Source organism: Limanda limanda, unplaced genomic scaffold (assembly GCF_963576545.1).
Source record: "Limanda limanda unplaced genomic scaffold, fLimLim1.1 SCAFFOLD_39, whole genome shotgun sequence".
Lineage (NCBI taxonomy): Eukaryota > Metazoa > Chordata > Actinopteri > Pleuronectiformes > Pleuronectidae > Limanda > Limanda limanda.
The window spans coordinates 520,325-771,682 of record NW_026870574.1 but is presented as its reverse complement, the minus strand read 5'-3'; the positions used below and the strand labels follow the sequence as shown (position 1 = coordinate 771,682).

The window sequence follows — 251,358 nt, the reverse complement described above, 5'->3', positions numbered from 1 at the left end:
TCTCCCTGTTTCCAAGCGCTTTTCTGACACTTGGGCTGACATGTGATGAAAAAGTCAGAAATCTTAATCAATGCTTCCAAAAAAGGCTTATCTCCCCGTTTCCAGCTGTTTAGTCACATTTGGGATGATGTGTGATGAAAAATTCATCTTCAGCATAGAGTATTCTCCCTGTTTCCAGCGCTTTTCTGACACTTGGGCTGACATGTGATGAAAAAGTCAGAAATCTTAATTTCAATGCTTCCAAAAAAGGCTTATCTCCCCGTTTCCAGCTGTTTAGTCACATTTGGGATGATGTGTGATGAAAAATTCAAGAATTTAACCATTTCTTCCAAAAAAGGCATATCTCCCTGTTTCCAGCGCTTTTCTGACACTTGGGCTGACATGTGATGAAAAAGTCAGAAATCTTAATCAATGCTTCCAAAAAAGGCTTATCTCCCCGTTTCCAGCTGTTTAGTGACATTTGGGATGATGTGTGATGAAAAATTCAAGAATTTAACCATTTCTTCCAAAAAAGGCATATCTCCCTGTTTCCAGCGCTTTTCTGACACTTGGGCTGACATGTGATGAAAAAGTCAGAAATCTTAATCAATGCTTCCAAAAAAGGCTTATCTCCCCGTTTCCAGCTGTTTAGTGACATTTGGGATGATGTGTGATGAAAAATTCAAGAATTTAACCATTTCTTCCAAAAAAGGCATATCTCCCTGTTTCCAGCGCTTTTCTGACACTTGGGCTGACATGTGATGAAAAAGTCAGAAATCTTAATCAATGCTTCCAAAAAAGGCTTATCTCCCCGTTTCCAGCTGTTTAGTGACATTTGGGATGATGTGTGATGAAAAATTCAAGAATTTAACCATTTCTTCCAAAAAAGGCATATCTCCCTGTTTCCAGCGCTTTTCTGACACTTGGGCTGACATGTGATGAAAAAGTCAGAAATCTTAATCAATGCTTCCAAAAAAGGCTTATCTCCCCGTTTCCAGCTGTTTAGTGACATTTGGGATGATGTGTGATGAAAAATTCAAGAATTTAACCATTTCTTCCAAAAAAGGCATATCTCCCTGTTTCCAGCGCTTTTCTGACACTTGGGCTGACATGTGATGAAAAAGGCAGAAATCTTAATCAATGCTTCCAAAAAAGGCTTATCTCCCCGTTTCCAGCTGTTTAGTGACATTTGGGATGATGTGTGATGAAAAATTCAAGAATTTAACCATTTCTTCCAAAAAAGGCATATCTCCCTGTTTCCAGCGCTTTTCTGACACTTGGGCTGATATGTGATGAAAAAGTCAAAATGTTAACCATTGCTTCCAAAAAAGGCTTATCTCCCCGTTTCCAGCTGTTTAGTGACATTTGGGATGATGTGTGATGAAAAATTCAAGAATTTAACCATTTCTTCCAAAAAAGGCATATCTCCCTGTTTCCAGCGCTTTTCTGACACTTGGGCTGACATGTGATGAAAAAGTCAGAAATCTTAATCAATGCTTCCAAAAAAGGCTTATCTCCCCGTTTCCTTCTGTTTAGTGACATTTGGGATGATGTGTGATGAAAAATTCAAGAATTTAACCATTTCTTCCAAAAAAGGCATATCTCCCTGTTTCCAGCGCTTTTCTGACACTGGAGCTGATATGTGATGAAAAAGTCAAAATGTTAACCATTGCTTCCAAAAAAGGCTTATCTCCCCGTTTCCAGCTGTTTAGTGACATTTGGGATGATGTGTGATGAAAAATTCAAGAATTTAACCATTTCTTCCAAAATAGGCATATCTCCCTGTTTCCAGCGCTTTTGTGACACTGGGGCTGATATGTGATGAAAAAGTCAAAATGTTAACCATTGCTTCCAAAAAAGGCTTATCTCCCCGTTTCCAGCTGTTTAGTGACATTTGGGATGATGTGTGATGAAAAATTCAAGAATTTAACCATTTCTTCCAAAATAGGCATATCTCCCTGTTTCCAGCGCTTTTCTGACACTTGGGCTGACATGTGATGAAAAAGTCAGAAATCTTAATCAATGCTTCCAAAAAAGGCGTATCTCCCCGTTTCCAGCTGTTTAGTGACATTTGGGATGATGTGTGATGAAAAATTCAAGAATTTAACCATTTCTTCCAAAAAAGGCATATCTCCCTGTTTCCAGCGCTTTTCTGACACTTGGGCTGACATGTGATGAAAAAGTCAGAAATCTTAATCAATGCTTCCAAAAAAGGCTTATCTCCCCGTTTCCAGCTGTTTAGTGACATTTGGGATGATGTGTGATGAAAAATTCAAGAATTTAACCATTTCTTCCAAAAAAGGCATATCTCCCTGTTTCCAGCGCTTTTCTGACACTTGGGCTGACATGTGATGAAAAAGTCAGAAATCTTAATCAATGCTTCCAAAAAAGGCTTATCTCCCCGTTTCCAGCTGTTTAGTGACATTTGGGATGATGTGTGATGAAAAATTCAAGAATTTAATCATTTCTTCCAAAAAAGGCATATCTCCCTGTTTCCAGCGCTTTTGTGACACTGGGGCTGATATGTGATGAAAAAGTCAAAATGTTAACCATTGCTTCCAAAAAAGGCTTATCTCCCCGTTTCCAGCTGTTTAGTGACATTTGGGATGATGTGTGATGAAAAATTCAAGAATTTAACCATTTCTTCCAAAAAAGGCATATCTCCCTGTTTCCAGCGCTTTTCTGACACTTGGGCTGACATGTGATGAAAAAGTCAGAAATCTTAATCAATGCTTCCAAAAAAGGCTTATCTCCCCGTTTCCAGCTGTTTAGTGACATTTGGGATGATGTGTGATGAAAAATTCAAGAATTTAACCATTTCTTCCAAAAAAGGCATATCTCCCTGTTTCCAGCGCTTTTCTGACACTTGGGCTGATATGTGATGAAAAAGTCAAAATGTTAACCATTGCTTCCAAAAAAGGCTTATCTCCCCGTTTCCAGCTTTTTAGTGACATTTGGGATGATGTGTGATGAAAAATTCAAGAATTTAACCATTTCTTCCAAAAAAGGCATATCTCCCTGTTTCCAGCGCTTTTCTGACACTTGGGCTGACATGTGATGAAAAAGTCAGAAATCTTAATCAATGCTTCCAAAAAAGGCTTATCTCCCCGTTTCCAGCTGTTTAGTGACATTTGGGATGATGTGTGATGAAAAATTCAAGAATTTAACCATTTCTTCCAAAAAAGGCATATCTCCCTGTTTCCAGCGCTTTTCTGACACTTGGGCTGATATGTGATGAAAAAGTCAGAAATCTTAATCAATGCTTCCAAAAAAGGCTTATCTCCCCGTTTCCAGCTGTTTAGTGACATTTGGGATGATGTGTGATGAAAATCTCAAGAATTTAACCATTTCTTCCAAAAAAGGCATATCTCCCTGTTTCCAGCGCTTTTCTGACACTTGGGCTGACATGTGATGAAAAAGTCAGAAATCTTAATCAATGCTTCCAAAAAAGGCTTATTTCCCCGTTTCCAGCTGTTTAGTGACATTTGGGATGATGTGTGATGAAAAATTCAAGAATTTAATCATTTCTTCCAAAAAGGCATATCTCCCTGTTTCCAGCGCTTTTGTGACACTGGGGCTGATATGTGATGAAAAAGTCAAAATGTTAACCATTGCTTCCAAAAAAGGCTTATCTCCCCGTTTCCAGCTGTTTAGTGACATTTGGGATGATGTGTGATGAAAAATTCAAGAATTTAACCATTTCTTCCAAAAAAGGCATATCTCCCTGTTTCCAGCGCTTTTCTGACACTTGGGCTGACATGTGATGAAAAAGTCAGAAATCTTAATCAATGCTTCCAAAAAAGGCTTATCTCCCCGTTTCCAGCTGTTTAGTGACATTTGGGATGATGTGTGATGAAAAATTCAAGAATTTAACCATTTCTTCCAAAAAAGGCATATCTCCCTGTTTCCAGCGCTTTTCTGACACTTGGGCTGACATGTGATGAAAAAGTCAGAAATCTTAATCAATGCTTCCAAAAAAGGCTTATCTCCCCGTTTCCAGCTGTTTAGTGACATTTGGGATGATGTGTGATGAAAAATTCAAGAATTTAACCATTTCTTCCAAAAAAGGCATATCTCCCTGTTTCCAGCGCTTTTCTGACACTTGGGCTGACATGTGATGAAAAAGGCAGAAATCTTAATCAATGCTTCCAAAAAAGGCTTATCTCCCCGTTTCCAGCTGTTTAGTGACATTTGGGATGATGTGTGATGAAAAATTCAAGAATTTAACCATTTCTTCCAAAAAAGGCATATCTCCCTGTTTCCAGCGCTTTTCTGACACTTGGGCTGATATGTGATGAAAAAGTCAAAATGTTAACCATTGCTTCCAAAAAAGGCTTATCTCCCCGTTTCCAGCTGTTTAGTGACATTTGGGATGATGTGTGATGAAAAATTCAAGAATTTAACCATTTCTTCCAAAAAAGGCATATCTCCCTGTTTCCAGCGCTTTTCTGACACTTGGGCTGACATGTGATGAAAAAGTCAGAAATCTTAATCAATGCTTCCAAAAAAGGCTTATCTCCCCGTTTCCTTCTGTTTAGTGACATTTGGGATGATGTGTGATGAAAAATTCAAGAATTTAACCATTTCTTCCGAAAAAGGCATATCTCCCTGTTTCCAGCGCTTTTCTGACACTTGGGCTGACATGTGATGAAAAAGTCAGAAATCTTAATCAATGCTTCCAAAAAAGGCTTATCTCCCCGTTTCCAGCTGTTTAGTGACATTTGGGATGATGTGTGATGAAAAATTCAAGAATTTAACCATTTCTTCCAAAAAAGGCATATCTCCCTGTTTCCAGCGCTTTTCTGACACTTGAGCTGACATGTGATGAAAAAGTCAGAAATCTTAATCAATGCTTCCAAAAAAGGCTTATCTCCCCGTTTCCAGCTGTTTAGTGACATTTGGGATGATGTGTGATGAAAAATTCAAGAATTTAACCATTTCTTCCAAAAAAGGCATATCTCCCTGTTTCCAGCGCTTTTCTGACACTTGGGCTGACATGTGATGAAAAAGTCAGAAATCTTAATCAATGCTTCCAAAAAAGGCTTATCTCCCCGTTTCCAGCTGTTTAGTGACATTTGGGATGATGTGTGATGAAAAATTCAAGAATTTAACCATTTCTTCCAAAAAAGGCATATCTCCCTGTTTCCAGCGCTTTTCTGACACTTGGGCTGATATGTGATGAAAAAGTCAAAATGTTAACCATTGCTTCCAAAAAAGGCTTATCTCCCCGTTTCCAGCTGTTTAGTGACATTTGGGATGATGTGTGATGAAAAATTCAAGAATTTAACCATTTCTTCCAAAAAAGGCATATCTCCCTGTTTCCAGCGCTTTTCTGACACTTGGGCTGACATGTGATGAAAAAGTCAGAAATCTTAATCAATGCTTCCAAAAAAGGCTTATCTCCCGGTTTCCAGCTGTTTAGTGACATTTGGGATGATGTGTGATGAAAAATTCAAGAATTTAACCATTTCTTCCAAAAAAGGCATATCTCCCTGTTTCCAGCGCTTTTCTGACACTTGGGCTGACATGTGATGAAAAAGTCAGAAATCTTAATCAATGCTTCCAAAAAAGGCTTATCTCCCCGTTTCCAGCTGTTTAGTGACATTTGGGATGATGTGTGATGAAAAATTCAAGAATTTAACCATTTCTTCCAAAAAAGGCATATCTCCCTGTTTCCAGCGCTTTTCTGACACTTGGGCTGACATGTGATGAAAAAGTCAGAAATCTTAATCAATGCTTCCAAAAAAGGCTTATCTCCCCGTTTCCAGCTGTTTAGTGTCATTTGGGATGATGTGTGATGAAAAATTCAAGAATTTAACCATTTCTTCCAAAAAAGGCATATCTCCCTGTTTCCAGCGCTTTTCTGACACTTGGGCTGACATGTGATGAAAAAGTCAGAAATCTTAATCAATGCTTCCAAAAAAGGCATATCTCCCTGTTTCCAGCACACTTGGGCTGACATGTGATGAAAAAGTCAGAAATCTTAATCAATGCTTCCAAAAAAGGCTTATCTCCCCGTTTCCAGCTGTTTAGTGACATTTGGGATGATGTGTGATGAAAAATTCAAGAATTTAACCATTTCTTCCAAAAAAGGCATATCTCCCTGTTTCCAGCGCTTTTCTGACACTTGGGCTGATGTGTGATGAAAAAGTCAAAATGTTAACCATTGCTTCCAAAAAAGGCTTATCTCCCCGTTTCCAGCTGTTTAGTGACATTTGGGATGATGTGTGATGAAAAATTCAAGAATTTAACCATTTCTTCCAAAAAAGGCATATCTCCCTGTTTCCAGCGCTTTTCTGACACTTGGGCTGATATGTGATGAAAAAGTCAAAATGTTAACCATTGCTTCCAAAAAAGGCTTATCTCCCCGTTTCCAGCTGTTTAGTGACATTTGGGATGATGTGTGATGAAAAATTCAAGAATTTAACCATTTCTTCCAAAAAAGGCATATCTCCCTGTTTCCAGCGCTTTTCTGACACTTGGGCTGACATGTGATGAAAAAGTCAGAAATCTTAATCAATGCTTCCAAAAAAGGCTTATCTCCCCGTTTCCAGCTGTTTAGTCACATTTGGGATGATGTGTGATGAAAAATTCAAGAATTTAACCATTTCTTCCAAAAAAGGCATATCTCCCTGTTTCCAGCGCTTTTCTGACACTTGGGCTGATATGTGATGAAAAAGTCAAAATGTTAACCATTGCTTCCAAAAAAGGCTTATCTCCCCGTTTCCAGCTGTTTAGTGACATTTGGGATGATGTGTGATGAAAAATTCAAGAATTTAACCATTTCTTCCAAAAAAGGCATATCTCCCTGTTTCCAGCGCTTTTCTGACACTTGGGCTGATATGTGATGAAAAAGTCAGAAATCTTAATCAATGCTTCCAAAAAAGGCTTATCTCCCCGTTTCCAGCTGTTTAGTGACATTTGGGATGATGTGTGATGAAAAATTCAAGAATTTAACCATTTCTTCCAAAAAAGGCATATCTCCCTGTTTCCAGCGCTTCTCTGACACTTGGGCTGATATGTGATGAAAAAGTCAAAATGTTAACCATTGCTTCCAAAAAAGGCTTATCTCCCCGTTTCCAGCTGTTTAGTGACATTTGGGATGATGTGTGATGAAAATCTTAAGAATTTAACCATTTCTTCCAAAAAAGGCATATCTCCCTGTTTCCAGCGCTTTTCTGACACTTGGGCTGATATGTGATGAAAAAGTCAAAATGTTAACCATTGCTTCCAAAAAAGGCTTATCTCCCCGTTTCCAGCTGTTTAGTGACATTTGGGATGATGTGTGGTGAAAAATTCAAGAATTTAACCATTTCTTCCAAAAAAGGCATATCTCCCTGTTTCCAGCGCTTTTCTGACACTTGGGCTGACATGTGATGAAAAAGTCAAAATGTTAACCATTGCTTCCAAAAAAGGCTTATCTCCCCGTTTCCAGCTGTTTAGTGACATTTGGGATGATGTGTGATGAAAAATTCAAGAATTTAACCATTTCTTCCAAAAAAGGCATATCTCCCTGTTTCCAGCGCTTTTCTGACACTTGGGCTGATATGTGATGAAAAAGTCAAAATGTTAACCATTGCTTCCAAAAAAGGCTTATCTCCCCGTTTCCAGCTGTTTAGTGACATTTGGGATGATGTGTGGTGAAAAATTCAAGAATTTAACCATTTCTTCCAAATAAGGCATATCTCCCTGTTTCCAGCGCTTTTCTGACACTTGGGCTGACATGTGATGAAAAAGTCAAAATGTTAACCATTGCTTCCAAAAAAGGCTTATCTCCCCGTTTCCAGCTGTTTAGTGACATTTGGGATGATGTGTGATGAAAAATTCAAGAATTTAACCATTTCTTCCAAAAAAGGCATATCTCCCTGTTTCCAGCGCTTTTCTGACACTTGGGCTGACATGTGATGAAAAAGTCAGGAATCTTAATTAATGCTTCCAAAAAAGGCTTATCTCCCCGTTTCCAGCTGTTTAGTGACATTTGGGATTATGTGTGATGAAAATCTCAAGAATTTAACCATTTCTTCCAAAAAAGGCATATCTCCCTGTTTCCAGCGCTTTTCTGACACTTGGGCTGACATGTGATGAAAAAGTCAGAAATCTTAATCAATGCTTCCAAAAAAGGCTTATCTCCCCGTTTCCTTCTGTTTAGTGACATTTGGGATGATGTGTGATGAAAAATTCAAGAATTTAACCATTTCTTCCGAAAAAGGCATATCTCCCTGTTTCCAGCGCTTTTCTGACACTTGGGCTGACATGTGATGAAAAAGTCAGAAATCTTAATCAATGCTTCCAAAAAAGGCTTATCTCCCCGTTTCCAGCTGTTTAGTGACATTTGGGATGATGTGTGATGAAAAATTCAAGAATTTAACCATTTCTTCCAAAAAAGGCATATCTCCCTGTTTCCAGCGCTTTTCTGACACTTGAGCTGACATGTGATGAAAAAGTCAGAAATCTTAATCAATGCTTCCAAAAAAGGCTTATCTCCCCGTTTCCAGCTGTTTAGTGACATTTGGGATGATGTGTGATGAAAAATTCAAGAATTTAACCATTTCTTCCAAAAAAGGCATATCTCCCTGTTTCCAGCGCTTTTCTGACACTTGGGCTGACATGTGATGAAAAAGTCAGAAATCTTAATCAATGCTTCCAAAAAAGGCTTATCTCCCCGTTTCCAGCTGTTTAGTGACATTTGGGATGATGTGTGATGAAAAATTCAAGAATTTAACCATTTCTTCCAAAAAAGGCATATCTCCCTGTTTCCAGCGCTTTTCTGACACTTGGGCTGATATGTGATGAAAAAGTCAAAATGTTAACCATTGCTTCCAAAAAAGGCTTATCTCCCCGTTTCCAGCTGTTTAGTGACATTTGGGATGATGTGTGATGAAAAATTCAAGAATTTAACCATTTCTTCCAAAAAAGGCATATCTCCCTGTTTCCAGCGCTTTTCTGACACTTGGGCTGACATGTGATGAAAAAGTCAGAAATCTTAATCAATGCTTCCAAAAAAGGCTTATCTCCCCGTTTCCAGCTGTTTAGTGACATTTGGGATGATGTGTGATGAAAAATTCAAGAATTTAACCATTTCTTCCAAAAAAGGCATATCTCCCTGTTTCCAGCGCTTTTCTGACACTTGGGCTGACATGTGATGAAAAAGTCAGAAATCTTAATCAATGCTTCCAAAAAAGGCTTATCTCCCCGTTTCCAGCTGTTTAGTGACATTTGGGATGATGTGTGATGAAAAATTCAAGAATTTAACCATTTCTTCCAAAAAAGGCATATCTCCCTGTTTCCAGCGCTTTTCTGACACTTGGGCTGACATGTGATGAAAAAGTCAGAAATCTTAATCAATGCTTCCAAAAAAGGCTTATCTCCCCGTTTCCAGCTGTTTAGTGACATTTGGGATGATGTGTGATGAAAAATTCAAGAATTTAACCATTTCTTCCAAAAAAGGCATATCTCCCTGTTTCCAGCGCTTTTCTGACACTTGGGCTGACATGTGATGAAAAAGTCAGAAATCTTAATCAATGCTTCCAAAAAAGGCATATCTCCCTGTTTCCAGCACACTTGGGCTGACATGTGATGAAAAAGTCAGAAATCTTAATCAATGCTTCCAAAAAAGGCTTATCTCCCCGTTTCCAGCTGTTTAGTGACATTTGGGATGATGTGTGATGAAAAATTCAAGAATTTAACCATTTCTTCCAAAAAAGGCATATCTCCCTGTTTCCAGCGCTTTTCTGACACTTGGGCTGATGTGTGATGAAAAAGTCAAAATGTTAACCATTGCTTCCAAAAAAGGCTTATCTCCCCGTTTCCAGCTGTTTAGTGACATTTGGGATGATGTGTGATGAAAAATTCAAGAATTTAACCATTTCTTCCAAAAAAGGCATATCTCCCTGTTTCCAGCGCTTTTCTGACACTTGGGCTGATATGTGATGAAAAAGTCAAAATGTTAACCATTGCTTCCAAAAAAGGCTTATCTCCCCGTTTCCAGCTGTTTAGTGACATTTGGGATGATGTGTGATGAAAAATTCAAGAATTTAACCATTTCTTCCAAAAAAGGCATATCTCCCTGTTTCCAGCGCTTTTCTGACACTTGGGCTGACATGTGATGAAAAAGTCAGAAATCTTAATCAATGCTTCCAAAAAAGGCTTATCTCCCCGTTTCCAGCTGTTTAGTCACATTTGGGATGATGTGTGATGAAAAATTCAAGAATTTAACCATTTCTTCCAAAAAAGGCATATCTCCCTGTTTCCAGCGCTTTTCTGACACTTGGGCTGATATGTGATGAAAAAGTCAAAATGTTAACCATTGCTTCCAAAAAAGGCTTATCTCCCCGTTTCCAGCTGTTTAGTGACATTTGGGATGATGTGTGATGAAAAATTCAAGAATTTAACCATTTCTTCCAAAAAAGGCATATCTCCCTGTTTCCAGCGCTTTTCTGACACTTGGGCTGATATGTGATGAAAAAGTCAGAAATCTTAATCAATGCTTCCAAAAAAGGCTTATCTCCCCGTTTCCAGCTGTTTAGTGACATTTGGGATGATGTGTGATGAAAAATTCAAGAATTTAACCATTTCTTCCAAAAAAGGCATATCTCCCTGTTTCCAGCGCTTCTCTGACACTTGGGCTGATATGTGATGAAAAAGTCAAAATGTTAACCATTGCTTCCAAAAAAGGCTTATCTCCCCGTTTCCAGCTGTTTAGTGACATTTGGGATGATGTGTGATGAAAATCTTAAGAATTTAACCATTTCTTCCAAAAAAGGCATATCTCCCTGTTTCCAGCGCTTTTCTGACACTTGGGCTGATATGTGATGAAAAAGTCAAAATGTTAACCATTGCTTCCAAAAAAGGCTTATCTCCCCGTTTCCAGCTGTTTAGTGACATTTGGGATGATGTGTGGTGAAAAATTCAAGAATTTAACCATTTCTTCCAAAAAAGGCATATCTCCCTGTTTCCAGCGCTTTTCTGACACTTGGGCTGACATGTGATGAAAAAGTCAAAATGTTAACCATTGCTTCCAAAAAAGGCTTATCTCCCCGTTTCCAGCTGTTTAGTGACATTTGGGATGATGTGTGATGAAAAATTCAAGAATTTAACCATTTCTTCCAAAAAAGGCATATCTCCCTGTTTCCAGCGCTTTTCTGACACTTGGGCTGATATGTGATGAAAAAGTCAAAATGTTAACCATTGCTTCCAAAAAAGGCTTATCTCCCCGTTTCCAGCTGTTTAGTGACATTTGGGATGATGTGTGGTGAAAAATTCAAGAATTTAACCATTTCTTCCAAATAAGGCATATCTCCCTGTTTCCAGCGCTTTTCTGACACTTGGGCTGACATGTGATGAAAAAGTCAAAATGTTAACCATTGCTTCCAAAAAAGGCTTATCTCCCCGTTTCCAGCTGTTTAGTGACATTTGGGATGATGTGTGATGAAAAATTCAAGAATTTAACCATTTCTTCCAAAAAAGGCATATCTCCCTGTTTCCAGCGCTTTTCTGACACTTGGGCTGACATGTGATGAAAAAGTCAGGAATCTTAATTAATGCTTCCAAAAAAGGCTTATCTCCCCGTTTCCAGCTGTTTAGTGACATTTGGGATTATGTGTGATGAAAATCTCAAGAATTTAACCATTTCTTCCAAAAAAGGCATATCTCCCTGTTTCCAGCGCTTTTCTGACACTTGGGCTGATATGTGATGAAAAAGTCAAAATGTTAACCATTGCTTCCAAAAAAGGCTTATCTCCCCGTTTCCAGCTGTTTAGTGACATTTGGGATGATGTGTGATGAAAAATTCAAGAATTTAACCATTTCTTCCAAAAAAGGCATATCTCCCTGTTTCCAGCGCTTTTCTGACACTTGGGCTGATATGTGATGAAAGAGTCAAAATGTTAACCATTGCTTCCAAAAAAAGCTTATCTCCCCGTTTCCAGCTGTTTAGTGACATTTGGGATGATGTGTGATGAAAAATTCAAGAATTTAACCATTTCTTCCAAAAAAGGCATATCTCCCTGTTTCCAGCGCTTTTCTGACACTGGAGCTGATATGTGATGAAAAAGTCAAAATGTTAACCATTGCTTCCAAAAAAGGCTTATCTCCCCGTTTCCAGCTGTTTAGTGACATTTGGGATGATGTGTGATGAAAAATTCAAGAATTTAACCATTTCTTCCAAAAAAGGCATATCTCCCTGTTTCCAGCGCTTTTCTGACACTTGGGCTGACATGTGATGAAAAAGTCAAAAAATCTTAATTAATGCTTCCAAAAAAGGCTTATCTCCCCGTTTCCAGCTGTTTAGTGACATTTGGGATGATGTGTGATGAAAAATTCAAGAATTTAACCATTTCTTCCAAAAAAGGCATATCTCCCTGTTTCCAGCGCTTTTCTGACACTTGGGCTGATATGTGATGAAAAAGTCATAATGTTAACCATTGCTTCCAAAAAAGGCTTATTTCCCCGTTTCCAGCTGTTTAGTGACATTTGGGATGATGTGTGATGAAAAATTCAAGAATTTAACCATTTCTTCCAAAAAAGGCATATCTCCCTGTTTCCAGCGCTTTTCTGACACTTGGGCTGACATGTGATGAAAAAGTCAGAAATCTTAATCAATGCTTCCAAAAAAGGCTTATCTCCCCGTTTCCAGCTGTTTAGTGACATTTGGGATGATGTGTGATGAAAAATTCAAGAATTTAACCATTTCTTCCAAAAAAGGCATATCTCCCTGTTTCCAGCGCTTTTCTGACACTTGGGCTGACATGTGATGAAACAGTCAGAAATCTTAATCAATGCTTCCAAAAAAGGCTTATCTCCCCGTTTCCAGCTGTTTAGTGACATTTGGGATGATGTGTGATGAAAAATTCAAGAATTTAACCATTTCTTCCAAAAAAGGCATATCTCCCTGTTTCCAGCGCTTTTCTGACACTTGGGCTGACATGTGATGAAAAAGTCAAAATGTTAACCATTGCTTCCAAAAAAGGCTTATCTCCCCGTTTCCAGCTGTTTAGTGACATTTGGGATGATGTGTGATGAAAAATTCAAGAATTTAACCATTTCTTCCAAAAAAGGCATATCTCCCTGTTTCCAGCGCTTTTCTGACACTTGGGCTGATATGTGATGAAAAAGTCAAAATGTTAACCATTGCTTCCAAAAAAGGCTTATCTCCCCGTTTCCAGCTGTTTAGTGACATTTGGGATGATGTGTGATGAAAAATTCAAGAATTTAACCATTTCTTCCAAAAAAGGCATATCTCCCTGTTTCCAGCGCTTTTCTGACACTTGGGCTGACATGTGATGAAAAAGTCAGGAATCTTAATTAATGCTTCCAAAAAAGGCTTATCTCCCCGTTTCCAGCTGTTTAGTGACATTTGGGATGATGTGTGATGAAAAATTCAAGAATTTAACCATTTCTTCCAAAAAAGGCATATCTCCCTGTTTCCAGCGCTTTTCTGACACTTGGGCTGACATGTGATGAAAAAGTCATAAATCTTAATCAATGCTTCCAAAAAAGGCTTATCTCCCCGTTTCCAGCTGTTTAGTGACATTTGGGATGATGTGTGATGAAAAATTCAAGAATTTAACCATTTCTTCCAAAAAAGGCATATCTCCCTGTTTCCAGCGCTTTTCTGACACTTGGGCTGATATGTGATGAAAAAGTCAAAATGTTAACCATTGCTTCCAAAAAAGGCTTATCTCCCCGTTTCCAGCTGTTTAGTGACATTTGGGATGATGTGTGATGAAAAATTCAAGAATTTAACCATTTCTTCCAAAAAAGGCATATCTCCCTGTTTCCAGCGCTTTTCTGACACTTGGGCTGACATGTGATGAAAAAGTCAGAAATCTTAATCAATGCTTCCAAAAAAGGCTTATCTCCCCGTTTCCAGCTGTTTAGTGACATTTGGGATGATGTGTGATGAAAAATTCAAGAATTTAACCATTTCTTCCAAAAAAGGCATATCTCCCTGTTTCCAGCGCTTTTCTGACACTTGGGCTGACATGTGATGAAAAAGTCAGGAATCTTAATTAATGCTTCCAAAAAAGGCTTATCTCCCCGTTTCCAGCTGTTTAGTGACATTTGGGATGATGTGTGATGAAAAATTCAAGAATTTAACCATTTCTTCCAAAAAAGGCATATCTCCCTGTTTCCAGCGCTTTTCTGACACTTGGGCTGACATGTGATGAAAAAGTCATAAATCTTAATCAATGCTTCCAAAAAAGGCTTATCTCCCCGTTTCCAGCTGTTTAGTGACATTTGGGATGATGTGTGATGAAAAATTCAAGAATTTAACCATTTCTTCCAAAAAAGGCATATCTCCCTGTTTCCAGCGCTTTTCTGACACTTGGGCTGATATGTGATGAAAAAGTCAAAATGTTAACCATTGCTTCCAAAAAAGGCTTATCTCCCCGTTTCCAGCTGTTTAGTGACATTTGGGATGATGTGTGATGAAAAATTCAAGAATTTAACCATTTCTTCCAAAAAAGGCATATCTCCCTGTTTCCAGCGCTTTTCTGACACTTGGGCTGACATGTGATGAAAAAGTCAGAAATCTTAATCAATGCTTCCAAAAAAGGCTTATCTCCCCGTTTCCAGCTGTTTAGTGACATTTGGGATGATGTGTGATGAAAAATTCAAGAATTTAACCATTTCTTCCAAAAAAGGCATATCTCCCTGTTTCCAGCGCTTTTCTGACACTTGGGCTGACATGTGATGAAAAAGTCAGAAATCTTAATCAATGCTTCCAAAAAAGGCTTATCTCCCCGTTTCCAGCTGTTTAGTGACATTTGGGATGATGTGTGATGAAAAATTCAAGAATTTAACCATTTCTTCCAAAAAAGGCATATCTCCCTGTTTCCAGCGCTTTTCTGACACTTGGGCTGACATGTGATGAAAAAGTCAGAAATCTTAATCAATGCTTCCAAAAAAGGCTTATCTCCCCGTTTCCAGCTGTTTAGTGACATTTGGGATGATGTGTGATGAAAAATTCAAGAATTTAACCATTTCTTCCAAAAAAGGCATATCTCCCTGTTTCCAGCGCTTTTCTGACACTTGGGCTGATATGTGATGAAAAAGTCATAATGTTAACCATTGCTTCCAAAAAATGCTTATTTCCCCGTTTCCAGCTGTTTAGTGACATTTGGGATGATGTGTGATGAAAAATTCAAGAATTTAACCATTTCTTCCAAAAAAGGCATATCTCCCTGTTTCCAGCGCTTTTCTGACACTTGGGCTGACATGTGATGAAAAAGTCAGAAATCTTAATCAATGCTTCCAAAAAAGGCTTATCTCCCCGTTTCCAGCTGTTTAGTGACATTTGGGATGATGTGTGATGAAAAATTCAAGAATTTAACCATTTCTTCCAAAAAAGGCATATCTCCCTGTTTCCAGCGCTTTTCTGACACTTGGGCTGACATGTGATGAAAAAGTCAGAAATCTTAATTAATGCTTCCAAAAAAGGCTTATCTCCCCGTTTCCAGCTGTTTAGTGACATTTGGGATGATGTGTGATGAAAAATTCAAGAATTTAACCATTTCTTCCAAAAAAGGCATATCTCCCTGTTTCCAGCGCTTTTCTGACACTTGGGCTGATATGTGATGAAAAAGTCATAATGTTAACCATTGCTTCCAAAAAATGCTTATTTCCCCGTTTCCAGCTGTTTAGTGACATTTGGGATGATGTGTGATGAAAAATTCAAGAATTTAACCATTTCTTCCAAAAAAGGCATATCTCCCTGTTTCCAGCGCTTTTCTGACACTTGGGCTGACATGTGATGAAAAAGTCAGAAATCTTAATCAATGCTTCCAAAAAAGGCTTATCTCCCCGTTTCCAGCTGTTTAGTGACATTTGGGATGATGTGTGATGAAAAATTCAAGAATTTAACCATTTCTTCCAAAAAAGGCATATCTCCCTGTTTCCAGCGCTTTTCTGACACTTGGGCTGACATGTGATGAAAAAGTCAGAAATCTTAATCAATGCTTCCAAAAAAGGCTTATCTCCCCGTTTCCAGCTGTTTAGTGACATTTGGGATGATGTGTGAAGAAAAATTCAAGAATTTAACCATTTCTTCCAAAAAAGGCATATCTCCCTGTTTCCAGCGCTTTTCTGACACTTGGGCTGACATGTGATGAAAAAGTCAGAAATCTTAATCAATGCTTCCAAAAAAGGCTTATCTCCCCGTTTCCAGCTGTTTAGTGACATTTGGGATGATGTGTGATGAAAAATTCAAGAATTTAACCATTTCTTCCAAAAAAGGCATATCTCCCTGTTTCCAGCGCTTTTCTGACACTTGGGCTGACATGTGATGAAAAAGTCAGAAATCTTAATCAATGCTTCCAAAAAAGGCTTATCTCCCCGTTTCCAGCTGTTTAGTGACATTTGGGATGATGTGTGAAGAAAAATTCAAGAATTTAACCATTTCTTCCAAAAAAGGCATATCTCCCTGTTTCCAGCGCTTTTCTGACACTTGGGCTGACATGTGATGAAAAAGTCAGAAATCTTAATCAATGCTTCCAAAAAAGGCTTATCTCCCCGTTTCCAGCTGTTTAGTGACATTTGGGATGATGTGTGATGAAAAATTCAAGAATTTAACCATTTCTTCCAAAAAAGGCATATCTCCCTGTTTCCAGCGCTTTTCTGACACTTGGACTGATATGTGATGAAAAAGTCAAAATGTTAACCATTGCTTCCAAAAAAGGCTTATCTCCCCGTTTCCAGCTGTTTATTGACATTTGGGATGATGTGTGATGAAAAATTCAAGAATTTAACCATTTCTTCCAAAAAAGGCATATCTCCCTGTTTCCAGCGCTTTTCTGACACTTGGGCTGACATGTGATGAAAAAGTCAGAAATCTTAATCAATGCTTCCAAAAAAGGCTTATCTCCCCGTTTCCAGCTGTTTAGTGACATTTGGGATTATGTGTGATGAAAAATTCAAGAATTTAACCATTTCTTCCAAAAAAGGCATATCTCCCTGTTTCCAGCGCTTTTCTGACACTTGGGCTGACATGTGATGAAAAAGTCAGAAATCTTAATCAATGCTTCCAAAAAAGGCTTATCTCCCCGTTTCCAGCTGTTTAGTGACATTTGGGATGATGTGTGATGAAAAATTCAAGAATTTAACCATTTCTTCCAAAAAAGGCATATCTCCCTGTTTCCAGCGCTTTTCTGACACTTGGGCTGACATGTGATGAAAAAGTCAGAAATCTTAATCAATGCTTCCAAAAAAGGCTTATCTCCCCGTTTCCAGCTGTTTAGTGACATTTGGGATGATGTGTGATGAAAAATTTAAGAATTTAACCATTTCTTCCAAAAAAGGCATATCTCCCTGTTTCCAGCGCTTTTCTGACACTTGGGCTGACATGTGATGAAAAAGTCAAAATGTTAACCATTGCTTCCAAAAAATGCTTATCTCCCCGTTTCCAGCTGTTTAGTGACATTTGGGATGATGTGTGATGAAAAATTCAAGAATTTAACCATTTCTTCCAAAAAAGGCATATCTCCCTGTTTCCAGCGCTTTTCTGACACTTGGGCTGATATGTGATGAAAAAGTCAAAATGTTAACCATTGCTTCCAAAAAAGGCTTATCTCCCCGTTTCCAGCTGTTTAGTGACATTTGGGATGATGTGTGATGAAAAATTCAAGAATTTAACCATTTCTTCCAAAAAAGGCATATCTCCCTGTTTCCAGCGCTTTTCTGACACTTGGGCTGACATGTGACGAAAAAGTCAGAAATCTTAATCAATGCTTCCAAAAAAGGCTTATCTCCCCGTTTCCAGCTGTTTAGTGACATTTGGGATGATGTGTGATGAAAAATTCAAGAATTTAACCATTTCTTCCAAAAAAGGCATATCTCCCTGTTTCCAGCGCTTTTCTGACACTGGAGCTGATATGTGATGAAAAAGTCAAAATGTTAACCATTGCTTCCAAAAAAGGCTTATCTCCCCGTTTCCAGCTGTTTAGTGACATTTGGGATGATGTGTGATGAAAAATTCAAGAATTTAACCATTTCTTCCAAAAAAGGCATATCTCCCTGTTTCCAGCGCTTTTCTGACACTTGGGCTGATATGTGATGAAAAAGTCAGGAATCTTAATTAATGCTTCCAAAAAAGGCTTATCTCCCCGTTTCCAGCTGTTTAGTGACATTTGGGATGATGTGTGATGAAAAATTCAAGAATTTAACCATTTCTTCCAAAAAAGGCATATCTCCCTGTTTCCAGCGCTTTTCTGACACTTGGGCTGACATGTGATGAAAAAGTCAGAAATCTTAATCAATGCTTCCAAAAAAGGCTTATCTCCCCGTTTCCAGCTGTTTAGTGACATTTGGGATGATGTGTGATGAAAAATTCAAGAATTTAACCATTTCTTCCAAAAAAGGCATATCTCCCTGTTTCCAGCGCTTTTCTGACACTTGGGCTGACATGTGATGAAAAAGTCAGAAATCTTAATCAATGCTTCCAAAAAAGGCTTATCTCCCCGTTTCCAGCTGTTTAGTGACATTTGGGATGATGTGTGATGAAAATCTCAAGAATTTAACCATTTCTTCCAAAAAAGGCATATCTCCCTGTTTCCAGCGCTTTTCTGACACTTGGGCTGATATGTGATGAAAAAGTCAAAATGTTAACCATTGCTTCCAAAAAAGGCTTATCTCCCCGTTTCCAGCTGTTTAGTGACATTTGGGATGATGTGTGATGAAAAATTCAAGAATTTAACCATTTCTTCCAAAAAAGGCATATCTCCCTGTTTCCAGCGCTTTTCTGACACTTGGGCTGATATGTGATGAAAAAGTCAAAATGTTAACCATTGCTTCCAAAAAAGGCTTATCTCCCCGTTTCCAGCTGTTTAGTGACATTTGGGATGATGTGTGATGAAAAATTCAAGAATTTAACCATTTCTTCCAAAAAAGGCATATCTCCCTGTTTCCAGCGCTTTTCTGACACTGGAGCTGATATGTGATGAAAAAGTCAAAATGTTAACCATTGCTTCCAAAAAAGGCTTATCTCCCCGTTTCCAGCTGTTTAGTGACATTTGGGATGATGTGTGATGAAAAATTCAAGAATTTAACCATTTCTTCCAAAAAAGGCATATCTCCCTGTTTCCAGCGCTTTTCTGACACTTGGGCTGACATGTGATGAAAAAGTCAGAAATCTTAATTAATGCTTCCAAAAAAGGCTTATCTCCCCGTTGCAAGCTGTTTAGTGACATTTGGGATGATGTGTGATGAAAAATTCAAGAATTTAACCATTTCTTCCAAAAAAGGCATATCTCCCTGTTTCCAGCGCTTTTCTGACACTTGGGCTGATATGTGATGAAAAAGTCATAATGTTAACCATTGCTTCCAAAAAAGGCTTATTTCCCCGTTTCCAGCTGTTTAGTGACATTTGGGATGATGTGTGATGAAAAATTCAAGAATTTAACCATTTCTTCCAAAAAAGGCATATCTCCCTGTTTCCAGCGCTTTTCTGACACTTGGGCTGACATGTGATGAAAAAGTCAGAAATCTTAATCAATGCTTCCAAAAAAGGCTTATCTCCCCGTTTCCAGCTGTTTAGTGACATTTGGGATGATGTGTGATGAAAAATTCAAGAATTTAACCATTTCTTCCAAAAAAGGCATATCTCCCTGTTTCCAGCGCTTTTCTGACACTTGGGCTGACATGTGATGAAAAAGTCAAAATGTTAACCATTGCTTCCAAAAAAGGCTTATCTCCCCGTTTCCAGCTGTTTAGTGACATTTGGGATGATGTGTGATGAAAAATTCAAGAATTTAACCATTTCTTCCAAAAAAGGCATATCTCCCTGTTTCCAGCGCTTTTCTGACACTTGGGCTGATATGTGATGAAAAAGTCAAAATGTTAACCATTGCTTCCAAAAAAGGCTTATCTCCCCGTTTCCAGCTGTTTAGTGACATTTGGGATGATGTGTGATGAAAAATTCAAGAATTTAACCATTTCTTCCAAAAAAGGCATATCTCCCTGTTTCCAGCGCTTTTCTGACACTTGGGCTGATATGTGATGAAAAAGTCAAAATGTTAACCATTGCTTCCAAAAAAGGCTTATCTCCCCGTTTCCAGCTGTTTAGTGACATTTGGGATGATGTGTGATGAAAAATTCAAGAATTTAACCATTTCTTCCAAAAAAGGCATATCTCCCTGTTTCCAGCGCTTTTCTGACACTGGAGCTGATATGTGATGAAAAAGTCAAAATGTTAACCATTGCTTCCAAAAAAGGCTTATCTCCCCGTTTCCAGCTGTTTAGTGACATTTGGGATGATGTGTGATGAAAAATTCAAGAATTTAACCATTTCTTCCAAAAAAGGCATATCTCCCTGTTTCCAGCGCTTTTCTGACACTTGGGCTGACATGTGATGAAAAAGTCAGAAATCTTAATTAATGCTTCCAAAAAAGGCTTATCTCCCCGTTGCAATATGTTTAGTGACATTTGGGATGATGTGTGATGAAAAATTCAAGAATTTAACCATTTCTTCCAAAAAAGGCATATCTCCCTGTTTCCAGCGCTTTTCTGACACTTGGGCTGATATGTGATGAAAAAGTCATAATGTTAACCATTGCTTCCAAAAAAGGCTTATTTCCCCGTTTCCAGCTGTTTAGTGACATTTGGGATGATGTGTGATGAAAAATTCAAGAATTTAACCATTTCTTCCAAAAAAGGCATATCTCCCTGTTTCCAGCGCTTTTCTGACACTTGGGCTGACATGTGATGAAAAAGTCAGAAATCTTAATCAATGCTTCCAAAAAAGGCTTATCTCCCCGTTTCCAGCTGTTTAGTGACATTTGGGATGATGTGTGATGAAAAATTCAAGAATTTAACCATTTCTTCCAAAAAAGGCATATCTCCCTGTTTCCAGCGCTTTTCTGACACTTGGGCTGACATGTGATGAAAAAGTCAAAATGTTAACCATTGCTTCCAAAAAAGGCTTATCTCCCCGTTTCCAGCTGTTTAGTGACATTTGGGATGATGTGTGATGAAAAATTCAAGAATTTAACCATTTCTTCCAAAAAAGGCATATCTCCCTGTTTCCAGCGCTTTTCTGACACTTGGGCTGATATGTGATGAAAAAGTCAAAATGTTAACCATTGCTTCCAAAAAAGGCTTATCTCCCCGTTTCCAGCTGTTTAGTGACATTTGGGATGATGTGTGATGAAAAATTCAAGAATTTAACCATTTCTTCCAAAAAAGGCATATCTCCCTGTTTCCAGCGCTTTTCTCACACTTGGGCTGACATGTGATGAAAAAGTCAGAAATCTTAATCAATGCTTCCAAAAAAGGCTTATCTCCCCGTTTCCGGCTGTTTAGTGACATTTGGGATGATGTGTGATGAAAAATTCAAGAATTTAACCATTTCTTCCAAAAAAGGCATATCTCCCTGTTTCCAGCGCTTTTCTGACACTTGGGCTGACATGTGATGAAAAAGTCAAAATGTTAACCATTGCTTCCAAAAAAGGCTTATCTCCCCGTTTCCAGCTGTTTAGTGACATTTGGGATGATGTGTGATGAAAAATTCAAGAATTTAACCATTTCTTCCAAAAAAGGCATATCTCCCTGTTTCCAGCGCTTTTCTGACACTTGGGCTGACATGTGATGAAAAAGTCAGAAATCTTAATCAATGCTTCCAAAAAAGGCTTATCTCCCCGTTTCCAGCTGTTTAGTGACATTTGGGATTATGTGTGATGAAAAATTCAAGAATTTAACCATTTCTTCCAAAAAAGGCATATCTCCCTGTTTCCAGCGCTTTTCTGACACTGGAGCTGATATGTGATGAAAAAGTCAAAATGTTAACCATTGCTTCCAAAAAAGGCTTATCTCCCCGTTTCCAGCTGTTTAGTGACATTTGGGATGATGTGTGATGAAAAATTCAAGAATTTAACCATTTCTTCCAAAAAAGGCATATCTCCCTGTTTCCAGCGCTTTTCTGACACTTGGGCTGACATGTGATGAAAAAGTCAGGAATCTTAATTAATGCTTCCAAAAAAGGCTTATCTCCCCGTTTCCAGCTGTTTAGTGACATTTGGGATGATGTGTGATGAAAAATTCAAGAATTTAACCATTTCTTCCAAAAAAGGCATATCTCCCTGTTTCCAGCGCTTTTCTGACACTTGGGCTGACATGTGATGAAAAAGTCAGAAATCTTAATCAATGCTTCCAAAAAAGGCTTATCTCCCCGTTTCCAGCTGTTTAGTGACATTTGGGATGATGTGTGATGAAAAATTCAAGAATTTAACCATTTCTTCCAAAAAAGGCATATCTCCCTGTTTCCAGCGCTTTTCTGACACTTGGGCTGACATGTGATGAAAAAGTCAGAAATCTTAATCAATGCTTCCAAAAAAGGCTTATCTCCCCGTTTCCAGCTGTTTAGTGACATTTGGGATGATGTGTGATGAAAATCTCAAGAATTTAACCATTTCTTCCAAAAAAGGCATATCTCCCTGTTTCCAGCGCTTTTCTGACACTTGGGCTGATATGTGATGAAAAAGTCAAAATGTTAACCATTGCTTCCAAAAAAGGCTTATCTCCCCGTTTCCAGCTGTTTAGTGACATTTGGGATGATGTGTGATGAAAAATTCAAGAATTTAACCATTTCTTCCAAAAAAGGCATATCTCCCTGTTTCCAGCGCTTTTCTGACACTTGGGCTGATATGTGATGAAAAAGTCAAAATGTTAACCATTGCTTCCAAAAAAGGCTTATCTCCCCGTTTCCAGCTGTTTAGTGACATTTGGGATGATGTGTGATGAAAAATTCAAGAATTTAACCATTTCTTCCAAAAAAGGCATATTTCCCTGTTTCCAGCGCTTTTCTGACACTGGAGCTGATATGTGATGAAAAAGTCAAAATGTTAACCATTGCTTCCAAAAAAGGCTTATCTCCCCGTTTCCAGCTGTTTAGTGACATTTGGGATGATGTGTGATGAAAAATTCAAGAATTTAACCATTTCTTCCAAAAAAGGCATATCTCCATGTTTCCAGCGCTTTTCTGACACTTGGGCTGACATGTGATGAAAAAGTCAGAAATCTTAATTAATGCTTCCAAAAAAGGCTTATCTCCCCGTTTCCAGCTGTTTAGTGACATTTGGGATGATGTGTGATGAAAAATTCAAGAATTTAACCATTTCTTCCAAAAAAGGCATATCTCCCTGTTTCCAGCGCTTTTCTGACACTTGGGCTGACATGTGATGAAAAAGTCAGAAATCTTAATCAATGCTTCCAAAAAAGGCTTATCTCCCCGTTTCCAGCTGTTTAGTGACATTTGGGATGATGTGTGATGAAAAATTCAAGAATTTAACCATTTCTTCCAAAAAAGGCATATCTCCCTGTTTCCAGCGCTTTTCTGACACTTTGGCTGACATGTGATGAAAAAGTCAGAAATCTTAATCAATGCTTCCAAAAAAGGCTTATCTCCCCGTTTCCAGCTGTTTAGTGACATTTGGGATGATGTGTGATGAAAAATTCAAGAATTTAACCATTTCTTCCAAAAAAAGGCATATCTCCTTGTTTCCAGCGCTTTTCTGACACTTGGGCTGATATGTGATGAAAAAGTCAGAAATCATAATCAAACAGGGAGATATGTCTTTTTTGGAAGAAATGGTTAAATTCTTGAATTTTTCATCACACATCATCCCAAATGTCACTAAACAGCTGGAAACGGGGAGATACGCCTTTTTTGGAAGCAATGGTTAACATTTTGACTTTTTCATCACATATAAGCTCCAATGTCAGAAAAGCGCTGGAAACAGGGAGATAAGCCTTTTTTGGAAGCAGTGGTTAACATTTTGACTTTTTCATCACATATCAGCTCAAGTGTCAGAAAAGCGCTGGAAACAGGGAGATAAGCCTTTTTTTGGAAGAAATGGTTAAATTCTTGAATTTTTCATCACACATCATCCCAAATGTCACTAAACAGCTGGAAACGGGGAGATAAGCCTTTTTTGGAAGCAATGGTTAACATTTTGACTTTTTCATCACATATAAGCTCCAGTGTCAGAAAAGCGCTGGAAAAAGGGAGATAAGCCTTTTTTGGAAGCAATGGTTAACATTTTGACTTTTTCATCACATATCAGCTCAAGTGTCAGAAAAGCGCTGGAAACAGGGAGATAAGCCTTTTTTTGGAAGAAATGTTTAAATTCTTGAATTTTTCATCACACATCATCCCAAATGTCACTAAACAGCTGGAAACGGGGAGATAAGCCTTTTTTGGAAGCAATCGTTAACATTTTGACTTTTTCATCACATATAAGCTCCAGTGTCAGAAAAGCGCTGGAAACAGGGAGATAAGCCTTTTTTGGAAGCAATGGTTAACATTTCTGACTTTTTCATCACATATCGGCTCAATTGTCAGAAAAGCGGTGGAAACAGGGAGATAAGCCTTTTTTTGGAAGAAATGGTTAAATTCTTGAATTTTTCATCACATATCATCCCAAATGTCACTAAACAGCTGGAAACGGGGAGATAAGTTTTTTTTGGAAGCAATGGTTAACATTTTGACTTTTTCATCACATATCAGCTCCAGTGTCAGAAAAGCGCTGGAAACAGGGAGATAGATCAAGTGTAGTATCGGTTCTTATCAGTTTAATATCTGATATGTCCTCTATATGAGGACTACATATTAAGCAGATTTTTGGCAAGAGGAGCAGAAATGTGGAGCTCGCTCCCTTCTCTCCACGCATCGACCTAGCATTGCAGTGCCGCTGGGAACGGTGCACTCTGTTCTTACCCTGTAGAAAAGCAAACACTCAAGACCTGCTGGGAGACTTGGTGAGAAACCAGAGTCAGCTATTTGGACCCAATGTAAGTGGTTCAGGGATCTATCGCTTAAACAGGCTTAAAAGCCAATCACAGTAGTCAGGGCAGGAGCTAATAAAGACGTGTATAATTTTGGTTGCCAGATGGCAGCGGGGTGGGAATGTTGCATACTGGGCTCTGACATGCGGAAAGAAAAGGCCTACCGTGAAGGTGGTGAATGTGACCGAGAGGCTCCACCGCTGCTCTCCAACACAGGGCCATGCTGACTCTGGTTTCTCTTCATAACGCACAAGTCTTTCGCCTTTTACTAAAGACTTCCGTGGAGAGGAACAAACATGAGTTGAATATATTTTTGGCAGGCTTTGCTTCATGGCTGAGCCTTTTGAAATTGTGAAAAGTCAAAGAGCTGTCTAGGTCAGAAATCAAGCGTCCACAAAAGAGAGCTCGGGCGGAGGTGATAAGCAGCAGCCATCGTTATGCACACCTCCAAATGTGGCACCATATCAAGTGAGATTTGTGCCAAGAGCCTGGCGTGGACATCCAACACTTGGGCATTATCGCTTCTCGGCCTTTTGGCTAAGATCAAGTGTAGTATCTGTTCTTATCAGTTTAATATCTGATATGTCCTGTTTATGAGGACTACATATTAAGCAGATTTTTGGCAAGAGGAGCAGAAATGTGGAGCTTGCTCCCTTCTCTCCGCGCATCGACCTAGCATTGTAGTCCCGCTGGGAACGGTGCACTCTGTTCTTACCCTGTAGAAAAGCAGACACTCAAGACCTGCTGGGAGACTTGGTGAGAAACCAGAGTCAGCTATTTGGACCCAATGTAATGGTTCAGGGATCTATCGCTTAAACAGGCTTAAAAGCCAATCACAGTAGTCAAGGCAGGAGCTAATAAAGACGTGTATAATTTTGGTTGCCAGATGGGGGCGGGGTGGGAATGTTGCATACTGGGCTCTGACATGCGGAAAGAAAAGGCCTAACGTGAAGGTGGTGAATGTGACCGAGAGGCTCCACCGCTGCTCTCCAACACAGGGCCATGCTGACTCTGGTTTCTCTTCATAACGCACAAGTCTTTCGCCTTTTACTAAAGTCTTCCGTGGAGAGGAACAAACATGAGTTGAATATATTTTTGGCAGGCTTTTCTTCATGGCTGAGCCTTTTGAAATTGTGAAAAGTCAAAGAGCTGTCTAGGTCAGAAATCAAGCGTCCACAAAGGAGAGCTCGGGCGGAGGTGATAAGCAGCAGCCATCGTTATGCACACCTCCAAATGTGGCACCATATCAAGTGAGATTTGTGCCAAGAGCCTGGCGTGGACATCCAACACTTGGGGATTATCGCTTCTCGGCCTTTTGGCTAAGATCAAGTGTAGTATCTGTTCTTATCAGTTTAATATCTGATATGTCCTCTATATGAGGACTACATATTAAGCAGATTTTTGGCAAGAGGAGCAGAAATGTGGAGCTTGCTCCCTTCTCTCCACGCATCGACCTAGCATTGCAGTGCCGCTGGGAACGGTGCACTCTGTTCTTACCCTGTAGAAAAGCAAACACTAAAGACCTGCTGGGAGACTTGGTGAGAAACCAGAGTCAGCTATTTGGACCCAATGTAAGTGGTTCAGGGATCTATCGCTTAAACAGGCTTAAAAGCCAATCACAGTAGTCAGGGCAGGAGCTAATAAAGACGTGTATAATTTTGGTTGCCAAATGGGGGCGGGGTGGGAATGTTGCATACTGGGCTCTGATATGCGGAAAGAAAAGGTCACCGTGAATGTGGTGAATGTGACCGAGAGGCTCCACCGCTGCTCTCCAACACAGGGCCATGCTGACTCTGGTTTCTCTTCATAACGCACAAGTCTTTCGCCTTTTACTAAAGACTTCCGTGGAGAGGAACAAACATGAGTTGAATATATTTTTGGCAGGCTTTGCTTCATCGCTGAGCCTTTTGAAATTGTGAAAAGTCAAAGAGCTGTCTAGGTCAGAAATCAAGCGTCCACAAAATAGAGCTCGGGCGAAGGTGATAAGCAGCAGCCATCGTTATGCACACCTCCAAATGTGGCACCATCTCAAGTGAGATTTGTGCCAAGAGCCTGGCGTGCTCATCCAACACTTGGGGATTATCGCTTCTCGGCCTTTTGGCTAAGATCAAGTGTAGTATCTGTTCTTATCAGTTTAATATCTGATATGTCCTCTATATGAGGACTACATATTAAGCAGATTTTTGGCAAGAGGAGCAGAAATGTGGAGCTTGCTCCCTTCTCTCCACGCATCGACCTAGCATTGCAGTGCCGCTGGGAACGGTGCACTCTGTTCTTACCCTGTAGAAAAGCAAACACTCAAGACCTGCTGGGAGACTTGGTGAGAAACCAGAGTCAGCTATTTGGACCCAATGTAAGTGGTTCAGGGATCTATCGCTTAAACAGGCTAAAAAGCCAATCACAGTAGTCAGGGCAGGAGCTAATAAAGACGTGTATAATTTTGGTTGCCAGATGGGGGCGGGGTGGGAATGTTGCATACTGGGCTCTGACATGCGGAAAGAAAAGGCCTACCGTGAAGGTGGTGAATGTGACCGAGAGGCTCTACCGCTGCTCTCCAACACAGGGCCATGCTGACTCTGGTTTCTCTTCATGACGCACAAGTCTTTCGCCTTTTACTAAAGACTTCCGTGGAGAGGAACAAACATGAGTTGAATATATTTTTGGCAGGCTTTGCTTCATGGCTGAGCCTTTTGAAATTGTGAAAAGTCAAAGAGCTGTCTAGGTCAGAAATCAAGCGTCCACAAAGGAGAGCTCGGGCGGAGGTGATAAGCAGCAGCCATCGTTATGCACACCTCCAAATGTGGCACCATATCAAGTGAGATTTGTGCCAAGAGCCTGGCGTGGACATCCAACACTTGGGGATTATCGCTTCTCGGCCTTTTGGCTAAGATCAAGTGTAGTATCTGTTCTTATCAGTTCAATATCTGATATGTCCTCTATATGAGGACTACATATTAAGCAGATTTTTGGCAAGAGGAGCAGAAATGTGGAGCTTGCTCCCTTCTCTCCACGCATCGACCTAGCATTGCAGTGCCGCTGGGAACGGTGCACTCTGTTCTTACCCTGTAGAAAAGCAAACACTCAAGACCTGCTGGGAGACTTGGTTAGAAACCAGAGTCAGCTATTTGGACCCAATGTAAGTGGTTCAGGGATCTATCGCTTAAACAGGCTTAAAAGCCAATCACAGTACTCAGGGCAGGAGCTAATAAAGACGTGTATAATTTTGGTTGCCAAATGGGGGCGGGGTGGGAATGTTGCATACTGGGCTCTGACATGCGGAAAGAAAAGGCCTACCGTAAAGGTGGTGAATGTGACCGAGAGGCTCCACCGATGCTCTCCAACACAGGGCCATGCTGACTCTGGTTTCTCCTCATAACGCACAAGTCTTTCGCCTTTTACTAAAGACTTCTGTGGAGAGGAACAAACATGAGTTGAATATATTTTTGGCAGGCTTTGCTTCATGGCTGAGCCTTTTGAAATTGTGAAAAGTCAAAGAGCTGTCTAGGTCAGAAATCAAGCGTCCACAAAGGAGAGCTCGGGCGGAGGTGATAAGCAGCAGCCATCGTTATGCACACCTCCAAATGTGGCACCATCTCAAGTGAGATTTGTGCCAAGAGCCTGGCGTGGACATCCAACACTTGGGGATTATCGCTTCTCGGCCTTTTGGCTAAGATCAAGTGTAGTATCTGTTCTTATCAGTTTAATATCTGATATGTCCTGTTTATGAGGACTACATATTAAGCAGATTTTTGGCAAGAGGAGCAGAAATGTGGAGCTTGCTCCCTTCTCTCCACGCATCGACCTAGCATTGCAGTCCCGCTGGGAACGGTGCACTCTGTTCTTACCCTGTAGAAAAGCAAACACTCAAGACCTGCTGGTAGACTTGGTGAGAAACCAGAGTCAGCTATTTGGACCCAATGTAAGTGGTTCAGGGATCTATCGCTTAAACAGGCTTAAAAGCCAATCACAGTAGTCAAGGCAGGAGCTAATAAAGACGTGTATAATTTTGGTTGCCAGATGGGGGCGGGGTGGGAATGTTGCATACTGGGCTCTGACATGCGGAAAGAAAAGGCCTAACGTGAAGGTGGTGAATGTGACCGAGAGGCTCCACCGCTGCTCTCCAACACAGGGCCATGCTGACTCTGGTTTCTCTTCATAACGCACAAGTCTTTCGCCTTTTACTAAAGTCTTCCGTGGAGAGGAACAAACATGAGTTGAATATATTTTTGGCAGGCTTTTCTTCATGGCTGAGCCTTTTGAAATTGTGAAAAGTCAAAGAGCTGTCTAGGTCAGAAATCAAGCGTCCACAAAGGAGAGCTCGGGCGGAGGTGATAAGCAGCAGCCATCGTTATGCACACCTCCAAATGTGGCACCATATCAAGTGAGATTTGTGCCAAGAGCCTGGCGTGGACATCCAACACTTGGGGATTATCGCTTCTCGGCCTTTTGGCTAAGATCAAGTGTAGTATCTGTTCTTATCAGTTTAATATCTGATATGTCCTCTATATGAGGACTACATATTAAGCAGATTTTTGGCAAGAGGAGCAGAAATGTGGAGCTTGCTCCCTTCTCTCCACGCATCGACCTAGCATTGCAGTGCCGCTGGGAACGGTGCACTCTGTTCTTACCCTGTAGAAATGCAAACACTCAAGACCTGCTGGGAGACTTGGTGAGAAACCAGAGTCAGCTATTTGGACCCAATGTAAGTGGTTCAGGGATCTATCGCTTAAACAGGCTTAAAAGCCAATCACAGTAGTCAGGGCAGGAGCTAATAAAGACGTGTATAATTTTGGTTGCCAGATGGGGGCGGGGTGGGAATGTTGCATACTGGGCTCTGACATGCGGAAAGAAAAGGCCTACCGTGAAGGTGGTGAATGTGACCGAGAGGCTCCACCGCTGCTCTCCAACACAGGGCCATGCTGACTCTGGTTTCTCTTCATAACGCACAAGTCTTTCGCCTTTTACTAAAGACTTCCGTGGAGAGGAACAAACATGAGTTGAATATATTTTTGGCAGGCTTTGCTTCATGGCTGAGCCTTTTGAAATTGTGAAAAGTCAAAGAGCTGTCTAGGTCAGAAATCAAGCGTCCACAAAATAGAGCTCGGGCGAAGGTGATAAGCAGCAGCCATCGTTATGCACACCTCCAAATGTGGCACCATCTCAAGTGAGATTTGTGCCAACAGCCTGGCGTGCTCATCCAACACTTGGGGATTATCGCTTCTCGGCCTTTTGGCTAAGATCAAGTGTAGTATCTGTTCTTATCAGTTTAATATCTGATATGTCCTCTATATGAGGACTACATATTAAGCAGATTTTTGGCAAGAGGAGCAGAAATGTGGAGCTTGCTCCCTTCTCTCCACGCATCGACCTAGCATTGCAGTGCCGCTGGGAACGGTGCACTCTGTTCTTACCCTGTAGAAAAGCAAACACTCAAGACCTGCTGGGAGACTTGGTGAGAAACCAGAGTCAGCTATTTGGACCCAATGTAAGTGGTTCAGGGATCTATCGCTTAAACAGGCTAAAAAGCCAATCACAGTAGTCAGGGCAGGAGCTAATAAAGACGTGTATAATTTTGGTTGCCAGATGGGGGCGGGGTGGGAATGTTGCATACTGGGCTCTGACATGCGGAAAGAAAAGGCCTACCGTGAAGGTGGTGAATGTGACCGAGAGGCTCCACCGCTGCTCTCCAACACAGGGCCATGCTGACTCTGGTTTCTCTTCATGACGCACAAGTCTTTCGCCTTTTACTAAAGACTTCCGTGGAGAGGAACAAACATGAGTTGAATATATTTTTGGCAGGCTTTGCTTCATAGCTGAGCCTTTTGAAATTGTGAAAAGTCAAAGAGCTGTCTAGGTCAGAAATCAAGCGTCCACAAAGGAGAGCTCGGGCGGAGGTGATAAGCAGCAGCCATCGTTATGCACACCTCCAAATGTGGCACCATATCAAGTGAGATTTGTGCCAAGAGCCTGGCGTGGACATCCAACACTTGGGGATTATCGCTTCTCGGCCTTTTGGCTAAGATCAAGTGTAGTATCTGTTCTTATCAGTTCAATATCTGATATGTCCTCTATATGAGGACTACATATTAAGCAGATTTTTGGCAAGAGGAGCAGAAATGTGGAGCTTGCTCCCTTCTCTCCACGCATCGACCTAGCATTGCAGTGCCGCTGGGAACGGTGCACTCTGTTCTTACCCTGTAGAAAAGCAAACACTAAAGACCTGCTGGGAGACTTGGTGAGAAACCAGAGTCAGCTATTTGGACCCAATGTAAGTGGTTCAGGGATCTATCGCTTAAACAGGCTTAAAAGCCAATCACAGTAGTCAGGGCAGGAGCTAATAAAGACGTGTATAATTTTGGTTGCCAGATGGGGGCGGGGTGGGAATGTTGCATACTGGACTCTGATATGCGGAAAGAAAAGGCCTACCGTGAAGATGGTGAATGTGACCGAGAGGCTCCACCACTGCTCTCCAACTCAGGGCCATGCTGACTCTGGTTTCTCTTCATAACGCACAAGTCTTTCGCCTTTTACTAAAGACTTCCGTGGAGAGGAACAAACATGAGTTGAATATATTTTTGGCAGGCTTTGCTTCATCGCTGAGCCTTTTGAAATTGTGAAAAGTCAAAGAGCTGTCTAGGTCAGAAATCAAGCGTCCACAAAATAGAGCTCGGGCGAAGGTGATAAGCAGCAGCCATCGTTATGCACACCTCCAAATGTGGCACCATCTCAAGTGAGATTTGTGCCAAGAGCCTGGCGTGGACATCCAACACTTGGGGATTATCGCTTCTCGGCCTTTTGGCTAAGATCAAGTGTAGTATCTGTTCTTATCAGTTTAATATCTGATATGTCCTCTATATGAGGACTACATATTAAGCAGATTTTTGGCAAGAGGAGCAGAAATGTGGAGCTTGCTCCCTTCTCTCCACGCATCGACCTAGCATTGCAGTGCCGCTGGGAACGGTGCACTCTGTTCTTACCCTGTAGAAAAGCAAACACTCAAGACCTGCTGGGAGACTTGGTTAGAAACCAGAGTCAGCTATTTGGACCCAATGTAAGTGGTTCAGGGATCTATCGCTTAAACAGGCTTAAAAGCCAATCACAGTAGTCAGGGCAGGAGCTAATAAAGACGTGTATAATTTTGGTTGCCAAATGGGGGCGGGGTGGGAATGTTGCAAACTGGGCTCTGACATGCGGAAAGAAAAGGCCTACCGTGAAGGTGGTGAATGTGACCGAGAGGCTCCACCGCTGCTCTCCAACACAGGGCCATGCTGACTCTAGTTTCTCTTCATAACGCACAAGTCTTTCGCCTTTTACTAAAGACTTCCGTGGAGAGGAACAAACATGAGTTGAATATATTTTTGGCAGGCTTTGCTTCATGGCTGAGCCTTTTGAAATTGTGAAAAGTCAAAGAGCTGTCTAGGTCAGAAATCAAGCGTCCACAAAGGAGAGCTCGGGCGGAGGTGATAAGCAGCAGCCATCGTTATGCACACCTCCAAATGTGGCACCATCTCAAGTGAGATTTGTGCCAAGAGCCTGGCGTGGACATCCAACACTTGGGGATTATCGCTTCTCGGCCTTTTGGCTAAGATCAAGTGTAGTATCTGTTCTTATCAGTTTAATATCTGATATGTCCTGTTTATGAGGACTACATATTAAGCAGATTTTTGGCAAGAGGAGCAGAAATGTGGAGCTTGCTCCCTTCTCTCCACGCATCGACCTAGCATTGCAGTCCCGCTGGGAACGGTGCACTCTGTTCTTACCCTGTAGAAAAGCAAACACTCAAGACCTGCTGGTAGACTTGGTGAGAAACCAGAGTCAGCTATTTGGACCCAATGTAAGTGGTTCAGGGATCTATCGCTTAAACAGGCTTAAAAGCCAATCACAGTAGTCAAGGCAGGAGCTAATAAAGACGTGTATAATTTTGGTTGCCAGATGGGGGCGGGGTGGGAATGTTGCATACTGGGCTCTGACATGCGGAAAGAAAAGGCCTAACGTGAAGGTGGTGAATGTGACCGAGAGGCTCCACCGCTGCTCTCCAACACAGGGCCATGCTGACTCTGGTTTCTCTTCATAACGCACAAGTCTTTCGCCTTTTACTAAAGTCTTCCGTGGAGAGGAACATCATGAGTTGAATATATTTTTGGCAGGCTTTTCTTCATGGCTGAGCCTTTTGAAATTGTGAAAAGTCAAAGAGCTGTCTAGGTCAGAAATCAAGCGTCCACAAAGGAGAGCTCGGGCGGAGGTGATAAGCAGCAGCCATCGTTATGCACACCTCCAAATGTGGCACCATATCAAGTGAGATTTGTGCCAAGAGCCTGTCGTGGACATCCAACACTTGGGGATTATCGCTTCTCGGACTTTTGGCTAAGATCAAGTGTAGTATCTGTTCTTATCAGTTTAATATCTGATATGTCCTCTATATGAGGACTACATATTAAGCAGATTTTTGGCAAGAGGAGCAGAAATGTGGAGCTTGCTCCCTTCTCTCCACGCATCGACCTAGCATTGCAGTGCCGCTGGGAACGGTGCACTCTGTTCTTACCCTGTAGAAAAGCAAACCCTAAAGACCTGCTGGGAGACTTGGTGAGAAACCAGAGTCAGCTATTTGGACCCAATGTAAGTGGTTCAGGGATCTATCGCTTAAACAGGCTTAAAAGCCAATCACAGTAGTCAGGGCAGGAGCTAATAAAGACGTGTATAATTTTGGTTGCCAAATGGGGGCGGGGTGGGAATGTTGCATACTGGGCTCTGATATGCGGAAAGAAAAGGCCTACCGTGAAGGTGGTGAATGTGACCGAGAGGCTCCACCGCTGCTCTCCAACACAGGGCCATGCTGACTCTGGTTTCTCTTCATAACGCACAAGTCTTTCGCCTTTTACTAAAGACTTCCGTGGAGAGGAACAAACATGAGTTGAATATATTTTTGGCAGGCTTTGCTTCATCGCTGAGCCTTTTGAAATTGTGAAAAGTCAAAGAGCTGTCTAGGTCAGAAATCAAGCGTCCACAAAATAGAGCTCGGGCGAAGGTGATAAGCAGCAGCCATCGTTATGCACACCTCCAAATGTGGCACCATCTCAAGTGAGATTTGTGCCAAGAGCCTGGCGTGGACATCCAACACTTGGGGATTATCGCTTCTCGGCCTTTTGGCTAAGATCAAGTGTAGTATCTGTTCTTATCAGTTTAATATCTGATATGTCCTCTATATGAGGACTACATATTAAGCAGATTTTTGGCAAGAGGAGCAGAAATGTGGAGCTTGCTCCCTTCTCTCCATGCATCGACCTAGCATTGCAGTGCCGCTGGGAACGGTGCACTCTGTTCTTACCCTGTAGAAAAGCAAACACTCAAGACCTGCTGGTAGACTTGGTGAGAAACCAGAGTCAGCTATTTGGACCCAATGTAAGTGGTTCAGGGATCTATCGCTTAAACAGGCTTAAAAGCCAATCACAGTAGTCAGGGCAGGAGCTAATAAAGACGTGTATAATTTTGGTTGCCAGATGGGGGCGGGGTGGGAATGTTGCATACTGGGCTCTGACATGCGGAAAGAAAAGGCCTACCGTGAAGGTGGTGAATGTGACCGAGAGGCTCCACCGCTGCTCTCCAACACAGGGCCATGCTCACTCTGGTTTCTCTTCATAACGCACAAGTCTTTCGCCTTTTACTAAAGACTTCCGTGGAGAGGAACAAACATGAGTTGAATATATTTTTGGCAGGCTTTGCTTCATGGCTGAGCCTTTTGAAATTGTGAAAAGTCAAAGAGCTGTCTAGGTCAGAAATCAAGCGTCCACAAAGGAGAGCTCGGGCGGAGGTGATAAGCAGCAGCCATCGTTATGCACACCTCCAAATGTGGCACCATATAAAGTGAGATTTGTGCCAAGAGCCTGGCGTGGACATCCAACACTTGGGGATTATCGCTTCTCGGCCTTTTGGCTAAGATCAAGTGTAGTATCTGTTCTTATCAGTTTAATATCTGATATGTCCTCTATATGAGGACTACATATTAAGCAGATTTTTGGCAAGAGGAGCAGAAATGTGGAGCTTGCTCCCTTCTCTCCACGCATCGACCTAGCATTGCAGTGCCACTGGGAACGGTGCACTCTGTTCTTACCCTGTAGAAAAGCAAACACTCAAGACCTGCTGGGAGACTTGGTGAGAAACCAGAGTCAGCTATTTGGACCCAATGTAAGTGGTTCAGGGATCTATCGCTTAAACAGGCTTAAAAGCCAATCACAGTAGTCAGGGCAGGAGCTAATAAAGACGTGTATAATTTTGGTTGCCAAATGGGGGCGGGGTGGGAATGTTGCAAACTGGGCTCTGACATGCGGAAAGAAAAGGCCTACCGTGAAGATGGTGAATGTGACCGAGAGGCTCCACCGCTGCTCTCCAACACAGGGCCATGCTGACTCTAGTTTCTCTTCATAACGCACAAGTCTTTCGCCTTTTACTAAAGACTTCCGTGGAGAGGAACAAACATGAGTTGAATATATTTTTGGCAGGCTTTGCTTCATGGCTGAGCCTTTTGAAATTGTGAAAAGTCAAAGAGCTGTCTAGGTCAGAAATCAAGCGTCCACAAAGGAGAGCTCGGGCGGAGGTGATAAGCAGCAGCCATCGTTATGCACACCTCCAAATGTGGCACCATCTCAAGTGAGATTTGTGCCAAGAGCCTGGCGTGGACATCCAACACTTGGGGATTATCGCTTCTCGGCCTTTTGGCTAAGATCAAGTGTAGTATCTGTTCTTATCAGTTTAATATCTGATATGTCCTGTTTATGAGGACTACATATTAAGCAGATTTTTGGCAAGAGGAGCAGAAATGTGGAGCTTGCTCCCTTCTCTCCACGCATCGACCTAGCATTGCAGTCCCGCTGGGAACGGTGCACTCTGTTCTTACCCTGTAGAAAAGCAAACACTCAAGACCTGCTGGTAGACTTGGTGAGAAACCAGAGTCAGCTATTTGGACCCAATGTAAGTGGTTCAGGGATCTATCGCTTAAACAGGCTTAAAAGCCAATCACAGTAGTCAAGGCAGGAGCTAATAAAGACGTGTATAATTTTGGTTGCCAGATGGGGGCGGGGTGGGAATGTTGCATACTGGGCTCTGACATGCGGAAAGAAAAGGCCTAACGTGAAGGTGGTGAATGTGACCGAGAGGCTCCACCGCTGCTCTCCAACACAGGGCCATGCTGACTCTGGTTTCTCTTCATAACGCACAAGTCTTTCGCCTTTTACTAAAGTCTTCCGTGGAGAGGAACAAACATGAGTTGAATATATTTTTGGCAGGCTTTTCTTCATGGCTGAGCCTTTTGAAATTGTGAAAAGTCAAAGAGCTGTCTAGGTCAGAAATCAAGCGTCCACAAAGGAGAGCTCGGGCGGAGGTGATAAGCAGCAGCCATCGTTATGCACACCTCCAAATGTGGCACCATATCAAGTGAGATTTGTGCCAAGAGCCTGTCGTGGACATCCAACACTTGGGGATTATCGCTTCTCGGCCTTTTGGCTAAGATCAAGTGTAGTATCTGTTCTTATCAGTTTAATATCTGATATGTCCTCTATATGAGGACTACATATTAAGCAGATTTTTGGCAAGAGGAGCAGAAATGTGGAGCTTGCTCCCTTCTCTCCACGCATCGACCTAGCATTGCAGTGCCGCTGGGAACGGTGCACTCTGTTCTTACCCTGTAGAAAAGCAAACCCTAAAGACCTGCTGGGAGACTTGGTGAGAAACCAGAGTCAGCTATTTGGACCCAATGTAAGTGGTTCAGGGATCTATCGCTTAAACAGGCTTAAAAGCCAATCACAGTAGTCAGGGCAGGAGCTAATAAAGACGTGTATAATTTTGGTTGCCAAATGGGGGCGGGGTGGGAATGTTGCATACTGGGCTCTGATATGCGGAAAGAAAAGGCCTACCGTGAAGGTGGTGAATGTGACCGAGAGGCTCCACCGCTGCTCTCCAACACAGGGCCATGCTGACTCTGGTTTCTCTTCATAACGCACAAGTCTTTCGCCTTTTACTAAAGACTTCCGTGGAGAGGAACAAACATGAGTTGAATATATTTTTGGCAGGCTTTGCTTCATCGCTGAGCCTTTTGAAATTGTGAAAAGTCAAAGAGCTGTCTAGGTCAGAAATCAAGCGTCCACAAAATAGAGCTCGGGCGAAGGTGATAAGCAGCAGCCATCGTTATGCACACCTCCAAATGTGGCACCATCTCAAGTGAGATTTGTGCCAAGAGCCTGGCGTGGACATCCAACACTTGGGGATTATCGCTTCTCGGCCTTTTGGCTAAGATCAAGTGTAGTATCTGTTCTTATCAGTTTAATATCTGATATGTCCTCTATATGAGGACTACATATTAAGCAGATTTTTGGCAAGAGGAGCAGAAATGTGGAGCTTGCTCCCTTCTCTCCATGCATCGACCTAGCATTGCAGTGCCGCTGGGAACGGTGCACTCTGTTCTTACCCTGTAGAAAAGCAAACACTCAAGACCTGCTGGTAGACTTGGTGAGAAACCAGAGTCAGCTATTTGGACCCAATGTAAGTGGTTCAGGGATCTATCGCTTAAACAGGCTTAAAAGCCAATCACAGTAGTCAGGGCAGGAGCTAATAAAGACGTGTATAATTTTGGTTGCCAGATGGGGGCGGGGTGGGAATGTTGCATACTGGGCTCTGACATGCGGAAAGAAAAGGCCTACCGTGAAGGTGGTGAATGTGACCGAGAGGCTCCACCGCTGCTCTCCAACACAGGGCCATGCTCACTCTGGTTTCTCTTCATAACGCACAAGTCTTTCGCCTTTTACTAAAGACTTCCGTGGAGAGGAACAAACATGAGTTGAATATATTTTTGGCAGGCTTTGCTTCATGGCTGAGCCTTTTGAAATTGTGAAAAGTCAAAGAGCTGTCTAGGTCAGAAATCAAGCGTCCACAAAGGAGAGCTCGGGCGGAGGTGATAAGCAGCAGCCATCGTTATGCACACCTCCAAATGTGGCACCATATAAAGTGAGATTTGTGCCAAGAGCCTGGCGTGGACATCCAACACTTGGGGATTATCGCTTCTCGGCCTTTTGGCTAAGATCAAGTGTAGTATCTGTTCTTATCAGTTTAATATCTGATATGTCCTCTATATGAGGACTACATATTAAGCAGATTTTTGGCAAGAGGAGCAGAAATGTGGAGCTTGCTCCCTTCTCTCCACGCATCGACCTAGCATTGCAGTGCCACTGGGAACGGTGCACTCTGTTCTTACCCTGTAGAAAAGCAAACACTCAAGACCTGCTGGGAGACTTGGTGAGAAACCAGAGTCAGCTATTTGGACCCAATGTAAGTGGTTCAGGGATCTATCGCTTAAACAGGCTTAAAAGCCAATCACAGTAGTCAAGGCAGGAGCTAATAAAGACGTGTATAATTTTGGTTGCCAGATGGGGGCAGGGTTGGGAATGTTGCATACTGGGCTCTGATATGCGGAAAGAAAAGGCCTACCGTGAAGGTGGTGAATGTGACCGAGAGGCTCCACCACTGCTCTCCAACACAGGGCCATGCTGACTCTGGTTTCTCTTCATAACGCACAAGTCTTTCGCCTTTTACTAAAGACTTCCGTGGAGAGGAACAAACATGAGTTGAATATATTTTTGGCAGGCTTTGCTTCATGGCTGAGCCTTTTGAAATTGTGAAAAGTCAAAGAGCTGTCTAGGTCAGAAATCAAGCGTCCACAAAATAGAGCTCGGGCGAAGGTGATAAGCAGCAGCCATCGTTATGCACACCTCCAAATGTGGCACCATCTCAAGTGAGATTTGTGCCAAGAGCCTGGCGTGCTCATCCAACACTTGGGGATTATCGCTTCTCGGCCTTTTGGCTAAGATCAAGTGTAGTATCTGTTCTTATCAGTTTAATATCTGATATGTCCTCTATATGAGGACTACATATTAAGCAGATTTTTGGCAAGAGGAGCAGAAATGTGGAGCTTGCTCCCTTCTCTCCACGCATCGACCTAGCATTGCAGTGCCGCTGGGAACGGTGCACTCTGTTCTTACCCTGTAGAAAAGCAAACACTCAAGACCTGCTGGGAGACTTGGTGAGAAACCAGAGTCAGCTATTTGGACCCAATGTAAGTGGTTCAGGGATCTATCGCTTAAACAGGCTAAAAAGCCAATCACAGTAGTCAGGGCAGGAGCTAATAAAGACGTGTATAATTTTGGTTGCCAGATGGGGGCGGGGTGGGAATGTTGCATACTGGGCTCTGACATGCGGAAAGAAAAGGCCTACCGTGAAGGTGGTGAATGTGACCGAGAGGCTCCACCGCTGCTCTCCAACACAGGGCCATGCTGACTCTGGTTTCTATTCATAACGCACAAGTCTTTCGCCTTTTACTAAAGACTTCCGTGGAGAGGAACAAACATGAGTTGAATATATTTTTGGCAGGCTTTGCATCATGGCTGAGCCTTTTGAAATTGTGAAAAGTCAAAGAGCTGTCTAGGTCAGAAATCAAGCGTCCACAAAGGAGAGCTCGGGCGGAGGTGATAAGCAGCAGCCATCGTTATGCACACCTCCAAATGTGGCACCATATCAAGTGAGATTTGTGCCAAGAGCCTGGCGTGGACATCCAACACTTGGGGATTATCGCTTCTCGGCCTTTTGGCTAAGATCAAGTGTAGTATCTGTTCTTATCAGTTTAATATCTGATATGTCCTCTATATGAGGACTACATATTAAGCAGATTTTTGGCAAGAGGAGCAGAAATGTGGAGCTTGCTCCCTTCTCTCCACGCATCGACCTAGCATTGCAGTGCCGCTGGGAACGGTGCACTCTGTTCTTACCCTGTAGAAAAGCAAACACTCAAGACCTGCTGGGAGACTTGGTGAGAAACCAGAGTCAGCTATTTGGACCCAATGTAAGTGGTTCAGGGATCTATCGCTTAAACAGGCTTAAAAGCCAATCACAGTAGTCAGGGCAGGAGCAAATAAAGACGTGTATAATTTTGGTTGCCAAATGGGGGCGGGGTGGGAATGTTGCATACTGGGCTCTGACATGCGGAAAGAAAAGGCCTACCGTAAAGGTGGTGAATGTGACCGAGAGGCTCCACCGCTGCTCTCCAACACAGGGCCATGCTGACTCTGGTTTCTCTTCATAACGCACAAGTCTTTCGCCTTTTACTAAAGACTTCCGTGGAGAGGAACAAACATGAGTTGAATATATTTTTGGCAGGCTTTGCTTCATGGCTGAGCCTTTTGAAATTGTGAAAAGTCAAAGAGCTGTCTAGGTCAGAAATCAAGCGTCCACAAAGGAGAGCTCGGGCGGAGGTGATAAGCAGCAGCCATCGTTATGCACACCTCCAAATGTGGCACCATATCAAGTGAGATTTGTGCCAAGAGCCTGGCGTGGACATCCAACACTTGGGGATTATCGCTTCTCGGCCTTTTGGCTAAGATCAAGTGTAGTATCTGTTCTTATCAGTTTAATATCTGATATGTCCTCTATATGAGGACTACATAGTAAGCAGATTTTTGGCGAGAGGAGCAGAAATGTGGAGCTTGCTCCCTTCTCTCCACGCATCGACCTAGCATTGCAGTGCCGCTGGGAACGGTGCACTCTGTTGTTACCATGTAGAAAAGCAAACACTCAAGACCTGCTGGGAGACTTGGTGAGAAACCAGAGTCAGCTATTTGGACCCAATGTAAGTGGTTCAGGGATCTATCGCTTAAACAGGCTTAAAAGCCAATCACAGTAGTCAGGGCAGGAGCTAATAAAGACGTGTATAATTTTGGTTGCCAGATGGGGGCGGGGTGGGAATGTTGCATACTGGGCTCTGACATGCGGAAAGAAAAGGCCTACCGTGAAGGTGGTGAATGTGACCGAGAGGCTCCACCGCTGCTCTCCAACACAGGGCCATGCTTACTCTGGTTTCTCTTCATAACGCACAAGTCTTTCGCCTTTTACTAAAGACTTCCGTGGAGAGGAACAAACATGAGTTGAATATATTTTTGGCAGGCTTTGCTTCATGGCTGAGCCTTTTGAAATTGTGAAAAGTCAAAGAGCTGTCTAGGTCAGAAATCAAGCGTCCACAAAGGAGAGCTCGGGCGGAGGTGATAAGCAGCAGCCATCGTTATGCACACCTCCAAATGTGGCACCATCTCAAGTGAGATTTGTGCCAAGAGCCTGGCGTGGACATCCAACACTTGGGGATTATCGCTTCTCGGCCTTTTGGCTAAGATCAAGTGTAGTATCTGTTCTTATCAGTTTAATATCTGATATGTCCTCTATATGAGGACTACATATTAAGCAGATTTTTGGCAAGAGGAGCAGAAATGTGGAGCTTGCTCCCTTCTCTCCACGCATCGACCTAGCTTTGCAGTACCGCTGGGAACGGTGCACTCTGTTCTTACCCTGTAGATAAGCAAACACTCAAGACCTGCTGGGACACTTGGTGAGAAACCAGAGTCAGCTATTTGGACCCAATGTAAGTGGTTCAGGGATCTATCGCTTAAACAGGCTTAAAAGCCAATCACAGTAGTCAGGGCAGGAGCTAATAAAGACGTGTATAATTTTGGTTGCCAAATGGGGGCGGGGTGGGAATGTTGCATACTGGGCTGACATGCGGAAAGAAAAGGCCTACCGTGAAGGTGGTGAATGTGACCGAGAGTCTCCACCGCTGCTCTCCAACACAGGGCCATGCTTACTCTGGTTTCTCTTCATAACGCACAAGTCTTTCGCCTTTTACTAAAGACTTCCGTGGAGAGGAACAAACATGAGTTGAATATATTTTTGGCAGGCTTTGCTTCATGGCTGAGCCTTTTGAAATTGTGAAAAGTCAAAGAGCTGTCTAGGTCAGAAATCAAGCGTCCACAAAGGAGAGCTCGGGCGGAGGTGATAAGCAGCAGCCATCGTTATGCACACCTCCAAATGTGGCACCATCTCAAGTGAGATTTGTGCCAAGAGCCTGTCGTGGACATCCAACACTTGGGGATTATCGCTTCTCGGACTTTTGGCTAAGATCAAGTGTAGTATCTGTTCTTATCAGTTTAATATCTGATATGTCCTCTATATGAGGACTACATATTAAGCAGATTTTTGGCAAGAGGAGCAGAAATGTGGACCTTGCTCCCTTCTCTCCACGCATCGACCTAGCATTGCAGTGCCTCTGGGAATGGTGAACTCTGTTCTTACCCTTTAGAAAAGCAAACACTCAAGACCTGCTGGGAGACTTGGTGAGAAACCAGAGTCAGCTATTTGGACTCAATGTAAGTGGTTCAGGGATCTATCGCTTAAACAGGCTTAAAAGCCAATCACAGTAGTCAGGGCAGGAGCTAATAAAGACGTGTATAATTTTGGTTGCCAGATGGGGGCGGGGTGGGAATGTTGCATACTGGGCTCTGACATGCGGAAAGAAAAGGCCTACCGTGAAGGTGGTGAATGTGACCGAGAGTCTCCACCGCTGCTCTCCAACACAGGGCCATGCTGACTCTGGTTTCTCTTCATAACGCACAAGTCTTTCGCCTTTTACTAAAGACTTCCGTGGAGAGGAACAAACATGAGTTGAATATATTTTTGGCAGGCTTTGCTTCATGGCTGAGCCTTTTGAAATTGTGAAAAGTCAAAGAGCTGTCTAGGTCAGAAATCAAGCGTCCACAAAGGAGAGCTCGGGCGGAGGTGATAAGCAGCAGCCATCGTTATGCACACCTCCAAATGTGGCACCATCTCAAGTGAGATTTGTGCCAAGAGCCTGGCGTGGACATCCAACACTTGGGGATTATCGCTTCTCGGCCTTTTGGCTAAGATCAAGTGTAGTATCTGTTCTTATCAGTGTAATATCTGATATGTCCTCTATATGAGGACTACATATTAAGCAGATTTTTGGCAAGAGGAGCAGAAATGTGGAGCTTGCTCCCTTCTCTCCACGCATCGACCTAGCATTGCAGTGCCGCTGGGAACGGTGCACTCTGTTCTTACCCTGTAGAAAAGCAAACACTCAAGACCTGCTGGGAGACTTGGTGAGAAACCAGAGTCAGCTATTTGGACCCAATGTAAGTGGTTCAGGGATCTATCGCTTAAACAGGCTTAAAAGCCAATCACAGTAGTCAGGGCAGGAGCTAATAAAGACGTGTATAATTTTGGTTGCCAGATGGGGGCGGGGTGGGAATGTTGCATACTGGGCTCTGACATGCGGAAAGAAAAGGCCTACCGTGAAGGTGGTGAATGTGACCGAGAGGCTCCACCGCTGCTCTCCAACACAGGGCCATGCCGACTCTGGTTTCTCTTCATAACGCACAAGTCTTTCGCCTTTTACTAAAGACTTCCGTGGAGAGGAACAAACATGAGTTGAATATATTTTTGGCAGGCTTTGCTTCATGGCTGAGCCTTTTGAAATTGTGAAAAGTCAAAGAGCTGTCTAGGTCAGAAATCAAGCGTCCACAAAGGAGAGCTCGGGCGGAGGTGATAAGCAGCAGCCATCATTATGCACACCTCCAAATGTGGCACCATATCAAGTGAGATTTGTGCCAAGAGCCTGGCGTGGACATCCAACACTTGGGGATTATCGCTTCTCTGCCTTTTGGCTAAGATCAAGTGTAGTATCTGTTCTTATCAGTTTAATATCTGATATGTCCTCTATATGAGGACTACATATTAAGCAGATTTTTGGAAAGAGGAGCAGAAATGTGGAGCTTGCTCCCTTCTCTCCACGCATTGACCTAGCATTGCAGTGCCGCTGGGAACGGTGCACTCTGTTCTTACCCTGTAGAAAAGCAAACACTCAAGACCTGCTGGTAGACTTGGTGAGAAACCAGAGTCAGCTATTTGGACCCAATGTAAGTGGTTCAGGGATCTATCGCTTAAACAGGCTTAAAAGCCAATCACAGTAGTCAGGGCAGGAGCTAATAAAGACGTGTATAATTTTGGTTGCCAGATGGGGGCGGGGTGGGAATGTTGCATACTGGGCTCTGACATGCGGAAAGAAAAGGCCTACCGTGAAGGTGGTGAATGTGACCGAGAGTCTCCACCGCTGCTCTCCAACACAGGGCCATGCTGACTCTGGTTTCTCTTCATAACGCACAAGTCTTTCGCCTTTTACTAAAGACTTCCGTGGAGAGGAACAAACATGAGTTGAATATATTTTTGGCAGGCTTTGCTTCATGGCTGAGCCTTTTGAAATTGTGAAAAGTCAAAGAGCTGTCTAGGTCAGAAATCAAGCGTCCACAAAGGAGAGCTCGGGCGGAGGTGATAAGCAGCAGCCATCGTTATGCACACCTCCAAATGTGGCACCATATCAAGTGAGATTTGTGCCAAGAGCCTGGCGTGGACATCCAACACTTGGGATTATCGCTTCTCTGCCTTTTGGCTAAGATCAAGTGTAGTATCTGTTCTTATCAGTTTAATATCTGATATGTCCTCTATATGAGGACTACATATTAAGCAGATTTTTGGCAAGAGGAGCAGAAATGTGGAGCTTGCTCCCTTCTCTCCACGCATCGACCTAGCATTGCAGTGCCGCTGGGAACGGTGCACTCTGTTCTTACCCTGTAGAAAAGCAAACACTCAAGACCTGCTGGGAGACTTGGTGAGAAACCAGAGTCAGCTATTTGGACCCAATGTAAGTGGTTCAGGGATCTATCGCTTAAACAGGCTTAAAAGCCAATCACAGTAGTCAGGGCAGGAGCTAATAAAGACGTGTATCATTTTGGTTGCCAAATGGGGGCGGGTTGGGAATGTTGCATACTGGGCTCTGACATGCGGAAAGAAAAGGCCTACCGTGAAGGTGGTGAATGTGACCGAGAGTCTCCACCGCTGCTCTCCAACACAGGGCCATGCTGACTCTGGTTTCTCTTCATAACGCACAAGTCTTTCGCCTTTTACTAAAGACTTCCGTGGAGAGGAACAAACATGAGTTGAATATATTTTTGGCAGGCTTTGCTTCATGGCTGAGCCTTTTGAAATTGTGAAAAGTCAAAGAGCTGTCTAGGTCAGAAATCAAGCGTCCACAAAGGAGAGCTCGGGCGGAGGTGATAAGCAGCAGCCATCGTTATGCACACCTCCAAATGTGGCACCATATAAAGTGAGATTTGTGCCAAGAGCCTGGCGTGGACATCCAACACTTGGGGATTATCGCTTCTCGGCCTTTTGGCTAAGATCAAGTGTAGTATCTGTTCTTATCAGTTTAATATCTGATATGTCCTCTATATGAGGACTACATATTAAGCAGATTTTTGGCAAGAGGAGCAGAAATGTGGAGCTTGTTCCCTTCTCTCCACGCATCGACCTAGCATTGCAGTGCCGCTGGGAACGGTGCACTCTGTTCTTACCCTGTAGAAAAGCAAACACTCAAGACCTGCTGGGAGACTTGGTGAGAAACCAGAGTCAGTTATTTGGACCCAATGTAAGTGGTTCAGGGATCTATCGCTTAAACAGGCTTAAAAGCCAATCACAGTAGTCAGGGCAGGAGCTAATAAAGACGTGTATAATTTTGGTTGCCAGATGGGGGCGGGGGGGGAATGTTGCATACTGGGCTCTGACATGCGGAAAGAAAAGGCCTACCGTGAAGGTGGTGAATGTGACCGAGAGGCTCCACCGCTGCTCTCCATCACAGGGCCATGCTGACTCTGGTTTCTCTTCATAACGCACAAGTCTTTCGCCTTTTACTAAAGACTTCCGTGGAGAGGAACAAACATGAGTTGAATATATTTTTGGCAGGCTTTGCTTCATGGCTGAGCCTTTTGAAATTGTGAAAAGTCAAAGAGCTGTCTAGGTCAGAAATCAAGCGTCCACAAAGGAGAGCTCGGGCGGAGGTGATAAGCAGCAGCCATCGTTATGCACACCTCCAAATGTGGCACCATATAAAGTGAGATTTGTGCCAAGAGCCTGGCGTGGACATCCAACACTTGGGGATTATCGCTTCTCGGCCTTTTGGCTAAGATCAAGTGTAGTATCTGTTCTTATCAGTTTAATATCTGATATGTCCTCTATGTGAGGACTACATATTAAGCAGATTTTTGGCAAGAGGAGCAGAAATGTGGAGCTTGCTCCCTTCTCTCCACGCATCGACCTAGCATTGCAGTGCCGCTGGGAACGGTGCACTCTGTTCTTACCCTGTAGAAAAGCGAACAGTCAAGACCTGCTGGGAGACTTGTTGAGAAACCAGAGTCAGCTATTTGGACCCAATGTAAGTGGTTCAGGGATCTATCGCTTAAACAGGCTTAAAAGCCAATCACAGTAGTCAGGGCAGGAGCTAATAAAGACGTGTATAATTTTGGTTGCCAGATGGGGGCGGGGTGGGAATGTTCCATACTGGGCTCTGACATGCGGAAAGAAAAGGCCTACCGTGAAAAGTCAAAGAGCTGTCTAGGTCAGAAATCAAGCGTCCACAAAGGAGAGCTCGGGCGGAGGTGATAAGCAGCAGCCATCGTTATGCACACCTCCAAATGTGGCACCATATCAAGTGAGATTTGTGCCAAGAGCCTGGCGTGGACATCCAACACTTGGGGATTATCGCTTCTCGGCCTTTTGGCTAAGATCAAGTGTAGTATCTGTTCTTATCAGTTTAATATCTGATATGTCCTCTATATGAGGACTACATATTAAGCAGATTTTTGGCAAGAGGAGCAGAAATGTGGAGCTTGCTCCCTTCTCTCCACGCATCGACCTAGCATTGCAGTGCCGCTGGGAACGGTGCACTCTGTTCTTACCCTGTAGAAAAGCAAACACTCAAGACCTGCTGGGAGACTTGGTGAGAAACCAGAGTCAGCTATTTGGACCCAATGTAAGTGGTTCAGGGATCTATCGCTTAAACAGGCTTAAAAGCCAATCACAGTAGTCAGGGCAGGAGCTAATAAAGACGTGTATAATTTTGGTTGCCAGATGGGGGCGGGGTGGGAATGTTGCATACTGGGCTCTGACATGCGGAAAGAAAAGGCCTACCGTGAAGGTGGTGAATGTGACCGAGAGGCTCCACCGCTGCTCTCCAACACAGGGCCATGCTGACTCTGGTTTCTCTTCATAACGCACAAGTCTTTCGCCTTTTACTAAAGACTTCCGTGGAGAGGAACAAACATGAGTTGAATATATTTTTGGCAGGCTTTGCTTCATGGCTGAGCCTTTTGAAATTGTGAAAAGTCAAAGAGCTGTCTAGGTCAGAAATCAAGCGTCCACAAAATAGAGCTCGGGCGAAGGTGATAAGCAGCAGCCATCGTTATGCACACCTCCAAATGTGGCACCATCTCAAGTGAGATTTGTGCCAACAGCCTGGCGTGCTCATCCAACACTTGGGGATTATTGCTTCTCGGCCTTTTGGCTAAGATCAAGTGTAGTATCTGTTCTTATCAGTTTAATATCTGATATGTCCTCTATATGAGGACTACATATTAAGCAGATTTTTGGCAAGAGGAGCAGAAATGTGGAGCTTGCTCCCTTCTCTCCACGCATCGACCTAGCATTGCAGTGCCGCTGGGAACGGTGCACTCTGTTCTTACCCTGTAGAAAAGCAAACACTCAAGACCTGCTGGGAGACTTGGTGAGAAACCAGAGTCAGCTATTTGGACCCAATGTAAGTGGTTCAGGGATCTATCGCTTAAACAGGCTAAAAAGCCATTCACAGTAGTCAGGGCAGGAGCTAATAAAGACGTGTATAATTTTGGTTGCCAGATGGGGGCGGGGTGGGAATGTTGCATACTGGGCTCTGACATGCGGAAAGAAAAGGCCTACCGTGAAGGTGGTGAATGTGACCGAGAGGCTCCACCGCTGCTCTCCAACACAGGGCCATGCTGACTCTGGTTTCTCTTCATGACGCACAAGTCTTTCGCCTTTTACTAAAGACTTCCGTGGAGAGGAACAAACATGAGTTGAATATATTTTTGGCAGGCTTTGCTTCATGGCTGAGCCTTTTGAAATTGTGAAAAGTCAAAGAGCTGTCTAGGTCAGAAATCAAGCGTCCACAAAGGAGAGCTCGGGCGGAGGTGATAAGCAGCAGCCATCGTTATGCACACCTCCAAATGTGGCACCATATCAAGTGAGATTTGTGCCAAGAGCCTGGCGTGGACATCCAACACTTGGGGATTATCGCTTCTCGGCCTTTTGGCTAAGATCAAGTGTAGTATCTGTTCTTATCAGTTCAATATCTGATATGTCCTCTATATGAGGACTACATATTAAGCAGATTTTTGGCAAGAGGAGCAGAAATGTGGAGCTTGCTCCCTTCTCTCCACGCATCGACCTAGCATTGCAGTGCCGCTGGGAACGGTGCACTCTGTTCTTACCCTGTAGAAAAGCAAACACTAAAGACCTGCTGGGAGACTTGGTGAGAAACCAGAGTCAGCTATTTGGACCCAATGTAAGTGGTTCAGGGATCTATCGCTTAAACAGGCTTAAAAGCCAATCACAGTAGTCAGGGCAGGAGCTAATAAAGACGTGTATAATTTTGGTTGCCAGATGGGGGCGGGGTGGGAATGTTGCATACTGGACTCTGATATGCGGAAAGAAAAGGCCTACCGTGAAGATGGTGAATGTGACCGAGAGGCTCCACCACTGCTCTCCAACTCAGGGCCATGCTGACTCTGGTTTCTCTTCATAACGCACAAGTCTTTCGCCTTTTACTAAAGACTTCCGTGGAGAGGAACAAACATGAGTTGAATATATTTTTGGCAGGCTTTGCTTCATCGCTGAGCCTTTTGAAATTGTGAAAAGTCAAAGAGCTGTCTAGGTCAGAAATCAAGCGTCCACAAAATAGAGCTCGGGCGAAGGTGATAAGCAGCAGCCATCGTTATGCACACCTCCAAATGTGGCACCATCTCAAGTGAGATTTGTGCCAAGAGCCTGGCGTGGACATCCAACACTTGGGGATTATCGCTTCTCGGCCTTTTGGCTAAGATCAAGTGTAGTATCTGTTCTTATCAGTTTAATATCTGATATGTCCTCTATATGAGGACTACATATTAAGCAGATTTTTGGCAAGAGGAGCAGAAATGTGGAGCTTGCTCCCTTCTCTCCACGCATCGACCTAGCATTGCAGTGCCGCTGGGAACGGTGCACTCTGTTCTTACCCTGTAGAAAAGCAAACACTCAAGACCTGCTGGGAGACTTGGTTAGAAACCAGAGTCAGCTATTTGGACCCAATGTAAGTGGTTCAGGGATCTATCGCTTAAACAGGCTTAAAAGCCAATCACAGTAGTCAGGGCAGGAGCTAATAAAGACGTGTATAATTTTGGTTGCCAAATGGGGGCGGGGTGGGAATGTTGCAAACTGGGCTCTGACATGCGGAAAGAAAAGGCCTACCGTGAAGGTGGTGAATGTGACCGAGAGGCTCCACCGCTGCTCTCCAACACAGGGCCATGCTGACTCTAGTTTCTCTTCATAACGCACAAGTCTTTCGCCTTTTACTAAAGACTTCCGTGGAGAGGAACAAACATGAGTTGAATATATTTTTGGCAGGCTTTGCTTCATGGCTGAGCCTTTTGAAATTGTGAAAAGTCAAAGAGCTGTCTAGGTCAGAAATCAAGCGTCCACAAAGGAGAGCTCGGGCGGAGGTGATAAGCAGCAGCCATCGTTATGCACACCTCCAAATGTGGCACCATCTCAAGTGAGATTTGTGCCAAGAGCCTGGCGTGGACATCCAACACTTGGGGATTATCGCTTCTCGGCCTTTTGGCTAAGATCAAGTGTAGTATCTGTTCTTATCAGTTTAATATCTGATATGTCCTCTATATGGGGACTACATATTAAGCAGATTTTTGGCAAGAGGAGCAGAAATGTGGAGCTTGCTCCCTTCTCTCCACGCATCGACCTAGCATTGCCGCTGGGAACGGTGCGCTCTGTTCTTACCCTGTAGAAAAGCAAACACTCAAGACCTGCTGGTAGACTTGGTGAGAAACCAGAGTCAGCTATTTGGACCCAATGTAAGTGGTTCAGGGATCTATCGCTTAAACAGGCTTAAAAGCCAATCACAGTAGTCAGGGCAGGAGCTAATAAAGACGTGTATAATTTTGGTTGCCAGATGGGGGCGGGGTGGGAATGTTGCATACTGGGCTCTGACATGCGGAAAGAAAAGGCCTACCGTAAAGGTGGTGAATGTGACCGAGAGGCTCCACCGATGCTCTCCAACACAGGGCCATGCTGACTCTGGTTTCTCTTCATAACGCACAAGTCTTTCGCCTTTTACTAAAGACTTCTGTGGAGAGGAACAAACATGAGTTGAATATATTTTTGGCAGGCTTTGCTTCATGGCTGAGCCTTTTGAAATTGTGAAAAGTCAAAGAGCTGTCTAGGTCAGAAATCAAGCGTCCACAAAGGAGAGCTCGGGCGGAGGTGATAAGCAGCAGCCATCGTTATGCACACCTCCAAATGTGGCACCATCTCAAGTGAGATTTGTGCCAAGAGCCTGGCGTGGACATCCAACACTTGGGGATTATCGCTTCTCGGCCTTTTGGCTAAGATCAAGTGTAGTATCTGTTCTTATCAGTTTAATATCTGATATGTCCTGTTTATGAGGACTACATATTAAGCAGATTTTTGGCAAGAGGAGCAGAAATGTGGAGCTTGCTCCCTTCTCTCCACGCATCGACCTAGCATTGCAGTCCCGCTGGGAACGGTGCACTCTGTTCTTACCCTGTAGAAAAGCAAACACTCAAGACCTGCTGGTAGACTTGGTGAGAAACCAGAGTCAGCTATTTGGACCCAATGTAAGTGGTTCAGGGATCTATCGCTTAAACAGGCTTAAAAGCCAATCACAGTAGTCAAGGCAGGAGCTAATAAAGACGTGTATAATTTTGGTTGCCAGATGGGGGCGGGGTGGGAATGTTGCATACTGGGCTCTGACATGCGGAAAGAAAAGGCCTAACGTGAAGGTGGTGAATGTGACCGAGAGGCTCCACCGCTGCTCTCCAACACAGGGCCATGCTGACTCTGGTTTCTCTTCATAACGCACAAGTCTTTCGCCTTTTACTAAAGTCTTCCGTGGAGAGGAACAAACATGAGTTGAATATATTTTTGGCAGGCTTTTCTTCATGGCTGAGCCTTTTGAAATTGTGAAAAGTCAAAGAGCTGTCTAGGTCAGAAATCAAGCGTCCACAAAGGAGAGCTCGGGCGGAGGTGATAAGCAGCAGCCATCGTTATGCACACCTCCAAATGTGGCACCATATCAAGTGAGATTTGTGCCAAGAGCCTGTCGTGGACATCCAACACTTGGGGATTATCGCTTCTCGGACTTTTGGCTAAGATCAAGTTCTTGCTCCCTTCTCTCCACGCATCGACCTAGCATTGCAGTGCCGCTGGGAACGGTGCACTCTGTTCTTACCCTGTAGAAAAGCAAACCCTAAAGACCTGCTGGGAGACTTGGTGAGAAACCAGAGTCAGCTATTTGGACCCAATGTAAGTGGTTCAGGGATCTATCGCTTAAACAGGCTTAAAAGCCAATCACAGTAGTCAGGGCAGGAGCTAATAAAGACGTGTATAATTTTGGTTGCCAAATGGGGGCGGGGTGGGAATGTTGCATACTGGGCTCTGATATGCGGAAAGAAAAGGCCTACCGTGAAGGTGGTGAATGTGACCGAGAGGCTCCACCGCTGCTCTCCAACACAGGGCCATGCTGACTCTTTCGCCTTTTACTAAAGACTTCCGTGGAGAGGAACAAACATGAGTTGAATATATTTTTGGCAGGCTTTGCTTCATCGCTGAGCCTTTTGAAATTGTGAAAAGTCAAAGAGCTGTCTAGGTCAGAAATCAAGCGTCCACAAAATAGAGCTCGGGCGAAGGTGATAAGCAGCAGCCATCGTTATGCACACCTCCAAATGTGGCACCATCTCAAGTGAGATTTGTGCCAAGAGCCTGGCGTGGACATCCAACACTTGGGGATTATCGCTTCTCGGCCTTTTGGCTAAGATCAAGTGTAGTATCTGTTCTTATCAGTTTAATATCTGATATGTCCTCTATATGAGGACTACATATTAAGCAGATTTTTGGCAAGAGGAGCAGAAATGTGGAGCTTGCTCCCTTCTCTCCACGCATCGACCTAGCATTGCAGTGCCACTGGGAACGGTGCACTCTGTTCTTACCCTGTAGAAAAGCAAACACTCAAGACCTGCTGGGAGACTTGGTGAGAAACCAGAGTCAGCTATTTGGACCCAATGTAAGTGGTTCAGGGATCTATCGCTTAAACAGGCTTAAAAGCCAATCACAGTAGTCAAGGCAGGAGCTAATAAAGACGTGTATAATTTTGGTTGCCAGATGGGGGCAGGGTTGGGAATGTTGCATACTGGGCTCTGATATGCGGAAAGAAAAGGCCTACCGTGAAGGTGGTGAATGTGACCGAGAGGCTCCACCACTGCTCTCCAACACAGGGCCATGCTGACTCTGGTTTCTCTTCATAACGCACAAGTCTTTCGCCTTTTACTAAAGACTTCCGTGGAGAGGAACAAACATGAGTTGAATATATTTTTGGCAGGCTTTGCTTCATGGCTGAGCCTTTTGAAATTGTGAAAAGTCAAAGAGCTGTCTAGGTCAGAAATCAAGCGTCCACAAAATAGAGCTCGGGCGAAGGTGATAAGCAGCAGCCATCGTTATGCACACCTCCAAATGTGGCACCATCTCAAGTGAGATTTGTGCCAAGAGCCTGGCGTGCTCATCCAACACTTGGGGATTATCGCTTCTCGGCCTTTTGGCTAAGATCAAGTGTAGTATCTGTTCTTATCAGTTTAATATCTGATATGTCCTCTATATGAGGACTACATATTAAGCAGATTTTTGGCAAGAGGAGCAGAAATGTGGAGCTTGCTCCCTTCTCTCCACGCATCGACCTAGCATTGCAGTGCCGCTGGGAACGGTGCACTCTGTTCTTACCCTGTAGAAAAGCAAACACTCAAGACCTGCTGGGAGACTTGGTGAGAAACCAGAGTCAGCTATTTGGACCCAATGTAAGTGGTTCAGGGATCTATCGCTTAAACAGGCTAAAAAGCCAATCACAGTAGTCAGGGCAGGAGCTAATAAAGACGTGTATAATTTTGGTTGCCAGATGGGGGCGGGGTGGGAATGTTGCATACTGGGCTCTGACATGCGGAAAGAAAAGGCCTACCGTGAAGGTGGTGAATGTGACCGAGAGGCTCCACCGCTGCTCTCCAACACAGGGCCATGCTGACTCTGGTTTCTCTTCATAACGCACAAGTCTTTCGCCTTTTACTAAAGACTTCCGTGGAGAGGAACAAACATGAGTTGAATATATTTTTGGCAGGCTTTGCTTCATGGCTGAGCCTTTTGAAATTGTGAAAAGTCAAAGAGCTGTCTAGGTCAGAAATCAAGCGTCCACAAAGGAGAGCTCGGGCGGAGGTGATAAGCAGCAGCCATCGTTATGCACACCTCCAAATGTGGCACCATATGAAGTGAGATTTGTGCCAAGAGCCTGGCGTGGACATCCAACACTTGGGGATTATCGCTTCTCGGCCTTTTGGCTAAGATCAAGTGTAGTGTCTGTTCTTATCAGTTCAATATCTGATATGTCCTCTATATGAGGACTACATATTAAGCAGATTTTTGGCAAGAGGAGCAGAAATGTGGAGCTTGCTCCCTTCTCTCCACGCATCGACCTAGCATTGCAGTGCCGCTGGGAACGGTGCACTCTGTTCTTACCCTGTAGAAAAGCAAACACTAAAGACCTGCTGGGAGACTTGGTGAGAAACCAGAGTCAGCTATTTGGACCCAATGTAAGTGGTTCAGGGATCTATCGCTTAAACAGGCTTAAAAGCCAATCACAGTAGTCAGGGCAGGAGCTAATAAAGACGTGTATAATTTTGGTTGCCAGATGGGGGCGGGGTGGGAATGTTGCATACTGGGCTCTGATATGCGGAAAGAAAAGGCCTACCGTGAAGGTGGTGAATGTGACCGAGAGGCTCCACCACTGCTCTCCAACACAGGGCCATGCTGACTCTGGTTTCTCTTCATAACGCACAAGTCTTTCGCCTTTTACTAAAGACTTCCGTGGAGAGGAACAAACATGAGTTGAATATATTTTTGGCAGGCTTTGCTTCATCGCTGAGCCTTTTGAAATTGTGAAAAGTCAAAGAGCTGTCTAGGTCAGAAATCAAGCGTCCACAAAATAGAGCTCGGGCGAAGGTGATAAGCAGCAGCCATCGTTATGCACACCTCCAAATGTGGCACCATCTCAAGTGAGATTTGTGCCAAGAGCCTGGCGTGGACATCCAACACTTGGGGATTATCGCTTCTCGGCCTTTTGGCTAAGATCAAGTGTAATATCTGTTCTTATCAGTTTAATATCTGATATGTCCTCTATATGAGGACTACATATTGAGCAGATTTTTGGCAAGAGGAGCAGAAATGTGGAGCTTGCTCCCTTCTCTCCACGCATCGACCTAGCATTGCAGTGCCGCTGGGAACGGTGCACTCTGTTCTTACCCTGTAGTAAAGCAAACACTCAAGACCTGCTGGGAGACTTGGTTAGAAACCAGAGTCTGCTATTTGGACCCAATGTAAGTGGTTCAGGGATCAATCGCTTAAACAGGCTTAAAAGCCAATCACAGTAGTCAGGGCAGGAGCAAATAAAGACGTGTATAATTTTGGTTGCCAAATGGGGGCGGGGTGGGAATGTTGCACACTGGGCTCTGACATGCGGAAAGAAAAGGCCTACCGTAAAGGTGGTGAATGTGACCGAGAGGCTCCACCGCTGCTCTCCAACACAGGGCCATGCTGACTCTGGTTTCTATTCATAACGCACAAGTCTTTCGCCTTTTACTAAAGACTTCCGTGGAGAGGAACAAACATGAGTTGAATATATTTTTGGCAGGCTTTGCATCATGGCTGAGCCTTTTGAAATTGTGAAAAGTCAAAGAGCTGTCTAGGTCAGAAATCAAGCGTCCACAAAGGAGAGCTCGGGCGGAGGTGATAAGCAGCAGCCATCGTTATGCACACCTCCAAATGTGGCACCATATAAAGTGAGATTTGTGCCAAGAGCCTGGCGTGGACATCCAACACTTGGGCATTATCGCTTCTCGGCCTTTTGGCTAAGATCAAGTGTAGTATCTGTTCTTATCAGTTTAATATCTGATATGTCCTCTATATGAGGACTACATATTAAGCAGATTTTTGGCAAGAGGAGCAGAAATGTGGAGCTTGCTCCCTTCTCTCCACGCATCGACCTAGCATTGCAGTGCCGCTGGGAACGGTGCACTCTGTTCTTACCCTGTAGATAAGCAAACACTCAAGACCTGCTGGGAGACTTGGTGAGAAACCAGAGTCAGCTATTTGGACCCAATGTAAGTGGTTCAGGGATCTATCGCTTAAACAGGCTTAAAAGCCAATCACAGTAGTCAGGGCAGGAGCTAATAAAGACGTGTATAATTTTGGTTGCCAAATGGGGGCGGGGTGGGAATGTTGCATACTGGGCTGACATGCGGAAAGAAAAGGCCTACCGTGAAGGTGGTGAATGTGACCGAGAGTCTCCACCGCTGCTCTCCAACACAGGGCCATGCTTACTCTGGTTTCTCTTCATAACGCACAAGTCTTTCGCCTTTTACTAAAGACTTCCGTGGAGAGGAACAAACATGAGTTGAATATATTTTTGGCAGGCTTTGCTTCATGGCTGAGCCTTTTGAAATTGTGAAAAGTCAAAGAGCTGTCTAGGTCAGAAATCAAGCGTCCACAAAGGAGAGCTCGGGCGGAGGTGATAAGCAGCAGCCATCGTTATGCACACCTCCAAATGTGGCACCATATCAAGTGAGATTTGTGCCAAGAGCCTGTCGTGGACATCCAACACTTGGGGATAATCGCTTCTCGGCCTTTTGGCTAAGATCAAGTGTAGTATCTGTTCTTATCAGTTTAATATCTGATATGTCCTCTATATGAGGACTACATATTAAGCAGATTTTTGGCAAGAGGAGCAGAAATGTGGAGCTTGCTCCCTTCTCTCCACGCATCGACCTAGCATTGCAGTGCCGCTGGGAACGGTGCACTCTGTTCTTACCCTGTAGAAAAGCAAACACTCAAGACCTGCTGGGAGACTTGGTGAGAAACCAGAGTCAGCTATTTGGACCCAATGTAAGTGGTTCAGGGATCTATCGCTTAAACAGGCTTAAAAGCCAATCACAGTAGTCAGGGCAGGAGCTAATAAAGACGTGTATAATTTTGGTTGCCAGATGGGGGCGGGGTGGGAATGTTGCATACTGGGCTCTGACATGCGGAAAGAAAAGGCCTACCGTGAAGGTGGTGAATGTGACCGAGAGGCTCCACCGCTGCTCTCCAACACAGGGCCATGCCGACTCTGGTTTCTCTTCATAACGCACAAGTCTTTCGCCTTTTACTAAAGACTTCCGTGGAGAGGAACAAACATGAGTTGAATATATTTTTGGCAGGCTTTGCTTCATGGCTGAGCCTTTTGAAATTGTGAAAAGTCAAAGAGCTGTCTAGGTCAGAAATCAAGCGTCCACAAAGGAGAGCTCGGGCGGAGGTGATAAGCAGCAGCCATCATTATGCACACCTCCAAATGTGGCACCATATCAAGTGAGATTTGTGCCAAGAGCCTGGCGTGGACATCCAACACTTGGGGATTATCGCTTCTCGGCCTTTTGGCTAAGATCAAGTGTAGTATCTGTTCTTATCAGTTTAATATCTGATATGTCCTCTATATGAGGACTACATATTAAGCAGATTTTTGGAAAGAGGAGCAGAAATGTGGAGCTTGCTCCCTTCTCTCCACGCATTGACCTAGCATTGCAGTGCCGCTGGGAACGGTGCACTCTGTTCTTACCCTGTAGAAAAGCAAACACTCAAGACCTGCTGGTAGACTTGGTGAGAAACCAGAGTCAGCTATTTGGACCCAATGTAAGTGGTTCAGGGATCTATCGCTTAAACAGGCTTAAAAGCCAATCACAGTAGTCAGGGCAGGAGCTAATAAAGACGTGTATAATTTTGGTTGCCAGATGGGGGCGGGGTGGGAATGTTGCATACTGGGCTCTGACATGCGGAAAGAAAAGGCCTACCGTGAAGGTGGTGAATGTGACCGAGAGTCTCCACCGCTGCTCTCCAACACAGGGCCATGCTGACTCTGGTTTCTCTTCATAACGCACAAGTCTTTCGCCTTTTACTAAAGACTTCCGTGGAGAGGAACAAACATGAGTTGAATATATTTTTGGCAGGCTTTGCTTCATGGCTGAGCCTTTTGAAATTGTGAAAAGTCAAAGAGCTGTCTAGGTCAGAAATCAAGCGTCCACAAAGGAGAGCTCGGGCGGAGGTGATAAGCAGCAGCCATCGTTATGCACACCTCCAAATGTGGCACCATCTCAAGTGAGATTTGTGCCAAGAGCCTGGCATGGACATCCAACACTTGGGGATTATCGCTTCTCGGCCTTTTGGCTAAGATCAAGTGTAGTATCTGTTCTTATCAGTTTAATATCTGATATGTCCTCTATATGAGGACTACATATTAAGCAGATTTTTGGCAAGAGGAGCAGAAATGTGGACCTTTCTCCCTTCTCTCCACGCATCGACCTAGCATTGCAGTGCCTCTGGGAATGGTGAACTCTGTTCTTACCCTTTAGAAAAGCAAACACTCAAGACCTGCTGGGAGACTTGGTGAGAAACCAGAGTCAGCTATTTGGACTCAATGTAAGTGGTTCAGGGATCTATCGCTTAAACAGGCTTAAAAGCCAATCACAGTAGTCAGGGCAGGAGCTAATAAAGACGTGTATAATTTTGGTTGCCAGATGGGGGCGGGGTGGGAATGTTGCATACTGGGCTCTGACATGCGGAAAGAAAAGGCCTACCGTGAAGGTGGTGAATGTGACCGAGAGTCTCCACCGCTGCTCTCCAACACAGGGCCATGCTGACTCTGGTTTCTCTTCATAACGCACAAGTCTTTCGCCTTTTACTAAAGACTTCCGTGGAGAGGAACAAACATGAGTTGAATATATTTTTGGCAGGCTTTGCTTCATGGCTGAGCCTTTTGAAATTGTGAAAAGTCAAAGAGCTGTCTAGGTCAGAAATCAAGCGTCCACAAAGGAGAGCTCGGGCGGAGGTGATAAGCAGCAGCCATCGTTATGCACACCTCCAAATGTGGCACCATCTCAAGTGAGATTTGTGCCAAGAGCCTGGCGTGGACATCCAACACTTGGGGATTATCGCTTCTCGGCCTTTTGGCTAAGATCAAGTGTAGTATCTGTTCTTATCAGTGTAATATCTGATATGTCCTCTATATGAGGACTACATATTAAGCAGATTTTTGGCAAGAGGAGCAGAAATGTGGAGCTTGCTCCCTTCTCTCCACGCATCGACCTAGCATTGCAGTGCCGCTGGGAACGGTGCACTCTGTTCTTACCCTGTAGAAAAGCAAACACTCAAGACCTGCTGGGAGACTTGGTGAGAAACCAGAGTCAGCTATTTGGACCCAATGTAAGTGGTTCAGGGATCTATCGCTTAAACAGGCTTAAAAGCCAATCACAGTAGTCAGGGCAGGAGCTAATAAAGACGTGTATAATTTTGGTTGCCAGATGGGGGCGGGGTGGGAATGTTGCATACTGGGCTCTGACATGCGGAAAAAAAAGGCCTACCGTGAAGGTGGTGAATGTGACCGAGAGGCTCCACCGCTGCTCTCCAACACAGGGCCATGCCGACTCTGGTTTCTCTTCATAACGCACAAGTCTTTCGCCTTTTACTAAAGACTTCCGTGGAGAGGAACAAACATGAGTTGAATATATTTTTGGCAGGCTTTGCTTCATGGCTGAGCCTTTTGAAATTGTGAAAAGTCAAAGAGCTGTCTAGGTCAGAAATCAAGCGTCCACAAAGGAGAGCTCGGGCGGAGGTGATAAGCAGCAGCCATCATTATGCACACCTCCAAATGTGGCACCATATCAAGTGAGATTTGTGCCAAGAGCCTGGCGTGGACATCCAACACTTGGGGATTATCGCTTCTCGGCCTTTTGGCTAAGATCAAGTGTAGTATCTGTTCTTATCAGTTTAATATCTGATATGTCCTCTATATGAGGACTACATATTAAGCAGATTTTTGGAAAGAGGAGCAGAAATGTGGAGCTTGCTCCCTTCTCTCCACGCATTGACCTAGCATTGCAGTGCCGCTGGGAACGGTGCACTCTGTTCTTACCCTGTAGAAAAGCAAACACTCAAGACCTGCTGGTAGACTTGGTGAGAAACCAGAGTCAGCTATTTGGACCCAATGTAAGTGGTTCAGGGATCTATCGCTTAAACAGGCTTAAAAGCCAATCACAGTAGTCAGGGCAGGAGCTAATAAAGACGTGTATAATTTTGGTTGCCAGATGGGGGCGGGGTGGGAATGTTGCATACTGGGCTCTGACATGCGGAAAGAAAAGGCCTACCGTGAAGGTGGTGAATGTGACCGAGAGTCTCCACCGCTGCTCTCCAACACAGGGCCATGCTGACTCTGGTTTCTCTTCATAACGCACAAGTCTTTCGCCTTTTACTAAAGACTTCCGTGGAGAGGAACAAACATGAGTTGAATATATTTTTGGCAGGCTTTGCTTCATGGCTGAGCCTTTTGAAATTGTGAAAAGTCAAAGAGCTGTCTAGGTCAGAAATCAAGCGTCCACAAAGGAGAACTCGGGCGGAGGTGATAAGCAGCAGCCATCGTTATGCACACCTCCAAATGTGGCACCATATCAAGTGAGATTTGTGCCAAGAGCCTGGCGTGGACATCCAACACTTGGGGATTATCGCTTCTCGGCCTTTTGGCTAAGATCAAGTGTAGTATCTGTTCTTATCAGTTTAATATCTGATATGTCCTCTATATGAGGACTACATATTAAGCAGATTTTTGGCAAGAGGAGCAGAAATGTGGAGCTTGCTCCCTTCTCTCCACGCATCGACCTAGCATTGCAGTGCCGCTGGGAACGGTGCACTCTGTTCTTACCCTGTAGAAAAGCAAACACTCAAGACCTGCTGGGAGACTTGGTGAGAAACCAGAGTCAGCTATTTGGACCCAATGTAAGTGGTTCAGGGATCTATCGCTTAAACAGGCTTAAAAGCCAATCACAGTAGTCAGGGCAGGAGCTAATAAAGACGTGTATCATTTTGGTTGCCAAATGGGGGCGGGGTGGGAATGTTGCATACTGGGCTCTGACATGCGGAAAGAAAAGGCCTACCGTGAAGGTGGTGAATGTGACCGAGAGTCTCCACCGCTGCTCTCCAACACAGGGCCATGCTGACTCTGGTTTCTCTTCATAACGCACAAGTCTTTCGCCTTTTACTAAAGACTTCCGTGGAGAGGAACAAACATGAGTTGAATATATTTTTGGCAGGCTTTGCTTCATGGCTGAGCCTTTTGAAATTGTGAAAAGTCAAAGAGCTGTCTAGGTCAGAAATCAAGCGTCCACAAAATAGAGCTCGGGCGAAGGTGATAAGCAGCAGCCATCGTTATGCACACCTCCAAATGTGGCACCATCTCAAGTGAGATTTGTGCCAAGAGCCTGGCGTGGACATCCAACACTTGGGGATTATCGCTTCTCGGCCTTTTGGCTAAGATCAAGTGTAATATCTGTTCTTATCAGTTTAATATCTGATATGTCCTCTATATGAGGACTACATATTGAGCAGATTTTTGGCAAGAGGAGCAGAAATGTGGAGCTTGCTCCCTTCTCTCCACGCATCGACCTAGCATTGCAGTGCCGCTGGGAACGGTGCACTCTGTTCTTACCCTGTAGTAAAGCAAACACTCAAGACCTGCTGGGAGACTTGGTTAGAAACCAGAGTCTGCTATTTGGACCCAATGTAAGTGGTTCAGGGATCAATCGCTTAAACAGGCTTAAAAGCCAATCACAGTAGTCAGGGCAGGAGCAAATAAAGACGTGTATAATTTTGGTTGCCAAATGGGGGCGGGGTGGGAATGTTGCACACTGGGCTCTGACATGCGGAAAGAAAAGGCCTACCGTAAAGGTGGTGAATGTGACCGAGAGGCTCCACCGCTGCTCTCCAACACAGGGCCATGCTGACTCTGGTTTCTATTCATAACGCACAAGTCTTTCGCCTTTTACTAAAGACTTCCGTGGAGAGGAACAAACATGAGTTGAATATATTTTTGGCAGGCTTTGCATCATGGCTGAGCCTTTTGAAATTGTGAAAAGTCAAAGAGCTGTCTAGGTCAGAAATCAAGCGTCCACAAAGGAGAGCTCGGGCGGAGGTGATAAGCAGCAGCCATCGTTATGCACACCTCCAAATGTGGCACCATATCAAGTGAGATTTGTGCCAAGAGCCTGGCGTGGACATCCAACACTTGGGCATTATCGCTTCTCGGCCTTTTGGCTAAGATCAAGTGTAGTATCTGTTCTTATCAGTTTAATATCTGATATGTCCTCTATATGAGGACTACATATTAAGCAGATTTTTGGCAAGAGGAGCAGAAATGTGGAGCTTGCTCCCTTCTCTCCACGCATCGACCTAGCATTGCAGTGCCGCTGGGAACGGTGCACTCTGTTCTTACCCTGTAGAAAAGCAAACACTCAAGACCTGCTGGGAGACTTGGTGAGAAACCAGAGTCAGCTATTTGGACCCAATGTAAGTGGTTCAGGGATCTATCGCTTAAACAGGCTTAAAAGCCAATCACAGTAGTCAGGGCAGGAGCAAATAAAGACGTGTATAATTTTGGTTGCCAAATGGGGGCGGGGTGGGAATGTTGCATACTGGGCTCTGACATGCGGAAAGAAAAGGCCTACCGTAAAGGTGGTGAATGTGACCGAGAGGCTCCACCGCTGCTCTCCAACACAGGGCCATGCTGACTCTGGTTTCTCTTCATAACGCACAAGTCTTTCGCCTTTTACTAAAGACTTCCGTGGAGAGGAACAAACATGAGTTGAATATATTTTTGGCAGGCTTTGCTTCATGGCTGAGCCTTTTGAAATTGTGAAAAGTCAAAGAGCTGTCTAGGTCAGAAATCAAGCGTCCACAAAGGAGAGCTCGGGCGGAGGTGATAAGCAGCAGCCATCGTTATGCACACCTCCAAATGTGGCACCATCTCAAGTGAAATTTGTGCCAAGAGCCTGGCGTGGACATCCAACACTTGGGGATTATCGCTTCTCGGCCTTTTGGCTAAGATCAAGTGTAGTATCTGTTCTTATCAGTTTAATATCTGATATGTCCTCTATATGAGGACTACATATTAAGCAGATTTTTGGCAAGAGGAGCAGAAATGTGGAGCTTGCTCCCTTCTCTCCACGCATCGACCTAGCTTTGCAGTGCCGCTGGGAACGGTGCACTCTGTTCTTACCCTGTAGATAAGCAAACACTCAAGACCTGCTGGGAGACTTGGTGAGAAACCAGAGTCAGCTATTTGGACCCAATGTAAGTGGTTCAGGGATCTATCGCTTAAACAGGCTTAAAAGCCAATCACAGTAGTCAGGGCAGGAGCTAATAAAGACGTGTATAATTTTGGTTGCCAAATGGGGGCGGGGTGGGAATGTTGCATACTGGGCTGACATGCGGAAAGAAAAGGCCTACCGTGAAGGTGGTGAATGTGACCGAGAGTCTCCACCGCTGCTCTCCAACACAGGGCCATGCTTACTCTGGTTTCTCTTCATAACGCACAAGTCTTTCGCCTTTTACTAAAGACTTCCGTGGAGAGGAACAAACATGAGTTGAATATATTTTTGGCAGGCTTTGCTTCATGGCTGAGCCTTTTGAAATTGTGAAAAGTCAAAGAGCTGTCTAGGTCAGAAATCAAGCGTCCACAAAGGAGAGCTCGGGCGGAGGTGATAAGCAGCAGCCATCGTTATGCACACCTCCAAATGTGGCACCATATCAAGTGAGATTTGTGCCAAGAGCCTGTCGTGGACATCCAACACTTGGGGATAATCGCTTCTCGGCCTTTTGGCTAAGATCAAGTGTAGTATCTGTTCTTATCAGTTTAATATCTGATATGTCCTCTATATGAGGACTACATATTAAGCAGATTTTTGGCAAGAGGAGCAGAAATGTGGAGCTTGCTCCCTTCTCTCCACGCATCGACCTAGCATTGCAGTGCCTCTGGGAACGGTGCACTCTGTTCTTACCCTGTAGAAAAGCAAACACTCAAGACCTGCTGGGAGACTTGGTGAGAAACCAGAGTCAGCTATTTGGACCCAATGTAAGTGGTTCAGGGATCTATCGCTTAAACAGGCTTAAAAGCCAATCACAGTAGTCAGGGCAGGAGCTAATAAAGACGTGTATAATTTTGGTTGCCAGATGGGGGCGGGGTGGGAATGTTGCATACTGGGCTCTGACATGCGGAAAGAAAAGGCCTACCGTGAAGGTGGTGAATGTGACCGAGAGGCTCCACCGCTGCTCTCCAACACAGGGCCATGCCGACTCTGGTTTCTCTTCATAACGCACAAGTCTTTCGCCTTTTACTAAAGACTTCCGTGGAGAGGAACAAACATGAGTTGAATATATTTTTGGCAGGCTTTGCTTCATGGCTGAGCCTTTTGAAATTGTGAAAAGTCAAAGAGCTGTCTAGGTCAGAAATCAAGCGTCCACAAAGGAGAGCTCGGGCGGAGGTGATAAGCAGCAGCCATCATTATGCACACCTCCAAATGTGGCACCATATCAAGTGAGATTTGTGCCAAGAGCCTGGCGTGGACATCCAACACTTGGGGATTATCGCTTCTCGGCCTTTTGGCTAAGATCAAGTGTAGTATCTGTTCTTATCAGTTTAATATCTGATATGTCCTCTATATGAGGACTACATATTAAGCAGATTTTTGGAAAGAGGAGCAGAAATGTGGAGCTTGCTCCCTTCTCTCCACGCATTGACCTAGCATTGCAGTGCTGCTGGGAACGGTGCACTCTGTTCTTACCCTGTAGAAAAGCAAACACTCAAGACCTGCTGGTAGACTTGGTGAGAAACCAGAGTCAGCTATTTGGACCCAATGTAAGTGGTTCAGGGATCTATCGCTTAAACAGGCTTAAAAGCCAATCACAGTAGTCAGGGCAGGAGCTAATAAAGACGTGTATAATTTTGGTTGCCAGATGGGGGCGGGGTGGGAATGTTGCATACTGGGCTCTGACATGCGGAAAGAAAAGGCCTACCGTGAAGGTGGTGAATGTGACCGAGAGTCTCCACCGCTGCTCTCCAACACAGGGCCATGCTGACTCTGGTTTCTCTTCATAACGCACAAGTCTTTCGCCTTTTACTAAAGACTTCCGTGGAGAGGAACAAACATGAGTTGAATATATTTTTGGCAGGCTTTGCTTCATGGCTGAGCCTTTTGAAATTGTGAAAAGTCAAAGAGCTGTCTAGGTCAGAAATCAAGCGTCCACAAAGGAGAGCTCGGGCGGAGGTGATAAGCAGCAGCCATCGTTATGCACACCTCCAAATGTGGCACCATCTCAAGTGAGATTTGTGCCAAGAGCCTGGCATGGACATCCAACACTTGGGGATTATCGCTTCTCGGCCTTTTGGCTAAGATCAAGTGTAGTATCTGTTCTTATCAGTTTAATATCTGATATGTCCTCTATATGAGGACTACATATTAAGCAGATTTTTGGCAAGAGGAGCAGAAATGTGGACCTTGCTCCCTTCTCTCCACGCATCGACCTAGCATTGCAGTGCCTCTGGGAATGGTGAACTCTGTTCTTACCCTTTAGAAAAGCAAACACTCAAGACCTGCTGGGAGACTTGGTGAGAAACCAGAGTCAGCTATTTGGACTCAATGTAAGTGGTTCAGGGATCTATCGCTTAAACAGGCTTAAAAGCCAATCACAGTAGTCAGGGCAGGAGCTAATAAAGACGTGTATAATTTTGGTTGCCAGATGGGGGCGGGGTGGGAATGTTGCATACTGGGCTCTGACATGCGGAAAGAAAAGGCCTACCGTGAAGGTGGTGAATGTGACCGAGAGTCTCCACCGCTGCTCTCCAACACAGGGCCATGCTGACTCTGGTTTCTCTTCATAACGCACAAGTCTTTCGCCTTTTACTAAAGACTTCCGTGGAGAGGAACAAACATGAGTTGAATATATTTTTGGCAGGCTTTGCTTCATGGCTGAGCCTTTTGAAATTGTGAAAAGTCAAAGAGCTGTCTAGGTCAGAAATCAAGCGTCCACAAAGGAGAGCTCGGGCGGAGGTGATAAGCAGCAGCCATCGTTATGCACACCTCCAAATGTGGCACCATCTCAAGTGAGATTTGTGCCAAGAGCCTGGCGTGGACATCCAACACTTGGGGATTATCGCTTCTCGGCCTTTTGGCTAAGATCAAGTGTAGTATCTGTTCTTATCAGTGTAATATCTGATATGTCCTCTATATGAGGACTACATATTAAGCAGATTTTTGGCAAGAGGAGCAGAAATGTGGAGCTTGCTCCCTTCTCTCCACGCATCGACCTAGCATTGCAGTGCCGCTGGGAACGGTGCACTCTGTTCTTACCCTGTAGAAAAGCAAACACTCAAGACCTGCTGGGAGACTTGGTGAGAAACCAGAGTCAGCTATTTGGACCCAATGTAAGTGGTTCAGGGATCTATCGCTTAAACAGGCTTAAAAGCCAATCACAGTAGTCAGGGCAGGAGCTAATAAAGACGTGTATAATTTTGGTTGCCAGATGGGGGCGGGGTGGGAATGTTGCATACTGGGCTCTGACATGCGGAAAGAAAAGGCCTACCGTGAAGGTGGTGAATGTGACCGAGAGGCTCCACCGCTGCTCTCCAACACAGGGCCATGCCGACTCTGGTTTCTCTTCATAACGCACAAGTCTTTCGCCTTTTACTAAAGACTTCCGTGGAGAGGAACAAACATGAGTTGAATATATTTTTGGCAGGCTTTGCTTCATGGCTGAGCCTTTTGAAATTGTGAAAAGTCAAAGAGCTGTCTAGGTCAGAAATCAAGCGTCCACAAAGGAGAGCTCGGGCGGAGGTGATAAGCAGCAGCCATCATTATGCACACCTCCAAATGTGGCACCATATCAAGTGAGATTTGTGCCAAGAGCCTGGCGTGGACATCCAACACTTGGGGATTATCGCTTCTCGGCCTTTTGGCTAAGATCAAGTGTAGTATCTGTTCTTATCAGTTTAATATCTGATATGTCCTCTATATGAGGACTACATATTAAGCAGATTTTTGGAAAGAGGAGCAGAAATGTGGAGCTTGCTCCCTTCTCTCCACGCATTGACCTAGCATTGCAGTGCCGCTGGGAACGGTGCACTCTGTTCTTACCCTGTAGAAAAGCAAACACTCAAGACCTGCTGGTAGACTTGGTGAGAAACCAGAGTCAGCTATTTGGACCCAATGTAAGTGGTTCAGGGATCTATCGCTTAAACAGGCTTAAAAGCCAATCACAGTAGTCAGGGCAGGAGCTAATAAAGACGTGTATAATTTTGGTTGCCAGATGGGGGCGGGGTGGGAATGTTGCATACTGGGCTCTGACATGCGGAAAGAAAAGGCCTACCGTGAAGGTGGTGAATGTGACCGAGAGTCTCCACCGCTGCTCTCCAACACAGGGCCATGCTGACTCTGGTTTCTCTTCATAACGCACAAGTCTTTCGCCTTTTACTAAAGACTTCCGTGGAGAGGAACAAACATGAGTTGAATATATTTTTGGCAGGCTTTGCTTCATGGCTGAGCCTTTTGAAATTGTGAAAAGTCAAAGAGCTGTCTAGGTCAGAAATCAAGCGTCCACAAAGGAGAACTCGGGCGGAGGTGATAAGCAGCAGCCATCGTTATGCACACCTCCAAATGTGGCACCATATCAAGTGAGATTTGTGCCAAGAGCCTGGCGTGGACATCCAACACTTGGGGATTATCGCTTCTCGGCCTTTTGGCTAAGATCAAGTGTAGTATCTGTTCTTATCAGTTTAATATCTGATATGTCCTCTATATGAGGACTACATATTAAGCAGATTTTTGGCAAGAGGAGCAGAAATGTGGAGCTTGCTCCCTTCTCTCCACGCATCGACCTAGCATTGCAGTGCCGCTGGGAACGGTGCACTCTGTTCTTACCCTGTAGAAAAGCAAACACTCAAGACCTGCTGGGAGACTTGGTGAGAAACCAGAGTCAGCTATTTGGACCCAATGTAAGTGGTTCAGGGATCTATCGCTTAAACAGGCTTAAAAGCCAATCACAGTAGTCAGGGCAGGAGCTAATAAAGACGTGTATCATTTTGGTTGCCAAATGGGGGCGGGGTGGGAATGTTGCATACTGGGCTCTGACATGCGGAAAGAAAAGGCCTACCGTGAAGGTGGTGAATGTGACCGAGAGTCTCCACCGCTGCTCTCCAACACAGGGCCATGCTGACTCTGGTTTCTCTTCATAACGCACAAGTCTTTCGCCTTTTACTAAAGACTTCCGTGGAGAGGAACAAACATGAGTTGAATATATTTTTGGCAGGCTTTGCTTCATGGCTGAGCCTTTTGAAATTGTGAAAAGTCAAAGAGCTGTCTAGGTCAGAAATCAAGCGTCCACAAAGGAGAGCTCGGGCGGAGGTGATAAGCAGCAGCCATCGTTATGCACACCTCCAAATGTGGCACCATCTCAAGTGAGATTTGTGCCAAGAGCCTGGCGTGGACATCCAACACTTGGGGATTATCGCTTCTCGGCCTTTTGGCTAAGATCAAGTGTAGTATCTGTTCTTATCAGTTTAATATCTGATATGTCCTCTATGTGAGGACTACATATTAAGCAGATTTTTGGCAAGAGGAGCAGAAATGTGGAGCTTGCTCCCTTCTCTCCACGCATCGACCTAGCATTGCAGTGCCGCTGGGAACGGTGCACTCTGTTCTTACCCTGTAGAAAAGCAAACAGTCAAGACCTGCTGGGAGACTTGTTGAGAAACCAGAGTCAGCTATTTGGACCCAATGTAAGTGGTTCAGGGATCTATCGCTTAAACAGGCTTAAAAGCCAATCACAGTAGTCAGGGCAGGAGCTAATAAAGACGTGTATAATTTTGGTTGCCAGATGGGGGCGGGGTGGGAATGTTGCATACTGGGCTCTGACATGCGGAAAGAAAAGGCCTACCGTGAAGGTGGTGAATGTGACCGAGAGGCTCCACCGCTGCTCTCCAACACAGGGCCATGCTGACTCTGGTTTCTCTTCATAACGCACAAGTCTTTCGCCTTTTACTAAAGACTTCCGTGGAGAGGAACAAACATGAGTTGAATATATTTTTGGCAGGCTTTGCTTCATGGCTGAGCCTTTTGAAATTGTGAAAAGTCAAAGAGCTGTCTAGGTCAGAAATCAAGCGTCCACAAAGGAGAGCTCGGGCGGAGGTGATAAGCAGCAGCCATCGTTATGCACACCTCCAAATGTGGCACCATCTCAAGTGAGATTTGTGCCAAGAGCCTGGCGTGGACATCCAACACTTGGGGATTATCGCTTCTCGGCCTTTTGGCTAAGATCAAGTGTAGTATCTGTTCTTATCAGTTTAATATCTGATATGTCCTCTATATGAGGACTACATATTAAGCAGATTTTTGGAAAGAGGAGCAGAAATGTGGAGCTTGCTCCCTTCTCTCCACGCATCGACCTAGCATTGCAGTGCCGCTGGGAACGGTGCACTCTGTTCTTACCCTGTAGAAAAGCAAACACTCAAGACCTGCTGGGAGACTTGTTGAGAAACCAGAGTCAGCTATTTGGACCCAACGTAAGTGGTTCAGGGATCTATCGCTTAAACAGGCTTAAAAGCCAATCACAGTAGTCAGGGCAGGAGCTAATAAAGACGTGTATAATTTTGGTTGCCAGATGGGGGCGGGGTGGGAATGTTGCATACTGGGCTCTGACATGCGGAAAGAAAAGGCCTACCGTGAAAAGTCAAAGAGCTGTCTAGGTCAGAAATCAAGCGTCCACAAAGGAGAGCTCGGGCGGAGGTGATAAGCAGCAGCCATCGTTATGCACACCTCCAAATGTGGCACCATCTCATGTGAGATTTGTGCCAAGAGCCTGGCGTGGACATCCAACACTTGGGGATTATCGCTTCTCGGCCTTTTGGCTAAGATCAAGTGTAGTATCTGTTCTTATCAGTTTAATATCTGATATGTCCTCTATATGAGGACTACATATTAAGCAGATTTTTGGCAAGAGGAGCAGAAATGTGGAGCTTGCTCCCTTCTCTCCACGCATCGACCTAGCATTGCAGTGCCGCTGGGAACGGTGCACTCTGTTCTTACCCTGTAGAAAAGCAAACACTCAAGACCTGCTGGGAGACTTGGTGAGAAACCAGAGTCAGCTATTTGGACCCAATGTAAGTGGTTCAGGGATCTATCGCTTAAACAGGCTTAAAAGCCAATCACAGTAGTCAGGGCAGGAGCTAATAAAGACGTGTATAATTTTGGTTGCCAGATGGGGGCGGGGTGGGAATGTTGCATACTGGGCTCTGACATGTGGAAAGAAAAGGCCTACCGTGAAGGTGGTGAATGTGACCGAGAGGCTCCACCGCTGCTCTCCAACACAGGGCCATGCTGACTCTGGTTTCTCTTCATAACGCACAAGTCTTTCGCCTTTTACTAAAGACTTCCGTGGAGAGGAACAAACATGAGTTGAATATATTTTTGGCAGGCTTTGCTTCATGGCTGAGCCTTTTGAAATTGTGAAAAGTCAAAGAGCTGTCTAGGTCAGAAATCAAGCGTCCACAAAGGAGAGCTCGGGCGGAGGTGATAAGCAGCAGCCATCATTATGCACACCTCCAAATGTGGCACCATATCAAGTGAGATTTGTGCCAAGAGCCTGGCGTGGACATCCAACACTTGGGGATTATCGCTTCTCGGCCTTTTGGCTAAGATCAAGTGTAGTATCTGTTCTTATCAGTTTAATATCTGATATGTCCTCTATATGAGGACTACATATTAAGCAGATTTTTGGAAAGAGGAGCAGAAATGTGGAGCTTGCTCCCTTCTCTCCACGCATTGACCTAGCATTGCAGTGCCGCTGGGAACGGTGCACTCTGTTCTTACCCTGTAGAAAAGCAAACACTCAAGACCTGCTGGTAGACTTGGTGAGAAACCAGAGTCAGCTATTTGGACCCAATGTAAGTGGTTCAGGGATCTATCGCTTAAACAGGCTTAAAAGCCAATCACAGTAGTCAGGGCAGGAGCTAATAAAGACGTGTATAATTTTGGTTGCCAGATGGGGGCGGGGTGGGAATGTTGCATACTGGGCTCTGACATGCGGAAAGAAAAGGCCTACCGTGAAGGTGGTGAATGTGACCGAGAGTCTCCACCGCTGCTCTCCAACACAGGGCCATGCTGACTCTGGTTTCTCTTCATAACGCACAAGTCTTTCGCCTTTTACTAAAGACTTCCGTGGAGAGGAACAAACATGAGTTGAATATATTTTTGGCAGGCTTTGCTTCATGGCTGAGCCTTTTGAAATTGTGAAAAGTCAAAGAGCTGTCTAGGTCAGAAATCAAGCGTCCACAAAGGAGAACTCGGGCGGAGGTGATAAGCAGCAGCCATCGTTATGCACACCTCCAAATGTGGCACCATATCAAGTGAGATTTGTGCCAAGAGCCTGGCGTGGACATCCAACACTTGGGGATTATCGCTTCTCGGCCTTTTGGCTAAGATCAAGTGTAGTATCTGTTCTTATCAGTTTAATATCTGATATGTCCTCTATATGAGGACTACATATTAAGCAGATTTTTGGCAAGAGGAGCAGAAATGTGGAGCTTGCTCCCTTCTCTCCACGCATCGACCTAGCATTGCAGTGCCGCTGGGAACGGTGCACTCTGTTCTTACCCTGTAGAAAAGCAAACACTCAAGACCTGCTGGGAGACTTGGTGAGAAACCAGAGTCAGCTATTTGGACCCAATGTAAGTGGTTCAGGGATCTATCGCTTAAACAGGCTTAAAAGCCAATCACAGTAGTCAGGGCAGGAGCTAATAAAGACGTGTATCATTTTGGTTGCCAAATGGGGGCGGGGTGGGAATGTTGCATACTGGGCTCTGACATGCGGAAAGAAAAGGCCTACCGTGAAGGTGGTGAATGTGACCGAGAGTCTCCACCGCTGCTCTCCAACACAGGGCCATGCTGACTCTGGTTTCTCTTCATAACGCACAAGTCTTTCGCCTTTTACTAAAGACTTCCGTGGAGAGGAACAAACATGAGTTGAATATATTTTTGGCAGGCTTTGCTTCATGGCTGAGCCTTTTGAAATTGTGAAAAGTCAAAGAGCTGTCTAGGTCAGAAATCAAGCGTCCACAAAATAGAGCTCGGGCGAAGGTGATAAGCAGCAGCCATCGTTATGCACACCTCCAAATGTGGCACCATCTCAAGTGAGATTTGTGCCAAGAGCCTGGCGTGGACATCCAACACTTGGGGATTATCGCTTCTCGGCCTTTTGGCTAAGATCAAGTGTAATATCTGTTCTTATCAGTTTAATATCTGATATGTCCTCTATATGAGGACTACATATTGAGCAGATTTTTGGCAAGAGGAGCAGAAATGTGGAGCTTGCTCCCTTCTCTCCACGCATCGACCTAGCATTGCAGTGCCGCTGGGAACGGTGCACTCTGTTCTTACCCTGTAGTAAAGCAAACACTCAAGACCTGCTGGGAGACTTGGTTAGAAACCAGAGTCTGCTATTTGGACCCAATGTAAGTGGTTCAGGGATCAATCGCTTAAACAGGCTTAAAAGCCAATCACAGTAGTCAGGGCAGGAGCAAATAAAGACGTGTATAATTTTGGTTGCCAAATGGGGGCGGGGTGGGAATGTTGCACACTGGGCTCTGACATGCGGAAAGAAAAGGCCTACCGTAAAGGTGGTGAATGTGACCGAGAGGCTCCACCGCTGCTCTCCAACACAGGGCCATGCTGACTCTGGTTTCTATTCATAACGCACAAGTCTTTCGCCTTTTACTAAAGACTTCCGTGGAGAGGAACAAACATGAGTTGAATATATTTTTGGCAGGCTTTGCATCATGGCTGAGCCTTTTGAAATTGTGAAAAGTCAAAGAGCTGTCTAGGTCAGAAATCAAGCGTCCACAAAGGAGAGCTCGGGCGGAGGTGATAAGCAGCAGCCATCGTTATGCACACCTCCAAATGTGGCACCATATCAAGTGAGATTTGTGCCAAGAGCCTGGCGTGGACATCCAACACTTGGGCATTATCGCTTCTCGGCCTTTTGGCTAAGATTAAGTGTAGTATCTGTTCTTATCAGTTTAATATCTGATATGTCCTCTATATGAGGACTACATATTAAGCAGATTTTTGGCAAGAGGAGCAGAAATGTGGAGCTTGCTCCCTTCTCTCCACGCATCGACCTAGCATTGCAGTGCCGCTGGGAACGGTGCACTCTGTTCTTACCCTGTAGAAAAGCAAACACTCAAGACCTGCTGGGAGACTTGGTGAGAAACCAGAGTCAGCTATTTGGACCCAATGTAAGTGGTTCAGGGATCTATCGCTTAAACAGGCTTAAAAGCCAATCACAGTAGTCAGGGCAGGAGCAAATAAAGACGTGTATAATTTTGGTTGCCAAATGGGGGCGGGGTGGGAATGTTGCATACTGGGCTCTGACATGCGGAAAGAAAAGGCCTACCGTAAAGGTGGTGAATGTGACCGAGAGGCTCCACCGCTGCTCTCCAACACAGGGCCATGCTGACTCTGGTTTCTCTTCATAACGCACAAGTCTTTCGCCTTTTACTAAAGACTTCCGTGGAGAGGAACAAACATGAGTTGAATATATTTTTGGCAGGCTTTGCTTCATGGCTGAGCCTTTTGAAATTGTGAAAAGTCAAAGAGCTGTCTAGGTCAGAAATCAAGCGTCCACAAAGGAGAGCTCGGGCGGAGGTGATAAGCAGCAGCCATCGTTATGCACACCTCCAAATGTGGCACCATATCAAGTGAGATTTGTGCCAAGAGCCTGGCGTGGACATCCAACACTTGGGGATTATCGCTTCTCGGCCTTTTGGCTAAGATCAAGTGTAGTATCTGTTCTTATCAGTTTAATATCTGATATGTCCTCTATATGAGGACTACATAGTAAGCAGATTTTTGGCGAGAGGAGCAGAAATGTGGAGCTTGCTCCCTTCTCTCCACGCATCGACCTAGCATTGCAGTGCCGCTGGGAACGGTGCACTCTGTTGTTACCATGTAGAAAAGCAAACACTCAAGACCTGCTGGGAGACTTGGTGAGAAACCAGAGTCAGCTATTTGGACCCAATGTAAGTGGTTCAGGGATCTATCGCTTAAACAGGCTTAAAAGCCAATCACAGTAGTCAGGGCAGGAGCTAATAAAGACGTGTATAATTTTGGTTGCCAGATGGGGGCGGGGTGGGAATGTTGCATACTGGGCTCTGACATGCGGAAAGAAAAGGCCTACCGTGAAGGTGGTGAATGTGACCGAGAGGCTCCACCGCTGCTCTCCAACACAGGGCCATGCTTACTCTGGTTTCTCTTCATAACGCACAAGTCTTTCGCCTTTTACTAAAGACTTCCGTGGAGAGGAACAAACATGAGTTGAATATATTTTTGGCAGGCTTTGCTTCATGGCTGAGCCTTTTGAAATTGTGAAAAGTCAAAGAGCTGTCTAGGTCAGAAATCAAGCGTCCACAAAGGAGAGCTCGGGCGGAGGTGATAAGCAGCAGCCATCGTTATGCACACCTCCAAATGTGGCACCATCTCAAGTGAAATTTGTGCCAAGAGCCTGGCGTGGACATCCAACACTTGGGGATTATCGCTTCTCGGCCTTTTGGCTAAGATCAAGTGTAGTATCTGTTCTTATCAGTTTAATATCTGATATGTCCTCTATATGAGGACTACATATTAAGCAGATTTTTGGCAAGAGGAGCAGAAATGTGGAGCTTGCTCCCTTCTCTCCACGCATCGACCTAGCTTTGCAGTGCCGCTGGGAACGGTGCACTCTGTTCTTACCCTGTAGATAAGCAAACACTCAAGACCTGCTGGGAGACTTGGTGAGAAACCAGAGTCAGCTATTTGGACCCAATGTAAGTGGTTCAGGGATCTATCGCTTAAACAGGCTTAAAAGCCAATCACAGTAGTCAGGGCAGGAGCTAATAAAGACGTGTATAATTTTGGTTGCCAAATGGGGGCGGGGTGGGAATGTTGCATACTGGGCTGACATGCGGAAAGAAAAGGCCTACCGTGAAGGTGGTGAATGTGACCGAGAGTCTCCACCGCTGCTCTCCAACACAGGGCCATGCTTACTCTGGTTTCTCTTCATAACGCACAAGTCTTTCGCCTTTTACTAAAGACTTCCGTGGAGAGGAACAAACATGAGTTGAATATATTTTTGGCAGGCTTTGCTTCATGGCTGAGCCTTTTGAAATTGTGAAAAGTCAAAGAGCTGTCTAGGTCAGAAATCAAGCGTCCACAAAGGAGAGCTCGGGCGGAGGTGATAAGCAGCAGCCATCGTTATGCACACCTCCAAATGTGGCACCATATCAAGTGAGATTTGTGCCAAGAGCCTGTCGTGGACATCCAACACTTGGGGATAATCGCTTCTCGGCCTTTTGGCTAAGATCAAGTGTAGTATCTGTTCTTATCAGTTTAATATCTGATATGGCCTCTATATGAGGACTACATATTAAGCAGATTTTTGGCAAGAGGAGCAGAAATGTGGAGCTTGCTCCCTTCTCTCCACGCATCGACCTAGCATAGCAGTGCCGCTGGGAACGGTGCACTCTGTTCTTACCCTGTAGAAAAGCAAACACTCAAGACCTGCTGGGAGACTTGGTGAGAAACCAGAGTCAGCTATTTGGACCCAATGTAAGTGGTTCAGGGATCTATCGCTTAAACAGGCTTAAAAGCCAATCACAGTAGTCAGGGCAGGAGCTAATAAAGACGTGTATAATTTTGGTTGCCAGATGGGGGCGGGGTGGGAATGTTGCATACTGGGCTCTGACATGCGGAAAGAAAAGGCCTACCGTGAAGGTGGTGAATGTGACCGAGAGGCTCCACCGCTGCTCTCCAACACAGGGCCATGCCGACTCTGGTTTCTCTTCATAACGCACAAGTCTTTCGCCTTTTACTAAAGACTTCCGTGGAGAGGAACAAACATGAGTTGAATATATTTTTGGCAGGCTTTGCTTCATGGCTGAGCCTTTTGAAATTGTGAAAAGTCAAAGAGCTGTCTAGGTCAGAAATCAAGCGTCCACAAAGGAGAGCTCGGGCGGAGGTGATAAGCAGCAGCCATCATTATGCACACCTCCAAATGTGGCACCATATCAAGTGAGATTTGTGCCAAGAGCCTGGCGTGGACATCCAACACTTGGGGATTATCGCTTCTCGGCCTTTTGGCTAAGATCAAGTGTAGTATCTGTTCTTATCAGTTTAATATCTGATATGTCCTCTATATGAGGACTACATATTAAGCAGATTTTTGGAAAGAGGAGCAGAAATGTGGAGCTTGCTCCCTTCTCTCCACGCATTGACCTAGCATTGCAGTGCCGCTGGGAACGGTGCACTCTGTTCTTACCCTGTAGAAAAGCAAACACTCAAGACCTGCTGGTAGACTTGGTGAGAAACCAGAGTCAGCTATTTGGACCCAATGTAAGTGGTTCAGGGATCTATCGCTTAAACAGGCTTAAAAGCCAATCACAGTAGTCAGGGCAGGAGCTAATAAAGACGTGTATAATTTTGGTTGCCAGATGGGGGCGGGGTGGGAATGTTGCATACTGGGCTCTGACATGCGGAAAGAAAAGGCCTACCGTGAAGGTGGTGAATGTGACCGAGAGTCTCCACCGCTGCTCTCCAACACAGGGCCATGCTGACTCTGGTTTCTCTTCATAACGCACAAGTCTTTCGCCTTTTACTAAAGACTTCCGTGGAGAGGAACAAACATGAGTTGAATATATTTTTGGCAGGCTTTGCTTCATGGCTGAGCCTTTTGAAATTGTGAAAAGTCAAAGAGCTGTCTAGGTCAGAAATCAAGCGTCCACAAAGGAGAGCTCGGGCGGAGGTGATAAGCAGCAGCCATCGTTATGCACACCTCCAAATGTGGCACCATCTCAAGTGAGATTTGTGCCAAGAGCCTGGCATGGACATCCAACACTTGGGGATTATCGCTTCTCGGCCTTTTGGCTAAGATCAAGTGTAGTATCTGTTCTTATCAGTTTAATATCTGATATGTCCTCTATATGAGGACTACATATTAAGCAGATTTTTGGCAAGAGGAGCAGAAATGTGGACCTTGCTCCCTTCTCTCCACGCATCGACCTAGCATTGCAGTGCCTCTGGGAATGGTGAACTCTGTTCTTACCCTTTAGAAAAGCAAACACTCAAGACCTGCTGGGAGACTTGGTGAGAAACCAGAGTCAGCTATTTGGACTCAATGTAAGTGGTTCAGGGATCTATCGCTTAAACAGGCTTAAAAGCCAATCACAGTAGTCAGGGCAGGAGCTAATAAAGACGTGTATAATTTTGGTTGCCAGATGGGGGCGGGGTGGGAATGTTGCATACTGGGCTCTGACATGCGGAAAGAAAAGGCCTACCGTGAAGGTGGTGAATGTGACCGAGAGTCTCCACCGCTGCTCTCCAACACAGGGCCATGCTGACTCTGGTTTCTCTTCATAACGCACAAGTCTTTCGCCTTTTACTAAAGACTTCCGTGGAGAGGAACAAACATGAGTTGAATATATTTTTGGCAGGCTTTGCTTCATGGCTGAGCCTTTTGAAATTGTGAAAAGTCAAAGAGCTGTCTAGGTCAGAAATCAAGCGTCCACAAAGGAGAGCTCGGGCGGAGGTGATAAGCAGCAGCCATCGTTATGCACACCTCCAAATGTGGCACCATCTCAAGTGAGATTTGTGCCAAGAGCCTGGCGTGGACATCCAACACTTGGGGATTATCGCTTCTCGGCCTTTTGGCTAAGATCAAGTGTAGTATCTGTTCTTATCAGTGTAATATCTGATATGTCCTCTATATGAGGACTACATATTAAGCAGATTTTTGGCAAGAGGAGCAGAAATGTGGAGCTTGCTCCCTTCTCTCCACGCATCGACCTAGCATTGCAGTGCCGCTGGGAACGGTGCACTCTGTTCTTACCCTGTAGAAAAGCAAACACTCAAGACCTGCTGGGAGACTTGGTGAGAAACCAGAGTCAGCTATTTGGACCCAATGTAAGTGGTTCAGGGATCTATCGCTTAAACAGGCTTAAAAGCCAATCACAGTAGTCAGGGCAGGAGCTAATAAAGACGTGTATAATTTTGGTTGCCAGATGGGGGCGGGGTGGGAATGTTGCATACTGGGCTCTGACATGCGGAAAGAAAAGGCCTACCGTGAAGGTGGTGAATGTGACCGAGAGGCTCCACCGCTGCTCTCCAACACAGGGCCATGCCGACTCTGGTTTCTCTTCATAACGCACAAGTCTTTCGCCTTTTACTAAAGACTTCCGTGGAGAGGAACAAACATGAGTTGAATATATTTTTGGCAGGCTTTGCTTCATGGCTGAGCCTTTTGAAATTGTGAAAAGTCAAAGAGCTGTCTAGGTCAGAAATCAAGCGTCCACAAAGGAGAGCTCGGGCGGAGGTGATAAGCAGCAGCCATCATTATGCACACCTCCAAATGTGGCACCATATCAAGTGAGATTTGTGCCAAGAGCCTGGCGTGGACATCCAACACTTGGGGATTATCGCTTCTCGGCCTTTTGGCTAAGATCAAGTGTAGTATCTGTTCTTATCAGTTTAATATCTGATATGTCCTCTATATGAGGACTACATATTAAGCAGATTTTTGGAAAGAGGAGCAGAAATGTGGAGCTTGCTCCCTTCTCTCCACGCATTGACCTAGCATTGCAGTGCCGCTGGGAACGGTGCACTCTGTTCTTACCCTGTAGAAAAGCAAACACTCAAGACCTGCTGGTAGACTTGGTGAGAAACCAGAGTCAGCTATTTGGACCCAATGTAAGTGGTTCAGGGATCTATCGCTTAAACAGGCTTAAAAGCCAATCACAGTAGTCAGGGCAGGAGCTAATAAAGACGTGTATAATTTTGGTTGCCAGATGGGGGCGGGGTGGGAATGTTGCATACTGGGCTCTGACATGCGGAAAGAAAAGGCCTACCGTGAAGGTGGTGAATGTGACCGAGAGTCTCCACCGCTGCTCTCCAACACAGGGCCATGCTGACTCTGGTTTCTCTTCATAACGCACAAGTCTTTCGCCTTTTACTAAAGACTTCCGTGGAGAGGAACAAACATGAGTTGAATATATTTTTGGCAGGCTTTGCTTCATGGCTGAGCCTTTTGAAATTGTGAAAAGTCAAAGAGCTGTCTAGGTCAGAAATCAAGCGTCCACAAAGGAGAACTCGGGCGGAGGTGATAAGCAGCAGCCATCGTTATGCACACCTCCAAATGTGGCACCATATCAAGTGAGATTTGTGCCAAGAGCCTGGCGTGGACATCCAACACTTGGGGATTATCGCTTCTCGGCCTTTTGGCTAAGATCAAGTGTAGTATCTGTTCTTATCAGTTTAATATCTGATATGTCCTCTATATGAGGACTACATATTAAGCAGATTTTTGGCAAGAGGAGCAGAAATGTGGAGCTTGCTCCCTTCTCTCCACGCATCGACCTAGCATTGCAGTGCCGCTGGGAACGGTGCACTCTGTTCTTACCCTGTAGAAAAGCAAACACTCAAGACCTGCTGGGAGACTTGGTGAGAAACCAGAGTCAGCTATTTGGACCCAATGTAAGTGGTTCAGGGATCTATCGCTTAAACAGGCTTAAAAGCCAATCACAGTAGTCAGGGCAGGAGCTAATAAAGACGTGTATCATTTTGGTTGCCAAATGGGGGCGGGGTGGGAATGTTGCATACTGGGCTCTGACATGCGGAAAGAAAAGGCCTACCGTGAAGGTGGTGAATGTGACCGAGAGTCTCCACCGCTGCTCTCCAACACAGGGCCATGCTGACTCTGGTTTCTCTTCATAACGCACAAGTCTTTCGCCTTTTACTAAAGACTTCCGTGGAGAGGAACAAACATGAGTTGAATATATTTTTGGCAGGCTTTGCTTCATGGCTGAGCCTTTTGAAATTGTGAAAAGTCAAAGAGCTGTCTAGGTCAGAAATCAAGCGTCCACAAAGGAGAGCTCGGGCGGAGGTGATAAGCAGCAGCCATCGTTATGCACACCTCCAAATGTGGCACCATCTCAAGTGAGATTTGTGCCAAGAGCCTGGCGTGGACATCCAACACTTGGGGATTATCGCTTCTCGGCCTTTTGGCTAAGATCAAGTGTAGTATCTGTTCTTATCAGTTTAATATCTGATATGTCCTCTATGTGAGGACTACATATTAAGCAGATTTTTGGCAAGAGGAGCAGAAATGTGGAGCTTGCTCCCTTCTCTCCACGCATCGACCTAGCATTGCAGTGCCGCTGGGAACGGTGCACTCTGTTCTTACCCTGTAGAAAAGCAAACAGTCAAGACCTGCTGGGAGACTTGTTGAGAAACCAGAGTCAGCTATTTGGACCCAATGTAAGTGGTTCAGGGATCTATCGCTTAAACAGGCTTAAAAGCCAATCACAGTAGTCAGGGCAGGAGCTAATAAAGACGTGTATAATTTTGGTTGCCAGATGGGGGCGGGGTGGGAATGTTGCATACTGGGCTCTGACATGCGGAAAGAAAAGGCCTACCGTGAAGGTGGTGAATGTGACCGAGAGGCTCCACCGCTGCTCTCCAACACAGGGCCATGCTGACTCTGGTTTCTCTTCATAACGCACAAGTCTTTCGCCTTTTACTAAAGACTTCCGTGGAGAGGAACAAACATGAGTTGAATATATTTTTGGCAGGCTTTGCTTCATGGCTGAGCCTTTTGAAATTGTGAAAAGTCAAAGAGCTGTCTAGGTCAGAAATCAAGCGTCCACAAAGGAGAGCTCGGGCGGAGGTGATAAGCAGCAGCCATCGTTATGCACACCTCCAAATGTGGCACCATCTCAAGTGAGATTTGTGCCAAGAGCCTGGCGTGGACATCCAACACTTGGGGATTATCGCTTCTCGGCCTTTTGGCTAAGATCAAGTGTAGTATCTGTTCTTATCAGTTTAATATCTGATATGTCCTCTATATGAGGACTACATATTAAGCAGATTTTTGGAAAGAGGAGCAGAAATGTGGAGCTTGCTCCCTTCTCTCCACGCATCGACCTAGCATTGCAGTGCCGCTGGGAACGGTGCACTCTGTTCTTACCCTGTAGAAAAGCAAACACTCAAGACCTGCTGGGAGACTTGTTGAGAAACCAGAGTCAGCTATTTGGACCCAACGTAAGTGGTTCAGGGATCTATCGCTTAAACAGGCTTAAAAGCCAATCACAGTAGTCAGGGCAGGAGCTAATAAAGACGTGTATAATTTTGGTTGCCAGATGGGGGCGGGGTGGGAATGTTGCATACTGGGCTCTGACATGCGGAAAGAAAAGGCCTACCGTGAAAAGTCAAAGAGCTGTCTAGGTCAGAAATCAAGCGTCCACAAAGGAGAGCTCGGGCGGAGGTGATAAGCAGCAGCCATCGTTATGCACACCTCCAAATGTGGCACCATCTCATGTGAGATTTGTGCCAAGAGCCTGGCGTGGACATCCAACACTTGGGGATTATCGCTTCTCGGCCTTTTGGCTAAGATCAAGTGTAGTATCTGTTCTTATCAGTTTAATATCTGATATGTCCTCTATATGAGGACTACATATTAAGCAGATTTTTGGCAAGAGGAGCAGAAATGTGGAGCTTGCTCCCTTCTCTCCACGCATCGACCTAGCATTGCAGTGCCGCTGGGAACGGTGCACTCTGTTCTTACCCTGTAGAAAAGCAAACACTCAAGACCTGCTGGGAGACTTGGTGAGAAACCAGAGTCAGCTATTTGGACCCAATGTAAGTGGTTCAGGGATCTATCGCTTAAACAGGCTTAAAAGCCAATCACAGTAGTCAGGGCAGGAGCTAATAAAGACGTGTATAATTTTGGTTGCCAGATGGGGGCGGGGTGGGAATGTTGCATACTGGGCTCTGACATGTGGAAAGAAAAGGCCTACCGTGAAGGTGGTGAATGTGACCGAGAGGCTCCACCGCTGCTCTCCAACACAGGGCCATGCTGACTCTGGTTTCTCTTCATAACGCACAAGTCTTTCGCCTTTTACTAAAGACTTCCGTGGAGAGGCACAAACATGAGTTGAATATATTTTTGGCAGGCTTTGCTTCATGGCTGAGCCTTTTGAAATTGTGAAAAGTCAAAGAGCTGTCTAGGTCAGAAATCAAGCGTCCACAAAGGAGAGCTCGGGCGGAGGTGATAAGCAGCAGCCATCGTTATGCACACCTCCAAATGTGGCACCATATCAAGTGAGATTTGTGCCAAGAGCCTGGCGTGGACATCCAACACTTGGGGATTATCGCTTCTCGGCCTTTTGGCTAAGATCAAGTGTAGTATCTGTTCTTATCAGTTTAATATCTGATATGTCCTCTATATGAGGACTACATATTAAGCAGATTTTTGGCAAGAGGAGCAGAAATGTGGAGCTTGCTCCCTTCTCTCCACGCATCGACCTAGCATTGCAGTGCCGCTGGGAACGGTGCACTCTGTTCTTACCCTGTAGAAAAGCAAACACTCAAGACCTGCTGGGAGACTTGGTGAGAAACCAGAGTCAGCTATTTGGACCCAATGTAAGTGGTTCAGGGATCTATCGCTTAAACAGGCTTAAAAGCCAATCACAGTAGTCAGGGCAGGAGCTAATAAAGGCGTGTATAATTTTGGTTGCCAGATGGGGGCGGGGTGGGAATGTTGCATACTGGGCTCTGACATGCGGAAAGAAAAGGCCTACCGTGAAGGTGGTGAATGTGACCGAGAGGCTCCACCGCTGCTCTCCAACACAGGGCCATGCTGACTCTGGTTTCTCTTCATAACGCACAAGTCTTTCGCCTTTTACTAAAGACTTCCGTGGAGAGGAACAAACATGAGTTGAATATATTTTTGGCAGGCTTTGCTTCATGGCTGAGCCTTTTGAAATTGTGAAAAGTCAAAGAGCTGTCTAGGTCAGAAATCAAGCGTCCACAAAGGAGAGCTCGGGCGGAGGTGATAAGCAGCAGCCATCGTTATGCACACCTCCAAATGTGGCACCATCTCAATTGAGATTTGTGCCAAGAGCCTGGCGTGGACATCCAACACTTGGGGATTATCGCTTCTCGGCCTTTTGGCTAAGATCAAGTGGAGCGACGGGGGCAAAGGTGGACGAAGAAGAAACACAGACGACCCAAAGATGGCCCCAAGGGGTTCCAAGGAACAGATGAGCCCAAAGGTCGGGGTGAGGTACACTATACGTTTCCAGGCGGAATCAGTGGAGGAACACCTAATTTCGAGAGACTGGTTCTGCAAAAAAGTAATTTTGGAACAACTGAGGCTGAAGGTAGAAGATGTGTACTGTATTCAGTGGAACCAGCAAGAAAAAGCTTTCGACGTTACCCTGATCAGTGAGGATGTGTATTCAAGAGTGGCTGAAGCCTGTAGAAAGGAGGCTGGGACAAGATTCATAGCCGGTTACAAGATTTTGAACCTGGACAGACCAAATTTCAGAACTGTCACTGTCCATACGTACAACCCTTTCGTCACAGATCGAGCACTAGTTGCTTTTTTGGGACAGCACGGAGAGGTGGTGACTAGTGCTAGGTACGTAAAAGACATGAGCGGATTCTGGACAGGAAGAAGGCAGTTCCAAGTGCTGCTGAACCCTGACCCAGAAGGACCTGGAGGACTGAAGCATCCACCGGCTCTTTTCAGCATTGGTGCAGACCGTGGTTACCTGTTTTACGCCAGACAACCAGATTTCTGTAGGCGTTGCAGGCAGTCTGGCCATACAGAGGCAGGCTGTTCCGGAGCCTGCTGCTGTACCTGTGGCCAAGGGGGCCATGAGGCCAAAGATTGCAAAGGGCCCAAGGCCTGTCATGGATGTGGAGGAATGGGCCACCTGTACCGCAACTGTCCTAGCCGACGGAGGACCTTTGCGGAAGTAGCCAAGTCCAATGGAGAGCCGGAAAAAGCAAAGGACCCAGGAGAGAGAACCGTGCCTGCAGAGAATGGCACATGCACACCGGTACAGGCGGAGCCAGCTACGGATCTTTCTAAGATTGGAACAGAGGAAGTCCCCCCGGAGAAAGGTACAACAAGCAGTGCCAGCGGGGAAAGCGAAGCCCAGGTGCCCTGTGACAACACAGGGGGAGACTTTCCTCTCATCAGCCCAGGTCCAGCCAACTCCAAGGTCAAGAAGGGGGCACGGAAAGGATCACAGGTTTTCGGAGTGGGGAAGACAATTAGAAGCGGAGAGAGTAAGGAGGGGGGCCATAGTAAAAAGTCAAAGGGGGATGGCACAGGGGCAGAGGGAGGGGACCAAGAGAAGGTAGATGATGGTGGGATGATTTATGGCGTAGGGCAGCAAAGAAGGGCTGCAGAGGAGGGAGGACATCAGGAGCAGGAAGGGGGCAACACAGGGCTAGGTAAGGGTGGAGAGGCTACGCAGCATATCGGAGGAGATCCAGGTGAGCTGCTCGCAGAAGGTTTGGGGCTGGAGCTGGATTTACCTCCTTACCTGCTCAATATACCATCCCCTTTGGGGGAAGATGCATATGAGGGACCCAACAGACCATCAACTTCGCCTAATCCAGTGCTCTTTTCCTGGGCGGAGCAGATGGAGAGAGAGGACTTCTTTTTGCCGTAAGGAGTGTTTTTTTTTTGATTTTGATTGTTTTGATTGTTTTGATACAGTAAAGACTTAAAAAAATACAAATTATAATGGCTGTAGTAAAGATGCTTTCTTTAAATGTAAGAGGGATGAGGGATACGTTAAAAAGAAGGACTGTTTATGATTTTGTGGACCATCTGCATGTTGATATTTGTTTATTGCAGGAGGTTCATTTACGGGACATGGGGGATGCTGCGAATTTCTCAAGGGAGTGGACGAAAGGGGACTCAATCTGGAGCGTGGGAGGGGTCCACTCTACAGGGGTAGGGATTTTGTTTGGGGTAAAAGAGATTAGGGTGGAGGATGTTTTCATTATTGTCCAAGGGAGGATAATGGGGGCTGACATCACATGGGGGACAAGCAAGCTCAGGGTTGTGGTGGTGTATGGACCACAAACTCAGAGGGAACGTAGAGAAATGTTTGAGTTGGTAGAGCCACACTTGGCCACCAATAGGCAGGTAATTGTAGGTGGGGATTTCAATGTGCAGTTAGGTAAGGGGGGGGACACCAGCGATATTTACATCTCCCACCTTATGGCTAGACACGGGTTGGTAGATGGGGGGAGGATGGTCAGGCCTCTGGCAGACGGCCCCACATGGCGTAACTCACGTGGTACGTTTAAACGTCTTGACTACGTGTTTGCAGCAAAGTCTTTAAGTCTGGTGTCAGGTCGACTGCTCCCTGTGTTCTTCTCTGACCATGATGGGCTGCTGTTTGAGGTGCGCCTGTGCCTGCCTATTTTTGGGCGTGGGTACTGGCGCCTCAATATTAGCATATTAGAGGAGGACACTTTCAAACAAAGTTTTGAACTATTTTTCAAAAACCTTTTAGGAATAAGACCATTGTGTCCTGGGGTGATGGAGTGGTGGGAAGTACCCAAGAAAAGGATAAAAATGTTTTGCGTTAGTTATTGTAAAAGGAAGGTGAGGTTGGCAAAGAGGGAGGTTTTTCGCTTACAGCGCCTCCTCGAGCTGGAGTACAGCAAAGGAAACAGCGGTGGCACAGTAAATCAGCGGGCTTGTGACACCCTAAAAGCAAAGCTTAGGGAGGTCTTTGAGGTAAGGGCCCGGGCTTACCTGTTGCAGGCACGGCGAAACTTCCTAGAGAAGCACGAGACGTGTTCCGCTGCTTTTTTCAACTCAATACGGGCAGACATGAAAAGACAGGTACAGACCGGAATCAGGGATAAGCAGGGTGTGGTAGTGTCGGAAGCAGCTGAGATGGTGGGGGCTGCTACTGACTACTACCGCACAAGTTTCCAGGAGAAAGAGGTAGATGTAGAGGGAGGGGAGATCTTTCTGAACTTACTGACCAAGCAGGTGCCGTCCGACATAGCGCAGACTTTGGAGGCCCCGCTTACCCTCAAAGAGCTCGAGGGTGCCCTTGGTAAAATGAACAGGCGGAAGGTGCCTGGCATAGACGGACTGCCGGTGGAGTTTTATCTCAAGTTCTGGGAGATTCTCGGGCCGGTATTGTTGGAGGTGTTGTCCACAATACTTCTCACAGGTGCAATGGGAGGGACTATGGCCACAGGAGTGATCTCCCTTCTGTTTAAGAAGGGGGATGGAACCGACCTCGGGAACTGGCGGCCACTGACCATGTTGTGTGTTGACTATAAACTTCTGGCAAAGGTCCTAGCGGATCGGCTGGGCACAGCGCTTCCACACGTGGTCCATGTGGACCAAACGTGTGGGGTGGCAGGGCGCTCGGTGAAGTGGAATCTCCAGCTCATACGAGACGCTGCCGCGTGGGCGGAAGACAGACACCTGCCATTTATGGTGGTGGGTCTCGACCAGGCAAAGGCCTTTGACAGGGTTCACTGGGGTTTTATGTTTAGGGTGTTGGAAAGGCTAGGCTTTAACAAGGTTTTTGTCGAATGGCTGCGCACATTATACACAGGTGTGGGGAGCAAGGTGTCAGTCAACGGGCACTTAGGGGAAATTTTCAGGTTGCACTCAGGGGTAAGACAGGGCTGCCCACTCTCACCGCTGCTCTACATCCTTTATTTAGAGCCCCTGGCGGCAACCATTCGGGCTGACCCAGGGGTGAAAGGTTTCCTGGTTCCCGGCAGCAGAGGCCTACGGGTCAAGCTGTCACAGTATGCAGACGACACCACACTGCTGCTAGACAGGGATGAGAGTCTCATCCGATCCTTGGAGATTTTTCAGGACTTTGGTCGGGTGTCTGGAGCAAAACTGAATCACGCCAAGTCCTCTGTAAAGTTCTTTGGGCGTTGGAAAGAAAGGACGGATGTACCGGGAGGGTTGTCGCTCTGCACAGGACCACTGAAGGTACTAGGGGTCAGCTTTGAGACAGCCAACAGTGCCACGATCAACTGGACCAGGCGAATTACAGCAGTCCAGAAGAAGCTTGCACTCTGGAAGAGCAGGTGCCTGACCTTTATAGGGAAGGTACTTGTTCTGAAGGTAGACATTCTGCCATCCCTGCTATATTTGGCATACATATACCCACTGCCAGTGAGCATGAGGAGACCTCTCATGCGCTTTGTGTTCGATTTCATATGGGGGGGGGGATACGAATACGTGGCCAGAACTCGCATGCTTTCTGGTATCGAAGCAGGAGGGAGGGATGTGCCACACCTCCCGCTGAAACTGGACTGCATTTTTGTTTCTTCCCTGTGCAGGGAGCTTTCTTTTCCAATAGAGCACCCCTCAGGCTATTTTTTAAGGCTTTATTTCGCGTACCAAGCTAGGGGGTTGATGGTCTGGAACAATTTGGCACCCAGGGTGGAGCAGCAGCCATGGCATTACAACCATGCAGCTAGGTGGCTGCGGGCTCATCCTGAGGCCTCCGACAGAGCAATACAAATAGATCACAGAGCCCTCTACAGAGAGGTCAGTAAGGCAGTGGTCGCACTTCCGTTGGTGGGGACCCCGACAAAGATTTGCCGGGGGATCCAGCCAGGGGGGCTTGACAACAGGCTCAAAGACATAAATTGGTTATGCCTGCACAAATGCCTGCCAGTGCGGGAAACCATGTACAGGCATGGGTTGGCAAGATCCCCTGCGTGCCCTCGGGCAACCTGTTCAGGTGAGGAAACGGTCAGGCATGTCATGTGGGACTGTCCAACTGCAAAGGTAGTATGGGGTAAAGTGGGGGAGCGGCTAAGGCAGGTAGTACGAGGATTTAATTTGACCTGGGATAAGGTTGAAAGAGGTTTAGGCTCAGGAAATTTCCCAATGTGGTATATCATAAGTATTACAAAGAGGATTATGTGGTTGGCCAGGCAAGACCTGGTAAAGAGAGATAAAGACAGCGGTGTGGAAGGGATCATGAGGAGGGTGGAAGCTGAGGTAAAGGGGAAAATCAAAAGGGACATGGAGAAGTGGGGGAAGCATGCCGCTCTAGAGAGGTGGAAGGGAGGGTTTGGGTGGATATGGTGAGCTAAGAGGGAAGGCAAAAGGGTTTCTTTGGGCTGTTTTTGTTTATTATTTCACCTGTTATTTTTGCAACATGGACAGGGAAGGTTTTGAAAAACGAACATTCTATACCTGCAAGGGGCACAATTGATGCCGAACGTTGTATTAGGGATGGTCATACGTGATGTTTGATTTGTCTTGATTTGTATGTAACTGATGAAAGTTTTTTGTAATAAAAAAAAATAAAAAATCTGTTCTTATCAGTTTAATATCTGATATGTCCTCTATATGAGGACTACATATTAAGCAGATTTTTGGCAAGAGGAGCAGAAATGTGGAGCTTGCTCCCTTCTCTCCACGCATCGACCTAGCATTGCAGTGCCGCTGGGAACGGTGCACTCTGTTCTTACCCTGTAGAAAAGCAAACACTCAAGACCTGCTGGGAGACTTGGTGAGAAACCAGAGTCAGCTATTTGGACCCAATGTAAGTGGTTCAGGGATCTATCGCTTAAACAGGCTTAAAAGCCAATCACAGTAGTCAGGGCAGGAGCTAATAAAGACGTGTATAATTTTGGTTGCCAGATGGGGGCGGGGTGGGAATGTTGCATACTGGGCTCTGATATGCGGAAAGAAAAGGCCTACCGTGAAGGTGGTGAATGTGACCGAGAGGCTCCACCGCTGCTCTCCAACACAGGGCCATGCTGACTCTGGTTTCTCTTCATAACGCACAAGTCTTTCGCCTTTTACTAAAGACTTCCGTGGAGAGGAACAAACATGAGTTGAATATATTTTTGGCAGGCTTTGCTTCATGGCTGAGCCTTTTGAAATTGTGAAAAGTCAAAGAGCTGTCTAGGTCAGAAATCAAGCGTCCACAAAGGAGAGCTCGGGCGGAGGTGATAAGCAGCAGCCATCGTTATGCACACCTCCAAATGTGGCACCATCTCAAGTGAGATTTGTGCCAAGAGCCTGGCGTGGACATCCAACACTTGGGGATTATCGCTTCTCGGCCTTTTGGCTAAGATCAAGTGTAGTATCTGTTCTTATCAGTTTAATATCTGATATGTCCTCTATATGAGGACTACATATTAAGCAGATTTTTGGCAAGAGGAGCAGAAATGTGGAGCTTGCTCCCTTCTCTCCACGCATCGACCTAGCATTGCAGTGCCGCTGGGAACGGTGCACTCTGTTCTTACCCTGTAGAAAAGCAAACACTCAAGACCTGCTGGGAGACTTGGTGAGAAACCAGAGTCAGCTATTTGGACCCAATGTAAGTGGTTCAGGGATCTATCGCTTAAACAGGCTTAAAAGCCAATCACAGTAGTCAGGGCAGGAGCTAATAAAGACGTGTATAATTTTGGTTGCCAGATGGGGGCGGGGTGGGAATGTTGCATACTGGGCTCTGATATGCGGAAAGAAAAGGCCTACCGTGAAGGTGGTGAATGTGACCGAGAGGCTCCACCGCTGCTCTCCAACACAGGGCCATGCTGACTCTGGTTTCTCTTCATAACGCACAAGTCTTTCGCCTTTTACTAAAGACTTCCGTGGAGAGGAACAAACATGAGTTGAATATATTTTTGGCAGGCTTTGCTTCATGGCTGAGCCTTTTGAAATTGTGAAAAGTCAAAGAGCTGTCTAGGTCAGAAATCAAGCGTCCACAAAGGAGAGCTCGGGCGGAGGTGATAAGCAGCAGCCATCGTTATGCACACCTCCAAATGTGGCACCATCTCAAGTGAGATTTGTGCCAAGAGCCTGGCGTGGACATCCAACACTTGGGGATTATCGCTTCTCGGCCTTTTGGCTAAGATCAAGTGTAGTATCTGTTCTTATCAGTTTAATATCTGATATGTCCTCTATATGAGGACTACATATTAAGCAGATTTTTGGCAAGAGGAGCAGAAATGTGGAGCTTCCTTCCTTCTCTCCACGCATCGACCTAGCATTGCAGTGCCGCTGGGAACGGTGCACTCTGTTCTTACCCTGTAGAAAAGCAAACACTCAAGACCTGCTGGGAGACTTGGTGAGAAACCAGAGTCAGCTATTTGGACCCAATGTAAGTGGTTCAGGGATCAATCGCTTAAACAGGCTTAAAAGCCAATCACAGTAGTCAGGGCAGGAGCTAATAAAGACGTGTATAATTTTGGTTGCCAAATGGGGGCGGGGTGGGAATGTTGCATACTGGGCTCTGACATGCGGAAAGTAAAGGCCTACCGTAAAGGTGGTGAATGTGACCGAGAGGCTCCACCGCTGCTCTCCAACACAGGGCCATGCTGACTCTGGTTTCTCTTCATAACGCACAAGTCTTTCGCCTTTTACTAAAGACTTCCGTGGAGAGGAACAAACATGAGTTGAATATATTTTTGGCAGGCTTTGCTTCATGGCTGAGCCTTTTGAAATTGTGAAAAGTCAAAGAGCTGTCTAGGTCAGAAATCAAGCGTCCACAAAGGAGAGCTCGGGCGGAGGTGATAAGCAGCAGCCATCGTTATGCACACCTCCAAATGTGGCACCATCACAAGTGAGATTTGTGCCAAGAGCCTGGCGTGGACATCCAACACTTGGGGATTATCGCTTCTCGGCCTTTTGGCTAAGATCAAGTGTAGTATCTGTTCTTATCAGTTTAATATCTGATATGTCCTCTATATGAGGACTACATATTAAGCAGATTTTTGGCAAGAGGAGCAGAAATGGGGAGCTTGCTCCCTTCTCTCCACGCATCGATCTAGCATTGCAGTGCCGCTGGGAACGGTGCACTCTGTTCTTACCCTGTAGAAAAGCAAACACTCAAGACCTGCTGGGAGACTTGGTGAGAAACCAGAGTCAGCTATTTGGACCCAATGTAAGTGGTTCAGGGATCTATCGCTTAAACAGGCTTAAAAGCCAATCACAGTAGTCAGGGCAGGAGCTAATAAAGACGTGTATAATTTTGGTTGCCAGATGGGGGCGGGGTGGGAATGTTGCATACTGGGCTCTGACATGCGGAAAGAAAAGGCCTACCGTGAAGGTGGTGAATGTGACCGAGAGTCTCCACCGCTGCTCTCCAACACAGGGCCATGCTGACTCTGGTTTCTCTTCATAACGCACAAGTCTTTCGCCTTTTACTAAAGACTTTCGTGGAGAGGAACAAACATGAGTTGAATATATTTTTGGCAGGCTTTGCTTCATGGCTGAGCCTTTTGAAATTGTGAAAAGTCAAAGAGCTGTCTAGGTCAGAAATCAAGCGTCCACAAAGGAGAGCTCGGGCGGAGGTGATAAGCAGCAGCCATCGTTATGCACACCTCCAAATGTGGCACCATATCAAGTGAGATTTGTGCCAAGAGCCTGGCGTGGACATCCAACACTTGGGGATTATCGCTTCTCGGCCTTTTGGCTAAGATCAAGTGTAGTATCTGTTCTTATCAGTTTAATATCTGATATGTCCTCTATATGAGGACTACATATTAAGCAGATTTTTGGCAAGAGGAGCAGAAATGTGGAGCTTGCTCCCTTCTCTCCACGCATCGACCTAGCATTGCAGTGCCGCTGGGAACGGTGCACTCTGTTCTTACCCTGTAGAAAAGCAAACACTCAAGACCTGCTGGGAGACTTGGTGAGAAACCAGAGTCAGCTATTTGGACCCAATGTAAGTGGTTCAGGGATCTATCGCTTAAACAGGCTTAAAAGCCAATCACAGTAGTCAGGGCAGGAGCTAATAAAGACGTGTATAATTTTGGTTGCCAAATGGGGGCGGGGTGGGAATGTTGCATACTGGGCTCTGACATGCGGAAAGAAAAGGCCTACCGTGAAGGTGGTGAATGTGACCGAGAGGCTCCACCGCTGCTCTCCAACACAGGGCCATGCTGACTCTGGTTTCTCTTCATAACGCACAAGTCTTTCGCCTTTTACTAAAGACTTCCGTGGAGAGGAACAAACATGAGTTGAATATATTTTTGGCAGGCTTTGCTTCATGGCTGAGCCTTTTGAAATTGTGAAAAGTCAAAGAGCTGTCTAGGTCAGAAATCAAGCGTCCACAAAGGAGAGCTCGGGCGGAGGTGATAAGCAGCAGCCATCGTTATGCACACCTCCAAATGTGGCACCATATAAAGTGAGATTTGTGCCAAGAGCCTGGCGTGGACATCCAACACTTGGGGATTATCGCTTCTCGGCCTTTTGGCTAAGATCAAGAGTAGTATCTGTTCTTATCAGTTTAATATCTGATATGTCCTCTATATGAGGACTACATATTAAGCAGATTTTTGGCAAGAGGAGCAGAAATGTGGAGCTTGCTCCCTTCTCTCCACGCATCGACCTAGCATTGCAGTGCCGCTGGGAACGGTGCACTCTGTTCTTACCCTGTAGAAAAGCAAACACTCAAGACCTGCTGGGAGACTTGGTGAGAAACCAGAGTCAGTTATTTGGACCCAATGTAAGTGGTTCAGGGATCTATCGCTTAAACAGGCTTAAAAGCCAATCACAGTAGTCAGGGCAGGAGCTAATAAAGACGTGTATAATTTTTGGTTGCCAGATGGGGGCGGGGTGGGAATGTTGCATACTGGGCTCTGACATGCGGAAAGAAAAGGCCTACCGTGAAGGTGGTGAATGTGACCGAGAGGCTCCACCGCTGCTCTCCAACACAGGGCCATGCTGACTCTGGTTTCTCTTCATAACGCACAAGTCTTTCGCCTTTTACTAAAGACTTCCGTGGAGAGGAACAAACATGAGTTGAATATATTTTTGGCAGGCTTTGCTTCATGGCTGAGCCTTTTGAAATTGTGAAAAGTCAAAGAGCTGTCTAGGTCAGAAATCAAGCGTCCACAAAGGAGAGCTCGGGCGGAGGTGATAAGCAGCAGCCATCGTTATGCACACCTCCAAATGTGGCACCATCTCAAGAGAGATTTGTGCCAAGAGCCTGGCGTGGACATCCAACACTTGGGGATTATCGCTTCTCGGCCTTTTGGCTAAGATCAAGTGTAGTATCTGTTCTTATCAGTTTAATATCTGATATGTCCTCTATGTGAGGACTACATATTAAGCAGATTTTTGGCAAGAGGAGCAGAAATGTGGAGCTTGCTCCCTTCTCTCCACGCATCGACCTAGCATTGCAGTGCCGCTGGGAACGGTGCACTCTGTTCTTACCCTGTAGAAAAGCAAACAGTCAAGACCTGCTGGGAGACTTGTTGAGAAACCAGAGTCAGCTATTTGGACCCAATGTAAGTGGTTCAGGGATCTATCGCTTAAACAGGCTTAAAAGCCAATCACAGTAGTCAGGGCAGGAGCTAATAAAGACGTGTATAATTTTGGTTGCCAGATGGGGGCGGGGTGGGAATGTTGCATACTGGGCTCTGACATGCGGAAAGAAAAGGCCTACCGTGAAGGTGGTGAATGTGACCGAGAGGCTCCACCGCTGCTCTCCAACACAGGGCCATGCTGACTCTGGTTTCTCTTCATAACGCACAAGTCTTTCGCCTTTTACTAAAGACTTCCGTGGAGAGGAACAAACATGAGTTGAATATATTTTTGGCAGGCTTTGCTTCATGGCTGAGCCTTTTGAAATTGTGAAAAGTCAAAGAGCTGTCTAGGTCAGAAATCAAGCGTCCACAAAGGAGAGCTCGGGCAGAGGTGATAAGCAGCAGCCATCGTTATGCACACCTCCAAATGTGGCACCATCTCAAGTGAGATTTGTGCCAAGAGCCTGGCGTGGACATCCAACACTTGGGGATTATCGCTTCTCGGCCTTTTGGCTAAGATCAAGTGTAGTATCTGTTCTTATCAGTTTAATATCTGATATGTCCTCTATATGAGGACTACATATTAAGCAGATTTTTGGCAAGAGGAGCAGAAATGTGGAGCTTGCTCACTTCTCTCCACGCATCGACCTAGCATTGCAGTGCCGCTGGGAACGGTGCACTCTGTTCTTACCCTGTAGAAAAGCAAACACTCAAGACCTGCTGGGAGACTTGGTGAGAAACCAGAGTCAGCTATTTGGACCCAATGTAAGTGGTTCAGGGATCTATCGCTTAAACAGGCTTAAAAGCCAATCACAGTAGTCAGGGCAGGAGCTAATAAAGACGTGTATAATTTTGGTTGCCAGATGGGGGCGGGGTGGGAATGTTGCATACTGGGCTCTGACATGCGGAAAGAAAAGGCCTACCGTGAAGATGGTGAATGTGACCGAGAGGCTCCACCGCTGCTCTCCAACACAGGGCCATGCTGACTCTGGTTTCTCTTCATAACGCACAAGTCTTTCGCCTTTTACTAAAGACTTCCGTGGAGAGGAACAAACATGAGTTGAATATATTTTTGGCAGGCTTTGCTTCATGGCTGAGCCTTTTGAAATTGTGAAAAGTCAAAGAGCTGTCTAGGTCAGAAATCAAGCGTCCACAAAGGAGAGCTCGGGCGGAGGTGATAAGCAGCAGCCATCGTTATGCACACCTCCAAATGTGGCACCATATCAAGTGAGATTTGTGCCAAGAGCCTCGCGTGGATATCCAACACTTGGGGATTATCGCTTCTCGGCCTTTTGGCTAAGATCAAGTGTAGTATCTGTTCTTATCAGTTTAATATCTGATATGTCCTCTATATGAGGACTACATATTAAGCAGATTTTTGGAAAGAGGAGCAGAAATGTGGAGCTTGCTCCCTTCTCTCCACGCATCGACCTAGCATTGCAGTGCCGCTGGGAACGGTGCACTCTGTTCTTACCCTGTAGAAAAGCAAACACTCAAGACCTGCTGGTAGACTTGGTGAGAAACCAGAGTCAGCTATTTGGACCCAATGTAAGTGGTTCAGGGATCTATCGCTTAAACAGGCTTAAAAGCCAATCACAGTAGTCAGGGCAGGAGCTAATAAAGACGTGTATAATTTTGGTTGCCAGATGGGGGCGGGGTGGGAATGTTGCATACTGGGCTCTGACATGCGGAAAGAAAAGGCCTACCGTGAAGATGGTGAATGTGACCGAGAGGCTCCACCGCTGCTCTCCAACACAGGGCCATGCTGACTCTGGTTTCTCTTCATAACGCACAAGTCTTTCGCCTTTTACTAAAGACTTCCGTGGAGAGGAACAAACATGAGTTGAATATATTTTTGGCAGGCTTTGCTTCATGGCTGAGCCTTTTGAAATTGTGAAAAGTCAAAGAGCTGTCTAGGTCAGAAATCAAGCGTCCACAAAGGAGAGCTCGGGCGGAGGTGATAAGCAGCAGCCATCGTTATGCACACCTCCAAATGTGGCACCATATCAAGTGAGATTTGTGCCAAGAGCCTGGCGTGGACATCCAACACTTGGGGATTATCGCTTCTCGGCCTTTTGGCTAAGATCAAGTGTAGTATCTGTTCTTATCAGTTTAATATCTGATATGTCCTCTATATGGGGACTACATATTAAGCAGATTTTTGGCAAGAGGAGCAGAAATGTGGAGCTTGCTCCCTTCTCTCCACGCATCGACCTAGCATTGCAGTGCCGCTGGGAACGGTGCACTCTGTTCTTACCCTGTAGAAAAGCAAACACTCAAGACCTGCTGGGAGACTTGGTGAGAAACCAGAGTCAGCTATTTGGACCCAATGTAAGTGGTTCAGGGATCTATCGCTTAAACAGGCTTAAAAGCCAATCACAGTAGTCAGGGCAGGAGCTAATAAAGACGTGTATAATTTTGGTTGCCAGATGGGGGCGGGGTGGGAATGTTGCATACTGGGCTCTGACATGCGGAAAGAAAAGGCCTACCGTGAAGGTGGTGAATGTGACCGAGAGGCTCCACCGCTGCTCTCCAACACAGGGCCATGCTGACTCTGGTTTCTCTTCATAACGCACAAGTCTTTCGCCTTTTACTAAAGACTTCCGTGGAGAGGAACAAACATGAGTTGAATATATTTTTGGCAGGCTTTGCTTCATGGCTGAGCCTTTTGAAATTGTGAAAAGTCAAAGAGCTGTCTAGGTCAGAAATCAAGCTTCCACAAAGGAGAGCTCGGGCGGAGGTGATAAGCAGCAGCCATCGTTATGCACACCTCCAAATGTGGCACCATATCAAGTGAGATTTGTGCCAAGAGCCTGGCGTGGACATCCAACACTTGGGGATTATCGCTTCTCGGCCTTTTGGCTAAGATCAAGTGTAGTATCTGTTCTTATCAGTTTAATATCTGATATGTCCTCTATGTGAGGACTACATATTAAGCAGATTTTTGGCAAGAGGAGCAGAAATGTGGAGCTTGCTCCCTTCTCTCCACGCATCGACCTAGCATTGCAGTGCCGCTGGGAACGGTGCACTCTGTTCTTACCCTGTAGAAAAGCAAACAGTCAAGACCTGCTGGGAGACTTGTTGAGAAACCAGAGTCAGCTATTTGGACCCAATGTAAGTGGTTCAGGGATCTATCGCTTAAACAGGCTTAAAAGCCAATCACAGTAGTCAGGGCAGGAGCTAATAAAGACGTGTATAATTTTGGTTGCCAGATGGGGGCGGGGTGGGAATGTTGCATACTGGGCTCTGAAATGCGGAAAGAAAAGGCCTACCGTGAAGATGGTGAATGTGATGTGACCGAGAGGCTCCACCGCTGCTCTCCAACACAGGGCCATGCTGACTCTGGTTTCTCTTCATAACGCACAAGTCTTTCGCCTTTTACTAAAGACTTCCGTGGAGAGGAACAAACATGAGTTGAATATATTTTTGGCAGGCTTTGCTTCATGGCTGAGCCTTTTGAAATTGTGAAAAGTCAAAGAGCTGTCTAGGTCAGAAATCAAGCGTCCACAAAGGAGAGCTCGGGCGGAGGTGATAAGCAGCAGCCATCGTTATGCACACCTCCAAATGTGGCACCATATCAAGTGAGATTTGTGCCAAGAGCCTGGCGTGGACATCCAACACTTGGGGATTATCGCTTCTCGGCCTTTTGGCTAAGATCAAGTGTAGTATCTGTTCTTATCAGTTTAATATCTGATATGTCCTCTATATGGGGACTACATATTAAGCAGATTTTTGGCAAGAGGAGCAGAAATGTGGAGCTTGCTCCCTTCTCTCCACGCATCGACCTAGCATTGCAGTGCCGCTGGGAACGGTGCACTCTGTTCTTACCCTGTAGAAAAGCAAACACTCAAGACCTGCTGGGAGACTTGGTGAGAAACCAGAGTCAGCTATTTGGACCCAATGTAAGTGGTTCAGAGATCTATCGCTTAAACAGGCTTAAAAGCCAATCACAGTAGTCAGGGCAGGAACTAATTAGGACGTGTATAATTTTGGTTGCCAGATGGGGGCGGGGTGGGAATGTTGCATACTGGGCTCTGACATGCGGAAAGAAAAGGCCTACCGTGAAGGTGGTGAATGTGACCGAGAGGCTCCACCGCTGCTCTCCAACACAGGGCCATGCTGACTCTGGTTTCTCTTCATAACGCACAAGTCTTTCGCCTTTTACTAAAGACTTCCGTGGAGAGGAACAAACATGAGTTGAATATATTTTTGGTAGACTTTGCTTCATGGCTGAGCCTTTTGAAATTGTGAAAAGTCAAAGAGCTGTCTAGGTCAGAAATCAAGCGTCCACAAAGGAGAGCTCGGGCGGAGGTGATAAGCAGCAGCCATCGTTATGCACACCTCCAAATGTGGCACCATCTCAAGTGAGATTTGTGCCAAGAGCCTGGCGTGGACATCCAACACTTGGGGATTATCGCTTCTCGGCCTTTTGGCTAAGATCAAGTGTAGTATCTGTTCTTATCAGTTTAATATCTGATATGTCCTCTATATGAGGACTACATATTAAGCAGATTTTTGGCAAGAGGAGCAGAAATGTGGAGCTTGCTCCCTTCTCTCCACGCATCGACCTAGCATTGCAGTGCCGCTGGGAACGGTGCACTCTGTTCTTACCCTGTAGAAAAGCAAACACTCAAGACCTGCTGGGAGACTTGGTGAGAAACCAGAGTCAGCTATTTGGACCCAATGTAAGTGGTTCAGGGATCTATCGCTTAAACAGGCTTAAAAGCCAATCACAGTAGTCAGGGCAGGAGCTAATAAAGACGTGTATAATTTTGGTTGCCAGATGGGGGCGGGGTGGGAATGTTGCATACTGGGCTCTGACATGCGGAAAGAAAAGGCCTACCGTGAAGATGATGAATGTGACCGAGAGGCTCCACCGCTGCTCTCCAACACAGGGCCATGCTGACTCTGGTTTCTCTTCATAACGCACAAGTCTTTCGCCTTTTACTAAAGACTTCCGTGGAGAGGAACAAACATGAGTTGAATATATTTTTGGCAGGCTTTGCTTCATGGCTGAGCCTTTTGAAATTGTGAAAAGTCAAAGAGCTGTCTAGGTCAGAAATCAAGCGTCCACAAAGTAGAGCTCGGGCGGAGGTGATAAGCAGCAGCCATCGTTATGCACACCTCCAAATGTGACACCATATCAAGTGAGATTTGTGCCAAGAGCCTGGCGTGGACATCCAACACTTGGGGATTATCGCTTCTCGGCCTTTTGGCTAAGATCAAGTGTAGTATCTGTTCTTATCAGTTTAATATCTGATATGTCCTCTATATGAGGACTACATATTAAGCAGATTTTTGGCAAGAGGAGCAGAAATGTGGAGCTTGCTCCCTTCTCTCCACGCATCGACCTAGCATTGCAGTGCCGCTGGGAACGGTGCACTCTGTTCTTACCCTGTAGAAAAGCAAACACTCAAGACCTGCTGGTAGACTTGGTGAGATACCAGAGTCAGCTATTTGGACCCAATGTAAGTGGTTCAGGGATCTATCGCTTAAACAGGCTTAAAAGCCAATCACAGTAGTCAGGGCAGGAGCTAATAAAGACGTGTATAATTTTGGTTGCCAAATGGGGGCGGGGTGGGAATGTTGCATACTGGGCTCTGACATGCGGAAAGAAAAGGCCTACCGTGAAGGTGGTGAATGTGACCGAGAGTCTCCACCGCTGCTCTCCAACACAGTGCCATGCTGACTCTGGTTTCTCTTCATAACGCACAAGTCTTTCGCCTTTTACTAAAGACTTCCGTGGAGAGGAACAAACATGAGTTGAATATATTTTTGGCAGGCTTTGCTTCATGGCTGAGCCTTTTGAAATTGTGAAAAGTCAAAGAGCTGTCTAGGTCAGAAATCAAGCGTCCACAAAGGAGAGCTCGGGCGGAGGTGATAAGCAGCAGCCATCGTTATGCACACCTCCAAATGTGGCACCATCTCAAGTGAGATTTGTGCCAAGAGCCTGGCGTGGACATCCAACACTTGGGGATTATCGCTTCTCGGCCTTTTGGCTAAGATCAAGTGTAGTATCTGTTCTTATCAGTTTAATATCTGATATGTCCTCTATATGAGGACTACATATTAAGCAGATTTTTGGCAAGAGGAGCAGAAATGTGGAGCTTGCTCCCTTCTCTCCACGCATCGACCTAGCATTGCAGTGCCGCTGGGAACGGTGCACTCTGTTCTTACCCTGTAGAAAAGCAAACACTCAAGACCTGCTGGGAGACTTGGTGAGAAACCTGAGTCAGTTATTTGGACCCAATGTAAGTGGTTCAGGGATCTATCGCTTAAACAGGCTTAAAAGCCAATCACAGTAGTCAGGGCAGGAGCTAATAAAGACGTGTATAATTTTGGTTGCCAGATGGGGGCGGGGTGGGAATGTTGCATACTGGGCTCTGACATGCGGAAAGAAAAGGCCTACCGTGAAGGTGGTGAATGTGACCGAGAGGCTCCGCCGCTGCTCTCCAACACAGGGCCATGCTGACTCTGGTTTCTCTTCATAACGCACAAGTCTTTCGCCTTTTACTAAAGACTTCCGTGGAGAGGAACAAACATGAGTTGAATATATTTTTGGCAGGCTTTGCTTCATGGCTGAGCCTTTTGAAATTGTGAAAAGTCAAAGAGCTGTCTAGGTCAGAAATCAAGCGTCCACAAAGGAGAGCTCGGGCGGAGGTGATAAGCAGCAGCCATCGTTATGCACACCTCCAAATGTGGCACCATCTCAAGTGAGATTTGTGCCAAGAGCCTGGCGTGGACATCCAACACTTGGGGATTATCGCTTCTCGGCCTTTTGGCTAAGATCAAGTGTAGTATCTGTTCTTATCAGTTTAATATCTGATAGTCCTCTATGTGAGGCTACATATTAAGCAGATTTTTGGCAAGAGGAGCAGAAATGTGGAGCTTGCTCCCTTCTCTCCACGCATCGACCTAGCATTGCAGTGCCGCTGGGAACGGTGCTCTCTGTTCTTACCCTGTAGAAAAGCAAACAGTCAAGACCTGCTGGGAGACTTGTTGAGAAACCAGAGTCAGCTATTTGGACCCAATGTAAGTGGTTCAGGGATCTATCGCTTAAACAGGCTTAAAAGCCAATCACAGTAGTCAGGGCAGGAGCTAATAAAGACGTGTATAATTTTGGTTGCCAGATGGGGGTGGGGTGGGAATGTTGCATACTGGGCTTTGACATGCAGAAAGAAAAGGCCTACCGTGAAGGTGGTGAATGTGACCGAGAGTCTCCACCGCTGCTCTCCAACACAGGGCCATGCTGACTCTGGTTTCTCTTCATAACGCACAAGTCTTTCGCCTTTTACTAAAGACTTCCGTGGAGAGGAACAAACATGAGTTGAATATATTTTTGGCAGGCTTTGCTTCATGGCTGAGCCTTTTGAAATTGTGAAAAGTCAAAGAGCTGTCTAGGTCAGAAATCAAGCGTACACAAAATAGAGCTCGGGCGAAGGTGATAAGCAGCAGCCATCGTTATGCACACCTCCAAATGTGGCACCATCTCAAGTGAGATTTGTGCCAAGAGCCTGGCGTGGACATCCAACACTTGGGGATTATCGCTTCTCGGCCTTTTGGCTAAGATCAAGTGTAGTATCTGTTCTTATCAGTTTAATATCTGATATGTCCTCTATATGAGGACTACATATTAAGCAGATTTTGGCAAGAGGAGCAGAAATGTGGAGCTTCCTTCCTTCTCTCCACGCATCGACCTAGGATTGCAGTGCCGCTGGGAACGGTGCACTCTGTTCTTACCCTGTAGAAAAGCAAACACTCAAGACCTGCTGGGAGACTTGGTGAGAAACCAGAGTCAGCTATTTGGACCCAATGTAAGTGGTTCAGGGATCAATCGCTTAAACAGGCTTAAAAGCCAATCACAGTAGTCAGGGCAGGAGCTAATAAAGACGTGTATAATTTTGGTTGCCAAATGGGGGCGGGGTGGGAATGTTGCATACTGGGCTCTGACATGCGGAAAGAAAAGGCCTACCGTAAAGGTGGTGAATGTGACCGAGAGGCTCCACCGCTGCTCTCCAACACAGGGCCATGCTGACTCTGGTTTCTCTTCATAACGCACAAGTCTTTCGCCTTTTACTAAAGACTTCCGTGGAGAGGAACAAACATGAGTTGAATATATTTTTGGCAGGCTTTGCTTCATGGCTGAGCCTTTTGAAATTGTGAAAAGTCAAAGAGCTGTCTAGGTCAGAAATCAAGCGTCCACAAAGGAGAGCTCGGGCGGAGGTGATAAGCAGCAGCCATCGTTATGCACACCTCCAAATGTGGCACCATCTCAAGTGAGATTTGTGCCAAGAGCCTGGCGTGGACATCCAACACTTGGGGATTATCGCTTCTCGGCCTTTTGGCTAAGATCAAGTGTAGTATCTGTTCTTATCAGTTTAATATCTGATAGTCCTCTATGTGAGGACTACATATTAAGCAGATTTTTGGCAAGAGGAGCAGAAATGTGGAGTTTGCTCCCTTCTCTCCACGCATCGACCTAGCATTGCAGTGCCGCTGGGAACGGTGCTCTCTGTTCTTACCCTGTAGAAAAGCAAACAGTCAAGACCTGCTGGGAGACTTGTTGAGAAACCAGAGTCAGCTATTTGGACCCAATGTAAGTGGTTCAGGGATCTATCGCTTAAACAGGCTTAAAAGCCAATCACAGTAGTCAGGGCAGGAGCTAATAAAGACGTGTATAATTTTGGTTGCCAGATGGGGGCGGGGTGGGAATGTTGCATACTGGGCTTTGACATGCAGAAAGAAAAGGCCTACCGTGAAGGTGGTGAATGTGACCGAGAGTCTCCACCGCTGCTCTCCAACACAGGGCCATGCTGACTCTGGTTTCTCTTCATAACGCACAAGTCTTTCGCCTTTTACTAAAGACTTCCGTGGAGAGGAACAAACATGAGTTGAATATATTTTTGGCAGGCTTTGCTTCATGGCTGAGCCTTTTGAAATTGTGAAAAGTCAAAGAGCTGTCTAGGTCAGAAATCAAGCGTACACAAAATAGAGCTCGGGCGAAGGTGATAAGCAGCAGCCATCGTTATGCACACCTCCAAATGTGGCACCATCTCAAGTGAGATTTGTGCCAAGAGCCTGGCGTGGACATCCAACACTTGGGGATTATCGCTTCTCGGCCTTTTGGCTAAGATCAAGTGTAGTATCTGTTCTTATCAGTTTAATATCTGATATGTCCTCTATATGAGGACTACATATTAAGCAGATTTTTGGCAAGAGGAGCAGAAATGTGGAGCTTCCTTCCTTCTCTCCACGCATCGACCTAGCATTGCAGTGCCGCTGGGAACGGTGCACTCTGTTCTTACCCTGTAGAAAAGCAAACACTCAAGACCTGCTGGGAGACTTGGTGAGAAACCAGAGTCAGCTATTTGGACCCAATGTAAGTGGTTCAGGGATCAATCGCTTAAACAGGCTTAAAAGCCAATCACAGTAGTCAGGGCAGGAGCTAATAAAGACGTGTATAATTTTGGTTGCCAAATGGGGGCGGGGTGGGAATGTTGCATACTGGGCTCTGACATGCGGAAAGAAAAGGCCTACCGTAAAGGTGGTGAATGTGACCGAGAGGCTCCACCGCTGCTCTCCAACACAGGGCCATGCTGACTCTGGTTTCTCTTCATAACGCACAAGTCTTTCGCCTTTTACTAAAGACTTCCGTGGAGAGGAACAAACATGAGTTGAATATATTTTTGGCAGGCTTTGCTTCATGGCTGAGCCTTTTGAAATTGTGAAAAGTCAAAGAGCTGTCTAGGTCAGAAATCAAGCGTCCACAAAGGAGAGCTCGGGCGGAGGTGATAAGCAGCAGCCATCGTTATGCACACCTCCAAATGTGGCACCATCACAAGTGAGATTTGTGCCAAGAGCCTGGCGTGGACATCCAACACTTGGGGATTATCGCTTCTCGGCCTTTTGGCTAAGATCAAGTGTAGTATCTGTTCTTATCAGTTTAATATCTGATATGTCCTCTATATGAGGACTACATATTAAGCAGATTTTTGGCAAGAGGAGCAGAAATGGGGAGCTTGCTCCCTTCTCTCCACGCATCGATCTAGCATTGCAGTGCCGCTGGGAACGGTGCACTCTGTTCTTACCCTGTAGAAAAGCAAACACTCAAGACCTGCTGGGAGACTTGGTGAGAAACCAGAGTCAGCTATTTGGACCCAATGTAAGTGGTTCAGGGATCTATCGCTTAAACAGGCTTAAAAGCCAATCACAGTAGTCAGGGCAGGAGCTAATAAAGACGTGTATAATTTTGGTTGCCAGATGGGGGCGGGGTGGGAATGTTGCATACTGGGCTCTGACATGCGGAAAGAAAAGGCCTACCGTGAAGGTGGTGAATGTGACCGAGAGTCTCCACCGCTGCTCTCCAACACAGGGCCATGCTGACTCTGGTTTCTCTTCATAACGCACAAGTCTTTCGCCTTTTACTAAAGACTTTCGTGGAGAGGAACAAACATGAGTTGAATATATTTTTGGCAGGCTTTGCTTCATGGCTGAGCCTTTTGAAATTGTGAAAAGTCAAAGAGCTGTCTAGGTCAGAAATCAAGCGTCCACAAAGGAGAGCTCGGGCGGAGGTGATAAGCAGCAGCCATCGTTATGCACACCTCCAAATGTGGCACCATATCAAGTGAGATTTGTGCCAAGAGCCTGGCGTGGACATCCAACACTTGGGGATTATCGCTTCTCTGCCTTTTGGCTAAGATCAAGTGTAGTATCTGTTCTTATCAGTTTAATATCTGATATGTCCTCTATATGAGGACTACATATTAAGCAGATTTTTGGCAAGAGGAGCAGAAATGTGGAGCTTGCTCCCTTCTCTCCACGCATCGACCTAGCATTGCAGTGCCGCTGGGAACGGTGCACTCTGTTCTTACCCTGTAGAAAAGCAAACACTCAAGACCTGCTGGGAGACTTGGTGAGAAACCAGAGTCAGTTATTTGGACCCAATGTAAGTGGTTCAGGGATCTATCGCTTAAACAGGCTTAAAAGCCAATCACAGTAGTCAGGGCAGGAGCTAATAAAGACGTGTATAATTTTGGTTGCCAGATGGGGGCGGGGTGGGAATGTTGCATACTGGGCTCTGACATGCGGAAAGAAAAGGCCTACCGTGAAGGTGGTGAATGTGACCGAGAGGCTCCACCGCTGCTCTCCAACACAGGGCCATGCTGACTCTGGTTTCTCTTCATAACGCACAAGTCTTTCGCCTTTTACTAAAGACTTCCGTGGAGAGGAACAAACATGAGTTGAATATATTTTTGGCAGGCTTTGCTTCATGGCTGAGCCTTTTGAAATTGTGAAAAGTCAAAGAGCTGTCTAGGTCAGAAATCAAGCGTCCACAAAGGAGAGCTCGGGCGGAGGTGATAAGCAGCAGCCATCGTTATGCACACCTCCAAATGTGGCACCATCTCAAGTGAGATTTGTGCCAAGAGCCTGGCGTGGACATCCAACACTTGGGGATTATCGCTTCTCGGCCTTTTGGCTAAGATCAAGTGTAGTATCTGTTCTTATCAGTTTAATATCTGATATGTCCTCTATATGAGGACTACATATTAAGCAGATTTTTGGCAAGAGGAGCAGAAATGGGGAGCTTGCTCCCTTCTCTCCACGCATCGACCTAGCATTGCAGTGCCGCTGGGAACGGTGCACTCTGTTCTTACCCTGTAGAAAAGCAAACACTCAAGACCTGCTGGGAGACTTGGTGAGAAACCAGAGTCAGCTATTTGGACCCAATGTAAGTGGTTCAGGGATCTATCGCTTAAACAGGCTTAAAAGCCAATCACAGTAGTCAGGGCAGGAGCTAATAAAGACGTGTATAATTTTGGTTGCCAGATGGGGGCGGGGTGGGAATGTTGCATACTGGGCTCTGACATGCGGAAAGAAAAGGCCTACCGTGAAGATGGTGAATGTGACCGAGAGGCTCCACCGCTGCTCTCCAACACAGGGCCATGCTGACTCTGGTTTCTCTTCATAACGCACAAGTCTTTCGCCTTTTACTAAAGACTTCCGTGGAGAGGAACAAACATGAGTTGAATATATTTTTGGCAGGCTTTGCTTCATGGCTGAGCCTTTTGAAATTGTGAAAAGTCAAAGAGCTGTCTAGGTCAGAAATCAAGCGTCCACAAAGGAGAGCTCGGGCGGAGGTGATAAGCAGCAGCCATCGTTATGCACACCTCCAAATGTGGCACCATATCAAGTGAGATTTGTGCCAAGAGCCTCGCGTGGACATCCAACACTTGGGGATTATCGCTTCTCGGCCTTTTGGCTAAGATCAAGTGTAGTATCTGTTCTTATCAGTTTAATATCTGATATGTCCTCTATATGAGGACTACATATTAAGCAGATTTTTGGAAAGAGGAGCAGAAATGTGGAGCTTGCTCCCTTCTCTCCACGCATCGACCTAGCATTGCAGTGCCGCTGGGAACGGTGCACTCTGTTCTTACCCTGTAGAAAAGCAAACACTCAAGACCTGCTGGTAGACTTGGTGAGAAACCAGAGTCAGCTATTTGGACCCAATGTAAGTGGTTCAGGGATCTATCGCTTAAACAGGCTTAAAAGCCAATCACAGTAGTCAGGGCAGGAGCTAATAAAGACGTGTATAATTTTGGTTGCCAGATGGGGGCGGGGTGGGAATGTTGCATACTGGGCTCTGACATGCGGAAAGAAAAGGCCTACCGTGAAGATGGTGAATGTGACCGAGAGGCTCCACCGCTGCTCTCCAACACAGGGCCATGCTGACTCTGGTTTCTCTTCATAACGCACAAGTCTTTCGCCTTTTACTAAAGACTTCCGTGGAGAGGAACAAACATAAGTTGAATATATTTTTGGCAGGCTTTGCTTCATGGCTGAGCCTTTTGAAATTGTGAAAAGTCAAAGAGCTGTCTAGGTCAGAAATCAAGCGTCCACAAAGGAGAGCTCGGGCGGAGGTGATAAGCAGCAGCCATCGTTATGCACACCTCCAAATGTGGCACCATATCAAGTGAGATTTGTGCCAAGAGCCTGGCGTGGACATCCAACACTTGGGGATTATCGCTTCTCGGCCTTTTGGCTAAGATCAAGTGTAGTATCTGTTCTTATCAGTTTAATATCTGATATGTCCTCTATATGGGGACTACATATTAAGCAGATTTTTGGCAAGAGGAGCAGAAATGTGGAGCTTGCTCCCTTCTCTCCACGCATCGACCTAGCATTGCAGTGCCGCTGGGAACGGTGCACTCTGTTCTTACCCTGTAGAAAAGCAAACACTCAAGACCTGCTGGGAGACTTGGTGAGAAACCAGAGTCAGCTATTTGGACCCAATGTAAGTGGTTCAGGGATCTATCGCTTAAACAGGCTTAAAAGCCAATCACAGTAGTCAGGGCAGGAGCTAATAAAGACGTGTATAATTTTGGTTGCCAGATGGGGGCGGGGTGGGAATGTTGCATACTGGGCTCTGACATGCGGAAAGAAAAGGCCTACCGTGAAGGTGGTGAATGTGACCGAGAGGCTCCACCGCTGCTCTCCAACACAGGGCCATGCTGACTCTGGTTTCTCTTCATAACGCACAAGTCTTTCGCCTTTTACTAAAGACTTCCGTGGAGAGGAACAAACATGAGTTGAATATATTTTTGGCAGGCTTTGCTTCATGGCTGAGCCTTTTGAAATTGTGAAAAGTCAAAGAGCTGTCTAGGTCAGAAATCAAGCGTCCACAAAGGAGAGCTCGGGCGGAGGTGATAAGCAGCAGCCATCGTTATGCACACCTCCAAATGTGGCACCATATCAAGTGAGATTTGTGCCAAGAGCCTGGCGTGGACATCCAACACTTGGGGATTATCGCTTCTCGGCCTTTTGGCTAAGATCAAGTGTAGTATCTGTTCTTATCAGTTTAATATCTGATATGTCCTCTATGTGAGGACTACATATTAAGCAGATTTTTGGCAAGAGGAGCAGAAATGTGGAGCTTGCTCCCTTCTCTCCACGCATCGACCTAGCATTGCAGTGCCGCTGGGAACGGTGCACTCTGTTCTTACCCTGTAGAAAAGCAAACAGTCAAGACCTGCTGGGAGACTTGTTGAGAAACCAGAGTCAGCTATTTGGACCCAATGTAAGTGGTTCAGGGATCTATCGCTTAAACAGGCTTAAAAGCCAATCACAGTAGTCAGGGCAGGAGCTAATAAAGACGTGTATAATTTTGGTTGCCAGATGGGGGCGGGGTGGGAATGTTGCATACTGGGCTCTGACATGCGGAAAGAAAAGGCCTACCGTGAAGATGGTGAATGTGACCGAGAGGCTCCACCGCTGCTCTCCAACACAGGGCCATGCTGACTCTGGTTTCTCTTCATAACGCACAAGTCTTTCGCCTTTTACTAAAGACTTCCGTGGAGAGGAACAAACATGAGTTGAATATATTTTTGGCAGGCTTTGCTTCATGGCTGAGCCTTTTGAAATTGTGAAAAGTCAAAGAGCTGTCTAGGTCAGAAATCAAGCGTCCACAAAGGAGAGCTCGGGCGGAGGTGATAAGCAGCAGCCATCGTTATGCACACCTCCAAATGTGGCACCATATCAAGTGAGATTTGTGCCAAGAGCCTGGCGTGGACATCCAACACTTGGGGATTATCGCTTCTCGGCCTTTTGGCTAAGATCAAGTGTAGTATCTGTTCTTATCAGTTTAATATCTGATATGTCCTCTATATGGGGACTACATATTAAGCAGATTTTTGGAAAGAGGAGCAGAAATGTGGAGCTTGCTCCCTTCTCTCCACGCATCGACCTAGCATTGCAGTGCCGCTGGGAACGGTGCACTCTGTTCTTACCCTGTAGAAAAGCAAACACTCAAGACCTGCTGGTAGACTTGGTGAGAAACCAGAGTCAGCTATTTGGACCCAATGTAAGTGGTTCAGGGATCTATCGCTTAAACAGGCTTAAAAGCCAATCACAGTAGTCAGGGCAGGAGCTAATAAAGATGTGTATAATTTTGGTTGCCAGATGGGGGCGGGGTGGGAATGTTGCATACTGGGCTCTGACATGCGGAAAGAAAAGGCCTACCGTGAAGATGGTGAATGTGACCGAGAGGCTCCACCGCTGCTCTCCAACACAGGGCCATGCTGACTCTGGTTTCTCTTCATAACGCACAAGTCTTTCGCCTTTTACTAAAGACTTCCGTGGAGAGGAACAAACATAAGTTGAATATATTTTTGGCAGGCTTTGCTTCATGGCTGAGCCTTTTGAAATTGTGAAAAGTCAAAGAGCTGTCTAGGTCAGAAATCAAGCGTCCACAAAGGAGAGCTCGGGCGGAGGTGATAAGCAGCAGCCATCGTTATGCACACCTCCAAATGTGGCACCATATCAAGTGAGATTTGTGCCAAGAGCCTGGCGTGGACATCCAACACTTGGGGATTATCGCTTCTCGGCCTTTTGGCTAAGATCAAGTGTAGTATCTGTTCTTATCAGTTTAATATCTGATATGTCCTCTATGTGAGGACTACATATTAAGCAGATTTTTGGCAAGAGGAGCAGAAATGTGGAGCTTGCTCCCTTCTCTCCACGCATCGACCTAGCATTGCAGTGCCGCTGGGAATGGTGCACTCTGTTCTTACCCTGTAGAAAAGCAAACAGTCAAGACCTGCTGGGAGACTTGTTGAGAAACCAGAGTCAGCTATTTGGACCCAATGTAAGTGGTTCAGGGATCTATCGCTTAAACAGGCTTAAAAGCCAATCACAGTAGTCAGGGCAGGAGCTAATAAAGACGTGTATAATTTTGGTTGCCAGATGGGGGCGGGGTGGGAATGTTGCATACTGGGCTCTGACATGCGGAAAGAAAAGGCCTACCGTGAAGATGGTGAATGTGACCGAGAGGCTCCACCGCTGCTCTCCAACACAGGGCCATGCTGACTCTGGTTTCTCTTCATAACGCACAAGTCTTTCGCCTTTTACTAAAGACTTCCGTGGAGAGGAACAAACATGAGTTGAATATATTTTTGGCAGGCTTTGCTTCATGGCTGAGCCTTTTGAAATTGTGAAAAGTCAAAGAGCTGTCTAGGTCAGAAATCAAGCGTCCACAAAGGAGAGCTCGGGCGGAGGTGATAAGCAGCAGCCATCGTTATGCACACCTCCAAATGTGGCACCATATCAAGTGAGATTTGTGCCAAGAGCCTGGCGTGGACATCCAACACTTGGGGATTATCGCTTCTCGGCCTTTTGGCTAAGATCAAGTGTAGTATCTGTTCTTATCAGTTTAATATCTGATATGTCCTCTATATGGGGACTACATATTAAGCAGATTTTTGGCAAGAGGAGCAGAAATGTGGAGCTTGCTCCCTTCTCTCCACGCATCGACCTAGCATTGCAGTGCCGCTGGGAACGGTGCACTCTGTTCTTACCCTGTAGAAAAGCAAACACTCAAGACCTGCTGGGAGACTTGGTGAGAAACCAGAGTCAGCTATTTGGACCCAATGTAAGTGGTTCAGGGATCTATCGCTTAAACAGGCTTAAAAGCCAATCACAGTAGTCAGGGCAGGAACTAATTAGGACGTGTATAATTTTGGTTGCCAGATGGGGGCGGGGTGGGAATGTTGCATACTGGGCTCTGACATGCGGAAAGAAAAGGCCTACCGTGAAGGTGGTGAATGTGACCGAGAGGCTCCACCGCTGCTCTCCAACACAGGGCCATGCTGACTCTGGTTTCTCTTCATAACGCACAAGTCTTTCGCCTTTTACTAAAGACTTCCGTGGAGAGGAACAAACATGAGTTGAATATATTTTTGGTAGACTTTGCTTCATGGCTGAGCCTTTTGAAATTGTGAAAAGTCAAAGAGCTGTCTAGGTCAGAAATCAAGCGTCCACAAAGGAGAGCTCGGGCGGAGGTGATAAGCAGCAGCCATCGTTATGCACACCTCCAAATGTGGCACCATCTCAAGTGAGATTTGTGCCAAGAGCCTGGCGTGGACATCCAACACTTGGGGATTATCGCTTCTCGGCCTTTTGGCTAAGATCAAGTGTAGTATCTGTTCTTATCAGTTTAATATCTGATATGTCCTCTATATGAGGACTACATATTAAGCAGATTTTTGGCAAGAGGAGCAGAAATGTGGAGCTTGCTCCCTTCTCTCCACGCATCGACCTAGCATTGCAGTGCCGCTGGGAACGGTGCACTCTGTTCTTACCCTGTAGAAAAGCAAACACTCAAGACCTGCTGGGAGACTTGGTGAGAAACCAGAGTCAGCTATTTGGACCCAATGTAAGTGGTTCAGGGATCTATCGCTTAAACAGGCTTAAAAGCCAATCACAGTAGTCAGGGCAGGAACTAATTAGGACGTGTATAATTTTGGTTGCCAGATGGGGGCGGGGTGGGAATGTTGCATACTGGGCTCTGACATGCGGAAAGAAAAGGCCTACCGTGAAGGTGGTGAATGTGACCGAGAGGCTCCACCGCTGCTCTCCAACACAGGGCCATGCTGACTCTGGTTTCTCTTCATAACGCACAAGTCTTTCGCCTTTTACTAAAGACTTCCGTGGAGAGGAACAAACATGAGTTGAATATATTTTTGGTAGACTTTGCTTCATGGCTGAGCCTTTTGAAATTGTGAAAAGTCAAAGAGCTGTCTAGGTCAGAAATCAAGCGTCCACAAAGGAGAGCTCGGGCGGAGGTGATAAGCAGCAGCCATCGTTATGCACACCTCCAAATGTGGCACCATCTCAAGTGAGATTTGTGCCAAGAGCCTGGCGTGGACATCCAACACTTGGGGATTATTGCTTCTCGGCCTTTTGGCTAAGATCAAGTGTAGTATCTGTTCTTATCAGTTTAATATCTGATATGTCCTCTATATGAGGACTACATATTAAGCAGATTTTTGGAAAGAGGAGCAGAAATGTGGAGCTTGCTCCCTTCTCTCCACGCATCGACCTAGCATTGCAGTGCCGATGGGAACGGTGCACTCTGTTCTTATCCTGTAGAAAAGCAAACACTCAAGACCTGCTGGTAGACTTGGTGAGAAACCAGAGTCAGCTATTTGGACCCAATGTAAGTGGTTCAGGGATCTATCGCTTAAACAGGCTTAAAAGCCAATCACAGTAGTCAGGGCAGGAGCTAATAAAGACGTGTATAATTTTGGTTGCCAGATGGGGGCGGGGTGGGAATGTTGCATACTGGGCTCTGACATGTGGAAAGAAAAGGCCTACCGTGAAGGTGGTGAATGTGACCGAGAGGCTCCACCGCTGCTCTCCAACACAGGGCCATGCTGACTCTGGTTTCTCTTCATAACGCACAAGTCTTTCGCCTTTTACTAAAGACTTCCGTGGAGAGGAACAAACATGAGTTGAATATATTTTTGGCAGGCTTTGCTTCATGGCTGAGCCTTTTGAAATTGTGAAAAGTCAAAGAGCTGTCTAGGTCAGAAATCAAGCGTCCACAAAGGAGAGCTCGGGCGGAGGTGATAAGCAGCAGCCATCGTTATGCACACCTCCAAATGTGGCACCATATCAGGTGAGATTTGTGCCAAGAGCCTGGCGTGGACATCCAACACTTGGGGATTATCGCTTCTCGGCTTTTTGGCTAAGATCAAGTGTAGTATCTGTTCTTATCAGTTTAATATCTGATATGTCCTCTATATGAGGACTACATATTAAGCAGATTTTTGGCAAGAGGAGCAGAAATGTGGAGCTTGCTCCCTTCTCTCCACGCATCGACCTAGCATTGCAGTGCCGCTGGGAACAGTGCACTCTGTTCTTACCCTGTAGAAAAGCAAACACTCAAGACCTGCTGGGAGACTTGGTGAGAAACCAGAGTCAGCTATTTGGACCCAATGTAAGTGGTTCAGGGATCTATCGCTTAAACAGGCTTAAAAGCCAATCACAGTAGTCAGGGCAGGAGCTAATAAAGACGTGTATAATTTTGGTTGCCAGATGGGGGCGGGGTGGGAATGTTGCATACTGGGCTCTGACATGCGGAAAGAAAAGGCCTACCGTGAAGGTGGTGAATGTGACCGAGAGGCTCCACCGCTGCTCTCCAACACAGGGCCATGCTGACTCTGGTTTCTCTTCATAACGCACAAGTCTTTCGCCTTTTACTAAAGACTTCCGTGGAGAGGAACAAACATGAGTTGAATATATTTTTGGCAGGCTTTGCTTCATGGCTGAGCCTTTTGAAATTGTGAAAAGTCAAAGAGCTGTCTAGGTCAGAAATCAAGCGTCCACAAAGGAGAGCTCGGGCGGAGGTGATAAGCAGCAGCCATCGTTATGCACACCTCCAAATGTGGCACCATCTCAAGTGAGATTTGTGCCAAGAGCCTGGCGTGGACATCCAACACTTGGGGATTATCGCTTCTCGGCCTTTTGGCTAAGATCAAGTGGAGCGACGGGGGCAAAGGTGGACGAAGAAGAAACACAGACGACCCAAAGATGGCCCCAAGGGGTTCCAAGGAACAGACGAGCCCAAAGGTCGGGGTGAGGTACACTATACGTTTCCAGGCGGAATCAGTGGAGGAACACCTAATTTCGAGAGACTGGTTCTGCAAAAAAGTAATTTTGGAACAACTGAGGCTGAAGGTAGAAGATGTGTACTGTATTCAGTGGAACCAGCAAGAAAAAGCTTTCGACGTTACCCTGATCAGTGAGGATGTGTATTCAAGAGTGGCTGAAGCCTGTAGAAAGGAGGCTGGGACAAGATTCATAGCCGGTTACAAGATTTTGAACCTGGACAGACCAAATTTCAGAACTGTCACTGTCCATACGTACAACCCTTTCGTCACAGATCGAGCACTAGTTGCTTTTTTGGGACAGCACGGAGAGGTGGTGACTAGTGCTAGGTACGTAAAAGACATGAGCGGATTCTGGACAGGAAGAAGGCAGTTCCAAGTGCTGCTGAACCCTGACCCAGAAGGACCTGGAGGACTGAAGCATCCACCGGCTCTTTTCAGCATTGGTGCAGACCGTGGTTACCTGTTTTACGCCAGACAACCAGATTTCTGTAGGCGTTGCAGGCAGTCTGGCCATACCGAGGCAGGCTGTTCCGGAGCCTGCTGCTGTACCTGTGGCCAAGGGGGCCATGAGGCCAAAGATTGCAAAGGGCCCAAGGCCTGTCATGGATGTGGAGGAATGGGCCACCTGTACCGCAACTGTCCTAGCCGACGGAGGACCTTTGCGGAAGTAGCCAAGTCCAATGGAGAGCCGGAAAAAGCAAAGGACCCAGGAGAGAGAACCGTGCCTGCAGAGAATGGCACATGCACACCGGTACAGGCGGAGCCAGCTACGGATCTTTCTAAGATTGGAACAGAGGAAGTCCCCCCGGAGAAAGGAACAACAAGCAGTGCCAGCGGGGAAAGCGAAGCCCAGGTGCCCTGTGACAACACAGGGGGAGACTTTCCTCTCATCAGCCCAGGTCCAGCCAACTCCAAGGTCAAGAAGGGGGCACGGAAAGGATCACAGGTTTTCGGAGTGGGGAAGACAATTAGAAGCGGAGAGAGTAAGGAGGGGGGCCATAGTAAAAAGTCAAAGGGGGATGGCACAGGGGCAGAGGGAGGGGACCAAGAGAAGGTAGATGATGGTGGGATGATTTATGGCGTAGGGCAGCAAAGAAGGGCTGCAGAGGAGGGAGGACATCAGGAGCAGGAAGGGGGCAACACAGGGCTAGGTAAGGGTGGAGAGGCTACGCAGCATATCGGAGGAGATCCAGGTGAGCTGCTCGCAGAAGGTTTGGGGCTGGAGCTGGATTTACCTCCTTACCTGCTCAATATACCATCCCCTTTGGGGGAAGATGCATATGAGGGACCCAACAGACCATCAACTTCGCCTAATCCAGTGCTCTTTTCCTGGGCGGAGCAGATGGAGAGAGAGGACTTCTTTTTGCCGTAAGGAGTGTTTTTTTTTGATTTTGATTGTTTTGATTGTTTTGATACAGTAAAGACTTAAAAAAATACAAATTATAATGGCTGTAGTAAAGATGCTTTCTTTAAATGTAAGAGGGATGAGGGATACGTTAAAAAGAAGGACTGTTTATGATTTTGTGGACCATCTGCATGTTGATATTTGTTTATTGCAGGAGGTTCATTTACGGGACATGGGGGATGCTGCGAATTTCTCAAGGGAGTGGACGAAAGGGGACTCAATCTGGAGCGTGGGAGGGGTCCACTCTACAGGGGTAGGGATTTTGTTTGGGGTAAAAGAGATTAGGGTGGAGGATGTTTTCATTATTGTCCAAGGGAGGATAATGGGGGCTGACATCACATGGGGGACAAGCAAGCTCAGGGTTGTGGTGGTGTATGGACCACAAACTCAGAGGGAACGTAGAGAAATGTTTGAGTTGGTAGAGCCACACTTGGCCACCAATAGGCAGGTAATTGTAGGTGGGGATTTCAATGTGCAGTTAGGTAAGGGGGGGGACACCAGCGATATTTACATCTCCCACCTTATGGCTAGACACGGGTTGGTAGATGGGGGGAGGATGGTCAGGCCTCTGGCAGACGGCCCCACATGGCGTAACTCACGTGGTACGTTTAAACGTCTTGACTACGTGTTTGCAGCAAAGTCTTTAAGTCTGGTGTCAGGTCGACTGCTCCCTGTGTTCTTCTCTGACCATGATGGGCTGCTGTTTGAGGTGCGCCTGTGCCTGCCTATTTTTGGGCGTGGGTACTGGCGCCTCAATATTAGCATATTAGAGGAGGACACTTTCAAACAAAGTTTTGAACTATTTTTCAAAAACCTTTTAGGAATAAGACCATTGTGTCCTGGGGTGATGGAGTGGTGGGAAGTAGCCAAGAAAAGGATAAAAATGTTTTGCGTTAGTTATTGTAAAAGGAAGGTGAGGTTGGCAAAGAGGGAGGTTTTTCGCTTACAGCGCCTCCTCGAGCTGGAGTACAGCAAAGGAAACAGCGGTGGCACAGTAAATCAGCGGGCTTGTGACACCCTAAAAGCAAAGCTTAGGGAGGTCTTTGAGGTAAGGGCCCGGGCTTACCTGTTGCAGGCACGGCGAAACTTCCTAGAGAAGCACGAGACCTGTTCCGCTGCTTTTTTCAACTCAATACGGGCAGACAGGAAAAGACAGGTACAGACCGGAATCAGGGATAAGCAGGGTGTGGTAGTGTCGGAAGCAGCTGAGATGGTGGGGGCTGCTACTGACTACTACCGCACAAGTTTCCAGGAGAAAGAGGTAGATGTAGAGGGAGGGGAGATCTTTCTGAACTTACTGACCAAGCAGGTGCCGTCCGACATAGCGCAGACTTTGGAGGCCCCGCTTACCCTCAAAGAGCTCGAGGGTGCCCTTGGTAAAATGAACAGGCGGAAGGTGCCTGGCATAGACGGACTGCCGGTGGAGTTTTATCTCAAGTTCTGGGAGATTCTCGGGCCGGTATTGTTGGAGGTGTTGTCCACAATACTTCTCACAGGTGCAATGGGAGGGACTATGGCCACAGGAGTGATCTCCCTTCTGTTTAAGAAGGGGGATGGAACCGACCTCGGGAACTGGCGGCCACTGACCATGTTGTGTGTTGACTATAAACTTCTGGCAAAGGTCCTAGCGGATCGGCTGGGCACAGCGCTTCCACACGTGGTCCATGTGGACCAAACGTGTGGGGTGGCAGGGCGCTCGGTGAAGTGGAATCTCCAGCTCATACGAGACGCTGCCGCGTGGGCGGAAGACAGACACCTGCCATTTATGGTGGTGGGTCTCGACCAGGCAAAGGCCTTTGACAGGGTTCACTGGGGTTTTATGTTTAGGGTGTTGGAAAGGCTAGGCTTTAACAAGGTTTTTGTCGAATGGCTGCGCACATTATACACAGGTGTGGGGAGCAAGGTGTCAGTCAACGGGCACTTAGGGGAAATTTTCAGGTTGCACTCAGGGGTAAGACAGGGCTGCCCACTCTCACTGCTGCTCTACATCCTTTATTTAGAGCCCCTGGCGGCAACCATTCGGGCTGACCCAGGGGTGAAAGGTTTCCTGGTTCCCGGCAGCAGAGGCCTACGGGTCAAGCTGTCACAGTATGCAGACGACACCACACTGCTGCTAGACAGGGATGAGAGTCTCATCCGATCCTTGGAGATTTTTCAGGACTTTGGTCGGGTGTCTGGAGCAAAACTGAATCACGCCAAGTCCTCTGTAAAGTTCTTTGGGCGTTGGAAAGAAAGGACGGATGTACCGGGAGGGTTGTCGCTCTGCACAGGACCACTGAAGGTACTAGGGGTCAGCTTTGAGACAGCCAACAGTGCCACGATCAACTGGACCAGGCGAATTACAGCAGTCCAGAAGAAGCTTGCACTCTGGAAGAGCAGGTGCCTGACCTTTATAGGGAAGGTACTTGTTCTGAAGGTAGACATTCTGCCATCCCTGCTATATTTGGCATACATATACCCACTGCCAGTGAGCATGAGGAGACCTCTCATGCGCTTTGTGTTCGATTTCATATGGGGGGGGAGATACGAATACGTGGCCAGAACTCGCATGCTTTCTGGTATTGAAGCAGGAGGGAGGGATGTGCCACACCTCCCGCTGAAACTGGACTGCATTTTTGTTTCTTCCCTGTGCAGGGAGCTTTCTTTTCCAATAGAGCACCCCTCAGGCTATTTTTTAAGGCTTTATTTCGCGTACCAAGCTAGGGGGTTGATGGTCTGGAACAATTTGGCACCCAGGGTGGAGCAGCAGCCATGGCATTACAACCATGCAGCTAGGTGGCTGCGGGCTCATCCTGAGGCCTCCGACAGAGCAATACAAATAGATCACAGAGCCCTCTACAGAGAGGTCAGTAAGGCAGTGGTCGCACTTCCGTTGGTGGGGACCCCGACAAAGATTTGGCGGGGGATCCGGCCAGGGGGGCTTGACAACAGGCTCAAAGACATAAATTGGTTATGCCTGCACAAATGCCTGCCAGTGCGGGAAACCATGTACAGGCATGGGTTGGCAAGATCCCCTGCGTGCCCTCGGGCAACCTGTTCAGGTGAGGAAACGGTCAGGCATGTCATGTGGGACTGTCCAACTGCAAAGGTAGTATGGGGTAAAGTGGGGGAGCGGCTAAGGCAGGTAGTACGAGGATTTAATTTGACCTGGGATAAGGTTGAAAGAGGTTTAGGCTCAGGAAATTTCCCAATGTGGTATATCATAAGTATTACAAAGAGGATTATGTGGTTGGCCAGGCAAGACCTGGTAAAGAGAGATAAAGACAGCGGTGTGGAAGGGATCATGAGGAGGGTGGAAGCTGAGGTAAAGGGGAAAATCAAAAGGGACATGGAGAAGTGGGGGAAGCATGCCGCTCTAGAGAGGTGGAAGGGAGGGTTTGGGTGGATATGGTGAGCTAAGAGGGAAGGCAAAAGGGTTTCTTTGGGCTGTTTTTGTTTATTATTTCACCTGTTATTTTTGCAACATGGACAGGGAAGGTTTTGAAAAACGAACATTCTATACCTGCAAGGGGCACAATTGATGCCGAACGTTGTATTAGGGATGGTCATACGTGATGTTTGATTTGTCTTGATTTGTATGTAACTGATGAAAGTTTTTTGTAATAAAAAAAAAAAAAAAAAAAAAAAAAAAAAATAAAATCTGTTCTTATCAGTTTAATATCTGATATGTCCTCTATATGAGGACTACATATTAAGCAGATTTTTGGCAAGAGGAGCAGAAATGTGGAGCTTGCTCCCTTCTCTCCACGCATCGACCTAGCATTGCAGTGCCGCTGGGAACGGTGCACTCTGTTCTTACCCTGTAGAAAAGCAAACACTCAAGACCTGCTGGGAGACTTGGTGAGAAACCAGAGTCAGCTATTTGGACCCAATGTAAGTGGTTCAGGGATCTATCGCTTAAACAGGCTTAAAAGCCAATCACAGTAGTCAGGGCAGGAGCTAATAAAGACGTGTATAATTTTGGTTGCCAGATGGGGGCGGGGTGGGAATGTTGCATACTGGGCTCTGACATGCGGAAAGAAAAGGCCTACCGTGAAGGTGGTGAATGTGTGCGCTTTTGAAATTGTGAAAAGTCAAAGAGCTGTCTAGGTCAGAAATCAAGCGTCCACAAAGGAGAGCTCGGGCGGAGGTGATAAGCAGCAGCCATCGTTATGCACACCTCCAAATGTGGCACCATATCAAGTGAGATGAGAGTGGTTCAGGGATCTATCGCTTAAACAGGCTTAAAAGCCAATCACAGTAGTCAGGGCAGGAGCTAATAAAGACGTGTATAATTTTGGTTGCCAGATGGGGGCGGGGTGGGAATGTTGCATACTGGGCTCTGACATGCGGAAAGAAAAGGCCTACCGTGAAGGTGGTGAATGTGACCGAGAGGCTCCACCGCTGCTCTCCAACACAGGGCCATGCTGACTCTGGTTTCTCTTCATAACGCACAAGTCTTTCGCCTTTTACTAAAGACTTCCGTGGAGAGGAACAAACATGAGTTGAATATATTTTTGGCAGGCTTTGCTTCATGGCTGAGCCTTTTGAAATTGTGAAAAGTCAAAGAGCTGTCTAGGTCAGAAATCAAGCGTCCACAAAGGAGAGCTCGGGCGGAGGTGATAAGCAGCAGCCATCGTTATGCACACCTCCAAATGTGGCACCATATCAAGTGAGATTTGTGCCAAGAGCCTGGCGTGGACATCCAACACTTGGGGATTATCGCTTCTCGGCCTTTTGGCTAAGATCAAGTGTAGTATCTGTTCTTATCAGTACAATATCTGATATGTCCTCTATATGGGGACTACATATTAAGCAGATTTTTGGCAAGAGGAGCAGAAATGTGGAGCTTGCTCCCTTCTCTCCACGCATTGACCTAGCATTGCAGTGCCGCTGGGAACGGTGCACTCTGTTCTTACCCTGTAGAAAAGCAAACACTCAAGACCTGCTGGTTGACTTGGTGAGAAACCAGAGTCAGCTATTTGGACCCAATGTAAGTGGTTCAGGGATCTATCGCTTAAACAGGCTTAAAAGCCAATCACAGTAGTCAGGGCAGGAGCTAATAAAGACGTGTATAATTTTGGTTGCCAGATGGGGGCGGGGTGGGAATGTTGCATACTGGGCTCTGACATGTGGAAAGAAAAGGCCTACCGTGAAGGTGGTGAATGTGACCGAGAGGCTCCACCGCTGCTCTCCAACACAGGGCCATGCTGACTCTGGTTTCTCTTCATAACGCACAAGTCTTTCGCCTTTTACTAAAGACTTCCGTGGAGAGGAACAAACATGAGTTGAATATATTTTTGGCAGGCTTTGCTTCATGGCTGAGCCTTTTGAAATTGTGAAAAGTCAAAGAGCTGTCTAGGTCAGAAATCAAGCGTCCACAAAGGAGAGCTCGGGCGGAGGTGATAAGCAGCAGCCATCGTTATGCACACCTCCAAATGTGGCACCATATCAGGTGAGATTTGCGCCAAGAGCCTGGCGTGGACATCCAACACTTGGGGATTATCGCTTCTCGGCCTTTTGGCTAAGATCAAGTGTAGTATCTGTTCTTATCAGTTTAATATCTGATATGTCCTCTATATGAGGACTACATATTAAGCAGATTTTTGGCAAGAGGAGCAGAAATGTGGAGCTTGCTCCCTTCTCTCCACGCATCGACCTAGCATTGCAGTGCCGCTGGGAACGGTGCACTCTGTTCTTACCCTGTAGAAAAGCAAACACTCAAGACCTGCTGGGAGACTTGGTGAGAAACCAGAGTCAGCTATTTGGACCCAATGTAAGTGGTTCAGGGATCTATCGCTTAAACAGGCTTAAAAGCCAATCACAGTAGTCAGGGCAGGAGCTAATAAAGACGTGTATAATTTTGGTTGCCAGATGGGGGCGGGGTGGGAATGTTGCATACTGGGCTCTGACATGCGGAAAGAAAAGGCCTACCGTGAAGGTGGTGAATGTGACCGAGAGGCTCCACCGCTGCTCTCCAACACAGGGCCATGCTGACTCTGGTTTCTCTTCATTACGCACAAGTCTTTCGCCTTTTACTAAAGACTTCCGTGGAGAGGAACAAACATGAGTTGAATATATTTTTGGCAGGCTTTGCTTCATGGCTGAGCCTTTTGAAATTGTGAAAAGTCAAAGAGCTGTCTAGGTCAGAAATCAAGCGTCCACAAAGGAGAGCTCGGGCGGAGGTGATAAGCAGCAGCCATCGTTATGCACACCTCCAAATGTGGCACCATCTCAAGTGAGATTTGTGCCAAGAGCCTGGTGTGGACATCCAACACTTGGGGATTATCGCTTCTCGGCCTTTTGGCTAAGATCAAGTGTAGTATCTGTTCTTATCAGTTTAATATCTGATAGTCCTCTATGTGAGGACTACATATTAAGCAGATTTTTGGCAAGAGGAGCAGAAATGTGGAGCTTGCTCCCTTCTCTCCACGCATCGACCTAGCATTGCAGTGCCGCTGGGAACGGTGCTCTCTGTTCTTACCCTGTAGAAAAGCAAACAGTCAAGACCTGCTGGGAGACTTGTTGAGAAACCAGAGTCAGCTATTTGGACCCAATGTAAGTGGTTCAGGGATCTATCGCTTAAACAGGCTTAAAAGCCAATCACAGTAGTCAGGGCAGGAGCTAATAAAGACGTGTATAATTTTGGTTGCCAGATGGGGGCGGGGTGGGAATGTTGCATACTGGGCTTTGACATGCAGAAAGAAAAGGCCTACCGTGAAGGTGGTGAATGTGACCGAGAGTCTCCACCGCTGCTCTCCAACACAGGGCCATGCTGACTCTGGTTTCTCTTCATAACGCACAAGTCTTTCGCCTTTTACTAAAGACTTCCGTGGAGAGGAACAAACATGAGTTGAATATATTTTTGGCAGGCTTTGCTTCATGGCTGAGCCTTTTGAAATTGTGAAAAGTCAAAGAGCTGTCTAGGTCAGAAATCAAGCGTACACAAAATAGAGCTCGGGCGAAGGTGATAAGCAGCAGCCATCGTTATGCACACCTCCAAATGTGGCACCATCTCAAGTGAGATTTGTGCCAAGAGCCTGGCGTGGACATCCAACACTTGGGGATTATCGCTTCTCGGCCTTTTGGCTAAGATCAAGTGTAGTATCTGTTCTTATCAGTTTAATATCTGATATGTCCTCTATATGAGGACTACATATTAAGCAGATTTTTGGCAAGAGGAGCAGAAATGTGGAGCTTCCTTCCTTCTCTCCACGCATCGACCTAGCATTGCAGTGCCGCTGGGAACGGTGCACTCTGTTCTTACCCTGTAGAAAAGCAAACACTCAAGACCTGCTGGGAGACTTGGTGAGAAACCAGAGTCAGCTATTTGGACCCAATGTAAGTGGTTCAGGGATCAATCGCTTAAACAGGCTTAAAAGCCAATCACAGTAGTCAGGGCAGGAGCTAATAAAGACGTGTATAATTTTGGTTGCCAAATGGGGGCGGGGTGGGAATGTTGCATACTGGGCTCTGACATGCGGAAAGAAAAGGCCTACCGTAAAGGTGGTGAATGTGACCGAGAGGCTCCACCGCTGCTCTCCAACACAGGGCCATGCTGACTCTGGTTTCTCTTCATAACGCACAAGTCTTTCGCCTTTTACTAAAGACTTCCGTGGAGAGGAACAAACATGAGTTGAATATATTTTTGGCAGGCTTTGCTTCATGGCTGAGCCTTTTGAAATTGTGAAAAGTCAAAGAGCTGTCTAGGTCAGAAATCAAGCGTCCACAAAGGAGAGCTCGGGCGGAGGTGATAAGCAGCAGCCATCGTTATGCACACCTCCAAATGTGGCACCATCACAAGTGAGATTTGTGCCAAGAGCCTGGCGTGGACATCCAACACTTGGGGATTATCGCTTCTCGGCCTTTTGGCTAAGATCAAGTGTAGTATCTGTTCTTATCAGTTTAATATCTGATATGTCCTCTATATGAGGACTACATATTAAGCAGATTTTTGGCAAGAGGAGCAGAAATGGGGAGCTTGCTCCCTTCTCTCCACGCATCGATCTAGCATTGCAGTGCCGCTGGGAACGGTGCACTCTGTTCTTACCCTGTAGAAAAGCAAACACTCAAGACCTGCTGGGAGACTTGGTGAGAAACCAGAGTCAGCTATTTGAACCCAATGTAAGTGGTTCAGGGATCTATCGCTTAAACAGGCTTAAAAGCCAATCACAGTAGTCAGGGCAGGAGCTAATAAAGACGTGTATAATTTTGGTTGCCAGATGGGGGCGGGGTGGGAATGTTGCATACTGGGCTCTGACATGCGGAAAGAAAAGGCCTACCGTGAAGGTGGTGAATGTGACCGAGAGTCTCCACCGCTGCTCTCCAACACAGGGCCATGCTGACTCTGGTTTCTCTTCATAACGCACAAGTCTTTCGCCTTTTACTAAAGACTTTCGTGGAGAGGAACAAACATGAGTTGAATATATTTTTGGCAGGCTTTGCTTCATGGCTGAGCCTTTTGAAATTGTGAAAAGTCAAAGAGCTGTCTAGGTCAGAAATCAAGCGTCCACAAAGGAGAGCTCGGGCGGAGGTGATAAGCAGCAGCCATCGTTATGCACACCTCCAAATGTGGCACCATATCAAGTGAGATTTGTGCCAAGAGCCTGGCGTGGACATCCAACACTTGGGGATTATCGCTTCTCGGCCTTTTGGCTAAGATCAAGTGTAGTATCTGTTCTTATCAGTTTAATATCTGATATGTCCTCTATATGAGGACTACATATTAAGCAGATTTTTGGCAAGAGGAGCAGAAATGTGGAGCTTGCTCCCTTCTCTCCACGCATCGACCTAGCATTGCAGTGCCGCTGGGAACGGTGCACTCTGTTCTTACCCTGTAGAAAAGCAAACACTCAAGACCTGCTGGGAGACTTGGTGAGAAACCAGAGTCAGCTATTTGGACCCAATGTAAGTGGTTCAGGGATCTATCGCTTAAACAGGCTTAAAAGCCAATCACAGTAGTCAGGGCAGGAGCTAATAAAGACGTGTATAATTTTGGTTGCCAAATGGGGGCGGGGTGGGAATGTTGCATACTGGGCTCTGACATGCAGAAAGAAAAGGCCTACCGTGAAGGTGGTGAATGTGACCGAGAGTCTCCACCGCTGCTCTCCAACACAGGGCCATGCTGACTCTGGTTTCTCTTCATAACGCACAAGTCTTTCGCCTTTTACTAAAGACTTCCGTGGAGAGGAACAAACATGAGTTGAATATATTTTTGGCAGGCTTTGCTTCATGGCTGAGCCTTTGAAATTGTGAAAAGTCAAAGAGCTGTCTAGGTCAGAAATCAAGCGTCCACAAAGGAGAGCTCGGGCGGAGGTGATAAGCAGCAGCCATCGTTATGCACACCTCCAAATGTGGCACCATATAAAGTGAGATTTGTGCCAAGAGCCTGGCGTGGACATCCAACACTTGGGGATTATCGCTTCTCGGCCTTTTGGCTAAGATCAAGAGTAGTATCTGTTCTTATCAGTTTAATATCTGATATGTCCTCTATATGAGGACTACATATTAAGCAGATTTTTGGCAAGAGGAGCAGAAATGTGGAGCTTGCTCCCTTCTCTCCACGCATCGACCTAGCATTGCAGTGCCGCTGGGAACGGTGCACTCTGTTCTTACCCTGTAGAAAAGCAAACACTCAAGACCTGCTGGGAGACTTGGTGAGAAACCAGAGTCAGTTATTTGGACCCAATGTAAGTGGTTCAGGGATCTATCGCTTAAACAGGCTTAAAAGCCAATCACAGTAGTCAGGGCAGGAGCTAATAAAGACGTGTATAATTTTGGTTGCCAGATGGGGGCGGGGTGGGAATGTTGCATACTGGGCTCTGACATGCGGAAAGAAAAGGCCTACCGTGAAGGTGGTGAATGTGACCGAGAGGCTCCACCGCTGCTCTCCAACACAGGGCCATGCTGACTCTGGTTTCTCTTCATAACGCACAAGTCTTTCGCCTTTTACTAAAGACTTCCGTGGAGAGGAACAAACATGAGTTGAATATATTTTTGGCAGGCTTTGCTTCATGGCTGAGCCTTTTGAAATTGTGAAAAGTCAAAGAGCTGTCTAGGTCAGAAATCAAGCGTCCACAAAGGAGAGCTCGGGCGGAGGTGATAAGCAGCAGCCATCGTTATGCACACCTCCAAATGTGGCACCATCTCAAGTGAGATTTGTGCCAAGAGCCTGGCGTGGACATCCAACACTTGGGGATTATCGCTTCTCGGCCTTTTGGCTAAGATCAAGTGTAGTATCTGTTCTTATCAGTTTAATATCTGATATGTCCTCTATGTGAGGACTACATATTAAGCAGATTTTTGGCAAGAGGAGCAGAAATGTGGAGCTTGCTCCCTTCTCTCCACGCATCGACCTAGCATTGCAGTGCCGCTGGGAACGGTGCACTCTGTTCTTACCCTGTAGAAAAGCAAACAGTCAAGACCTGCTGGGAGACTTGTTGAGAAACCAGAGTCAGCTATTTGGACCCAATGTAAGTGGTTCAGGGATCTATCGCTTAAACAGGCTTAAAAGCCAATCACAGTAGTCAGGGCAGGAGCTAATAAAGACGTGTATAATTTTGGTTGCCAGATGGGGGCGGGGTGGGAATGTTGCATACTGGGCTCTGACATGCGGAAAGAAAAGGCCTACCGTGAAGGTGGTGAATGTGACCGAGAGGCTCCACCGCTGCTCTCCAACACAGGGCCATGCTGACTCTGGTTTCTCTTCATAACGCACAAGTCTTTCGCCTTTTACTAAAGACTTCCGTGGAGAGGAACAAACATGAGTTGAATATATTTTTGGCAGGCTTTGCTTCATGGCTGAGCCTTTTGAAATTGTGAAAAGTCAAAGAGCTGTCTAGGTCAGAAATCAAGCGTCCACAAAGGAGAGCTCGGGCGGAGGTGATAAGCAGCAGCCATCGTTATGCACACCTCCAAATGTGGCACCATATCAAGTGAGATTTGTGCCAAGAGCCTCGCGTGGACATCCAACACTTGGGGATTATCGCTTCTCGGCCTTTTGGCTAAGATCAAGTGTAGTATATGTTCTTATCAGTTTAATATCTGATATGTCCTCTATATGAGGACTACATATTAAGCAGATTTTTGGCAAGAGGAGCAGAAATGTGGAGCTTCCTTCCTTCTCTCCACGCATCGACCTAGCATTGCAGTGCCGCTGGGAACGGTGCACTCTGTTCTTACCCTGTAGAAAAGCAAACACTCAAGACCTGCTGGGAGACTTGGTGAGAAACCAGAGTCAGCTATTTGGACCCAATGTAAGTGGTTCAGGGATCAATCGCTTAAACAGGCTTAAAAGCCAATCACAGTAGTCAGGGCAGGAGCTAATAAAGACGTGTATAATTTTGGTTGCCAAATGGGGGCGGGGTGGGAATGTTGCATACTGGGCTCTGACATGCGGAAAGAAAAGGCCTACCGTAAAGGTGGTGAATGTGACCGAGAGGCTCCACCGCTGCTCTCCAACACAGGGCCATGCTGACTCTGGTTTCTCTTCATAACGCACAAGTCTTTCGCCTTTTACTAAAGACTTCCGTGGAGAGGAACAAACATGAGTTGAATATATTTTTGGCAGGCTTTGCTTCATGGCTGAGCCTTTTGAAATTGTGAAAAGTCAAAGAGCTGTCTAGGTCAGAAATCAAGCGTCCACAAAGGAGAGCTCGGGCGGAGGTGATAAGCAGCAGCCATCGTTATGCACACCTCCAAATGTGGCACCATATCAAGTGAGATTTGTGCCAAGAGCCTGGCGTGGACATCCAACACTTGGGGATTATCGCTTCTCGGCCTTTTGGCTAAGATCAAGTGTAGTATCTGTTCTTATCAGTTTAATATCTGATATGTCCTCTATATGGGGACTACATATTAAGCAGATTTTTGGCAAGAGGAGCAGAAATGTGGAGCTTGCTCCCTTCTCTCCACGCATCGACCTAGCATTGCAGTGCCGCTGGGAACGGTGCACTCTGTTCTTACCCTGTAGAAAAGCAAACACTCAAGACCTGCTGGGAGACTTGGTGAGAAACCAGAGTCAGCTATTTGGACCCAATGTAAGTGGTTCAGGGATCTATCGCTTAAACAGGCTTAAAAGCCAATCACAGTAGTCAGGGCAGGAGCTAATAAAGACGTGTATAATTTTGGTTGCCAGATGGGGGCGGGGTGGGAATGTTGCATACTGGGCTCTGACATGCGGAAAGAAAAGGCCTACCGTGAAGGTGGTGAATGTGACCGAGAGGCTCCACCGCTGCTCTCCAACACAGGGCCATGCTGACTCTGGTTTCTCTTCATAACGCACAAGTCTTTCGCCTTTTACTAAAGACTTCCGTGGAGAGGAACAAACATGAGTTGAATATATTTTTGGCAGGCTTTGCTTCATGGCTGAGCCTTTTGAAATTGTGAAAAGTCAAAGAGCTGTCTAGGTCAGAAATCAAGCGTCCACAAAGGAGAGCTCGGGCGGAGGTGATAAGCAGCAGCCATCGTTATGCACACCTCCAAATGTGGCACCATCTCAAGTGAGATTTGTGCCAAGAGCCTGGCGTGGACATCCAACACTTGGGGATTATCGCTTCTCGGCCTTTTGGCTAAGATCAAGTGTAGTATCTGTTCTTATCAGTTTAATATCTGATATGTCCTCTATGTGAGGACTACATATTAAGCAGATTTTTGGCAAGAGGAGCAGAAATGTGGAGCTTGCTCCCTTCTCTCCACGCATCGACCTAGCATTGCAGTGCCGCTGGGAACGGTGCACTCTGTTCTTACCCTGTAGAAAAGCAAACAGTCAAGACCTGCTGGGAGACTTGTTGAGAAACCAGAGTCAGCTATTTGGACCCAATGTAAGTGGTTCAGGGATCTATCGCTTAAACAGGCTTAAAAGCCAATCACAGTAGTCAGGGCAGGAGCTAATAAAGACGTGTATAATTTTGGTTGCCAGATGGGGGCGGGGTGGGAATGTTGCATACTGGGCTCTGACATGCGGAAAGAAAAGGCCTACCGTGAAGATGGTGAATGTGACCGAGAGGCTCCACCGCTGCTCTCCAACACAGGGCCATGCTGACTCTGGTTTCTCTTCATAACGCACAAGTCTTTCGCCTTTTACTAAAGACTTCCGTGGAGAGGAACAAACATGAGTTGAATATATTTTTGGTAGACTTTGCTTCATGGCTGAGCCTTTTGAAATTGTGAAAAGTCAAAGAGCTGTCTAGGTCAGAAATCAAGCGTCCACAAAGGAGAGCTCGGGCGGAGGTGATAAGCAGCAGCCATCGTTATGCACACCTCCAAATGTGGCACCATCTCAAGTGAGATTTGTGCCAAGAGCCTGGCGTGGACATCCAACACTTGGGGATTATTGCTTCTCGGCCTTTTGGCTAAGATCAAGTGTAGTATCTGTTCTTATCAGTTTAATATCTGATATGTCCTCTATATGAGGACTACATATTAAGCAGATTTTTGGAAAGAGGAGCAGAAATGTGGAGCTTGCTCCCTTCTCTCCACGCATCGACCTAGCATTGCAGTGCCGCTGGGAACGGTGCACTCTGTTCTTACCCTGTAGAAAAGCAGACACTCAAGACCTGCTGGTAGACTTGGTGAGAAACCAGAGTCAGCTATTTGGACCCAATGTAAGTGGTTCAGGGATCTATCGCTTAAACAGGCTTAAAAGCCAATCACAGTAGTCAGGGCAGGAGCTAATAAAGACGTGTATAATTTTGGTTGCCAGATGGGGGCGGGGTGGGAATGTTGCATACTGGGCTCTGACATGCGGAAAGAAAAGGCCTACCGTGAAGATGGTGAATGTGACCGAGAGGCTCCACCGCTGCTCTCCAACACAGGGCCATGCTGACTCTGGTTTCTCTTCATAACGCACAAGTCTTTCGCCTTTTACTAAAGACTTCCGTGGAGAGGAACAAACATAAGTTGAATATATTTTTGGCAGGCTTTGCTTCATGGCTGAGCCTTTTGAAATTGTGAAAAGTCAAAGAGCTGTCTAGGTCAGAAATCAAGCGTCCACAAAGGAGAGCTCGGGCGGAGGTGATAAGCAGCAGCCATCGTTATGCACACCTCCAAATGTGGCACCATATCAAGTGAGATTTGTGCCAAGAGCCTGGCGTGGACATCCAACACTTGGGGATTATCGCTTCTCGGCCTTTTGGCTAAGATCAAGTGTAGTATCTGTTCTTATCAGTTTAATATCTGATATGTCCTCTATATGGGGACTACATATTAAGCAGATTTTTGGCAAGAGGAGCAGAAATGTGGAGCTTGCTCCCTTCTCTCCACGCATCGACCTAGCATTGCAGTGCCGCTGGGAACGGTGCACTCTGTTCTTACCCTGTAGAAAAGCAAACACTCAAGACCTGCTGGGAGACTTGGTGAGAAACCAGAGTCAGCTATTTGGACCCAATGTAAGTGGTTCAGGGATCTATCGCTTAAACAGGCTTAAAAGCCAATCACAGTAGTCAGGGCAGGAGCTAATAAAGACGTGTATAATTTTGGTTGCCAGATGGGGGCGGGGTGGGAATGTTGCATACTGGGCTCTGACATGCGGAAAAAAAAAACGCCTACCGTGAAGGTGGTGAATGTGACCGAGAGGCTCCACCGCTGCTCTCCAACACAGGGCCATGCTGACTCTGGTTTCTCTTCATAACGCACAAGTCTTTCGCCTTTTACTAAAGACTTCCGTGGAGAGGAACAAACATGAGTTGAATATATTTTTGGCAGGCTTTGCTTCATGGCTGAGCCTTTTGAAATTGTGAAAAGTCAAAGAGCTGTCTAGGTCAGAAATCAAGCGTCCACAAAGGAGAGCTCGGGCGGAGGTGATAAGCAGCAGCCATCGTTATGCACACCTCCAAATGTGGCACCATATCAAGTGAGATTTGTGCCAAGAGCCTGGCGTGGACATCCAACACTTGGGGATTATCGCTTCTCGGCCTTTTGGCTAAGATCAAGTGTAGTATCTGTTCTTATCAGTTTAATATCTGATATGTCCTCTATGTGAGGACTACATATTAAGCAGATTTTTGGCAAGAGGAGCAGAAATGTGGAGCTTGCTCCCTTCTCTCCACGCATCGACCTAGCATTGCAGTGCCGCTGGGAACGGTGCACTCTGTTCTTACCCTGTAGAAAAGCAAACAGTCAAGACCTGCTGGGAGACTTGTTGAGAAACCAGAGTCAGCTATTTGGACCCAATGTAAGTGGTTCAGGGATCTATCGCTTAAACAGGCTTAAAAGCCAATCACAGTAGTCAGGGCAGGAGCTAATAAAGACGTGTATAATTTTGGTTGCCAGATGGGGGCGGGGTGGGAATGTTGCATACTGGGCTCTGACATGCGGAAAGAAAAGGCCTACCGTGAAGATGGTGAATGTGACCGAGAGGCTCCACCGCTGCTCTCCAACACAGGGCCATGCTGACTCTGGTTTCTCTTCATAACGCACAAGTCTTTCGCCTTTTACTAAAGACTTCCGTGGAGAGGAACAAACATGAGTTGAATATATTTTTGGCAGGCTTTGCTTCATGGCTGAGCCTTTTGAAATTGTGAAAAGTCAAAGAGCTGTCTAGGTCAGAAATCAAGCGTCCACAAAGGAGAGCTCGGGCGTAGGTGATAAGCAGCAGCCATCGTTATGCACACCTCCAAATGTGGCACCATATCAAGTGAGATTTGTGCCAAGAGCCTGGCGTGGACATCCAACACTTGGGGATTATCGCTTCTCGGCCTTTTGGCTAAGATCAAGTGTAGTATCTGTTCTTATCAGTTTAATATCTGATATGTCCTCTATATGGGGACTACATATTAAGCAGATTTTTGGCAAGAGGAGCAGAAATGTGGAGCTTGCTCCCTTCTCTCCACGCATCGACCTAGCATTGCAGTGCCGCTGGGAACGGTGCACTCTGTTCTTACCCTGTAGAAAAGCAAACACTCAAGACCTGCTGGGAGACTTGGTGAGAAACCAGAGTCAGCTATTTGGACCCAATGTAAGTGGTTCAGGGATCTATCGCTTAAACAGGCTTAAAAGCCAATCACAGTAGTCAGGGCAGGAACTAATTAGGACGTGTATAATTTTGGTTGCCAGATGGGGGCGGGGTGGGAATGTTGCATACTGGGCTCTGACATGCGGAAAGAAAAGGCCTACCGTGAAGGTGGTGAATGTGACCGAGAGGCTCCACCGCTGCTCTCCAACACAGGGCCATGCTGACTCTGGTTTCTCTTCATAACGCACAAGTCTTTCGCCTTTTACTAAAGACTTCCGTGGAGAGGAACAAACATGAGTTGAATATATTTTTGGTAGACTTTGCTTCATGGCTGAGCCTTTTGAAATTGTGAAAAGTCAAAGAGCTGTCTAGGTCAGAAATCAAGCGTCCACAAAGGAGAGCTCGGGCGGAGGTGATAAGCAGCAGCCATCGTTATGCACACCTCCAAATGTGGCACCATCTCAAGTGAGATTTGTGCCAAGAGCCTGGCGTGGACATCCAACACTTGGGGATTATCGCTTCTCGGCCTTTTGGCTAAGATCAAGTGTAGTATCTGTTCTTATCAGTTTAATATCTGATATGTCCTCTATATGAGGACTACATATTAAGCAGATTTTTGGCAAGAGGAGCAGAAATGTGGAGCTTGCTCCCTTCTCTCCACGCATCGACCTAGCATTGCAGTGCCGCTGGGAACGGTGCACTCTGTTCTTACCCTGTAGAAAAGCAAACACTCAAGACCTGCTGGGAGACTTGGTGAGAAACCAGAGTCAGCTATTTGGACCCAATGTAAGTGGTTCAGGGATCTATCGCTTAAACAGGCTTAAAAGCCAATCACAGTAGTCAGGGCAGGAACTAATTAGGACGTGTATAATTTTGGTTGCCAGATGGGGGCGGGGTGGGAATGTTGCATACTGGGCTCTGACGTGCGGAAAGAAAAGGCCTACCGTGAAGGTGGTGAATGTGACCGAGAGGCTCCACCGCTGCTCTCCAACACAGGGCCATGCTGACTCTGGTTTCTCTTCATAACGCACAAGTCTTTCGCCTTTTACTAAAGACTTCCGTGGAGAGGAACAAACATGAGTTGAATATATTTTTGGTAGACTTTGCTTCATGGCTGAGCCTTTTGAAATTGTGAAAAGTCAAAGAGCTGTCTAGGTCAGAAATCAAGCGTCCACAAAGGAGAGCTCGGGCGGAGGTGATAAGCAGCAGCCATCGTTATGCACACCTCCAAATGTGGCACCATCTCAAGTGAGATTTGTGCCAAGAGCCTGGCGTGGACATCCAACACTTGGGGATTATTGCTTCTCGGCCTTTTGGCTAAGATCAAGTGTAGTATCTGTTCTTATCAGTTTAATATCTGATATGTCCTCTATATGAGGACTACATATTAAGCAGATTTTTGGAAAGAGGAGCAGAAATGTGGAGCTTGCTCCCTTCTCTCCACGCATCGACCTAGCATTGCAGTGCCGCTGGGAACGGTGCACTCTGTTCTTACCCTGTAGAAAAGCAGACACTCAAGACCTGCTGGTAGACTTGGTGAGAAACCAGAGTCAGCTATTTGGACCCAATGTAAGTGGTTCAGGGATCTATCGCTTAAACAGGCTTAAAAGCCAATCACAGTAGTCAGGGCAGGAGCTAATAAAGACGTGTATAATTTTGGTTGCCAGATGGGGGCGGGGTGGGAATGTTGCATACTGGGCTCTGACATGCGGAAAGAAAAGGCCTACCGTGAAGATGGTGAATGTGACCGAGAGGCTCCACCGCTGCTCTCCAACACAGGGCCATGCTGACTCTGGTTTCTCTTCATAACGCACAAGTCTTTCGCCTTTTACTAAAGACTTCCGTGGAGAGGAACAAACATAAGTTGAATATATTTTTGGCAGGCTTTGCTTCATGGCTGAGCCTTTTGAAATTGTGAAAAGTCAAAGAGCTGTCTAGGTCAGAAATCAAGCGTCCACAAAGGAGAGCTCGGGCGGAGGTGATAAGCAGCAGCCATCGTTATGCACACCTCCAAATGTGGCACCATATCAAGTGAGATTTGTGCCAAGAGCCTGGCGTGGACATCCAACACTTGGGGATTATCGCTTCTCGGCCTTTTGGCTAAGATCAAGTGTAGTATCTGTTCTTATCAGTTTAATATCTGATATGTCCTCTATATGGGGACTACATATTAAGCAGATTTTTGGCAAGAGGAGCAGAAATGTGGAGTTTGCTCCCTTCTCTCCACGCATCGACCTAGCATTGCAGTGCCGCTGGGAACGGTGCACTCTGTTCTTACCCTGTAGAAAAGCAAACACTCAAGACCTGCTGGGAGACTTGGTGAGAAACCAGAGTCAGCTATTTGGACCCAATGTAAGTGGTTCAGGGATCTATCGCTTAAACAGGCTTAAAAGCCAATCACAGTAGTCAGGGCAGGAGCTAATAAAGACGTGTATAATTTTGGTTGCCAGATGGGGGCGGGGTGGGAATGTTGCATACTGGGCTCTGACATGCGGAAAAAAAAAACGCCTACCGTGAAGGTGGTGAATGTGACCGAGAGGCTCCACCGCTGCTCTTCAACACAGGGCCATGCTGACTCTGGTTTCTCTTCATAACGCACAAGTCTTTCGCCTTTTACTAAAGACTTCCGTGGAGAGGAACAAACATGAGTTGAATATATTTTTGGCAGGCTTTGCTTCATGGCTGAGCCTTTTGAAATTGTGAAAAGTCAAAGAGCTGTCTAGGTCAGAAATCAAGCGTCCACAAAGGAGAGCTCGGGCGGAGGTGATAAGCAGCAGCCATCGTTATGCACACCTCCAAATGTGGCACCATATCAAGTGAGATTTGTGCCAAGAGCCTGGCGTGGACATCCAACACTTGGGGATTATCGCTTCTCGGCCTTTTGGCTAAGATCAAGTGTAGTATCTGTTCTTATCAGTTTAATATCTGATATGTCCTCTATGTGAGGACTACATATTAAGCAGATTTTTGGCAAGAGGAGCAGAAATGTGGAGCTTGCTCCCTTCTCTCCACGCATCGACCTAGCATTGCAGTGCCGCTGGGAACGGTGCACTCTGTTCTTACCCTGTAGAAAAGCAAACAGTCAAGACCTGCTTGGAGACTTGTTGAGAAACCAGAGTCAGCTATTTGGACCCAATGTAAGTGGTTCAGGGATCTATCGCTTAAACAGGCTTAAAAGCCAATCACAGTAGTCAGGGCAGGAGCTAATAAAGACGTGTATAATTTTGGTTGCCAGATGGGGGCGGGGTGGGAATGTTGCATACTGGGCTCTGACATGCGGAAAGAAAAGGCCTACCGTGAAGATGGTGAATGTGACCGAGAGGCTCCACCGCTGCTCTCCAACACAGGGCCATGCTGACTCTGGTTTCTCTTCATAACGCACAAGTCTTTCGCCTTTTACTAAAGACTTCCGTGGAGAGGAACAAACATGAGTTGAATATATTTTTGGCAGGCTTTGCTTCATGGCTGAGCCTTTTGAAATTGTGAAAAGTCAAAGAGCTGTCTAGGTCAGAAATCAAGCGTCCACAAAGGAGAGCTCGGGCGTAGGTGATAAGCAGCAGCCATCGTTATGCACACCTCCAAATGTGGCACCATATCAAGTGAGATTTGTGCCAAGAGCCTGGCGTGGACATCCAACACTTGGGGATTATCGCTTCTCGGCCTTTTGGCTAAGATCAAGTGTAGTATCTGTTCTTATCAGTTTAATATCTGATATGTCCTCTATATGGGGACTACATATTAAGCAGATTTTTGGCAAGAGGAGCAGAAATGTGGAGCTTGCTCCCTTCTCTCCACGCATCGACCTAGCATTGCAGTGCCGCTGGGAACGGTGCACTCTGTTCTTACCCTGTAGAAAAGCAAACACTCAAGACCTGCTGGGAGACTTGGTGAGAAACCAGAGTCAGCTATTTGGACCCAATGTAAGTGGTTCAGGGATCTATCGCTTAAACAGGCTTAAAAGCCAATCACAGTAGTCAGGGCAGGAACTAATTAGGACGTGTATAATTTTGGTTGCCAGATGGGGGCGGGGTGGGAATGTTGCATACTGGGCTCTGACATGCGGAAAGAAAAGGCCTACCGTGAAGGTGGTGAATGTGACCGAGAGGCTCCACCGCTGCTCTCCAACACAGGGCCATGCTGACTCTGGTTTCTCTTCATAACGCACAAGTCTTTCGCCTTTTACTAAAGACTTCCGTGGAGAGGAACAAACATGAGTTGAATATATTTTTGGTAGACTTTGCTTCATGGCTGAGCCTTTTGAAATTGTGAAAAGTCAAAGAGCTGTCTAGGTCAGAAATCAAGCGTCCACAAAGGAGAGCTCGGGCGGAGGTGATAAGCAGCAGCCATCGTTATGCACACCTCCAAATGTGGCACCATCTCAAGTGAGATTTGTGCCAAGAGCCTGGCGTGGACATCCAACACTTGGGGATTATTGCTTCTCGGCCTTTTGGCTAAGATCAAGTGTAGTATCTGTTCTTATCAGTTTAATATCTGATATGTCCTCTATATGAGGACTACATATTAAGCAGATTTTTGGAAAGAGGAGCAGAAATGTGGAGCTTGCTCCCTTCTCTCCACGCATCGACCTAGCATTGCAGTGCCGATGGGAACGGTGCACTCTGTTCTTATCCTGTAGAAAAGCAAACACTCAAGACCTGCTGGTAGACTTGGTGAGAAACCAGAGTCAGCTATTTGGACCCAATGTAAGTGGTTCAGGGATCTATCGCTTAAACAGGCTTAAAAGCCAATCACAGTAGTCAGGGCAGGAGCTAATAAAGACGTGTATAATTTTGGTTGCCAAATGGGGGCGGGGTGGGAATGTTGCATACTGGGCTCTGATATGCGGAAAGAAAAGGCCTACCGTGAAGGTGGTGAATGTGACCGAGAGTCTCCACCGCTGCTCTCCAACACAGGGCCATGCTGACTCTGGTTTCTCTTCATAACGCACAAGGCTTTCGCCTTTTACTAAAGACTTCCGTGGAGAGGAACAAACATGAGTTGAATATATTTTTGGCAGGCTTTGCTTCATGGCTGAGCCTTTTGAAATTGTGAAAAGTCAAAGAGCTGTCTAGGTCAGAAATCAAGCGTCCACAAAGGAGAGCTCGGGCGGAGGTGATAAGCAGCAGCCATCGTTATGCACACCTCCAAATGTGGCACCATATCAGGTGAGATTTGCGCCAAGAGCCTGGCGTGGACATCCAACACTTGGGGATTATCGCTTCTCGGCCTTTTGGCTAAGATCAAGTGTAGTATCTGTTCTTATCAGTTTAATATCTGATATGTCCTCTATATGAGGACTACATATTAAGCAGATTTTTGGCAAGAGGAGCAGAAATGTGGAGCTTGCTCCCTTCTCTCCACGCATCGACCTAGCATTGCAGTGCCGCTGGGAACAGTGCACTCTGTTCTTACCCTGTAGAAAAGCAAACACTCAAGACCTGCTGGGAGACTTGGTGAGAAACCAGAGTCAGCTATTTGGACCCAATGTAAGTGGTTCAGGGATCTATCGCTTAAACAGGCTTAAAAGCCAATCACAGTAGTCAGGGCAGGAGCTAATAAAGACGTGTATAATTTTGGTTGCCAGATGGGGGCGGGGTGGGAATGTTGCATACTGGGCTCTGACATGCGGAAAGAAAAGGCCTACCGTGAAGGTGGTGAATGTGACCGAGAGGCTCCACCGCTGCTCTCCAACACAGGGCCATGCTGACTCTGGTTTCTCTTCATAACGCACAAGTCTTTCGCCTTTTACTAAAGACTTCCGTGGAGAGGAACAAACATGAGTTGAATATATTTTTGGCAGGCTTTGCTTCATGGCTGAGCCTTTTGAAATTGTGAAAAGTCAAAGAGCTGTCTAGGTCAGAAATCAAGCGTCCACAAAGGAGAGCTCGGGCGGAGGTGATAAGCAGCAGCCATCGTTATGCACACCTCCAAATGTGGCACCATCTCAAGTGAGATTTGTGCCAAGAGCCTGGCGTGGACATCCAACACTTGGGGATTATCGCTTCTCGGCCTTTTGGCTAAGATCAAGTGGAGCGACGGGGGCAAAGGTGGACGAAGAAGAAACACAGACGACCCAAAGATGGCCCCAAGGGGTTCCAAGGAACAGACGAGCCCAAAGGTCGGGGTGAGGTACACTATACGTTTCCAGGCGGAATCAGTGGAGGAACACCTAATTTCGAGAGACTGGTTCTGCAAAAAAGTAATTTTGGAACAACTGAGGCTGAAGGTAGAAGATGTGTACTGTATTCAGTGGAACCAGCAAGAAAAAGCTTTCGACGTTACCCTGATCAGTGAGGATGTGTATTCAAGAGTGGCTGAAGCCTGTAGAAAGGAGGCTGGGACAAGATTCATAGCCGGTTACAAGATTTTGAACCTGGACAGACCAAATTTCAGAACTGTCACTGTCCATACGTACAACCCTTTCGTCACAGATCGAGCACTAGTTGCTTTTTTGGGACAGCACGGAGAGGTGGTGACTAGTGCTAGGTACGTAAAAGACATGAGCGGATTCTGGACAGGAAGAAGGCAGTTCCAAGTGCTGCTGAACCCTGACCCAGAAGGACCTGGAGGACTGAAGCATCCACCGGCTCTTTTCAGCATTGGTGCAGACCGTGGTTACCTGTTTTACGCCAGACAACCAGATTTCTGTAGGCGTTGCAGGCAGTCTGGCCATACAGAGGCAGGCTGTTCCGGAGCCTGCTGCTGTACCTGTGGCCAAGGGGGCCATGAGGCCAAAGATTGCAAAGGGCCCAAGGCCTGTCATGGATGTGGAGGAATGGGCCACCTGTACCGCAACTGTCCTAGCCGACGGAGGACCTTTGCGGAAGTAGCCAAGTCCAATGGAGAGCCGGAAAAAGCAAAGGACCCAGGAGAGAGAACCGTGCCTGCAGAGAATGGCACATGCACACCGGTACAGGCGGAGCCAGCTACGGATCTTTCTAAGATTGGAACAGAGGAAGTCCCCCCGGAGAAAGGAACAACAAGCAGTGCCAGCGGGGAAAGCGAAGCCCAGGTGCCCTGTGACAACACAGGGGGAGACTTTCCTCTCATCAGCCCATGTCCAGCCAACTCCAAGGTCAAGAAGGGGGCACGGAAAGGATCACAGGTTTTCGGACTGGGGAAGACAATTAGAAGCGGAGAGAGTAAGGAGGGGGGCCATAGTAAAAAGTCAAAGGGGGATGGCACAGGGGCAGAGGGAGGGGACCAAGAGAAGGTAGATGATGGTGGGATGATTTATGGCGTAGGGCAGCAAAGAAGGGCTGCAGAGGAGGGAGGACATCAGGAGCAGGAAGGGGGCAACACAGGGCTAGGTAAGGGTGGAGAGGCTACGCAGCATATCGGAGGAGATCCAGGTGAGCTGCTCGCAGAAGGTTTGGGGCTGGAGCTGGATTTACCTCCTTACCTGCTCAATATACCATCCCCTTTGGGGGAAGATGCATATGAGGGACCCAACAGACCATCAACTTCGCCTAATCCAGTGCTCTTTTCCTGGGCGGAGCAGATGGAGAGAGAGGACTTCTTTTTGCCGTAAGGAGTGTTTTTTTTTTGATTTTGATTGTTTTGATTGTTTTGATACAGTAAAGACTTAAAAAAATACAAATTATAATGGCTGTAGTAAAGATGCTTTCTTTAAATGTAAGAGGGATGAGGGATACGTTAAAAAGAAGGACTGTTTATGATTTTGTGGACCATCTGCATGTTGATATTTGTTTATTGCAGGAGGTTCATTTACGGGACATGGGGGATGCTGCGAATTTCTCAAGGGAGTGGACGAAAGGGGACTCAATCTGGAGCGTGGGAGGGGTCCACTCTACAGGGGTAGGGATTTTGTTTGGGGTAAAAGAGATTAGGGTGGAGGATGTTTTCATTATTGTCCAAGGGAGGATAATGGGGGCTGACATCACATGGGGGACAAGCAAGCTCAGGGTTGTGGTGGTGTATGGACCACAAACTCAGAGGGAACGTAGAGAAATGTTTGAGTTGGTAGAGCCACACTTGGCCACCAATAGGCAGGTAATTGTAGGTGGGGATTTCAATGTGCAGTTAGGTAAGGGGGGGGACACCAGCGATATTTACATCTCCCACCTTATGGCTAGACACGGGTTGGTAGATGGGGGGAGGATGGTCAGGCCTCTGGCAGACGGCCCCACATGGCGTAACTCACGTGGTACGTTTAAACGTCTTGACTACGTGTTTGCAGCAAAGTCTTTAAGTCTGGTGTCAGGTCGACTGCTCCCTGTGTTCTTCTCTGACCATGATGGGCTGCTGTTTGAGGTGCGCCTGTGCCTGCCTATTTTTGGGCGTGGGTACTGGCGCCTCAATATTAGCATATTAGAGGAGGACACTTTCAAACAAAGTTTTGAACTATTTTTCAAAAACCTTTTAGGAATAAGACCATTGTGTCCTGGGGTGATGGAGTGGTGGGAAGTAGCCAAGAAAAGGATAAAAATGTTTTGCGTTAGTTATTGTAAAAGGAAGGTGAGGTTGGCAAAGAGGGAGGTTTTTCGCTTACAGCGCCTCCTCGAGCTGGAGTACAGCAAAGGAAACAGCGGTGGCACAGTAAATCAGCGGGCTTGTGACACCCTAAAAGCAAAGCTTAGGGAGGTCTTTGAGGTAAGGGCCCGGGCTTACCTGTTGCAGGCACGGCGAAACTTCCTAGAGAAGCACGAGACGTGTTCCGCTGCTTTTTTCAACTCAATACGGGCAGACAGGAAAAGACAGGTACAGACCGGAATCAGGGATAAGCAGGGTGTGGTAGTGTCGGAAGCAGCTGAGATGGTGGGGGCTGCTACTGACTACTACCGCACAAGTTTCCAGGAGAAAGAGGTAGATGTAGAGGGAGGGGAGATCTTTCTGAACTTACTGACCAAGCAGGTGCCGTCCGACATAGCGCAGACTTTGGAGGCCCCGCTTACCCTCAAAGAGCTCGAGGGTGCCCTTGGTAAAATGAACAGGCGGAAGGTGCCTGGCATAGACGGACTGCCGGTGGAGTTTTATCTCAAGTTCTGGGAGATTCTCGGGCCGGTATTGTTGGAGGTGTTGTCCACAATACTTCTCACAGGTGCAATGGGAGGGACTATGGCCACAGGAGTGATCTCCCTTCTGTTTAAGAAGGGGGATGGAACCGACCTCGGGAACTGGCGGCCACTGACCATGTTGTGTGTTGACTATAAACTTCTGGCAAAGGTCCTAGCGGATCGGCTGGGCACAGCGCTTCCACACGTGGTCCATGTGGACCAAACGTGTGGGGTGGCAGGGCGCTCGGTGAAGTGGAATCTCCAGCTCATACGAGACGCTGCCGCGTGGGCGGAAGACAGACACCTGCCATTTATGGTGGTGGGTCTCGACCAGGCAAAGGCCTTTGACAGGGTTCACTGGGGTTTTATGTTTAGGGTGTTGGAAAGGCTAGGCTTTAACAAGGTTTTTGTCGAATGGCTGCGCACATTATACACAGGTGTGGGGAGCAAGGTGTCAGTCAACGGGCACTTAGGGGAAATTTTCAGGTTGCACTCAGGGGTAAGACAGGGCTGCCCACTCTCACCGCTGCTCTACATCCTTTATTTAGAGCCCCTGGCGGCAACCATTCGGGCTGACCCAGGGGTGAAAGGTTTCCTGGTTCCCGGCAGCAGAGGCCTACGGGTCAAGCTGTCACAGTATGCAGACGACACCACACTGCTGCTAGACAGGGATGAGAGTCTCATCCGATCCTTGGAGATTTTTCAGGACTTTGGTCGGGTGTCTGGAGCAAAACTGAATCACGCCAAGTCCTCTGTAAAGTTCTTTGGGCGTTGGAAAGAAAGGACGGATGTACCGGGAGGGTTGTCGCTCTGCACAGGACCACTGAAGGTACTAGGGGTCAGCTTTGAGACAGCCAACAGTGCCACGATCAACTGGACCAGGCGAATTACAGCAGTCCAGAAGAAGCTTGCACTCTGGAAGAGCAGGTGCCTGACCTTTATAAGGAAAGTACTTGTTCTGAAGGTAGACATTCTGCCATCCCTGCTATATTTGGCATACATATACCCACTGCCAGTGAGCATGAGGAGACCTCTCATGCGCTTTGTGTTCAATTTCATATGGGGGGGGAGATACGAATACGTGGCCAGAACTCGCATGCTTTCTGGTATCGAAGCAGGAGGGAGGGATGTGCCACACCTCCCGCTGAAACTGGACTGCATTTTTGTTTCTTCCCTGTGCAGGGAGCTTTCTTTTCCAATAGAGCACCCCTCAGGCTATTTTTTAAGGCTTTATTTCGCGTACCAAGCTAGGGGGTTGATGGTCTGGAACAATTTGGCACCCAGGGTGGAGCAGCAGCCATGGCATTACAACCATGCAGCTAGGTGGCTGCGGGCTCATCCTGAGGCCTCCGACAGAGCAATACAAATAGATCACAGAGCCCTCTACAGAGAGGTCAGTAAGACAGTGGTCGCACTTCCGTTGGTGGGGACCCCGACAAAGATTTGGCGGGGGATCCAGCCTGGGGGGCTTGACAACAGGCTCAAAGACATAAATTGGTTATGCCTGCACAAATGCCTGCCAGTGCGGGAAACCATGTACAGGCATGGGTTGGCAAGATCCCCTGCGTGCCCTCGGGCAACCTGTTCAGGTGAGGAAACGGTCAGGCATGTCATGTGGGACTGTCCAACTGCAAAGGTAGTATGGGGTAAAGTGGGGGAGCGGCTAAGGCAGGTAGTACGAGGATTTAATTTGACCTGGGATAAGGTTGAAAGAGGTTTAGGCTCAGGAAATTTCCCAATGTGGTATATCATAAGTATTACAAAGAGGATTATGTGGTTGGCCAAGACCTGGTAAAGAGAGATAAAGACAGCGGTGTGGAAGGGATCATGAGGAGGGTGGAAGCTGAGGTAAAGGGGAAAATCAAAAGGGACATGGAGAAGTGGGGGAAGCATGCCGCTCTAGAGAGGTGGAAGGGAGGGTTTGGGTGGATATGGTGAGCTAAGAGGGAAGGCAAAAGGGTTTCTTTGGGCTGTTTTTGTTTATTATTTCACCTGTTATTTTTGCAACATGGACAGGGAAGGTTTTGAAAAACGAACATTCTATACCTGCAAGGGGCACAATTGATGCCGAACGTTGTATTAGGGATGGTCATACGTGATGTTTGATTTGTCTTGATTTGTATGTAACTGATGAAAGTTTTTTGTAATAAAAAAAAAAAAAAAAAAAAAAAAAAAAATCTGTTCTTATCAGTTTAATATCTGATATGTCCTCTATATGAGGACTACATATTAAGCAGATTTTTGGCAAGAGGAGCAGAAATGTGGAGCTTGCTCCCTTCTCTCCACGCATCGACCTAGCATTGCAGTGCCGCTGGGAACGGTGCACTCTGTTCTTACCCTGTAGAAAAGCAAACACTCAAGACCTGCTGGGAGACTTGGTGAGAAACCAGAGTCAGCTATTTGGACCCAATGTAAGTGGTTCAGGGATCTATCGCTTAAACAGGCTTAAAAGCCAATCACAGTAGTCAGGGCAGGAGCTAATAAAGACGTGTATAATTTTGGTTGCCAGATGGGGGCGGGGTGGGAATGTTGCATACTGGGCTCTGACATGCGGAAAGAAAAGGCCTACCGTGAAGGTGGTGAATGTGTGCGCTTTTGAAATTGTGAAAAGTCAAAGAGCTGTCTAGGTCAGAAATCAAGCGTCCACAAAGGAGAGCTCGGGCGGAGGTGATAAGCAGCAGCCATCGTTATGCACACCTCCAAATGTGGCACCATATCAAGTGAGATGAGAGTGGTTCAGGGATCTATCGCTTAAACAGGCTTAAAAGCCAATCACATTAGTCAGGGCAGGAGCTAATAAAGACGTGTATAATTTTGGTTGCCAGATGGGGGCAGGGTGGGAATGTTGCATACTGGGCTCTGACATGCGGAAAGAAAAGGCCTACCGTGAAGGTGGTGAATGTGACCGAGAGGCTCCACCGCTGCTCTCCAACACAGGGCCATGCTGACTCTGGTTTCTCTTCATAACGCACAAGTCTTTCGCCTTTTACTAAAGACTTCCGTGGAGAGGAACAAACATGAGTTGAATATATTTTTGGCAGGCTTTGCTTCATGGCTGAGCCTTTTGAAATTGTGAAAAGTCAAAGAGCTGTCTAGGTCAGAAATCAAGCGTCCACAAAGGAGAGCTCGGGCGGAGGTGATAAGCAGCAGCCATCGTTATGCACACCTCCAAATGTGGCACCATATCAAGTGAGATTTGTGCCAAGAGCCTGGCGTGGACATCCAACACTTGGGGATTATCGCCTCTCGGCCTTTTGGCTAAGATCAAGTGTAGTATCTGTTCTTATCAGTTTAATATCTGATATGTCCTCTATATGGGGACTACATATTAAGCAGATTTTTGGCAAGAGGAGCAGAAATGTGGAGCTTGCTCCCTTCTCTCCACGCATTGACCTAGCATTGCAGTGCCGCTGGGAACGGTGCACTCTGTTCTTACCCTGTAGAAAAGCAAACACTCAAGACCTGCTGGTTGACTTGGTGAGAAACCAGAGTCAGCTATTTGGACCCAATGTAAGTGGTTCAGGGATCTATCGCTTAAACAGGCTTATAAGCCAATCACAGTAGTCAGGGCAGGAGCTAACCCTAACCCTAACCCTAACCCTAACCCTGCGGATCGATTGGTACCATCCCCGAGCTTGTACGACCTTCGGAAGGGGTCGACCGACGAAATTCCCCCAAATCTGAGGAGATATTCTTGAATAACTTTTTTGGTGAAGGTCGGAGAGACTTGGAAAGTGGTTCCGTCTGGACTAATTTGGGTCCTGCGGATCGATTGGTTCCATCCACGAGCTTGTACGACCTTCGGAAGGGGTCGACCGACGAAATTCCCCCAAATCTGAGGAGATATTCTTGAATAACTTTTTTTGTGAAGGGCGGAGAGACTTGCAAGTAGGCTTTACTCCCACTAAATGGGGCAATGCGCATCGATCGGTACCATCCCCGAGCTTGTACGACCTTCGGAAAGGGTCGACCGACGAAATTCCCCAAAATCTGAGGAGATATTCTTGAATAACTTTTTTTGTGAAGGTCGGAGAGACTTGAAAAGTGGTTGCGTCTGGACTAATTTGGGTCCTGCGGATCGATTGGTACCATCCCCGAGCTTGTACGACCTTCGGAAGGGGTCGACCGACGAAATTCCCCAAAATCTGAGGAGATATTCTTGAATAACTTTTTTTGTGAAGGTCGGAGAGACTTGGACAGTGGTTGCGTCTGGACTAATTTGGGTCCTGCGGATCGATTGGTACCATCCCCGAGCTTGTACGACCTTCGGAAGGGGTCGACCGTCGAAATTCCCCAAAATCTGAGGAGATATTCTTGAATAACTTTTTTTGTGAAGGTCGGAGAGACTTGCAAGTAGGCTCTACCCCCACTAAATGAGGCAATGCACATCGATCGGTACCATCCTTGAGCTTCTCCGACTTTCGGAAGGGGTCGAACGAGCAAATGGTAAAATTGACTGATTTGGGGAATGTCAACACATGTGCTGACGGACAGACGGAGATATACTGGTTAGGTTTAGGCATGGGGAAGGGTTGGTTAGGGTTAGTGTATGGATTCAGGTCAGGGTTAGGCACCTCTCTGCACTCTTACCTGTCATGTTGAAGGAAGTGGAGCCTGGTATGATGTATCCAAAGCACTGCCTCCTTGGCCCCCCCGGCCTGGCAACTCCTGTGCCCCATACACCGCACGGCCCAAGGAGATGCTTTACTGTCATTCTAACAAGCGACTTACCTTGGAAATCTCCATCACGATTGGTGTCTAAAGAGCTGTTTATCTGTGGGGAACATCTATTCTGTGTGAGGCCACGTTAGGGTTAGGGTTAGGGTTAGGGTTAGGGATAAAAGCACATAGGAGAAGGAGATATTCTTGAATAACTTTTTTGGTGAAGGTCGGAGAGACTTGGAAAGTGGTTCCGTCTGGACTAATTTGGGTCCTGCGGATCGATTGGTACCATCCACGAGCTTGTACGACCTTCGGAAGGGGTCGACCGACGAAATTCCCCCAAATCTGAGGAGATATTCTTGAATAACTTTTTTTGTGAAGGTCGGAGAGACTTGAAAAGTGGTTGCGTCTGGACTAATTTGGGTCCTGCGGATCGATTGGTACCATCCCCGAGCTTGTACGACCTTCGGAAGGGGTCGACCGACGAAATTCCCCAAAATCTGAAGAGATATTCTTGAATAACTTTTTTTGTGAAGGTCGGAGAGACTTGGAAAGTGGTTGCGTCTGGACTAATTTGGGTCCTGCGGATCGATTGGTACCATCCCCGAGCTTGTACGACCTTCGGAAGGGGTCGACCGACGAAATTCCCCAAAATCTGAGGAGATATTCTTGAATAACTTTTTTGGTGAAGGTCGGAGAGACTTGGATAGTGGTTCCGTCTGGACTAATTTGGGTCCTGCGGATCGATTGGTACCATCCACGAGCTTGTACGACCTTCGGAAGGGGTCGACCGACGAAATTCCCCCAAATCTGAGGAGATATTCTTGAATAACTTTTTTTGTGAAGGTCGGATTGACTTGCAAGTAGGCTCTACTCCCACTAAATGGGGCAATGCGCATCGATCGGTACCATCCCCGAGCTTGTACGACCTTCGGAAAGGGTCGACCGACGAAATTCCCCAAAATCTGAGGAGATATTCTTGAATAACTTTTTTTGTGAAGGTCGGAGAGACTTGAAAAGTGGTTGCGTCTGGACTAATTTGGGTCCTGCGGATCGATTGGTACCATCCCCGAGCTTGTACGACCTTCGGAAGGGGTCGACCGACGAAATTCCCCAAAATCTGAGGAGATATTCTTGAATAACTTTTTTTGTGAAGGTCGGAGAGACTTGAAAAGTGGTTGCGTCTGGACTAATTTGGGTCCTGCGGATCGATTGGTACCATCCCCGAGCTTGTACGACCTTCGGAAGGGGTCGACCGACGAAATTCCCCAAAATCTGAGGAGATATTCTTGAATAACTTTTTTTGTGAAGGTCGGAGAGACTTGGACAGTGGTTGCGTCTGGACTAATTTGGGTCCTGCGGATCGATTGGTACCATCCCCGAGCTTGTACGACCTTCGGAAGGGGTCGACCGTCGAAATTCCCCAAAATCTGAGGAGATATTCTTGAATAACTTTTTTTGTGAAGGTCGGAGAGACTTGCAAGTAGGCTCTACCCCCACTAAATGGGGCAATGCGCATCGATCGGTACCATCTTTGAGCTTCTCCGACTTTCGGAAGGGGTCGAACGAGCAAATGGTAAAATTGACTGATTTGGGGAATGTCAACACATGTGCTGACGGACAGACGGAGATATACTGGTTAGGTTTAGGCATGGGGAAGGGTTGGTTAGGGTTAGTGTATGGATTCAGGTCAGGGTTAGGCACCTCTCTGCACTCTTACCTGTCATGTTGAAGGAAGTGGAGCCTGGTATGATGTATCCAAAGCACTGCCTCCTTGGCCCCCCCGGCCTGGCAACTCCTGTGCCCCATACACCGCACGGCCCAAGGAGATGCTTTACTGTCATTCTAACAAGCGACTTACCTTGGAAATCTCCATCACGATTGGTGTCTAAAGAGCTGTTTATCTGTGGGGAACATCTATTCTGTGTGAGGCCACGTTAGGGTTAGGGTTAGGGTTAGGGTTAGGGTTAGGGTTAGGGATAAAAGCACATAGGAGAAGGAGATATTCTTGAATAACGTTTTTGGTGAAGGTCGGAGAGACTTGGAAAGTGGTTCTGTCTGGACTAATTTGGGTCCTGCGGATCGATTGGTACCTTCCCCGAGCTTGTACGACCTTCGGAAGGGGTCGACCGACGAAATTCCCCCAAATCTGAGGAGATATTCTTGAATAACTTTTTTGGTGAAGGTCGGAGAGACTTGGAAAGTGGTTCCGTCTGGACTAATTTGGGTCCTGCGGATCGATTGGTACCATCCCCGAGCTTGTACGACCTTCGGAAGGGGTCGACCGACGAAATTCCCCCAAATCTGAGGAGATATTCTTGAATAACTTTTTTGGTGAAGGTCGGAGAGACTTGGAAAGTGGTTCCGTCTGGACTAATTTGGGTCCTGCGGATCGATTGGTACCATCCACGAGCTTGTACGACCTTCGGAAGGGGTCGACCGACGAAATTCCCCCAAATCTGAGGAGATATTCTTGAATAACCTTTTTTGTGAAGGTCGGAGAGACTTGCAAATAGGCTCTACCCCTTCTAAATGGGGCAATGCGCATCGATCGGTACCATCCCCGAGCTTGTACGACCTTCGGAAAGGGTCGACCGACGAAATTCCCCAAAATCTGAGGAGATATTCTTGAATAACTTTTTTTGTGAAGGTCGGAGAGACTTGAAAAGTGGTTGCGTCTGAACTAATTTGGGTCCTGCGGATCGATTGGTACCATCCCCGAGCTTGTACGACCTTCGGAAGGGGTCGACCGACGAAATTCCCCAAAATCTGAGGAGATATTCTTGAATAACTTTTTTTGTGAAGGTCGGAGAGACTTGGAAAGTGGTTGCGTCTGGACTAATTTGGGTCCTGCGGATCGATTGGTACCATCCCCGAGCTTGTACGACCTTCGGAAGGGGTCGACCGACGAAATTCCCCCAAATCTGAGGAGATATTCTTGAATAACTTTTTTGGTGAAGGTCGGAGAGACTTGGAAAGTGGTTCCGTCTGGACTAATTTGGGTCCTGCGGATCGATTGGGACCATCCCCGAGCTTGTACGACCTTCGGAAGGGGTCGACCGACGAAATTCCCCCAAATCTGAGGAGATATTCTTGAATAACTTTTTTTGTGAAGGTCGGAGAGACTTGGAAAGTGGTTGCGTATGGACTAATTTGGGTCCTGCGGATCGATTGGTACCATCCCCGAGCTTGTACGACCTTCGGAAGGGGTCGACCGACGAAATTCCCCAAAATCTGAGGAGATATTCTTGAATAACTTTTTTGGTGAAGGTCGGAGAGACTTGAAAAGTGGTTGCGTCTGGACTAATTTGGGTCCTGCGGATCGATTGGTACCATCCCCGAGCTTGTACGACCTTCGGAAGGGGTCGACCGACGAAATTCCCCAAAATCTGAGGAGATATTCCTGAATAACTTTTTTTGTGAAGGTCGGAGAGACTTGAAAAGTGGTTGCGTCTGGACTAATTTGGGTCCTGCGGATCGATTGGTACCATCCCCGAGCTTGTACGACCTTCGGAAGGGGTCGACCGACGAAATTCCCCAAAATCTGAGGAGATATTCTTGAATAACTTTTTTTGTGAAGGTCGGAGAGACTTGGACAGTGGTTGCGTCTGGACTAATTTGGGTCCTGCGGATCGATTGGTACCATCCCCGAGCTTGTACGACCTTCGGAAGGGGTCGACCGACGAAATTCCCCAAAATCTGAGGAGATATTCTTGAATAACTTTTTTTGTGAAGGTCGGAGAGACTTGGAAAGTGGTTGCGTCTGGACTAATTTGGGTCCTGCGGATCGATTGGTACCATCCCCGAGCTTGTACGACCTTTGGAAGGGGTCGACCGACGAAATTCCCCCAAATCTGAGGAGATATTCTTGAATAACTTTTTTGGTGAAGGTCGGAGAGACTTGGAAAGTGGTTCCGTCTGGACTAATTTGGGTCCTGCGGATCGATTGGGACCATCCCCGAGCTTGTACGACCTTCGGAAGGGGTCGACCGACGAAATTCCCCAAAATCTGAGGAGATATTCTTGAATAACTTTTTTGGTGAAGGTCGGAGAGACTTGAAAAGTGGTTGCGTCTGGACTAATTTGGGTCCTGCGGATCGATTGGTACCATCCCCGAGCTTGTACGACCTTCGGAAGGGGTCGACCGACGAAATTCCCTAAAATCTGAGGAGATATTCTTGAATAACTTTTTTTGTGAAGGTCGGAGAGACTCGAAAAGTGGTTGCGTCTGGACTAATTTGGGTCCTGCGGATCGATTGGTACCATCCCCGAGCTTGTACGACCTTTGGAAGGGGTCGACCGACGAAATTCCCCAAAATCTGAGGAGATATTCTTGAATAACTTTTTTTGTGAAGGTCGGAGAGACTTGAAAAGTGGTTGCGTCTGGACAAATTTGGGTCCTGCGGATCGATTGGTACCATCCCCGAGCTTGTACGACCTTCGGAAGGGGTCGACCGACGAAATTCCCCAAAATCTGAGGAGATATTCTTGAATAACTTTTTTTGTGAAGGTCGGAGAGACTTGGACAGTGGTTGCGTCTGGACTAATTTGGGTCCTGCGGATCGATTGGTACCATCCCCGAGCTTGTACGACCTTCGGAAGGGGTCGACCGTCGAAATTCCCCAAAATCTGAGGAGATATTCTTGAATAACTTTTTTTGTGAAGGTCGGAGAGACTTGCAAGTAGGCTCTACCCCCACTAAATGGGGCAATGCGCATCGATCGGTACCATCCTTGAGCTTCTCCGACTTTCGGAAGGGGTCGAACGAGCAAATGGTAAAATTGACTGATTTGGGGAATGTCAACACATGTGCTGACGGACAGACGGAGATATACTGGTTAGGTTTAGGCATGGGGAAGGGTTGGTTAGGGTTAGTGTATGGATTCAGGTCAGGGTTAGGCACCTCTCTGCACTCTTACCTGTCATGTTGAAGGAAGTGGAGCCTGGTATGATGTATCCAAAGCACTGCCTCCTTGGCCCCCCCGGCCTGGCAACTCCTGTGCCCCATACACCGCACGGCCCAAGGAGATGCTTTACTGTCATTCTAACAAGCGACTTACCTTGGAAATCTCCATCACGATTGGTGTCTAAAGAGCTGTTTATCTGTGGGGAACATCTATTCTGTGTGAGGCCACGTTAGGGTTAGGGTTAGGGTTAGGGTTAGGGATAAAAGCACATAGGAGAAGGAGATATTCTTGAATAACGTTTTTGGTGAAGGTCGGAGAGACTTGGAAAGTGGTTCCGTCTGGACTAATTTGGGTCCTGCGGATCGATTGGTACCTTCCCCGAGCTTGTACGACCTTCGGAAGGGGTCGACCGACGAAATTCCCCCAAATCTGAGGAGATATTCTTGAATAACTTTTTTGGTGAAGGTCGGAGAGACTTGGAAAGTGGTTCCGTCTGGACTAATTTGGGTCCTGCGGATCGATTGGTACCATCCCCGAGCTTGTACGACCTTCGGAAGGGGTCGACCGACGAAATTCCCCCAAATCTGAGGAGATATTCTTGAATAACTTTTTTGGTGAAGGTCGGAGAGACTTGGAAAGTGGTTCCGTCTGGACTAATTTGGGTCCTGCGGATCGATTGGTACCATCCACGAGCTTGTACGACCTTCGGAAGGGGTCGACCGACGAAATTCCCCCAAATCTGAGGAGATATTCTTGAATAACTTTTTTTGTGAAGGTCGGAGAGACTTGCAAATAGGCTCTACTCCCACTAAATGGGGCAATGCGCATCGATCGGTACCATCCCCGAGCTTGTACGACCTTCGGAAAGGGTCGACCGACGAAATTCCCCAAAATCTGAGGAGATATTCTTGAATAACTTTTTTTGTGAAGGTCGGAGAGACTTGAAAAGTGGTTGCGTCTGAACTAATTTGGGTCCTGCGGATCGATTGGTACCATCCCCGAGCTTGTACGACCTTCGGAAGGGGTCGACCGACGAAATTCCCCAAAATCTGAGGAGATATTCTTGAATAACTTTTTTTGTGAAGGTCGGAGAGACTTGAAAAGTGGTTGCGTCTGAACTAATTTGGGTCCTGCGGATCGATTGGTACCATCCCCGAGCTTGTACGACCTTCGGAAGGGGTCGACCGACGAAATTCCCCCAAATCTGAGGAGATATTCTTGAATAACTTTTTTGGTGAAGGTCGGAGAGACTTGGAAAGTGGTTCCGTCTGGACTAATTTGGGTCCTGCGGATCGATTGGGACCATCCCCGAGCTTGTACGACCTTCGGAAGGGGTCGACCGACGAAATTCCCCAAAATCTGAGGAGATATTCTTGAATAACTTTTTTTGTGAAGGTCGGAGAGACTTGGACAGTGGTTGCGTCTGGACTAATTTGGGTCCTGCGGATCGATTGGTACCATCCCCGAGCTTGTACGACCTTCGGAAGGGGTCGACCGTCGAAATTCCCCAAAATCTGAGGAGATATTCTTGAATAACTTTTTTTGTGAAGGTCGGAGAGACTTGCAAGTAGGCTCTACCCCCACTAAATGGGGCAATGCGCATCGATCGGTACCATTCTTGAGCTTCTCCGACTTTCGGAAGGGGTCGAACGAGCAAATGGTAAAATTGACTGATTTGGGGAATGTCAACACATGTGCTGACGGACAGACGGAGATATACTGGTTAGGTTTAGGCATGGGGAAGGGTTGGTTAGGGTTAGTGTATGGATTCAGGTCAGGGTTAGGCACCTCTCTGCACTCTTACCTGTCATGTTGAAGGAAGTGGAGCCTGGTATGATGTATCCAAAGCACTGCCTCCTTGGCCCCCCCGGCCTGGCAACTCCTGTGCCCCATACACCGCACGGCCCAAGGAGATGCTTTACTGTCATTCTAACAAGCGACTTACCTTGGAAATCTCCATCACGATTGGTGTCTAAAGAGCTGTTTATCTGTGGGGAACATCTATTCTGTGTGAGGCCACGTTAGGGTTAGGGTTAGGGTTAGGGATAAAAGCACATAGGAGAAGGAGATATTCTTGAATAACGTTTTTGGTGAAGGTCGGAGAGACTTGGAAAGTGGTTCCGTCTGGACTAATTTGGGTCCTGCGGATCGATTGGTACCTTCCCCGAGCTTGTACGACCTTCGGAAGGGGTCGACCGACGAAATTCCCCCAAATCTGAGGAGATATTCTTGAATAACTTTTTTGGTGAAGGTCGGAGAGACTTGGAAAGTGGTTCCGTCTGGACTAATTTGGGTCCTGCGGATCGATTGGTACCATCCCCGAGCTTGTACGACCTTCGGAAGGGGTCGACCGACGAAATTCCCCCAAATCTGAGGAGATATTCTTGAATAACTTTTTTGGTGAAGGTCGGAGAGACTTGGAAAGTGGTTCCGTCTGGACTAATTTGGGTCCTGCGGATCGATTGGTACCATCCACGAGCTTGTACGACCTTCAGAAGGGGTCGACCGACGAAATTCCCCCAAATCTGAGGAGATATTCTTGAATAACTTTTTTTGTGAAGGTCGGAGAGACTTGCAAATAGGCTCTACTCCCACTAAATGGGGCAATGCGCATCGATCGGTACCATCCCCGAGCTTGTACGACCTTCGGAAAGGGTCGACCGACGAAATTCCCCAAAATCTGAGGAGATATTCTTGAATAACTTTTTTTGTGAAGGTCGGAGAGACTTGAAAAGTGGTTGCGTCTGAACTAATTTGGGTCCTGCGGATCGATTGGTACCATCCCCGAGCTTGTACGACCTTCGGAAGGGGTCGACCGACGAAATTCCCCAAAATCTGAGGAGATATTCTTGAATAACTTTTTTTGTGAAGGTCGGAGAGACTTGGAAAGTGGTTGCGTCTGGACTAATTTGGGTCCTGCGGATCGATTGGTACCATCCCCGAGCTTGTACGACCTTCGGAAGGGGTCGACCGACGAAATTCCCCCAAATCTGAGGAGATATTCTTGAATAACTTTTTTGGTGAAGGTCGGAGAGACTTGGAAAGTGGTTCCGTCTGGACTAATTTGGGTCCTGCGGATCGATTGGGACCATCCCCGAGCTTGTACGACCTTCGGAAGGGGTCGACCGACGAAATTCCCCCAAATCTGAGGAGATATTCTTGAATAACTTTTTTTGTGAAGGTCGGAGAGACTTGGAAAGTGGTTGCGTATGGACTAATTTGGGTCCTGCGGATCGATTGGTACCATCCCCGAGCTTGTACGACCTTCGGAAGGGGTCGACCGACGAAATTCCCCAAAATCTGAGGAGATATTCTTGAATAACTTTTTTGGTGAAGGTCGGAGAGACTTGAAAAGTGGTTGCGTCTGGACTAATTTGGGTCCTGCGGATCGATTGGTACCATCCCCGAGCTTGTACGACCTTCGGAAGGGGTCGACCGACGAAATTCCCCAAAATCTGAGGAGATATTCCTGAATAACTTTTTTTGTGAAGGTCGGAGAGACTTGAAAAGTGGTTGCGTCTGGACTAATTTGGGTCCTGCGGATCGATTGGTACCATCCCCGAGCTTGTACGACCTTCGGAAGGGGTCGACCGACGAAATTCCCCAAAATCTGAGGAGATATTCTTGAATAACTTTTTTTGTGAAGGTCGGAGAGACTTGGACAGTGGTTGCGTCTGGACTAATTTGGGTCCTGCGGATCGATTGGTACCATCCCCGAGCTTGTACGACCTTCGGAAGGGGTCGACCGACGAAATTCCCCAAAATCTGAGGAGATATTCTTGAATAACTTTTTTTGTGAAGGTCGGAGAGACTTGGAAAGTGGTTGCGTCTGGACTAATTTGGGTCCTGCGGATCGATTGGTACCATCCCCGAGCTTGTACGACCTTTGGAAGGGGTCGACCGACGAAATTCCCCCAAATCTGAGGAGATATTCTTGAATAACTTTTTTGGTGAAGGTCGGAGAGACTTGGAAAGTGGTTCCGTCTGGACTAATTTGGGTCCTGCGGATCGATTGGGACCATCCCCGAGCTTGTACGACCTTCGGAAGGGGTCGACCGACGAAATTCCCCAAAATCTGAGGAGATATTCTTGAATAACTTTTTTGGTGAAGGTCGGAGAGACTTGAAAAGTGGTTGCGTCTGGACTAATTTGGGTCCTGCGGATCGATTGGTACCATCCCCGAGCTTGTACGACCTTCGGAAGGGGTCGACCGACGAAATTCCCCAAAATCTGAGGAGATATTCTTGAATAACTTTTTTTGTGAAGGTCGGAGAGACTCGAAAAGTGGTTGCGTCTGGACTAATTTGGGTCCTGCGGATCGATTGGTACCATCCCCGAGCTTGTACGACCTTTGGAAGGGGTCGTCCGACGAAATTCCCCAAAATCTGAGGAGATATTCTTGAATAACTTTTTTTGTGAAGGTCGGAGAGACTTGAAAAGTGGTTGCGTCTGGACAAATTTGGGTCCTGCGGATCGATTGGTACCATCCCCGAGCTTGTACGACCTTCGGAAGGGGTCGACCGACGAAATTCCCCAAAATCTGAGGAGATATTCTTGAATAACTTTTTTTGTGAAGGTCGGAGAGACTTGGACAGTGGTTGCGTCTGGACTAATTTGGGTCCTGCGGATCGATTGGTACCATCCCCGAGCTTGTACGACCTTCGGAAGGGGTCGACCGTCGAAATTCCCCAAAATCTGAGGAGATATTCTTGAATAACTTTTTTTGTGAAGGTCGGAGAGACTTGCAAGTAGGCTCTACCCCCACTAAATGGGGCAATGCGCATCGATCGGTACCATCCTTGAGCTTCTCCGACTTTCGGAAGGGGTCGAACGAGCAAATGGTAAAATTGACTGATTTGGGGAATGTCAACACATGTGCTGACGGACAGACGGAGATATACTGGTTAGGTTTAGGCATGGGGAAGGGTTGGTTAGGGTTAGTGTATGGATTCAGGTCAGGGTTAGGCACCTCTCTGCACTCTTACCTGTCATGTTGAAGGAAGTGGAGCCTGGTATGATGTATCCAAAGCACTGCCTCCTTGGCCCCCCCGGCCTGGCAACTCCTGTGCCCCATACACCGCACGGCCCAAGGAGATGCTTTACTGTCATTCTAACAAGCGACTTACCTTGGAAATCTCCATCACGATTGGTGTCTAAAGAGCTGTTTATCTGTGGGGAACATCTATTCTGTGTGAGGCCACGTTAGGGTTAGGGTTAGGGTTAGGGTTAGGGATAAAAGCACATAGGAGAAGGAGATATTCTTGAATAACGTTTTTGGTGAAGGTCGGAGAGACTTGGAAAGTGGTTCCGTCTGGACTAATTTGGGTCCTGCGGATCGATTGGTACCATCCCCGAGCTTGTACGACCTTCGGAAGGGGTCGACCGACGAAATTCCCCCAAATCTGAGGAGATATTCTTGAATAACTTTTTTGGTGAAGGTCGGAGAGACTTGGAAAGTGGTTCCGTCTGGACTAATTTGGGTCCTGCGGATCGATTGGTACCATCCACGAGCTTGTACGACCTTCGGAAGGGGTCGACCGACGAAATTCCCCCAAATCTGAGGAGATATTCTTGAATAACTTTTTTTGTGAAGGTCGGAGAGACTTGCAAATAGGCTCTACTCCCACTAAATGGGGCAATGCGCATCGATCGGTACCATCCCCGAGCTTGTACGACCTTCGGAAAGGGTCGACCGACGAAATTCCCCAAAATCTGAGGAGATATTCTTGAATAACTTTTTTTGTGAAGGTCGGAGAGACTTGAAAAGTGGTTGCGTCTGAACTAATTTGGGTCCTGCGGATCGATTGGTACCATCCCCGAGCTTGTACGACCTTCGGAAGGGGTCGACCGACGAAATTCCCCAAAATCTGAGGAGATATTCTTGAATAACTTTTTTTGTGAAGGTCGGAGAGACTTGAAAAGTGGTTGCGTCTGAACTAATTTGGGTCCTGCGGATCGATTGGTACCATCCCCGAGCTTGTACGACCTTCGGAAGGGGTCGACCGACGAAATTCCCCCAAATCTGAGGAGATATTCTTGAATAACTTTTTTGGTGAAGGTCGGAGAGACTTGGAAAGTGGTTCCGTCTGGACTAATTTGGGTCCTGCGGATCGATTGGGACCATCCCCGAGCTTGTACGACCTTCGGAAGGGGTCGACTGACGAAATTCCCCAAAATCTGAGGAGATATTCTTGAATAACTTTTTTTGTGAAGGTCGGAGAGACTTGGACAGTGGTTGCGTCTGGACTAATTTGGGTCCTGCGGATCGATTGGTACCATCCCCGAGCTTGTACGACCTTCGGAAGGGGTCGACCGTCGAAATTCCCCAAAATCTGAGGAGATATTCTTGAATAACTTTTTTTGTGAAGGTCGGAGAGACTTGCAAGTAGGCTCTACCCCCACTAAATGGGGCAATGCGCATCGATCGGTACTATCCTTGAGCTTCTCCGACTTTCGGAAGGGGTCGAACGAGCAAATGGTAAAATTGACTGATTTGGGGAATGTCAACACATGTGCTGACGGACAGACGGAGATATACTGGTTAGGTTTAGGCATGGGGAAGGGTTGGTTAGGGTTAGTGTATGGATTCAGGTCAGGGTTAGGCACCTCTCTGCACTCTTACCTGTCATGTTGAAGGAAGTGGAGCCTGGTATGATGTATCCAAAGCACTGCCTCCTTGGCCCCCCCGGCCTGGCAACTCCTGTGCCCCATACACCGCACGGCCCAAGGAGATGCTTTACTGTCATTCTAACAAGCGACTTACCTTGGAAATCTCCATCACGATTGGTGTCTAAAGAGCTGTTTATCTGTGGGGAACATCTATTCTGTGTGAGGCCACGTTAGGGTTAGGGTTAGGGTTAGGGTTAGGGATAAAAGCACATAGGAGAAGGAGATATTCTTGAATAACGTTTTTGGTGAAGGTCGGAGAGACTTGGAAAGTGGTTCCGTCTGGACTAATTTGGGTCCTGCGGATCGATTGGTACCTTCCCCGAGCTTGTACGACCTTCGGAAGGGGTCGACCGACGAAATTCCCCCAAATCTGAGGAGATATTCTTGAATAACTTTTTTGGTGAAGGTCGGAGAGACTTGGAAAGTGGTTCCGTCTGGACTAATTTGGGTCCTGCGGATCGATTGGTACCATCCCCGAGCTTGTACGACCTTCGGAAGGGGTCGACCGACGAAATTCCCCCAAATCTGAGGAGATATTCTTGAATAACTTTTTTGGTGAAGGTCGGAGAGACTTGGAAAGTGGTTCCGTCCGGACTAATTTGGGTCCTGCGGATCGATTGGTACCATCCACGAGCTTGTACGACCTTCGGAAGGGGTCGACCGACGAAATTCCCCCAAATCTGAGGAGATATTCTTGAATAACTTTTTTTGTGAAGGTCGGAGAGACTTGCAAATAGGCTCTACTCCCACTAAATGGGGCAATGCGCATCGATCGGTACCATCCCCGAGCTTGTACGACCTTCGGAAAGGGTCGACCGACGAAATTCCCCAAAATCTGAGGAGATATTCTTGAATAACTTTTTTTGTGAAGGTCGGAGAGACTTGAAAAGTGGTTGCGTCTGAACTAATTTGGGTCCTGCGGATCGATTGGTACCATCCCCGAGCTTGTACGACCTTCGGAAGGGGTCGACCGACGAAATTCCCCAAAATCTGAGGAGATATTCTTGAATAACTTTTTTTGTGAAGGTCGGAGAGACTTGGAAAGTGGTTGCGTCTGGACTAATTTGGGTCCTGCGGATCGATTGGTACCATCCCCGAGCTTGTACGACCTTCGGAAGGGGTCGACCGACGAAATTCCCCCAAATCTGAGGAGATATTCTTGAATAACTTTTTTGGTGAAAGTCGGAGAGACTTGGAAAGTGGTTCCGTCTGGACTAATTTGGGTCCTGCGGATCGATTGGGACCATCCCCGAGCTTGTACGACCTTCGGAAGGGGTCGACCGACGAAATTCCCCCAAATCTGAGGAGATATTCTTGAATAACTTTTTTTGTGAAGGTCGGAGAGACTTGGAAAGTGGTTGCGTATGGACTAATTTGGGTCCTGCGGATCGATTGGTACCATCCCCGAGCTTGTACGACCTTCGGAAGGGGTCGACCGACGAAATTCCCCAAAATCTGAGGAGATATTCTTGAATAACTTTTTTGGTGAAGGTCGGAGAGACTTGAAAAGTGGTTGCGTCTGGACTAATTTGGGTCCTGCGGATCGATTGGTACCATCCCCGAGCTTGTACGACCTTCGGAAGGGGTCGACCGACGAAATTCCCCAAAATCTGAGGAGATATTCCTGAATAACTTTTTTTGTGAAGGTCGGAGAGACTTGAAAAGTGGTTGCGTCTGGACTAATTTGGGTCCTGCGGATCGATTGGTACCATCCCCGAGCTTGTACGACCTTCGGAAGGGGTCGACCGACGAAATTCCCCAAAATCTGAGGAGATATTCTTGAATAACTTTTTTTGTGAAGGTCGGAGAGACTTGGACAGTGGTTGCGTCTGGACTAATTTGGGTCCTGCGGATCGATTGGTACCATCCCCGAGCTTGTACGACCTTCGGAAGGGGTCGACCGACGAAATTCCCCAAAATCTGAGGAGATATTCTTGAATAACTTTTTTTGTGAAGGTCGGAGAGACTTGGAAAGTGGTTGCGTCTGGACTAATTTGGGTCCTGCGGATCGATTGGTACCATCCCCGAGCTTGTACGACCTTCGGAAGGGGTCGACCGACGAAATTCCCCCAAATCTGAGGAGATATTCTTGAATAACTTTTTTGGTGAAGGTCGGAGAGACTTGGAAAGTGGTTCCGTCTGGACTAATTTGGGTCCTGCGGATCGATTGGGACCATCCCCGAGCTTGTACGACCTTCGGAAGGGGTCGACCGACGAAATTCCCCCAAATCTGAGGAGATATTCTTGAATAACTTTTTTTGTGAAGGTCGGAGAGACTTGAAAAGTGGTTGCGTCTGGACTAATTTGGGTCCTGCGGATCGATTGGTACCATCCCCGAGCTTGTACGACCTTTGGAAGGGGTCGACCGACGAAATTCCCCAAAATCTGAGGAGATATTCTTGAATAACTTTTTTTGTGAAGGTCGGAGAGACTTGAAAAGTGGTTGCGTCTGGACAAATTTGGGTCCTGCGGATCGATTGGTACCATCCCCGAGCTTGTACGACCTTCGGAAGGGGTCGACCGACGAAATTCCCCAAAATCTGAGGAGATATTCTTGAATAACTTTTTTTGTGAAGGTCGGAGAGACTTGGACAGTGGTTGCGTCTGGACTAATTTGGGTCCTGCGGATCGATTGGTACCATCCCCGAGCTTGTACGACCTTCGGAAGGGGTCGACCGTCGAAATTCCCCCAAATCTGAGGAGATATTCTTGAATAACTTTTTTGGTGAAGGTCGGAGAGACTTGGAAAGTGGTTCCGTCTGGACTAATTTGGGTCCTGCGGATCGATTGGTACCATCCCCGAGCTTGTACGACCTTCGGAAGGGGTCGACCGACGAAATTCCCCCAAATCTGAGGAGATATTCTTGAATAACTTTTTTGGTGAAGGTCGGAGAGACTTGGAAAGTGGTTCCGTCTGGACTAATTTGGGTCCTGCGGATCGATTGGTACCATCCACGAGCTTGTACGACCTTCAGAAGGGGTCGACCGACGAAATTCCCCCAAATCTGAGGAGATATTCTTGAATAACTTTTTTTGTGAAGGTCGGAGAGACTTGCAAATAGGCTCTACTCCCACTAAATGGGGCAATGCGCATCGATCGGTACCATCCCCGAGCTTGTACGACCTTCGGAAAGGGTCGACCGACGAAATTCCCCAAAATCTGAGGAGATATTCTTGAATAACTTTTTTTGTGAAGGTCGGAGAGACTTGAAAAGTGGTTGCGTCTGAACTAATTTGGGTCCTGCGGATCGATTGGTACCATCCCCGAGCTTGTACGACCTTCGGAAGGGGTCGACCGACGAAATTCCCCAAAATCTGAGGAGATATTCTTGAATAACTTTTTTTGTGAAGGTCGGAGAGACTTGGAAAGTGGTTGCGTCTGGACTAATTTGGGTCCTGCGGATCGATTGGTACCATCCCCGAGCTTGTACGACCTTCGGAAGGGGTCGACCGACGAAATTCCCCAAAATCTGAGGAGATATTCTTGAATAACTTTTTTTGTGAAGGTCGGAGAGACTTGGACAGTGGTTGCGTCTGGACTAATTTGGGTCCTGCGGATCGATTGGTACCATCCCCGAGCTTGTACGACCTTCGGAAGGGGTCGACCGTCGAAATTCCCCCAAATCTGAGGAGATATTCTTGAATAACTTTTTTGGTGAAGGTCGGAGAGACTTGGAAAGTGGTTCCGTCTGGACTAATTTGGGTCCTGCGGATCGATTGGTACCATCCCCGAGCTTGTACGACCTTCGGAAGGGGTCGACCGACGAAATTCCCCCAAATCTGAGGAGATATTCTTGAATAACTTTTTTGGTGAAGGTCGGAGAGACTTGGAAAGTGGTTCCGTCTGGACTAATTTGGGTCCTGCGGATCGATTGGTACCATCCACGAGCTTGTACGACCTTCAGAAGGGGTCGACCGACGAAATTCCCCCAAATCTGAGGAGATATTCTTGAATAACTTTTTTTGTGAAGGTCGGAGAGACTTGCAAATAGGCTCTACTCCCACTAAATGGGGCAATGCGCATCGATCGGTACCATCCCCGAGCTTGTACGACCTTCGGAAAGGGTCGACCGACGAAATTCCCCAAAATCTGAGGAGATATTCTTGAATAACTTTTTTTGTGAAGGTCGGAGAGACTTGAAAAGTGGTTGCGTCTGAACTAATTTGGGTCCTGCGGATCGATTGGGACCATCCCCGAGCTTGTACGACCTTCGGAAGGGGTCGACCGACGAAATTCCCCAAAATCTGAGGAGATATTCTTGAATAACTTTTTTTGTGAAGGTCGGAGAGACTTGGAAAGTGGTTGCGTCTGGACTAATTTGGGTCCTGCGGATCGATTGGTACCATCCCCGAGCTTGTACGACCTTCGGAAGGGGTCGACCGACGAAATTCCCCCAAATCTGAGGAGATATTCTTGAATAACTTTTTTGGTGAAGGTCGGAGAGACTTGGAAAGTGGTTCCGTCTGGACTAATTTGGGTCCTGCGGATCGATTGGGACCATCCCCGAGCTTGTACGACCTTCGGAAGGGGTCGACCGACGAAATTCCCCCAAATCTGAGGAGATATTCTTGAATAACTTTTTTTGTGAAGGTCGGAGAGACTTGGAAAGTGGTTGCGTATGGACTAATTTGGGTCCTGCGGATCGATTGGTACCATCCCCGAGCTTGTACGACCTTCGGAAGGGGTCGACCGACGAAATTCCCCAAAATCTGAGGAGATATTCTTGAATAACTTTTTTGGTGAAGGTCGGAGAGACTTGAAAAGTGGTTGCGTCTGGACTAATTTGGGTCCTGCGGATCGATTGGTACCATCCCCGAGCTTGTACGACCTTCGGAAGGGGTCGACCGACGAAATTCCCCAAAATCTGAGGAGATATTCCTGAATAACTTTTTTTGTGAAGGTCGGAGAGACTTGAAAAGTGGTTGCGTCTGGACTAATTTGGGTCCTGCGGATCGATTGGTACCATCCCCGAGCTTGTACGACCTTCGGAAGGGGTCGACCGACGAAATTCCCCAAAATCTGAGGAGATATTCTTGAATAACTTTTTTTGTGAAGGTCGGAGAGACTTGGACAGTGGTTGCGTCTGGACTAATTTGGGTCCTGCGGATCGATTGGTACCATCCCCGAGCTTGTACGACCTTCGGAAGGGGTCGACCGACGAAATTCCCCAAAATCTGAGGAGATATTCTTGAATAACTTTTTTTGTGAAGGTCGGAGAGACTTGGAAAGTGGTTGCGTCTGGACTAATTTGGGTCCTGCGGATCGATTGGTACCATCCCCGAGCTTGTACGACCTTTGGAAGGGGTCGACCGACGAAATTCCCCCAAATCTGAGGAGATATTCTTGAATAACTTTTTTGGTGAAGGTCGGAGAGACTTGGAAAGTGGTTCCGTCTGGACTAATTTGGGTCCTGCGGATCGATTGGGACCATCCCCGAGCTTGTACGACCTTCGGAAGGGGTCGACCGACGAAATTCCCCAAAATCTGAGGAGATATTCTTGAATAACTTTTTTGGTGAAGGTCGGAGAGACTTGAAAAGTGGTTGCGTCTGGACTAATTTGGGTCCTGCGGATCGATTGGTACCATCCCCGAGCTTGTACGACCTTCGGAAGGGGTCGACCGACGAAATTCCCCAAAATCTGAGGAGATATTCTTGAATAACTTTTTTTGTGAAGGTCGGAGAGACTCGAAAAGTGGTTGCGTCTGGACTAATTTGGGTCCTGCGGATCGATTGGTACCATCCCCGAGCTTGTACGACCTTTGGAAGGGGTCGTCCGACGAAATTCCCCAAAATCTGAGGAGATATTCTTGAATAACTTTTTTTGTGAAGGTCGGAGAGACTTGAAAAGTGGTTGCGTCTGGACAAATTTGGGTCCTGCGGATCGATTGGTACCATCCCCGAGCTTGTACGACCTTCGGAAGGGGTCGACCGACGAAATTCCCCAAAATCTGAGGAGATATTCTTGAATAACTTTTTTTGTGAAGGTCGGAGAGACTTGGACAGTGGTTGCGTCTGGATTAATTTGGGTCCTGCGGATCGATTGGTACCATCCCCGAGCTTGTACGACCTTCGGAAGGGGTCGACCGTCGAAATTCCCCAAAATCTGAGGAGATATTCTTGAATAACTTTTTTTGTGAAGGTCGGAGAGACTTGCAAGTAGGCTCTACCCCCACTAAATGGGGCAATGCGCATCGATCGGTACCATCCTTGAGCTTCTCCGACTTTCGGAAGGGGTCGAACGAGCAAATGGTAAAATTGACTGATTTGGGGAATGTCAACACATGTGCTGACGGACAGACGGAGATATACTGGTTAGGTTTAGGCATGGGGAAGGGTTGGTTAGGGTTAGTGTATGGATTCAGGTCAGGGTTAGGCACCTCTCTGCACTCTTACCTGTCATGTTGAAGGAAGTGGAGCCTGGTATGATGTATCCAAAGCACTGCCTCCTTGGCCCCCCCGGCCTGGCAACTCCTGTGCCCCATACACCGCACGGCCCAAGGAGATGCTTTACTGTCATTCTAACAAGCGACTTACCTTGGAAATCTCCATCACGATTGGTGTCTAAAGAGCTGTTTATCTGTGGGGAACATCTATTCTGTGTGAGGCCACGTTAGGGTTAGGGTTAGGGTTAGGGTTAGGGATAAAAGCACATAGGAGAAGGAGATATTCTTGAATAACGTTTTTGGTGAAGGTCGGAGAGACTTGGAAAGTGGTTCCGTCTGGACTAATTTGGGTCCTGCGGATCGATTGGTACCATCCCCGAGCTTGTACGACCTTCGGAAGGGGTCGACCGACGAAATTCCCCCAAATCTGAGGAGATATTCTTGAATAACTTTTTTGGTGAAGGTCGGAGAGACTTGGAAAGTGGTTCCGTCTGGACTAATTTGGGTCCTGCGGATCGATTGGTACCATCCACGAGCTTGTACGACCTTCGGAAGGGGTCGACCGACGAAATTCCCCCAAATCTGAGGAGATATTCTTGAATAACTTTTTTTGTGAAGGTCGGAGAGACTTGCAAATAGGCTCTACTCCCACTAAATGGGGCAATGCGCATCGATCGGTACCATCCCCGAGCTTGTACGACCTTCGGAAAGGGTCGACCGACGAAATTCCCCAAAATCTGAGGAGATATTCTTGAATAACTTTTTTTGTGAAGGTCGGAGAGACTTGAAAAGTGGTTGCGTCTGAACTAATTTGGGTCCTGCGGATCGATTGGTACCATCCCCGAGCTTGTACGACCTTCGGAAGGGGTCGACCGACGAAATTCCCCAAAATCTGAGGAGATATTCTTGAATAACTTTTTTTGTGAAGGTCGGAGAGACTTGAAAAGTGGTTGCGTCTGAACTAATTTGGGTCCTGCGGATCGATTGGTACCATCCCCGAGCTTGTACGACCTTCGGAAGGGGTCGACCGACGAAATTCCCCCAAATCTGAGGAGATATTCTTGAATAACTTTTTTGGTGAAGGTCGGAGAGACTTGGAAAGTGGTTCCGTCTGGACTAATTTGGGTCCTGCGGATCGATTGGGACCATCCCCGAGCTTGTACGACCTTCGGAAGGGGTCGACCGACGAAATTCCCCAAAATCTGAGGAGATATTCTTGAATAACTTTTTTTGTGAAGGTCGGAGAGACTTGGACAGTGGTTGCGTCTGGACTAATTTGGGTCCTGCGGATCGATTGGTACCATCCCCGAGCTTGTACGACCTTCGGAAGGGGTCGACCGTCGAAATTCCCCAAAATCTGAGGAGATATTCTTGAATAACTTTTTTTGTGAAGGTCGGAGAGACTTGCAAGTAGGCTCTACCCCCACTAAATGGGGCAATGCGCATCGATCGGTACCATCCTTGAGCTTCTCCGACTTTTGGAAGGGGTCGAACGAGCAAATGGTAAAATTGACTGATTTGGGGAATGTCAACACATGTGCTGACGGACAGACGGAGATATACTGGTTAGGTTTAGGCATGGGGAAGGGTTGGTTAGGGTTAGTGTATGGATTCAGGTCAGGGTTAGGCACCTCTCTGCACTCTTACCTGTCATGTTGAAGGAAGTGGAGCCTGGTATGATGTATCCAAAGCACTGCCTCCTTGGCCCCCCCGGCCTGGCAACTCCTGTGCCCCATACACCGCACGGCCCAAGGAGATGCTTTACTGTCATTCTAACAAGCGACTTACCTTGGAAATCTCCATCACGATTGGTGTCTAAAGAGCTGTTTATCTGTGGGGAACATCTATTCTGTGTGAGGCCACGTTAGGGTTAGGGTTAGGGTTAGGGTTAGGGATAAAAGCACATAGGAGAAGGAGATATTCTTGAATAACGTTTTTGGTGAAGGTCGGAGAGACTTGGAAAGTGGTTCCGTCTGGACTAATTTGGGTCCTGCGGATCGATTGGTACCTTCCCCGAGCTTGTACGACCTTCGGAAGGGGTCGACCGACGAAATTCCCCCAAATCTGAGGAGATATTCTTGAATAACTTTTTTGGTGAAGGTCGGAGAGACTTGGAAAGTGGTTCCGTCTGGACTAATTTGGGTCCTGCGGATCGATTGGTACCATCCCCGAGCTTGTACGACCTTCGGAAGGGGTCGACCGACGAAATTCCCCCAAATCTGAGGAGATATTCTTGAATAACTTTTTTGGTGAAGGTCGGAGAGACTTGGAAAGTGGTTCCGTCCGGACTAATTTGGGTCCTGCGGATCGATTGGTACCATCCACGAGCTTGTACGACCTTCGGAAGGGGTCGACCGACGAAATTCCCCCAAATCTGAGGAGATATTCTTGAATAACTTTTTTTGTGAAGGTCGGAGAGACTTGCAAATAGGCTCTACTCCCACTAAATGGGGCAATGCGCATCGATCGGTACCATCCCCGAGCTTGTACGACCTTCGGAAAGGGTCGACCGACGAAATTCCCCAAAATCTGAGGAGATATTCTTGAATAACTTTTTTTGTGAAGGTCGGAGAGACTTGAAAAGTGGTTGCGTCTGAACTAATTTGGGTCCTGCGGATCGATTGGTACCATCCCCGAGCTTGTACGACCTTCGGAAGGGGTCGACCGACGAAATTCCCCAAAATCTGAGGAGATATTCTTGAATAACTTTTTTTGTGAAGGTCGGAGAGACTTGGAAAGTGGTTGCGTCTGGACTAATTTGGGTCCTGCGGATCGATTGGTACCATCCCCGAGCTTGTACGACCTTCGGAAGGGGTCGACCGACGAAATTCCCCCAAATCTGAGGAGATATTCTTGAATAACTTTTTTGGTGAAGGTCGGAGAGACTTGGAAAGTGGTTCCGTCTGGACTAATTTGGGTCCTGCGGATCGATTGGGACCATCCCCGAGCTTGTACGACCTTCGGAAGGGGTCGACCGACGAAATTCCCCCAAATCTGAGGAGATATTCTTGAATAACTTTTTTTGTGAAGGTCGGAGAGACTTGGAAAGTGGTTGCGTATGGACTAATTTGGGTCCTGCGGATCGATTGGTACCATCCCCGAGCTTGTACGACCTTCGGAAGGGGTCGACCGACGAAATTCCCCAAAATCTGAGGAGATATTCTTGAATAACTTTTTTGGTGAAGGTCGGAGAGACTTGAAAAGTGGTTGCGTCTGGACTAATTTGGGTCCTGCGGATCGATTGGTACCATCCCCGAGCTTGTACGACCTTCGGAAGGGGTCGACCGACGAAATTCCCCAAAATCTGAGGAGATATTCCTGAATAACTTTTTTTGTGAAGGTCGGAGAGACTTGAAAAGTGGTTGCGTCTGGACTAATTTGGGTCCTGCGGATCGATTGGTACCATCCCCGAGCTTGTACGACCTTCGGAAGGGGTCGACCGACGAAATTCCCCAAAATCTGAGGAGATATTCTTGAATAACTTTTTTTGTGAAGGTCGGAGAGACTTGGACAGTGGTTGCGTCTGGACTAATTTGGGTCCTGCGGATCGATTGGTACCATCCCCGAGCTTTTACGACCTTCGGAAGGGGTCGACCGACGAAATTCCCCAAAATCTGAGGAGATATTCTTGAATAACTTTTTTTGTGAAGGTCGGAGAGACTTGGAAAGTGGTTGCGTCTGGACTAATTTGGGTCCTGCGGATCGATTGGTACCATCCCCGAGCTTGTACGACCTTCGGAAGGGGTCGACCGACGAAATTCCCCCAAATCTGAGGAGATATTCTTGAATAACTTTTTTGGTGAAGGTCGGAGAGACTTGGAAAGTGGTTCCGTCTGGACTAATTTGGGTCCTGCGGATCGATTGGGACCATCCCCGAGCTTGTACGACCTTCGGAAGGGGTCGACCGACGAAATTCCCCCAAATCTGAGGAGATATTCTTGAATAACTTTTTTTGTGAAGGTCGGAGAGACTTGAAAAGTGGTTGCGTCTGGACTAATTTGGGTCCTGCGGATCGATTGGTACCATCCCCGAGCTTGTACGACCTTTGGAAGGGGTCGACCGACGAAATTCCCCAAAATCTGAGGAGATATTCTTGAATAACTTTTTTTGTGAAGGTCGGAGAGACTTGAAAAGTGGTTGCGTCTGGACAAATTTGGGTCCTGCGGATCGATTGGTACCATCCCCGAGCTTGTACGACCTTCGGAAGGGGTCGACCGACGAAATTCCCCAAAATCTGAGGAGATATTCTTGAATAACTTTTTTTGTGAAGGTCGGAGAGACTTGGACAGTGGTTGCGTCTGGACTAATTTGGGTCCTGCGGATCGATTGGTACCATCCCCGAGCTTGTACGACCTTCGGAAGGGGTCGACCGTCGAAATTCCCCCAAATCTGAGGAGATATTCTTGAATAACTTTTTTGGTGAAGGTCGGAGAGACTTGGAAAGTGGTTCCGTCTGGACTAATTTGGGTCCTGCGGATCGATTGGTACCATCCCCGAGCTTGTACGACCTTCGGAAGGGGTCGACCGACGAAATTCCCCCAAATCTGAGGAGATATTCTTGAATAACTTTTTTGGTGAAGGTCGGAGAGACTTGGAAAGTGGTTCCGTCTGGACTAATTTGGGTCCTGCGGATCGATTGGTACCATCCACGAGCTTGTACGACCTTCAGAAGGGGTCGACCGACGAAATTCCCCCAAATCTGAGGAGATATTCTTGAATAACTTTTTTTGTGAAGGTCGGAGAGACTTGCAAATAGGCTCTACTCCCACTAAATGGGGCAATGCGCATCGATCGGTACCATCCCCGAGCTTGTACGACCTTCGGAAAGGGTCGACCGACGAAATTCCCCAAAATCTGAGGAGATATTCTTGAATAACTTTTTTTGTGAAGGTCGGAGAGACTTGAAAAGTGGTTGCGTCTGAACTAATTTGGGTCCTGCGGATCGATTGGTACCATCCCCGAGCTTGTACGACCTTCGGAAGGGGTCGACCGACGAAATTCCCCAAAATCTGAGGAGATATTCTTGAATAACTTTTTTTGTGAAGGTCGGAGAGACTTGGAAAGTGGTTGCGTCTGGACTAATTTGGGTCCTGCGGATCGATTGGTACCATCCCCGAGCTTGTACGACCTTCGGAAGGGGTCGACCGACGAAATTCCCCAAAATCTGAGGAGATATTCTTGAATAACTTTTTTTGTGAAGGTCGGAGAGACTTGGACAGTGGTTGCGTCTGGACTAATTTGGGTCCTGCGGATCGATTGGTACCATCCCCGAGCTTGTACGACCTTCGGAAGGGGTCGACCGTCGAAATTCCCCCAAATCTGAGGAGATATTCTTGAATAACTTTTTTGGTGAAGGTCGGAGAGACTTGGAAAGTGGTTCCGTCTGGACTAATTTGGGTCCTGCGGATCGATTGGTACCATCCCCGAGCTTGTACGACCTTCGGAAGGGGTCGACCGACGAAATTCCCCCAAATCTGAGGAGATATTCTTGAATAACTTTTTTGGTGAAGGTCGGAGAGACTTGGAAAGTGGTTCCGTCTGGACTAATTTGGGTCCTGCGGATCGATTGGTACCATCCACGAGCTTGTACGACCTTCAGAAGGGGTCGACCGACGAAATTCCCCCAAATCTGAGGAGATATTCTTGAATAACTTTTTTTGTGAAGGTCGGAGAGACTTGCAAATAGGCTCTACTCCCACTAAATGGGGCAATGCGCATCGATCGGTACCATCCCCGAGCTTGTACGACCTTCGGAAAGGGTCGACCGACGAAATTCCCCAAAATCTGAGGAGATATTCTTGAATAACTTTTTTTGTGAAGGTCGGAGAGACTTGAAAAGTGGTTGCGTCTGAACTAATTTGGGTCCTGCGGATCGATTGGTACCATCCCCGAGCTTGTACGACCTTCGGAAGGGGTCGACCGACGAAATTCCCCAAAATCTGAGGAGATATTCTTGAATAACTTTTTTTGTGAAGGTCGGAGAGACTTGGAAAGTGGTTGCGTCTGGACTAATTTGGGTCCTGCGGATCGATTGGTACCATCCCCGAGCTTGTACGACCTTCGGAAGGGGTCGACCGACGAAATTCCCCCAAATCTGAGGAGATATTCTTGAATAACTTTTTTGGTGAAGGTCGGAGAGACTTGCAAATAGGCTCTACTCCCACTAAATGGGGCAATGCGCATCGATCGGTACCATCCCCGAGCTTGTACGACCTTCGGAAAGGGTCGACCGACGAAATTCCCCAAAATCTGAGGAGATATTCTTGAATAACTTTTTTTGTGAAGGTCGGAGAGACTTGCAAATAGGCTCTACTCCCACTAAATGGGGCAATGCGCATCGATCGGTACCATCCCCGAGCTTGTACGACCTTCGGAAAGGGTCGACCGACGAAATTCCCCAAAATCTGAGGAGATATTCTTGAATAACTTTTTTTGTGAAGGTCGGAGAGACTTGAAAAGTGGTTGCGTCTGAACTAATTTGGGTCCTGCGGATCGATTGGTACCATCCCCGAGCTTGTACGACCTTCGGAAGGGGTCGACCGACGAAATTCCCCAAAATCTGAGGAGATATTCTTGAATAACTTTTTTTGTGAAGGTCGGAGAGACTTGGAAAGTGGTTGCGTCTGGACTAATTTGGGTCCTGCGGATCGATTGGTACCATCCCCGAGCTTGTACGACCTTCGGAAGGGGTCGACCGACGAAATTCCCCCAAATCTGAGGAGATATTCTTGAATAACTTTTTTGGTGAAGGTCGGAGAGACTTGGAAAGTGGTTCCGTCTGGACTAATTTGGGTCCTGCGGATCGATTGGGACCATCCCCGAGCTTGTACGACCTTCGGAAGGGGTCGACCGACGAAATTCCCCCAAATCTGAGGAGATATTCTTGAATAACTTTTTTTGTGAAGGTCGGAGAGACTTGGAAAGTGGTTGCGTATGGACTAATTTGGGTCCTGCGGATCGATTGGTACCATCCCCGAGCTTGTACGACCTTCGGAAGGGGTCGACCGACGAAATTCCCCAAAATCTGAGGAGATATTCTTGAATAACTTTTTTGGTGAAGGTCGGAGAGACTTGAAAAGTGGTTGCGTCTGGACTAATTTGGGTCCTGCGGATCGATTGGTACCATCCCCGAGCTTGTACGACCTTCGGAAGGGGTCGACCGACGAAATTCCCCAAAATCTGAGGAGATATTCCTGAATAACTTTTTTTGTGAAGGTCGGAGAGACTTGAAAAGTGGTTGCGTCTGGACTAATTTGGGTCCTGCGGATCGATTGGTACCATCCCCGAGCTTGTACGACCTTCGGAAGGGGTCGACCGACGAAATTCCCCAAAATCTGAGGAGATATTCTTGAATAACTTTTTTTGTGAAGGTCGGAGAGACTTGGACAGTGGTTGCGTCTGGACTAATTTGGGTCCTGCGGATCGATTGGTACCATCCCCGAGCTTTTACGACCTTCGGAAGGGGTCGACCGACGAAATTCCCCAAAATCTGAGGAGATATTCTTGAATAACTTTTTTTGTGAAGGTCGGAGAGACTTGGAAAGTGGTTGCGTCTGGACTAATTTGGGTCCTGCGGATCGATTGGTACCATCCCCGAGCTTGTACGACCTTCGGAAGGGGTCGACCGACGAAATTCCCCCAAATCTGAGGAGATATTCTTGAATAACTTTTTTGGTGAAGGTCGGAGAGACTTGGAAAGTGGTTCCGTCTGGACTAATTTGGGTCCTGCGGATCGATTGGGACCATCCCCGAGCTTGTACGACCTTCGGAAGGGGTCGACCGACGAAATTCCCCCAAATCTGAGGAGATATTCTTGAATAACTTTTTTTGTGAAGGTCGGAGAGACTTGAAAAGTGGTTGCGTCTGGACTAATTTGGGTCCTGCGGATCGATTGGTACCATCCCCGAGCTTGTACGACCTTTGGAAGGGGTCGACCGACGAAATTCCCCAAAATCTGAGGAGATATTCTTGAATAACTTTTTTTGTGAAGGTCGGAGAGACTTGAAAAGTGGTTGCGTCTGGACAAATTTGGGTCCTGCGGATCGATTGGTACCATCCCCGAGCTTGTACGACCTTCGGAAGGGGTCGACCGACGAAATTCCCCAAAATCTGAGGAGATATTCTTGAATAACTTTTTTTGTGAAGGTCGGAGAGACTTGGACAGTGGTTGCGTCTGGACTAATTTGGGTCCTGCGGATCGATTGGTACCATCCCCGAGCTTGTACGACCTTCGGAAGGGGTCGACCGTCGAAATTCCCCCAAATCTGAGGAGATATTCTTGAATAACTTTTTTGGTGAAGGTCGGAGAGACTTGGAAAGTGGTTCCGTCTGGACTAATTTGGGTCCTGCGGATCGATTGGTACCATCCCCGAGCTTGTACGACCTTCGGAAGGGGTCGACCGACGAAATTCCCCCAAATCTGAGGAGATATTCTTGAATAACTTTTTTGGTGAAGGTCGGAGAGACTTGGAAAGTGGTTCCGTCTGGACTAATTTGGGTCCTGCGGATCGATTGGTACCATCCACGAGCTTGTACGACCTTCAGAAGGGGTCGACCGACGAAATTCCCCCAAATCTGAGGAGATATTCTTGAATAACTTTTTTTGTGAAGGTCGGAGAGACTTGCAAATAGGCTCTACTCCCACTAAATGGGGCAATGCGCATCGATCGGTACCATCCCCGAGCTTGTACGACCTTCGGAAAGGGTCGACCGACGAAATTCCCCAAAATCTGAGGAGATATTCTTGAATAACTTTTTTTGTGAAGGTCGGAGAGACTTGAAAAGTGGTTGCGTCTGAACTAATTTGGGTCCTGCGGATCGATTGGTACCATCCCCGAGCTTGTACGACCTTCGGAAGGGGTCGACCGACGAAATTCCCCAAAATCTGAGGAGATATTCTTGAATAACTTTTTTTGTGAAGGTCGGAGAGACTTGGACAGTGGTTGCGTCTGGACTAATTTGGGTCCTGCGGATCGATTGGTACCATCCCCGAGCTTGTACGACCTTCGGAAGGGGTCGACCGTCGAAATTCCCCCAAATCTGAGGAGATATTCTTGAATAACTTTTTTGGTGAAGGTCGGAGAGACTTGGAAAGTGGTTCCGTCTGGACTAATTTGGGTCCTGCGGATCGATTGGTACCATCCCCGAGCTTGTACGACCTTCGGAAGGGGTCGACCGACGAAATTCCCCCAAATCTGAGGAGATATTCTTGAATAACTTTTTTGGTGAAGGTCGGAGAGACTTGGAAAGTGGTTCCGTCTGGACTAATTTGGGTCCTGCGGATCGATTGGTACCATCCACGAGCTTGTACGACCTTCAGAAGGGGTCGACCGACGAAATTCCCCCAAATCTGAGGAGATATTCTTGAATAACTTTTTTTGTGAAGGTCGGAGAGACTTGCAAATAGGCTCTACTCCCACTAAATGGGGCAATGCGCATCGATCGGTACCATCCCCGAGCTTGTACGACCTTCGGAAAGGGTCGACCGACGAAATTCCCCAAAATCTGAGGAGATATTCTTGAATAACTTTTTTTGTGAAGGTCGGAGAGACTTGAAAAGTGGTTGCGTCTGAACTAATTTGGGTCCTGCGGATCGATTGGTACCATCCCCGAGCTTGTACGACCTTCGGAAGGGGTCGACCGACGAAATTCCCCAAAATCTGAGGAGATATTCTTGAATAACTTTTTTTGTGAAGGTCGGAGAGACTTGGAAAGTGGTTGCGTCTGGACTAATTTGGGTCCTGCGGATCGATTGGTACCATCCCCGAGCTTGTACGACCTTCGGAAGGGGTCGACCGACGAAATTCCCCCAAATCTGAGGAGATATTCTTGAATAACTTTTTTGGTGAAGGTCGGAGAGACTTGGAAAGTGGTTCCGTCTGGACTAATTTGGGTCCTGCGGATCGATTGGGACCATCCCCGAGCTTGTACGACCTTCGGAAGGGGTCGACCGACGAAATTCCCCCAAATCTGAGGAGATATTCTTGAATAACTTTTTTTGTGAAGGTCGGAGAGACTTGGAAAGTGGATGCGTATGGACTAATTTTTGTCCTGCGGATCGATGGTACCATCCCCGAGCTTGTACGACCTTCGGAAGGGGTCGACCGACGAAATTCCCCAAAATCTGAGGAGATATTCTTGAATAACTTTTTTGGTGAAGGTCGGAGAGACTTGAAAAGTGGTTGCGTCTGGACTAATTTGGGTCCTGCGGATCGATTGGTACCATCCCCGAGCTTGTACGACCTTCGGAAGGGGTCGACCGACGAAATTCCCCAAAATCTGAGGAGATATTCTTGAATAACTTTTTTTGTGAAGGTCGGAGAGACTTGGACAGTGGTTGCGTCTGGACTAATTTGGGTCCTGCGGATCGATTGGTACCATCCCCGAGCTTGTACGACCTTCGGAAGGGGTCGACCGTCGAAATTCCCCAAAATCTGAGGAGATATTCTTGAATAACTTTTTTTGTGAAGGTCGGAGAGACTTGCAAGTAGGCTCTACCCCCACTAAATGGGGCAATGCGCATCGATCGGTACCATCCTTGAGCTTCTCCGACTTTCGGAAGGGGTCGAACGAGCAAATGGTAAAATTGACTGATTTGGGGAATGTCAACACATGTGCTGACGGACAGACGGAGATATACTGGTTAGGTTTAGGCATGGGGAAGGGTTGGTTAGGGTTAGTGTATGGATTCAGGTCAGGGTTCGGCACCTCTCTGCACTCTTACCTGTCATGTTGAAGGAAGTGGAGCCTGGTATGATGTATCCAAAGCACTGCCTCCTTGGCCCCCCCGGCCTGGCAACTCCTGTGCCCCATACACCGCACGGCCCAAGGAGATGCTTTACTGTCATTCTAACAAGCGACTTACCTTGGAAATCTCCATCACGATTGGTGTCTAAAGAGCTGTTTATCTGTGGGGAACATCTATTCTGTGTGAGGCCACGTTAGGGTTAGGGTTAGGGTTAGGGTTAGGGATAAAAGCACATAGGAGAAGGAGATATTCTTGAATAACGTTTTTGGTGAAGGTCGGAGAGACTTGGAAAGTGGTTCCGTCTGGACTAATTTGGGTCCTGCGGATCGATTGGTACCATCCCCGAGCTTGTACGACCTTCGGAAGGGGTCGACCGACGAAATTCCCCCAAATCTGAGGAGATATTCTTGAATAACTTTTTTGGTGAAGGTCGGAGAGACTTGGAAAGTGGTTCCGTCTGGACTAATTTGGGTCCTGCGGATCGATTGGTACCATCCACGAGCTTGTACGACCTTCAGAAGGGGTCGACCGACGAAATTCCCCCAAATCTGAGGAGATATTCTTGAATAACTTTTTTTGTGAAGGTCGGAGAGACTTGCAAATAGGCTCTACTCCCACTAAATGGGGCAATGCGCATCGATCGGTACCATCCCCGAGCTTGTACGACCTTCGGAAAGGGTCGACCGACGAAATTCCCCAAAATCTGAGGAGATATTCTTGAATAACTTTTTTTGTGAAGGTCGGAGAGACTTGAAAAGTGGTTGCGTCTGAACTAATTTGGGTCCTGCGGATCGATTGGTACCATCCCCGAGCTTGTACGACCTTCGGAAGGGGTCGACCGACGAAATTCCCCAAAATCTGAGGAGATATTCTTGAATAACTTTTTTTGTGAAGGTCGGAGAGACTTGGAAAGTGGTTGCGTCTGGACTAATTTGGGTCCTGCGGATCGATTGGTACCATCCCCGAGCTTGTACGACCTTCGGAAGGGGTCGACCGACGAAATTCCCCAAAATCTGAGGAGATATTCTTGAATAACTTTTTTTGTGAAGGTCGGAGAGACTTGGACAGTGGTTGCGTCTGGACTAATTTGGGTCCTGCGGATCGATTGGTACCATCCCCGAGCTTGTACGACCTTCGGAAGGGGTCGACCGTCGAAATTCCCCCAAATCTGAGGAGATATTCTTGAATAACTTTTTTGGTGAAGGTCGGAGAGACTTGGAAAGTGGTTCCGTCTGGACTAATTTGGGTCCTGCGGATCGATTGGTACCATCCCCGAGCTTGTACGACCTTCGGAAGGGGTCGACCGACGAAATTCCCCCAAATCTGAGGAGATATTCTTGAATAACTTTTTTGGTGAAGGTCGGAGAGACTTGGAAAGTGGTTCCGTCTGGACTAATTTGGGTCCTGCGGATCGATTGGTACCATCCACGAGCTTGTACGACCTTCAGAAGGGGTCGACCGACGAAATTCCCCCAAATCTGAGGAGATATTCTTGAATAACTTTTTTTGTGAAGGTCGGAGAGACTTGCAAATAGGCTCTACTCCCACTAAATGGGGCAATGCGCATCGATCGGTACCATCCCCGAGCTTGTACGACCTTCGGAAAGGGTCGACCGACGAAATTCCCCAAAATCTGAGGAGATATTCTTGAATAACTTTTTTTGTGAAGGTCGGAGAGACTTGAAAAGTGGTTGCGTCTGAACTAATTTGGGTCCTGCGGATCGATTGGTACCATCCCCGAGCTTGTACGACCTTCGGAAGGGGTCGACCGACGAAATTCCCCAAAATCTGAGGAGATATTCTTGAATAACTTTTTTTGTGAAGGTCGGAGAGACTTGGAAAGTGGTTGCGTCTGGACTAATTTGGGTCCTGCGGATCGATTGGTACCATCCCCGAGCTTGTACGACCTTCGGAAGGGGTCGACCGACGAAATTCCCCCAAATCTGAGGAGATATTCTTGAATAACTTTTTTGGTGAAGGTCGGAGAGACTTGGAAAGTGGTTCCGTCTGGACTAATTTGGGTCCTGCGGATCGATTGGGACCATCCCCGAGCTTGTACGACCTTCGGAAGGGGTCGACCGACGAAATTCCCCCAAATCTGAGGAGATATTCTTGAATAACTTTTTTTGTGAAGGTCGGAGAGACTTGGAAAGTGGATGCGTATGGACTAATTTTTGTCCTGCGGATCGATGGTACCATCCCCGAGCTTGTACGACCTTCGGAAGGGGTCGACCGACGAAATTCCCCAAAATCTGAGGAGATATTCTTGAATAACTTTTTTGGTGAAGGTCGGAGAGACTTGAAAAGTGGTTGCGTCTGGACTAATTTGGGTCCTGCGGATCGATTGGTACCATCCCCGAGCTTGTACGACCTTCGGAAGGGGTCGACCGACGAAATTCCCCAAAATCTGAGGAGATATTCTTGAATAACTTTTTTTGTGAAGGTCGGAGAGACTTGGACAGTGGTTGCGTCTGGACTAATTTGGGTCCTGCGGATCGATTGGTACCATCCCCGAGCTTGTACGACCTTCGGAAGGGGTCGACCGTCGAAATTCCCCAAAATCTGAGGAGATATTCTTGAATAACTTTTTTTGTGAAGGTCGGAGAGACTTGCAAGTAGGCTCTACCCCCACTAAATGGGGCAATGCGCATCGATCGGTACCATCCTTGAGCTTCTCCGACTTTCGGAAGGGGTCGAACGAGCAAATGGTAAAATTGACTGATTTGGGGAATGTCAACACATGTGCTGACGGACAGACGGAGATATACTGGTTAGGTTTAGGCATGGGGAAGGGTTGGTTAGGGTTAGTGTATGGATTCAGGTCAGGGTTCGGCACCTCTCTGCACTCTTACCTGTCATGTTGAAGGAAGTGGAGCCTGGTATGATGTATCCAAAGCACTGCCTCCTTGGCCCCCCCGGCCTGGCAACTCCTGTGCCCCATACACCGCACGGCCCAAGGAGATGCTTTACTGTCATTCTAACAAGCGACTTACCTTGGAAATCTCCATCACGATTGGTGTCTAAAGAGCTGTTTATCTGTGGGGAACATCTATTCTGTGTGAGGCCACGTTAGGGTTAGGGTTAGGGTTAGGGTTAGGGATAAAAGCACATAGGAGAAGGAGATATTCTTGAATAACGTTTTTGGTGAAGGTCGGAGAGACTTGGAAAGTGGTTCCGTCTGGACTAATTTGGGTCCTGCGGATCGATTGGTACCTTCCCCGAGCTTGTACGACCTTCGGAAGGGGTCGACCGACGAAATTCCCCCAAATCTGAGGAGATATTCTTGAATAACTTTTTTGGTGAAGGTCGGAGAGACTTGGAAAGTGGTTCCGTCTGGACTAATTTGGGTCCTGCGGATCGATTGGTACCATCCCCGAGCTTGTACGACCTTCGGAAGGGGTCGACCGACGAAATTCCCCCAAATCTGAGGAGATATTCTTGAATAACTTTTTTGGTGAAGGTCGGAGAGACTTGGAAAGTGGTTCCGTCTGGACTAATTTGGGTCCTGCGGATCGATTGGTACCATCCACGAGCTTGTACGACCTTCGGAAGGGGTCGACCGACGAAATTCCCCCAAATCTGAGGAGATATTCTAGAATAACTTTTTTTGTGAAGGTCGGAGAGACTTGCAAATAGGCTCTACTCCCACTAAATGGGGCAATGCGCATCGATCGGTACCATCCCCGAGCTTGTACGACCTTCGGAAAGGGTCGACCGACGAAATTCCCCAAAATCTGAGGAGATATTCTTGAATAACTTTTTTTATGAAGGTCCGAGAGACTTGAAAAGTGGTTGCGTCTGAACTAATTTGGGTCCTGCGGATCGATTGGTACCATCCCCGAGCTTGTACGACCTTCGGAAGGGGTCGACCGACGAAATTCCCCAAAATCTGAGGAGATATTCTTGAATAACTTTTTTTGTGAAGGTCGGAGAGACTTGGAAAGTGGTTGCGTCTGGACTAATTTGGGTCCTGCGGATCGATTGGTACCATCCCCGAGCTTGTACGACCTTCGGAAGGGGTCGACCGACGAAATTCCCCCAAATCTGAGGAGATATTCTTGAATAACTTTTTTGGTGAAGGTCGGAGAGACTTGGAAAGTGGTTCCGTCTGGACTAATTTGGGTCCTGCGGATCGATTGGGACCATCCCCGAGCTTGTACGACCTTCGGAAGGGGTCGACCGACGAAATTCCCCCAAATCTGAGGAGATATTCTTGAATAACTTTTTTTGTGAAGGTCGGAGAGACTTGGAAAGTGGTTGCGTATGGACTAATTTGGGTCCTGCAGATCGATTGGTACCATCCCCGAGCTTGTACGACCTTCGGAAGGGGTCGACCGACGAAATTCCCCAAAATCTGAGGAGATATTCTTGAATAACTTTTTTGGTGAAGGTCGGAGAGACTTGAAAAGTGGTTGCGTCTGGACTAATTTGGGTCCTGCGGATCGATTGGTACCATCCCCGAGCTTGTACGACCTTCGGAAGGGGTCGAACGACGAAATTCCCCAAAATCTGAGGAGATATTCTTGAATAACTTTTTTTGTGAAGGTCGGAGAGACTTGAAAAGTGGTTGCGTCTGGACTAATTTGGGTCCTGCGGATCGATTGGTACCATCCCCGAGCTTGTACGACCTTCGGAAGGGGTCGACCGACGAAATTCCCCAAAATCTGAGGAGATATTCTTGAATAACTTTTTTTGTGAAGGTCGGAGAGACTTGAAAAGTGGTTGCGTCTGGACTAATTTGGGTCCTGCGGATCGATTGGTACCATCCCCGAGCTTGTACGACCTTCGGAAGGGGTCGACCGACGAAATTCCCCAAAATCTGAGGAGATATTCTTGAATAACTTTTTTTGTGAAGGTCGGAGAGACTTGGACAGTGGTTGCGTCTGGACTAATTTGGGTCCTGCGGATCGATTGGTACCATCCCCGAGCTTGTACGACCTTCGGAAGGGGTCGACCGTCGAAATTCCCCAAAATCTGAGGAGATATTCTTGAATAACTTTTTTTGTGAAGGTCGGAGAGACTTGCAAGTAGGCTCTACCCCCACTAAATGGGGCAATGCGCATCGATCGGTACCATCCTTGAGCTTCTCCGACTTTCGGAAGGGGTCGAACGAGCAAATGGTAAAATTGACTGATTTGGGGAATGTCAACACATGTGCTGACGGACAGACGGAGATATACTGGTTAGGTTTAGGCATGGGGAAGGGTTGGTTAGGGTTAGTGTATGGATTCAGGTCAGGGTTAGGCACCTCTCTGCACTCTTACCTGTCATGTTGAAGGAAGTGGAGCCTGGTATGATGTATCCAAAGCACTGCCTCCTTGGCCCCCCCGGCCTGGCAACTCCTGTGCCCCATACACCGCACGGCCCAAGGAGATGCTTTACTGTCATTCTAACAAGCGACTTACCTTGGAAATCTCCATCACGATTGGTGTCTAAAGAGCTGTTTATCTGTGGGGAACATCTATTCTGTGTGAGGCCACGTTAGGGTTAGGGTTAGGGTTAGGGTTAGGGATAAAAGCACATAGGAGAAGGAGATATTCTTGAATAACGTTTTTGGTGAAGGTCGGAGAGACTTGGAAAGTGGTTCCGTCTGGACTAATTTGGGTCCTGCGGATCGATTGGTACCTTCCCCGAGCTTGTACGACCTTCGGAAGGGGTCGACCGACGAAATTCCCCCAAATCTGAGGAGATATTCTTGAATAACTTTTTTGGTGAAGGTCGGAGAGACTTGGAAAGTGGTTCCGTCTGGACTAATTTGGGCCCTGCGGATCGATTGGTACCATCCCCGAGCTTGTACGACCTTCGGAAGGGGTCGACCGACGAAATTCCCCCAAATCTGAGGAGATATTCTTGAATAACTTTTTTGGTGAAGGTCGGAGAGACTTGGAAAGTGGTTCCGTCTGGACTAATTTGGGTCCTGCGGATCGATTGGTACCATCCACGAGCTTGTACGACCTTCGGAAGGGGTCGACCGACGAAATTCCCCCAAATCTGAGGAGATATTCTTGAATAACTTTTTTGGTGAAGGTCGGAGAGACTTGGAAAGTGGTTCCGTCTGGACTAATTTGGGTCCTGCGGATCGATTGGTACCATCCACGAGCTTGTACGACCTTCGGAAGGGGTCGACCGACGAAATTCCCCCAAATCTGAGGAGATGTTCTTGAATAACTTTTTTTGTGAAGGTCGGAGAGACTTGCAAATAGGCTCTGCTCCCACTAAATGGGGCAATGCACATCGATCGGTACCATCCCCGAGCTTGTACGACCTTCGGAAAGGGTCGACCGACGAAATTCCCCAAAATCTGAGGAGATATTCTTGAATAACTTTTTTTGTGAAGGTCGGAGAGACTTGAAAAGTGGTTGCGTCTGAACTAATTTGGGTCCTGCGGATCGATTGGTACCATCCCCGAGCTTGTACGACCTTCGGAAGGGGTCGACCGACGAAATTCCCCCAAATCTGAGGAGATATTCTTGAATAACTTTTTTTGTGAAGGTCGGAGAGACTTGGAAAGTGGTTGCGTCTGGACTAATTTGGGTCCTGCGGATCGATTGGTACCATCCCCGAGCTTGTACGACCTTCGGAAGGGGTCGACCGACGAAATTCCCCCAAATCTGAGGAGATATTCTTGAATAACTTTTTTGGTGAAGGTCGGAGAGACTTGGAAAGTGGTTCCGTCTGGACTAATTTGGGTCCTGCGGATCGATTGGGACCATCCCCGAGCTTGTACGACCTTCGGAAGGGGTCGACCGACGAAATTCCCCCAAATCTGAGGAGATATTCTTGAATAACTTTTTTTGTGAAGGTCGGAGAGACTTGAAAAGTGGTTGCGTCTGGACTAATTTGGGTCCTGCGGATCGATTGGTACCATCCCCGAGCTTGTACGACCTTTGGAAGGGGTCGACCGACGAAATTCCCCAAAATCTGAGGAGATATTCTTGAATAACTTTTTTTGTGAAGGTCGGAGAGACTTGAAAAGTGGTTGCGTCTGGACAAATTTGGGTCCTGCGGATCGATTGGTACCATCCCCGAGCTTGTACGACCTTCGGAAGGGGTCGACCGACGAAATTCCCCAAAATCTGAGGAGATATTCTTGAATAACTTTTTTTGTGAAGGTCGGAGAGACTTGGACAGTGGTTGCGTCTGGACTAATTTGGGTCCTGCGGATCGATTGGTACCATCCCCGAGCTTGTACGACCTTCGGAAGGGGTCGACCGTCGAAATTCCCCCAAATCTGAGGAGATATTCTTGAATAACTTTTTTGGTGAAGGTCGGAGAGACTTGGAAAGTGGTTCCGTCTGGACTAATTTGGGTCCTGCGGATCGATTGGTACCATCCCCGAGCTTGTACGACCTTCGGAAGGGGTCGACCGACGAAATTCCCCCAAATCTGAGGAGATATTCTTGAATAACTTTTTTGGTGAAGGTCGGAGAGACTTGGAAAGTGGTTCCGTCTGGACTAATTTGGGTCCTGCGGATCGATTGGTACCATCCACGAGCTTGTACGACCTTCAGAAGGGGTCGACCGACGAAATTCCCCCAAATCTGAGGAGATATTCTTGAATAACTTTTTTTGTGAAGGTCGGAGAGACTTGCAAATAGGCTCTACTCCCACTAAATGGGGCAATGCGCATCGATCGGTACCATCCCCGAGCTTGTACGACCTTCGGAAAGGGTCGACCGACGAAATTCCCCAAAATCTGAGGAGATATTCTTGAATAACTTTTTTTGTGAAGGTCGGAGAGACTTGAAAAGTGGTTGCGTCTGAACTAATTTGGGTCCTGCGGATCGATTGGTACCATCCCCGAGCTTGTACGACCTTCGGAAGGGGTCGACCGACGAAATTCCCCAAAATCTGAGGAGATATTCTTGAATAACTTTTTTTGTGAAGGTCGGAGAGACTTGGACAGTGGTTGCGTCTGGACTAATTTGGGTCCTGCGGATCGATTGGTACCATCCCCGAGCTTGTACGACCTTCGGAAGGGGTCGACCGTCGAAATTCCCCCAAATCTGAGGAGATATTCTTGAATAACTTTTTTGGTGAAGGTCGGAGAGACTTGGAAAGTGGTTCCGTCTGGACTAATTTGGGTCCTGCGGATCGATTGGTACCATCCCCGAGCTTGTACGACCTTCGGAAGGGGTCGACCGACGAAATTCCCCCAAATCTGAGGAGATATTCTTGAATAACTTTTTTGGTGAAGGTCGGAGAGACTTGGAAAGTGGTTCCGTCTGGACTAATTTGGGTCCTGCGGATCGATTGGTACCATCCACGAGCTTGTACGACCTTCAGAAGGGGTCGACCGACGAAATTCCCCCAAATCTGAGGAGATATTCTTGAATAACTTTTTTTGTGAAGGTCGGAGAGACTTGCAAATAGGCTCTACTCCCACTAAATGGGGCAATGCGCATCGATCGGTACCATCCCCGAGCTTGTACGACCTTCGGAAAGGGTCGACCGACGAAATTCCCCAAAATCTGAGGAGATATTCTTGAATAACTTTTTTTGTGAAGGTCGGAGAGACTTGAAAAGTGGTTGCGTCTGAACTAATTTGGGTCCTGCGGATCGATTGGTACCATCCCCGAGCTTGTACGACCTTCGGAAGGGGTCGACCGACGAAATTCCCCAAAATCTGAGGAGATATTCTTGAATAACTTTTTTTGTGAAGGTCGGAGAGACTTGGAAAGTGGTTGCGTCTGGACTAATTTGGGTCCTGCGGATCGATTGGTACCATCCCCGAGCTTGTACGACCTTCGGAAGGGGTCGACCGACGAAATTCCCCCAAATCTGAGGAGATATTCTTGAATAACTTTTTTGGTGAAGGTCGGAGAGACTTGGAAAGTGGTTCCGTCTGGACTAATTTGGGTCCTGCGGATCGATTGGGACCATCCCCGAGCTTGTACGACCTTCGGAAGGGGTCGACCGACGAAATTCCCCCAAATCTGAGGAGATATTCTTGAATAACTTTTTTTGTGAAGGTCGGAGAGACTTGGAAAGTGGATGCGTATGGACTAATTTTTGTCCTGCGGATCGATGGTACCATCCCCGAGCTTGTACGACCTTCGGAAGGGGTCGACCGACGAAATTCCCCAAAATCTGAGGAGATATTCTTGAATAACTTTTTTGGTGAAGGTCGGAGAGACTTGAAAAGTGGTTGCGTCTGGACTAATTTGGGTCCTGCGGATCGATTGGTACCATCCCCGAGCTTGTACGACCTTCGGAAGGGGTCGACCGACGAAATTCCCCAAAATCTGAGGAGATATTCTTGAATAACTTTTTTTGTGAAGGTCGGAGAGACTTGGACAGTGGTTGCGTCTGGACTAATTTGGGTCCTGCGGATCGATTGGTACCATCCCCGAGCTTGTACGACCTTCGGAAGGGGTCGACCGTCGAAATTCCCCAAAATCTGAGGAGATATTCTTGAATAACTTTTTTTGTGAAGGTCGGAGAGACTTGCAAGTAGGCTCTACCCCCACTAAATGGGGCAATGCGCATCGATCGGTACCATCCTTGAGCTTCTCCGACTTTCGGAAGGGGTCGAACGAGCAAATGGTAAAATTGACTGATTTGGGGAATGTCAACACATGTGCTGACGGACAGACGGAGATATACTGGTTAGGTTTAGGCATGGGGAAGGGTTGGTTAGGGTTAGTGTATGGATTCAGGTCAGGGTTCGGCACCTCTCTGCACTCTTACCTGTCATGTTGAAGGAAGTGGAGCCTGGTATGATGTATCCAAAGCACTGCCTCCTTGGCCCCCCCGGCCTGGCAACTCCTGTGCCCCATACACCGCACGGCCCAAGGAGATGCTTTACTGTCATTCTAACAAGCGACTTACCTTGGAAATCTCCATCACGATTGGTGTCTAAAGAGCTGTTTATCTGTGGGGAACATCTATTCTGTGTGAGGCCACGTTAGGGTTAGGGTTAGGGTTAGGGTTAGGGATAAAAGCACATAGGAGAAGGAGATATTCTTGAATAACGTTTTTGGTGAAGGTCGGAGAGACTTGGAAAGTGGTTCCGTCTGGACTAATTTGGGTCCTGCGGATCGATTGGTACCATCCCCGAGCTTGTACGACCTTCGGAAGGGGTCGACCGACGAAATTCCCCCAAATCTGAGGAGATATTCTTGAATAACTTTTTTGGTGAAGGTCGGAGAGACTTGGAAAGTGGTTCCGTCTGGACTAATTTGGGTCCTGCGGATCGATTGGTACCATCCACGAGCTTGTACGACCTTCAGAAGGGGTCGACCGACGAAATTCCCCCAAATCTGAGGAGATATTCTTGAATAACTTTTTTTGTGAAGGTCGGAGAGACTTGCAAATAGGCTCTACTCCCACTAAATGGGGCAATGCGCATCGATCGGTACCATCCCCGAGCTTGTACGACCTTCGGAAAGGGTCGACCGACGAAATTCCCCAAAATCTGAGGAGATATTCTTGAATAACTTTTTTTGTGAAGGTCGGAGAGACTTGAAAAGTGGTTGCGTCTGAACTAATTTGGGTCCTGCGGATCGATTGGTACCATCCCCGAGCTTGTACGACCTTCGGAAGGGGTCGACCGACGAAATTCCCCAAAATCTGAGGAGATATTCTTGAATAACTTTTTTTGTGAAGGTCGGAGAGACTTGGAAAGTGGTTGCGTCTGGACTAATTTGGGTCCTGCGGATCGATTGGTACCATCCCCGAGCTTGTACGACCTTCGGAAGGGGTCGACCGACGAAATTCCCCAAAATCTGAGGAGATATTCTTGAATAACTTTTTTTGTGAAGGTCGGAGAGACTTGGACAGTGGTTGCGTCTGGACTAATTTGGGTCCTGCGGATCGATTGGTACCATCCCCGAGCTTGTACGACCTTCGGAAGGGGTCGACCGTCGAAATTCCCCCAAATCTGAGGAGATATTCTTGAATAACTTTTTTGGTGAAGGTCGGAGAGACTTGGAAAGTGGTTCCGTCTGGACTAATTTGGGTCCTGCGGATCGATTGGTACCATCCCCGAGCTTGTACGACCTTCGGAAGGGGTCGACCGACGAAATTCCCCCAAATCTGAGGAGATATTCTTGAATAACTTTTTTGGTGAAGGTCGGAGAGACTTGGAAAGTGGTTCCGTCTGGACTAATTTGGGTCCTGCGGATCGATTGGTACCATCCACGAGCTTGTACGACCTTCAGAAGGGGTCGACCGACGAAATTCCCCCAAATCTGAGGAGATATTCTTGAATAACTTTTTTTGTGAAGGTCGGAGAGACTTGCAAATAGGCTCTACTCCCACTAAATGGGGCAATGCGCATCGATCGGTACCATCCCCGAGCTTGTACGACCTTCGGAAAGGGTCGACCGACGAAATTCCCCAAAATCTGAGGAGATATTCTTGAATAACTTTTTTTGTGAAGGTCGGAGAGACTTGAAAAGTGGTTGCGTCTGAACTAATTTGGGTCCTGCGGATCGATTGGTACCATCCCCGAGCTTGTACGACCTTCGGAAGGGGTCGACCGACGAAATTCCCCAAAATCTGAGGAGATATTCTTGAATAACTTTTTTTGTGAAGGTCGGAGAGACTTGGAAAGTGGTTGCGTCTGGACTAATTTGGGTCCTGCGGATCGATTGGTACCATCCCCGAGCTTGTACGACCTTCGGAAGGGGTCGACCGACGAAATTCCCCCAAATCTGAGGAGATATTCTTGAATAACTTTTTTGGTGAAGGTCGGAGAGACTTGGAAAGTGGTTCCGTCTGGACTAATTTGGGTCCTGCGGATCGATTGGGACCATCCCCGAGCTTGTACGACCTTCGGAAGGGGTCGACCGACGAAATTCCCCCAAATCTGAGGAGATATTCTTGAATAACTTTTTTTGTGAAGGTCGGAGAGACTTGGAAAGTGGATGCGTATGGACTAATTTTTGTCCTGCGGATCGATGGTACCATCCCCGAGCTTGTACGACCTTCGGAAGGGGTCGACCGACGAAATTCCCCAAAATCTGAGGAGATATTCTTGAATAACTTTTTTGGTGAAGGTCGGAGAGACTTGAAAAGTGGTTGCGTCTGGACTAATTTGGGTCCTGCGGATCGATTGGTACCATCCCCGAGCTTGTACGACCTTCGGAAGGGGTCGACCGACGAAATTCCCCAAAATCTGAGGAGATATTCTTGAATAACTTTTTTTGTGAAGGTCGGAGAGACTTGGACAGTGGTTGCGTCTGGACTAATTTGGGTCCTGCGGATCGATTGGTACCATCCCCGAGCTTGTACGACCTTCGGAAGGGGTCGACCGTCGAAATTCCCCAAAATCTGAGGAGATATTCTTGAATAACTTTTTTTGTGAAGGTCGGAGAGACTTGCAAGTAGGCTCTACCCCCACTAAATGGGGCAATGCGCATCGATCGGTACCATCCTTGAGCTTCTCCGACTTTCGGAAGGGGTCGAACGAGCAAATGGTAAAATTGACTGATTTGGGGAATGTCAACACATGTGCTGACGGACAGACGGAGATATACTGGTTAGGTTTAGGCATGGGGAAGGGTTGGTTAGGGTTAGTGTATGGATTCAGGTCAGGGTTCGGCACCTCTCTGCACTCTTACCTGTCATGTTGAAGGAAGTGGAGCCTGGTATGATGTATCCAAAGCACTGCCTCCTTGGCCCCCCCGGCCTGGCAACTCCTGTGCCCCATACACCGCACGGCCCAAGGAGATGCTTTACTGTCATTCTAACAAGCGACTTACCTTGGAAATCTCCATCACGATTGGTGTCTAAAGAGCTGTTTATCTGTGGGGAACATCTATTCTGTGTGAGGCCACGTTAGGGTTAGGGTTAGGGTTAGGGTTAGGGATAAAAGCACATAGGAGAAGGAGATATTCTTGAATAACGTTTTTGGTGAAGGTCGGAGAGACTTGGAAAGTGGTTCCGTCTGGACTAATTTGGGTCCTGCGGATCGATTGGTACCTTCCCCGAGCTTGTACGACCTTCGGAAGGGGTCGACCGACGAAATTCCCCCAAATCTGAGGAGATATTCTTGAATAACTTTTTTGGTGAAGGTCGGAGAGACTTGGAAAGTGGTTCCGTCTGGACTAATTTGGGTCCTGCGGATCGATTGGTACCATCCCCGAGCTTGTACGACCTTCGGAAGGGGTCGACCGACGAAATTCCCCCAAATCTGAGGAGATATTCTTGAATAACTTTTTTGGTGAAGGTCGGAGAGACTTGGAAAGTGGTTCCGTCTGGACTAATTTGGGTCCTGCGGATCGATTGGTACCATCCACGAGCTTGTACGACCTTCGGAAGGGGTCGACCGACGAAATTCCCCCAAATCTGAGGAGATATTCTAGAATAACTTTTTTTGTGAAGGTCGGAGAGACTTGCAAATAGGCTCTACTCCCACTAAATGGGGCAATGCGCATCGATCGGTACCATCCCCGAGCTTGTACGACCTTCGGAAAGGGTCGACCGACGAAATTCCCCAAAATCTGAGGAGATATTCTTGAATAACTTTTTTTATGAAGGTCCGAGAGACTTGAAAAGTGGTTGCGTCTGAACTAATTTGGGTCCTGCGGATCGATTGGTACCATCCCCGAGCTTGTACGACCTTCGGAAGGGGTCGACCGACGAAATTCCCCAAAATCTGAGGAGATATTCTTGAATAACTTTTTTTGTGAAGGTCGGAGAGACTTGGAAAGTGGTTGCGTCTGGACTAATTTGGGTCCTGCGGATCGATTGGTACCATCCCCGAGCTTGTACGACCTTCGGAAGGGGTCGACCGACGAAATTCCCCCAAATCTGAGGAGATATTCTTGAATAACTTTTTTGGTGAAGGTCGGAGAGACTTGGAAAGTGGTTCCGTCTGGACTAATTTGGGTCCTGCGGATCGATTGGGACCATCCCCGAGCTTGTACGACCTTCGGAAGGGGTCGACCGACGAAATTCCCCCAAATCTGAGGAGATATTCTTGAATAACTTTTTTTGTGAAGGTCGGAGAGACTTGGAAAGTGGTTGCGTATGGACTAATTTGGGTCCTGCAGATCGATTGGTACCATCCCCGAGCTTGTACGACCTTCGGAAGGGGTCGACCGACGAAATTCCCCAAAATCTGAGGAGATATTCTTGAATAACTTTTTTGGTGAAGGTCGGAGAGACTTGAAAAGTGGTTGCGTCTGGACTAATTTGGGTCCTGCGGATCGATTGGTACCATCCCCGAGCTTGTACGACCTTCGGAAGGGGTCGAACGACGAAATTCCCCAAAATCTGAGGAGATATTCTTGAATAACTTTTTTTGTGAAGGTCGGAGAGACTTGAAAAGTGGTTGCGTCTGGACTAATTTGGGTCCTGCGGATCGATTGGTACCATCCCCGAGCTTGTACGACCTTCGGAAGGGGTCGACCGACGAAATTCCCCAAAATCTGAGGAGATATTCTTGAATAACTTTTTTTGTGAAGGTCGGAGAGACTTGAAAAGTGGTTGCGTCTGGACTAATTTGGGTCCTGCGGATCGATTGGTACCATCCCCGAGCTTGTACGACCTTCGGAAGGGGTCGACCGACGAAATTCCCCAAAATCTGAGGAGATATTCTTGAATAACTTTTTTTGTGAAGGTCGGAGAGACTTGGACAGTGGTTGCGTCTGGACTAATTTGGGTCCTGCGGATCGATTGGTACCATCCCCGAGCTTGTACGACCTTCGGAAGGGGTCGACCGTCGAAATTCCCCAAAATCTGAGGAGATATTCTTGAATAACTTTTTTTGTGAAGGTCGGAGAGACTTGCAAGTAGGCTCTACCCCCACTAAATGGGGCAATGCGCATCGATCGGTACCATCCTTGAGCTTCTCCGACTTTCGGAAGGGGTCGAACGAGCAAATGGTAAAATTGACTGATTTGGGGAATGTCAACACATGTGCTGACGGACAGACGGAGATATACTGGTTAGGTTTAGGCATGGGGAAGGGTTGGTTAGGGTTAGTGTATGGATTCAGGTCAGGGTTAGGCACCTCTCTGCACTCTTACCTGTCATGTTGAAGGAAGTGGAGCCTGGTATGATGTATCCAAAGCACTGCCTCCTTGGCCCCCCCGGCCTGGCAACTCCTGTGCCCCATACACCGCACGGCCCAAGGAGATGCTTTACTGTCATTCTAACAAGCGACTTACCTTGGAAATCTCCATCACGATTGGTGTCTAAAGAGCTGTTTATCTGTGGGGAACATCTATTCTGTGTGAGGCCACGTTAGGGTTAGGGTTAGGGTTAGGGTTAGGGATAAAAGCACATAGGAGAAGGAGATATTCTTGAATAACGTTTTTGGTGAAGGTCGGAGAGACTTGGAAAGTGGTTCCGTCTGGACTAATTTGGGTCCTGCGGATCGATTGGTACCTTCCCCGAGCTTGTACGACCTTCGGAAGGGGTCGACCGACGAAATTCCCCCAAATCTGAGGAGATATTCTTGAATAACTTTTTTGGTGAAGGTCGGAGAGACTTGGAAAGTGGTTCCGTCTGGACTAATTTGGGCCCTGCGGATCGATTGGTACCATCCCCGAGCTTGTACGACCTTCGGAAGGGGTCGACCGACGAAATTCCCCCAAATCTGAGGAGATATTCTTGAATAACTTTTTTGGTGAAGGTCGGAGAGACTTGGAAAGTGGTTCCGTCTGGACTAATTTGGGTCCTGCGGATCGATTGGTACCATCCACGAGCTTGTACGACCTTCGGAAGGGGTCGACCGACGAAATTCCCCCAAATCTGAGGAGATATTCTTGAATAACTTTTTTGGTGAAGGTCGGAGAGACTTGGAAAGTGGTTCCGTCTGGACTAATTTGGGTCCTGCGGATCGATTGGTACCATCCACGAGCTTGTACGACCTTCGGAAGGGGTCGACCGACGAAATTCCCCCAAATCTGAGGAGATGTTCTTGAATAACTTTTTTTGTGAAGGTCGGAGAGACTTGCAAATAGGCTCTGCTCCCACTAAATGGGGCAATGCACATCGATCGGTACCATCCCCGAGCTTGTACGACCTTCGGAAAGGGTCGACCGACGAAATTCCCCAAAATCTGAGGAGATATTCTTGAATAACTTTTTTTGTGAAGGTCGGAGAGACTTGAAAAGTGGTTGCGTCTGAACTAATTTGGGTCCTGCGGATCGATTGGTACCATCCCCGAGCTTGTACGACCTTCGGAAGGGGTCGACCGACGAAATTCCCCCAAATCTGAGGAGATATTCTTGAATAACTTTTTTGGTGAAGGTCGGAGAGACTTGGAAAGTGGTTCCGTCTGCACTAATTTGGGTCCTGCGGATCGATTGGGACCATCCCCGAGCTTGTACGACCTTCGGAAGGGGTCGACCGACGAAATTCCCCAAAATCTGAGGAGATATTCTTGAATAACTTTTTTTGTGAAGGTCGGAGAGACTTGAAAAGTGGTTGCGTCTGAACTAATTTGGGTCCTGCGGATCGATTGGTACCATCCCCGAGCTTGTACGACCTTCGGAAGGGGTCGACCGACGAAATTCCCCAAAATCTGAGGAGATATTCTTGAATAACTTTTTTTGTGAAGGTCGGAGAGACTTGGAAAGTGGTTGCGTCTGGACTAATTTGGGTCCTGCGGATCGATTGGTACCATCCCCGAGCTTGTACGACCTTCGGAAGGGGTCGACCGACGAAATTCCCCCAAATCTGAGGAGATATTCTTGAATAACTTTTTTGGTGAAGGTCGGAGAGACTTGGAAAGTGGTTCCGTCTGGACTAATTTGGGTCCTGCGGATCGATTGGGACCATCCCCGAGCTTGTACGACCTTCGGAAGGGGTCGACCGACGAAATTCCCCCAAATCTGAGGAGATATTCTTGAATAACTTTTTTGGTGAAGGTCGGAGAGACTTGGACAGTGGTTGCGTCTGGACTAATTTGGGTCCTGCGGATCGATTGGTACCATCCCCGAGCTTGTACGACCTTCGGAAGGGGTCGACCGTCGAAATTCCCCAAAATCTGAGGAGATATTCTTGAATAACTTTTTTTGTGAAGGTCGGAGAGACTTGCAAGTAGGCTCTACCCCCACTAAATGGGGCAATGCGCATCGATCGGTACCATCCTTGAGCTTCTCCGACTTTCGGAAGGGGTCGAACGAGCAAATGGTAAAATTGACTGATTTGGGGAATGTCAACACATGTGCTGACGGACAGACGGAGATATACTGGTTAGGTTTAGGCATGGGGAAGGGTTGGTTAGGGTTAGTGTATGGATTCAGGTCAGGGTTAGGCACCTCTCTGCACTCTTACCTGTCATGTTGAAGGAAGTGGAGCCTGGTATGATGTATCCAAAGCACTGCCTCCTTGGCCCCCCCGGCCTGGCAACTCCTGTGCCCCATACACCGCACGGCCCAAGGAGATGCTTTACTGTCATTCTAACAAGCGACTTACCTTGGAAATCTCCATCACGATTGGTGTCTAAAGAGCTGTTTATCTGTGGGGAACATCTATTCTGTGTGAGGCCACGTTAGGGTTAGGGTTAGGGTTAGGGTTAGGGATAAAAGCAAATAGGAGAAGGAGATATTCTTGAATAACGTTTTTGGTGAAGGTCGGAGAGACTTGGAAAGTGGTTCCGTCTGGACTAATTTGGGTCCTGCGGATCGATTGGTACCTTCCCCGAGCTTGTACGACCTTCGGAAGGGGTCGACCGACGAAATTCCCCCAAATCTGAGGAGATATTCTTGAATAACTTTTTTGGTGAAGGTCGGAGAGACTTGGAAAGTGGTTCCGTCTGGACTAATTTGGGCCCTGCGGATCGATTGGTACCATCCCCGAGCTTGTACGACCTTCGGAAGGGGTCGACCGACGAAATTCCCCCAAATCTGAGGAGATATTCTTGAATAACTTTTTTGGTGAAGGTCGGAGAGACTTGGAAAGTGGTTCCGTCTGGACTAATTTGGGTCCTGCGGATCGATTGGTACCATCCACGAGCTTGTACGACCTTCGGAAGGGGTCGACCGACGAAATTCCCCCAAATCTGAGGAGATATTCTTGAATAACTTTTTTTGTGAAGGTCGGAGAGACTTGCAAATAGGCTCTGCTCCCACTAAATGGGGCAATGCGCATCGATCGGTACCATCCCCGAGCTTGTACGACCTTCGGAAAGGGTCGACCGACGAAATTCCCCAAAATCTGAGGAGATATTCTTGAATAACTTTTTTTGTGAAGGTCGGAGAGACTTGAAAAGTGGTTGCGTCTGAACTAATTTGGGTCCTGCGGATCGATTGGTACCATCCCCGAGCTTGTACGACCTTCGGAAGGGGTCGACCGACGAAATTCCCCCAAATCTGAGGAGATATTCTTGAATAACTTTTTTGGTGAAGGTCGGAGAGACTTGGAAAGTGGTTCCGTCTGCACTAATTTGGGTCCTGCAGATCGATTGGGACCATCCCCGAGCTTGTACGACCTTCGGAAGGGGTCGACCGACGAAATTCCCCAAAATCTGAGGAGATATTCTTGAATAACTTTTTTTGTGAAGGTCGGAGAGACTTGAAAAGTGGTTGCGTCTGAACTAATTTGGGTCCTGCGGATCGATTGGTACCATCCCCGAGCTTGTACGACCTTCGGAAGGGGTCGACCGACGAAATTCCCCAAAATCTGAGGAGATATTCTTGAATAACTTTTTTTGTGAAGGTCGGAGAGACTTGGAAAGTGGTTGCGTCTGGACTAATTTGGGTCCTGCGGATCGATTGGTACCATCCCCGAGCTTGTACGACCTTCGGAAGGGGTCGACCGACGAAATTCCCCCAAATCTGAGGAGATATTCTTGAATAACTTTTTTGGTGAAGGTCGGAGAGACTTGGAAAGTGGTTCCGTCTGGACTAATTTGGGTCCTGCGGATCGATTGGGACCATCCCCGAGCTTGTACGACCTTCGGAAGGGGTCGACCGACGAAATTCCCCCAAATCTGAGGAGATATTCTTGAATAACTTTTTTTGTGAAGGTCGGAGAGACTTGGAAAGTGGTTGCGTATGGACTAATTTGGGTCCTGCGGATCGATTGGTACCATCCCCGAGCTTGTACGACCTTCGGAAGGGGTCGACCGACGAAATTCCCCAAAATCTGAGGAGATATTCTTGAATAACTTTTTTGGTGAAGGTCGGAGAGACTTGAAAAGTGGTTGCGTCTGGACTAATTTGGGTCCTGCGGATCGATTGGTACCATCCCCGAGCTTGTACGACCTTCGGAAGGGGTCGACCGACGAAATTCCCCAAAATCTGAGGAGATATTCTTGAATAACTTTTTTTGTGAAGGTCGGAGAGACTTGGAAAGTGGTTGCGTCTGGACTAATTTGGGTCCTGCGGATCGATTGGTACCATCCCCGAGCTTGTACGACCTTCGGAAGGGGTCGACCGACGAAATTCCCCAAAATCTGAGGAGATATTCTTGAATAACTTTTTTTGTGAAGGTCGGAGAGACTTGCAAGTAGGCTCTACCCCCACTAAATGGGGCAATGCGCATCGATTGGTACCATCCTTGAGCTTCTCCGACTTTCGGAAGGGGTCGAACGAGCAAATGGTAAAATTGACTGATTTGGGGAATGTCAACACATGTGCTGACGGACAGACGGAGATATACTGGTTAGGTTTAGGCATGGGGAAGGGTTGGTTAGGGTTAGTGTATGGATTCATGTCAGGGTTAGGCACCTCTCTGCACTCTTACCTGTCATGTTGAAGGAAGTGGAGCCTGGTATGATGTATCCAAAGCACTGCCTCCTTGGCCCCCCCGGCCTGGCAACTCCTGTGCCCCATACACCGCACGGCCCAAGGAGATGCTTTACTGTCATTCTAACAAGCGACTTACCTTGGAAATCTCCGTCACGATTGGTGTCTAAAGAGCTGTTTATCTGTGGGGAACATCTATTCTGTGTGAGGCCACGTTAGGGTTAGGGTTAGGGTTAGGGATAAAAGCACATAGGAGAAGGAGATATTCTTGAATAACTTTTTTGGTGAAGGTCGGAGAGACTTGGAAAGTGGTTCCGTCTGGACTAATTTGGGTCCAGCGGATCGATTGGTACCATCCCCGAGCTTGTACGACCTTCGGAAGGGGTCGACCGACGAAATTCCCCCAAATCTGAGGAGATATTCTTGAATAACTTTTTTGGTGAAGGTCGGAGAGACTTGGAAAGTGGTTCCGTCTGGACTAATTTGGGTCCTGCGGATCGATTGGTACCATCCACGAGCTTGTACGACCTTCGGAAGGGGTCGACCGACGAAATTCCCCCAAATCTGAGGAGATATTCTTGAATAACTTTTTTGGTGAAGGTCGGAGAGACTTGGAAAGTGGTTCCGTCTGGACTAATTTGGGTCCTGCGGATCGATTGGGACCATCCCCGAGCTTGTACGACCTTCGGAAGGGGTCGACCGACGAAATTCCCCAAAATCTGAGGAGATATTCTTGAATAACTTTTTTTGTGAAGGTCGGAGAGACTTGCAAGTAGGCTCTACCCCCACTAAATGGGGTAGCGCGCATCGATCGGTACCATCCTTGAGCTTCTCCGACTTTCGGAAGGGTTAGGGTTAGGGTTAGGGATGAAAGCACATAGGAGAAAGAGATATTCTTGAATAACTTTTTTTGTGAAGGTCGGAGAGACTTGGAAAGTGGTTGCATCTGGACTACTTTGGGTCCTGCGGATCGATTGGTACCATCCCCGAGCTTGTACGACCTTCGGAAGAGGTCGACCGACGAAATTCCCCCAAATCTGAGGAGATATTCTTGAATAACTTTTTTTGTGAAGGTCGGAGAGACTTGCAAGTAGGCTCTACCCCCACTAAATGGGGTAGCGCGCATCGATCGGTACCATCCTTGAGCTTCTCCGACTTACGGAAGGGTTAGGGTTAGGGTTAGGGATGAAAGCACATAGGAGAAAGAGATATTCTTGAATAACTTTTTTTGTGAAGGTCGGAGAGACTTGAAAGTAGGCTCTACCCCCACTAAATGGGGTAGCGCGCATCGATCGGTACCATCCTTGAGCTTCTCCGACTTTCGGAAGGGTTAGGGTTAGGGTTAGGGATGAAAGCACATAGGAGAAAGAGATATTCTTGAATAACTTTTTTTGTGAAGGTCGGAGAGACTTGGAAAGTGGTTGCATCTGGACTAATTTGGGTCCTGCGGATCGATTGGTACCATCCACGAGCTTGTACGACCTTCGGAAGGGGTCGACCGACGAAATTCCCCCAAATCTGAGGAGATATTCTTGAATAACTTTTTTGGTGAAGGTCGGAGAGACTTGGAAAGTGGTTCCGTCTGGACTAATTTGGGTCCTGCGTATCGATTGGGACCATCCCCGAGCTTGTACGACCTTCGGAAGGGGTCGACCGACGAAATTCCCCAAAATCTGAGGAGATATTCTTGAATAACTTTTTTTGTGAAGGTCGGAGAGACTTGCAAGTAGGCTTTACCCCCACTAAATGGGGTAGCGCGCATCGATCGGTACCATCCTTGAGCTTCTCCGACTTTCGGAAGGGTTAGGGTTAGGGTTAGGGATGAAAGCACATAGGAGAAAGAGATATTCTTGAATAACTTTTTTTGTGAAGGTCGGAGAGACTTGGAAAGTGGTTGCATCTGGACTAATTTGGGTCCTGCGGATCGATTGGTACCATCCCCGAGCTTGTACGACCTTCGGAAGAGGTCGACCGACGAAATTCCCCCAAATCTGAGGAGATATTCTTGAATAACTTTTTTTGTGAAGGTCGGAGAGACTTGCAAGTAGGCTCTACCCCCACTAAATGGGGTAGCGCGCATCGATCGGTACCATCCTTGAGCTTCTCCGACTTACGGAAGGGTTAGGGTTAGGGTTAGGGATGAAAGCACATAGGAGAAAGAGATATTCTTGAATAACTTTTTTTGTGAAGGTCGGAGAGACTTGGAAAGTGGTTGCATCTGGACTAATTTGGGTCCTGCGGATCGATTGGTACCATCCCCGAGCTTGTACGACCTTCGGAAGAGGTCGACCGACGAAATTCCCCCAAATCTGAGGAGATATTCTTGAATAACTTTTTTTGTGAAGGTCGGAGAGACTTGCAAGTAGGCTCTACCCCCACTAAATGGGGTAGCGCGCATCGATCGGTACCATCCTTGAGCTTCTCCGACTTTCGGAAGGGTTAGGGTTAGGGTTAGGGATGAAAGCACATAGGAGAAAGAGATATTCTTGAATAACGTTTTTTGTGAAGGTCGGAGAGACTTGGAAAGTGGTTGCATCTGGACTAATTTGGGTCCTGCAGATCGATTGGTACCATCCCCGAGCTTGTACGACCTTCAAAAGAGGTCGACCGACGAAATTCCCCCAAATCTGAGGAGATATTCTTGAATAACTTTTTTTGTGAAAGTCGGAGAGACTTGCAAGTAGGCTCTACCCCCACTAAATGGGGTAGCGTGCATCGATCGGTACCATCCATGAGCTTCTCCGACTTTCGGAAGGGTTAGGGTTAGGGATGAAAGCACATAGGAGAAAGAGATATTCTTGAATAACTTTTTTTGTGAAGGTCGGAGAGACTTGCAAGTAGGCTCTACCCCCACTAAATGGGGTAGCGCGCATCGATCGGTACCATCCTTGAGCTTCTCCGACTTTCGGAAGGGTTAGGGTTAGGGTTAGGGATGAAAGCACATAGGAGAAAGAGATATTCTTGAATAACTTTTTTTGTGAAGGTCGGAGAGACTTGGAAAGTGGTTGCATCTGGACTAATTTGGGTCCTGCGGATCGATTGGTACCATCCCCGAGCTTGTACGACCTTCGGAAGAGGTCGACCGACGAAATTCCCCCAAATCTGAGGAGATATTCTTGAATAACTTTTTTTGTGAAGGTCGGAGAGACTTGCAAGTAGGCTCTACCCCCACTAAATGGGGTAGCGCGCATCGATCGGTACCATCCTTGAGCTTCTCCGACTTTCGGAAGGGTTAGGGTTAGGGTTAGGGATGAAAGCACATAGGAGAAAGAGATATTCTTGAATAACTTTTTTTGTGAAGGTCGGAGAGACTTGCAAGTAGGCTCTACCCCCACTAAATGGGGTAGTGCGCATCGATCGGTACCATCCTTGAGCTTCTCCGACTTTCGGAAGGGTTAGGGTTAGGGATGAAAGCACATAGGAGAAAGAGATATTCTTGAATAACTTTTTTTGTGAAGGTCGGAGAGACTTGGAAAGTGGTTGCATCTGGACTAATTTGGGTCCTGCGGATCGATTGGTACCATCCCCGAGCTTGTACGACCTTCGGAAGAGGTCGACCGACAGAATTCCCCCAAATCTGAGGAGATATTCTTGAATAACTTTTTTTGTGAAGGTCGGAGAGACTTGCAAGTAGGCTCTACCCCCACTAAATGGGGTAGTGCGCATCGATCGGTACCATCTTTGAGCTTCTCCGACTTTCGGAAGGGTTAGGGTTAGGGATGAAAGCACATAGGAGAAAGAGATATTCTTGAATAACTTTTTTTGTGAAGGTCGGAGAGACTTGGAAAGTGGTTGCATCTGGACTAATTTGGGTCCTGCGGATCGATTGGTACCATCCCCGAGCTTGTACGACCTTCGGAAGAGGTCGACCGACGAAATTCCCCCAAATCTGAGGAGATATTCTTGAATAACTTTTTTTGTGAAGGTCGGAGAGACTTGCAAGTAGGCTCTACCCCCACTAAATGGGGTAGCGCGCATCGATCGGTACCATCCTTGAGCTTCTCCGACTTTCGGAAGGGTTAGGGTTAGGGTTAGGGATGAAAGCACATAGGAGAAAGAGATATTCTTGAATAACGTTTTTTGTGAAGGTCGGAGAGACTTGGAAAGTGGTTGCATCTGGACTAATTTGAGTCCTGCGGATCGATTGGTACCATCCCCGAGCTTGTACGACCTTCGGAAGAGGTCGACCGACAGAATTCCCCCAAATCTGAGGAGATATTCTTGAATAACTTTTTTTGTGAAGGTCGGAGAGACTTGCAAGTAGGCTCTACCCCCACTAAATGGGGTAGCGTGCATCGATCGGTACCATCCATGAGCTTCTCCGACTTTCGGAAGGGTTAGGGTTAGGGATGAAAGCACATAGGAGAAAGAGATATTCTTGAATAACTTTTTTTGTGAAGGTCGGAGAGACTTGCAAGTAGGCTCTACCCCCACTAAATGGGGTAGCGCGCATCGATCGGTACCATCCTTGAGCTTCTCCGACTTTCGGAAGGGTTAGGGTTAGGGTTAGGGATGAAAGCACATAGGAGAAAGAGATATTCTTGAATAACTTTTTTTGTGAAGGTCGGAGAGACTTGGAAAGTGGTTGCATCTGGACTAATTTGGGTCCTGCGGATCGATTGGTACCATCCCCGAGCTTGTACGACCTTTGGAAGAGGTCGACCGACGAAATTCCCCCAAATCTGAGGAGATATTCTTGAATAACTTTTTTTGTGAAGGTCGGAGAGACTTGCAAGTAGGCTCTACCCCCACTAAATGGGGTAGCGCGCATCGATCGGTACCATCCTTGAGCTTCTCCGACTTTCGTAAGGGTTAGGGTTAGGGTTAGGGATGAAAGCACATAGGAGAAAGAGATATTCTTGAATAACGTTTTTTGTGAAGGTCGGAGAGACTTGGAAAGTGGTTGCATCTGGACTAATTTGGGTCCTGCGGATCGATTGGTACCATCCCCGAGCTTGTACGACCTTCGGAAGAGGTCGACCGACGAAATTCCCCCAAATCTGAGGAGATATTCTTGAATAACTTTTTTTGTGAAGGTCGGAGAGACTTGCAAGTAGGCTCTACCCCCACTAAATGGGGTAGCGTGCATCGATCGGTACCATCCATGAGCTTCTCCGACTTTCGGAAGGGTTAGGGTTAGGGATGAAAGCACATAGGAGAAAGAGATATTCTTGAATAACTTTTTTTGTGAAGGTCGGAGAGACTTGCAAGTAGGCTCTACCCCCACTAAATGGGGTAGCGCGCATCGATCGGTACCATCCTTGAGCTTCTCCGACTTTCGGAAGGGTTAGGGTTAGGGTTAGGGATGAAAGCACATAGGAGAAAGAGATATTCTTGAATAACTTTTTTTGTGAAGGTCGGAGAGACTTGGAAAGTGGTTGCATCTGGACTAATTTGGGTCCTGCAGATCGATTGGTACCATCCCCGAGCTTGTACGACCTTTGGAAGAGGTCGACCGACGAAATTCCCCCAAATCTGAGGAGATATTCTTGAATAACTTTTTTTGTGAAGGTCGGAGAGACTTGCAAGTAGGCTCTACCCCCACTAAATGGGGTAGCGCGCATCGATCGGTACCATCCTTGAGCTTCTCCGACTTTCGGAAGGGTTAGGGTTAGGGTTAGGGATGAAAGCACATAGGAGAAAGAGATATTCTTGAATAACTTTTTTTGTGAAGGTCGGAGAGACTTGCAAGTAGGCTCTACCCCCACTAAATGGGGTAGTGCGCATCGATCGGTACCATCCTTGAGCTTCTCCGACTTTCGGAAGGGTTAGGGTTAGGGATGAAAGCACATAGGAGAAAGAGATATTCTTGAATAACTTTTTTTGTGAAGGTCGGAGAGACTTGGAAAGTGGTTGCATCTGGACTAATTTGGGTCCTGCGGATCGATTGGTACCATCCCCGAGCTTGTACGACCTTCGGAAGAGGTCGACCGACAGAATTCCCCCAAATCTGAGGAGATATTCTTGAATAACTTTTTTTGTGAAGGTCGGAGAGACTTGCAAGTAGGCTCTACCCCCACTAAATGGGGTAGTGCGCATCGATCGGTACCATCCTTGAGCTTCTCCGACTTTCGGAAGGGTTAGGGTTAGGGATGAAAGCACATAGGAGAAAGAGATATTCTTGAATAACTTTTTTTGTGAAGGTCGGAGAGACTTGGAAAGTGGTTGCATCTGGACTAATTTGGGTCCTGCGGATCGATTGGTACCATCCCCGAGCTTGTACGACCTTCGGAAGAGGTCGACCGACAGAATTCCCCCAAATCTGAGGAGATATTCTTGAATAACTTTTTTTGTGAAGGTCGGAGAGACTTGCAAGTAGGCTCTACCCCCACTAAATGGGGTAGTGCGCATCGATCGGTACCATCCTTGAGCTTCTCCGACTTTCGGAAGGGTTAGGGTTAGGGATGAAAGCACATAGGAGAAAGAGATATTCTTGAATAACTTTTTTTGTGAAGGTCGGAGAGACTTGGAAAGTGGTTGCATCTGGACTAATTTGGGTCCTGCGGATCGATTGGTACCATCCCCGAGCTTGTACGACCTTCGGAAGAGGTCGACCGACGAAATTCCCCCAAATCTGAGGAGATATTCTTGAATAACTTTTTTTGTGAAGGTCGGAGAGACTTGCAAGTAGGCTCTACCCCCACTAAATGGGGTAGCGCGCATCGATCGGTACCATCCTTGAGCTTCTCCGACTTTCGGAAGGGTTAGGGTTAGGGTTAGGGATGAAAGCACATAGGAGAAAGAGATATTCTTGAATAACGTTTTTTGTGAAGGTCGGAGAGACTTGGAAAGTGGTTGCATCTGGACTAATTTGGGTCCTGCAGATCGATTGGTACCATCCCCGAGCTTGTACGACCTTCGGAAGAGGTCGACCGACGAAATTCCCCCAAATCTGAGGAGATATTCTTGAATAACTTTTTTTGTGAAGGTCGGAGAGACTTGCAAGTAGGCTCTACCCCCACTAAATGGGGTAGCGTGCATCGATCGGTACCATCCATGAGCTTCTCCGACTTTCGGAAGGGTTAGGGTTAGGGATGAAAGCACATAGGAGAAAGAGATATTCTTGAATAACTTTTTTTGTGAAGGTCGGAGAGACTTGCAAGTAGGCTCTACCCCCACTAAATGGGGTAGCGCGCATCGATCGGTACCATCCTTGAGCTTCTCCGACTTTCGGAAGGGTTAGGGTTAGGGTTAGGGATGAAAGCACATAGGAGAAAGAGATATTCTTGAATAACTTTTTTTGTGAAGGTCGGAGAGACTTGGAAAGTGGTTGCATCTGGACTAATTTGGGTCCTGCGGATCGATTGGTACCATCCCCGAGCTTGTACGACCTTCGGAAGAGGTCGACCGACGAAATTCCCCCAAATCTGAGGAGATATTCTTGAATAACTTTTTTTGTGAAGGTCGGAGAGACTTGCAAGTAGGCTCTACCCCCACTAAATGGGGTAGCGCGCATCGATCGGTACCATCCTTGAGCTTCTCCGACTTTCGGAAGGGTTAGGGTTAGGGTTAGGGATGAAAGCACATAGGAGAAAGAGATATTCTTGAATAACTTTTTTTGTGAAGGTCGGAGAGACTTGCAAGTAGGCTCTACCCCCACTAAATGGGGTAGTGCGCATCGATCGGTACCATCCTTGAGCTTCTCCGACTTTCGGAAGGGTTAGGGTTAGGGATGAAAGCACATAGGAGAAAGAGATATTCTTGAATAACTTTTTTTGTGAAGGTCGGAGAGACTTGGAAAGTGGTTGCATCTGGACTAATTTGGGTCCTGCGGATCGATTGGTACCATCCCCGAGCTTGTACGACCTTCGGAAGAGGTCGACCGACAGAATTCCCCCAAATCTGAGGAGATATTCTTGAATAACTTTTTTTGTGAAGGTCGGAGAGACTTGCAAGTAGGCTCTACCCCCACTAAATGGGGTAGTGCGCATCGATCGGTACCATCCTTGAGCTTCTCCGACTTTCGGAAGGGTTAGGGTTAGGGATGAAAGCACATAGGAGAAAGAGATATTCTTGAATAACTTTTTTTGTGAAGGTCGGAGAGACTTGGAAAGTGGTTGCATCTGGACTAATTTGGGTCCTGCGGATCGATTGGTACCATCCCCGAGCTTGTACGACCTTCGGAAGAGGTCGACCGACGAAATTCCCCCAAATCTGAGGAGATATTCTTGAATAACTTTTTTTGTGAAGGTCGGAGAGACTTGCAAGTAGGCTCTACCCCCACTAAATGGGGTAGCGCACATCGATCGGTACCATCCTTGAGCTTCTCCGACTTTCGGAAGGGTTAGGGTTAGGGTTAGGGATGAAAGCACATAGGAGAAAGAGATATTCTTGAATAACGTTTTTTGTGAAGGTCGGAAAGACTTGGAAAGTGGTTGCATCTGGACTAATTTGGGTCCTGCAGATCGATTGGTACCATCCCCGAGCTTGTACGACCTTCGGAAGAGGTCGACCGACGAAATTCCCCCAAATCTGAGGAGATATTCTTGAATAACTTTTTTTGTGAAGGTCGGAGAGACTTGCAAGTAGGCTCTACCCCCACTAAATGGGGTAGCGTGCATCGATCGGTACCATCCATGAGCTTCTCCGACTTTCGGAAGGGTTAGGGTTAGGGATGAAAGCACATAGGAGAAAGAGATATTCTTGAATAACTTTTTTTGTGAAGGTCGGAGAGACTTGCAAGTAGGCTCTACCCCCACTAAATGGGGTAGCGCGCATCGATCGGTACCATCCTTGAGCTTCTCCGACTTTCGGAAGGGTTAGGGTTAGGGTTAGGGATGAAAGCACATAGGAGAAAGAGATATTCTTGAATAACTTTTTTTGTGAAGGTCGGAGAGACTTGGAAAGTGGTTGCATCTGGACTAATTTGGGTCCTGCGGATCGATTGGTACCATCCCCGAGCTTGTACAACCTTCGGAAGAGGTCGACCGACGAAATTCCCCCAAATCTGAGGAGATATTCTTGAATAACTTTTTTTGTGAAGGTCGGAGAGACTTGCAAGTAGGCTCTACCCCCACTAAATGGGGTAGCGCGCATCGATCGGTACCATCCTTGAGCTTCTCCGACTTTCGGAAGGGTTAGGGTTAGGGTTAGGGATGAAAGCACATAGGAGAAAGAGATATTCTTGAATAACTTTTTTTGTGAAGGTCGGAGAGACTTGCAAGTAGGCTCTACCCCCACTAAATGGGGTAGTGCGCATCGATCGGTACCATCCTTGAGCTTCTCCGACTTTCGGAAGGGTTAGGGTTAGGGATGAAAGCACATAGGAGAAAGAGATATTCTTGAATAACTTTTTTTGTGAAGGTCGGAGAGACTTGGAAAGTGGTTGCATCTGGACTAATTTGGGTCCTGCGGATCGATTGGTACCATCCCCGAGCTTGTACGACCTTCGGAAGAGGTCGACCGACAGAATTCCCCCAAATCTGAGGAGATATTCTTGAAAAACTTTTTTTGTGAAGGTCGGAGAGACTTGCAAGTAGGCTCTACCCCCACTAAATGGGGTAGCGCGCATCGATCGGTACCATCCTTGAGCTTCTCCTACTTTCGGAAGGGTTAGGGTTAGGGTTAGGGATGAAAGCACATAGGAGAAAGAGATATTCTTGAATAACTTTTTTTGTGAAGGTCGGAGAGACTTGGAAAGTGGTTGCATCTGGACTAATTTGGGTCCTGCGGATCGATCGGTACCATCCCCGAGCTTGTACGACCTTCGGAAGAGGTCGACCGACAGAATTCCCCCAAATCTGAGGAGATATTCTTGAATAACTTTTTTTGTGAAGGTCGGAGAGACTTGCAAGTAGGCTCTACCCCCACTAAATGGGGTAGTGCGCATCGATCGGTACCATCCTTGAGCTTCTCCGACTTTCGGAAGGGTTAGGGTTAGGGATGAAAGCACATAGGAGAAAGAGATATTCTTGAATAACTTTTTTTGTGAAGGTCGGAGAGACTTGGAAAGTGGTTGCATCTGGACTAATTTGGGTCCTGCGGATCGATTGGTACCATCCCCGAGCTTGTACGACCTTCGGAAGAGGTCGACCGACGAAATTCCCCCAAATCTGAGGAGATATTCTTGAATAACTTTTTTTGTAAAGGTCGGAGAGACTTGCAAGTAGGCTCTACCCCCACTAAATTGGGTAGCGCGCATCGATCGGTACCATCCTTGAGCTTCTCCGACTTTCGGAAGGGTTAGGGTTAGGGTTAGGGATGAAAGCACATAGGAGAAAGAGATATTCTTGAATAACTTTTTTTGTGAAGGTCGGAGAGACTTGGAAAGTGGTTGCATCTGGACTAATTTGGGTCCTGCGGATCGATTGGTACCATCCCCGAGCTTGTACGACCTTCGGAAGAGGTCGACCGACAGAATTCCCCCAAATCTGAGGAGATATTCTTGAAAAACTTTTTTTGTGAAGGTCGGAGAGACTTGCAAGTAGGCTCTACCCCCACTAAATGGGGTAGCGCGCATCGATCGGTACCATCCTTGAGCTTCTCCTACTTTCGGAAGGGTTAGGGTTAGGGTTAGGGATGAAAGCACATAGGAGAAAGAGATATTCTTGAATAACTTTTTTTGTGAAGGTCGGAGAGACTTGGAAAGTGGTTGCATCTGGACTAATTTGGGTCCTGCGGATCGATCGGTACCATCCCCGAGCTTGTACGACCTTCGGAAGAGGTCGACCGACAGAATTCCCCCAAATCTGAGGAGATATTCTTGAATAACTTTTTTTGTGAAGGTCGGAGAGACTTGCAAGTAGGCTCTACCCCCACTAAATGGGGTAGTGCGCATCGATCGGTACCATCCTTGAGCTTCTCCGACTTTCGGAAGGGTTAGGGTTAGGGATGAAAGCACATAGGAGAAAGAGATATTCTTGAATAACTTTTTTTGTGAAGGTCGGAGAGACTTGGAAAGTGGTTGCATCTGGACTAATTTGGGTCCTGCGGATCGATTGGTACCATCCCCGAGCTTGTACGACCTTCGGAAGAGGTCGACCGACGAAATTCCCCCAAATCTGAGGAGATATTCTTGAATAACTTTTTTTGTAAAGGTCGGAGAGACTTGCAAGTAGGCTCTACCCCCACTAAATTGGGTAGCGCGCATCGATCGGTACCATCCTTGAGCTTCTCCGACTTTCGGAAGGGTTAGGGTTAGGGTTAGGGATGAAAGCACATAGGAGAAAGAGATATTCTTGAATAACTTTTTTTGTGAAGGTCGGAGAGACTTGGAAAGTGGTTGCATCTGGACTAATTTGGGTCCTGCGGATCGATTGGTACCATCCCCGAGCTTGTACGACCTTCGGAAGAGGTCGACCGACAGAATTCCCCCAAATCTGAGGAGATATTCTTGAATAACTTTTTTTGTGAAGGTCGGAGAGACTTGCAAGTAGGCTCTACCCCCACTAAATGGGGTAGTGCGCATCGATCGGTACCATCCTTGAGCTTCTCCGACTTTCGGAAGGGTTAGGGTTAGGGATGAAAGCACATAGGAGAAAGAGATATTCTTGAATAACTTTTTTTGTGAAGGTCGGAGAGACTTGCAAGTAGGCTCTACCCCCACTAAATGGGGTAGCGCGCATCGATCGGTACCATCCTTGAGCTTCTCCGACTTTCGGAAGGGTTAGGGTTAGGGTTAGGGATGAAAGCACATAGGAGAAAGAGATATTCTTGAATAACTTTTTTTGTGAAGGTCGGAGAGACTTGGAAAGTGGTTGCATCTGGACTAATTTGGGTCCTGCGGATCGATCGGTACCATCCCCGAGCTTGTACGACCTTCGGAAGAGGTCGACCGACAGAATTCCCCCAAATCTGAGGAGATATTCTTGAATAACTTTTTTTGTGAAGGTCGGAGAGACTTGCAAGTAGGCTCTACCCCCACTAAATGGGGTAGTGCGCATCGATCGGTACCATCCTTGAGCTTCTCCGACTTTCGGAAGGGTTAGGGTTAGGGATGAAAGCACATAGGAGAAAGAGATATTCTTGAATAACTTTTTTTGTGAAGGTCGGAGAGACTTGGAAAGTGGTTGCATCTGGACTAATTTGGGTCCTGCGGATCGATTGGTACCATCCCCGAGCTTGTACGACCTTCGGAAGAGGTCGACCGACGAAATTCCCCCAAATCTGAGGAGATATTCTTGAATAACTTTTTTTGTAAAGGTCGGAGAGACTTGCAAGTAGGCTCTACCCCCACTAAATGGGGTAGCGCGCATCGATCGGTACCATCCTTGAGCTTCTCCGACTTTCGGAAGGGTTAGGGTTAGGGTTAGGGATGAAAGCACATAGGAGAAAGAGATATTCTTGAATAACTTTTTTTGTGAAGGTCGGAGAGACTTGGAAAGTGGTTGCATCTGGACTAATTTGGGTCCTGCGGATCGATTGGTACCATCCCCGAGCTTGTACGACCTTCGGAAGAGGTCGACCGACAGAATTCCCCCAAATCTGAGGAGATATTCTTGAATAACTTTTTTTGTGAAGGTCGGAGAGACTTGCAAGTAGGCTCTACCCCCACTAAATGGGGTAGTGCGCATCGATCGGTACCATCCTTGAGCTTCTCCGACTTTCGGAAGGGTTAGGGTTAGGGATGAAAGCACATAGGAGAAAGAGATATTCTTGAATAACTTTTTTTGTGAAGGTCGGAGAGACTTGGAAAGAGGTTGCATCTGGACTAATTTGGGTCCTGCGGATCGATTGGTACCATCCCCGAGCTTGTACGACCTTCGAAAGAGGTCGACCGACAGAATTCCCCCAAATCTGAGGAGATATTCTTGAATAATTTTTTTTGTGAAGGTCGGAGAGACTTGCAAGTAGGCTCTACCCCCACTAAATGGGGTAGCGCGCATCGATCGGTACCATCATTGAGCTTCTCCGACTTACGGAAGGGTTAGGGTTAGGGTTAGGGATGAAAGCACATAGGAGAAAGAGATATTCTTGAATAACTTTTTTTGTGAAGGTCGGAGAGACTTGCAAGTAGGCTCTACCCCCACTAAATGGGGTAGCGCGCATCGATCGGTACCATCCTTGAGCTTCTCCGACTTTCGGAAGGGTTAGGGTTAGGGTTAGGGATGAAAGCACATAGGAGAAAGAGATATTCTTGAATAACTTTTTTTGTGAAGGTCGGAGAGACTTGAAAAGTGGTTGCATCTGGACTAATTTGGGTCCTGCGGATCGATTGGTACCATCCCCGAGCTTGTACGACCTTCGGAAGAGGTCGACCGACGAAATTCCCCCAAATCTGAGGAGATATTCTTGAATAACTTTTTTTGTGAAGGTCGGAGAGACTTGCAAGTAGGCTCTACCCCCACTAAATGGGGTAGCGCACATCGATCGGTACCATCCTTGAGCTTCTCCGACTTTCGGAAGGGTTAGGGTTAGGGTTAGGGATGAAAGCACATAGGAGAAAGAGATATTCTTGAATAACTTTTTTTGTGAAGGTCGGAGAGACTTGCAAGTAGGCTCTACCCCCACTAAATGGGGTAGTGCGCATCGATCGGTACCATCCTTGAGCTTCTCCGACTTTCGGAAGGGTTAGGGTTAGGGATGAAAGCACATAGGAGAAAGAGATATTCTTGAATAACTTTTTTTGTGAAGGTCGGAGAGACTTGGAAAGTGGTTGCATCTGGACTAATTTGGGTCCTGCGGATCGATTAATACCATCCCCGAGCTTGTACGACCTTCGGAAGAGGTCGACCGACGAAATTCCCCCAAATCTGAGGAGATATTCTTGAATAACTTTTTTTGTGAAGGTCGGAGAGACTTGCAAGTAGGCTCTACCCCCACTAAATGGGGTAACGCACATCGATCGGTACCATCTTTGAGCTTCTCCGACTTTCGGAAGGGTTAGGGTTAGGGTTAGGGATGAAAGCACATAGGAGAAAGAGATATTCTTGAATAACTTTTTTTGTGAAGGTCGGAGAGACTTGAAAAGTGGTTGCATCTGGACTAATTTGGGTCCTGCGGATCGATTGGTACCATCCCCGAGCTTGTACGACCTTCGAAAGAGGTCGACCGACAGAATTCCCCCAAATCTGAGGAGATATTCTTGAATAATTTTTTTTGTGAAGGTCGGAGAGACTTGCAAGTAGGCTCTACCCCCACTAAATGGGGTAGCGCGCATCGATCGGTACCATCCTTGAGCTTCTCCGACTTACGGAAGGGTTAGGGTTAGGGTTAGGGATGAAAGCACATAGGAGAAAGAGATATTCTTGAATAACTTTTTTTGTGAAGGTCGGAGAGACTTAGAAAGTGGTTGCATCTGGACTAATTTGGGTCCTGCGGATCGATTGGTACCATCCCCGAGCTTGTACGACCTTCGGAAGAGGTCGACCGACGAAATTCCCCCAAATCTGAGGAGATATTCTTGAATAACTTTTTTTGTGAAGGTCGGAGAGACTTGCAAGTAGGCTCTACCCCCACTAAATGGGGTAGCGCGCATCGATCAGTACCATCCTTGAGCTTCTCCGACTTACGGAAGGGTTAGGGTTAGGGTTAGGGATGAAAGCACATAGGAGAAAGAGATATTCTTGAATAACTTTTTTTGTGAAGGTCGGAGAGACTTGCAAGTAGGCTCTACCCCCACTAAATGGGGTAGCGCGCATCTATCGGTACCATCCTTGAGCTTCTCCGACTTTCGGAAGGGTTAGGGTTAGGGTTAGGGATGAAAGCACATAGGAGAAAGAGATATTCTTGAATAACTTTTTTTGTGAAGGTCGGAGAGACTTGGAAAGTGGTTGCATCTGGACTAATTTGGGTCCTGCGGATCGATTGGTACCATCCCCGAGCTTGTACGACCTTCGGAAGAGGTCGACCGACGAAATTGCCCCAAATCTGAGGAGATATTCTTGAATAACTTTTTTTGTGAAGGTCGGAGAGACTTGCAAGTAGGCTCTACCCCCACTAAATGGGGTAGCGCGCATCGATCGGTACCATCCTTGAGCTTCTCCGACTTTCGGAAGGGTTAGGGTTAGGGTTAGGGATGAAAGCAAATAGGAGAAAGAGATATTCTTGAATAACTTTTTTTGTGAAGGTCGGAGAGACTTGGAAAGTGGTTGCATCTGGACTAATTTGGGTCCTGCGGATCGATTGGTACTATCCCCGAGCTTGTACGACCTTCGGAAGAGGTCGACCGACGAAATTCCCCCAAATCTGAGGAGATATTCTTGAATAACTTTTTTTGTGAAGGTCGGAGAGACTTGCAAGTAGGCTCTACCCCCACTAAATGGGGTAGCGCGCATCGATCAGTACCATCCTTGAGCTTCTCCGACTTACGGAAGGGTTAGGGTTAGGGTTAGGGATGAAAGCACATAGGAGAAAGAGATATTCTTGAATAACTTTTTTTGTGAAGGTCGGAGAGACTTGCAAGTAGGCTCTACCCCCACTAAATGGGGTAGCGCGCATCGATCGGTACCATCCTTGAGCTTCTCCGACTTTCGGAAGGGTTAGGGTTAGGGTTAGGGATGAAAGCACATAGGAGAAAGAGATATTCTTGAATAACTTTTTTTGTGAAGGTCGGAGAGACTTGGAAAGTGGTTGCATCTGGACTAATTTGGGTCCTGCGGATCGATTGGTACCATCCCCGAGCTTGTACGACCTTCGGAAGAGGTCGACCGACGAAATTCCCCCAAATCTGAGGAGATATTCTTGAATAACTTTTTTTGTGAAGGTCGGAGAGACTTGCAAGTAGGCTCTACCCCCACTAAATGGGGTAGTGCGCATCGATCGGTACCATCCTTGAGCTTCTCCGACTTTCGGAAGGGTTAGGGTTAGGGATGAAAGCACATAGGAGAAAGAGATATTCTTGAATAACTTTTTTTGTGAAGGTCGGAGAGACTTGGAAAGTGGTTGCATCTGGACTAATTTGGGTCCTGCGGATCGATTGGTACCATCCCCGAGCTTGTACGACCTTTGGAAGAGGTCGACCGACGAAATTGCCCCAAATCTGAGGAGATATTCTTGAATAACTTTTTTTGTGAAGGTCGGAGAGACTTGCAAGTAGGCTCTACCCCCACTAAATGGGGTAGCGCGCATCGATCGGTACCATCCTTGAGCTTCTCCGACTTTCGGAAGGGTTAGGGTTAGGGTTAGGGATGAAAGCACATAGGAGAAAGAGATATTCTTGAATAACTTTTTTTGTGAAGGTCGGAGAGACTTGGAAAGTGGTTGCATCTGGACTAATTTGGGTCCTGCGGATCGATTGGTACCATCCCCGAGCTTGTACGACCTTCGGAAGAGGTCGACCGACGAAATTCCCCCAAATCTGAGGAGATATTCTTGAATAACTTTTTTTGTGAAGGTCGGAGAGACTTGCAAGTAGGCTCTACCCCCACTAAATGGGGTAGCGCGCATCGATCGGTACCATCCTTGAGCTTCTCCGACTTTCGGAAGGGTTAGGGTTAGGGTTAGGGTTAGGGATGAAAGCACATAGGAGAAAGAGATATTCTTGAAAAACTTTTTTTGTGAAGGTCGGAGAGACTTGGAAAGTGGTTGCATCTGGACTAATTTGGGTCCTGCGGATCGATTGGTACCATCCCCGAGCTTGTACGACCTTCGGAAGAGGTCGACCGACAGAATTCCCCCAAATCTGAGGAGATATTCTTGAAAAACTTTTTTTGTGAAGGTCGGAGAGACTTGCAAGTAGGCTCTACCCCCACTAAATGGGGTAGTGCACATCGATCGGTACCATCCTTGAGCTTCTCCGACTTTCGGAAGGGTTAGGGTTAGGGATGAAAGCACATAGGAGAAAGAGATATTCTTGAATAACTTTTTTTGTGAAGGTCGGAGAGACTTGCAAGTAGGCTCTACCCCCACTAAATGGAGTAGCGCGCATCGATCGGTACCATCCTTGAGCTTTTCCGACTTTCGGAAGGGTTAGGGTTAGGGATGAAAGCACATAGGAGAAAGAGATATTCTTGAATAACTTTTTTTGTGAAGGTCGGAGAGACTTGGAAAGTGGTTGCATCTGGACTAATTTGGGTCCTGCAGATCGATTGGTACCATCCCCGAGCTTGTACGACCTTCGGAAGAGGTCGACCGACGAAATTCCCCCAAATCTGAGGAGATATTCTTGAATAACTTTTTTTGTGAAGGTCGGAGAGACTTGCAAGTAGGCTCTACCCCCACTAAATGGGGTAGTGCGCATCGATCGGTACCATCCTTGAGCTTCTCCGACTTTCGGAAGGGTTAGGGTTAGGGATGAAAGCACATAGGAGAAAGAGATATTCTTGAATAACTTTTTTTGTGAAGGTTGGAGAGACTTGGAAAGTGGTTGCATCTGGACTAATTTGGGTCCTGCGGATCGATTGGTACCATCCCAGAGCTTGTACGACCTTCGGAAGAGGTCGACCGACGAAATTCCCCCAAATCTGAGGAGATATTCTTGAATAACTTTTTTTGTGAAGGTCGGAGAGACTTGCAAGTAGGCTCTACCCCCACTAAATGGGGTAGCGCACATCGATCGGTACCATCCTTGAGCTTCTCCGACTTTCGGAAGGGTTAGGGTTAGGGTTAGGGATGAAAGCACATAGGAGAAAGAGATATTCTTGAATAACTTTTTTTGTGAAGGTCGGAGAGACTTGGAAAGTGGTTGCATCTGGACTAATTTGGGTCCTGCGGATCGATTGGTACCATCCCCGAGCTTGTACGACCTTCGGAAGAGGTCGACCGACAGAATTCCCCCAAATCTGAGGAGATATTCTTGAATAACTTTTTTTTTGAAGGTCGGAGAGACTTGCAAGTAGGCTCTACCCCCACTAAATGGGGTAGTGCGCATCGATCGGTACCATCCTTGAGCTTCTCCGACTTTCGGAAGGGTTAGGGTTAGGGATGAAAGCACATAGGAGAAAGAGATATTCTTGAATAACTTTTTTTGTGAAGGTCGGAGAGACTTGGAAAGAGGTTGCATCTGGACTAATTTGGGTCCTGCGGATCGATTGGTACCATCCCCGAGCTTGTACGACCTTCGAAAGAGGTCGACCGACAGAATTCCCCCAAATCTGAGGAGATATTCTTGAATAATTTTTTTTGTGAAGGTCGGAGAGACTTGCAAGTAGGCTCTACCCCCACTAAATGGGGTAGCGCGCATCGATCGGTACCATCATTGAGCTTCTCCGACTTACGGAAGGGTTAGGGTTAGGGATGAAAGCACATAGGAGAAAGAGATATTCTTGAATAACTTTTTTTGTGAAGGTCGGAGAGACTTGCAAGTAGGCTCTACCCCCACTAAATGGGGTAGCGCGCATCGATCGGTACCATCCTTGAGCTTCTCCGACTTTCGGAAGGGTTAGGGTTAGGGTTAGGGATGAAAACACATAGGAGAAAGAGATATTCTTGAATAACTTTTTTTGTGAAGGTCGGAGAGACTTGAAAAGTGGTTGCATCTGGACTAATTTGGGTCCTGCGGATCGATTGGTACCATCCCCGAGCTTGTACGACCTTCGGAAGAGGTCGACCGACGAAATTCCCCCAAATCTGAGGAGATATTCTTGAATAACTTTTTTTGTGAAGGTCGGAGAGACTTGCAAGTAGGCTCTACCCCCACTAAATGGGGTAGCGCACATCGATCGGTACCATCCTTGAGCTTCTCCGACTTTCGGAAGGGTTAGGGTTAGGGTTAGGGATGAAAGCACATAGGAGAAAGAGATATTCTTGAATAACTTTTTTTGTGAAGGTCGGAGAGACTTGCAAGTAGGCTCTACCCCCACTAAATGGGGTAGTGCGCATCGATCGGTACCATCCTTGAGCTTCTCCGACTTTCGGAAGGGTTAGGGTTAGGGATGAAAGCACATAGGAGAAAGAGATATTCTTGAATAACTTTTTTTGTGAAGGTCGGAGAGACTTGGAAAGTGGTTGTATCTGGACTAATTTGGGTCCTGCGGATCGATTAATACCATCCCCGAGCTTGTACGACCTTCGGAAGAGGTCGACCGACGAAATTCCCCCAAATCTGAGGAGATATTCTTGAATAACTTTTTTTGTGAAGGTCGGAGAGACTTGCAAGTAGGCTCTACCCCCACTAAATGGGGTAACGCACATCGATCGGTACCATCTTTGAGCTTCTCCGACTTTCGGAAGGGTTAGGGTTAGGGTTAGGGATGAAAGCACATAGGAGAAAGAGATATTCTTGAATAACTTTTTTTGTGAAGGTCGGAGAGACTTGAAAAGTGGTTGCATCTGGACTAATTTGGGTCCTGCGGATCGATTGGTACCATCCCCGAGCTTGTACGACCTTCGAAAGAGGTCGACCGACAGAATTCCCCCAAATCTGAGGAGATATTCTTGAATAATTTTTTTTGTGAAGGTCGGAGAGACTTGCAAGTAGGCTCTACCCCCACTAAATGGGGTAGCGCGCATCGATCGGTACCATCCTTGAGCTTCTCCGACTTACGGAAGGGTTAGGGTTAGGGTTAGGGATGAAAGCACATAGGAGAAAGAGATATTCTTGAATAACTTTTTTTGTGAAGGTCGGAGAGACTTGCAAGTAGGCTCTACCCCCACTAAATGGGGTAGCGCGCATCGATCGGTACCATCATTGAGCTTCTCAGACTTTCGGAAGGGTTAGGGTTAGGGTTAGGGATGAAAGCAAATAGGAGAAAGAGATATTCTTGAATAACTTTTTTTGTGAAGGTCGGAGAGACTTGGAAAGTGGTTGCATCTGGACTAATTTGGGTCCTGCGGATCGATTGGTACCATCCCCGAGCTTGTACGACCTTCGGAAGAGGTCGACCGACGAAATTCCCCCAAATCTGAGGAGATATTCTTGAATAACTTTTTTTGTGAAGGTCGGAGAGACTTGCAAGTAGGCTCTACCCCCACTAAATGGGGTAGCGCGCATCGATCAGTACCATCCTTGAGCTTCTCCGACTTACGGAAGGGTTAGGGTTAGGGTTAGGGATGAAAGCACATAGGAGAAAGAGATATTCTTGAATAACTTTTTTTGTGAAGGTCGGAGAGACTTGCAAGTAGGCTCTACCCCCACTAAATGGGGTAGCGCGCATCTATCGGTACCATCCTTGAGCTTCTCCGACTTTCGGAAGGGTTAGGGTTAGGGTTAGGGATGAAAGCACATAGGAGAAAGAGATATTCTTGAATAACTTTTTTTGTGAAGGTCGGAGAGACTTGGAAAGTGGTTGCATCTGGACTAATTTGGGTCCTGCAGATCGATTGGTACCATCCCCGAGCTTGTACGACCTTCGGAAGAGGTCGACCGACGAAATTCCCCCAAATCTGAGGAGATATTCTTGAATAACTTTTTTTGTGAAGGTCGGAGAGACTTGCAAGTAGGCTCTACCCCCACTAAATGGGGTAGTGCGCATCGATCGGTACCATCCTTGAGCTTCTCCGACTTTCGGAAGGGTTAGGGTTAGGGATGAAAGCACATAGGAGAAAGAGATATTCTTGAATAACTTTTTTTGTGAAGGTCGGAGAGACTTGGAAAGTGGTTGCATCTGGACTAATTTGGGTCCTGCGGATCGATTGGTACCATCCCCGAGCTTGTACGACCTTCGGAAGAGGTCGACCGACGAAATTGCCCCAAATCTGAGGAGATATTCTTGAATAACTTTTTTTGTGAAGGTCGGAGAGACTTGCAAGTAGGCTCTACCCCCACTAAATGGGGTAGCGCGCATCGATCGGTACCATCCTTGAGCTTCTCCGACTTTCGGAAGGGTTAGGGTTAGGGTTAGGGATGAAAGCAAATAGGAGAAAGAGATATTCTTGAATAACTTTTTTTGTGAAGGTCGGAGAGACTTGGAAAGTGGTTGCATCTGGACTAATTTGGGTCCTGCGGATCGATTGGTACCATCCCCGAGCTTGTACGACCTTCGGAAGAGGTCGACCGACGAAATTCCCCCAAATCTGAGGAGATATTCTTGAATAACTTTTTTTGTGAAGGTCGGAGAGACTTGCAAGTAGGCTCTACCCCCACTAAATGGGGTAGCGCGCATCGATCAGTACCATCCTTGAGCTTCTCCGACTTACGGAAGGGTTAGGGTTAGGGTTAGGGATGAAAGCACATAGGAGAAAGAGATATTCTTGAATAACTTTTTTTGTGAAGGTCGGAGAGACTTGCAAGTAGGCTCTACCCCCACTAAATGGGGTAGCGCGCATCGATCGGTACCATCCTTGAGCTTCTCCGACTTTCGGAAGGGTTAGGGTTAGGGTTAGGGATGAAAGCACATAGGAGAAAGAGATATTCTTGAATAACTTTTTTTGTGAAGGTCGGAGAGACTTGAAAAGTGGTTGCATCTGGACTAATTTGGGTCCTGCGGATCGATTGGTACCATCCCCGAGCTTGTACGACCTTCGGAAGAGGTCGACCGACGAAATTCCCCCAAATCTGAGGAGATATTCTTGAATAACTTTTTTTGTGAAGGTCGGAGAGACTTGCAAGTAGGCTCTACCCCCACTAAATGGGGTAGTGCGCATCGATCGGTACCATCCTTGAGCTTCTCCGACTTTCGGAAGGGTTAGGGTTAGGGATGAAAGCACATAGGAGAAAGAGATATTCTTGAATAACTTTTTTTGTGAAGGTCGGAGAGACTTGGAAAGTGGTTGCATCTGGACTAATTTGGGTCCTGCGGATCGATTGGTACCATCCCCGAGCTTGTACGACCTTCGGAAGAGGTCGACCGACGAAATTGCCCCAAATCTGAGGAGATATTCTTGAATAACTTTTTTTGTGAAGGTCGGAGAGACTTGCAAGTAGGCTCTACCCCCACTAAATGGGGTAGCGCGCATCGATCGGTACCATCCTTGAGCTTCTCCGACTTTCGGAAGGGTTAGGGTTAGGGTTAGGGATGAAAGCACATAGGAGAAAGAGATATTCTTGAATAACTTTTTTTGTGAAGGTCGGAGAGACTTGCAAGTAGGCTCTACCCCCACTAAATGGGGTAGCGCGCATCGATCGGTACCATCCTTGAGCTTCTCCGACTTTCGGAAGGGTTAGGGTTAGGGTTAGGGATGAAAGCACATAGGAGAAAGAGATATTCTTGAATAACTTTTTTTGTGAAGGTCGGAGAGACTTGAAAAGTGGTTGCATCTGGACTAATTTGGGTCCTGCGGATCGATTGGTACCATCCCCGAGCTTGTACGACCTTCGGAAGAGGTCGACCGACGAAATTCCCCCAAATCTGAGGAGATATTCTTGAATAACTTTTTTTGTGAAGGTCGGAGAGACTTGCAAGTAGGCTCTACCCCCACTAAATGGGGTAGCGCACATCGATCGGTACCATCCTTGAGCTTCTCCGACTTTCGGAAGGGTTAGGGTTAGGGTTAGGGATGAAAGCACATAGGAGAAAGAGATATTCTTGAATAACTTTTTTTGTGAAGGTCGGAGAGACTTGCAAGTAGGCTCTACCCCCACTAAATGGGGTAGTGCGCATCGATCGGTACCATCCTTGAGCTTCTCCGACTTTCGGAAGGGTTAGGGTTAGGGATGAAAGCACATAGGAGAAAGAGATATTCTTGAATAACTTTTTTTGTGAAGGTCGGAGAGACTTGGAAAGTGGTTGTATCTGGACTAATTTGGGTCCTGCGGATCGATTAATACCATCCCCGAGCTTGTACGACCTTCGGAAGAGGTCGACCGACGAAATTCCCCCAAATCTGAGGAGATATTCTTGAATAACTTTTTTTGTGAAGGTCGGAGAGACTTGCAAGTAGGCTCTACCCCCACTAAATGGGGTAACGCACATCGATCGGTACCATCTTTGAGCTTCTCCGACTTTCGGAAGGGTTAGGGTTAGGGTTAGGGATGAAAGCACATAGGAGAAAGAGATATTCTTGAATAACTTTTTTTGTGAAGGTCGGAGAGACTTGAAAAGTGGTTGCATCTGGACTAATTTGGGTCCTGCGGATCGATTGGTACCATCCCCGAGCTTGTACGACCTTCGAAAGAGGTCGACCGACAGAATTCCCCCAAATCTGAGGAGATATTCTTGAATAATTTTTTTTGTGAAGGTCGGAGAGACTTGCAAGTAGGCTCTACCCCCACTAAATGGGGTAGCGCGCATCGATCGGTACCATCCTTGAGCTTCTCCGACTTACGGAAGGGTTAGGGTTAGGGTTAGGGATGAAAGCACATAGGAGAAAGAGATATTCTTGAATAACTTTTTTTGTGAAGGTCGGAGAGACTTGCAAGTAGGCTCTACCCCCACTAAATGGGGTAGCGCGCATCGATCGGTACCATCATTGAGCTTCTCAGACTTTCGGAAGGGTTAGGGTTAGGGTTAGGGATGAAAGCAAATAGGAGAAAGAGATATTCTTGAATAACTTTTTTTGTGAAGGTCGGAGAGACTTGGAAAGTGGTTGCATCTGGACTAATTTGGGTCCTGCGGATCGATTGGTACCATCCCCGAGCTTGTACGACCTTCGGAAGAGGTCGACCGACGAAATTCCCCCAAATCTGAGGAGATATTCTTGAATAACTTTTTTTGTGAAGGTCGGAGAGACTTGCAAGTAGGCTCTACCCCCACTAAATGGGGTAGCGCGCATCGATCAGTACCATCCTTGAGCTTCTCCGACTTACGGAAGGGTTAGGGTTAGGGTTAGGGATGAAAGCACATAGGAGAAAGAGATATTCTTGAATAACTTTTTTTGTGAAGGTCGGAGAGACTTGCAAGTAGGCTCTACCCCCACTAAATGGGGTAGCGCGCATCTATCGGTACCATCCTTGAGCTTCTCCGACTTTCGGAAGGGTTAGGGTTAGGGTTAGGGATGAAAGCACATAGGAGAAAGAGATATTCTTGAATAACTTTTTTTGTGAAGGTCGGAGAGACTTGGAAAGTGGTTGCATCTGGACTAATTTGGGTCCTGCAGATCGATTGGTACCATCCCCGAGCTTGTACGACCTTCGGAAGAGGTCGACCGACGAAATTCCCCCAAATCTGAGGAGATATTCTTGAATAACTTTTTTTGTGAAGGTCGGAGAGACTTGCAAGTAGGCTCTACCCCCACTAAATGGGGTAGTGCGCATCGATCGGTACCATCCTTGAGCTTCTCCGACTTTCGGAAGGGTTAGGGTTAGGGATGAAAGCACATAGGAGAAAGAGATATTCTTGAATAACTTTTTTTGTGAAGGTCGGAGAGACTTGGAAAGTGGTTGCATCTGGACTAATTTGGGTCCTGCGGATCGATTGGTACCATCCCCGAGCTTGTACGACCTTCGGAAGAGGTCGACCGACGAAATTGCCCCAAATCTGAGGAGATATTCTTGAATAACTTTTTTTGTGAAGGTCGGAGAGACTTGCAAGTAGGCTCTACCCCCACTAAATGGGGTAGCGCGCATCGATCGGTACCATCCTTGAGCTTCTCCGACTTTCGGAAGGGTTAGGGTTAGGGTTAGGGATGAAAGCAAATAGGAGAAAGAGATATTCTTGAATAACTTTTTTTGTGAAGGTCGGAGAGACTTGGAAAGTGGTTGCATCTGGACTAATTTGGGTCCTGCGGATCGATTGGTACCATCCCCGAGCTTGTACGACCTTCGGAAGAGGTCGACCGACGAAATTCCCCCAAATCTGAGGAGATATTCTTGAATAACTTTTTTTGTGAAGGTCGGAGAGACTTGCAAGTAGGCTCTACCCCCACTAAATGGGGTAGCGCGCATCGATCAGTACCATCCTTGAGCTTCTCCGACTTACGGAAGGGTTAGGGTTAGGGTTAGGGATGAAAGCACATAGGAGAAAGAGATATTCTTGAATAACTTTTTTTGTGAAGGTCGGAGAGACTTGCAAGTAGGCTCTACCCCCACTAAATGGGGTAGCGCGCATCGATCGGTACCATCCTTGAGCTTCTCCGACTTTCGGAAGGGTTAGGGTTAGGGTTAGGGATGAAAGCACATAGGAGAAAGAGATATTCTTGAATAACTTTTTTTGTGAAGGTCGGAGAGACTTGGAAAGTGGTTGCATCTGGACTAATTTGGGTCCTGCGGATCGATTGGTACCATCCCCGAGCTTGTACGACCTTCGGAAGAGGTCGACCGACGAAATTCCCCCAAATCTGAGGAGATATTCTTGAATAACTTTTTTTGTGAAGGTCGGAGAGACTTGCAAGTAGGCTCTACCCCCACTAAATGGGGTAGTGCGCATCGATCGGTACCATCCTTGAGCTTCTCCGACTTTCGGAAGGGTTAGGGTTAGGGATGAAAGCACATAGGAGAAAGAGATATTCTTGAATAACTTTTTTTGTGAAGGTCGGAGAGACTTGGAAAGTGGTTGCATCTGGACTAATTTGGGTCCTGCGGATCGATTGGTACCATCCCCGAGCTTGTACGACCTTCGGAAGAGGTCGACCGACGAAATTGCCCCAAATCTGAGGAGATATTCTTGAATAACTTTTTTTGTGAAGGTCGGAGAGACTTGCAAGTAGGCTCTACCCCCACTAAATGGGGTAGCGCGCATCGATCGGTACCATCCTTGAGCTTCTCCGACTTTCGGAAGGGTTAGGGTTAGGGTTAGGGATGAAAGCACATAGGAGAAAGAGATATTCTTGAATAACTTTTTTTGTGAAGGTCGGAGAGACTTGGAAAGTGGTTGCATCTGGACTAATTTGGGTCCTGCGGATCGATTGGTACCATCCCCGAGCTTGTACGACCTTCGGAAGAGGTCGACCGACGAAATTCCCCCAAATCTGAGGAGATATTCTTGAATAACTTTTTTTGTGAAGGTCGGAGAGACTTGCAAGTAGGCTCTACCCCCACTAAATGGGGTAGCACGCATCGATCGGTACCATCCTTGAGCTTCTCCGACTTTCGGAAGGGTTAGGGTTAGGGTTAGGGATGAAAGCACATAGGAGAAAGAGATATTCTTGAATAACTTTTTTTGTGAAGGTCGGAGAGACTTGGAAAGTGGTTGCATCTGGACTAATTTGGGTCCTGCGGATCGATTGGTACCATCCCCGAGCTTGTACGACCTTCGGAAGAGGTCGACCGACAGAATTCCCCCAAATCTGAGGAGATATTCTTGAAAAACTTTTTTTGTGAAGGTCGGAGAGACTTGCAAGTAGGCTCTACCCCCACTAAATGGGGTAGTGCACATCGATCGGTACCATCCTTGAGCTTCTCCGACTTTCGGAAGGGTTAGGGTTAGGGATGAAAGCACATAGGAGAAAGAGATATTCTTGAATAACTTTTTTTGTGAAGGTCGGAGAGACTTGCAAGTAGGCTCTACCCCCACTAAATGGAGTAGCGCGCATCGATCGGTACCATCCTTGAGCTTTTCCGACTTTCGGAAGGGTTAGGGTTAGGGATGAAAGCACATAGGAGAAAGAGATATTCTTGAATAACTTTTTTTGTGAAGGTCGGAGAGACTTGGAAAGTGGTTGCATCTGGACTAATTTGGGTCCTGCAGATCGATTGGTACCATCCCCGAGCTTGTACGACCTTCGGAAGAGGTCGACCGACGAAATTCCCCCAAATCTGAGGAGATATTCTTGAATAACTTTTTTTGTGAAGGTCGGAGAGACTTGCAAGTAGGCTCTACCCCCACTAAATGGGGTAGTGCGCATCGATCGGTACCATCCTTGAGCTTCTCCGACTTTCGGAAGGGTTAGGGTTAGGGATGAAAGCACATAGGAGAAAGAGATATTCTTGAATAACTTTTTTTGTGAAGGTTGGAGAGACTTGGAAAGTGGTTGCATCTGGACTAATTTGGGTCCTGCGGATCGATTGGTACCATCCCAGAGCTTGTACGACCTTCGGAAGAGGTCGACCGACGAAATTCCCCCAAATCTGAGGAGATATTCTTGAATAACTTTTTTTGTGAAGGTCGGAGAGACTTGCAAGTAGGCTCTACCCCCACTAAATGGGGTAGCGCACATCGATCGGTACCATCCTTGAGCTTCTCCGACTTTCGGAAGGGTTAGGGTTAGGGTTAGGGATGAAAGCACATAGGAGAAAGAGATATTCTTGAATAACTTTTTTTGTGAAGGTCGGAGAGACTTGGAAAGTGGTTGCATCTGGACTAATTTGGGTCCTGCGGATCGATTGGTACCATCCCCGAGCTTGTACGACCTTCGAAAGAGGTCGACCGACAGAATTCCCCCAAATCTGAGGAGATATTCTTGAATAACTTTTTTTGTGAAGGTCGGAGAGACTTGCAAGTAGGCTCTACCCCCACTAAATGGGGTAGCGCGCATCGATCGGTACCATCCTTGAGCTTCTCCGACTTTCGGAAGGGTTAGGGTTAGGGTTAGGGATGAAAGCACATAGGAGAAAGAGATATTCTTGAATAACTTTTTTTGTGAAGGTCGGAGAGACTTGCAAGTAGGCTCTACCCCCACTAAATGGGGTAGCGCGCATCGATACCGATCCTTGAGCTTCTCCGACTTTCGGAAGGGTTAGGGTTAGGGTTAGGGATGAAAGCACATAGGAGAAAGAGATATTCTTGAATAACTTTTTTTGTGAAGGTCGGAGAGACTTGGAAAGTGGTTGCATCTGGACTAATTTGGGTCCTGCGGATCGATTGGTACCATCCCCGAGCTTGTACGACCTTCGGAAGAGGTCGACCGACGAAATTCCCCCAAATCTGAGGAGATATTCTTGAATAACTTTTTTTGTGAAGGTCGGAGAGACTTGCAAGTAGGCTCTACCCCCACTAAATGGGGTAGCGCGCATCGATCGGTACCATCCTTGAGCTTCTCCGACTTTCGGAAGGGTTAGGGTTAGGGTTAGGGATGAAAGCAAATAGGAGAAAGAGATATTCTTGAATAACTTTTTTTGTGAAGGTCGGAGAGACTTGGAAAGTGGTTGCATCTGGACTAATTTGGGTCCTGCGGATCGATTGGTACCATCCCCGAGCTTGTACGACCTTCGGAAGAGGTCGACCGACGAAATTCCCCCAAATCTGAGGAGATATTCTTGAATAACTTTTTTTGTGAAGGTCGGAGAGACTTGCAAGTAGGCTCTACCCCCACTAAATGGGGTAGCGCGCATCGATACCGATCCTTGAGCTTCTCCGACTTTCGGAAGGGTTAGGGTTAGGGATGAAAGCACATAGGAGAAAGAGATATTCTTGAATAACTTTTTTTGTGAAGGTCGGAGAGACTTGGAAAGTGGTTGCATCTGGACTAATTTGGGTCCTGCGGATCGATTGGTACCATCCCCGAGCTTGTACGACCTTCGGAAGAGGTCGACCGACGAAATTGCCCCAAATCTGAGGAGATATTCTTGAATAACTTTTTTTGTGAAGGTCGGAGATACTTGCAAGTAGGCTCTACCCCCACTAAATGGGGTAGCGCGCATCGATCGGTACCATCCTTGAGCTTCTCCGACTTTCGGAAGGGTTAGGGTTAGGGTTAGGGATGAAAGCAAATAGGAGAAAGAGATATTCTTGAATAACTTTTTTTGTGAAGGTCGGAGAGACTTGGAAAGTGGTTGCATCTGGACTAATTTGGGTCCTGCGGATCGATTGGTACCATCCCCGAGCTTGTACGACCTTCGGAAGAGGTCGACCGACGAAATTCCCCCAAATCTGAGGAGATATTCTTGAATAACTTTTTTTGTGAAGGTCGGAGAGACTTGCAAGTAGGCTCTACCCCCACTAAATGGGGTAACGCGCATCGATCAGTACCATCCTTGAGCTTCTCCGACTTACGGAAGGGTTAGGGTTAGGGTTAGGGATGAAAGCACATAGGAGAAAGAGATATTCTTGAATAACTTTTTTTGTGAAGGTCGGAGAGACTTGCAAGTAGGCTCTACCCCCACTAAATGGGGTAGCGCGCATCGATCGGTACCATCCTTGAGCTTCTCCGACTTTCGGAAGGGTTAGGGTTAGGGTTAGGGATGAAAGCACATAGGAGAAAGAGATATTCTTGAATAACTTTTTTTGTGAAGGTCGGAGAGACTTGGAAAGTGGTTGCATCTGGACTAATTTGGGTCCTGCGGATCGATTGGTACCATCCCCGAGCTTGTACGACCTTCGGAAGAGGTCGACCGACGAAATTCCCCCAAATCTGAGGAGATATTCTTGAATAACTTTTTTTGTGAAGGTCGGAGAGACTTGCAAGTAGGCTCTACCCCCACTAAATGGGGTAGTGCGCATCGATCGGTACCATCCTTGAGCTTCTCCGACTTTCGGAAGGGTTAGGGTTAGGGATGAAAGCACATAGGAGAAAGAGATATTCTTGAATAACTTTTTTTGTGAAGGTCGGAGAGACTTGGAAAGTGGTTGCATCTGGACTAATTTGGGTCCTGCGGATCGATTGGTACCATCCCCGAGCTTGTACGACCTTCGGAAGAGGTCGACCGACGAAATTGCCCCAAATCTGAGGAGATATTCTTGAATAACTTTTTTTGTGAAGGTCGGAGAGACTTGCAAGTAGGCTCTACCCCCACTAAATGGGGTAGCGCGCATCGATCGGTACCATCCTTGAGCTTCTCCGACTTTCGGAAGGGTTAGGGTTAGGGTTAGGGATGAAAGCACATAGGAGAAAGAGATATTCTTGAATAACTTTTTTTGTGAAGGTCGGAGAGACTTGGAAAGTGGTTGCATCTGGACTAATTTGGGTCCTGCGGATCGATTGGTACCATCCCCGAGCTTGTACGACCTTCGGAAGAGGTCGACCGACGAAATTCCCCCAAATCTGAGGAGATATTCTTGAATAACTTTTTTTGTGAAGGTCGGAGAGACTTGCAAGTAGGCTCTACCCCCACTAAATGGGGTAGCGCGCATCGATCGGTACCATCCTTGAGCTTCTCCGACTTTCGGAAGGGTTAGGGTTAGGGTTAGGGATGAAAGCAAATAGGAGAAAGAGATATTCTTGAATAACTTTTTTTGTGAAGGTCGGAGAGACTTGGAAAGTGGTTGCATCTGGACTAATTTGGGTCCTGCGGATCGATTGGTACCATCCCCGAGCTTGTACGACCTTCGGAAGAGGTCGACCGACGAAATTCCCCCAAATCTGAGGAGATATTCTTGAATAACTTTTTTTGTGAAGGTCGGAGAGACTTGCAAGTAGGCTCTACCCCCACTAAATGGGGTAGCGCGCATCGATACCGATCCTTGAGCTTCTCCGACTTTCGGAAGGGTTAGGGTTAGGGATGAAAGCACATAGGAGAAAGAGATATTCTTGAATAACTTTTTTTGTGAAGGTCGGAGAGACTTGGAAAGTGGTTGCATCTGGACTAATTTGGGTCCTGCGGATCGATTGGTACCATCCCCGAGCTTGTACGACCTTCGGAAGAGGTCGACCGACGAAATTGCCCCAAATCTGAGGAGATATTCTTGAATAACTTTTTTTGTGAAGGTCGGAGATACTTGCAAGTAGGCTCTACCCCCACTAAATGGGGTAGCGCGCATCGATCGGTACCATCCTTGAGCTTCTCCGACTTTCGGAAGGGTTAGGGTTAGGGTTAGGGATGAAAGCAAATAGGAGAAAGAGATATTCTTGAATAACTTTTTTTGTGAAGGTCGGAGAGACTTGGAAAGTGGTTGCATCTGGACTAATTTGGGTCCTGCGGATCGATTGGTACCATCCCCGAGCTTGTACGACCTTCGGAAGAGGTCGACCGACGAAATTCCCCCAAATCTGAGGAGATATTCTTGAATAACTTTTTTTGTGAAGGTCGGAGAGACTTGCAAGTAGGCTCTACCCCCACTAAATGGGGTAACGCGCATCGATCAGTACCATCCTTGAGCTTCTCCGACTTACGGAAGGGTTAGGGTTAGGGTTAGGGATGAAAGCACATAGGAGAAAGAGATATTCTTGAATAACTTTTTTTGTGAAGGTCGGAGAGACTTGCAAGTAGGCTCTACCCCCACTAAATGGGGTAGCGCGCATCGATCGGTACCATCCTTGAGCTTCTCCGACTTTCGGAAGGGTTAGGGTTAGGGTTAGGGATGAAAGCACATAGGAGAAAGAGATATTCTTGAATAACTTTTTTTGTGAAGGTCGGAGAGACTTGGAAAGTGGTTGCATCTGGACTAATTTGGGTCCTGCGGATCGATTGGTACCATCCCCGAGCTTGTACGACCTTCGGAAGAGGTCGACCGACGAAATTCCCCCAAATCTGAGGAGATATTCTTGAATAACTTTTTTTGTGAAGGTCGGAGAGACTTGCAAGTAGGCTCTACCCCCACTAAATGGGGTAGTGCGCATCGATCGGTACCATCCTTGAGCTTCTCCGACTTTCGGAAGGGTTAGGGTTAGGGATGAAAGCACATAGGAGAAAGAGATATTCTTGAATAACTTTTTTTGTGAAGGTCGGAGAGACTTGGAAAGTGGTTGCATCTGGACTAATTTGGGTCCTGCGGATCGATTGGTACCATTACCGAGCTTGTACGACCTTCGGAAGAGGTCGACCGACGAAATTGCCCCAAATCTGAGGAGATATTCTTGAATAACTTTTTTTGTGAAGGTCGGAGAGACTTGCAAGTAGGCTCTACCCCCACTAAATGGGGTAGCGCGCATCGATCGGTACCATCCTTGAGCTTCTCCGACTTTCGGAAGGGTTAGGGTTAGGGTTAGGGATGAAAGCACATAGGAGAAAGAGATATTCTTGAATAACTTTTTTTGTGAAGGTCGGAGAGACTTGGAAAGTGGTTGCATCTGGACTAATTTGGGTCCTGCGGATCGATTGGTACCATCCCCGAGCTTGTACGACCTTCGGAAGAGGTCGACCGACGAAATTCCCCCAAATCTGAGGAGATATTCTTGAATAACTTTTTTTGTGAAGGTCGGAGAGACTTGCAAGTAGGCTCTACCCCCACTAAATGGGGTAGCGCACATCGATCGGTACCATCCTTGAGCTTCTCCGACTTTCGGAAGGGTTAGGGTTAGGGTTAGGGATGAAAGCACATAGGAGAAAGAGATATTCTTGAATAACTTTTTTTGTGAAGGTCGGAGAGACTTGCAAGTAGGCTCTACCCCCACTAAATGGAGTAGCGCGCATCGATCGGTACCATCCTTGAGCTTCTCCGACTTTCGGAAGGGTTAGGGTTAGGGATGAAAGCACATAGGAGAAAGAGATATTCTTGAATAACTTTTTTTGTGAAGGTCGGAGAGACTTGGAAAGTGGTTGCATCTGGACTAATTTGGGTCCTGCGGATCGATTGGTACCATCCCCGAGCTTGTACGACCTTCGGAAGAGGTCGACCGACGAAATTCCCCCAAATCTGAGGAGATATTCTTGAATAACTTTTTTTGTGAAGGTCGGAGAGACTTGCAAGTAGGCTCTACCCCCACTAAATGGGGTAGTGCGCATCGATCGGTACCATCCTTGAGCTTCTCCGACTTTCGGAAGGGTTAGGGTTAGGGATGAAAGCACATAGGAGAAAGAGATATTCTTGAATAACTTTTTTTGTGAAGGTTGGAGAGACTTGTAAAGTGGTTGCATCTGGACTAATTTGGGTCCTGCGGATCGATTGGTACCATCCCCGAGCTTGTACGACCTTCGGAAGAGGTCGACCGACGAAATTCCCCCAAATCTGAGGAGATATTCTTGAATAACTTTTTTTGTGAAGGTCGGAGAGACTTGCAAGTAGGCTCTACCCCCACTAAATGGGGTAGCGCACATCGATCGGTACCATCCTTGAGCTTCTCCGACTTTTGGAAGGGTTAGGGTTAGGGTTAGGGATGAAAGCACATAGGAGAAAGAGATATTCTTGAATAACTTTTTTTGTGAAGGTCGGAGAGACTTGGAAAGTGGTTGCATCTGGACTAATTTGGGTCCTGCGGATCGATTGGTACCATCCCCGAGCTTGTACGACCTTCGAAAGAGGTCGACCGACAGAATTCCCCCAAATCTGAGGAGATATTCTTGAATAACTTTTTTTGTGAAGGTCGGAGAGACTTGCAAGTAGGCTCTACCCCCACTAAATGGGGTAGCGCGCATCGATCGGTACCATCCTTGAGCTTCTCCGACTTTCGGAAGGGTTAGGGTTAGGGTTAGGGATGAAAGCACATAGGAGAAAGAGATATTCTTGAATAACTTTTTTTGTGAAGGTCGGAGAGACTTGCAAGTAGGCTCTACCCCCACTAAATGGGGTAGCGCGCATCGATCAGTACCATCCTTGAGCTTCTCCGACTTTCGGAAGGGTTAGGGTTAGGGTTAGGGATGAAAGCACATAGGAGAAAGCGATATTCTTGAATAACTTTTTTTGTGAAGGTCGGAGAGACTTGGAAAGTGGTTGCATCTGGACTAATTTGGGTCCTGCGGATCGATTGGTACCATCCCCGAGCTTGTACGACCTTCGGAAGAGGTCGACCGACGAAATTCCCCCAAATCTGAGGAGATATTCTTGAATAACTTTTTTTGTGAAGGTCGGAGAGACTTGCAAGTAGGCTCTACCCCCACTAAATGGGGTAGCGCACATCGATCGGTACCATCCTTGAGCTTCTCCGACTTTCGGAAGGGTTAGGGTTAGGGTTAGGGATGAAAGCACATAGGAGAAAGAGATATTCTTGAATAACTTTTTTTGTGAAGGTCGGAGAGACTTGCAAGTAGGCTCTACCCCCACTAAATGGAGTAGCGCGCATCGATCGGTACCATCCTTGAGCTTCTCCGACTTTCGGAAGGGTTAGGGTTAGGGATGAAAGCACATAGGAGAAAGAGATATTCTTGAATAACTTTTTTTGTGAAGGTCGGAGAGACTTGGAAAGTGGTTGCATCTGGACTAATTTGGGTCCTGCGGATCGATTGGTACCATCCCCGAGCTTGTACGACCTTCGGAAGAGGTCGACCGACGAAATTCCCCCAAATCTGAGGAGATATTCTTGAATAACTTTTTTTGTGAAGGTCGGAGAGACTTGCAAGTAGGCTCTACCCCCACTAAATGGGGTAGTGCGCATCGATCGGTACCATCCTTGAGCTTCTCCGACTTTCGGAAGGGTTAGGGTTAGGGATGAAAGCACATAGGAGAAAGAGATATTCTTGAATAACTTTTTTTGTGAAGGTTGGAGAGACTTGTAAAGTGGTTGCATCTGGACTAATTTGGGTCCTGCGGATCGATTGGTACCATCCCCGAGCTTGTACGACCTTCGGAAGAGGTCGACCGACGAAATTCCCCCAAATCTGAGGAGATATTCTTGAATAACTTTTTTTGTGAAGGTCGGAGAGACTTGCAAGTAGGCTCTACCCCCACTAAATGGGGTAGCGCACATCGATCGGTACCATCCTTGAGCTTCTCCGACTTTTGGAAGGGTTAGGGTTAGGGTTAGGGATGAAAGCACATAGGAGAAAGAGATATTCTTGAATAACTTTTTTTGTGAAGGTCGGAGAGACTTGGAAAGTGGTTGCATCTGGACTAATTTGGGTCCTGCGGATCGATTGGTACCATCCCCGAGCTTGTACGACCTTCGAAAGAGGTCGACCGACAGAATTCCCCCAAATCTGAGGAGATATTCTTGAATAACTTTTTTTGTGAAGGTCGGAGAGACTTGCAAGTAGGCTCTACCCCCACTAAATGGGGTAGCGCGCATCGATCGGTACCATCCTTGAGCTTCTCCGACTTTCGGAAGGGTTAGGGTTAGGGTTAGGGATGAAAGCACATAGGAGAAAGAGATATTCTTGAATAACTTTTTTTGTGAAGGTCGGAGAGACTTGCAAGTAGGCTCTACCCCCACTAAATGGGGTAGCGCGCATCGATCAGTACCATCCTTGAGCTTCTCCGACTTTCGGAAGGGTTAGGGTTAGGGTTAGGGATGAAAGCACATAGGAGAAAGCGATATTCTTGAATAACTTTTTTTGTGAAGGTCGGAGAGACTTGGAAAGTGGTTGCATCTGGACTAATTTGGGTCCTGCGGATCGATTGGTACCATCCCCGAGCTTGTACGACCTTCGGAAGAGGTCGACCGACGAAATTCCCCCAAATCTGAGGAGATATTCTTGAATAACTTTTTTTGTGAAGGTCGGAGAGACTTGCAAGTAGGCTCTACCCCCACTAAATGGGGTAGCGCGCATCGATCGGTACCATCGTTGAGCTTCTCCGACTTTCGGAAGGGTTAGGGTTAGGGTTAGGGATGAAAGCACATAGGAGAAAGAGATATTCTTGAATAACTTTTTTTGTGAAGGTCGGAGAGACTTGCAAGTAGGCTCTACCCCCACTAAATGGAGTAGCGCGCATCGATCGGTACCATCTTTGAGCTTCTCCGACTTTCGGAAGGGTTAGGGTTAGGGTTAGGGCTGAAAGCACATAGGAGAAAGAGATATTCTTGAATAACTTTTTTTGTGAAGGTCGGAGAGACTTGGAAAGTGGTTGCATCTGGACTAATTTGGGTCCTGCGGATCGATTGGTACCATCCCCGAGCTTGTACGACCTTTGGAAGAGGTCGACCGACGAAATTCCCCCAAATCTGAGGAGATATTCTTGAATAACTTTTTTTGTGAAGGTCGGAGAGACTTGCAAGTAGGCTCTACCCCCACTAAATGGGGTAGCGCGCATCGATCGGTACCATCCTTGAGCTTCTCCGACTTTCGGAAGGGTTAGGGTTAGGGTTAGGGATGAAAGCACATAGGAGAAAGAGATATTCTTGAATAACTTTTTTTGTGAAGGTAGGAGAGACTTGCAAGTAGGCTCTACCCCCACTAAATGGGGTAATGCGCATCGATCAGTACCATCCTTGAGCTTCTCCGACTTTCGGAAGGGTTAGGGTTAGGGTTAGGGATGAAAGCACATAGGAGAAAGACATATTCTTGAATAACTTTTTTTGTGAAGGTCGGAGAGACTTGGAAAGTGGTTGCATCTGGACAAATTTGGGTCCTGCGGATCGATTGGTACCATCCCCGAGCTTGTACGACCTTCGGAAGAGGTCGACCGACGAAATTCCCCCAAATCTGAGGAGATATTCTTGAATAACTTTTTTTGTGAAGGTCGGAGAGACTTGCAAGTAGGCTCTACCCCCACTAAATGGGGTAGCGCACATCGATCGGTACCATCCTTGAGCTTCTCCGACTTTTAGGAAGGGTTAGGGTTAGGGTTAGGGATGAAAGCACATAGGAGAAAGAGATATTCTTGAATAACTTTTTTTGTGAAGGTCGGAGAGACTTGCAAGTAGGCTCTACCCCCACTAAATGGGGTAGCGCGCATCGATCGGTACCATCCTTGAGCTTCTCCGACTTTCGGAAGGGTTATGGTTAGGGTTAGGGATGAAAGCACATAGGAGAAAGAGATATTCTTGAATAACTTTTTTTGTGAAGGTCGGAGAGACTTGGAAAGTGGTTGCATCTGGACTAATTTGGGTCCTGCGGATCGATTGGTACCATCCCCGAGCTTGTACGACCTTCGGAAGAGGTCGACCGACGAAATTCCCCCAAATCTGAGGAGATATTCTTGAATAACTTTTTTTGTGAAGGTCGGAGAGACTTGCAAGTAGGCTCTACCCCCACTAAATGGGGTAGCGCGCATCGATCAGTACCATCCTTGAGCTTCTCCGACTTACGGAAGGGTTAGGGTTAGGGTTAGGGATGAAAGCACATAGGAGAAAGAGATATTCTTGAATAACTTTTTTTGTGAAGGTCGGAGAGACTTGCAAGTAGGCTCTACCCCCACTAAATGGGGTAGCGCGCATCGATCGGTACCATCCTTGAGCTTCTCCGACTTTCGGAAGGGTTAGGGTTAGGGTTAGGGATGAAAGCACATAGGAGAAAGAGATATTCTTGAATAACTTTTTTTGTGAAGGTCGGAGAGACTTGGAAAGTGGTTGCATCTGGACTAATTTGGGTCCTGCAGATCGATTGGTACCATCCCCGAGCTTGTACGACCTTCGGAAGAGGTCGACCGACGAAATTCCCCCAAATCTGAGGAGATATTCTTGAATAACTTTTTTTGTGAAGGTCGGAGAGACTTGCAAGTAGGCTCTACCCCCACTAAATGGGGTAATGCGCATCGATCGGTACCATCCTTGAGCTTCTCCGACTTTCGGAAGGGTTAGGGTTAGGGATGAAAGCACATAGGAGAAAGAGATATTCTTGAATAACTTTTTTTGTGAAGGTCGGAGAGACTTGGAAAGTGGTTGCATCTGGACTAATTTGGGTCCTGCGGATCGATTGGTACCATCCCCGAGCTTGTACGACCTTCGGAAGAGGTCGACCGACGAAATTGCCCCAAATCTGAGGAGATATTCTTGAATAACTTTTTTTGTGAAGGTCGGAGAGACTTGCAAGTAGGCTCTACCCCCACTAAATGGGGTAGCGCGCATCGATCGGTACCATCCTTGAGCTTCTCCGACTTTCGGAAGGGTTAGGGTTAGGGTTAGGGATGAAAGCACATAGGAGAAAGAGATATTCTTGAATAACTTTTTTTGTGAAGGTCGGAGAGACTTGGAAAGTGGTTGCATCTGGACTAATTTGGGTCCTGCGGATCGATTGGTACCATCCTTGAGCTTGTACGACCTTCGGAAGAGGTCGACCGACGAAATTCCCCCAAATCTGAGGAGATATTCTTGAATAACTTTTTTTGTGAAGGTCGGAGAGACTTGCAAGTAGGCTCTACCCCCACTAAATGGGGTAGCGCGCATCGATCGGTACCATCCTTGAGCTTCTCCGACTTTCGGAAGGGTTAGGGTTAGGGTTAGGGATGAAAGCACATAGGAGAAAGAGATATTCTTGAATAACTTTTTTTGTGAAGGTCGGAGAGACTTGCAAGTAGGCTCTACCCCCACTAAATGGAGTAGCGCGCATCGATCGGTACCATCCTTGAGCTTCTCCGACTTTCGGAAGGGTTAGGGTTAGGGATGAAAGCACATAGGAGAAAGAGATATTCTTGAATAACTTTTTTTGTGAAGGTCGGAGAGACTTGGAAAGTGGTTGCATCTGGACTAATTTGGGTCCTGCGGATCGATTGGTACCATCCCCGAGCTTGTACGACCTTCGGAAGAGGTCGACCGACGAAATTCCCCCAAATCTGAGGAGATATTCTTGAATAACTTTTTTTGTGAAGGTCGGAGAGACTTGCAAGTAGGCTCTACCCCCACTAAATGGGGTAGTGCGCATCGATCGGTACCATCCTTGAGCTTCTCCGACTTTCGGAAGGGTTAGGGTTAGGGATGAAAGCACATAGGAGAAAGAGATATTCTTGAATAACTTTTTTTGTGAAGGTTGGAGAGACTTGTAAAGTGGTTGCATCTGGACTAATTTGGGTCCTGCGGATCGATTGGTACCATCCCCGAGCTTGTACGACCTTCGGAAGAGGTCGACCGACGAAATTCCCCCAAATCTGAGGAGATATTCTTGAATAACTTTTTTTGTGAAGGTCGGAGAGACTTGCAAGTAGGCTCTACCCCCACTAAATGGGGTAGTGCGCATCGATCGGTACCATCCTTGAGCTTCTCCGACTTTCGGAAGGGTTAGGGTTAGGGATGAAAGCACATAGGAGAAAGAGATATTCTTGAATAACTTTTTTTGTGAAGGTTGGAGAGACTTGTAAAGTGGTTGCATCTGGACTAATTTGGGTCCTGCGGATCGATTGGTACCATCCCCGAGCTTGTACGACCTTCGGAAGAGGTCGACCGACGAAATTCCCCCAAATCTGAGGAGATATTCTTGAATAACTTTTTTTGTGAAGGTCGGAGAGACTTGCAAGTAGGCTCTACCCCCACTAAATGGGGTAGCGCACATCGATCGGTACCATCCTTGAGCTTCTCCGACTTTCGGAAGGGTTAGGGTTAGGGTTAGGGATGAAAGCACATAGGAGAAAGAGATATTCTTGAATAACTTTTTTTGTGAAGGTCGGAGAGACTTGGAAAGTGGTTGCATCTGGACTAATTTGGGTCCTGCGGATCGATTGGTACCATCCCCGAGCTTGTACGACCTTCGAAAGAGGTCGACCGACAGAATTCCCCCAAATCTGAGGAGATATTCTTGAATAACTTTTTTTGTGAAGGTCGGAGAGACTTGCAAGTAGGCTCTACCCCCACTAAATTGGGTAGCGCGCATCGATCGGTACCATCCTTGAGCTTCTCCGACTTTCGGAAGGGTTAGGGTTAGGGTTAGGGATGAAAGCACATAGGAGAAAGAGATATTCTTGAATAACTTTTTTTGTGAAGGTCGGAGAGACTGGCAAGTAGGCTCTACCCCCACTAAATGGGGTAGCGCGCATCGATCGGTACCATCCTTGAGCTTCTCCGACTTTCGGAAGGGTTAGGGTTAGGGTTAGGGATGAAAGCACATAGGAGAAAGAGATATTCTTGAATAACTTTTTTTGTGAAGGTCGGAGAGACTTGGAAAGTGGTTGCATCTGGACTAATTTGGGTCCTGCGGATCGATTGGTACCATCCCCGAGCTTGTACGACCTTCGGAAGAGGTCGACCGACGAAATTCCCCCAAATCTGAGGAGATATTCTTGAATAACTTTTTTTGTGAAGGTCGGAGAGACTTGCAAGTAGGCTCTACCCCCACTAAATGGGGTAGCGCGCATCGATCGGTACCATCCTTGAGCTTCTCCGACTTTCGGAAGGGTTAGGGTTAGGGTTAGGGATGAAAGCACATAGGAGAAAGAGATATTCTTGAATAACTTTTTTTGTGAAGGTCGGAGAGACTTGCAAGTAGGCTCTACCCCCACTAAATGGAGTAGCGCTCATCGATCGGTACCATCTTTGAGCTTCTCCGACTTTCGGAAGGGTTAGGGTTAGGGTTAGGGCTGAAAGCACATAGGAGAAAGAGATATTCTTGAATAACTTTTTTTGTGAAGGTCGGAGAGACTTGGAAAGTGGTTGCATCTGGACTAATTTGGGTCCTGCGGATCGATTGGTACCATCCCCGAGCTTGTACGACCTTTGGAAGAGGTCGACCGACGAAATTCCCCCAAATCTGAGGAGATATTCTTGAATAACTTTTTTTGTGAAGGTCGGAGAGACTTGCAAGTAGGCTCTACCCCCACTAAATGGGGTAGCGCGCATCGATCGGTACCATCCTTGAGCTTCTCCGACTTTCGGAAGGGTTAGGGTTAGGGTTAGGGATGAAAGCACATAGGAGAAAGAGATATTCTTGAATAACTTTTTTTGTGAAGGTCGGAGAGACTTGCAAGTAGGCTCTACCCCCACTAAATGGGGTAATGCGCATCGATCAGTACCATCCTTGAGCTTCTCCGACTTTCGGAAGGGTTAGGGTTAGGGTTAGGGATGAAAGCACATAGGAGAAAGAGATATTCTTGAATAACTTTTTTTGTGAAGGTCGGAGAGACTTGGAAAGTGGTTGCATCTGGACAAATTTGGGTCCTGCGGATCGATTGGTACCATCCCCGAGCTTGTACGACCTTCGGAAGAGGTCGACCGACGAAATTCCCCCAAATCTGAGGAGATATTCTTGAATAACTTTTTTTGTGAAGGTCGGAGAGACTTGCAAGTAGGCTCTACCCCCACTAAATGGGGTAGCGCACATCGATCGGTACCATCCTTGAGCTTCTCCGACTTTCGGAAGGGTTAGGGTTAGGGTTAGGGATGAAAGCACATAGGAGAAAGAGATATTCTTGAATAACTTTTTTTGTGAAGGTCGGAGAGACTTGCAAGTAGGCTCTACCCCCACTAAATGGGGTAGCACGCATCGATCGGTACCATCCTTGAGCTTCTCCGACTTTCGGAAGGGTTAGGGTTAGGGTTAGGGATGAAAGCACATAGGAGAAAGAGATATTCTTGAATAACTTTTTTTGTGAAGGTCGGAGAGACTTGCAAGTAGGCTCTACCCCCACTAAATGGGGTAATGCGCATCGATCAGTACCATCCTTGAGCTTCTCCGACTTTCGGAAGGGTTAGGGTTAGGGTTAGGGATGAAAGCACATAGGAGAAAGAGATATTCTTGAATAACTTTTTTTGTGAAGGTCGGAGAGACTTGCAAGTAGGCTCTACCCCCACTAAATGGGGTAATGCGCATCGATCAGTACCATCCTTGAGCTTCTCCGACTTTCGGAAGGGTTAGGGTTAGGGTTAGGGATGAAAGCACATAGGAGAAAGAGATATTCTTGAATAACTTTTTTTGTGAAGGTCGGAGAGACTTGGAAAGTGGTTGCATCTGGACTAATTTGGGTCCTGCGGATCGATTGGTACCATCCCCGAGCTTGTACGACCTTCGGAAGAGGTCGACCGACGAAATTCCCCCAAATCTGAGGAGATATTCTTGAATAACTTTTTTTGTGAAGGTCGGAGAGACTTGCAAGTAGGCTCTACCCCCACTAAATGGGGTAGCGCGCATCGATCGGTACCATCCTTGAGCTTCTCCGACTTTCGGAAGGGTTAGGGTTAGGGTTAGGGATGAAAGCACATAGGAGAAAGAGATATTCTTGAATAACTTTTTTTGTGAAGGTCGGAGAGACTTGCAAGTAGGCTCTACCCCCACTAAATGGGGTAATGCGCATCGATCAGTACCATCCTTGAGCTTCTCCGACTTTCGGAAGGGTTAGGGTTAGGGTTAGGGATGAAAGCACATAGGAGAAAGAGATATTCTTGAATAACTTTTTTTGTGAAGGTCGGAGAGACTTGGAAAGTGGTTGCATCTGGACAAATTTGGGTCCTGCGGATCGATTGGTACCATCCCCGAGCTTGTACGACCTTCGGAAGAGGTCGACCGACGAAATTCCCCCAAATCTGAGGAGATATTCTTGAATAACTTTTTTTGTGAAGGTCGGAGAGACTTGCAAGTAGGCTCTACCCCCACTAAATGGGGTAGCGCACATCGATCGGTACCATCCTTGAGCTTCTCCGACTTTCGGAAGGGTTAGGGTTAGGGTTAGGGATGAAAGCACATAGGAGAAAGAGATATTCTTGAATAACTTTTTTTGTGAAGGTCGGAGAGACTTGCAAGTAGGCTCTACCCCCACTAAATGGGGTAGCGCGCATCGATCAGTACCATCCTTGAGCTTCTCCGACTTTCGGAAGGGTTAGGGTTAGGGTTAGGGATGAAAGCACATAGGAGAAAGAGATATTCTTGAATAACTTTTTTTGTGAAGGTCGGAGAGACTTGCAAGTAGGCTCTACCCCCACTAAATGGGGTAATGCGCATCGATCAGTACCATCCTTGAGCTTCTCCGACTTTCGGAAGGGTTAGGGTTAGGGATGAAAGCACATAGGAGAAAGAGATATTCTTGAATAACTTTTTTTGTGAAGGTCGGAGAGACTTGGAAAGTGGTTGCATCTGGACTAATTTGGGTCCTGCGGATCGATTGGTACCATCCCCGAGCTTGTACGACCTTCGGAAGAGGTCGACCGACGAAATTCCCCCAAATCTGAGGAGATATTCTTGAATAACTTTTTTTGTGAAGGTCGGAGAGACTTGCAAGTAGGCTCTACCCCCACTAAATGGGGTAGCGCACATCGATCGGTACCATCCTTGAGCTTCTCCGACTTTCGGAAGGGTTAGGGTTAGGGTTAGGGATGAAAGCACATAGGAGAAAGAGATATTCTTGAATAACTTTTTTTGTGAAGGTCGGAGAGACTTGGAAAGTGGTTGCATCTGGACTAATTTGGGTCCTGCGGATCGATTGGTACCATCCCCGAGCTTGTACGACCTTCGAAAGAGGTCGACCGACAGAATTCCCCCAAATCTGAGGAGATATTCTTGAATAACTTTTTTTGTGAAGGTCGGAGAGACTTGCAAGTAGGCTCTACCCCCACTAAATGGGGTAGCGCGCATCGATCGGTACCATCCTTGAGCTTCTCCGACTTTCGGAAGGGTTAGGGTTAGGGTTAGGGATGAAAGCACATAGGAGAAAGAGATATTCTTGAATAACTTTTTTTGTGAAGGTCGGAGAGACTTGCAAGTAGGCTCTACCCCCACTAAATGGGGTAGCGCGCATCGATACCGATCCTTGAGCTTCTCCGACTTTCGGAAGGGTTAGGGTTAGGGTTAGGGATGAAAGCACATAGGAGAAAGAGATATTCTTGAATAACTTTTTTTGTGAAGGTCGGAGAGACTTGGAAAGTGGTTGCATCTGGACTAATTTGGGTCCTGCGGATCGATTGGTACCATCCCCGAGCTTGTACGACCTTCGGAAGAGGTCGACCGACGAAATTCCCCCAAATCTGAGGAGATATTCTTGAATAACTTTTTTTGTGAAGGTCGGAGAGACTTGCAAGTAGGCTCTACCCCCACTAAATGGGGTAGCGCGCATCGATCGGTACCATCCTTGAGCTTCTCCGACTTTCGGAAGGGTTAGGGTTAGGGTTAGGGATGAAAGCACATAGGAGAAAGAGATATTCTTGAATAACTTTTTTTGTGAAGGTCGGAGAGACTTGCAAGTAGGCTCTACCCCCACTAAATGGAGTAGCGCGCATCGATCGGTACCATCCTTGAGCTTCTCCGACTTTCGGAAGGGTTAGGGTTAGGGTTAGGGATGAAAGCACATAGGAGAAAGAGATATTCTTGAATAACTTTTTTGTGAAGGTCGGAGAGACTTGGAAAGTGGTTGCATCTGGACTAATTTGGGTCCTGCGGATCGATTGGTACCATCCCCGAGCTTGTACGACCTTCGGAAGAGGTCGACCGACGAAATTCCCCCAAATCTGAGGAGATATTCTTGAATAACTTTTTTTGTGAAGGTCGGAGAGACTTGCAAGTAGGCTCTACCCCCACTAAATGGGGTAGCGCGCATCGATCGGTACCATCCTTGAGCTTCTCCGACTTTCGGAAGGGTTAGGGTTAGGGTTAGGGATGAAAGCACATAGGAGAAAGAGATATTCTTGAATAACTTTTTTTGTGAAGGTCGGAGAGACTTGCAAGTAGGCTCTACCCCCACTAAATGGGGTAGTGCGCATCGATCGGTACCATCCTTGAGCTTCTCCGACTTTCGGAAGGGTTAGGGTTAGGGATGAAAGCACATAGGAGAAAGAGATATTCTTGAATAACTTTTTTTGTGAAGGTCGGAGAGACTTGGAAAGTGGTTGCATCTGGATTAATTTGGGTCCTGCGGATCGATTGGTACCATCCCCGAGCTTGTACGACCTTCGGAAGAGGTCGACCGACGAAATTCCCCCAAATCTGAGGAGATATTCTTGAATAACTTTTTTTGTGAAGGTCGGAGAGACTTGCAAGTAGGCTCTACCCCCACTAAATGGGGTAGCGCACATCGATCGGTACCATCCTTGAGCTTCTCCGACTTTCGGAAGGGTTAGGGTTAGGGTTAGGGATGAAAGCACATAGGAGAAAGAGATATTCTTGAATAACTTTTTTTGTGAAGGTCGGAGAGACTTGGAAAGTGGTTGCATCTGGACTAATTTGGGTCCTGCGGATCGATTGGTACCATCCCCGAGCTTGTACGACCTTCGAAAGAGGTCGACCGACAGAATTCCCCCAAATCTGAGGAGATATTCTTGAATAACTTTTTTTGTGAAGGTCGGAGAGACTTGCAAGTAGGCTCTACCCCCACTAAATGGGGTAGCGCGCATCGATCGGTACCATCCTTGAGCTTCTCCGACTTTCGGAAGGGTTAGGGTTAGGGTTAGGGATGAAAGCACATAGGAGAAAGAGATATTCTTGAATAACTTTTTTTGTGAAGGTCGGAGAGACTTGCAAGTAGGCTCTACCCCCACTAAATGGGGTAGCGCGCATCGATACCGATCCTTGAGCTTCTCCGACTTTCGGAAGGGTTAGGGTTAGGGTTAGGGATGAAAGCACATAGGAGAAAGAGATATTCTTGAATAACTTTTTTTGTGAAGGTCGGAGAGACTTGGAAAGTGGTTGCATCTGGACTAATTTGGGTCCTGCGGATCGATTGGTACCATCCCCGAGCTTGTACGACCTTCGGAAGAGGTCGACCGACGAAATTCCCCCAAATCTGAGGAGATATTCTTGAATAACTTTTTTTGTGAAGGTCGGAGAGACTTGCAAGTAGGCTCTACCCCCACTAAATGGGGTAGCGCGCATCGATCGGTACCATCCTTGAGCTTCTCCGACTTTCGGAAGGGTTAGGGTTAGGGTTAGGGATGAAAGCACATAGGAGAAAGAGATATTCTTGAATAACTTTTTTTGTGAAGGTCGGAGAGACTTGCAAGTAGGCTCTACCCCCACTAAATGGAGTAGCGCTCATCGATCGGTACCATCTTTGAGCTTCTCCGACTTTCGGAAGGGTTAGGGTTAGGGTTAGGGCTGAAAGCACATAGGAGAAAGAGATATTCTTGAATAACTTTTTTTGTGAAGGTCGGAGAGACTTGGAAAGTGGTTGCATCTGGACTAATTTGGGTCCTGCGGATCGATTGGTACCATCCCCGAGCTTGTACGACCTTTGGAAGAGGTCGACCGACGAAATTCCCCCAAATCTGAGGAGATATTCTTGAATAACTTTTTTTGTGAAGGTCGGAGAGACTTGCAAGTAGGCTCTACCCCCACTAAATGGGGTAGCGCGCATCGATCGGTACCATCCTTGAGCTTCTCCGACTTTCGGAAGGGTTAGGGTTAGGGTTAGGGATGAAAGCACATAGGAGAAAGAGATATTCTTGAATAACTTTTTTTGTGAAGGTCGGAGAGACTTGCAAGTAGGCTTTACCCCCACTAAATGGGGTAATGCGCATCGATCAGTACCATCCTTGAGCTTCTCCGACTTTCGGAAGGGTTAGGGTTAGGGTTAGGGATGAAAGCACATAGGAGAAAGAGATATTCTTGAATAACTTTTTTTGTGAAGGTCGGAGAGACTTGGAAAGTGGTTGCATCTGGACAAATTTGGGTCCTGCGGATCGATTGGTACCATCCCCGAGCTTGTACGACCTTCGGAAGAGGTCGACCGACGAAATTCCCCCAAATCTGAGGAGATATTCTTGAATAACTTTTTTTGTGAAGGTCGGAGAGACTTGCAAGTAGGCTCTACCCCCACTAAATGGGGTAGCGCACATCGATCGGTACCATCCTTGAGCTTCTCCGACTTTCGGAAGGGTTAGGGTTAGGGTTAGGGATGAAAGCACATAGGAGAAAGAGATATTCTTGAATAACTTTTTTTGTGAAGGTCGGAGAGACTTGCAAGTAGGCTCTACCCCCACTAAATGGGGTAGCACGCATCGATCGGTACCATCCTTGAGCTTCTCCGACTTTCGGAAGGGTTAGGGTTAGGGTTAGGGATGAAAGCACATAGGAGAAAGAGATATTCTTGAATAACTTTTTTTGTGAAGGTCGGAGAGACTTGCAAGTAGGCTCTACCCCCACTAAATGGGGTAATGCGCATCGATCAGTACCATCCTTGAGCTTCTCCGACTTTCGGAAGGGTTAGGGTTAGGGTTAGGGATGAAAGCACATAGGAGAAAGAGATATTCTTGAATAACTTTTTTTGTGAAGGTCGGAGAGACTTGCAAGTAGGCTCTACCCCCACTAAATGGGGTAATGCGCATCGATCAGTACCATCCTTGAGCTTCTCCGACTTTCGGAAGGGTTAGGGTTAGGGTTAGGGATGAAAGCACATAGGAGAAAGAGATATTCTTGAATAACTTTTTTTGTGAAGGTCGGAGAGACTTGGAAAGTGGTTGCATCTGGACTAATTTGGGTCCTGCGGATCGATTGGTACCATCCCCGAGCTTGTACGACCTTCGGAAGAGGTCGACCGACGAAATTCCCCCAAATCTGAGGAGATATTCTTGAATAACTTTTTTTGTGAAGGTCGGAGAGACTTGCAAGTAGGCTCTACCCCCACTAAATGGGGTAGCGCGCATCGATCGGTACCATCCTTGAGCTTCTCCGACTTTCGGAAGGGTTAGGGTTAGGGTTAGGGATGAAAGCACATAGGAGAAAGAGATATTCTTGAATAACTTTTTTTGTGAAGGTCGGAGAGACTTGCAAGTAGGCTCTACCCCCACTAAATGGGGTAATGCGCATCGATCAGAACCATCCTTGAGCTTCTCCGACTTTCGGAAGGGTTAGGGTTAGGGTTAGGGATGAAAGCACATAGGAGAAAGAGATATTCTTGAATAACTTTTTTTGTGAAGGTCGGAGAGACTTGGAAAGTGGTTGCATCTGGACAAATTTGGGTCCTGCGGATCGATTGGTACCATCCCCGAGCTTGTACGACCTTCGGAAGAGGTCGACCGACGAAATTCCCCCAAATCTGAGGAGATATTCTTGAATAACTTTTTTTGTGAAGGTCGGAGAGACTTGCAAGTAGGCTCTACCCCCACTAAATGGGGTAGCGCACATCGATCGGTACCATCCTTGAGCTTCTCCGACTTTCGGAAGGGTTAGGGTTAGGGTTAGGGATGAAAGCACATAGGAGAAAGAGATATTCTTGAATAACTTTTTTTGTGAAGGTCGGAGAGACTTGCAAGTAGGCTCTACCCCCACTAAATGGGGTAGCGCGCATCGATCAGTACCATCCTTGAGCTTCTCCGACTTTCGGAAGGGTTAGGGTTAGGGTTAGGGATGAAAGCACATAGGAGAAAGAGATATTCTTGAATAACTTTTTTTGTGAAGGTCGGAGAGACTTGCAAGTAGGCTCTACCCCCACTAAATGGGGTAATGCGCATCGATCAGTACCATCCTTGAGCTTCTCCGACTTTCGGAAGGGTTAGGGTTAGGGATGAAAGCACATAGGAGAAAGAGATATTCTTGAATAACTTTTTTTGTGAAGGTCGGAGAGACTTGGAAAGTGGTTGCATCCGGACTAATTTGGGTCCTGCGGATCGATTGGTACCATCCCCGAGCTTGTACGACCTTCGGAAGAGGTCGACCGACGAAATTCCCCCAAATCTGAGGAGATATTCTTGAATAACTTTTTTTGTGAAGGTCGGAGAGACTTGCAAGTAGGCTCTACCCCCACTAAATGGGGTAGCGCACATCGATCGGTACCATCCTTGAGCTTCTCCGACTTTCGGAAGGGTTAGGGTTAGGGTTAGGGATGAAAGCACATAGGAGAAAGAGATATTCTTGAATAACTTTTTTTGTGAAGGTCGGAGAGACTTGCAAGTAGGCTCTACCCCCACTAAATGGGGTAATGCGCATCGATCAGTACCATCCTTGAGCTTCTCCGACTTTCGGAAGGGTTAGGGTTAGGGTTAGGGATGAAAGCACATAGGAGAAAGAGATATTCTTGAATAACTTTTTTTGTGAAGGTCGGAGAGACTTGGAAAGTGGTTGCATCTGGACTAATTTGGGTCCTGCGGATCGATTGGTACCATCCCCGAGCTTGTACGACCTTCGGAAGAGGTCGACCGACGAAATTCCCCCAAATCTGAGGAGATATTCTTGAATAACTTTTTTTGTGAAGGTCGGAGAGACTTGCAAGTAGGCTCTACCCCCACTAAATGGGGTAGCGCGCATCGATCGGTACCATCCTTGAGCTTCTCCGACTTTCGGAAGGGTTAGGGTTAGGGTTAGGGATGAAAGCACATAGGAGAAAGAGATATTCTTGAATAACTTTTTTTGTGAAGGTCGGAGAGACTTGCAAGTAGGCTCTACCCCCACTAAATGGGGTAATGCGCATCGATCAGAACCATCCTTGAGCTTCTCCGACTTTCGGAAGGGTTAGGGTTAGGGTTAGGGATGAAAGCACATAGGAGAAAGAGATATTCTTGAATAACTTTTTTTGTGAAGGTCGGAGAGACTTGGAAAGTGGTTGCATCTGGACAAATTTGGGTCCTGCGGATCGATTGGTACCATCCCCGAGCTTGTACGACCTTCGGAAGAGGTCGACCGACGAAATTCCCCCAAATCTGAGGAGATATTCTTGAATAACTTTTTTTGTGAAGGTCGGAGAGACTTGCAAGTAGGCTCTACCCCCACTAAATGGGGTAGCGCACATCGATCGGTACCATCCTTGAGCTTCTCCGACTTTCGGAAGGGTTAGGGTTAGGGTTAGGGATGAAAGCACAAAGGAGAAAGAGATATTCTTGAATAACTTTTTTTGTGAAGGTCGGAGAGACTTGCAAGTAGGCTCTACCCCCACTAAATGGGGTAGCGCGCATCGATCAGTACCATCCTTGAGCTTCTCCGACTTTCGGAAGGGTTAGGGTTAGGGTTAGGGATGAAAGCACATAGGAGAAAGAGATATTCTTGAATAACTTTTTTTGTGAAGGTCGGAGAGACTTGCAAGTAGGCTCTACCCCCACTAAATGGGGTAATGCGCATCGATCAGTACCATCCTTGAGCTTCTCCGACTTTCGGAAGGGTTAGGGTTAGGGATGAAAGCACATAGGAGAAAGAGATATTCTTGAATAACTTTTTTTGTGAAGGTCGGAGAGACTTGGAAAGTGGTTGCATCCGGACTAATTTGGGTCCTGCGGATCGATTGGTACCATCCCCGAGCTTGTACGACCTTCGGAAGAGGTCGACCGACGAAATTCCCCCAAATCTGAGGAGATATTCTTGAATAACTTTTTTTGTGAAGGTCGGAGAGACTTGCAAGTAGGCTCTACCCCCACTAAATGGGGTAGCGCACATCGATCGGTACCATCCTTGAGCTTCTCCGACTTTCGGAAGGGTTAGGGTTAGGGTTAGGGATGAAAGCACATAGGAGAAAGAGATATTCTTGAATAACTTTTTTTGTGAAGGTCGGAGAGACTTGGAAAGTGGTTGCATCTGGACTAATTTGGGTCCTGCGGATCGATTGGTACCATCCCCGAGCTTGTACGACCTTCGAAAGAGGTCGACCGACAGAATTCCCCCAAATCTGAGGAGATATTCTTGAATAACTTTTTTTGTGAAGGTCGGAGAGACTTGCAAGTAGGCTCTACCCCCACTAAATGGGGTAGCGCGCATCGATCGGTACCATCCTTGAGCTTCTCCGACTTTCGGAAGGGTTAGGGTTAGGGTTAGGGATGAAAGCACATAGGAGAAAGAGATATTCTTGAATAACTTTTTTTGTGAAGGTCGGAGAGACTTGCAAGTAGGCTCTACCCCCACTAAATGGGGTAGCGCGCATCGATACCGATCCTTGAGCTTCTCCGACTTTCGGAAGGGTTAGGGTTAGGGTTAGGGATGAAAGCACATAGGAGAAAGAGATATTCTTGAATAACTTTTTTTGTGAAGGTCGGAGAGACTTGGAAAGTGGTTGCATCTGGACTAATTTGGGTCCTGCGGATCGATTGGTACCATCCCCGAGCTTGTACGACCTTCGGAAGAGGTCGACCGACGAAATTCCCCCAAATCTGAGGAGATATTCTTGAATAACTTTTTTTGTGAAGGTCGGAGAGACTTGCAAGTAGGCTCTACCCCCACTAAATGGGGTAGCGCGCATCGATCGGTACCATCCTTGAGCTTCTCCGACTTTCGGAAGGGTTAGGGTTAGGGTTAGGGATGAAAGCACATAGGAGAAAGAGATATTCTTGAATAACTTTTTTTGTGAAGGTCGGAGAGACTTGCAAGTAGGCTCTACCCCCACTAAATGGAGTAGCGCGCATCGATCGGTACCATCCTTGAGCTTCTCCGACTTTCGGAAGGGTTAGGGTTAGGGTTAGGGATGAAAGCACATAGGAGAAAGAGATATTCTTGAATAACTTTTTTGTGAAGGTCGGAGAGACTTGGAAAGTGGTTGCATCTGGACAAATATGGGTCCTGCGGATCGATTGGTACCATCCCCGAGCTTGTACGACCTTCGGAAGAGGTCGACCGACGAAATTCCCCCAAATCTGAGGAGATATTCTTGAATAACTTTTTTTGTGAAGGTCGGAGAGACTTGCAAGTAGGCTCTACCCCCACTAAATGGGGTAGCGCGCATCGATCGGTACCATCCTTGAGCTTCTCCGACTTTCGGAAGGGTTAGGGTTAGGGTTAGGGATGAAAGCACATAGGAGAAAGAGATATTCTTGAATAACTTTTTTTGTGAAGGTCGGAGAGACTTGCAAGTAGGCTCTACCCCCACTAAATGGGGTAGTGCGCATCGATCGGTACCATCCTTGAGCTTCTCCGACTTTCGGAAGGGTTAGGGTTAGGGATGAAAGCACATAGGAGAAAGAGATATTCTTGAATAACTTTTTTTGTGAAGGTCGGAGAGACTTGGAAAGTGGTTGCATCTGGACTAATTTGGGTCCTGCGGATCGATTGGTACCATCCCCGAGCTTGTACGACCTTCGGAAGAGGTCGACCGACGAAATTCCCCCAAATCTGAGGAGATATTCTTGAATAACTTTTTTTGTGAAGGTCGGAGAGACTTGCAAGTAGGCTCTACCCCCACTAAATGGGGTAGCGCACATCGATCGGTACCATCCTTGAGCTTCTCCGACTTTCGGAAGGGTTAGGGTTAGGGTTAGGGATGAAAGCACATAGGAGAAAGAGATATTCTTGAATAACTTTTTTGTGAAGGTCGGAGAGACTTGGAAAGTGGTTGCATCTGGACTAATTTGGGTCCTGCGGATCGATTGGTACCATCCCCGAGCTTGTACGACCTTCGAAAGAGGTCGACCGACAGAATTCCCCCAAATCTGAGGAGATATTCTTGAATAACTTTTTTTGTGAAGGTCGGAGAGACTTGCAAGTAGGCTCTACCCCCACTAAATGGGGTAGCGCGCATCGATCGGTACCATCCTTGAGCTTCTCCGACTTTCGGAAGGGTTAGGGTTAGGGTTAGGGATGAAAGCACATAGGAGAAAGAGATATTCTTGAATAACTTTTTTTGTGAAGGTCGGAGAGACTTGCAAGTAGGCTCTACCCCCACTAAATGGGGTAGCGCGCATCGATACCGATCCTTGAGCTTCTCCGACTTTCGGAAGGGTTAGGGTTAGGGTTAGGGATGAAAGCACATAGGAGAAAGAGATATTCTTGAATAACTTTTTTTGTGAAGGTCGGAGAGACTTGGAAAGTGGTTGCATCTGGACTAATTTGGGTCCTGCGGATCGATTGGTACCATCCCCGAGCTTGTACGACCTTCGGAAGAGGTCGACCGACGAAATTCCCCCAAATCTGAGGAGATATTCTTGAATAACTTTTTTTGTGAAGGTCGGAGAGACTTGCAAGTAGGCTCTACCCCCACTAAATGGGGTAGCGCGCATCGATCGGTACCATCCTTGAGCTTCTCCGACTTTCGGAAGGGTTAGGGTTAGGGTTAGGGATGAAAGCACATAGGAGAAAGAGATATTCTTGAATAACTTTTTTTGTGAAGGTCGGAGAGACTTGCAAGTAGGCTCTACCCCCACTAAATGGAGTAGCGCGCATCGATCGGTACCATCCTTGAGCTTCTCCGACTTTCGGAAGGGTTAGGGTTAGGGTTAGGGATGAAAGCACATAGGAGAAAGAGATATTCTTGAATAACTTTTTTGTGAAGGTCGGAGAGACTTGGAAAGTGGTTGCATCTGGACTAATTTGGGTCCTGCGGATCGATTGGTACCATCCCCGAGCTTGTACGACCTTCGGAAGAGGTCGACCGACGAAATTCCCCCAAATCTGAGGAGATATTCTTGAATAACTTTTTTTGTGAAGGTCGGAGAGACTTGCAAGTAGGCTCTACCCCCACTAAATGGGGTAGCGCGCATCGATCGGTACCATCCTTGAGCTTCTCCGACTTTCGGAAGGGTTAGGGTTAGGGTTAGGGCTGAAAGCACATAGGAGAAAGAGATATTCTTGAATAACTTTTTTTGTGAAGGTCGGAGAGACTTGCAAGTAGGCTCTACCCCCACTAAATGGGGTAGTGCGCATCGATCGGTACCATCCTTGAGCTTCTCCGACTTTCGGAAGGGTTAGGGTTAGGGATGAAAGCACATAGGAGAAAGAGATATTCTTGAATAACTTTTTTTGTGAAGGTCGGAGAGACTTGGAAAGTGGTTGCATCTGGACTAATTTGGGTCCTGCGGATCGATTGGTACCATCCCCGAGCTTGTACGACCTTCGGAAGAGGTCGACCGACAGAATTCCCCCAAATCTGAGGAGATATTCTTGAATAACTTTTTTTGTGAAGGTCGGAGAGACTTGCAAGTAGGCTCTACCCCCACTAAATGGGGTAGCGCGCATCGATCGGTACCATCCTTGAGCTTCTCCGACTTTCGGAAGGGTTAGGGTTAGGGTTAGGGATGAAAGCACATAGGAGAAAGAGATATTCTTGAATAACTTTTTTTGTGAAGGTCGGAGAGACTTGCAAGTAGGCTCTACCCCCACTAAATGGGGTAGCGCGCATCGATACCGATCCTTGAGCTTCTCCGACTTTCGGAAGGGTTAGGGTTAGGGTTAGGGATGAAAGCACATAGGAGAAAGAGATATTCTTGAATAACTTTTTTTGTGAAGGTCGGAGAGACTTGGAAAGTGGTTGCATCTGGACTAATTTGGGTCCTGCGGATCGATTGGTACCATCCCCGAGCTTGTACGACCTTCGGAAGAGGTCGACCGACGAAATTCCCCCAAATCTGAGGAGATATTCTTGAATAACTTTTTTTGTGAAGGTCGGAGAGACTTGCAAGTAGGCTCTACCCCCACTAAATGGGGTAGCGCGCATCGATCGGTACCATCCTTGAGCTTCTCCGACTTTCGGAAGGGTTAGGGTTAGGGTTAGGGATGAAAGCACATAGGAGAAAGAGATATTCTTGAATAACTTTTTTTGTGAAGGTCGGAGAGACTTGCAAGTAGGCTCTACCCCCACTAAATGGAGTAGCGCACATCGATCGGTACCATCCTTGAGCTTCTCCGACTTTCGGAAGGGTTAGGGTTAGGGTTAGGGATGAAAGCACATAGGAGAAAGAGATATTCTTGAATAACTTTTTTGTGAAGGTCGGAGAGACTTGGAAAGTGGTTGCATCTGGACTAATTTGGGTCCTGCGGATCGATTGGTACCATCCCCGAGCTTGTACGACCTTCGGAAGAGGTCGACCGACGAAATTCCCCCAAATCTGAGGAGATATTCTTGAATAACTTTTTTTGTGAAGGTCGGAGAGACTTGCAAGTAGGCTCTACCCCCACTAAATGGGGTAGCGCGCATCGATCGGTACCATCCTTGAGCTTCTCCGACTTTCGGAAGGGTTAGGGTTAGGGTTAGGGATGAAAGCACATAGGAGAAAGAGATATTCTTGAATAACTTTTTTTGTGAAGGTCGGAGAGACTTGCAAGTAGGCTCTACCCCCACTAAATGGGGTAGTGCACATCGATCGGTACCATCCTTGAGCTTCTCCGACTTTCGGAAGGGTTAGGGTTAGGGATGAAAGCACATAGGAGAAAGAGATATTCTTGAATAACTTTTTTTGTGAAGGTCGGAGAGACTTGGAAAGTGGTTGCATCTGGACTAATTTGGGTCCTGCAGATCGATTGGTACCATCCCCGAGCTTGTACGACCTTCGGAAGAGGTCGACCGACAGAATTCCCCCAAATCTGAGGAGATATTCTTGAATAACTTTTTTTGTGAAGGTCGGAGAGACTTGCAAGTAGGCTCTACCCCCACTAAATGGGGTAGCGCGCATCGATCGGTACCATCCTTGAGCTTCTCCGACTTTCGGAAGGGTTAGGGTTAGGGTTAGGGATGAAAGCACATAGGAGAAAGAGATATTCTTGAATAACTTTTTTTGTGAAGGTCGGAGAGACTTGCAAGTAGGCTCTACCCCCACTAAATGGGGTAGCGCACATCGATCGGTACCATCCTTGAGCTTCTCCGACTTTCGGAAGGGTTAGGGTTAGGGTTAGGGATGAAAGCACATAGGAGAAAGAGATATTCTTGAATAACTTTTTTTGTGAAGGTCGGAGAGACTTGGAAAGTGGTTGCATCTGGACTAATTTGGGTCCTGCGGATCGATCGGTACCATCCCCGAGCTTGTACGACCTTCGGAAGAGGTCGACCGACGAAATTCCCCCAAATCTGAGGAGATATTCTTGAATAACTTTTTTTGTGAAGGTCGGAGAGACTTGCAAGTAGGCTCTACCCCCACTAAATGGGGTAGCGCGCATCGATCGGTACCATCCTTGAGCTTCTCCGACTTTCGGAAGGGTTAGGGTTAGGGTTAGGGATGAAAGCACATAGGAGAAAGAGATATTCTTGAATAACTTTTTTTGTGAAGGTCGGAGAGACTTGCAAGTAGGCTCTACCCCCACTAAATGGAGTAGCGCGCATCGATCGGTACCATCCTTGAGCTTCTCCGACTTTCGGAAGGGTTAGGGTTAGGGTTAGGGATGAAAGCACATAGGAGAAAGAGATATTCTTGAATAACTTTTTTTGTGAAGGTCGGAGAGACTTGCAAGTAGGCTCTACCCCCACTAAATGGGGTAGTGCGCATCGATCGGTACCATCCTTGAGCTTCTCCGACTTTCGGAAGGGTTAGGGTTAGGGATGAAAGCACATAGGAGAAAGAGATATTCTTGAATAACTTTTTTTGTGAAGGTCGGAGAGACTTGGAAAGTGGTTGCATCTGGACTAATTTGGGTCCTGCGGATCGATTGGTACCATCCCCGAGCTTGTACGACCTTCGGAAGAGGTCGACCGACAGAATTCCCCCAAATCTGAGGAGATATTCTTGAATAACTTTTTTTGTGAAGGTCGGAGAGACTTGCAAGTAGGCTCTACCCCCACTAAATGGGGTAGTGCGCATCGATCGGTACCATCCTTGAGCTTCTCCGACTTTCGGAAGGGTTAGGGTTAGGGATGAAAGCACATAGGAGAAAGAGATATTCTTGAATAACTTTTTTTGTGAAGGTCGGAGAGACTTGGAAATTGGTTGCATCTGGACTAATTTGGGTCCTGCAGATCGATTGGTACCATCCCCGAGCTTGTACGACCTTCGGAAGAGGTCGACCGACGAAATTCCCCCAAATCTGAGGAGATATTCTTGAATAACTTTTTTTGTGAAGGTCGGAGAGACTTGCAAGTAGGCTCTACCCCCACTAAATGGGGTAGCGCGCATCGATCGGTACCATCCTTGAGCTTCTCCGACTTTCGGAAGGGTTAGGGTTAGGGTTAGGGATGAAAGCACATAGGAGAAAGAGATATTCTTGAATAACTTTTTTTGTGAAGGTCGGAGAGACTTGCAAGTAGGCTCTACCCCCACTAAATGGGGTAGTGCGCATCGATCGGTACCATCCTTGAGCTTCTCCGACTTTCGGAAGGGTTAGGGTTAGGGATGAAAGCACATAGGAGAAAGAGATATTCTTGAATAACTTTTTTTGTGAAGGTCGGAGAGACTTGGAAAGTGGTTGCATCTGGACTAATTTGGGTCCTGCGGATCGATTGGTACCATCCCCGAGCTTATACAACCTTCGGAAGAGGTCGACCGACGAAATTCCCCCAAATCTGAGGAGATATTCTTGAATAACTTTTTTTGTGAAGGTCGGAGAGACTTGCAAGTAGGCTCTACCCCCACTAAATGGGGTAGCGCACATCGATCGGTACCATCTTTGAGCTTCTCCGACTTTCGGAAGGGTTAGGGTTAGGGTTAGGGATGAAAGCACATAGGAGAAAGAGATATTCTTGAATAACTTTTTTTGTGAAGGTCGGAGAGACTTGGAAAGTGGTTGCATCTGGACTAATTTGGGTCCTGCGGATCGATTGGTACCATCCCCGAGCTTGTACGACCTTCGAAAGAGGTCGACCGACAGAATTCCCCCAAATCTGAGGAGATATTCTTGAATAATTTTTTTTGTGAAGGTCGGAGAGACTTGCAAGTAGGCTCTACCCCCACTAAATGGGGTAGCGCGCATCGATCGGTACCATCCTTGAGCTTCTCCGACTTACGGAAGGGTTAGGGTTAGGGTTAGGGATGAAAGCACATAGGAGAAAGAGATATTCTTGAATAACTTTTTTTGTGAAGGTCGGAGAGACTTGCAAGTAGGCTCTACCCCCACTAAATGGGGTAGCGCACATCGATCGGTACCATCCTTGAGCTTCTCCGACTTTCGGAAGGGTTAGGGTTAGGGTTAGGGATGAAAGCACATAGGAGAAAGAGATATTCTTGAATAACTTTTTTTGTGAAGGTCGGAGAGACTTGGAAAGTGGTTGCATCTGGACTAATTTGGGTCCTGCAGATCGATTGGTACCATCCCCGAGCTTGTACGACCTTTGGAAGAGGTCGACCGACGAAATTCCCCCAAATCTGAGGAGATATTCTTGAATAACTTTTTTTGTGAAGGTCGGAGAGACTTGCAAGTAGGCTCTACCCCCACTAAATGGGGTAGCGCGCATCGATCGGTACCATCCTTGAGCTTCTCCGACTTACGGAAGGGTTAGGGTTAGGGTTAGGGATGAAAGCACATAGGAGAAAGAGATATTCTTGAATAACTTTTTTTGTGAAGGTCGGAGAGACTTGCAAGTAGGCTCTACCCCCACTAAATGGGGTAGCGCGCATCGATACCGATCCTTGAGCTTCTCCGACTTTCGGAAGGGTTAGGGTTAGGGTTAGGGATGAAAGCACATAGGAGAAAGAGATATTCTTGAATAACTTTTTTTGTGAAGGTCGGAGAGACTTGGAAAGTGGTTGCATCTGGACTAATTTGGGTCCTGCGGATCGATTGGTACCATCCCCGAGCTTGTACGACCTTCGGAAGAGGTCGACCGACGAAATTCCCCCAAATCTGAGGAGATATTCTTGAATAACTTTTTTTGTGAAGGTCGGAGAGACTTGCAAGTAGGCTCTACCCCCACTAAATGGGGTAGCGCGCATCGATCGGTACCATCCTTGAGCTTCTCCGACTTTCGGAAGGGTTAGGGTTAGGGTTAGGGATGAAAGCACATAGGAGAAAGAGATATTCTTGAATAACTTTTTTTGTGAAGGTCGGAGAGACTTGCAAGTAGGCTCTACCCCCACTAAATGGAGTAGCGCGCATCGATCGGTACCATCCTTGAGCTTCTCCGACTTTCGGAAGGGTTAGGGTTAGGGTTAGGGATGAAAGCACATAGGAGAAAGAGATATTCTTGAATAACTTTTTTGTGAAGGTCGGAGAGACTTGGAAAGTGGTTGCATCTGGACTAATTTGGGTCCTGCGGATCGATTGGTACCATCCCCGAGCTTGTACGACCTTCGGAAGAGGTCGACCGACGAAATTCCCCCAAATCTGAGGAGATATTCTTGAATAACTTTTTTTGTGAAGGTCGGAGAGACTTGCAAGTAGGCTCTACCCCCACTAAATGGGGTAGCGCGCATCGATCGGTACCATCCTTGAGCTTCTCCGACTTTCGGAAGGGTTAGGGTTAGGGTTAGGGATGAAAGCACATAGGAGAAAGAGATATTCTTGAATAACTTTTTTTGTGAAGGTCGGAGAGACTTGCAAGTAGGCTCTACCCCCACTAAATGGGGTAGTGCGCATCGATCGGTACCATCCTTGAGCTTCTCCGACTTTCGGAAGGGTTAGGGTTAGGGATGAAAGCACATAGGAGAAAGAGATATTCTTGAATAACTTTTTTTGTGAAGGTCGGAGAGACTTGGAAAGTGGTTGCATCTGGATTAATTTGGGTCCTGCGGATCGATTGGTACCATCCCCGAGCTTGTACGACCTTCGGAAGAGGTCGACCGACGAAATTCCCCCAAATCTGAGGAGATATTCTTGAATAACTTTTTTTGTGAAGGTCGGAGAGACTTGCAAGTAGGCTCTACCCCCACTAAATGGGGTAGCGCACATCGATCGGTACCATCCTTGAGCTTCTCCGACTTTCGGAAGGGTTAGGGTTAGGGTTAGGGATGAAAGCACATAGGAGAAAGAGATATTCTTGAATAACTTTTTTTGTGAAGGTCGGAGAGACTTGGAAAGTGGTTGCATCTGGACTAATTTGGGTCCTGCGGATCGATTGGTACCATCCCCGAGCTTGTACGACCTTCGAAAGAGGTCGACCGACAGAATTCCCCCAAATCTGAGGAGATATTCTTGAATAACTTTTTTTGTGAAGGTCGGAGAGACTTGCAAGTAGGCTCTACCCCCACTAAATGGGGTAGCGCGCATCGATCGGTACCATCCTTGAGCTTCTCCGACTTTCGGAAGGGTTAGGGTTAGGGTTAGGGATGAAAGCACATAGGAGAAAGAGATATTCTTGAATAACTTTTTTTGTGAAGGTCGGAGAGACTTGCAAGTAGGCTCTACCCCCACTAAATGGGGTAGCGCGCATCGATACCGATCCTTGAGCTTCTCCGACTTTCGGAAGGGTTAGGGTTAGGGTTAGGGATGAAAGCACATAGGAGAAAGAGATATTCTTGAATAACTTTTTTTGTGAAGGTCGGAGAGACTTGGAAAGTGGTTGCATCTGGACTAATTTGGGTCCTGCGGATCGATTGGTACCATCCCCGAGCTTGTACGACCTTCGGAAGAGGTCGACCGACGAAATTCCCCCAAATCTGAGGAGATATTCTTGAATAACTTTTTTTGTGAAGGTCGGAGAGACTTGCAAGTAGGCTCTACCCCCACTAAATGGGGTAGCGCGCATCGATCGGTACCATCCTTGAGCTTCTCCGACTTTCGGAAGGGTTAGGGTTAGGGTTAGGGATGAAAGCACATAGGAGAAAGAGATATTCTTGAATAACTTTTTTTGTGAAGGTCGGAGAGACTTGCAAGTAGGCTCTACCCCCACTAAATGGAGTAGCGCTCATCGATCGGTACCATCTTTGAGCTTCTCCGACTTTCGGAAGGGTTAGGGTTAGGGTTAGGGCTGAAAGCACATAGGAGAAAGAGATATTCTTGAATAACTTTTTTTGTGAAGGTCGGAGAGACTTGGAAAGTGGTTGCATCTGGACTAATTTGGGTCCTGCGGATCGATTGGTACCATCCCCGAGCTTGTACGACCTTTGGAAGAGGTCGACCGACGAAATTCCCCCAAATCTGAGGAGATATTCTTGAATAACTTTTTTTGTGAAGGTCGGAGAGACTTGCAAGTAGGCTCTACCCCCACTAAATGGGGTAGCGCGCATCGATCGGTACCATCCTTGAGCTTCTCCGACTTTCGGAAGGGTTAGGGTTAGGGTTAGGGATGAAAGCACATAGGAGAAAGAGATATTCTTGAATAACTTTTTTTGTGAAGGTCGGAGAGACTTGCAAGTAGGCTCTACCCCCACTAAATGGGGTAATGCGCATCGATCAGTACCATCCTTGAGCTTCTCCGACTTTCGGAAGGGTTAGGGTTAGGGTTAGGGATGAAAGCACATAGGAGAAAGAGATATTCTTGAATAACTTTTTTTGTGAAGGTCGGAGAGACTTGGAAAGTGGTTGCATCTGGACAAATTTGGGTCCTGCGGATCGATTGGTACCATCCCCGAGCTTGTACGACCTTCGGAAGAGGTCGACCGACGAAATTCCCCCAAATCTGAGGAGATATTCTTGAATAACTTTTTTTGTGAAGGTCGGAGAGACTTGCAAGTAGGCTCTACCCCCACTAAATGGGGTAGCGCACATCGATCGGTACCATCCTTGAGCTTCTCCGACTTTCGGAAGGGTTAGGGTTAGGGTTAGGGATGAAAGCACATAGGAGAAAGAGATATTCTTGAATAACTTTTTTTGTGAAGGTCGGAGAGACTTGCAAGTAGGCTCTACCCCCACTAAATGGGGTAGCACGCATCGATCGGTACCATCCTTGAGCTTCTCCGACTTTCGGAAGGGTTAGGGTTAGGGTTAGGGATGAAAGCACATAGGAGAAAGAGATATTCTTGAATAACTTTTTTTGTGAAGGTCGGAGAGACTTGCAAGTAGGCTCTACCCCCACTAAATGGGGTAATGCGCATCGATCAGTACCATCCTTGAGCTTCTCCGACTTTCGGAAGGGTTAGGGTTAGGGTTAGGGATGAAAGCACATAGGAGAAAGAGATATTCTTGAATAACTTTTTTTGTGAAGGTCGGAGAGACTTGCAAGTAGGCTCTACCCCCACTAAATGGGGTAATGCGCATCGATCAGTACCATCCTTGAGCTTCTCCGACTTTCGGAAGGGTTAGGGTTAGGGTTAGGGATGAAAGCACATAGGAGAAAGAGATATTCTTGAATAACTT

At 46.8% G+C, this 251,358-nt stretch overlaps 252 non-coding genes and 2 pseudogenes across 252 annotated transcripts; all 254 read left to right on the top strand.

Annotated features, from left to right (window-relative positions):
- Window positions 1–24,455: 24,455 nt before the first annotated feature.
- LOC132997545 (U2 spliceosomal RNA) lies at window positions 24,456–24,679 on the top strand (annotated as a pseudogene).
- Window positions 24,680–24,977: 298 nt separating this feature from the next.
- On the top strand, window positions 24,978–25,090 carry LOC132997639 (U5 spliceosomal RNA). The gene has a single exon (XR_009677685.1). It is a non-coding gene; the product is annotated as a U5 spliceosomal RNA (small nuclear RNA).
- A 180-nt stretch (window positions 25,091–25,270) lies between these two features.
- Window positions 25,271–25,462, top strand: LOC132997535 (U2 spliceosomal RNA). The gene has a single exon (XR_009677590.1). It is a non-coding gene; the product is annotated as a U2 spliceosomal RNA (small nuclear RNA).
- Window positions 25,463–25,759: 297 nt separating this feature from the next.
- On the top strand, window positions 25,760–25,872 carry LOC132997679 (U5 spliceosomal RNA). Its single transcript, XR_009677723.1, has one exon. It is a non-coding gene; the product is annotated as a U5 spliceosomal RNA (small nuclear RNA).
- A 180-nt stretch (window positions 25,873–26,052) lies between these two features.
- On the top strand, window positions 26,053–26,244 carry LOC132997711 (U2 spliceosomal RNA). The gene has a single exon (XR_009677754.1). It is a non-coding gene; the product is annotated as a U2 spliceosomal RNA (small nuclear RNA).
- Window positions 26,245–26,541: 297 nt separating this feature from the next.
- LOC132997667 (U5 spliceosomal RNA) lies at window positions 26,542–26,654 on the top strand. The gene has a single exon (XR_009677712.1). It is a non-coding gene; the product is annotated as a U5 spliceosomal RNA (small nuclear RNA).
- A 180-nt stretch (window positions 26,655–26,834) lies between these two features.
- On the top strand, window positions 26,835–27,026 carry LOC132997710 (U2 spliceosomal RNA). Its single transcript, XR_009677753.1, has one exon. It is a non-coding gene; the product is annotated as a U2 spliceosomal RNA (small nuclear RNA).
- A 298-nt stretch (window positions 27,027–27,324) lies between these two features.
- Window positions 27,325–27,437, top strand: LOC132997669 (U5 spliceosomal RNA). The gene has a single exon (XR_009677714.1). It is a non-coding gene; the product is annotated as a U5 spliceosomal RNA (small nuclear RNA).
- A 180-nt stretch (window positions 27,438–27,617) lies between these two features.
- LOC132997512 (U2 spliceosomal RNA) lies at window positions 27,618–27,809 on the top strand. The gene has a single exon (XR_009677569.1). It is a non-coding gene; the product is annotated as a U2 spliceosomal RNA (small nuclear RNA).
- A 298-nt stretch (window positions 27,810–28,107) lies between these two features.
- LOC132997696 (U5 spliceosomal RNA) lies at window positions 28,108–28,220 on the top strand. The gene has a single exon (XR_009677740.1). It is a non-coding gene; the product is annotated as a U5 spliceosomal RNA (small nuclear RNA).
- Window positions 28,221–28,400: 180 nt separating this feature from the next.
- On the top strand, window positions 28,401–28,592 carry LOC132997525 (U2 spliceosomal RNA). The gene has a single exon (XR_009677581.1). It is a non-coding gene; the product is annotated as a U2 spliceosomal RNA (small nuclear RNA).
- Window positions 28,593–28,890: 298 nt separating this feature from the next.
- On the top strand, window positions 28,891–29,003 carry LOC132997678 (U5 spliceosomal RNA). The gene has a single exon (XR_009677722.1). It is a non-coding gene; the product is annotated as a U5 spliceosomal RNA (small nuclear RNA).
- A 180-nt stretch (window positions 29,004–29,183) lies between these two features.
- Window positions 29,184–29,375, top strand: LOC132997708 (U2 spliceosomal RNA). Its single transcript, XR_009677751.1, has one exon. It is a non-coding gene; the product is annotated as a U2 spliceosomal RNA (small nuclear RNA).
- A 298-nt stretch (window positions 29,376–29,673) lies between these two features.
- On the top strand, window positions 29,674–29,786 carry LOC132997638 (U5 spliceosomal RNA). Its single transcript, XR_009677684.1, has one exon. It is a non-coding gene; the product is annotated as a U5 spliceosomal RNA (small nuclear RNA).
- A 180-nt stretch (window positions 29,787–29,966) lies between these two features.
- LOC132997707 (U2 spliceosomal RNA) lies at window positions 29,967–30,158 on the top strand. The gene has a single exon (XR_009677750.1). It is a non-coding gene; the product is annotated as a U2 spliceosomal RNA (small nuclear RNA).
- Window positions 30,159–30,456: 298 nt separating this feature from the next.
- On the top strand, window positions 30,457–30,569 carry LOC132997644 (U5 spliceosomal RNA). Its single transcript, XR_009677690.1, has one exon. It is a non-coding gene; the product is annotated as a U5 spliceosomal RNA (small nuclear RNA).
- A 180-nt stretch (window positions 30,570–30,749) lies between these two features.
- On the top strand, window positions 30,750–30,941 carry LOC132997511 (U2 spliceosomal RNA). Its single transcript, XR_009677568.1, has one exon. It is a non-coding gene; the product is annotated as a U2 spliceosomal RNA (small nuclear RNA).
- Window positions 30,942–31,239: 298 nt separating this feature from the next.
- LOC132997666 (U5 spliceosomal RNA) lies at window positions 31,240–31,352 on the top strand. Its single transcript, XR_009677711.1, has one exon. It is a non-coding gene; the product is annotated as a U5 spliceosomal RNA (small nuclear RNA).
- Window positions 31,353–31,532: 180 nt separating this feature from the next.
- LOC132997706 (U2 spliceosomal RNA) lies at window positions 31,533–31,724 on the top strand. The gene has a single exon (XR_009677749.1). It is a non-coding gene; the product is annotated as a U2 spliceosomal RNA (small nuclear RNA).
- Window positions 31,725–32,022: 298 nt separating this feature from the next.
- Window positions 32,023–32,135, top strand: LOC132997673 (U5 spliceosomal RNA). Its single transcript, XR_009677717.1, has one exon. It is a non-coding gene; the product is annotated as a U5 spliceosomal RNA (small nuclear RNA).
- A 180-nt stretch (window positions 32,136–32,315) lies between these two features.
- LOC132997524 (U2 spliceosomal RNA) lies at window positions 32,316–32,507 on the top strand. The gene has a single exon (XR_009677580.1). It is a non-coding gene; the product is annotated as a U2 spliceosomal RNA (small nuclear RNA).
- Window positions 32,508–32,805: 298 nt separating this feature from the next.
- On the top strand, window positions 32,806–32,917 carry LOC132997697 (U5 spliceosomal RNA). Its single transcript, XR_009677741.1, has one exon. It is a non-coding gene; the product is annotated as a U5 spliceosomal RNA (small nuclear RNA).
- Window positions 32,918–33,097: 180 nt separating this feature from the next.
- On the top strand, window positions 33,098–33,289 carry LOC132997530 (U2 spliceosomal RNA). Its single transcript, XR_009677586.1, has one exon. It is a non-coding gene; the product is annotated as a U2 spliceosomal RNA (small nuclear RNA).
- A 298-nt stretch (window positions 33,290–33,587) lies between these two features.
- Window positions 33,588–33,700, top strand: LOC132997665 (U5 spliceosomal RNA). Its single transcript, XR_009677710.1, has one exon. It is a non-coding gene; the product is annotated as a U5 spliceosomal RNA (small nuclear RNA).
- Window positions 33,701–33,880: 180 nt separating this feature from the next.
- On the top strand, window positions 33,881–34,072 carry LOC132997464 (U2 spliceosomal RNA). Its single transcript, XR_009677523.1, has one exon. It is a non-coding gene; the product is annotated as a U2 spliceosomal RNA (small nuclear RNA).
- A 298-nt stretch (window positions 34,073–34,370) lies between these two features.
- LOC132997642 (U5 spliceosomal RNA) lies at window positions 34,371–34,483 on the top strand. The gene has a single exon (XR_009677688.1). It is a non-coding gene; the product is annotated as a U5 spliceosomal RNA (small nuclear RNA).
- Window positions 34,484–34,663: 180 nt separating this feature from the next.
- LOC132997492 (U2 spliceosomal RNA) lies at window positions 34,664–34,855 on the top strand. The gene has a single exon (XR_009677550.1). It is a non-coding gene; the product is annotated as a U2 spliceosomal RNA (small nuclear RNA).
- A 298-nt stretch (window positions 34,856–35,153) lies between these two features.
- On the top strand, window positions 35,154–35,266 carry LOC132997672 (U5 spliceosomal RNA). The gene has a single exon (XR_009677716.1). It is a non-coding gene; the product is annotated as a U5 spliceosomal RNA (small nuclear RNA).
- Window positions 35,267–35,446: 180 nt separating this feature from the next.
- On the top strand, window positions 35,447–35,638 carry LOC132997523 (U2 spliceosomal RNA). The gene has a single exon (XR_009677579.1). It is a non-coding gene; the product is annotated as a U2 spliceosomal RNA (small nuclear RNA).
- Window positions 35,639–35,936: 298 nt separating this feature from the next.
- Window positions 35,937–36,049, top strand: LOC132997677 (U5 spliceosomal RNA). The gene has a single exon (XR_009677721.1). It is a non-coding gene; the product is annotated as a U5 spliceosomal RNA (small nuclear RNA).
- Window positions 36,050–36,229: 180 nt separating this feature from the next.
- Window positions 36,230–36,421, top strand: LOC132997705 (U2 spliceosomal RNA). The gene has a single exon (XR_009677748.1). It is a non-coding gene; the product is annotated as a U2 spliceosomal RNA (small nuclear RNA).
- Window positions 36,422–36,719: 298 nt separating this feature from the next.
- Window positions 36,720–36,832, top strand: LOC132997664 (U5 spliceosomal RNA). Its single transcript, XR_009677709.1, has one exon. It is a non-coding gene; the product is annotated as a U5 spliceosomal RNA (small nuclear RNA).
- A 180-nt stretch (window positions 36,833–37,012) lies between these two features.
- Window positions 37,013–37,204, top strand: LOC132997462 (U2 spliceosomal RNA). Its single transcript, XR_009677521.1, has one exon. It is a non-coding gene; the product is annotated as a U2 spliceosomal RNA (small nuclear RNA).
- A 298-nt stretch (window positions 37,205–37,502) lies between these two features.
- On the top strand, window positions 37,503–37,615 carry LOC132997641 (U5 spliceosomal RNA). The gene has a single exon (XR_009677687.1). It is a non-coding gene; the product is annotated as a U5 spliceosomal RNA (small nuclear RNA).
- Window positions 37,616–37,795: 180 nt separating this feature from the next.
- On the top strand, window positions 37,796–37,987 carry LOC132997491 (U2 spliceosomal RNA). Its single transcript, XR_009677549.1, has one exon. It is a non-coding gene; the product is annotated as a U2 spliceosomal RNA (small nuclear RNA).
- Window positions 37,988–38,286: 299 nt separating this feature from the next.
- On the top strand, window positions 38,287–38,399 carry LOC132997637 (U5 spliceosomal RNA). The gene has a single exon (XR_009677683.1). It is a non-coding gene; the product is annotated as a U5 spliceosomal RNA (small nuclear RNA).
- A 180-nt stretch (window positions 38,400–38,579) lies between these two features.
- LOC132997704 (U2 spliceosomal RNA) lies at window positions 38,580–38,771 on the top strand. Its single transcript, XR_009677747.1, has one exon. It is a non-coding gene; the product is annotated as a U2 spliceosomal RNA (small nuclear RNA).
- Window positions 38,772–39,069: 298 nt separating this feature from the next.
- LOC132997684 (U5 spliceosomal RNA) lies at window positions 39,070–39,182 on the top strand. Its single transcript, XR_009677728.1, has one exon. It is a non-coding gene; the product is annotated as a U5 spliceosomal RNA (small nuclear RNA).
- Window positions 39,183–39,362: 180 nt separating this feature from the next.
- On the top strand, window positions 39,363–39,554 carry LOC132997703 (U2 spliceosomal RNA). The gene has a single exon (XR_009677746.1). It is a non-coding gene; the product is annotated as a U2 spliceosomal RNA (small nuclear RNA).
- Window positions 39,555–39,852: 298 nt separating this feature from the next.
- LOC132997636 (U5 spliceosomal RNA) lies at window positions 39,853–39,965 on the top strand. The gene has a single exon (XR_009677682.1). It is a non-coding gene; the product is annotated as a U5 spliceosomal RNA (small nuclear RNA).
- Window positions 39,966–40,145: 180 nt separating this feature from the next.
- LOC132997494 (U2 spliceosomal RNA) lies at window positions 40,146–40,337 on the top strand. The gene has a single exon (XR_009677552.1). It is a non-coding gene; the product is annotated as a U2 spliceosomal RNA (small nuclear RNA).
- A 298-nt stretch (window positions 40,338–40,635) lies between these two features.
- LOC132997555 (U5 spliceosomal RNA) lies at window positions 40,636–40,748 on the top strand. The gene has a single exon (XR_009677607.1). It is a non-coding gene; the product is annotated as a U5 spliceosomal RNA (small nuclear RNA).
- A 180-nt stretch (window positions 40,749–40,928) lies between these two features.
- Window positions 40,929–41,120, top strand: LOC132997721 (U2 spliceosomal RNA). Its single transcript, XR_009677764.1, has one exon. It is a non-coding gene; the product is annotated as a U2 spliceosomal RNA (small nuclear RNA).
- A 296-nt stretch (window positions 41,121–41,416) lies between these two features.
- LOC132997554 (U5 spliceosomal RNA) lies at window positions 41,417–41,529 on the top strand. The gene has a single exon (XR_009677606.1). It is a non-coding gene; the product is annotated as a U5 spliceosomal RNA (small nuclear RNA).
- A 180-nt stretch (window positions 41,530–41,709) lies between these two features.
- Window positions 41,710–41,901, top strand: LOC132997543 (U2 spliceosomal RNA). Its single transcript, XR_009677598.1, has one exon. It is a non-coding gene; the product is annotated as a U2 spliceosomal RNA (small nuclear RNA).
- Window positions 41,902–42,199: 298 nt separating this feature from the next.
- LOC132997635 (U5 spliceosomal RNA) lies at window positions 42,200–42,312 on the top strand. The gene has a single exon (XR_009677681.1). It is a non-coding gene; the product is annotated as a U5 spliceosomal RNA (small nuclear RNA).
- Window positions 42,313–42,492: 180 nt separating this feature from the next.
- On the top strand, window positions 42,493–42,684 carry LOC132997469 (U2 spliceosomal RNA). The gene has a single exon (XR_009677528.1). It is a non-coding gene; the product is annotated as a U2 spliceosomal RNA (small nuclear RNA).
- Window positions 42,685–42,982: 298 nt separating this feature from the next.
- LOC132997652 (U5 spliceosomal RNA) lies at window positions 42,983–43,095 on the top strand. The gene has a single exon (XR_009677698.1). It is a non-coding gene; the product is annotated as a U5 spliceosomal RNA (small nuclear RNA).
- Window positions 43,096–43,275: 180 nt separating this feature from the next.
- Window positions 43,276–43,467, top strand: LOC132997476 (U2 spliceosomal RNA). Its single transcript, XR_009677535.1, has one exon. It is a non-coding gene; the product is annotated as a U2 spliceosomal RNA (small nuclear RNA).
- Window positions 43,468–43,765: 298 nt separating this feature from the next.
- On the top strand, window positions 43,766–43,878 carry LOC132997634 (U5 spliceosomal RNA). The gene has a single exon (XR_009677680.1). It is a non-coding gene; the product is annotated as a U5 spliceosomal RNA (small nuclear RNA).
- A 179-nt stretch (window positions 43,879–44,057) lies between these two features.
- On the top strand, window positions 44,058–44,249 carry LOC132997475 (U2 spliceosomal RNA). Its single transcript, XR_009677534.1, has one exon. It is a non-coding gene; the product is annotated as a U2 spliceosomal RNA (small nuclear RNA).
- A 298-nt stretch (window positions 44,250–44,547) lies between these two features.
- On the top strand, window positions 44,548–44,660 carry LOC132997633 (U5 spliceosomal RNA). The gene has a single exon (XR_009677679.1). It is a non-coding gene; the product is annotated as a U5 spliceosomal RNA (small nuclear RNA).
- Window positions 44,661–44,840: 180 nt separating this feature from the next.
- LOC132997501 (U2 spliceosomal RNA) lies at window positions 44,841–45,032 on the top strand. The gene has a single exon (XR_009677558.1). It is a non-coding gene; the product is annotated as a U2 spliceosomal RNA (small nuclear RNA).
- Window positions 45,033–45,330: 298 nt separating this feature from the next.
- Window positions 45,331–45,443, top strand: LOC132997632 (U5 spliceosomal RNA). Its single transcript, XR_009677678.1, has one exon. It is a non-coding gene; the product is annotated as a U5 spliceosomal RNA (small nuclear RNA).
- A 180-nt stretch (window positions 45,444–45,623) lies between these two features.
- On the top strand, window positions 45,624–45,815 carry LOC132997461 (U2 spliceosomal RNA). Its single transcript, XR_009677520.1, has one exon. It is a non-coding gene; the product is annotated as a U2 spliceosomal RNA (small nuclear RNA).
- Window positions 45,816–46,220: 405 nt separating this feature from the next.
- LOC132997702 (U2 spliceosomal RNA) lies at window positions 46,221–46,412 on the top strand. The gene has a single exon (XR_009677745.1). It is a non-coding gene; the product is annotated as a U2 spliceosomal RNA (small nuclear RNA).
- Window positions 46,413–46,710: 298 nt separating this feature from the next.
- Window positions 46,711–46,823, top strand: LOC132997631 (U5 spliceosomal RNA). The gene has a single exon (XR_009677677.1). It is a non-coding gene; the product is annotated as a U5 spliceosomal RNA (small nuclear RNA).
- Window positions 46,824–47,003: 180 nt separating this feature from the next.
- On the top strand, window positions 47,004–47,195 carry LOC132997465 (U2 spliceosomal RNA). The gene has a single exon (XR_009677524.1). It is a non-coding gene; the product is annotated as a U2 spliceosomal RNA (small nuclear RNA).
- A 298-nt stretch (window positions 47,196–47,493) lies between these two features.
- On the top strand, window positions 47,494–47,606 carry LOC132997668 (U5 spliceosomal RNA). Its single transcript, XR_009677713.1, has one exon. It is a non-coding gene; the product is annotated as a U5 spliceosomal RNA (small nuclear RNA).
- A 180-nt stretch (window positions 47,607–47,786) lies between these two features.
- Window positions 47,787–47,978, top strand: LOC132997510 (U2 spliceosomal RNA). Its single transcript, XR_009677567.1, has one exon. It is a non-coding gene; the product is annotated as a U2 spliceosomal RNA (small nuclear RNA).
- Window positions 47,979–48,276: 298 nt separating this feature from the next.
- Window positions 48,277–48,389, top strand: LOC132997662 (U5 spliceosomal RNA). The gene has a single exon (XR_009677707.1). It is a non-coding gene; the product is annotated as a U5 spliceosomal RNA (small nuclear RNA).
- A 180-nt stretch (window positions 48,390–48,569) lies between these two features.
- Window positions 48,570–48,761, top strand: LOC132997701 (U2 spliceosomal RNA). Its single transcript, XR_009677744.1, has one exon. It is a non-coding gene; the product is annotated as a U2 spliceosomal RNA (small nuclear RNA).
- Window positions 48,762–49,059: 298 nt separating this feature from the next.
- Window positions 49,060–49,172, top strand: LOC132997670 (U5 spliceosomal RNA). The gene has a single exon (XR_009677715.1). It is a non-coding gene; the product is annotated as a U5 spliceosomal RNA (small nuclear RNA).
- A 180-nt stretch (window positions 49,173–49,352) lies between these two features.
- On the top strand, window positions 49,353–49,539 carry LOC132997538 (U2 spliceosomal RNA). Its single transcript, XR_009677593.1, has one exon. It is a non-coding gene; the product is annotated as a U2 spliceosomal RNA (small nuclear RNA).
- A 298-nt stretch (window positions 49,540–49,837) lies between these two features.
- Window positions 49,838–49,950, top strand: LOC132997680 (U5 spliceosomal RNA). The gene has a single exon (XR_009677724.1). It is a non-coding gene; the product is annotated as a U5 spliceosomal RNA (small nuclear RNA).
- Window positions 49,951–50,130: 180 nt separating this feature from the next.
- LOC132997522 (U2 spliceosomal RNA) lies at window positions 50,131–50,322 on the top strand. The gene has a single exon (XR_009677578.1). It is a non-coding gene; the product is annotated as a U2 spliceosomal RNA (small nuclear RNA).
- Window positions 50,323–50,620: 298 nt separating this feature from the next.
- Window positions 50,621–50,733, top strand: LOC132997676 (U5 spliceosomal RNA). Its single transcript, XR_009677720.1, has one exon. It is a non-coding gene; the product is annotated as a U5 spliceosomal RNA (small nuclear RNA).
- Window positions 50,734–51,575: 842 nt separating this feature from the next.
- On the top strand, window positions 51,576–51,767 carry LOC132997490 (U2 spliceosomal RNA). Its single transcript, XR_009677548.1, has one exon. It is a non-coding gene; the product is annotated as a U2 spliceosomal RNA (small nuclear RNA).
- A 299-nt stretch (window positions 51,768–52,066) lies between these two features.
- On the top strand, window positions 52,067–52,179 carry LOC132997630 (U5 spliceosomal RNA). The gene has a single exon (XR_009677676.1). It is a non-coding gene; the product is annotated as a U5 spliceosomal RNA (small nuclear RNA).
- A 180-nt stretch (window positions 52,180–52,359) lies between these two features.
- On the top strand, window positions 52,360–52,551 carry LOC132997700 (U2 spliceosomal RNA). The gene has a single exon (XR_009677743.1). It is a non-coding gene; the product is annotated as a U2 spliceosomal RNA (small nuclear RNA).
- A 298-nt stretch (window positions 52,552–52,849) lies between these two features.
- On the top strand, window positions 52,850–52,962 carry LOC132997627 (U5 spliceosomal RNA). The gene has a single exon (XR_009677674.1). It is a non-coding gene; the product is annotated as a U5 spliceosomal RNA (small nuclear RNA).
- A 180-nt stretch (window positions 52,963–53,142) lies between these two features.
- LOC132997531 (U2 spliceosomal RNA) lies at window positions 53,143–53,334 on the top strand. Its single transcript, XR_009677587.1, has one exon. It is a non-coding gene; the product is annotated as a U2 spliceosomal RNA (small nuclear RNA).
- A 298-nt stretch (window positions 53,335–53,632) lies between these two features.
- Window positions 53,633–53,745, top strand: LOC132997661 (U5 spliceosomal RNA). Its single transcript, XR_009677706.1, has one exon. It is a non-coding gene; the product is annotated as a U5 spliceosomal RNA (small nuclear RNA).
- Window positions 53,746–53,925: 180 nt separating this feature from the next.
- Window positions 53,926–54,117, top strand: LOC132997519 (U2 spliceosomal RNA). Its single transcript, XR_009677575.1, has one exon. It is a non-coding gene; the product is annotated as a U2 spliceosomal RNA (small nuclear RNA).
- A 298-nt stretch (window positions 54,118–54,415) lies between these two features.
- On the top strand, window positions 54,416–54,528 carry LOC132997683 (U5 spliceosomal RNA). The gene has a single exon (XR_009677727.1). It is a non-coding gene; the product is annotated as a U5 spliceosomal RNA (small nuclear RNA).
- A 180-nt stretch (window positions 54,529–54,708) lies between these two features.
- LOC132997699 (U2 spliceosomal RNA) lies at window positions 54,709–54,900 on the top strand. Its single transcript, XR_009677742.1, has one exon. It is a non-coding gene; the product is annotated as a U2 spliceosomal RNA (small nuclear RNA).
- A 296-nt stretch (window positions 54,901–55,196) lies between these two features.
- LOC132997553 (U5 spliceosomal RNA) lies at window positions 55,197–55,309 on the top strand. The gene has a single exon (XR_009677605.1). It is a non-coding gene; the product is annotated as a U5 spliceosomal RNA (small nuclear RNA).
- A 180-nt stretch (window positions 55,310–55,489) lies between these two features.
- On the top strand, window positions 55,490–55,681 carry LOC132997686 (U2 spliceosomal RNA). The gene has a single exon (XR_009677730.1). It is a non-coding gene; the product is annotated as a U2 spliceosomal RNA (small nuclear RNA).
- Window positions 55,682–55,979: 298 nt separating this feature from the next.
- On the top strand, window positions 55,980–56,092 carry LOC132997650 (U5 spliceosomal RNA). Its single transcript, XR_009677696.1, has one exon. It is a non-coding gene; the product is annotated as a U5 spliceosomal RNA (small nuclear RNA).
- A 180-nt stretch (window positions 56,093–56,272) lies between these two features.
- On the top strand, window positions 56,273–56,464 carry LOC132997718 (U2 spliceosomal RNA). Its single transcript, XR_009677760.1, has one exon. It is a non-coding gene; the product is annotated as a U2 spliceosomal RNA (small nuclear RNA).
- Window positions 56,465–56,762: 298 nt separating this feature from the next.
- LOC132997626 (U5 spliceosomal RNA) lies at window positions 56,763–56,875 on the top strand. The gene has a single exon (XR_009677673.1). It is a non-coding gene; the product is annotated as a U5 spliceosomal RNA (small nuclear RNA).
- Window positions 56,876–57,055: 180 nt separating this feature from the next.
- LOC132997542 (U2 spliceosomal RNA) lies at window positions 57,056–57,247 on the top strand. The gene has a single exon (XR_009677597.1). It is a non-coding gene; the product is annotated as a U2 spliceosomal RNA (small nuclear RNA).
- A 298-nt stretch (window positions 57,248–57,545) lies between these two features.
- On the top strand, window positions 57,546–57,658 carry LOC132997625 (U5 spliceosomal RNA). Its single transcript, XR_009677672.1, has one exon. It is a non-coding gene; the product is annotated as a U5 spliceosomal RNA (small nuclear RNA).
- Window positions 57,659–57,838: 180 nt separating this feature from the next.
- LOC132997468 (U2 spliceosomal RNA) lies at window positions 57,839–58,030 on the top strand. The gene has a single exon (XR_009677527.1). It is a non-coding gene; the product is annotated as a U2 spliceosomal RNA (small nuclear RNA).
- A 298-nt stretch (window positions 58,031–58,328) lies between these two features.
- LOC132997649 (U5 spliceosomal RNA) lies at window positions 58,329–58,441 on the top strand. The gene has a single exon (XR_009677695.1). It is a non-coding gene; the product is annotated as a U5 spliceosomal RNA (small nuclear RNA).
- Window positions 58,442–58,621: 180 nt separating this feature from the next.
- Window positions 58,622–58,813, top strand: LOC132997717 (U2 spliceosomal RNA). The gene has a single exon (XR_009677759.1). It is a non-coding gene; the product is annotated as a U2 spliceosomal RNA (small nuclear RNA).
- A 298-nt stretch (window positions 58,814–59,111) lies between these two features.
- LOC132997624 (U5 spliceosomal RNA) lies at window positions 59,112–59,224 on the top strand. The gene has a single exon (XR_009677671.1). It is a non-coding gene; the product is annotated as a U5 spliceosomal RNA (small nuclear RNA).
- A 180-nt stretch (window positions 59,225–59,404) lies between these two features.
- On the top strand, window positions 59,405–59,596 carry LOC132997675 (U2 spliceosomal RNA). Its single transcript, XR_009677719.1, has one exon. It is a non-coding gene; the product is annotated as a U2 spliceosomal RNA (small nuclear RNA).
- Window positions 59,597–59,894: 298 nt separating this feature from the next.
- On the top strand, window positions 59,895–60,007 carry LOC132997623 (U5 spliceosomal RNA). The gene has a single exon (XR_009677670.1). It is a non-coding gene; the product is annotated as a U5 spliceosomal RNA (small nuclear RNA).
- A 180-nt stretch (window positions 60,008–60,187) lies between these two features.
- Window positions 60,188–60,379, top strand: LOC132997518 (U2 spliceosomal RNA). Its single transcript, XR_009677574.1, has one exon. It is a non-coding gene; the product is annotated as a U2 spliceosomal RNA (small nuclear RNA).
- Window positions 60,380–60,677: 298 nt separating this feature from the next.
- Window positions 60,678–60,790, top strand: LOC132997682 (U5 spliceosomal RNA). Its single transcript, XR_009677726.1, has one exon. It is a non-coding gene; the product is annotated as a U5 spliceosomal RNA (small nuclear RNA).
- A 180-nt stretch (window positions 60,791–60,970) lies between these two features.
- On the top strand, window positions 60,971–61,162 carry LOC132997663 (U2 spliceosomal RNA). Its single transcript, XR_009677708.1, has one exon. It is a non-coding gene; the product is annotated as a U2 spliceosomal RNA (small nuclear RNA).
- Window positions 61,163–61,460: 298 nt separating this feature from the next.
- On the top strand, window positions 61,461–61,573 carry LOC132997622 (U5 spliceosomal RNA). Its single transcript, XR_009677669.1, has one exon. It is a non-coding gene; the product is annotated as a U5 spliceosomal RNA (small nuclear RNA).
- A 180-nt stretch (window positions 61,574–61,753) lies between these two features.
- LOC132997472 (U2 spliceosomal RNA) lies at window positions 61,754–61,945 on the top strand. The gene has a single exon (XR_009677531.1). It is a non-coding gene; the product is annotated as a U2 spliceosomal RNA (small nuclear RNA).
- A 296-nt stretch (window positions 61,946–62,241) lies between these two features.
- On the top strand, window positions 62,242–62,354 carry LOC132997552 (U5 spliceosomal RNA). The gene has a single exon (XR_009677604.1). It is a non-coding gene; the product is annotated as a U5 spliceosomal RNA (small nuclear RNA).
- A 180-nt stretch (window positions 62,355–62,534) lies between these two features.
- LOC132997489 (U2 spliceosomal RNA) lies at window positions 62,535–62,726 on the top strand. The gene has a single exon (XR_009677547.1). It is a non-coding gene; the product is annotated as a U2 spliceosomal RNA (small nuclear RNA).
- Window positions 62,727–63,024: 298 nt separating this feature from the next.
- Window positions 63,025–63,137, top strand: LOC132997648 (U5 spliceosomal RNA). Its single transcript, XR_009677694.1, has one exon. It is a non-coding gene; the product is annotated as a U5 spliceosomal RNA (small nuclear RNA).
- A 180-nt stretch (window positions 63,138–63,317) lies between these two features.
- LOC132997719 (U2 spliceosomal RNA) lies at window positions 63,318–63,509 on the top strand. The gene has a single exon (XR_009677761.1). It is a non-coding gene; the product is annotated as a U2 spliceosomal RNA (small nuclear RNA).
- A 298-nt stretch (window positions 63,510–63,807) lies between these two features.
- On the top strand, window positions 63,808–63,920 carry LOC132997621 (U5 spliceosomal RNA). Its single transcript, XR_009677668.1, has one exon. It is a non-coding gene; the product is annotated as a U5 spliceosomal RNA (small nuclear RNA).
- Window positions 63,921–64,100: 180 nt separating this feature from the next.
- LOC132997540 (U2 spliceosomal RNA) lies at window positions 64,101–64,292 on the top strand. Its single transcript, XR_009677595.1, has one exon. It is a non-coding gene; the product is annotated as a U2 spliceosomal RNA (small nuclear RNA).
- Window positions 64,293–64,590: 298 nt separating this feature from the next.
- Window positions 64,591–64,703, top strand: LOC132997620 (U5 spliceosomal RNA). Its single transcript, XR_009677667.1, has one exon. It is a non-coding gene; the product is annotated as a U5 spliceosomal RNA (small nuclear RNA).
- Window positions 64,704–64,883: 180 nt separating this feature from the next.
- Window positions 64,884–65,075, top strand: LOC132997467 (U2 spliceosomal RNA). Its single transcript, XR_009677526.1, has one exon. It is a non-coding gene; the product is annotated as a U2 spliceosomal RNA (small nuclear RNA).
- A 298-nt stretch (window positions 65,076–65,373) lies between these two features.
- Window positions 65,374–65,486, top strand: LOC132997647 (U5 spliceosomal RNA). Its single transcript, XR_009677693.1, has one exon. It is a non-coding gene; the product is annotated as a U5 spliceosomal RNA (small nuclear RNA).
- A 180-nt stretch (window positions 65,487–65,666) lies between these two features.
- Window positions 65,667–65,858, top strand: LOC132997716 (U2 spliceosomal RNA). Its single transcript, XR_009677758.1, has one exon. It is a non-coding gene; the product is annotated as a U2 spliceosomal RNA (small nuclear RNA).
- A 298-nt stretch (window positions 65,859–66,156) lies between these two features.
- Window positions 66,157–66,269, top strand: LOC132997619 (U5 spliceosomal RNA). Its single transcript, XR_009677666.1, has one exon. It is a non-coding gene; the product is annotated as a U5 spliceosomal RNA (small nuclear RNA).
- A 180-nt stretch (window positions 66,270–66,449) lies between these two features.
- LOC132997651 (U2 spliceosomal RNA) lies at window positions 66,450–66,641 on the top strand. The gene has a single exon (XR_009677697.1). It is a non-coding gene; the product is annotated as a U2 spliceosomal RNA (small nuclear RNA).
- A 298-nt stretch (window positions 66,642–66,939) lies between these two features.
- LOC132997618 (U5 spliceosomal RNA) lies at window positions 66,940–67,052 on the top strand. Its single transcript, XR_009677665.1, has one exon. It is a non-coding gene; the product is annotated as a U5 spliceosomal RNA (small nuclear RNA).
- A 180-nt stretch (window positions 67,053–67,232) lies between these two features.
- Window positions 67,233–67,424, top strand: LOC132997460 (U2 spliceosomal RNA). Its single transcript, XR_009677519.1, has one exon. It is a non-coding gene; the product is annotated as a U2 spliceosomal RNA (small nuclear RNA).
- Window positions 67,425–67,722: 298 nt separating this feature from the next.
- Window positions 67,723–67,835, top strand: LOC132997616 (U5 spliceosomal RNA). The gene has a single exon (XR_009677663.1). It is a non-coding gene; the product is annotated as a U5 spliceosomal RNA (small nuclear RNA).
- A 180-nt stretch (window positions 67,836–68,015) lies between these two features.
- Window positions 68,016–68,207, top strand: LOC132997709 (U2 spliceosomal RNA). Its single transcript, XR_009677752.1, has one exon. It is a non-coding gene; the product is annotated as a U2 spliceosomal RNA (small nuclear RNA).
- Window positions 68,208–68,612: 405 nt separating this feature from the next.
- On the top strand, window positions 68,613–68,804 carry LOC132997640 (U2 spliceosomal RNA). Its single transcript, XR_009677686.1, has one exon. It is a non-coding gene; the product is annotated as a U2 spliceosomal RNA (small nuclear RNA).
- A 298-nt stretch (window positions 68,805–69,102) lies between these two features.
- On the top strand, window positions 69,103–69,215 carry LOC132997615 (U5 spliceosomal RNA). Its single transcript, XR_009677662.1, has one exon. It is a non-coding gene; the product is annotated as a U5 spliceosomal RNA (small nuclear RNA).
- Window positions 69,216–69,395: 180 nt separating this feature from the next.
- Window positions 69,396–69,587, top strand: LOC132997715 (U2 spliceosomal RNA). Its single transcript, XR_009677757.1, has one exon. It is a non-coding gene; the product is annotated as a U2 spliceosomal RNA (small nuclear RNA).
- Window positions 69,588–69,885: 298 nt separating this feature from the next.
- Window positions 69,886–69,998, top strand: LOC132997614 (U5 spliceosomal RNA). The gene has a single exon (XR_009677661.1). It is a non-coding gene; the product is annotated as a U5 spliceosomal RNA (small nuclear RNA).
- Window positions 69,999–70,178: 180 nt separating this feature from the next.
- LOC132997628 (U2 spliceosomal RNA) lies at window positions 70,179–70,370 on the top strand. Its single transcript, XR_009677675.1, has one exon. It is a non-coding gene; the product is annotated as a U2 spliceosomal RNA (small nuclear RNA).
- Window positions 70,371–70,668: 298 nt separating this feature from the next.
- LOC132997612 (U5 spliceosomal RNA) lies at window positions 70,669–70,781 on the top strand. The gene has a single exon (XR_009677660.1). It is a non-coding gene; the product is annotated as a U5 spliceosomal RNA (small nuclear RNA).
- A 180-nt stretch (window positions 70,782–70,961) lies between these two features.
- On the top strand, window positions 70,962–71,153 carry LOC132997517 (U2 spliceosomal RNA). The gene has a single exon (XR_009677573.1). It is a non-coding gene; the product is annotated as a U2 spliceosomal RNA (small nuclear RNA).
- Window positions 71,154–71,451: 298 nt separating this feature from the next.
- On the top strand, window positions 71,452–71,564 carry LOC132997681 (U5 spliceosomal RNA). The gene has a single exon (XR_009677725.1). It is a non-coding gene; the product is annotated as a U5 spliceosomal RNA (small nuclear RNA).
- Window positions 71,565–71,744: 180 nt separating this feature from the next.
- On the top strand, window positions 71,745–71,936 carry LOC132997505 (U2 spliceosomal RNA). Its single transcript, XR_009677562.1, has one exon. It is a non-coding gene; the product is annotated as a U2 spliceosomal RNA (small nuclear RNA).
- Window positions 71,937–72,234: 298 nt separating this feature from the next.
- LOC132997611 (U5 spliceosomal RNA) lies at window positions 72,235–72,347 on the top strand. Its single transcript, XR_009677659.1, has one exon. It is a non-coding gene; the product is annotated as a U5 spliceosomal RNA (small nuclear RNA).
- Window positions 72,348–72,527: 180 nt separating this feature from the next.
- Window positions 72,528–72,719, top strand: LOC132997493 (U2 spliceosomal RNA). The gene has a single exon (XR_009677551.1). It is a non-coding gene; the product is annotated as a U2 spliceosomal RNA (small nuclear RNA).
- Window positions 72,720–73,017: 298 nt separating this feature from the next.
- LOC132997551 (U5 spliceosomal RNA) lies at window positions 73,018–73,130 on the top strand. The gene has a single exon (XR_009677603.1). It is a non-coding gene; the product is annotated as a U5 spliceosomal RNA (small nuclear RNA).
- A 180-nt stretch (window positions 73,131–73,310) lies between these two features.
- LOC132997471 (U2 spliceosomal RNA) lies at window positions 73,311–73,502 on the top strand. The gene has a single exon (XR_009677530.1). It is a non-coding gene; the product is annotated as a U2 spliceosomal RNA (small nuclear RNA).
- Window positions 73,503–73,798: 296 nt separating this feature from the next.
- On the top strand, window positions 73,799–73,911 carry LOC132997550 (U5 spliceosomal RNA). Its single transcript, XR_009677602.1, has one exon. It is a non-coding gene; the product is annotated as a U5 spliceosomal RNA (small nuclear RNA).
- A 180-nt stretch (window positions 73,912–74,091) lies between these two features.
- On the top strand, window positions 74,092–74,283 carry LOC132997520 (U2 spliceosomal RNA). Its single transcript, XR_009677576.1, has one exon. It is a non-coding gene; the product is annotated as a U2 spliceosomal RNA (small nuclear RNA).
- A 298-nt stretch (window positions 74,284–74,581) lies between these two features.
- Window positions 74,582–74,694, top strand: LOC132997646 (U5 spliceosomal RNA). The gene has a single exon (XR_009677692.1). It is a non-coding gene; the product is annotated as a U5 spliceosomal RNA (small nuclear RNA).
- Window positions 74,695–74,874: 180 nt separating this feature from the next.
- LOC132997713 (U2 spliceosomal RNA) lies at window positions 74,875–75,066 on the top strand. The gene has a single exon (XR_009677756.1). It is a non-coding gene; the product is annotated as a U2 spliceosomal RNA (small nuclear RNA).
- A 298-nt stretch (window positions 75,067–75,364) lies between these two features.
- On the top strand, window positions 75,365–75,477 carry LOC132997610 (U5 spliceosomal RNA). The gene has a single exon (XR_009677658.1). It is a non-coding gene; the product is annotated as a U5 spliceosomal RNA (small nuclear RNA).
- Window positions 75,478–75,657: 180 nt separating this feature from the next.
- On the top strand, window positions 75,658–75,849 carry LOC132997539 (U2 spliceosomal RNA). Its single transcript, XR_009677594.1, has one exon. It is a non-coding gene; the product is annotated as a U2 spliceosomal RNA (small nuclear RNA).
- A 298-nt stretch (window positions 75,850–76,147) lies between these two features.
- LOC132997609 (U5 spliceosomal RNA) lies at window positions 76,148–76,260 on the top strand. Its single transcript, XR_009677657.1, has one exon. It is a non-coding gene; the product is annotated as a U5 spliceosomal RNA (small nuclear RNA).
- A 180-nt stretch (window positions 76,261–76,440) lies between these two features.
- Window positions 76,441–76,632, top strand: LOC132997466 (U2 spliceosomal RNA). The gene has a single exon (XR_009677525.1). It is a non-coding gene; the product is annotated as a U2 spliceosomal RNA (small nuclear RNA).
- Window positions 76,633–76,930: 298 nt separating this feature from the next.
- LOC132997645 (U5 spliceosomal RNA) lies at window positions 76,931–77,043 on the top strand. Its single transcript, XR_009677691.1, has one exon. It is a non-coding gene; the product is annotated as a U5 spliceosomal RNA (small nuclear RNA).
- Window positions 77,044–77,223: 180 nt separating this feature from the next.
- LOC132997712 (U2 spliceosomal RNA) lies at window positions 77,224–77,415 on the top strand. The gene has a single exon (XR_009677755.1). It is a non-coding gene; the product is annotated as a U2 spliceosomal RNA (small nuclear RNA).
- A 298-nt stretch (window positions 77,416–77,713) lies between these two features.
- Window positions 77,714–77,826, top strand: LOC132997608 (U5 spliceosomal RNA). The gene has a single exon (XR_009677656.1). It is a non-coding gene; the product is annotated as a U5 spliceosomal RNA (small nuclear RNA).
- Window positions 77,827–78,006: 180 nt separating this feature from the next.
- LOC132997617 (U2 spliceosomal RNA) lies at window positions 78,007–78,198 on the top strand. The gene has a single exon (XR_009677664.1). It is a non-coding gene; the product is annotated as a U2 spliceosomal RNA (small nuclear RNA).
- Window positions 78,199–78,496: 298 nt separating this feature from the next.
- On the top strand, window positions 78,497–78,609 carry LOC132997607 (U5 spliceosomal RNA). Its single transcript, XR_009677655.1, has one exon. It is a non-coding gene; the product is annotated as a U5 spliceosomal RNA (small nuclear RNA).
- A 180-nt stretch (window positions 78,610–78,789) lies between these two features.
- Window positions 78,790–78,981, top strand: LOC132997459 (U2 spliceosomal RNA). Its single transcript, XR_009677518.1, has one exon. It is a non-coding gene; the product is annotated as a U2 spliceosomal RNA (small nuclear RNA).
- Window positions 78,982–79,279: 298 nt separating this feature from the next.
- Window positions 79,280–79,392, top strand: LOC132997606 (U5 spliceosomal RNA). Its single transcript, XR_009677654.1, has one exon. It is a non-coding gene; the product is annotated as a U5 spliceosomal RNA (small nuclear RNA).
- Window positions 79,393–79,572: 180 nt separating this feature from the next.
- On the top strand, window positions 79,573–79,764 carry LOC132997693 (U2 spliceosomal RNA). The gene has a single exon (XR_009677737.1). It is a non-coding gene; the product is annotated as a U2 spliceosomal RNA (small nuclear RNA).
- Window positions 79,765–80,169: 405 nt separating this feature from the next.
- Window positions 80,170–80,361, top strand: LOC132997605 (U2 spliceosomal RNA). Its single transcript, XR_009677653.1, has one exon. It is a non-coding gene; the product is annotated as a U2 spliceosomal RNA (small nuclear RNA).
- Window positions 80,362–80,659: 298 nt separating this feature from the next.
- Window positions 80,660–80,772, top strand: LOC132997674 (U5 spliceosomal RNA). The gene has a single exon (XR_009677718.1). It is a non-coding gene; the product is annotated as a U5 spliceosomal RNA (small nuclear RNA).
- A 180-nt stretch (window positions 80,773–80,952) lies between these two features.
- LOC132997592 (U2 spliceosomal RNA) lies at window positions 80,953–81,144 on the top strand. Its single transcript, XR_009677642.1, has one exon. It is a non-coding gene; the product is annotated as a U2 spliceosomal RNA (small nuclear RNA).
- A 298-nt stretch (window positions 81,145–81,442) lies between these two features.
- On the top strand, window positions 81,443–81,555 carry LOC132997604 (U5 spliceosomal RNA). The gene has a single exon (XR_009677652.1). It is a non-coding gene; the product is annotated as a U5 spliceosomal RNA (small nuclear RNA).
- Window positions 81,556–86,892: 5,337 nt separating this feature from the next.
- Window positions 86,893–87,077, top strand: LOC132997546 (U2 spliceosomal RNA). Its single transcript, XR_009677600.1, has one exon. It is a non-coding gene; the product is annotated as a U2 spliceosomal RNA (small nuclear RNA).
- A 298-nt stretch (window positions 87,078–87,375) lies between these two features.
- Window positions 87,376–87,488, top strand: LOC132997603 (U5 spliceosomal RNA). The gene has a single exon (XR_009677651.1). It is a non-coding gene; the product is annotated as a U5 spliceosomal RNA (small nuclear RNA).
- A 180-nt stretch (window positions 87,489–87,668) lies between these two features.
- On the top strand, window positions 87,669–87,860 carry LOC132997581 (U2 spliceosomal RNA). The gene has a single exon (XR_009677631.1). It is a non-coding gene; the product is annotated as a U2 spliceosomal RNA (small nuclear RNA).
- Window positions 87,861–88,158: 298 nt separating this feature from the next.
- Window positions 88,159–88,271, top strand: LOC132997602 (U5 spliceosomal RNA). Its single transcript, XR_009677650.1, has one exon. It is a non-coding gene; the product is annotated as a U5 spliceosomal RNA (small nuclear RNA).
- Window positions 88,272–88,451: 180 nt separating this feature from the next.
- On the top strand, window positions 88,452–88,643 carry LOC132997528 (U2 spliceosomal RNA). The gene has a single exon (XR_009677584.1). It is a non-coding gene; the product is annotated as a U2 spliceosomal RNA (small nuclear RNA).
- Window positions 88,644–88,941: 298 nt separating this feature from the next.
- Window positions 88,942–89,054, top strand: LOC132997601 (U5 spliceosomal RNA). Its single transcript, XR_009677649.1, has one exon. It is a non-coding gene; the product is annotated as a U5 spliceosomal RNA (small nuclear RNA).
- A 180-nt stretch (window positions 89,055–89,234) lies between these two features.
- LOC132997499 (U2 spliceosomal RNA) lies at window positions 89,235–89,426 on the top strand. The gene has a single exon (XR_009677557.1). It is a non-coding gene; the product is annotated as a U2 spliceosomal RNA (small nuclear RNA).
- Window positions 89,427–89,724: 298 nt separating this feature from the next.
- On the top strand, window positions 89,725–89,837 carry LOC132997689 (U5 spliceosomal RNA). The gene has a single exon (XR_009677732.1). It is a non-coding gene; the product is annotated as a U5 spliceosomal RNA (small nuclear RNA).
- A 180-nt stretch (window positions 89,838–90,017) lies between these two features.
- On the top strand, window positions 90,018–90,209 carry LOC132997568 (U2 spliceosomal RNA). Its single transcript, XR_009677619.1, has one exon. It is a non-coding gene; the product is annotated as a U2 spliceosomal RNA (small nuclear RNA).
- A 298-nt stretch (window positions 90,210–90,507) lies between these two features.
- Window positions 90,508–90,620, top strand: LOC132997600 (U5 spliceosomal RNA). The gene has a single exon (XR_009677648.1). It is a non-coding gene; the product is annotated as a U5 spliceosomal RNA (small nuclear RNA).
- Window positions 90,621–90,800: 180 nt separating this feature from the next.
- On the top strand, window positions 90,801–90,992 carry LOC132997503 (U2 spliceosomal RNA). The gene has a single exon (XR_009677560.1). It is a non-coding gene; the product is annotated as a U2 spliceosomal RNA (small nuclear RNA).
- Window positions 90,993–91,291: 299 nt separating this feature from the next.
- LOC132997599 (U5 spliceosomal RNA) lies at window positions 91,292–91,404 on the top strand. The gene has a single exon (XR_009677647.1). It is a non-coding gene; the product is annotated as a U5 spliceosomal RNA (small nuclear RNA).
- A 180-nt stretch (window positions 91,405–91,584) lies between these two features.
- On the top strand, window positions 91,585–91,776 carry LOC132997458 (U2 spliceosomal RNA). Its single transcript, XR_009677517.1, has one exon. It is a non-coding gene; the product is annotated as a U2 spliceosomal RNA (small nuclear RNA).
- Window positions 91,777–92,074: 298 nt separating this feature from the next.
- Window positions 92,075–92,187, top strand: LOC132997598 (U5 spliceosomal RNA). The gene has a single exon (XR_009677646.1). It is a non-coding gene; the product is annotated as a U5 spliceosomal RNA (small nuclear RNA).
- A 180-nt stretch (window positions 92,188–92,367) lies between these two features.
- On the top strand, window positions 92,368–92,559 carry LOC132997495 (U2 spliceosomal RNA). The gene has a single exon (XR_009677553.1). It is a non-coding gene; the product is annotated as a U2 spliceosomal RNA (small nuclear RNA).
- A 298-nt stretch (window positions 92,560–92,857) lies between these two features.
- On the top strand, window positions 92,858–92,970 carry LOC132997595 (U5 spliceosomal RNA). Its single transcript, XR_009677645.1, has one exon. It is a non-coding gene; the product is annotated as a U5 spliceosomal RNA (small nuclear RNA).
- A 180-nt stretch (window positions 92,971–93,150) lies between these two features.
- LOC132997574 (U2 spliceosomal RNA) lies at window positions 93,151–93,342 on the top strand. The gene has a single exon (XR_009677625.1). It is a non-coding gene; the product is annotated as a U2 spliceosomal RNA (small nuclear RNA).
- A 298-nt stretch (window positions 93,343–93,640) lies between these two features.
- On the top strand, window positions 93,641–93,753 carry LOC132997594 (U5 spliceosomal RNA). The gene has a single exon (XR_009677644.1). It is a non-coding gene; the product is annotated as a U5 spliceosomal RNA (small nuclear RNA).
- Window positions 93,754–93,933: 180 nt separating this feature from the next.
- On the top strand, window positions 93,934–94,125 carry LOC132997488 (U2 spliceosomal RNA). The gene has a single exon (XR_009677546.1). It is a non-coding gene; the product is annotated as a U2 spliceosomal RNA (small nuclear RNA).
- A 298-nt stretch (window positions 94,126–94,423) lies between these two features.
- LOC132997593 (U5 spliceosomal RNA) lies at window positions 94,424–94,536 on the top strand. The gene has a single exon (XR_009677643.1). It is a non-coding gene; the product is annotated as a U5 spliceosomal RNA (small nuclear RNA).
- A 180-nt stretch (window positions 94,537–94,716) lies between these two features.
- LOC132997727 (U2 spliceosomal RNA) lies at window positions 94,717–94,908 on the top strand. The gene has a single exon (XR_009677769.1). It is a non-coding gene; the product is annotated as a U2 spliceosomal RNA (small nuclear RNA).
- Window positions 94,909–95,211: 303 nt separating this feature from the next.
- LOC132997591 (U5 spliceosomal RNA) lies at window positions 95,212–95,324 on the top strand. The gene has a single exon (XR_009677641.1). It is a non-coding gene; the product is annotated as a U5 spliceosomal RNA (small nuclear RNA).
- Window positions 95,325–95,504: 180 nt separating this feature from the next.
- On the top strand, window positions 95,505–95,696 carry LOC132997487 (U2 spliceosomal RNA). Its single transcript, XR_009677545.1, has one exon. It is a non-coding gene; the product is annotated as a U2 spliceosomal RNA (small nuclear RNA).
- A 298-nt stretch (window positions 95,697–95,994) lies between these two features.
- Window positions 95,995–96,106, top strand: LOC132997660 (U5 spliceosomal RNA). Its single transcript, XR_009677705.1, has one exon. It is a non-coding gene; the product is annotated as a U5 spliceosomal RNA (small nuclear RNA).
- Window positions 96,107–96,287: 181 nt separating this feature from the next.
- Window positions 96,288–96,479, top strand: LOC132997556 (U2 spliceosomal RNA). The gene has a single exon (XR_009677608.1). It is a non-coding gene; the product is annotated as a U2 spliceosomal RNA (small nuclear RNA).
- Window positions 96,480–96,777: 298 nt separating this feature from the next.
- Window positions 96,778–96,890, top strand: LOC132997590 (U5 spliceosomal RNA). Its single transcript, XR_009677640.1, has one exon. It is a non-coding gene; the product is annotated as a U5 spliceosomal RNA (small nuclear RNA).
- Window positions 96,891–97,070: 180 nt separating this feature from the next.
- On the top strand, window positions 97,071–97,262 carry LOC132997544 (U2 spliceosomal RNA). The gene has a single exon (XR_009677599.1). It is a non-coding gene; the product is annotated as a U2 spliceosomal RNA (small nuclear RNA).
- A 298-nt stretch (window positions 97,263–97,560) lies between these two features.
- On the top strand, window positions 97,561–97,673 carry LOC132997589 (U5 spliceosomal RNA). Its single transcript, XR_009677639.1, has one exon. It is a non-coding gene; the product is annotated as a U5 spliceosomal RNA (small nuclear RNA).
- A 180-nt stretch (window positions 97,674–97,853) lies between these two features.
- On the top strand, window positions 97,854–98,045 carry LOC132997533 (U2 spliceosomal RNA). Its single transcript, XR_009677588.1, has one exon. It is a non-coding gene; the product is annotated as a U2 spliceosomal RNA (small nuclear RNA).
- A 298-nt stretch (window positions 98,046–98,343) lies between these two features.
- Window positions 98,344–98,456, top strand: LOC132997588 (U5 spliceosomal RNA). Its single transcript, XR_009677638.1, has one exon. It is a non-coding gene; the product is annotated as a U5 spliceosomal RNA (small nuclear RNA).
- A 180-nt stretch (window positions 98,457–98,636) lies between these two features.
- LOC132997537 (U2 spliceosomal RNA) lies at window positions 98,637–98,826 on the top strand. The gene has a single exon (XR_009677592.1). It is a non-coding gene; the product is annotated as a U2 spliceosomal RNA (small nuclear RNA).
- A 298-nt stretch (window positions 98,827–99,124) lies between these two features.
- Window positions 99,125–99,237, top strand: LOC132997587 (U5 spliceosomal RNA). The gene has a single exon (XR_009677637.1). It is a non-coding gene; the product is annotated as a U5 spliceosomal RNA (small nuclear RNA).
- A 180-nt stretch (window positions 99,238–99,417) lies between these two features.
- Window positions 99,418–99,608, top strand: LOC132997541 (U2 spliceosomal RNA). The gene has a single exon (XR_009677596.1). It is a non-coding gene; the product is annotated as a U2 spliceosomal RNA (small nuclear RNA).
- A 298-nt stretch (window positions 99,609–99,906) lies between these two features.
- Window positions 99,907–100,019, top strand: LOC132997586 (U5 spliceosomal RNA). The gene has a single exon (XR_009677636.1). It is a non-coding gene; the product is annotated as a U5 spliceosomal RNA (small nuclear RNA).
- A 180-nt stretch (window positions 100,020–100,199) lies between these two features.
- LOC132997529 (U2 spliceosomal RNA) lies at window positions 100,200–100,390 on the top strand. Its single transcript, XR_009677585.1, has one exon. It is a non-coding gene; the product is annotated as a U2 spliceosomal RNA (small nuclear RNA).
- Window positions 100,391–100,688: 298 nt separating this feature from the next.
- Window positions 100,689–100,801, top strand: LOC132997585 (U5 spliceosomal RNA). Its single transcript, XR_009677635.1, has one exon. It is a non-coding gene; the product is annotated as a U5 spliceosomal RNA (small nuclear RNA).
- Window positions 100,802–100,981: 180 nt separating this feature from the next.
- LOC132997527 (U2 spliceosomal RNA) lies at window positions 100,982–101,173 on the top strand. Its single transcript, XR_009677583.1, has one exon. It is a non-coding gene; the product is annotated as a U2 spliceosomal RNA (small nuclear RNA).
- A 298-nt stretch (window positions 101,174–101,471) lies between these two features.
- LOC132997584 (U5 spliceosomal RNA) lies at window positions 101,472–101,584 on the top strand. Its single transcript, XR_009677634.1, has one exon. It is a non-coding gene; the product is annotated as a U5 spliceosomal RNA (small nuclear RNA).
- A 180-nt stretch (window positions 101,585–101,764) lies between these two features.
- LOC132997498 (U2 spliceosomal RNA) lies at window positions 101,765–101,956 on the top strand. Its single transcript, XR_009677556.1, has one exon. It is a non-coding gene; the product is annotated as a U2 spliceosomal RNA (small nuclear RNA).
- Window positions 101,957–102,254: 298 nt separating this feature from the next.
- On the top strand, window positions 102,255–102,367 carry LOC132997688 (U5 spliceosomal RNA). The gene has a single exon (XR_009677731.1). It is a non-coding gene; the product is annotated as a U5 spliceosomal RNA (small nuclear RNA).
- Window positions 102,368–102,547: 180 nt separating this feature from the next.
- On the top strand, window positions 102,548–102,739 carry LOC132997473 (U2 spliceosomal RNA). Its single transcript, XR_009677532.1, has one exon. It is a non-coding gene; the product is annotated as a U2 spliceosomal RNA (small nuclear RNA).
- Window positions 102,740–103,037: 298 nt separating this feature from the next.
- On the top strand, window positions 103,038–103,150 carry LOC132997583 (U5 spliceosomal RNA). The gene has a single exon (XR_009677633.1). It is a non-coding gene; the product is annotated as a U5 spliceosomal RNA (small nuclear RNA).
- A 180-nt stretch (window positions 103,151–103,330) lies between these two features.
- On the top strand, window positions 103,331–103,522 carry LOC132997477 (U2 spliceosomal RNA). Its single transcript, XR_009677536.1, has one exon. It is a non-coding gene; the product is annotated as a U2 spliceosomal RNA (small nuclear RNA).
- A 298-nt stretch (window positions 103,523–103,820) lies between these two features.
- LOC132997582 (U5 spliceosomal RNA) lies at window positions 103,821–103,933 on the top strand. Its single transcript, XR_009677632.1, has one exon. It is a non-coding gene; the product is annotated as a U5 spliceosomal RNA (small nuclear RNA).
- Window positions 103,934–104,113: 180 nt separating this feature from the next.
- Window positions 104,114–104,305, top strand: LOC132997457 (U2 spliceosomal RNA). Its single transcript, XR_009677516.1, has one exon. It is a non-coding gene; the product is annotated as a U2 spliceosomal RNA (small nuclear RNA).
- Window positions 104,306–104,603: 298 nt separating this feature from the next.
- Window positions 104,604–104,716, top strand: LOC132997694 (U5 spliceosomal RNA). The gene has a single exon (XR_009677738.1). It is a non-coding gene; the product is annotated as a U5 spliceosomal RNA (small nuclear RNA).
- Window positions 104,717–104,896: 180 nt separating this feature from the next.
- LOC132997485 (U2 spliceosomal RNA) lies at window positions 104,897–105,088 on the top strand. The gene has a single exon (XR_009677543.1). It is a non-coding gene; the product is annotated as a U2 spliceosomal RNA (small nuclear RNA).
- Window positions 105,089–105,386: 298 nt separating this feature from the next.
- Window positions 105,387–105,499, top strand: LOC132997579 (U5 spliceosomal RNA). Its single transcript, XR_009677630.1, has one exon. It is a non-coding gene; the product is annotated as a U5 spliceosomal RNA (small nuclear RNA).
- A 180-nt stretch (window positions 105,500–105,679) lies between these two features.
- Window positions 105,680–105,871, top strand: LOC132997726 (U2 spliceosomal RNA). The gene has a single exon (XR_009677768.1). It is a non-coding gene; the product is annotated as a U2 spliceosomal RNA (small nuclear RNA).
- Window positions 105,872–106,169: 298 nt separating this feature from the next.
- On the top strand, window positions 106,170–106,282 carry LOC132997578 (U5 spliceosomal RNA). The gene has a single exon (XR_009677629.1). It is a non-coding gene; the product is annotated as a U5 spliceosomal RNA (small nuclear RNA).
- A 180-nt stretch (window positions 106,283–106,462) lies between these two features.
- On the top strand, window positions 106,463–106,654 carry LOC132997470 (U2 spliceosomal RNA). Its single transcript, XR_009677529.1, has one exon. It is a non-coding gene; the product is annotated as a U2 spliceosomal RNA (small nuclear RNA).
- A 298-nt stretch (window positions 106,655–106,952) lies between these two features.
- LOC132997692 (U5 spliceosomal RNA) lies at window positions 106,953–107,065 on the top strand. Its single transcript, XR_009677735.1, has one exon. It is a non-coding gene; the product is annotated as a U5 spliceosomal RNA (small nuclear RNA).
- A 180-nt stretch (window positions 107,066–107,245) lies between these two features.
- LOC132997478 (U2 spliceosomal RNA) lies at window positions 107,246–107,437 on the top strand. Its single transcript, XR_009677537.1, has one exon. It is a non-coding gene; the product is annotated as a U2 spliceosomal RNA (small nuclear RNA).
- A 298-nt stretch (window positions 107,438–107,735) lies between these two features.
- On the top strand, window positions 107,736–107,848 carry LOC132997577 (U5 spliceosomal RNA). The gene has a single exon (XR_009677628.1). It is a non-coding gene; the product is annotated as a U5 spliceosomal RNA (small nuclear RNA).
- A 180-nt stretch (window positions 107,849–108,028) lies between these two features.
- LOC132997483 (U2 spliceosomal RNA) lies at window positions 108,029–108,220 on the top strand. Its single transcript, XR_009677542.1, has one exon. It is a non-coding gene; the product is annotated as a U2 spliceosomal RNA (small nuclear RNA).
- Window positions 108,221–108,518: 298 nt separating this feature from the next.
- Window positions 108,519–108,630, top strand: LOC132997659 (U5 spliceosomal RNA). The gene has a single exon (XR_009677704.1). It is a non-coding gene; the product is annotated as a U5 spliceosomal RNA (small nuclear RNA).
- Window positions 108,631–108,811: 181 nt separating this feature from the next.
- Window positions 108,812–109,003, top strand: LOC132997521 (U2 spliceosomal RNA). The gene has a single exon (XR_009677577.1). It is a non-coding gene; the product is annotated as a U2 spliceosomal RNA (small nuclear RNA).
- Window positions 109,004–109,301: 298 nt separating this feature from the next.
- LOC132997658 (U5 spliceosomal RNA) lies at window positions 109,302–109,413 on the top strand. The gene has a single exon (XR_009677703.1). It is a non-coding gene; the product is annotated as a U5 spliceosomal RNA (small nuclear RNA).
- Window positions 109,414–109,594: 181 nt separating this feature from the next.
- On the top strand, window positions 109,595–109,786 carry LOC132997507 (U2 spliceosomal RNA). Its single transcript, XR_009677564.1, has one exon. It is a non-coding gene; the product is annotated as a U2 spliceosomal RNA (small nuclear RNA).
- Window positions 109,787–110,084: 298 nt separating this feature from the next.
- Window positions 110,085–110,197, top strand: LOC132997576 (U5 spliceosomal RNA). Its single transcript, XR_009677627.1, has one exon. It is a non-coding gene; the product is annotated as a U5 spliceosomal RNA (small nuclear RNA).
- A 180-nt stretch (window positions 110,198–110,377) lies between these two features.
- On the top strand, window positions 110,378–110,569 carry LOC132997515 (U2 spliceosomal RNA). The gene has a single exon (XR_009677572.1). It is a non-coding gene; the product is annotated as a U2 spliceosomal RNA (small nuclear RNA).
- Window positions 110,570–110,867: 298 nt separating this feature from the next.
- LOC132997575 (U5 spliceosomal RNA) lies at window positions 110,868–110,980 on the top strand. Its single transcript, XR_009677626.1, has one exon. It is a non-coding gene; the product is annotated as a U5 spliceosomal RNA (small nuclear RNA).
- A 5,336-nt stretch (window positions 110,981–116,316) lies between these two features.
- LOC132997547 (U2 spliceosomal RNA) lies at window positions 116,317–116,520 on the top strand (annotated as a pseudogene).
- Window positions 116,521–117,134: 614 nt separating this feature from the next.
- Window positions 117,135–117,247, top strand: LOC132997573 (U5 spliceosomal RNA). Its single transcript, XR_009677624.1, has one exon. It is a non-coding gene; the product is annotated as a U5 spliceosomal RNA (small nuclear RNA).
- Window positions 117,248–117,427: 180 nt separating this feature from the next.
- LOC132997534 (U2 spliceosomal RNA) lies at window positions 117,428–117,619 on the top strand. The gene has a single exon (XR_009677589.1). It is a non-coding gene; the product is annotated as a U2 spliceosomal RNA (small nuclear RNA).
- A 298-nt stretch (window positions 117,620–117,917) lies between these two features.
- On the top strand, window positions 117,918–118,030 carry LOC132997572 (U5 spliceosomal RNA). The gene has a single exon (XR_009677623.1). It is a non-coding gene; the product is annotated as a U5 spliceosomal RNA (small nuclear RNA).
- Window positions 118,031–118,210: 180 nt separating this feature from the next.
- Window positions 118,211–118,402, top strand: LOC132997509 (U2 spliceosomal RNA). The gene has a single exon (XR_009677566.1). It is a non-coding gene; the product is annotated as a U2 spliceosomal RNA (small nuclear RNA).
- A 298-nt stretch (window positions 118,403–118,700) lies between these two features.
- On the top strand, window positions 118,701–118,813 carry LOC132997643 (U5 spliceosomal RNA). Its single transcript, XR_009677689.1, has one exon. It is a non-coding gene; the product is annotated as a U5 spliceosomal RNA (small nuclear RNA).
- Window positions 118,814–118,993: 180 nt separating this feature from the next.
- Window positions 118,994–119,184, top strand: LOC132997508 (U2 spliceosomal RNA). The gene has a single exon (XR_009677565.1). It is a non-coding gene; the product is annotated as a U2 spliceosomal RNA (small nuclear RNA).
- Window positions 119,185–119,482: 298 nt separating this feature from the next.
- LOC132997571 (U5 spliceosomal RNA) lies at window positions 119,483–119,595 on the top strand. Its single transcript, XR_009677622.1, has one exon. It is a non-coding gene; the product is annotated as a U5 spliceosomal RNA (small nuclear RNA).
- Window positions 119,596–119,775: 180 nt separating this feature from the next.
- Window positions 119,776–119,967, top strand: LOC132997526 (U2 spliceosomal RNA). The gene has a single exon (XR_009677582.1). It is a non-coding gene; the product is annotated as a U2 spliceosomal RNA (small nuclear RNA).
- Window positions 119,968–120,265: 298 nt separating this feature from the next.
- On the top strand, window positions 120,266–120,378 carry LOC132997570 (U5 spliceosomal RNA). The gene has a single exon (XR_009677621.1). It is a non-coding gene; the product is annotated as a U5 spliceosomal RNA (small nuclear RNA).
- Window positions 120,379–120,558: 180 nt separating this feature from the next.
- LOC132997496 (U2 spliceosomal RNA) lies at window positions 120,559–120,750 on the top strand. Its single transcript, XR_009677554.1, has one exon. It is a non-coding gene; the product is annotated as a U2 spliceosomal RNA (small nuclear RNA).
- Window positions 120,751–121,048: 298 nt separating this feature from the next.
- On the top strand, window positions 121,049–121,161 carry LOC132997685 (U5 spliceosomal RNA). The gene has a single exon (XR_009677729.1). It is a non-coding gene; the product is annotated as a U5 spliceosomal RNA (small nuclear RNA).
- Window positions 121,162–121,341: 180 nt separating this feature from the next.
- On the top strand, window positions 121,342–121,533 carry LOC132997497 (U2 spliceosomal RNA). The gene has a single exon (XR_009677555.1). It is a non-coding gene; the product is annotated as a U2 spliceosomal RNA (small nuclear RNA).
- Window positions 121,534–121,831: 298 nt separating this feature from the next.
- On the top strand, window positions 121,832–121,944 carry LOC132997569 (U5 spliceosomal RNA). Its single transcript, XR_009677620.1, has one exon. It is a non-coding gene; the product is annotated as a U5 spliceosomal RNA (small nuclear RNA).
- A 179-nt stretch (window positions 121,945–122,123) lies between these two features.
- On the top strand, window positions 122,124–122,315 carry LOC132997502 (U2 spliceosomal RNA). The gene has a single exon (XR_009677559.1). It is a non-coding gene; the product is annotated as a U2 spliceosomal RNA (small nuclear RNA).
- Window positions 122,316–122,613: 298 nt separating this feature from the next.
- LOC132997567 (U5 spliceosomal RNA) lies at window positions 122,614–122,726 on the top strand. Its single transcript, XR_009677618.1, has one exon. It is a non-coding gene; the product is annotated as a U5 spliceosomal RNA (small nuclear RNA).
- A 180-nt stretch (window positions 122,727–122,906) lies between these two features.
- LOC132997724 (U2 spliceosomal RNA) lies at window positions 122,907–123,098 on the top strand. The gene has a single exon (XR_009677767.1). It is a non-coding gene; the product is annotated as a U2 spliceosomal RNA (small nuclear RNA).
- A 298-nt stretch (window positions 123,099–123,396) lies between these two features.
- Window positions 123,397–123,509, top strand: LOC132997566 (U5 spliceosomal RNA). Its single transcript, XR_009677617.1, has one exon. It is a non-coding gene; the product is annotated as a U5 spliceosomal RNA (small nuclear RNA).
- A 180-nt stretch (window positions 123,510–123,689) lies between these two features.
- Window positions 123,690–123,881, top strand: LOC132997536 (U2 spliceosomal RNA). The gene has a single exon (XR_009677591.1). It is a non-coding gene; the product is annotated as a U2 spliceosomal RNA (small nuclear RNA).
- Window positions 123,882–124,179: 298 nt separating this feature from the next.
- On the top strand, window positions 124,180–124,292 carry LOC132997565 (U5 spliceosomal RNA). The gene has a single exon (XR_009677616.1). It is a non-coding gene; the product is annotated as a U5 spliceosomal RNA (small nuclear RNA).
- Window positions 124,293–124,472: 180 nt separating this feature from the next.
- On the top strand, window positions 124,473–124,664 carry LOC132997482 (U2 spliceosomal RNA). Its single transcript, XR_009677541.1, has one exon. It is a non-coding gene; the product is annotated as a U2 spliceosomal RNA (small nuclear RNA).
- A 298-nt stretch (window positions 124,665–124,962) lies between these two features.
- LOC132997563 (U5 spliceosomal RNA) lies at window positions 124,963–125,075 on the top strand. The gene has a single exon (XR_009677615.1). It is a non-coding gene; the product is annotated as a U5 spliceosomal RNA (small nuclear RNA).
- Window positions 125,076–125,255: 180 nt separating this feature from the next.
- Window positions 125,256–125,447, top strand: LOC132997723 (U2 spliceosomal RNA). Its single transcript, XR_009677766.1, has one exon. It is a non-coding gene; the product is annotated as a U2 spliceosomal RNA (small nuclear RNA).
- A 298-nt stretch (window positions 125,448–125,745) lies between these two features.
- Window positions 125,746–125,857, top strand: LOC132997657 (U5 spliceosomal RNA). Its single transcript, XR_009677702.1, has one exon. It is a non-coding gene; the product is annotated as a U5 spliceosomal RNA (small nuclear RNA).
- Window positions 125,858–126,038: 181 nt separating this feature from the next.
- On the top strand, window positions 126,039–126,230 carry LOC132997474 (U2 spliceosomal RNA). Its single transcript, XR_009677533.1, has one exon. It is a non-coding gene; the product is annotated as a U2 spliceosomal RNA (small nuclear RNA).
- A 298-nt stretch (window positions 126,231–126,528) lies between these two features.
- On the top strand, window positions 126,529–126,641 carry LOC132997691 (U5 spliceosomal RNA). Its single transcript, XR_009677734.1, has one exon. It is a non-coding gene; the product is annotated as a U5 spliceosomal RNA (small nuclear RNA).
- Window positions 126,642–126,821: 180 nt separating this feature from the next.
- Window positions 126,822–127,013, top strand: LOC132997481 (U2 spliceosomal RNA). The gene has a single exon (XR_009677540.1). It is a non-coding gene; the product is annotated as a U2 spliceosomal RNA (small nuclear RNA).
- Window positions 127,014–127,313: 300 nt separating this feature from the next.
- LOC132997562 (U5 spliceosomal RNA) lies at window positions 127,314–127,426 on the top strand. Its single transcript, XR_009677614.1, has one exon. It is a non-coding gene; the product is annotated as a U5 spliceosomal RNA (small nuclear RNA).
- A 180-nt stretch (window positions 127,427–127,606) lies between these two features.
- Window positions 127,607–127,798, top strand: LOC132997722 (U2 spliceosomal RNA). The gene has a single exon (XR_009677765.1). It is a non-coding gene; the product is annotated as a U2 spliceosomal RNA (small nuclear RNA).
- A 298-nt stretch (window positions 127,799–128,096) lies between these two features.
- LOC132997561 (U5 spliceosomal RNA) lies at window positions 128,097–128,209 on the top strand. The gene has a single exon (XR_009677613.1). It is a non-coding gene; the product is annotated as a U5 spliceosomal RNA (small nuclear RNA).
- Window positions 128,210–128,389: 180 nt separating this feature from the next.
- Window positions 128,390–128,581, top strand: LOC132997480 (U2 spliceosomal RNA). Its single transcript, XR_009677539.1, has one exon. It is a non-coding gene; the product is annotated as a U2 spliceosomal RNA (small nuclear RNA).
- A 298-nt stretch (window positions 128,582–128,879) lies between these two features.
- On the top strand, window positions 128,880–128,991 carry LOC132997656 (U5 spliceosomal RNA). The gene has a single exon (XR_009677701.1). It is a non-coding gene; the product is annotated as a U5 spliceosomal RNA (small nuclear RNA).
- A 181-nt stretch (window positions 128,992–129,172) lies between these two features.
- LOC132997486 (U2 spliceosomal RNA) lies at window positions 129,173–129,364 on the top strand. The gene has a single exon (XR_009677544.1). It is a non-coding gene; the product is annotated as a U2 spliceosomal RNA (small nuclear RNA).
- A 298-nt stretch (window positions 129,365–129,662) lies between these two features.
- On the top strand, window positions 129,663–129,774 carry LOC132997654 (U5 spliceosomal RNA). The gene has a single exon (XR_009677700.1). It is a non-coding gene; the product is annotated as a U5 spliceosomal RNA (small nuclear RNA).
- Window positions 129,775–129,955: 181 nt separating this feature from the next.
- On the top strand, window positions 129,956–130,147 carry LOC132997463 (U2 spliceosomal RNA). Its single transcript, XR_009677522.1, has one exon. It is a non-coding gene; the product is annotated as a U2 spliceosomal RNA (small nuclear RNA).
- Window positions 130,148–130,445: 298 nt separating this feature from the next.
- On the top strand, window positions 130,446–130,558 carry LOC132997690 (U5 spliceosomal RNA). Its single transcript, XR_009677733.1, has one exon. It is a non-coding gene; the product is annotated as a U5 spliceosomal RNA (small nuclear RNA).
- Window positions 130,559–130,738: 180 nt separating this feature from the next.
- On the top strand, window positions 130,739–130,930 carry LOC132997514 (U2 spliceosomal RNA). The gene has a single exon (XR_009677571.1). It is a non-coding gene; the product is annotated as a U2 spliceosomal RNA (small nuclear RNA).
- A 300-nt stretch (window positions 130,931–131,230) lies between these two features.
- LOC132997560 (U5 spliceosomal RNA) lies at window positions 131,231–131,343 on the top strand. Its single transcript, XR_009677612.1, has one exon. It is a non-coding gene; the product is annotated as a U5 spliceosomal RNA (small nuclear RNA).
- A 180-nt stretch (window positions 131,344–131,523) lies between these two features.
- Window positions 131,524–131,715, top strand: LOC132997720 (U2 spliceosomal RNA). Its single transcript, XR_009677763.1, has one exon. It is a non-coding gene; the product is annotated as a U2 spliceosomal RNA (small nuclear RNA).
- A 298-nt stretch (window positions 131,716–132,013) lies between these two features.
- Window positions 132,014–132,126, top strand: LOC132997559 (U5 spliceosomal RNA). The gene has a single exon (XR_009677611.1). It is a non-coding gene; the product is annotated as a U5 spliceosomal RNA (small nuclear RNA).
- Window positions 132,127–132,306: 180 nt separating this feature from the next.
- Window positions 132,307–132,498, top strand: LOC132997479 (U2 spliceosomal RNA). The gene has a single exon (XR_009677538.1). It is a non-coding gene; the product is annotated as a U2 spliceosomal RNA (small nuclear RNA).
- Window positions 132,499–132,796: 298 nt separating this feature from the next.
- Window positions 132,797–132,908, top strand: LOC132997653 (U5 spliceosomal RNA). The gene has a single exon (XR_009677699.1). It is a non-coding gene; the product is annotated as a U5 spliceosomal RNA (small nuclear RNA).
- A 181-nt stretch (window positions 132,909–133,089) lies between these two features.
- LOC132997506 (U2 spliceosomal RNA) lies at window positions 133,090–133,281 on the top strand. Its single transcript, XR_009677563.1, has one exon. It is a non-coding gene; the product is annotated as a U2 spliceosomal RNA (small nuclear RNA).
- Window positions 133,282–133,579: 298 nt separating this feature from the next.
- LOC132997695 (U5 spliceosomal RNA) lies at window positions 133,580–133,692 on the top strand. The gene has a single exon (XR_009677739.1). It is a non-coding gene; the product is annotated as a U5 spliceosomal RNA (small nuclear RNA).
- Window positions 133,693–133,872: 180 nt separating this feature from the next.
- On the top strand, window positions 133,873–134,064 carry LOC132997504 (U2 spliceosomal RNA). The gene has a single exon (XR_009677561.1). It is a non-coding gene; the product is annotated as a U2 spliceosomal RNA (small nuclear RNA).
- A 298-nt stretch (window positions 134,065–134,362) lies between these two features.
- On the top strand, window positions 134,363–134,475 carry LOC132997558 (U5 spliceosomal RNA). Its single transcript, XR_009677610.1, has one exon. It is a non-coding gene; the product is annotated as a U5 spliceosomal RNA (small nuclear RNA).
- Window positions 134,476–139,808: 5,333 nt separating this feature from the next.
- LOC132997549 (U2 spliceosomal RNA) lies at window positions 139,809–140,006 on the top strand. The gene has a single exon (XR_009677601.1). It is a non-coding gene; the product is annotated as a U2 spliceosomal RNA (small nuclear RNA).
- Window positions 140,007–140,620: 614 nt separating this feature from the next.
- On the top strand, window positions 140,621–140,733 carry LOC132997557 (U5 spliceosomal RNA). The gene has a single exon (XR_009677609.1). It is a non-coding gene; the product is annotated as a U5 spliceosomal RNA (small nuclear RNA).
- Window positions 140,734–140,913: 180 nt separating this feature from the next.
- On the top strand, window positions 140,914–141,105 carry LOC132997513 (U2 spliceosomal RNA). The gene has a single exon (XR_009677570.1). It is a non-coding gene; the product is annotated as a U2 spliceosomal RNA (small nuclear RNA).
- The last annotated feature ends 110,253 nt before the right edge of the window (window positions 141,106–251,358 follow it).